We start from the raw sequence: 242,951 nt of genomic DNA, 5'->3' as shown, positions 1-242,951 counted from the left end.
GCACACGCACGTGGGGGTCTGCTTTCCCCGCTTACCACTCCTGGGCCCAGACCCTGCTCCTTTCCATGTCAATCCCAATTCGGGTAACTGGGTAGATTTCTTTTGACAATACCCGGCCCTGCTTTGTCCCCGAACGCAGCTAACTGACTGTTTCCAGGCCTGAGTCGATCTCCTCTCGCCCGGCCCTCCAGCCGGCCCTTCCCGGGTCTGGCACTGCAGCTGCAGAGCAAGCGCGTGACTGGGACCCCCGCTACAGCGAGGCGCACGCTCGCCCTGCCCCAGCCCTAGCCCCAGCCAGGGAACGGGGTCCCGGGTCCCAGCGCGTGTGTTGGGACAGCAGCGAGCGGAAGCGGCTGGCTGCGAGGACGGGCGGTTCCCGCCCACGAGGGTGGGGGAAGGGAGGTAGCCACACCCGGAAGTCGGTCTGGGAGGTGGGGGAAGCTGGGGGGAAGCGGCTTCCGGTGGCGCAAAGGGTGTCGGGAGCGGCTTCCAGCAAACCTTCTTCCCTGGGCTCAGAAGGGACCACCGTTGCCGCCGCCTCGGCTTCTACGATCTGCGTTCGAGCTAAACGGCCACGCCGGCCGCCCCTGCGGCACCCCCGGTGCCTGGCTCTGTCCGTATTCGTTCCCAGGCGTCCGCCGCGGTTCCAGTAGCGGTCGCGGCCGACATGTTGTGAGGCGGCGGCGCGGGTGTCTGAAGGATGGTTCGGCAGAGGCGGCGGCAACGGCTGCTGGCGGCGGCGGCAGCGGGGGCTCGGGCTCTGTAGAGCCGAGCCCGGTGGGTGTCCGCCCGGTCCTGCGGCGAGGCCAGTGCCCCTGGATCTTGCCTCTGCTCCAGCGCCGTTGGGGACTTGGTTAGGCGACAGCGCCCGCCCCTCTGAGAGGATACCGAAGGTGGTTCTCCAGCCAATTTCCAGACCATCGTGCTTTCTCCTCCCTAGCTTGAGCAGTGCTGTCCCCAGAACCCCCCTCTTCCTCCGACTTTCTCCCCAAACTCGCCCTAAATCACACACCAGAGGGCTCCCCGCCCTCTCGAGGGCGCGCTCCTCCCCCTTCCTCATTTTTCTACACCCTCTTCAGAGCGCCCCCCGGCATCAGGGCGGCCTTTTGACAAATTTCCGTGGAGTAGGGGACCAGGGCCGGGGAGTTTTTTTGAAAAGTCGGGGCGCGCGGGAGACAAGAAGGTACGATGGCTTCCTCGTCTGGCAACGATGATGATCTCACGATCCCTCGAGCTGCTATCAATAAGATGATCAAAGAGACTCTGCCCAATGTCCGGGTGGCCAACGATGCCCGAGAGCTGGTGGTGAACTGCTGCACTGAATTCATTCACCTTATATCTTCTGAAGCCAACGAGATTTGCAACAAATCGGAAAAGAAGACCATCTCGCCGGAGCACGTCATCCAAGGTGAGTCGCTTGAATGGGATTTGGTTTCCGTGAGGGTCCGGCGCGGGGGAAGGGGGCGCTGTTTACGGTTCGTGGGACCGGTTCGTGCCCACGCCTTCGGATCTCTTCCCCGGTGAGTGCTGTTAATGAAAAAGCCACGGGCGCCTGGGAGCAGCTGGTGCCTTAAGAACATACCTGTGTAGCTAGCATTCTTGCCATACCTTCAGCCGGCGAGTACTTGTCGGGAGAACATTTAGGTCAGCGAACATCCCTACGAGGGAAAGTGTTGGTGGGGGTCTCCATCTGCAGCCGGGGAAGCCAGAGCAACCACGATTGGCAGCCCCAAGTGGGAGTTGGAGAAGAAAGACGAGTGGGAAAGGAGCCCAGTTCTTCTCCCTTGGAAAGTTAAAGTTCAGACAGAAACTTCAGGCATGAGCGGAGTCCCAGCACAACAATGTGGACGAGAAGATGCACTTTCTGATTACATGAATAGCAGAATTCTTTACGTGAATGTTTTTAAAAGAAAAGTTAATTGGTGTTGAACAAAGGGAGTGTATTTTCTCCTTTAAAAATGGTTTGCTTGTGGTAGGTTCATCAAGTTAGTAATGCACGCCTGTTCAGTTTTCTTTAAAAAAAAAAAAGGGCGAGTGTTCTTTCTTTTTTTGTTTGTTTTTGCTTTTATGTTGCTTGCTTTATTTTTTGGGGATAGATTTTAAAAACCTGGATTGAAAGATTATATAAGAGATTTTTTTTAAATGGAACATTTCCCCGTCCTTCCCTGCTTCCATTCCCATTTGGATGTAGCACTTAAGTTTTTATTGAATAGCACTTCTGAAAGTTTCAATAGTTCCTTTTCTCCAAACTTGGAAAGGATTTAGTCCGGTATTATGGAATTGGGAGACTGGATTTTGATGGTTTTAGCGAGGGGTGGTGTACTTACAAGTCACAGTGTTTTGGAAGGCACTTTCTATGACTTGTACATGTACTCTTAATGAAAAAGTTTGAGGTGAAAACTTGTTTTTTATAATACCTAATTAAAATCTAATGATTGATTTTGAAATCAGAAAAAAATCATGGTTAATTTTAATCATTTTGACAGACAGGCAGTTGTCTACAATTTCAATTTTAGAATTTAACTTTTTAAAAGGTGACTTTAATGAAGTACAGAACATTTCTGCTTTTATTGATCATATCCAATCTTTTATTGTCAATATTGATGAAAGGATTAAATGATTCATTGTTGATTCTTTGTGATATCCTGAAGGTAGTTCTAAAACTTTTTTTTTTCCTTCATTTTATTTGAAAGACAGAAAGACAGAGATCTTTCATCGATCTGCTGGTGGTTCACTCCCCAAATGCTCCCAGCAGACCAAGGCTGTGTCAGACCAAAGCCAACTCCATCTGGGCCTCCCACATGAGTGACAGAGCTGCGCTGTGGCACAACGGGTTAAGCCACCATCTGCAGTGCTGGCATCTCGTATGGGCTACGGTTGGAGTGTTGGCTGCTCCACCTCTGTTCCACCTCCCTGCCAATGGCCTCAGAAAAGCAGTGGAAGATGGCCCAAGTGCTTGGGCCCATGTACCCACGTGGGTGGACCCAGATGAAGCTCCTGGCTCCAGGCTTTGGCCTGGCCCAGCCCTGGCCATTGTGGCCATCTGGGGAGTGAATCTTCTTTTTTTCTTTTTCTAACCTTCAAATAAATAAATATATCTTTAAAAAAATACTGGAGCCATTACCTGATGCCTCCCAGGTGCATTAGTAGGAAGCTGGATCCAAAGCAGAGAAGTCAGGACTTGAACCAAGTACTCCTTTAGGTGATGTGGGTGTCGGAAGCGGGGACCCAACTGTTTTGCCAAATGCCTGCCCTTTCAGTACATAATGAGGAAAAAAATCCCTAGGAAAAAAATCATGTTCGATTTTTAAAGCTAATATTTTTTTTTCTACCTGGTTGGTGTGCTGAATACTACAGCAAGTAGAATGAAAGCCAAGGTGTCTATTTTTCCTCTTGTGTTTTTATTTTTACAGTTGTATGCGTGATTGCTGTCGTCAGTCTTTCACAAGAGTATTCAACACAGATAGCTATAATTTTCCTTTGCAACTCATAAAAAAGGAAAAGGATCTCTTGTAAATATTGCCTTTCTAATGAAAGTTGCAAAAGATTTCAACAGGATCTGGCTAAACATTTGTTTACACTACAGAAGTAGGGGTCATTCCAAAAATCTAATAACACATTACAGTCTGTCTTGGGAGAAAGTTTGTTGTTTTCTAGGATATATTTAGATTTCTGATTGACATGATGGAGTAAAAGTGCAGCTGTAGTGTGCTAAATAGTTCAACTTTGGAATATGTTAAATTCAATTTAATGTATGAGACAGAAAGTTACAGTGAAAGCATTTTCCTTGTGTAATAAGGATGATTTATTAATTTAAAAATTATTAGCTTTTATAGTTTTATACATTTATCTTTTTATTCCTTGTGGTATTACTATTGTTAAGTGGTAAGAATCTGAAATTTTGTCCCAATTGGTGGATAAATTTTGTATGATTATAAGCTCATTGCTTAATAATTTTAAAGTAGTTTTGTTTTGAGAGGTTAAAATTTTTGTTAAAGAAAGGCTCACGGTGTATATGTTTTGCATGTTTAAAGTATGGACTAACTCTGGAAAGCTAGGGAAATTATGGAACATACGGCTTTTTTATACTTCTGTTAGCATTGGTGATGTAGGAATATAAGATATATCCAAGTGGAATAAGAATTTAAAAAAAAGAATATACATTTAAAAGTGGAATAATTCTCACATGTTGTAGGTTGTTCTAGTAATAATTTAATGACTTAGACTTTGTGATCTGAGGCAGTTGTGTAAAATACAAGTTAATATTTACCAACAGTACATCTTTGAAATACTATGACTTAGTTGTAAAAAACTTTTTTTCTGTTTTGCTTATTTTGAGTTTAAGAAAGTAGATTTGGTGTTGGAGATTACAGTTACATGAGTAGAGGGGATTCTGAGCCATAAGTGGTGTTCATTTCATTCATTGTTTTTTTAATTTTTTGTGAACACGTATGTTCTGTTGTAGAAGGAATTAATAATGAGAATGAAAAACTGTTTTAAGTTCTACTCCAGAAATTCCGTGGCTTTAGGCAAATATCTTAATTAAATTTCCTTATTTATGTATGCAAATACAAAGTTGGTAGGAAAATGGATTTAAAGGGTTTATTTTGATACAAAAATTTGAAATCCATGCATATGGGGGGGGTCTTAAAAAGTTCATGAAAAGTGTATATTATGAAGAAAGGATGCATGGATTTCAAAATTTTTTGCATAAAATTCTATTCTCTCATAAAGTTTAAGTACCCTTTTATAAGTAGTAATTTATTTCAGGTATAGCTTGAAGTTATTGAGACTCGGGTTGAGAATCTTATGTGAAAAATGTTATAATAAATAATTTTTAAAGTGATACTGATTATAATCTTAAACTCCTGGTCTGTATGTTTAATCTTACATCATGATGCCATTTACAAAATCAAAGTATAAATAAGACTTTTTTTTAAGGATTTATTTATTTATTTGAAAGGCAGAGCTAGAGAGAGGCAGATAGAGAGAGAGAGAGAGAGAGAGAGAGAGAGAGATCTTCTATCCACTGGTTCACACTCCAAATGGCCACAGTGTCAGAGCTGAGCTGATCCGAAGCCAGGAGCTTATTCCTGGTCTCCCATGTGGGTACAGGACTTGAGCCATATATATATATATTTTTTTTTGGACAGGCAGAGTGGACAGTGAGAGAGAGAGACAGAGAGAAAGGTCTTCCTTTGCCGTTGGTTCACCCTCCAATGGCCGCCGCGGCCGGCGTGCTGCGGCCGGCGCACCGCGCTGATCCGATGGCAGGAACCAGGAGCCAGGTGCTTTTCCTGGTCTCCCATGGGGTGCAGGGCCCAAGCACCTGGGCCATCCTCCACTGCACTTCCCTGGCCACAGCAGAGGGCTGGCCTGGAAGAGGGGCAACCGGGACAGAATCCGGCGCCCCGACCGGGACTAGAACCCGGTGTGCCGGCGCTGCAAGGTGGAGGATTAGCCTAGTGAGCCACGGCGCCGGCCTTGAGCCATATTTTATTGCTTTCCCAGGCCATAGCAGAGAGCTGGATCAGAAGTGAAGCAGCCAGGACTTGAACCAGTGCTCATATGGGATGCCGGCATGGCAGCTGTGCCTTTACAACGCTGGCCCCAATAATACTATTTTTAAATGATACTATTTTCTTTTTCCTGCATTTTAATCTCTTGCTACACCCCCCCCCCCCCCATTTCTAAGAATAGTAATTGAAAGTAGTGAAAGTATGAAAAGGTGTCTGGGTAATTTTTTCTTTAGTCATTGAGCTACTCTAAGCTGTCTCGGTGAAGGACATTTATTTTATTCTAGTTCCTCTCACACTGATACTTCTGTAAAATACAACGAAAGTGGTCTCTAGAAGTGCAAAAATTTTAAGATAAAAACTTAGCTTTATATTATTAGATTCAGTAGACATGAAGTTACACTGTTGCGCTGCTGTGGAGGTTCCTGAATGCTTATTTTGAATTTCCTTAACTCATCACAGCCATTTTAAACAGTTTTAGTGTAATTCCATGGACCACACTTTGAGTAGATTTGCACTAAAACCTAAACCACAGTTTGTTTTGGCAAGTGAATGTGAAGTAGTTTTGAAGTCAGGATTTGAGCGATTCCAGAGAAGTTATTATGAAAATATTATGTTATATTTCCTAAATAGGCATTCATCCAGATAGTTTTTCCAAAGGCACACAGGCCATTTGGTCTGCACACATGATTTATCACATAATCAGGTACTTTTCAAGGTAGGATTTTATTTTATTTATGTATTTATTTATTTGACAGGCAGAGTGGACAGTGAGAGAGAGAGACAGAGAGAAAGGTCTTCCTTTTGCCGTTGGTTCACCCTCCAATGGCCGCCACTCTGCAGCCGGCGCACTGCGCTGATCCGAAGGCAGGAGCCAGGTGCTTCTCCTGGTCTCCCATGGGGTGCAGGGCCCAAGCACTTGGGCCATCCTCCACTGCCTTCCCAGGCCACAGCAGAGAGCTGGCCTGGAAGAGGGGCAACTGGGACAGAATCCGCGCCCTGGCCGGACTTAGAACCCGGTGTGCCGGCGCCGCTAGGTGGAGGATTAGCCTGTTGAGCCGCAGCACCAGGGAGATTTTATTTTATTTTCTTAAAATTGATATACCTTGTGTTTGTTTTCCTTTTGTACCCATCAGTTATTTACCAAATACTGTTAAGTAATGGCATTGTGCTAGATAGTGCTGAGGATGAAAAGATGAACGATACTGAGTTCCTACTCAGCATTAGTCTCAGTGTTGTCCCAGATTCCCTGAAGTAGAAATAGCCATGGTGGACATAGTACTTAGGAGTCTTCAGAAACCTGTGCTAGTCTGGTGAGCTAATACAGCACTTCAGCTTATTTCTTCTGAATGTATTTTAAGTGAAATGTATCACTCTTTCCTCTTCACAAAGAAAAAAACCCAGAAATTAGAGAATGCTGATTTATATATTCTACAAGATATTGTATTTCACATTTTTTAATGGAAAACCTGCTTAATGCATTTGAAGTATATGTGATTCACACAAATTCATGTTATAACAAATTTTCAGGAGTACAAAGGTTTTATCAAATAAGAAACCTGAAGATTATAGCTATTTGCAGGAAGTTTTTACCTTTATTTAAAAAGTTAGTGTGACTTGTTAATATGTCTTTGAAGTTGAAAAATATGCAAAATATTTTTTCTCCTGTAATATACACTATAGACCATTCTGGAAATAGTTCGTTTGTTTGTTTATTTATTTATTTATTTAGAGAGGCAGAGAAGAAGAGAAAGAGATCTTCCATTCGCTGGTTCACTCCCCAAATGGCCACAATGGCCAACCTGAGCTGGTCCGAAGCCAGGAGCCAGGAATTCATCTGGGTCTCTCTCATGGGTTCAGGGGCCCAAAGACTTGGACCATTTTCCACTGCTTCCCCACCCACATTAGCAGGGAGCTGGATTCGAAGTGGAGCAGCTAGGACTAGAACCACCACCTATATGGGATGCTGGCATTGCAGGTAGTGGCTTTATGCCACAGCACCGGCTCCTCTGGATGTAGCAGAGTGGACAGTGAGAGAGAGAGACAGAGAGAAAGGTCTTCCTTTGCCATTGGTTCACCCTCCAATAGCCGCCACGGCCGGCACACCGCGCTGATCCGATGGCAGGAGCCAGGTACTTATCCTGGTCTCCCATGGGGTGCAGGGCCCAAGCACTTGGGCCATCCTCCACTGCACTCCCTGGCCACAGCAGAGAGCTGGCCTGGAAGAGGGGCAACCGGGACAGAATCTGGCGCCCCGACTGGGACTAGAACCCGGTGTGCTGGCGCTGCAAGGCAGAGGATTAGCCCAGTGAGCCATGGTGCTGGCTGCTCCCCTTTCTTAAAAACCTTTGTTACCATCTGCCAGAAAAAGTACTACAGTAAACAGAGATTTATCATGTTTACAGTATGGATGGCCTCCTTTGAGATAGTATAGTGTTGGGTCCTCAATGACCTGTACAACTGTATTTGTTGGCCTTGCTTAGGAACCATTTCACAGTCCTTTAATATTTTCCTTTGTACAAAATGGGAATGATTACTAATGCATAGTAACAAATGATATATCAACCTGTTTAAAAAAGATAATTCATCCAGTTGTTTATCTATTTGCCTAAATATGTTTCAAATTGAGTTTAAGTCAGTGCAGTTTTTTTGAAATTAAATTTGTGGCTGTTCCTGTTAAACCATTTATTGAGAGTATAGTTATTTATATATAGCAGCTCTTCAAATAATATTAAATGTTAACTTTAGCCTTACTTTTAATTTTTTTTTTTTTTGACAGGCAGAGTTAGTGAGAGAGAGACAGAGAGAAAGGTCTTCCTTCTGTTGGTTCACCCCCCAAAATGGCCGCTACGGCCGGTGTTGCGCCAATCCGAAGCCAGGAGCCAGGTGCTTCCTCCTGGTCTCCTGTGCAGGTGCAAGGCCCAAGCACTTGGGCCATCCTCCACTGCCTTCCCAGGCCACAGCAGAGAGCTGGACTGGAAGAGGAGCAATCGGGACAGAACCGGTGCCCCAACTGGGACTAGAACCTGGGATACTGGAGCCTAGTGAGCCACGGCGCCAGCCGCAAATTCTTTGAAAGTATTCTGGGCCGGCGCCGTGGCTCAATAGGCTAATCCTCTGCCTGCGGCGCCGGCACACCGGGTTCTAGTCCCGGTTGCCCCTCTTCCAGGCCAGCTCTCTGCTGTGGCCTGGGAGTGCAGTGGAGGATGGCCCAAGTACTTGGGCCCTGCACCCCATGGGAGACCAGGAGAAGCACCTGGCTCCTGCCATCGGATCAGCGCGATGCGCCAGCCGCAGTGCGCCGGCTGTGGTGGCCATTGGAGGGTGAACCAACGGCAAAGGGAGACTTTCCTGTCTCTCTGTCTCTCTCTCACTGTCCACTCTGCCTGTCAAAAAAAAAAAAAAGTATTCTGAGCCTTAAATGTTTTCAGAGACGAGGTTTTTGTTTCTTACCCATGCTGTCCATGGTTGAAGGAAGATTTCTTAATGCCTAGCAATTCATGCCATTTTAAATTATTGTTTCTCCATTGTATTGATTGTTATCTTGTGAACTTGATATTTTATAAATATACTTGTTTAACTTGAATTTAAATGTGATAATATGTAGCTGTATATTTATTTCAGTCTTATAACAGTTATTAGATGCTCTTTTAGATTTAAGAGAAAAAATAAAGTTGAGTAATACATAGTTCAAGTTGTTTAAGTGATTCTTATGTGTTAACCATTGTGTTAAATGTTTCATATTAATTGTTGACAATCCTAAAGCTAATAACAATATAATAGTATTTGTTTTGTTTCTTCTGTGGGCTAGGATCTATGATTAATTTTTTTAAAGATTTATTTTGTTTATTTTAAATAGTTAACAGAGGTAGAGCCAGAGAGAGAAAGAGAGGTCTTCCATCCAGTGGTTTACTCCCTAGGTGACCACACCAGCCAGAGCTGAGCTGATCTGAAACTAGGAGCCAGGAACTTCTTCCGAGTCTCCCCCATGGATGCATGGGCCCAAGGACTTGGGCCATCTTGTACTGCTTTCCCAAGCCATACCAGAGAGCTGCATCGGAAGTGGAGCAGCCAGGAATTGAACCAGCACCCATATGGCATGCCAGCACTGCAGGTTGGGGCTTTAACCCACTACACCACAGCGCTGGCCCCTCTCTATTAATTTATTCTCACGCTAATCTGATCCAATGAGATTTTTTTGTTTTAAGATATATTTATTTATTTTGAAAGTCAGAGTTGGAGGGAGAGACAGAGAGATCTTCCATCCACTGGTTCATTCCCCAGATGGCCACAAGAGCCAGGGCTCTGGCCAGGCGAAAGCCAAATGCTCAGGTCTCCAGACCCACATTGGTATAGGGGCCCGAACACTTGGGCCATCTGCTGCTGCTTTTCCTAGGTGCATTAGTAGGTTGATCTGAAGTCAAACGGCCTAGATATGAACTGGCACCAATTTGGGATGCTGGCACTGCAGGCAGTGGCTTTACCTGCTATGCCTCAATGACAGTCTCTGCTATTCTTTTTAGAGGTAGGAAAACTGAGGTACAGAGCTGAAGGAACTTATCTAGCGTCAAAACAACTAGTATGAGACAGAGTTGAGTCAGTCCCTGGCAATTCGGCTGCAGGGCCTGTGTATTTTAACCATTCTTCTGATTGTAGGATTGTGAAATAGGTGCTGTTCTCATTTTATGTATGGAAAAACTGAAGCTTAGAGATATTAAGCAACATAAACAAGGTTATACAACTACTGTGTCAACCAAATTTCTGTTCTGAGTCTATCTGATTTCAAAAGGCGAAGATTACATCTATTTGGAGGAATCAGGCAAACTTATTTTGAAGATGAGATTTATTTGTGCTTTGAATGCATTACCATCAGTTCGAATGTGAGAATCTGGTTCCTGTTGGGAAACCTTGAGTGGTTAGATTTAGCAGAAGTATGCAGGGATTTAATGGCAGAAATAAAACTGGAAAGGGTAGATGGGGCTAGTTCCTGAAGGACCTTATGTAGATCTAATGAGATCAAACTTTAGAGTATGGTGGGAAATCATGAGCCATCTACTTGTTTTCTTTTAGTGTTGTTTTCAGCTAATATTACTGAAGTACTCTATTGTATTTTTTTTTTTTTTTTTTTTTTGACAGGCAGAGTTAGACAGAGAGAGACAGAGAGAAAGGTCTTCCTTCCGTTGGTTCACTCCCCAAATGGCTGCTACTGCCAATCCAAAGCCAGAAGCCAGGTGCTTCCTCCTGGTCTCCCATGCGGGTGCAGGGCCCAAGCACTTGGGCCATCCTCCACTGCCTTCCCGGGCCACAGCAGAGAGCTGGCCTGGAAGAGGAGCAACTGGGACAGAATCCGGCACCCCGACCGGGACTAGAACCTGGGGTACCAGCGCCGCAGGCAGAGGATTAGCCTAGTGAGCCGCAGCTCCAGCCTACTATATTGTATTTTTAAAACAAGAAAAGAGTAAGCAAAAACTTTGCCTTCTAACGTTGACACTTTAAAAAAAAAAGTCCATTATTTCAAGTGAAAACATGTAAGCTGTCTAGTCTTCACTTTTTTTTTTTTAAACAGGCAGAGTGGACAGTGAGAGAGAGACAGAAAGGTCTTCCTTTGCCGTTGGTTCACCCTCCAATGGCCACTGCGGCTGGCGCACTGTGGCTGGCGCACCGCGGCTGGCGCACCGCGCTGATCCAGTAGCAGGAGCCAGGTGCTTCTCCTGGTCTCCCATGCGGGTGCAGGACCCAAGCACTTGGGCCATCCTCCACCGCACTCCCGGGCCACAGCAGAGAGCTGGCCTGGAAGAGGGGCAACCAGAACAGAATCCGGCGTCCCGACCGGGACTAGAACCCGGTGTGCCGGCGCCACAAGGCGGAGGATTAGCCTAGTGAGCCGTGGCGCCAGCTTCCTTCACTTATTTTTCTGTTACACTTCAAACTCTTCAAAGTCAAGGATTATGTAGTGGTCAGTTTGATGTACATATGAGAATAATACATTTCTGAGATTTTTTTTTTTTTTGCCAGGGTGGGGGTGGTGTGTTTTTGGGGAAGTAGGTTAACCTAATTAAAATGAAAATAATAGTTCCCTGCTTTTTTGGCATCAGATTATTTCTAAAGAAGGTTGGGGAAAACAGTTTAACATTTGAAATAAAGTTGCAAATTATTCAAAATGGATTAAAAAAAAAAACACAGCTTACATGGGAATGTGATTTTGTAAAGGAACATTTGGTGTTCTCCCTCAAGAGCAAATTCCTGAAGTTAGAATTGAGAGCATCTTTGCTGAAGGCATTGTAGTTCATCATAATTTTTCAAAGAACTGATGAGCTAAATTGATACACTGTGTTTTTCACCACCTGTATTTCATTATTGGCTCAGAATACAAAATACGATTTAGTCAACAAATAGATCACTATTAAATACTGTGAACCAGAAGGAAATCTTGTGTCCTGTTTGCTTAAAAAGATATTTATAGAGTGCATTATTTTTCTCAGAAAATTTTCTTTCTAAATGTAAAACAAAAAAAGGAAAGGGAAAGAATTTTTTATTTATGCCTCTATCCTCGTAGTCAATCTTTCAACCCAGTTTTTCAGCCACGTCGTTTGAAAATGTTTTTATAGTGCTTCCTGTTACATTTTATTTTCAAGGGAAACCTGTTGGCTAACTAAATGCTGAATTTCATGAGTTATTTCCACCAGTATTTCTTAAAGTTGGCAGTTTTAGTGTCTTTGCTAAAAATAGCTTTCTGTTATATTGGACAAAAGAAAAATTTATCTGTTCTTTCATCCTATTCTATTGAGACTTAATAGAGCATGTGTTACCAGCACACTCTCTCTAAGCCAAATGGCACAAAATATGTTACTAACATATTCCAAATATTTTCCTTTTTTGTATTCTTTGAGAAAGTGACTGATTTAATGATGTTTGACTTACTATGAGTATTATAGGAAAATATTTTTCTTACTAAAACCACATGCTTTTACATTGGACCTTTTATTTTCACAGGAAATGCTTTGATCTTTTAGAAATTAGGAAGAAAAAATTGGAAGTCTATGCCTTGAAATGTTCCTTATATTTTAACTGCTTTATAACCTAATATTAAGAAAGTTGATAAAATAGTTTGTGTTAGTTACCCAGACAATTGTGTACGACAATAAAATAGATATAATTACTACAAAACAACGAAAACATTCCTTTCCCTCAAAGAAAAACCCATAAAAACTTGATGTTATTTGGTGGAGAAAGAGCTATGTTTTATCATCCTTTCATATTTTCATTTCTCTAGCACTAGAAAGTTTGGGCTTTGGTTCTTACATCAGTGAAGTAAAAGAAGTCTTACAAGAATGCAAGACTGTAGCATTAAAAAGAAGAAAGGCCAGTTCTCGTTTGGAAAACCTTGGCATTCCTGAAGAGGAGTTATTGAGGCAACAACAAGAATTATTTGCAAAAGTAAGTAATGCATTTTAATATATGTGCTGCCGAAACAAGCACAGTAATGCGTTTTAAATTGTTTTCATCTGAATTCCGCCCTGTTTGCTAGCAGAAATAATACATGTTTCTGAAATCATTTCCTAAATTAACATACGTTCCCAGAGGATTCTGTTTCTCTGGCTAATTTTTTGATTATAGAATCTGATATGTAGAACTGGCTGGTTTGACTATGGTTTGTGTAAAAATGAATTATTTACAACAACCTGTTTTGTAAAGTGGAAACTTCACCAAATAAATATTGAGATTTTATTATGCTAGTTTTTTTCCTCATAGAATTTAAATGCATGTGAAGAGTACCTATATGTTCTTTAGATTTAAAATGATGAATGATGAGAAGATACTATATTACATTTTATGATCAAGGAAAATCTGATTAACATCTACTTGGTAATTAAGTCTTCAATGGGGCCAGTGCTGTGGTGTAGCAGGTTCTGCCGAGCAAGCATCCCATATGGGTACAGGTTCGAATTCCAGCCATTCCACTTCCAATCCAGCTCCCTGCTATTGTGCCTGGGAAAGCAGTGGAGGATGGCCCAAGTCATTGGGCCCCTGCACCCACGTGGGAGACCTGGAAGAAACTCCTGGCTCCTGGCTTCGGACTGGCCCAGCTCTAGCCATCGTGGGCATTTGGGGAGTGAACCAGCCAATGGGAAATCTCTCACTCTCTTTGCCTCTCCCTCTCTCTCTAACTCTGCCTTTCAAATAAAATAAAATAAATCTTTAAAAAATATTAGGTCTTCAATAAACCTTGAAAATGCTCTAATCCTTTTTTTTTTTTCAAAGATTTATTTATTTATTTGAAAGGCAGAATGACAGGGAGAAGCAAAGAAGAGAGATCTTCCATCTGCTGGTTCACTCCCCAAATGCCTGCAACAGCTAGGGCTGTACCAGGCTAAAGCCAGGAGCCTGGACCTCTATCTAGGTTTCCCACAGCTAGGAAGAATCCAAGTACTTGTGGCATTACCTGCTTCCTCCCAAACACATGAGTAGGAAGCTGGTTCTGAAACAAAGTAACCTGGACTTGAACCAGCACTCCAATACGATATTAGTGTGCCAGGTGGTGGGGCTTAAACTACTATGCCACACAACCCATGTACTCCAGTAAGGGTTGTGGGGATCCTGACCTATCTTAACTACCAGCAGAGATATGTGCCCCTAATGTTAAAAAATTTTAAAGATCTAGTATAACAGAGAGAGAGAGAAACTTTTCATCTTTCTTCCTTGTTAGAGTTCTAATGCCTGGTCTGAAAACATTAGCACCAAGTACTAATATTCTTTTATTTAACAAGCAAAAGGGGTTGGCACTGTAGCAAAGTGGGTTAAGATGCTGCCTGCAGTGCCCCTATCCTGTATGGGCACCAGTTCAAGACCTGGCTGCTCCTCTTGCGATCAGCTCCCTGCTAATGAACCTGGGAAAGCAGCAGAAGATGGCTCAAGTGCTTGGCCCCTGCACGCATGTGAGAGACACGGAAGAAGCTCCTGGTTTCTGATCAGCCCAGCTCTGGCCATTGCGGCCATTTGAGGAGTGAACCAGAAAATGGAAGACTCCTCTCCCTTTCTGTAACTCGCCTTTTAAGTGAATTAATCTTTTTTTTTTTATTTATTTTTATTTTTTGACAGGCAGAGTGAGCGGACAGTGAGAGAGAGAGAGAGAGACAGAGAGAAAGGTCTTCCTTTGCCGTTGGTTCACCCTCCAGTGGCCACCGCGGCCGGCGCATTGCGGCCGGTGCACTGCGCTGATCCGATGGCAGGACCCAGGTGCTTCTCCTGGTCTCCCATGGGGTGCAGGGCCCAAGCACTTGGGCCATCCTCCACTGCACTCCCGGGCCACAGCAGAGAGCTGGCCTGGAAGAGGGGCAACCGGGACAGAATCCGGCGTCCCGACCAGGACTAGAACCTGGTGTGCTGGCGCCGCAAGGCGGAGGATTAGCCTGGTGAGCCGCGGCCGTGAATTAATCTTAAAAGCAAACAAACAAACAAACAAAAACAAGCAAACAAACAAAAGCAAGAGAGCAGATGACAAGACTTGTTTTGTTTTTGTTTTAACTAAGTCTTGCCCTTGTTTGAAATTGTAAGGCAATTTTGGATTGAATAGAAGTGAGATTTTCCAGCAGGTACTGTAGTAATCATTAGTAATAGGAAGTATCATTTTAGATAAACTCTTACAGATTAGCTCTATAGCTGATCTTTCTGATCTGTAACAGCCAGTTTGGTTTGCATCAAAGAGCATTTGAGTCTTAAGTGTTATGAGGCACTAGCTATCAGGTACCCTTTAAACTAATAAAAATAAAAGGTTTCTAATGCTTACTGCATTCCAACCATGTGTTAATCACATTGCCAAGTAATTTGCCTGTATTATTTAATTAAATCCTCATGACAATCTGATGGGTGCTAAAGAGGAAATGCTTTTGAGGTAGTGATGAACACATGGAAACCGTATTATAATCCATATGAATATTAAGTAGAAAGTAGTGATGATTTTTCACAAAACACTGATGGTTATTAATTATTGATTCTCTGCTATTGCAGATCATCTACAGGGTACCAAATTAAATAACTGATGAAAGAGAGTCTTCTGCTAGATGCTTTATGTACCTTTCAGAGATTTTAATGAAATAATATAAAATTTATTCTTTCCAATTATATATCAATAAACAGAGTTGAAGAAATTTGGCATGAAACGTTCATTCATTCAATTCTTCTACAGATATTTACTGAAGTCCTCACTGTTTACCAGGCATTGTGCTGCAACAAAAAAGACACAGCTTAGTCTGCTGAGAAAGATTAACTCACATAGAACAGATTGAGTTTAGAAAGGAAGTATTGGAGTCTATATTTAAACTCATTTCTTCTACTCCCTGTACTCTTTGTACAGTATCATGCTAATGACCTAGTCACCAATTTCTGCTTAAATTTTTTTTTTTTTTTTTGAAAGAGTTACAGAGAGGTAGAGACAGAGAGAGGTTTTCCATATGATGGTTCACTCCCCCAGGTTGCTGCAACAGCCGGAGCTGTGCTGATCCGAAGCCAGGAGCCAGGAGCCTCCCCTGGGTCTCCCACATGGGTGCAAGGACCCAAGCACTTGAGCCATCTTCCACTGCTTTCCCAGGCTATAGCAGAGAGCTGGACCAGAAGAGGAGCAGCCGGGACTAGAACCGGTGCCCATATGGGATGCCAGCACTTCAGGCCAGGGCTTTAACCCACAGCGCCTCAGCACCAGCCCCTTTTTGCTTAAATTTATTAAAGAACTTTTGAACAAAATATGCTTTATCCTCTCTGGGTAAAAGGTAAATGAAAGAAACAGTTACGTGCTTGCCGTATCTGACTTCGCCTCTCTATCTCTATCATCTATTTTTTCTTCCTTCTCCGTCTTATCTTTTCTTCCTTGACTTGTGGGTAAAGGGCCCTAGTATTTCTTTGCTCTTGTGAGGAAGACCTGGAGAAAGGTAAAATTACAGCAGTTACTTAAACTTCTTCCACTAGAGCACCAAGTACTTATGTTCTAAATATGAAATAAATTGATAAGTAGGTGTATCCTTTTTTTTTTTTTTTTTAAGATTTATTTATTTGAAAGGCAGAGCCACAGATAGGCAGATACAGAGCGAACAAGAGAGGTCTTCCATCTGCTGGTTCACTCCCCAGATGGCCGCAACAGCTGGAACTGTGCTGATCGGATGCCAGGAGCCTCTTCTGGGTCTCCCACTCAGGTGCAGGAGCCCAAGCTCTTGGGCCATCTTCTGCTGGATCAGAAGTGGAGCAGCCAGGACTTGAGCAGGTACCCATATGGGATGCTGGCACTCTTAAGGCAGTGGCTTCACCCGCTGTGCCACAGCACCAGCCCCATAAGTGTATCTTTTGATCAGTTTCCTTTAGTTTTATTCTTACTTTTTTTAAGAATAATTTATTTTGGGGCCAGTGGCACAGTGGGTTAATATCCTGGCCTGAAACACTGGCATCCCCTAATGGGTGTCGGTTTGAGACCCGGCTGCTCCACTTCCCATCCAGCTCTCTGCTATGGACTGGGAAAGCAGTAGAAGATAGCCCAAGTCCTTGGGCCCCTGCACCCACATAGGAGACCCGGAGGAAGCTCCTGGCTCCTGGCTTCGGATTGGTGCAGCTCCAGCCATTCCGGTCACCTGAGGAGTGAACCATCGGATGGAAGACCTCTCTCTCTGCCTCTCCTTCTCTCTCTGCGTAACTCTGACTTTCAAATAAATGAATAAATCTTTTAAATAAATAAATCTTTTTATTTAAAAAAGATTTATTTATTTGAAAGGCAGAGTTAAAGAGAGGCAGAGAGAAAGAGGTCTTCCATCCATTGGTTCACTCCCCAAATAGCTGTAATGGCCGGAGCCAGGCCAGTCCGAAGCCAGGAGTCTGGAGCTTCTTCCAGGTGTCCCATGTGGGTGCAGGGGCCCAAAGACATGGGCCATCATCTGCTGCTTTCCCAGGCCATAGCAGAGAGCTGGATCTTAAGAAGAGCAACCAAGACACAAATCGATGCCCATATGGGATGCTGGCACTGCAGGCAGTAGCTTTACCCTCTATGCCACAGCACTGGCCCCAGTTTTTATTATAAGTGCAAACCAGTGACAGCCTCATTTGAAGCTAGCAGGAAATATTTGGAAGCGGGGAACCTTTAATACGTTGAGATTGGAGCTAACTGAAGTTTATAAATGAGTCATTTAGTATGTGGGAGTAAGAATCTTAAAAATATAATGAAAATCTCCAAAAGAAGCAAATTAGGAAGTATATGCCTATTTATCTTTCTTTCATAACTGCATTTTCAAAGAAAAATACTTGGATGATTTAGGTAGGAAGTTGGAAAGAAAAAAGAGTAAATGTCACTAAAATTTTCATTTGTAGAGATGGATACAAATAAAATATCAATCATCAGGCCGGTGCCACGGCTCACTATGCTAATCCTCCGCCTTGCGGCGCCGGCACACCGGGTTCTAGTCCCAGTCAGGGCGCCGGATTCTGTCCCGGTTGCCCCTCTTCCAGGGCAGCTTTCTGCTGTGGCCCAGGAGTGCAGTGGAGGATGGCCCAAGTGCTTGGGTCCTGCACCCCATGGGAGACCAGGAGAAGCACCTGGCTCCTGCCATCGGATCAGCGCGGTGCGCCGGCTGCAGCGCGCCAGCTGCTGCGGCCATTGGAGGGTGAACCAACGGCAAAGGAAGACCTTTCTCACTGTCCACTCTGCCTACCAAAAAAAAAAAAAACAAAAAAAACAAAAAAAAAAAACCAGCAATGATTTTTAAAGCTATAGAAATGTTTTTATGGTCAGAGGAAAAGTGTGAGAGCTGATATGGTACCTAAAAGTCAGTTAAATTTTAAATGTAATCTGTACCTGGTTTTTTAGACCATTGAATAAAAAACAGGTCAAATACAAGTATTATAGAAATTTAAATTATTTCCTGTGTCACAAAATTATACCTATCTGTAGTTATTTAGTTCGCAGAGTAGGAATTCTTTAATTGTTTTTATTTTTATTTGAAAGCAAGAGGGACAGAGACAGAGATCTCCCATTTACTGGTTCAGTCCCCAAATGCCATCAACCCCCAAGGCTGGGCCAGACTGAAACCAAGAGCCTGGAAAGCAGTCTGGGGCTCCTCTATGCGTGGTAGTTGCAACCCAGTTGCTTGAGCCATCACCATCCTCTACCAAGGTGTGTGTTAACAGGGAGCCGGAATCAGAAGCAGAGCTGAGACTAGAACCCAGGCACTGTGATAAGGGAGGATGCAAGCATCCCAAGCTGCTTTTAAAAAAATTTGTGCTAAATGCCTACCCCAGTAGGAATTCTTAGGTTGATTAAATTCCCAAAGTTGGTTTGCCCTGTGATTTTTTTTTTTTTTAAGATTTATTTTACTTATTTTTAAAAGGCAGATTGACAAAGAATGACAGTGTTTTTTCTCCCATTGGTTCACTTCTCAAACGGCTGTGATATTTGGGGCTGGGCTGGGCCAGGCCAGGCTGAGGCCAGGAGCCAGGAGCTCATCTGGGTCTCCATGTGGGTGCAGGGGCTCAAATACTTGGGCCATCTTCTGATACTTTCACAAGCTCATTAACAGGGATTCAGAGTGGAGTAGCTGAGACTGTAACGGCTCTTTGATATGATGCTAGTGTCAAAGGTGGTAGTTTAACCTGCTGTGTCACAATGCCAGACTTCCAGTGTTTTTTTCTAATAACTGCAATATTCTTCCTCTTTTCCTTTAATCGTATATGAGTCTTTGCCCTCCCCACCAGCCTCCCCATCTTTTGCTCTAATGATTCATGTTATTTTCTTTCTAAAATGTATGCCACTTACTCCTTACAGTCTGACTTCTGTCCTACCAGGGACATCTGATCACCTGATTTAGTGACTTTTTTCTCTAATTGTAATTGTCACTCTTTTTTTTTTTTTTTTTTGGACAGGCAGAGTGGATAGTGAGAGAGACCGAGAGAAAGGTCTTCCTTTTTGCCGTTGGTTCACCCTCCAATGGCCGCAGCAGCTGGCGCGCTGCGGCCAGCGCACCACACTGATCCGAAGGCAGGAGCCAGGTGCTTCTCCTGGTCTCCCATGCGGGTGCAGAGCCCAAGGACTTGGGCCATCCTCCACTGCACTCCCGGGCCACAGCAGAGAGTTGGCCTGGAAGAGGGGAAACCGGGACAGAATCCGGCGCCCCGACCGGACTTAGAACCCAGTGTGCCGGCACCGCTAGGTGGAGGATTAGCCTATTGAGCCACGGCGCCAGCCTAATTGTCACTCTTGAGTTTAATAACATTTGACATAGACCTCCTCCTATTTTAGTTTCTGATACTGTGGTTGCTTTGATAGCTTTTTGTAGAGTAATAACATTTATTTTTCTACTTCACTACCATCACCTATACCCATACTACTTACTAACTGACCCCTACCCTTCATGATGAACAAATTGTTAAGTCAAAATTGAATTAACATCTGAGTCTTACTGTATAATACAGATATATTATAAATAGTGCTACAAATTTACAAAGATGAAGCATGTATCATTCTTAAGAAACTTAGTATCTTATAGGAGAAGTATTAAATATATATATATAAATATACTAACAACTGTACTATTGGGCTGAATACTTTGATGAGGAGTATGCCAGTTACTAAGCAATTATAACCCAAAACACCCTTCTGTACTGTGCTTTGTGATCACCCTGGTAGATAGTCTCATCTTGTCCACAGTGGATATGTTCTGAGAACCCTCAATGGATGCCTCAACTCACGGATAGTACTCAATGCTGTGTAAGAGTATAAGCCCTGTGGTTCCATAACTGAGATAGCTACTAAGTGATTCATAGGTGGGTAGCAAGTACAGCATGAATACCCTGGACAAAGGGTATTAGGATTAGTACTAACAGAATTAGATGTTATCGCTCCCCCTCTTCACGGAGGAACGACACTAGACCCTGTGCTGTTCTTTTGTCTGCTCGGCCCTTCCCAGGTTTGCTGCTGGTTCTTCCCGGGTTGGCTGCCGATCCTTCCACCTCCGTGGAAGGGCGGCTCCCCCTGCCACTTTCCCCACTTCTGCAGGGGAGCGGCACACCGCCGGCCGGCTCTCTCAGGGGCTGCTCAGATGTACCTCAGGTGTTCCTTCAGATAGATGTTCCCCTTAGATGTTCCTGGTGCATGTTGTCTCTCTCCTCCTTTATAGTCCTCTTCCACCAATCCCAACTCTGCTACCCACACGCTGAGTACGCTGCTCTCCTCCAATCAGGAGCAGGATCAGCTCCTGCAGGTCATCACTCAAGTTGGCGAGAGGCAGCTGCGTAGAAGTTGTTTACTCCCTTCTCAGCGCCATATTGTGGGAGAGCAGATGCATAGAATAAGTCTTAATTCCAGTAACTTAGTCTAGTCCGAGTTGCTCCCCACAGATGTCTTGAGATTTCTTTGCCTCCCTCCATCTTTTTCTTCTTTTCACTCCATTTGAAAGAGAGACAGAGAGATCGTCCATCTGCTGGTTCTCTCCCCAAATGCCTGCAACAGCTAGGGCTAGTTCAAACTGAAGCCAGGAGCCCAGAACTCATTCTGGGTCTCCCAAGTGGGTGGCAAGGACTCAAGAACTTGGGTCATCGCCTGTTGCCTCCCAGAGTGTGCATTAGCTGGAAGCTGGATCAGAAGTGGAGGAGCTGGGATTTGAACCAGGTACTCTAAGATAGAATTCAGGTGTCTTGAATTCTATACCAAATGCCTGCTCCGGGCATGGGATTTCATCATGCTACTCAGAATAACATGCAATTTAAACTCACAGATTTTTTTTATTGCTGGAAGTTTCCACTTAATATTTTCAGACTGTGTTTGATCCTATGGTTGACTACAGGTGATTGAAACCCGAAAAGTGAAACCATGGAAGGGATGGAATGGCTGTTATACTCTGCAAACCACATTTGCTTTGCCAGCTGACTCTGTATTAGATTCTGTCCCTCTAGGGGTCTCAAGAAGGAAAATGCAAGGATGAAGGATGAAGGGGTTTGTTGGTTTTATTTCCTCCTGGTTTTCAGTTCCTTTGAGCAGTCCAACATTTCTGCATTCACTCTGGCTGCCTCAGTTTTTCCTGTAGCTGGAACTGAATCCAGTTTGTATTTTCTCTAATATTTAGAAGCCAGCTTGATCCCAACCCTTGTAGTCTTTCTCCAAACTCAGATATTATAGCTGGTTCATATGACCCTTTTTCAGAGGTCTGAGTTTCCATTTCATGGAATGGTTCCTCTAAACTTCTATATTTTTGAAACTCTAGTGTCTTTCCTTGTTCCTTCTGTTTTGGGATTGGTGGCTGCTCGCTATAGTTATTTCCTACATAATATCTTACTGTTTACTTCTTATGTTTTCAGTTGCCTGGTACCAACTTTGTACTGCTAACAGTCTTTTATTAAATTGTTTGTATTCTCTTAACTAGTATGACTTTGATCTCCTGATTACACCTTGACTGATTCTAGGAAGATAAAACAGTATTTCAATTTGACTTGAAGGAAGGGTTAAAATTTCAGGAGGTGAAGTCAGGAAATTTCAAATAGAGTGTGACTATGAGCAGAAGTAAAGGTAGTAAAGATGGAAAAGCATGGTATTGGGGCCAGTGCTGTGGCATAGTGGATAAAGCTGCCGCCTGCAGTGCCGGCATCCCATGTGGGTGCCAATTCGAGACCCAGCTGCTCCACTTCCAATCTGGCCCTCTGCTATGGCCTAGGAAAGCAGTAGAAGATGGCCCAAGTCCTTGGGTCGCTGTATTCGTGTCGGGGACCTGGAAAAAGCTCTGGCTCCTGGCTCCAAATCAGCTCAGCTCCAGCCATTGTGTCCATTTGAAGAGTGAACTAGCAGACCTCTCTCTCTCTCTCTTTCTCTCTCTCTCTCTCTCTCTCTCTCTCTCTCTGCCTTTGCCTCTACCTCTTTGTAACTCTGCCTTTCAAATAAATAAATTTTTAAAAAAGTATGGTGTATTTTTGGGAAACATTTTATGTTTTAAGTTTGTTTTTGAAGCACAGGTGTGGGGAATTGTGATCGAAACTTAGACAGGAATGACAGGGGTGCCAACACTTGGCTCAGCAAGTTAAAGCCACAGCCTGCAGCATCAGCATCCCATATAGGTGCCAGTTTAGGTCCTGGCTGTTCCACTTCTCATCGAGCTCCCTGCAAATGTGCCTGGATAAGCAGCAGAGGATGGCCCAAGTGCTTGGGCTTCTGCACCCATGTGGGAGACCTGGAAGAAACTCCTGGCTTCGACCTGGCTCAGCCCTGGTCATTGCAGCCATTTAGGAATGAACCAGTGGAAAGAACTCTCTCTCATTCTGCCTCTCAAATAAATAAATAAATAAGTCTTTAAAAAACCAAAAGGAATAACAGGGTAGCTATTGTGTTTTTGTATTAGTACTTTCCCCCTAAGGTTTAAAACCACTACAGTAGAGAACTTTAGGTTAAAAAATGTCTATATAAAAATTGTATTTTGAAGGGATAGAAAGTAAAATGAAGAGAGAAATATAGTAAAGGAGCAAAAAGGAGACCATTGTGATTTTTCTGTCAACTACTTCAACTTTTAAATTGAACAAAAGGTCATGAAAAGGAACCACTTAAAGAGAACCAAGTTTGGGAAACTACTTAGACCCATGCGTTTGGTAGAAAAGCAATCTTCAGGGGCTAGTGTTGTGACCTAGTAGTAAAGTTGCCGCCTGTGATGTCAGCATCGTATATGGGCACTGGTTCCTGTCCTGGCTGTTCTACTTCCAGTCCAGCTCCCTGCTGATGGCCTGGGGAAAGCATTGGAAGATAGCCCAAGTGTTTGGGCCCCTGCCACCCACATGGGGAGACCTGGATGAGGCTCCTGGCTTTGGTCTGGTCCAGCCCTGGCCATTGCAGCTGTTTGGGAGTAAGCCAGAAGATGGAGGATCTCTTTCTCTCTGACTCTCATTCTCTTTATGTAACTCTGACTTTCAAGTAAATAAATAAATCTTTTTTTCTAAGCAATCTTTTCTTATCGAGTTCATGTTTTCCATTTGTATGATAATTATATAGTAACATGAAATTATTGAATTTGAAAGTGACTTGTTATTGGCTTAATTTACATTTAACCAAAATGTGTATTGAAATTTTTTAAAAATTATTTGCTTTTGTGTTTTTGGTGTTCAGGCTAGACAGCAACAAGCAGAATTGGCCCAACAGGAATGGCTTCAAATGCAGCAGGCTGCCCAACAAGCCCAGCTTGCTGCTGCCTCAGCCAGTGCGTCCAATCAGGCAGGATCTTCTCAGGATGAAGAAGACGATGATGATATCTGAAATTCAGCAGCTGAGTTTCTATTTCCTCTATAAATGTTTTTCCATGCACAACAAAACAGTGAAAGAAATGCTTATCTGTAATTTTGTATGCATCTTGGTGGACTTACCATTGGTATCCTAGAGATGTCTGCTGTTAAATCTCATCTATTGTGTGCTATATATGTAAAAACTGTCTCTTTGAACTATTGAAAATTTAAGGTTCAGTATAATATCAATTTTGAATTTTTAATGGTGTTTATGAAATTTTAGATAGCAGTGAATCCTTTATTTGATCAATAAACAGTGTTACAGAAAACCTCGAGTTTATAATAATACAGTGAAATTTATACAGAAGCTCTTAATCTACATTTGTGTTTCCTTTGCCCTTTTAACTAAACTAAAAATTCGGAATTTTAAATTATTGGGAGGGGTACTGTGTGAGGCAGTAGACATTGGATCAGGTTGGTAAAAAAATAGTTCAGTTCTATAGTATCTGAATTTTTTGTCTTTTAAAATGAGTAAATATATATGCTCAGATAAATATACTTGTTGAGAAAAACTTCAAAATAAGACATTCAAAAATGAGGAAGAAGTATGTTTAATACTGGTTGTATAAATTTGGTGTGGGTTATGTTTTTGATTTTGTTTCATTTTGTGTAAAGATAAAAGCTATAGTTTTAATATGGCATAATTCATCTTGAGCTACACTATTACATTTCAAAGACTGCCCAGTTTTGAGGACTGTCATGATTCTTACTGTTTCACTCCAGTTCAATAATTGTTAATAGTATTACTTGCATATAGTCCTTCCATGTTTATATTATTCAAAATATATAGGTGGGACTTGTGAAACAATTGCTTGTGTTCTGAGGTTTAACTGAGGTTCGTTAATAGTCAAAGCTTTGCTAGGGGAAAGAAATGAAAGTTAAGGAGCATGCTTGTTATGAAAGAGGGTTTTGTTTTTTAATTTAACTTATAGTTTACTTATTGTTTGTTTTTAGCATTATATTTGCATTTTCTTGACTAGATGGCCTAGAGAGTCCAATGCTACCTTTTGAAATGGCATCATCGTCCCCTTCATCATAATTGAGTGATAGCTTTAAGATTGGTTTTGTTTAAGAAAGCGTGTCATAACTGATCAGCCCTATGTGAAACATAGTTTCAACCTGCTCGTAAAAAGGGAGAAGCTTTAATTTGATTCCAATAAAGTGTGGTAGTGATTATTATAGGAATCCAGTGTGTTGAAGAAATGGCATATTTGTATTTTGGAACCAGAAAGGAAAAGCCACTTAAGGTAGTATGAAGTAATTAAATTTCTGTCAATTGCCAAATCATTTAAATTTCTATATTACCAAGCCCAAAAATAGATTGTGGCTGCCAGGATTCCAATTTTAATTGGAAGGTATATAAGTAAAGTATTAAATTTCTTAATGATCATATTTTCATGGTTTTAGATAAAGGAAAATCTTGTACATTTACTAAGGACACTTTCCTGTATAACAAAAAGGTTAATTTTGCTGAATGTTTTAAGTTGAAGTTACTTCATGGATGTCATATGCATGAAGTGCATTTGGATGAGGTAGGAGGAATTGTTTTTTAAAAAGTTTAAGTACCAAAGGTAGTCTAGTCTAGAGAAATAATAAGTTAATAAGTGTTGGCTTTTCTAATTTGTACTGTAACATCCTTATACTTTCTATTTTAAGTATATCTTTCTCAAGTAAACTTAGATATTTTTCCATACCTTTTTTCTTTCTGATGCAGAATTCAGGTTAATTATATTTTACTGCATCTGATAATGTATTATATGTTTGAAGCCTAGTGACTTTTCGTTTTGACATTCTTGTGATTTCATATGCTGTATTCTTCAAGCAATAAAATTCTGGTGTGTTTTATAAATTGTTTTTATATTTAATGATCTATAGGGAGATTTCTATTCCCATTTTTGCTAGTGTCAAGAATGTTAGGCCCAAAAGATATCATTTGGTGTGTGGTACCTGCCTTTCTCTTGTATTTACTGCTATTTTAGAAAATGTGGTTTTACTTGTAATATAAAAATCCTGGGATCAAGGTATAAAAAAGCTAATTATGCATTGATTTACTTTTAGCTTATTTTTTTAACATTTAAAAGTCACTAGGGGCCAGCGCTGTGGCGTAGCGGGTAAAGCCACCACCTGCAATGCCAGCTTCCTATATGGGCGCTGGTTCGAGACCCGGCTGCTCCACTTCCAGTCCAGCTCTCTGCTATGGCCTGGGAAAGCAGTGGAAGATGGCCCAGAGTCCTTGGGCCCCTGCACCTGCATGGGAAGACCCGGAGGAAGCTCCTGGCTCCTGGCTCCTGGCTTCGGATCAGCGCAGCAACCAGCTGTTGCAGCCAATTGGGGAGTGAACCAGAAGATGGATAACTCTCTGTATAACTCAGACTTTAAATAAATAAATAAATCTTTAAAAACAAAGTTAACTATATGCCACTTGTTAAAATTTTTTAAATCTTTTGGAGAAAGAAGCAAAACCTTTAAAGTACTTGAGTAATAAAGATATTGTTTAGTAAATATTTTCCCCATCCCCTTGAATATATATCCATCTTTTTTAGCAGATTACCAGACTGGCAAGTTTGAGAAGAAACCAATTAAAAATTGCATATACTATACACATAGAAGATTGTAACTAAGAGTTTGCACAAATTAAACATATCTATACCACCAGCCTTCAGATTGACACACAGAGAATATGAGCACCCCAGTGTCCTCCTAAAAATATTTATTTGTTGAAGAGGCAGGAAGAAAGAACATGCTTCCATCCACCGGTTCATTCCCTACATGCCCACAAAGGCTGGGGCTGGGGCATGGCTGAAGCCAGGGAGCCAGGAACCCATTATATGAGCCATCACCACTGTCTCCCAGATTCTGCATTAGAAAGCTGGAGTTAGGAGCTGGAGCTGGCAATTGAACCTAGGTGCTCTGTTGCAGGATGCATGCATCTTAGGCTTATCCTCCTTTTCCCTTAATATTCCTCTCCAGAAGTAAATCTTCCCCTGCCCCCCCCCCCCTTTTTTTAAAGATTGATGTATTTGAAAGCCACAGTAACAGAAAGGGAGAGACAGGGAGAGGAAAAGATTTTCTGTCCACTGGTTCACTCCCCAAATGGCTGCAATAGATAGGTCTGGGCCAGGCCAAAGCCAGGAGCATAGAACTCTTATCAGGGTCTCTAATATGGGCAGCAAGGGCCCACGTTCTTGGGCCATCATCTGCTGACTTAGCAGGGAGCTGGATCAGAAGCAAATCAGCCAGTGAGCCCCCTGCATCACAATACCAGCCCCTATTATCTTGACTTCTAAAACCATAAATTTGTTTTGCCTGTTTTCTATTTCATTTAAATTCAATCATGTAACAAAATTACTACAAATTTAGTGACTTAAGACAACACAGATTATTTTCTCGTAATCCTAGAGATCAGAAGTCAAAAATCAATTTCCTAGGGGCGGCATTGTGGTATAGCAGGTTAAGCCTCTGCCTGCGATGCTGGCATCCCTTGTGGGCATCGGTTCAAGACCTGGCTGTTCCACTTCTGATCTAGATCCCTGCTAATGCACCTGGGAAAGCAGCAGAAGATGGCCCAAGTCTTTGGGCCCCTATACCCATTCCTGGCCCAGCTCTGGCTATTGCAGCCATTTGGGGAGTGAACCAGTAGATGGAAGATCTCTCTCTCTCTCTCTCTCTCCCCTCTCTAATTCTGCCTTTCAAATAAATAAATCTTTTTTTAAAAAAATCAGTTTGCTTAGGCTAAAACCAAGGTATCAGGAGAATTGGTTCCTTCTTGAGGTTGTGAGGGGAGAATCTGTTCTCTTGCTCTTTTCAACTTCTAGTGACTGCCTGTATTCCTGGGTTTATTCCTGATAGTTTACTCCCCAAATGCCTACAGCCAGTACTGAGCTAGGTGGAAGCCAGGAGCTCTAAACCTCATCTGAGTCTCCCACAAGGGTTGCAGGGACCCCAGTATTTGGAACATCACCTGCTGTCTCCCACAGTGCACATTAGCAGGAAGTTGTGCTATGGAACAGAGAGAGGGCTGGAACCCAGATACTGATAGGGAATACAGATATCCTAAGCAGCATTTTAACCACTGCACCGAGTACCTGCTCCCATACCGTTTTAATATATACCATAACAGTGAGTTACCCTAATGGCCTAGTGTCTTGGAATGTTCAAAATTTCTCAAAATACCTAAAATAGACCTAATTTTACTTTAAAAAAAAAGATTTACTTATTTGAAAGAGTTTCAGAGAGAGTTTCAGAGATTTACTTATTTGAAAGAGTTTAGATGGCCATCCTTCATCTGATGATTCACTCCCCCAGATGGCCGTGACAGAGCCAGGAGCTGCTTCCAGGTCTGTCACATGGGTAGCAGGGGCCCAAGCAGTTGGGCCTTCTGCTGCTTTTCCCAGGCCACTAGGGAACAGGATCAGAAGTGGAGCACCTGGAACACTAACCAACACCCACGTGGGATGCTGGCATTGCAGGCAGCAGTTTTACCTGCTATGCCACAACACTGACTCTCCATTTTGCTTCTGTAGCAGGTCTGGTATTAATATATGGAATAAAGTAAAATTTGGTAGGCAGACCAGTATTATACACTCACTAGGTTATTGATCCTGAGGAAAAAAATGACAAGTTTTAGGTAATCATAAATAGTATCTTGGGGTGAGTCTACTGCTCTGCTTTTGATCTGGCTCCCTGCTAATGCACCTGGGAAAGTAGCAGATGGCCCACATGAGAGACATGGCTCCTGGCTTCAGCTCACCCAGCCCCAATCGTGGAGGCCATTTGGGGAGTGAACCAGTGGATGAAGATCTCTTCCCCCCAACCCCGTTACTCTGCCTTTCAAATAAATAAATCTTTAAGAAAGAGAGAATAGTATATTGAGGGCCAAAGCATTGTGATCTAGTTAGTTGAGCTGCCTCCTGGAATGCCTGCCTTCCATATCAGAGTTCTGGCTACTCTGCCTCTGATCCAGCTCACTGCTAATGTGCCTGGGAAGCAGCAGATGATGGCTCAAGGACTTGAGTTCCTGACATCCACTTGGGGAGACCAGATGGGGTTCCTTGCTCCAGATTTCAGCCTGGCCTAATCTCAGCTGTTTTGACCATTGGGGAGTGAACCAGCAGATGGAAGATTGTCTTTCCCTCTGTCTGTCTCTCTGGCATTCTGCCTTTAAAATACTTAATTAAATCTTAAAAAAAGTATGAAAAAGTTTATAAATTATATGGGAAAATTGATGGTTAAATTTTTAACTGAGTTTTAAAAATTTGGTTATCTTACTTAGACACGCATATTTCCTCAAGGTCTCTAAATTATATCAGACTGTCCATTTCTATCGCCATGACCATCATGGAATTATCCAATCCAGATAGTACAGGCACTGGCTTCCAATGGCTTTACTTGGATTTTCTTGTTTCCTTCTTCTCTGTCCCTAGAAGATTTACCACAAACCCTGGCACGTTCCCTTCATTTTTCCCCTTGTCTGTGGCACAGAGTATCATTAGTAGGATTGGCTAGTATGAAAAAGCATGAGAACCTTTCTCTCACCTAATATTTCACCACTGATCCTTATCCTGTTCCTCCAAATAAATGAAAAAAAGCAGATAAAAGGACAAAGCTTTTAACTTTTGACCAGTTTCTGCCGTAAGTGTGTTTCTAGGAAAGACAGAAAACTCCCCCCTCCCAAATCTTTTATTTTTTTATTTCTTTGAAAGGCAGAGAGACAGAGATCTTCTTTTATCTACTGGTTCAGATACCTGCAATAGTTGGGGTTGGGCCAGGCTGAAGCCAAGATCCTGGAACTCATGGCAGGTCTTCCCTGCGGGTGGCAGGGACCCAAGTACTTAACCATCATCTGTTGTCTCTGCTGGTGCACATTAGCCAGAGGTGGAATCGGAAGCATGGCGGGGACTCTCGAACCAGGTACTCTAATAAGGGGTACAGGTATCTGTCGCTCCCCCTCTTCGTGGAGGAACGACACGAAACCCTGCCTAGGCTTCATATCCGAGTCACGGCACCATTATGTTGCTCCCCCTCTTCGTGGAGGAATGACACTAAACCCTGCGTTGTTCTTTTGTCTGCTCGGCCCTCCCCAGGTTTGCTGCTGGTTCTTCCCGGGTTGGCTACCATCCCTTCCACCTCCGTGGAAGGGCGGTTCCCCCTGCCACTTTCCCCACTTCCGCGGGGGAGAGGCACACTGCCGACTGGCTCTCTCGGGGGCTGCACAGGTGTTCCTTCAGATAGATGTTCCTGGTGCATGTTGTCTCTCTCCTCCTTTATAGTCCTCTTCCACCAATCCCAACTCTGCTACCCACACGCCGAGTACGCTGCTCTCCTCCAATCAGGAGCAGGTCCTACAGTTTATTGGTTGAACTGGAGGCAGCTGTGTAGAAGCTGTTTCCTCCTCTCCCAGCGCCATATTGTGGGAGAGCAGATGCATAGAATAAGTCTTAATTCCAGTAACTTAGTCTAGTCCGAGTTGCTCCCCACAGGTATCCCCAGTGGCATCTTAACCACTACACCCAGTGTCCACCCCTAAGAGACCTTTGACTTCACGTCTGCTTATTCCTTACTTGCTTGGGTCCTGGTCCAGTTATAGATCTCTACCTGCTTGTTGGTTTGTCACCTTGTTGCTAGCTAGACATTCCCCATTTGAAACAGTTCAGGTATATTACCTCATTGCTATGTATATCTGTTTTGTTTTGCTTTTGCTTTTTTAATTTGAAAGGCAGAGTGGTAAGGAGAGACAAAGAGAGTTCTAATTGGTTCATTTTCCAAATGGCCACAACAGCCAGGTCTGGGTCAGGCTGAAGCCAAGAGCCAAGAACTCTTGAGTCTCCTGCTTGGAGACTCAGGGGTCCAATTACTTGGACTATCTTCTGCTACCTTCCCAGGTGCATTATCAGGGAGCTGGGTTGGGAGCAGAGTAGCCAGGACTCAAATGGGCACTCTGATATGGGATGCTGGTATCACAACAGGTGGCTTAACCCACTGTGGCACAACACCAGCTCAAGCTATGTGTACCTTTTAACAAACATGTTATTTAAAAAAGATTTTTTTAATTGGGGTTAAGTATAAATACTACAAAAGTTACTATTTCAGTTTAACATTTATTTGAAAGCAGAGAGTCAAAGAGAACTCCCATCCATTAGTTCACTCACCAAATGTCCACAATGGCTTAGGTTGAAGCTGAGAGCTGGGTGTGTCGTTCTTCCACATGGATGACAGGAGTCCAGTTGACCCATCACAGCTTCCTCCCAGGGTCTGTATTGGCAAGAAGCTGTAATTGGAAGCTAGAACTAAGAATTGAATGGAGACACTAAGATGTGGTGTGCTGGCCTCTTAACCAGTAGGCTAAAAGCCCACCTCTTTTTTTTTTTAAAGACTTATTTATTTATTTGAAAGAGAGGGGAGGAAAGACAGATCTTCCATTCTCTTGTTTGCTCCCTAAATGGCCACAATGGCCAGGACTGGGCCAGGCAGAAGTCAGGAGCTTCATCTGGGTCTTCCATATGGATGACAGGAGCCCAAACACCTGGGCCATCTTCCACTGCTTTTCCCAGGCCATTAACAAGGAGCTGGATTGTAAGTGAAGGAGCTGGGACTCGAACTGGTGCCCATATGGGATGCCAGTGTTGAAGGTGGCAACTTTACCCATTATACCACTGCTCTAGCCCTGATGCTCACCTCTTAACTTAATGGTTAAGAGTCCATTCACATTGTTGCGCTTCCACGACCACCATGCATCTCCATAGTGCTTCATCTTCACAAGCTGAAAGATCTGTCTCCATTACATAATCTATATCCATTACTCAGCTTCTGGTAACCACCATTCTGCTTTCTGTCTCTGAATTTGACTACTCTAGGTACCTCCTGGAGTAGAATCAAACTTATTTCACCTACCATAATGTCTCAAAGAATTATATTGTAGCGTGTACCAGAATTGCCTTTTTTGAGGTTGAATAATATTCCATTGTATTATGTATCACATTTTGTTTTCTGTTCATCCATTGTTAGATGTTTGGATTGCTTAAGTAATGCTATGATGAACATGTTTGTATACAAATAACTGAGTGCCTAATAGGCATGCTATTTTGAGTGCACAAATCTATATATGAAACAGAGCAGTGAATGCACATATAAAGGCAATTCATAATGCGTGATAAAGGTGACATGAACAGGAGACCCACTCTTTGTATATGATCTATATATTTTACTTATTTGCTCATCACCTATGTGAGGTAGGTATTGGGAGTCCCAGGTGGTAGACTGCTATCACAGACCTACCATTAAAAATAACTGACAAAATGTGCAGTGTTTTATTTATGAAACTCCATATCTTATGCACAGTATAGTGAGTTTGGAGAATAATATAGTCCATGCTGTTTCCTTTCGTTTCTTGCCTTTGTGTATTTTGTATGAATAGTGCTTGTCACTAATATAGAAGTAGCAGTGATAGAAGGAGACTTGTCAGAATATATTTTAGTGTTGAGAGATTTTTATTAGGAACTGGGTGTTGAATCAGAAAGGATTATAGGTATCTAGCAAAAGATGACAAAACTATGCTTGTTGTTTGGGCATATAAGTATCCTCTGACTGCTGGAGGAATATACAGAATGATCAATTGTCTGATTATGCAAATACCTTCTAATAAGGTTTTTTTCTTTTATGACTATAAAAGATGCCATTAACTTCATATTTATATCGCTACTAAACTTTTAGAATCTATATAGCAGGGTATAGAAGCATTATTAAGAGATGAAGAGATAGTATTATTTCAGAAATATTTATTTGATGTATTATATACAGAGCAGAGTATGTTTTCTAAGCCTAGTAGTGTTAGATCTGCGTATGCAGTTCGATCATACATATAATGGTCTTTACAAGATTTGGTATGTCTTTATTTTTAAAATGAGGAAACTGCGATTCAAAGAAATTAATATAAAGCATCTAGCAAGTGAGGACATCAAAATTTGAACCTCAGTGTAAGTAATTCTAAGGACTGTTTTTCTTCCACTCGATTATTTTCCCCTAAAAGTACTTTGGGAATGCTAGGATCTTTATACCTTTATCTTTATACCTAATCTTTATACCTTTATCCGAAGATGATTTAAAATGTTATAAGCCTGGCTGATAGCAAAATTTTGTGTTATTGCAAGATAATTATGGAGCTCATTCTTAGCAAGCAGAGTTAATATCTGGTAATATTTTTAGCTTCATTTTCCTTCCCACTGGTATCTAAATGATTTGCTTAGTGTTATGCAGACCATGAACATGAAATATTGTTAGAGAAAGGAGAAAGTTGATTAATTATATAGGCTTTATATAGTTTTTCTTTTGGTCACAATAATCACTAAGGAAAACCTGTAGAAAAAAATGTCTCCTGGCATCAGACTTTTTTTAAAAAAGGTTTATTTCATTTTATTTGAAAGGCAGAATTACAGTGAGAGAGAGGGGGAGAGAGAGAGAGAATAAGCTTCCATCCACTGGTTCACTCCCCAAATGGCCACAATAGGCAGAGCTGGGCCAGGCTGAAGCCAGGAGCCAGGAGCTTCATCTGGATCTCCCACATTGCTCCAGGGGCCCAAGCGCTTGGGGCATCTGCTGCTGCTTTCCCAGCATATTATAAGGAGCTAGATTGGAAGTGGAGCAGCTGGGACATGAACTGGTGCCCATATGGGTTGCTGACATCACAGGCAATGGCTGAACCTGCCTCACCACGATGCTGGCCCCTCAACTTGCTATTCTACACTGTCCCAATTGCACTGAAAGCTAGGCTAAATAGTGCCATCTCTTTTACCATCTTTATATGTTCTTCCAACTCACTTTGGAATGACCTTTTCTCTTTTTCACCTGGCAAACTTGTAACCATACCTTAAGATCCAGCTTAAATTTTAGCTCTTATATAGTTTTTCCTGATTTCTTCATGCATAGTCATCCATTCTCTGATTATCTATGCCTCTGTTACATACAGGTTGAATATCCCGAATCTGAAAATCTGGGGCAGGTAAATAAGTAAATCTTTAAAAAATAAGTAAATCAAAGGAAAACTTTTAGGAAGATAGTATTTTAATACTAAAAGGGTTGCAATTATAAGAAAACTTTTTTTTTTTTTAATTTGAAAGGCAGAGTAAGAGAGAGAGGGAGAGAGAGACAAAGAGGGATCTTCCTTCTGCTGGTTGCTGGTTCATTTCCAAATGACATCAATAGCCAGGTCTGGCCCAGGCCAAAGTCAGGGGCCAGGAACTGCATCCTGGTCTCCCTCATGGATGGCAGGGGCCCAAGTACTTGGGCTATCTTCTGCTGCCTTCCTGGGTGCATTAGGAGGAAGTGGGATCTGAAGTGGAGCAGTCAGGACCTGAATCATTGCTCTGATAATGGGATGTTTGCCTCACAAGTGGTGGCTTAACAAGCTGAGCTACAATGCTGGCCCCAGAAATGCTAGCACGTTACCTGGTGTTAGGAATGCAAGATAAAATTGTCATATCACATGAATAAACAGAAAAGTAGAAGCAACTCAAGGTATTTCAAGCAAAGAATCATTTATGTAAGGAATTAGGTAATGAAATTATTGAAATAACTTCCAAAGGGAAAGCAGCCGGTATTGTCCAGTGAGGACTCATTAGAAGACTTTCCCTCATGCAGTAGTCATTGCATATTACTGCATAAGGAGTCATCTCACAGCAATCATCCTGTTACCTCTCCCACTAAAGAGTATTGGAGGGGCTCCCCCGAGTGGTTCTCCACAAGATGCTGTCTGAAGTGAAGTTCCCATGAGGGCTCGCTTGCATGGCTGTTAGTACAGACTATCTCGTGAAATCTTAGCTAGGGTGATGGGGTGTGGCACTTGATTCTCCATGTGGCTTGTACTTTTTATAACATGATGGGATTCTAAGAAGGAGCATCTCATAAAAGAATGTTTCCAGGAAAAGGAAGTGAAAACTGCCAGGCCTCCTGAACCCTGGGCCAGTTCATATGCAAAGGGAAAGGATCTAAGAGAGGGGTGAATGTTGGCACCACTTTTGGAGACGAGTACCACACCTGTCTTTACAAGTGCAGCTTCCCTGCTCTGGAATGCTGTTTTCCTAACAAATATTTTTACTGTAAGATTGAGCTTATATTTCAACCTCTTATGTGGAACCTCCCCTAGTGCCCCCAGGACATAGTCAGGAACCCTTTCCTCTGTATAATCTGTGCCTATTTGTGTATTTCTGTTTTGTGTCCATCATTCCCTATAATTTGCTTACATACTTTTCTGTCGGTGAGAACTGTCTAGGGAATAGGAACCATGCTATCAACTCTTGGTCTCTAGTAACTGCAACAGGAAAGGTTTTTGAAATTGAATTTTTAAGTACCTGCCTGTGGTCAGTAATAATTTAGGCTAGTGTTCTACAATCATCTTTTGCTTGAGCTTCAACAGGGAGCCCAAAATACGAGAGAGAGATAATCAGTGAATACTCAATGATAAAGGAAAAGGAGAGAGATTGCATTTCAAGTACTCTGATTAGGAAGAAAGGGCCATGCATGGAACATTCAATAAAGATTTTCAGGGGCCAGTGCTGTGGTGTAGCAGGTCAAGTCACCGCCTGCAATGCTGGCGTCCCGTATGGATACCGGTTCAAGTTCCGGCTGCTCCACTTTCAATCCAGCTCCCTGCTAATTTCCTGGGAAGGCAGTGGAGAGTGGTTCAAGTCCTTGGGCCCCTGCCACCCATGTGGAAGACCCAGAAGAAGCTCCTGGCTCCTGTCTTCACCCTGGCTCAGCCCTGGCTATTGCCACCATTTGGGGAGTGAACCAGCAGATGGAAAATTTTTAAGTTTTATTTGAAAGTCAGAGTTACACAGAGAGAGGAGAGGCAGAGAGAGAGAGAGAGAGAGAGAGAGAGAGGTCTTCCATCTGATGGTTCACTCCCCAATTGGCTGCAACGGCTGGGGCTGCACTGGTCCAAAGCCAGGAACCAGGAGCTTCTTCCAGGTCTCCCACGTGGGTGCAGGGGCCCAAGGACTTGGGCCATCTTCTACTGCTTTCCCAGGCCATGGCAAAGAGCTGGATTGGAAGTGGAGCAGCCAGGACTTGAGCCAGCGCCCATATAGGATGCTGGTGCTTCAGGCCAGGGTGTTAACCCACTGCGCCACAGCACCGGTTCCATAAATAAATAAATCTTTAAAAGCGGTTTTGTTTTGTTTCGTTTTGTTTTTCATGAGAATTGGTATTTTAGTCCTGCAAGTTTTAAACTTACCTGAAAAATAATTTTTTCAGTGTAGCACAATTTCTGGTTCTAGGAATGCCAATTAAATATTATGCCATTAGAAAAATGAAGGCCGGCGCCGCGGCTCACTAGGCTAATCCTCCGCCTTGCGGCGCCGGCACACCGGGTTCTAGTCCCGGTCGGGGCGCCGGATTCTGTCCCGGTTGCCCCTCTTCCAGGGCAGCTCTCTGCTGTGGCCAGGGAGTGCAGTGGAGGATGGCCCAAGTCCTTGGGCCCTGCACCCCATGGGAGACCAGGATAAGTACCTGGCTCCTGCCATCGGATCAGCGCGGTGCACCAGCCGCAGCACGCTGGCCGTGGCGGCCATTGGAGGGTGAACCAACGGCAAAGGAAGACCTTTCTCTCTGTCTCTCTCTCTCACTGTCCACTCTGCCTGTCAAAAAAAAAAAAAAAAAAAAAAGCCGCTTGGGGTGGTTCAAGTTAGGAGGGATCTAATATTACAAAATTAGATGACAAAATTGTTGGAAGGGCTAGAGGAGCTAAAGGTGTTGGCCAGAAATACGGAACTGTAGGAAACGACATCTCCTCCTTGAAGCTTGTAGTCAGTCGTTCACAGAACAGCCTGCAGAAGGACCCATCCTGCAAATGACTTATGCTCCTCTGCCCTCCATGCTGCTACTGTAAGGAGCCAGTGTTGAGCTGCTACCCTGGTGCTATAGGAGCCTTCTGTAAGGACAAGTGGATGCACCCATCTATTGGAGCCACCACCTCCCAAGCCAGAAGATTGTTTCTTCCTTTAGCTTTTATCTCTTGGACATACCTAAAGTTGATAGAACTTTTTTTTTAAAGATTTATTTATTGATTTGAAAATCAGAGTTACAGAGAGAGAGAGAGAGAGAAATGTCTTCTACCTACTGGTTCACTCCCCAATTGGCTGCAACGGCTGGAGCTGCGCAGATCTGAAGCCAGGAGCTTCTTCCAGGTCTCCCATGCGGGTGCAGGGGCCCAAGGAGTTGGGCCATCTTCCACTGCTTTTCCAGGCCATAGCAGAGAGCTGGATCAGAAGTGGAGCAGCCGGATCTCGAACCCGTGCCCATATGGGTTGCTGGCATTGTAGGCAGTGGCTTCACCCGCCACGCCACAGAGCCAGCCCCAAGTTGATAGAACTTTAAACAGGAGCCCTCCTCTCAAGGCAATCTGAGGATTTTCTAGGTTTCTAACCCTGTAATACATTTAAAAAAAAAAAAAAAAAAAAAGGTGGGAATGATGCTGAACACAGTATCTGGAACACGGCATTATAGATATAGCTTATGAAAAGAATATATTATAGGTATCACCATGATTCTGCTAGACTGAAATTTTAGAATGGAAGAGTTTCTATCTGATGCTTTTAAATTATTTTATGTAATAAATATTTTTTGAACCAAAGTCTAGAAAATGTTCTGCTTTGGAGTACTAGGTGATAATATTCTTACTGGTAAATTTTGAAATTCCACAGGGGACTTCCTAAATTTGATAAAGAGCATCTACAAGAACCCTACAGCTATGGTGCTATGGTATAATGGGTAAAACCACTGCCTATAGTGCTGGCATCCCAAATCAGCACCGGTTTGAGTCCCGGCTGCTCCACTTCTGATCCAGCTCCCTGCTAATGAGCCTGGGAAAGCAGCAGAAGATGGCCCTAAGTGCTTGGGCCCCTGAACCCACATGGGAGACCCTGAAGAAGCTCCTAACTCCTGGGGCCCAGATCTGGCCATTGTGACCATTTGGGGAATGAACCAGTGGACGGAAGATCTCTGTCTCTCTCTCCCCCTCCTCCCTCTCTCTCTCTCTGCTGCTGCTGTTGCCTCTGCTTCTCTGGAACTCTGACTTTCAAGTAAATAAATTAAAGCCCGGTGCCATGGCTCACTAGGCTAATCCTCCGCCTGTGGCGCCGGCAAACCGGGTTCTAGTCCCGTTCGGGGCGCCGGATTCTGTCCTGGTTGCTCCTCTTCCAGTCCAGCTCTCTGCTGTGGCCTGGGAGTGCAGTGGAGGATGGCCCAAGTGCTTGGGCCCTGTACCCACATGGGAGACCAGGAGAAGCACCTGGCTCCTGGCTTCGGATCGGCGCAGCGCGCCAGCCGTAGTGACCATTTTGGGGGGTGAACCAACGGAAGGAAGACCTTTCCCGGTCTCTCTCACTATCTTAACTCTACCTGAAAAACAAACAAACAAACAAAAAAACCCTTACAACTAACATCATACTAAAGGGTGGGAAAAAAAGAAACCTCCTAGAACTAATAGCATGGAATCAAGGCTGCAGGCTACAGTTCAGTAACAAATTGCTCTCCTATATACACCAGCTGTGAATTAGTGAAATTTGAAATTAAAACACAGCAATATTTATAGCACTTTCCAAAATGAAATGCTTAGGTATAAATCTAACAAAATATGTTCGCATTCTATATGAGGAAAACTACAAAACTCTGATGGGTGAAATCAAAGAAGAACTAAAAGGAGAGAGAGTTCATGTTCATTTATAGGAAGACTCAGTATTGTCAAGATGTCAGTTCTTCCCAACTTGATTTACAGATTTAGTGAAATCCCACTTATAAACCCAGCAATTTATTTTGAAGATACCAATAAACTGATGCTAAAGTTTACGTAGAGAGGCAAAAGACCCAGAATAGCCAACACAATTGAAGGGGAGGAATAAAGAGTATTGACTTCCTGACTTCAAGAATGCTTACTATAAAGCAATAGTAATCAAGGCAGTGTTGAATTGCTGAAATAATAAACACATGGATCAATGGAACAGGATACAGAGTCCAGAAATAAATTCATGTAAATATAGTCAACTGATATTTTACAGAGAAATAAAGGCAATACCATGGAGCAAAAATAACCTTCTCAACAAATGGTGTTTATTCATATACAAAAAAAATGAATCCAAATATATACCTTGAGCCTTTGACATTTTAAATCTATTCAAAAAGGATCATAAATCTAGGTGTAACATGTGAAACTGGAAAACTTGTAGAAGATAACATGGGAGAAAACATAGATATCCTTGGGTAGAGTGATGATTTTTTAGGTTCAACACTAGAAGTATGGCCCATGAAAGAAATAACTGTTAAGCTAGATTTCATTAAAATATCTACTCTGCAAAAGATGATAACTAGACCAGAAGAAAATAATTGCAAAAGACACATTTGAGAGCTATTATAATATACAGAGAACTCTTAAAATTCAACAATAAAAAAAGCTAATTAAAAGTGGGCCAAAGACCTTCACAAACCTCACCAAAGAAGATGCCAAAGGTAGTCCACATCATATGTCATCAGGGAAATGCAAATTAAAATGACAACAGGTACACTATATATACACTTGTTACAATGGCAAAATCTGGGACGCTGACAAAAAAATGCTGGTGAGGATGTGGAACAACAGAGCTCTCATTTGTTGCTGGTTGGAATGCAAACTAGCACAGCCACTTTGGAAAGAAAGTTGGTGGTTTCATATAAAACTAAACAAAAACTTACCATTTGGTCCAGTAATGGCAATTCTTCATATTTACCTAAAGGAGTTGAAAAATTTTATCTACATAAAAACCTGCACACAGGCATTTATGGTAACTCTATTCCATAATTGCCAAAACTTTGAGAGGAGAGCAGCACTTGGTGCAGTGGTGGACACCTACATCCAATATCGAAGCGCCTGATTCAAGTCCCACCTCCGCTTCTGATCCAGCTTCCTGCTGGTGCACATTTTGGGAGGCAGCAGGTGAAGGCTCAAGTGTCATCCAGGTGAGAAACCCGAATTTCATCCAGGGTCCTGGCTTTGCTGTTGCAGGCATTTGGAGAGTGAATCAGCAGATGGAAGCTCTTTCAGCTTTCTCTCTGTATCTCTCTGCCTTTCAAATACATAAAAATCTAAACCAAAATGAAGGCCATTAAAAAAAAAAAAGACACAGAAGAAACTCTCATGCATATTACTGAGTGAAAGAAGCCAATGTGAAAAGACTCCATTCTGTAAGACTCCAGCTATTTGACATTCTGGAAAAGACAAAAACATGGCAACAATAAAAAGATCACTGATTGCCAGGGATTGGAAGGGGTGGTCAGTAGGCAGAGCACAGAAGATTTTTAGGAGAATAAAAATACTTTGTGTACTGCACTGATGGATATATATATATATATATATATAATATGTGCATGTACAAGTTAGTGATACACATACATTAGTGTATCTTATGGCAAAATATACTGTGTGAAAATGGAACTTTTTCTTTTGCAACACAGTGATGGTATGATTTTGATAGTATTCCAAAAGTTGAAATATGACTCCACTAATATTTGTCAGGCATTGGCACTGTGCTAGGAACTAGGGGCATGATGATGCATATAATACACTCCAGTTAATTCAGTCAATATTTATTAAATATCTATCCGCTATGTACTGGGCTTACCAAGATGAACAAGGCCAGATATCCTGCTGTGAGGTCCATATAATTCAGGCGAAAGACATATAAACAATTATAAGATTGTAATAAGACAGGGGCCAGCGCTGTGGTGTAGCAGGTAAAGCCGCCGCCTGCAGTGCCAGCATCCCTTATGGGCGCCGATTCGAGACCCGGCTGCTCCACTTTCAATCCAGCTCTCTGCTATGGCCTGTGAAAGCAGTAGAAGATGGCCCAGGTCTTTGGGCTCCTGCACCCACATGGGAGACCCAGAAGAAGCTCCTGATCCTGGCTTCAGATTGGCGCAGCTCTGGCCGTTGCAGCCAATTGGGGGAGTGAACCATTGGATGGAAGACTTCTCTCTCTCTCTCTCTGCCTTTCCCCTCTCTGTGTAACTCTGATTTGCAAATAAATAAATAAATCTTTATTTAGAGAAAGTATTTATTTAGAGAAAGTATTCTTTAAAAAAAAAAGGTTGTGTAAGAAATTGAAAATATGACCGAGAAAAAAATTAAATGGTTGAATTTTAAAATTTAATTGACAATATGAAACTTGGAGTTTATTTAAAATTCCATAAGAAGATTCCATGTCTGGGCTGGCGCTGTGGCCTAGTGGGCTAAAGCCTCTGCCTGTGGTGCCAGCATCCCATATGGGTGCCGGTTCGAGGCCCAACTTCTCCGCTTCCAATCTAGCTCTCTGCCTATGGCCTGGGAAAGCAGTAGAAGATGGGCCAGGTGCTTGAGCCCTGCACCTATGTGGGAGACCTGGAAGAAGCTCTTGGCTCCTGGCTTCGGATTGGCCCAGCTCCAGCTGCTGTGGCCATTTGGGGAGTGGACCAGCAGATGGAAGACTTCTCTGTCTCTCCCTGTCTCTGTCTGTAACTCTACTTCTCAAAATAAATAAATAAATAATTAAATAAAAAAAAGAAGAAGCCATGTCTAGGAGGAAAATACTGACTGGCACGAAAGACATCTGAGGCAGTTACAATTTGGGTATCAATTAGCATTTGGGGGCCCTTACGTTTGTATAGAATGTTCACTTTGGGAAATACTGCAAACTATTGTTTTAAATCACATATAATCTCACCACAAAGACTGTCACTGATGGGATTTTGATGTGTTCTTTCTAATCCAAGAGCATCTTTAAAAAATATATAGAAATAAGATAAAAAGAGGCCTATAAGTCTACACACATACACTCACATACAAAAGGTTGCATGTGAATTAGAAGTTATTCAGGAGAGAGGGAGAGCAAGCGAGCCATTTGAACCAGGTTTTCAAAATTAAAAATATAAACACAGGGTGGACTTTAGGTGCAAGGGTTAAGACGCCTGCATCCTATATGAAAGTTTCTGAGTTTGAATCCAAGCTCCTCCCCAACTGGGGCTTCCTGCTGATACATACCCTGGGAGGCAGCAGGTTGATGGGTGAAGTTCTTGGGCCACTGCCACCCACGTGGGAGACCAGGATAGAGTTTCTGGCTCCTGGCTTCAGCCTGACCCAGCCCTGGTCTTTGCAGCCATGTGGGGAGTGAACCAGCAGATGAAGGATCTCTCTCTATCTCTGCTATTCTCGCTGTAACCCTACCTTTCAAATAAATAAAATAAATCTTAAAAATCAAATAAAATGTTTGTAGTTACAGAAACATGTGGCATTCTCCAGTCAGCAGTGTCCTTCTGCATGTTACCCCTTCCTTGTCTCTGTTTAATTGCTTTTTTCAATTCAGGGATTACCTTTCAAGATGCTGTTCCTTCGCTGCATCATGCACGTGCCACCTAAGATGTCACATTGTCCTGGAATTGCTGGTGTATTTATCCCTTATTCAGGACAATCAAGAATTCCTTGTGGGGGCCAGCGCTGTGGTGTAGCAGGTAAAGCCACCGCCTGCAGTGCCAGTATCCCTTATGGGCACTGGTTCGAGTCCAGGCTGCTCCACTTCCAATCCAGCTCTTTGCTGTGGCCTGGGAAAGCAGTGGAAGATGGCTTAAGTCATTGGACCCCTATACCTACATGGGAGACCTGGAAGAAGCTCCTGATCCTGGCTTCGGATTGGCCCAGCTCAAGCCATTGCAATCATTTTGGGAATGAGCCAGCAGATGGAAGATTCTCTCTCTCTCTGCCTCTCTGTAATTCTGCCTTTCAAATAAATAAATAAATCTTTAAAAACTCCCTAAAAGAATCTTAAAAGAATTCCTTAAGGATGGGAACTATGTCTTGCTGATCTTTGAGGCCCTGCTCCTATATACCCAACATATAGATGTTATTAATTGCGGTTGAAGGAATCTATATAAATTGATAGTTAAAGGAGCTGGTGGGTTTTTTTATTTGTAATCTTCAGGAAACACATTTAGGAATTGTAGCTTTGCCTACCCAGTTGTAGTCATTGCTTACCCAATGACTCTTCCCACTTCTTTTTTGTTATCAAATTTCATGTTATGGCACTGTACCCAGGGCACGTATCTTGATAGATCTAGATCCATTCCTCTTTGCTACATCTGGGTTGAGCATGATGAAGCTTCAGGGAGAGGTCTTCTCCCCTGACAGGGGAGGCATTTTCTCCTCTCTGCTGCCTACTTTGATTACTGTTTTGTACAGGATATAAAGTCTGGAACCAGAGCAGCTGTCTTTAACCACGAGACAGCGAGCTTGAGAACAAAAAATGATATGAGGATGTAGGAGGAAGGATGAAGAGTCTAGGTCTTTGATGAGATCACAGGCTCCAACCAATCCTAAATTGCCTATTATATACAGACTTCCTTTTATATGTGGTAACCAAAATGCCTTTGCTGACTGAGCCACTGTGTTGTTGAATAGTGGCTCCCAAAAAGATGTGAGTGTGAGCTTATGTGGATAAAGCTGTAGTGGAGTTAGGGATTTTGAGATCATTCTGGGTTTGGTAAGCCCTAAATCCAAAGACAGTATCCTTGTAGGAGACAGAGGAAAAAACACGGAGAGAATGTGAAGAGAGAAGCAGAGATTGGAATTATGCAGTGGCAAGCCAAGGATTGCCTGGAGGCACCAGAAGCTGGGAGAGGCGAGGAAGAAGTCTCCCCTAGCACCTCCAGAGGGAGAGGGACGCGGCCAACATCTTGATCTTGGACTTGGGGCTTCCAGAACTGTAAGTAAATGAGTCTCTATTGTTTTAAGCCACAAGGCTTGTGGGAGTCTGTTTTGGCGGTCTCAGGAAACTAATACAAACTCTACATCAGGTCTTCTGTTGTTTGCAATTAAAAATATCATAACTAATAATAAATATTTTTTCTAAAGTTCAAACCAAACATACGAAATAAAGGTATGGTTAATAAATCAGGAGAAGGTCCTGTACTTTCCAAAATTCTTTCCCCAAGACTTCAAACTGAGATTGATGCTGCTGCTTTAGGTGTCCCGGGAGGGAGGGAGACACATAAGAAGACAACGTTCCAGCGAGGGGCACACCTATTACAACTAAATATAACACAGCAGTGCCCCTGGGGTCCATTCCAAAAAAGCAATCAAATGCACGGGATAGGTGTAAACACAGAGGTAGCCTCTGCACAGCAAAAACTTGTGCCTAGTTTTCACAGATGCTCCGGTTTCTAATTAACCGTTAGTAGGAAGCTGGATGAATAAAAAGTGATACTCTCTACCATGAATTGCTCTGTGATCTTTCAGAGTAAAATCTGTGTGGAAGATGTCTGTAGTTTATTGCTGAGAGCAAAAGAGCAAGATGCAGAATGGAACAGGATCCTTTCTTGTGAGAAAATCTAAAATTTCTCTATGCACATGTAATATGCACAAGAAGGTCTAAAGTTGTTATCATTTCTGGGAAGCAGGAGTACAAAGGAAAGCGCTCACCTTGCTACGCTTTTACATTTGTGCATTTAATATTCTTATAAGTGTGTATTGCCCTCCAGACTAAATAAAACCAGAGAGTCCAGCACTGTGGATGCCCTGGTGTCCACATTGCAAAGGACACCGTGGAATAAAGGCCTAGAGGAAGACAACAGAGCAAGAGGGACAGCGTTATAATAGTCTAAGGCGCTAGTGCCTTCAACAGGAAGGCATGTGACCCAGTCTCAAAGTCCTGAACATTATGACTGTAACTGTCAAATTCCTAAAGTTTCAAATATGCAAATGAAAGGAATTTTTTTTTTTTTTTTGACAGGCAGAGTGGACAGTGAGAGAGAGAGAGAGACAGAGAGAAAGGTCTTCCTTTGCCGTTGGTTCACCCTCCAATGGCCGCCACGGCCAGCGCACCACGCTGATCTGATGGCAGGAGCCAGGTACTTCTCCTGGTCTCCCATGTGGTGCAGGGCCCAAGGACTTGGGCCATCCTCCACTGCACTCCCTGGCCACAGCAGAGAGCTGGCCTGGAAGAGGGGCAACCGGGACAGAATCCGGCGCCCCGACCGGGACTAGAACCCGGTGTGCCGGCGCCGCAAGGCAGAGGATTAGCCTAGTGAGCCATGGCGCCGGCTAGGAATTTTTTTTAAATGGGCTTAATTTAGGGTCAGTGCTGTGGCATAGGAGGTAAAGCCACCGCAGTGCCAGCTTTCCATAAAGGTGACAATTTGAGTCCTGGCTGCTCCACTTTTTTTTTTTTTTTTGTCAGGCGGAGTGGACAGTGAGAGAGAGACAGAGAGAAAGGTCTTCCTTTACCATTGGTTCACCCCCCAATGGCCGCTGCAGCCGGCGTACCACGCTGATCCGAAGGCAGGAGCCAGGTGCTTCTCCTGGTCTCCCATGTGGGTGCAGGGCCCGAGCACTTGGGCCATCCTCCACTGCACTCCCTGGCCAAAGCAGAGAGCTGGACTGGAAGAGGAGCAACTGGGACAGAATCCGGTACCCCAACTGGGACCAGAACCTGGTGTGCCGGCGCCGCAGGTGGAGGATTAACCTATTGAGCCGCGGCACCGGCCTCGGCTGCTCCACTTTTCCATCCAGCTCTCTGCTAATGAGCCTGGGAAAGCAGTGGAGGATGGCCCAAGTGCTTGGGCCCCTGCACCCGCATGGGAGACGTGGAAGAATCTTCTGGCTCCTGACTTCGGCCTGGCCCAGGCCCATCTATTGCTACCATTTGGGGAGTTAATCAGCAGATGAAGGATCTCTGTCTCTCTCTCTGTACTCTGCCTTTCAAATAAATTAAAAGAACAAAAACAGGCTTAATTCACTTTATTCTTCTTGTGTAAAAGTCCATGTTGTAGCCATAGCTGGAGCCTGGGTCCTCTGCATGTACCCTCTCTTGTGAGTCTTTACAAGATGGCCGGTGAATTCCTGATAAGCAGGCCTGGTGAACACAGTCTCTTTGCAGAAGTTCAGGGTCAGATAGCTGTGGGTCTTGGAGATAGCAGCAAAGGTGGCCTTGGCGAAGTTGCCAAGGGTGGCAGCACAGCCCCTGGTTGGGGTGTGGCGGTCCTCAATGCCAGCCATCAGCTGCAGCTTCTTGGAGACAGGAGCCAAGAAGATGCCAGTGCCTCTGGAAGCGGGAATGAGGCACCAGCACAGAACCACAGCGTCCAGTCACCTTGCAAGGCCTGGTGTGGGGTTTGTTGCTCTTATTCCCCCAGTAGCCTCTCCTCACATGCACAGTGGAGAGCTTAGCAAGAATGATGGCCCGTCGGATGGCGGTGGCCACCTCCTTGGAGCACTTCACACCCAAGCCAACATGACCATTGTAGTCCCCGATGGCAACAAATTCCTTGAACTTGGTCTGCTGACCAGTTTACACGTCTTCTTCTGCACTGGCATAACCTTCAAAACCTGATCCCTGAGGGATGCTCCCAGGAAAATGATCTCAGACTCTTTGATGGGCTGAGAGAAGAGGTAGGTCTGCTCCACGGACTTGATCTTCATGTCCTTAACCGGGCAGCCCAGCGTGGTGACAGGGCCCACTTCTTGTCCTTGACCATTGGTGGGTGGGCAGGGACTGCGGCAAGCCAGTCAGTGCCCACCACAGGCTGGCACCCGGGTGGCGGCTTCAACCTCAACCACAGAAGCCACTGTGGCCTCCCATTCCAGGGCCCGGGGGCCTTGGGCCCTCTTGCTGCTCTGGCCTCATCCACCACTTGGTGGTCTCTCGGAGAAGAAGACGGAATACTTTTTGAAGGGAAAAACAATCTAAAGGTTCTGTCAGGAACTACCACTTGTCGCAGTGGAAAATGAACTTGTGTCATTCATTCAGATCTGTTTGACAACAGATTTAGCGGAGTTTTACCAAAAAGATAGATGACAAAGCTGTTGGTGAACAAAGGAAGGATGCCACCTGTCTAATACTGTATTGATTATGTGTTAACTTTTGTTGGGTGTCTACCGTGGCCAATGATTAGGATCTTTTATATATGTATTCATGTAGTCTTCATGATTTCCTAGAAAGCAGGCGTGCGCTCCACTTAAGAGATGAGGAAGGCAGGTAACTCGTCTCAGATGACAGAGGTGGGAAGTGCAGGTCTGGGTTTAAACATAGCTCTGAACTTTGCCCAGCTCTGTTCTGACAGCAGAGAGGAAAGTTGCCTCCCTTCAGACTAATTTTGAAAACAATGTTCAAGCTTAGAATCGTCACTGGTCCAGCTCAGTATGGGAATTTTTATGTTCCTAATTGAAAATATTATCAAAAGAGATTGGGATTTGAGGTAGCTTCAAGAATACATGTAATTTGAAACAAAAAATATGTTCAAGCCCTTGTTTAGACTGTTGAGGAACAGTTCTCTTATTTTTTTATTCCATTCTTTTTTTTTTCTTACTGTTTCTTTTTCTTTCTTGGATCAAACAGGAAAGGGAGGAAAAAGAAGGGGCAGTGGGTGGGAGGGTGGGTGCAGTGGGAAGAATTACTGTGTTCCTAATGTATTTATGAGATACGTACAAATAAAAAAAAACATTATAAAAATAAATAAACTTTAAAATGTGTTCATTCAAAAGTTAGGAAAAGAACAGACAAAATCAGGACCATGAAGAAATCTGGAATGAAAATATGTGCACTGTCGAGTCCTACGTAACTAGAGCTGGGCTGCAGAGCTGAGATTATTAGGAGCCGTAGGAATAATGATGACAGTCCATTGTATGATCCACGTTGTCCCTCAGAAGAAATGTGTTAGCTCCTCGGGAAAAGGAAAGCTTGGCTTTTTCTGGCCCTGATTCTCTAAAACTTTCCGTTTAGATGTCGTTTCTTCTAAGAAGTTGTCCCTGATGAGTCCCTCTCCACAAAGTGGATAGCGATAGCACTCCTGTGTGCTTACCACTTACACCAGTAAACTCCCTGCAGGGCGTAGGCTCCTCGAGGGAAAGCACTGTGATTGGTTTCCCCCGTATCCTTGGTACGGTTCCAGTGCCTGGCACATTGTAGGATTCGTGAGGCTTCATGGTGAGGGGTATCCAACCTAACCATGTATTGAGTTATGATCCAAACTCCAAGAGGGTGAGAATTTCCTTAGAAAATAGTTTTGAGTCTGTCCCAAGATATGACATTTCACTACTTCAGATTTTAACATTTAAAGTCTGCTTAAAACTGTTTCAACTCTACAAAATGTTCAAAATGGATTTTTTTTTGACAGGTAGAATTAAACAGTGAGAGAGAGAGAGAGACAGAGAGAAAGGTCTTCCTTCCGTTGGTTCACCCCCCAAATGGCCACTACGGCTGGTGCGCTGTGCCGATCCAAAGCCAGGAGCCAGGTGTTTCTCCTGGTCTCCCATGTGGGTGCAGGGTCCAAACACTTGGGCCATCCTCCACTGCACTCCCTGGCCACAGCAGAGAGCTGGCCTGGAAGAGGGGCTACCGGGACAGAATCTGGCACCCCGACCGGGACTAGAACCCTGGGTGTTGGCACCACAGGTAGAGGATTAGCCTAGTGAGCCACAGCGCCAGCCTTAAAATGGATTTACTAGCTGCCCTCTGAAGTCTCATAGGAAAGTCCCAGTAGTCCCCAAGTCCCACACTTGGATCATGATTTTTAGCAGGACAGTTTCCTATTGAGCCTCCAAGACAAAGCAGCTGAATAATTCAGCATCAGTGCAGGACTAGCAGGCAGTAAGTATCTCCTGAAGTGATCAGTATGAGGCTACTACAAAGTATTCCTGCCCTCCAGAAGTTCAGTCTGAAAGCTTCTCAAGCCACCTGTTATCATAGGAAATAGAGGAACACAGGAAACAGACAAACCCAGAAGTGGGCAATTATAGGATAACTGCTCTGTCTCTGCAACAAGTTAATGGCATGAAAAAAGAAAGGTAGGATGAGAGGGGCGGACTAGACTGAAAGAGCTTTCAGAAACTAACCAAAGCAATTTGTGACTCTTGTTTAGAAATGTACTTTTATCAAAACTACCATAAAAGATAATTTTCATATAATGGAACAATGACAAAGGACATAGTATAATATGACATCAAGTATTGTATATTAGGTGAATTTCTTTTTTTCTTTTTTCTTTCTTTTTTCTTTTTTTTGACAGGCAGAGTGGACAGTGAGAGAGAGACAGAGAGAAAGGTCTTCCTTTTTGCCGTTGGTTCACCCTCCAATGGCTGCCACGGCTGGCGCACTGCAGCCGGCGCAACGCGCTGATCCGATGGCAGGAGCCAGGTACTTCTCCTGGTCTCCCATGGGGTGCAGGGCCCAAGGACTTGGGCCATCCTCCACTGCACTCCCGGGCCACAGCAGAGAGCTGGCCTGGAAGAGGGGCAACCGGGACAGAATCCGGCGCCCTGTCCAGGACTAGAGCCTGGTGTGCCAGCGCCACAAGGCGGAGGATTAGCCTATTGAGCCACAGCGCCAGCCGTGAATTTCTTCATTTGAGTTCTACTACACCCTAAGATAAAAATTAGAATGTAAACTGTGTATTTGAGAGGTGACCCTAAGAAATACTAACAGAGGAGGAGGAAGTGAGATAGGGGAGAAATAGAAGCCAATAAAAGCTGCTCTATTAAGCAGATTACCTTTGTAATGGGCAAGCAGAACCCAATTTCACAATGTACTTTGGCCAACAGTGTGAGTACACGGCAGAGTAACCCCGCAGCTCCCAGAGCGGGGACCTGAGATACTTAGCACTGACTCAAAGGTGCATCGACTGGGGACCGGGGAGGTGAGCGGGGCAAACCTGACCCCAGGCCTGCTCTGTGCGTGTGGAGTGGGCTCCAGGGGCCAAAGAAAACCCTCCAGCCCCAAACCAAGAGGATCTGAGCCAAAGTGACATGAACAAGAGCACTGGTATCATCTACTACTTAATGGTGATAATAGCATTGCGGTCAGTTGAAAACACGCCCTTTCTTTAAACACGCATACTGAAGTATGAGGTTAAAATGATGTCTGAGATTTGCTTTAAAATACTTCAGCAAAGAAAAAAAGGAATGGGACTGATACAACAAATATGGTGGAGCTTGATACTTTATCTTGGCGATGGGTATGTGAGAGTTAATTACACTTCTCTACACGAGAGCTCTTCCGTAACATTTTTAAATGTTTTCTTAAGTTAGTCGGCAGAGCTACATGAGTAATTGGTTGTTAATCACTTTATTTTAGAGAACTTCTGTCAAGAAGAATCATTTTGGTTTTAAGATGGCTGACCCAGGGAGTTAGGACTGCAGTGAAGACGCTCCTGTGGCACACCGGGGTGCCTGCACTCCATACCTGGCCCCAGCTGCTGATTCCACTCTCCTGACAGCGGTGATGGCTCAAGTGATTGGTTCCTGCAGCTCACATGGGAGACCTGGGTTGATGGCATTCCCCACTCCTGGTTTCAGCTCAGGCCCAGCCTCAGCCTGGCCATTGCAGGCATATGGTGAGTGGATGGCAGCTCTGTCTGCCTGTCTGTCTCTGTCTCAGGTAAATAAAATAAAATGGAGGAGGGTGGTGGTGGAGGAGCAAGCATTTGGCGCAGTGGTTTTTGGTTGGGACTTCTGCATCGCATATGCAAGTCCTGTCTACTAATTCTAACCCAGCTTCCTGCTGATGTACATCCTGGGAGGTTAACAGGGGATGTCTCAAATTCTTGGGTCCCTACAATCCACATGGGAAATCTGGTTGGAGCCCTAGTTTCCTGGCTTTGGCCCAGTGCAGTCCTGGCTGTTGCAGGCATTTGGGACATGAACCAGAAAATAGAAGAGCTCTGACTTTCATAAAATGAAAAATAAATAAATAAAAATTTATAAAATTAAAGTAGTGGACCCTAAGCTACTATTTGTAGTCCTATTTAGGACTGGCTCAAATTGTCTTCACTATAGTATAAACTCACTAGGATCTGGGAGCACCCCTTGTATTAGGCTTTTGGGATAGAGCTTACCAATCAGTGAACCAGACCAAGCACATTTTGCAAATGTGGTACAGCCAATGCTGTTGTGGCCTCACCAGCCTAGTGTGTAGGAGGCTCACCCTGAGCAGTTGGCCTGTCAACATCTCAGCTACAAACACAGACCTACAAAAGGCCTTGCTTTTAACACCAGCCGAACAGGGCTCTGCCCTCCATCAGAAATCATTCCCTGGTGGCAGGTGTCACTCTTGCTGATCCTCTTTTTTTTTTTTTTTAATATTTATTTATTTACTTGAAAGTCAGAGTTAGAGAGAGAAGGAGAGGCAGAGGGAGAGAGAGGCCTTCCATCCGCCTGGTTCACTCCCCAGACGGCTGCAACGGCCAGAGCTGGGCAATCCGAAGCCAGGAGCTTCTTCCAGGTATCCAGCGTGGGTGCAGGGGCCCAAGGACTTGGGCCATCTTCCACTGTTATCCCAGGCCATAGCAGAGAGCTGGATTGGAAGTGGAGCAGCTGGGACTAGAACCAGTGCCCATATGGGATGCCGGCACTGCAAACAGTGGCTTTACCCACTACGCCACAGTGCTGGCCCCTTGCTGATCCTCTCGATCCCCCTCACCTTCCTCCACTGATACGCGTAGATTGGGACACTTCTTGCCTTCCTAGACTTCTGGCACTCATTGCATGGATCTTATGAAATGTTCAGACATTTTTTGCCCGAGTTAAGAAAAACCACTGAACGTTAGTGTTTGCCTGCCTATATCAGGACTATCTACCGTACTCAACCACTCCATTAGACTTTCAGGCTGGCCCCTCTCATCTGCCTCCACAACGCCACTTGGCATTGTTTTGTAATTGTTCATATTTGTTAGTTCAATTCTTTGAGGAAAGACTGTAGTAGACTACTTTTGTTTGTAGTGACAAAACCCTGACATGAGTCTCTTAGGCAAAAAGAAAACTCTATTGTCTCATGAAACTAAATCACAAGGACAGATGACTGGTCGGTACATGAACAGGGAGAACTAGGACTCTTTATTTGCCACTTCTGGCACAAAGACCTGGGGATTAACAACCTAGCTTGCCTTTCACCATGACGTCACTGTCACCTCCCCTAATGCCTCAGCGCCATCCTCATCTGTCAGCCTTGATTAGGTACAGCCCAGCTCCATGAGCTAGTCTTGAGGCTAGATTTTCAGCTGGGTTCAGCTGAATTCAATACTTCAAATGTTTATTTACCTATTACATGAGAGTCACAATTCAGCTGGAGATGAGGCTATATAAAGAATATGGTCCCTGTTCTCAGTGGAAATCTCAAAGCTAGCGTCACATAAAGGAGTCATTTAATGATCTGTTTTCAACAACCCATTCCACTGTGTTTCTTTGTGAACTGGGGTCATAAATTATAATTATTTTTAAATTTTTATTTTCATTTTATTTGAAAGGCAGAGAGACAGGCAGAGAGAAAGAGAGAGAGAGAGAGCTTCCATCTGCTGGTTCATTCCCCAAATGCCTGCAGCAGCCAGGGTTGGCCAGGCCTAAGCGGAGCCTGGAGCTCCATCTGGGTCTCCCACATGAACGGCAAGGACCCAAAGTTTTGAGCCCACATCTTTTGCCTTCCCAGAACGTGCATTAGCAGGAAGCGGTATCTGAAGTGGAGGAGCTAGGACTTGAATCAGGTACTCTGATATGGAATGCAGGCATCCCAAGTGGCAAATAAGCCACTGAGCCAAACACCCGCTCCATAATTACTCTTAACGTATTATACAGAATATAACCCAAGTCAGGCTATAGGATTATGAAGTCTCTTTAAACATTCACTGCAAATTTTAAGGTCTAAAAATAAACAGAAGGTTTTCTAATTTTCTACTGGGTATTGATTCTGTTTCTAGATACTTAGCCATGTGTTGGAGACATTTTAATTTAAATGCACAATTTTTCAGTTTCTTACTATTTTTTTAAAGATTTATTTTATTTATTTGAAATACAGAGTATAGAGAGAGGTAGAAACAGACAGAGAGGTCTTCCATCTGTTGGTCCACTCCCCAGATAGCTGCAATGGCCAGAACTGTGCCGATCCGAAGCCAGGAGCCAGGAGCTTCTTCCAGATCTCCCATGTGGGTGCAGGGGCCCAAGGACTTGGGCCATATTCTACTGCTTTCTTTTTTTTTTTATTTTTTTTTAACTTTTATTTAATGAATATAAATTTCCAAAGTACAGCTTATGGATTACAATGGCTTTTCCCCCCATAACTTCCCTCCCACCCGCAACCCTCCCCTCTCCTGCTCCCTCTCCCATTCCATTCACATCAAGATTCATTTTAATTATCTTCATATACAGAAGATCAATTTAGCATATATTAAGTAAAGCTTTCAACAGTTTGCACCCACACAGAAACACAAAGTGTAAAATACTGTTTGAGTACTAGTTATAGCATTAAATCACGATGTACAGCACATTTAGGACAGAGATCCTACAAGGGGAGTAAGTGCACAGTGACTCCTGTCGTAGACTTAACAAATTGACACTCTTTTTTTTTTTTTTTTTTTTTTTGACAGGCAGAGTGGACAGTGAGAGAGAGAGAGACAGAGAGAAAGGTCTTCCTTTGCCATTGGTTCACCCTCCAATGGCCGCCGCGGCCAGCGTGCTGCGGCCGGCACACCACGCTGATCTGATGGCAGGAGCCAGGTACTTCTCCTGGTCTCCCATGGGGTGCAGGGCCCAAGCACTTGGGCCATTCTCCACTGCACTCCCTGGCCATAGCAGAGAGCTGGCCTGGAAGAGGGGCAACCAGGACAGAATCCGGTGCCCTGACCGGGACTAGAACCCGGTGTGCCGGCGCCGCTAGGCGGAGGATTAGCCTAGTGAGCCGCGGCGCCAGCCAAATTGACACTCTTGATTATGGCGTCAGTAATCACCCTAGGCTCTTGTCATGAGTTGCCAAGGCTATGGCGGCCTTTTGAGTTCGCCAACTCTGATCATATTTAGACAAGGTCATAGTTAAAGCAGAAGTTCTCTCCTCCCTTCAGAGAAAGGTACCTCCTTCTTTGATGACCTGTTCTTTCCACTGGGATCTCACTTGCGGAGATCTTTCATTTAGTTTTTTTTTTTTTTTTTTTTTTCCAGAGTGTCTTGGCTTTCCATGCCTAAAATACTCTCATGGGCTCTTCAGCCAGATCCGCATGCCTTAAGGGCTGATTCTGAGGCCAGAGTGCTGTTTAGGACATCTGCCATTCTGTGAGTCTGCTGTGTATCCCGCTTCCCATGCTGGATTGTTCTCTCCCTTTTTTATTCTATCAGTTACAAGTTTCTTACTCTTTAAAAATTTTAAATTTACTTCTGTGTGTGTGTATGGGAGAGGGGGCGGGGGAGAGACAAAGAGAGAGAGAGAGAGTCGTGAATCCAATCACTGAAGCCTCTCAGGATCTGTATTAGTGAGAAGCTGGGGTGAGGAGCCAGAGCTGGGAACGAAGCCAGGTGGCCTCATGTGGAACACAGGCTCCTTAACTGCCACATTAAATGCTTGCTCCAGGGGCCGGCACTGTGGCACAGTGGGTTAACACCTTGGCCTGAAGCGTCAGCATCCATATGGCCTGGGAAAGCAGTAGAAGATGGCCCAAGTCCTTGGGCCCCTGCACCCTTGTGGGAGACCCAGAAGAAGCTCCTAGCTCCTGGCTTTGGATCAGCTCAGCTCTGGTTGTTGTGGCCAATTGGGAGTGAACCAGCGGATGGAAGACCTCTTTCTCTCTCTCTGCCTCTCCTCTCTCTGTGTAACTCTGACTTTCAAATAAATAAATAAATCTTTTTATTTTTTAAATTTTATTTAATGAATATAAATTTCCAAAGTACAGCTTATGGATTACAATGGCTTCCCCCCCCAATAACGTCCCTCCCACCCGCAACCCTCCCCTTTCCTGCTCCCTCTCCCCTTGCATTCACATCAAGATTCATAATAAATCTTTAAAAAAAAAAAATGCCTGCTCCAGGGGCTGTGGAAGATCTGACTGCTCCCCCGGGGGGCCTCCCTTGTGCGATATTCTCCATGGCTCCTGATTCTTTGTGCGGTTGATTTTTATTTTTCCTTTTACATTGTCTTCCTTCACAACATAGGGAGTGAGTGTTGGGAGAAATACGCCTGCCTTAGATTGATGAGAGCGCCTAAAACTTCCAGCCATCTAATCCTCTAATCATTTTATCTTCTGGTGACTGACCTCATCCTGAGGCTGTATAGGGGAGCCCCACCCTAGATCACCTCATTAGTACAAACAGGTGTGGCATTATGAACAGCAAATGACACTTCTGTCACTCCAGAAGTCCCAGGAGTTTCAGTACCCTGTAACAGGAACCTGGGACAAAGAAGATCTGTGTCATGTTATATTCCACACAGCCCGGAGAATTTTTTTTTAAACAGTTATTTATTTATTTGAAAGTCAGTTACAATGAGAGAGGGGGAAACAGAGGCAGACAGATCTTCCCTTTGCTGGTTCACTCCCCAAATGGCTGCAATGACCAGGGCTGGGCCGGGCCGAAGCCAGGAGCTTCATCTGGGTCTCCCTCGTGGGTGCAGGGACCCAAGCATTTGGGCCATCTTTCACTGTCTTCCCAGGTGCATTAGCAGGGAGCTGAGTCGGAAGTGGAGCAGCCTGAACTTGAACCGGCATCCAAATGTGATGCTGGCACTGCAGACAGTGGCTTAGCCCGCTACACCACAGCGCCAGCCCCGCCTAGAGAAGTTTTAGGGAGTCAATTTCTCTGTCCTCACTCTTTTCAAAAATGGATGGAGTATGGGCCTGGGATGGAAGTGCAGTTTCTTCCCTTACCTTGCATAATCGCCTACACCCTCCTCATCTGCAAAGTCGAATCACCTGCCGACCCTATGTAGGTCTGGCAGATTGCGGTGGGAGGGCTGCTTCCGCCATGCGGAACCCACAGCTGCGGGCACACATTCACAGCTCTGATTGTGAGGGAGCCCTTGGCGAGGGAGAAGGGGGTGTGCCCACTCTCAACCACAAAAAGCACCATGAACCAGACACTCCCGAGCCAGCACGGTGATTTCCTGTGTGAGCTCTGAAGGGGAAAATGAAAACCATAAAGGGGAACAATCCAAGGTTGGAGCAATGGCGGCCAGGAAAATAAGGAAGAGCGTGGTAAGTGCCAAGGACGTCCGTGGACTGTCATCATCTTATAAACCAGCAAGTTTAAGTTTTCAGTAGGGGGTGCCAGTGCTGTGGCGTAGTAGGTTAAGCCTCTGCCTGCAGCGCCGGTTTGAGTCCTGGCTGCCCCACTTCCAATCCAGCTCCCTGCTAATGGCCTGGGAAAGCAGCAGAAGAGGGCCCAAAGACTTGGGCCCCTGCACCCACATGGGAGACCCAGAAGGGGCTCCTGGCTTCAGATCAGCCCAGCTCTGACCATTGTGGCCATTTGGGGAGTGGACCAGCAGATGAAGACCTTTCTCTCTCTCACTCTCTCTGTAACTCTACCGCTCAAGTAAATAAATCTCTCTCTCTTTTTTTTTTTTTTTTAAGTTTTCATTAAATAGAGCAAGTGAAAACACCTGTTTGGAGGCTGTGCGGGGCAGATGCTGCAGACAGTCTATCTAGTCCGCCATGGCTAGCAAGAGGGAAAAGAAAGTGCTATAGTTCGCTGGGATTTGTTGCCTTTATTGTGTGAGAAGTTTTTATAACCTAAAGCTGGACGTGACCCAAGAAAGCCAACCGTGAGCCCTTGTGTGTATCAGTTTGAAAGTAGATCTGTAAGCCGGCGCTGCGGCTCACTAGGCTAATCCTCCGCCTTGCGGCGCCGGCACACCGGGTTCTAGTCCTGGACAGGGCGCCGGATTCTGTCCCGGTTGCCCCTCTTCCAGGCCAGCTCTCTGCTGTGGCCAGGGAGTGCAGTGGAGGATGGCCCAAGTGCTTGGGCCCTGCACCCCATGGGAGACCAGGAGAAGCACCTGGCTCCTGCCTTCGGATCAGCGCGGTGCGCCGGCTGCAGTGTGCCAGCCGTGGCAGCCATTGGAGGGTGAACCAACGGCAAAGGAAGACCTTTCTCTTTGTTTCTCTCTCTCTCTCACTGTCCACTCTGCCTGTCAAAAGAAAAAAAAAAAAAAAAAAGAAAGTAGATCTGTCTGTCGATTCTGTCTCTGGACAGAATAACTACATTAGAAATTGAGAAACTGCTGTTTTGTGTTTTCTAAAAATGACTTAAAGAGGCCAGTGACATGACACTGAGGGTTAAGCCTCCACCTGCGATGCTGGCATCCCAAATGAGCACCAGTTGCAGCCTTGGCTCCCTGCTAATGTACCTGGGAAAGCAGCAGAAAACGGGCCCCTGCCACCCATGTGGGAGACCTGGATGAAGCTCCTGGCTCCCGGCTTCCACCTGGCCCAGCCGTGGCTGTTGCAACCATTAGGGGAGCGAACTAGTGGATGTAAGATCTCTGTATCTTTCTCTCTCCCTCTCTAACTCTGCCTTTTAAATACATAATAAATTAATTAATAAATAAGTAAATCTTTTAAAAAAATATATACGCATACTGTGTGTTCTTTGCCGTCTGGAAGCTGCCCACCCGGCTGTCTGGAGTATCTTGCGGGCCTCCTGCTGCTACTTGGCCCTGCTGTCTGAGGCCTTGTGCTGCTGACTTATTTGGCTGACTTCTTCTGGATGGACTGGATGTTTCTTCTCTACCTCTTCTCAGGGATCTCAGCAGCCCAGCCAGTTGGTAGAGTGACAACTTCATGGTGATATCTTTGCTGGACAGTCTCAGCATGTCCTGGAAACCTGGTAAGTCCCGGGCTGCTGGAGGTGGACTGGCATTAGGGTTCAAGTTTTGCTTGCAGAGGCCCCCAGAACTCCTGGAATTTCGGGAAGGGACATCAGCAGCCGAGCACTGGCCACAGCATGGAGGACTTTCCCTAAGACTCATCAGAGCAGGTGTTCTCTCTGGTCTCCCTGGCTCGCTAGCAGCACCACCCTTCCAGTGGCTCCCTTTAGGCCTGAAATAGCTTCAGGAACCAGTAGCCATCTCTGAGTCAGGCCCCTCACTGCACTGGGCCTTGCCTAAAAGAGATTTCTTTCACGTTAATTAATTTGAAAGAGTTAGAGAGAGAAAGAGATCTCCTGTCTACTGGTTCACTCTGCAAATGGCTGAAATGGCCAGAGCTGGGCCAGGCCAAAGCCAGGAGCCAGGAAATTCTTCCGGGTCTCCCACACGGGTGCTTGGGCCCAAGGAGTTGGGCCATCTTCCACTGCTTTCCCAGGTGCATTAGCAGGGAGCTGGATGGGAAGTGGAGAGCCAGGACTCGACCTGGTGCCCATGTGGGATGCTGGTGCCCCAGGTGGCGGCTTTACCTGCTGTGCCACAGCGCTTGTTCCCTAAAAGATCTTAAAGCAATGGTCCAGTGAGAGCTGCAAGGACGTCCCTGGGGCATGGAGGCTGTTGTGTGTGGGAGAGGTTACCCTTAATCTGGGCAACCCTGAGAGCCTGACGTGCTACCATCCGTACTGATGGAGTCAGAATGGGGGGTACAGCACAGGAGGTTCCCCCCACATTACTTACCACTTGAGTTGTTGGAATCCTGTGTATCTGAGGTCACATGCTACCACTGCTCTGCCAGTCTTCCTTTGCCTGAACCTGAATGGACAGGAATCTCGTAGCCAGACTGGGCTCCTCTTTCGGCACTGGCTGAGTTGAGTTAACTCGTATTCCCATTGATGACAGTTTTCTCTGGCGATGCCTTTAGGGTGGGGCTCATGCTGGGCAGTACCCCTTGTTTGTTCTTCAGGACTATTATTTTGGGAATGACTTGGGGGCTGGGGTGACCGCCCCATCTCATCTCGACTGTTGAGGAACAGTTTTTTTTTATATAACTTTTTGAAGTCTTTTACTTAGTATAGAGTTAATTGTATATGTATAAAATTAATTGAAAAATAGATCTTAGTAAATAATAAGAATGAGGATGGGACAAAGAGGAGGAAGAGGTGTGGGAGTGGGAGTGGGAGGGCAAGTGTGGTGAAAGAATCACTATATTCCTAAAGTTGTGTTATGAAATGCATGAAGTTCATATTCCTTAAATAAAAGTTTCTGGGGATTAAAAAGGTAGGAATGAAAGAAGATGCCCACATACCACACTGCGGTATCTGGGCTCGGTCCCCAGCTCTGCACCCTGACGTCCGCTCCCTGTTAACGCAGGTCCTGGGAGGAAGCAAGGGTGGCTTAAAGTAATTGGGTCCCTGCAAGTTCTTACCAAGCTCCCAGCTCTGGCGCCAGCCCAGCCTTGGCCTTGTAGGCATCTGGGGAGTGAAACAGTAGATAGGAGTTTTCCTCTTTCTCTTTCTCCCCCTCTCAAGTGAATAAATTTTAAAAGATATCAACTTATTTTGGTGCAAAAAATAGTTTGAAATCTATGCAGTTTCTAAAGTACTCTCCTAGTTAAGAGACTCTTACCTATGGAAGAAGAAAAACTATCAAGGATTTCTTTTTTTTTTTTTTTTTTTTTTTTTTGACAGGCAGAGTGGATAGAGAGAGAGAGACAGAGAGAAAGGTCTTCCTTTTGCCGTTGGTTCACCCTCCAATGGCCGCCGCGGCTGGCGCGCTGCGGCCGGCGCACCGCGCTGATCCGATGGCAGGAGCCAGGAGCCAGGTGCTTTTCCTGGTCTCCCATGTGGTGCAGGGCCCAAGCACCTGGGCCATCCTCCACTGCACTCCCGGGCCACAGCAGAGGGCTGGCCTGGAAGAGGGGCAACCGGGACAGAATCCGGCGCCCCTACCGGGACTAGAAAACTGGTGTGCCGGCGCCGCAAGGCAGAGGATTAGCCTAGTGAGCCGCGGCGCCGGCCAAGGATTTCTTATTCATATGAAAATTTAATCGCTATCAGGAAGATAGGAGTAATGGGAGGTTGAAGGGCAGTCCTTGGAAGAAACGAGTCACCGGCCATCGAGGTGGCAGAGAGGGGAAGAGAGAAAAAGCAGTACGCAGATTGTGCCTTGGTAATTTCTGTAGGCCAGGCCAAGAAGCAGCATAAATCACGTCCGTTCACGTTCTGTGGTCCAGCATTCAGTCTACATGGCCACACCTACTTCACGGGATGTTTCATGATCATGAAGAAGAGGAAACAGGCGTCGTAAACGTCCAATCTGTGATGCGGTGGGGGGGTGGATCTAAAATTGCTAAGATATTTCAATCCATTTTCTGGGCAATGAGAAGAGCAAAATTAGAAGTCTATTTTTTTTTTTAAGATTTATTTATCCATTTGAAAGTCAGAGTTATACAAAGAGAGCAGAGGCAGAGAGAGAGAGAGAGAGAGAGAGAGAGAGAGAGATTCCATCCAATGGTTTACTCCCCAACTGGCTGCAATGGCTGGAGCTACACCAATCCAAAGGCAGGAGCCAGGAGCTTCTTCTGGGTCTCCCATGCAGGTACAGGGGCCCAAGGACTTGGGCCATCTTCTACTGCTTTCCCAGGCCATAGCAGAGAGCTGGATGGGAAATGGAGCAGCTGGGCCTCGAACCAGTGCCCATAAGGGATGCCAGCTCTTCAGGCCAGGGTGTTAACCCATTGTGCCACAGCACCAGCCCACAAGTCTATTTTTAAGTGCTGGCATTTAAAATTTAAAGGAGAGGGCAGGCATTCAGCCTCCAGGTTAAGATGCTGGTTAAGACATCTGCATCCCATCCTGGAGTGCCTGCATTCAATTCCTGATACTGGCTCCTAACTCTAGCTCCCAGCTAATGTAGACTCTGGGAGGCAGCAGCAATGGTTCAAATAACTGGGTTCATCCCACCCATGTGGGAGACCTGGATTGTGTTCCCAGCTTTCCACTTCTCCCCCGGCTAGGCCAGGAGCCTTTACAGGAATTTAGAGAGTGAACCAAAAGATGAGAGCTCTCTGTCTCTGTTTCTCTTTCTCTTTCTCTATGTCTCTCAAATTCATAAATAATTTTCTTTAAAAATGCAAAGGAGGGATGGACATTTAGTCTAACAGTTAAGATGCCTGCATCCCACATCAAGGGTATGTGGGTTTAATTCCTGGTCATGGCTCCTGATTGCAGCTTTTGGACAATGCAGACCCTGGAAGACAGCAGTAATGGCTCAAGTCATGCCCTTCCTGCTACCCACTTGGGAGACTATTATTGACTCTTGGCTTTGGACCTTGGCCCAACCCCAGCTGTTGTAGGTGTGTAGGGAATGAATCAGTATATGGGAGCTCTCTCTGTATCTTTCTCTCTGTTTCTCAAACTAAAAAAAAAAAAAAAAAAAAAAAAGGAAAATGTGTCTTTTGCAATTATTTAAACTTAAATTTTTTACAATATTAACTTAAAAATGGGAAAGATGTTGGGGCCGGTGTTGTGGCATAGCAGATAAAGCTTCTGCCTGCAATGCTGACATACCATATGGGTACCAGTTCTTGTCCTGCTTGGTCCACTTCCGATCCAGCTCCCTGCTAATGGCCTAGGAAAAGCATCAGAAGATGGCACAGGCGCTTGGGTTCCTGCCACCCATTGGGAGACCCAGATGAAACTCCTGGTTTCCGCCAGGCCTAGTGCTGGCCATTGTAGCCATCTAGGGAATGAACCATTGGATGGAAGACCTCTGTCTCTCTCTCTGTAATTCTGCCCCTCAAGTAATAATAATAATAATATTTACTTATTTTGAAGTCAGAGAGACAGGAAGAGATGATCTATCTGCTGGTTTACTCCCCAGATGACTGCAACAGCCAGGGCTGAGCCAGGCCTAAAGCCAGGATCCAGGAGCTTCTGCTAAGTCTCCCATGTGCTGCAGGGGCCCAAACACCTGGGCCATCTTCTGCTGCTTTCTCCTGACCACTTGCAGGGAGCTGAATGGGAAGTAGAGCAGCCAGGAAACAAACTGGCACTCACATGGGACGCTGGCAGTCAGGCAGTAGCTTTACCCATTAGACAACAATGCTGGTCATGACACCCAGATCTTCATTTCTAAATACTATTTTCTACCAAAAGGAATTAGAGTTCTTGGTAGTAAATGCTGATTCTAGACCTGTGGCAAGGAATCAGAAAGTATGGTGTAAATAAATAAAGGATGGGGCATACAAAAGTGACACAAGGGTCAAACCTGAGAGCTCCCAATAGTTAACACTGAATTCCTTTCAGCAGCAAGTAGTGTACAAGTAGTCTTGGTTTATAACCCAAAGTATAAACACATGTTCACGAGTACATGGTGATACAGATACATGATTGGATAATGAATCCAGGAAACGAGACAAACGTTCCTTACGAAAGAATTCCAGGGTAGGTTAAGTGGCGCCAGCATCCATGTGGGCACTGGTTCGAGTCCTGGCTAATCCTCTTCTGATCCAGCTCTCTTGGGCCACTGTACCCACGTAGAAGACCCAGAAGCTCCTGGCTCCTGGCTTCGGATCAGCCCAGCTCCACTGTTGGCAGACATTTGGGGAGTGAGCCTGCGAATGGAAGACCTCTCTCTCTCTCTCTCTCTCTCTTTCTCTTTCTCTTTCTCCCTCTCTCCTCTTGCTCTCTGGAACTCTGCCTCTTAAATAAATAAATCTTAAAAAATTCCAAATAATTTTCACAGATACTGTTCCCTCCAGGAGGTGGACCTTAGTCCTAGCCCACCCTTTCGAGTGTGTGCTAGAGTGAATGACTTGTCTCCAAAGAATTCTGAAAACTAGAATAGGGTTTGGGGAAAACCGTAGCTTTGCAGTGGAGGAACTTGGCAAACACTGTCTTAACTTAGTGACCAAGGTTAACTTCACCAGAGTTACTCTGTGGGTATCATTTATACTCCGTTAGGATGTGATGAAAAGGATGTGTGTCTCTGTGGCATTCTTTGTAAAACCTCACTCCTCCTTCAATTATGAGAAAAGCCTTAGGCAAATCCAGATTGAGAGAGATTGTACAGAAATACCTGACTAATACTCCTCCAAATTGCCAGGGCTGTCACAAACAAGGAACATCTGAGAAACTGCCGCAGACTAGGGAATATCAGGCAGATAGACAGCTCAGTGCAATGTGGTATCCTGACTTGGATCTTGAAATGGAAAGCAGACATTATTGAAATAGCCAGTAAAATCTAAATAACGCACGTGGTTCAGTTAAAAGTAATATACCAGTGTGGGTATTTTAGCTTTGACAAATATACCACAATGATGTGACGTCAAGGGAAACTGAAAACTGGTTGATGGATATGTGAGAATCCTCTGTATTACCTGAAATAATTGTTAGATAATCTACTTTCTGTCAATATAAAGTAATTCCAAAATACAAGTTTATCTTAAAAATAATCAAAGACATATAACTTGACAAAATTATTTTCATGAGTAAAATGTGTTCAGAGCATTAAAAATGGGCAAATAAGAGGGAATAATGAAAGGAATGGATTTAAAATGCTTAAGTTTCAGCTTAACTGAATATATGTGCTGGCCCATAAAAATGATAAACTTGGGGGTGGGTGTCATGGCATTGTGGGTTACGCCACTGCTTGGGACACCCACATCCCATACCAGATTGCTGATTCAAATCCCAGATGCTCTGCTTCCCATCCAGCTTCCTACTCATGCCTCCTGGAGGCAGCAGATGATGGCTCAAGTGCATGGGGCTCTGTCATCCACATAGGAGACCTGAATGGAATTCTGGGCTCCTGATTTTGGCCTGGCCCAACCCTGTCTATTGCAGGCATTTGGGGAGTGAACCAGCAGATGGAAAATCAACTGACTCTCTCTCTCTCTCTCTTCTGCCTTTCAAGTAGATAAAGCAAAAACTCAATATTTAAAAAACAATAACTTTGGACAACCTTGAATCTTCTGGATAGTTCATATGGATGTAAAACTCTAACAGTGACTATAGCCACTACTGCATTTTTCCGTAAGCCTTGTTTATCTTTCAGGATATTCCCATAATCCCCCTTTTCTACAGAGTCTGTCTTCCTGGGGATAGGTCTTCCTGGCTGGCCAAATCATAGTCCCCTGCTCTCATGGGTACTTACGAGGAGGTAGAGAGGAGGTATCAGACCCAGGCAGGGTAAACGAGGGTCCTGACAGGGAGAGACTCATTTAGCTGAGGCTCCTAGGGACCTAAGTGTATCAGCAGCCATTTCCAGCTTCTGGATGAAGCCATTTTTCAGTTGGAAGAAAACAAGAACTTTACAGACAGAAGCAGAGTAGAGAGAGAGAAAATAGAAGCTAAGACCATGTTATTTATGTCCCAGGATCTACCAGGCCTGAAACAAGCCCCATGCTGGATTTGCCAATCAAATGAACCAATGAATATGGCTTAAACCAGCTTGGGTTTCTAAAAAATAGCAGCAGCAGTAACAAAAACAAAGGTTGCTGGGTGAGAGACGCACAGTGAGTGCAAACGTTTGGGCTTAGAGCTAGGAAATGAAGCATTGGTTTAGAAGAGGACGTTAGACTTCCTTCTGATTACATCTGGCTGTTCTCGAAGTTAGGAAAATCTAAAGCAGGTATTTCTCGGGACTCAAGTCAGGCAGGGGAAAGCCCACAAGAACAAGTGCCAAACAGGCCAGCAGCGGCAGAGATGGGGGATGACCATTCGTTTGGACTCAAGCTGGAGGAGACCCAGGGGAAGCTCGGGTGAGAAACCCTGTCAATGCACTGGATGTGCAGAGTTTCAGCGTTCAGCTCTTTGTTGATACCGGAAGATCTGTACTGGGAAGGAATTTCATACCCAAATGTGCTGGTTGTGGGAAGGGTTTCTTTCAGAGTTCTCAACTCACCCAGCATCGATGGATCCACACTGGAGAAAGGCGTGATAATTGTGTTGAGTGTGGAGAAAGGTTTCAGCAGAGCTCCAACCAGGCTCATTCAGCACCAGCGAATTTGCAGTGGAGAAAACCTTACCAGTGTGATGCCTGTGGCCCATGCTTGAGCCAGAGTGCTTGCCGTGCTCAGCCTCAGAGAGCCGGCCCCGCAGCAGTGAATGCGGCAAATGCTTCAGCCAGAGCCCTCACCGATGGCAGCCCGTGAGGGGCACAGAGAAGCCTCCTAAAGCCCAGGGCAACATACCAGGGCAAAAACTCCCTAGGTACCCTCTTGGAAAGCTGGTGCAGGAAGGAAATGGGCGGCTGGTCTCCGTAGGGAGAGGGCGCTGTCTCAGCTCTCTTTACAGAAAGAATCAAGAGCGATAAAAGCCATATGGGGTCGGCGATGCTTTATAGTGGAGCATTTACTGCTGGATCTTTTCCCAGAAGGGAGACATTAGGAAGTTAATGACTTTATTGGGATAAAAGAAATTACGTGAGCCCAGCTGCCCTTGTTTCTTTTCTGTGTGCCATGGAGCACTAGGGACTGAAAGCATGTTTCGAGAGAGTGTAAGATTCTTGACCTCACGAAACTGCTTCCTGCAGCATTTTAACAAAAACTGTCCAGCCTAGCGACACGTTTGTGAGAGCACCAGTCATTACTCAGTTTTAGGACTTCCCGTGGAAGGAATCCTTAGAAGGGAGAATTTCTGTTGGCTTTGAAGGGATTTTCTTTGTAAAATTGTGTAGTATATTAGCCACTGGCTTATGAATGTGACTCAGTATTCAACATGTTAGAATGTACTCAGCTTCACAGGTGTTTAATCAACAGGGCCTTCATGGCTAGCATTCTTTTGTCTCTTCCCTTCTGCTCATGGCCACTTACAAATTAAAAGAACAGGAATTACCCTGCTTTTCACCATATTCTCCCGAAGAGATTACCCTGGAATCCAAAGTAGGAACTGAATGAGACCACAAGTGTGTTCCTACTAATAACTGTTCTTTGTGATGCTGCTACTGCTTTCCAGAAGTTGGGATGAAAGTATGATGTCCCATCCCCATCCTCTTGATCTCCTTTGGCATTCTCCTTTGCTCCCACCCAGCCCTTTAGAGCTACATGAACAAACTATTTTACCAACAGAATCTCAGCTTGCCTCTTGCTAATTAAAAACCTACAACTTACATGCCTCACGGCATTCAAGGCTGTGAAATGTAGATTGATCGTAAATGTCTGTGAACAGCAGATGTCATTTCAGGGACGTGTCATTGTACTGTAGCTCCTTGGAAATGAACTTTTTCTGCATTACAGGAGTTAAGGCTTGTAACCCTGCAGCTTCCATCAGAGCAATGCCAGGTGTCAGTTACTCTGATCATCCTTCAGCTTGGGCTTTAACTTCTATTGAATACTAACATTCTTACAATTTTTTTTTTGGTATCTTTTATAATCATGTCAGTTTCTGCTGTATGAATGATGGTTATCCATAGAAATAAGAAATGAAATATTTTGCATACTTAAGAAAAAAATACTAAAAAAATCTTCCAAATGGAGTGGATCCAAAGGTAGGATAATCTACAGGACAACTGTATAGAGTTTTAGAAAAGTGAAAATCATGGGGGAAAAAAGATGGTGGGGCCGGCGCCGCAGCTCACTAGGCTAATCCTCTGCCTGCGGCGCCAGCACCTTGGGTTCTAGTCCTGGTCCGGGCACCGGATTCTGTCCCAGTTGCCCCTCTTCCAGGCCAGCTCTCTGCTGTGGCCAGGGAGTGCAGTGGAGGATGGCCCGGGTCCTTGGGCCCTGCACCCCATGGGAGACCAGGAGAAGCACCTGGCTCCTGGGTTCGAATCAGCGTGGTGCGCCAGCCGCGGCAGCCATTGGAGGGTGAACCAACGGCAAAGGAAGACCTTTCTCTCTGTCTCTCTCTCTCTCTCATTGTCCACTCACTCTGCCTGTCAAAACAAAACAAAACAAAACAAAACAAAAGGTGGTGGGACTACTGGAGATTAGGAGAGACTACAGGGACCTAACAATGAAATGTTTGGATTTTCACTGGGGCTAGTTTGAGAAGCACAGGCATAAAGGATTTTCTAAGGATGCCTAGTTTGGAAATGAGATCGTGAGCCAATCTACACCCACACAACTTCCTGGCTATCTTAATATGACTTCAGTATTCTCCTATCTTCATTAACATGTTATTGTTCTAGGAAACACTTTCCCAAGAAGATGAAATTGACAAAAACTTTCCACTATTTGCTATAGGAGCCGGCCTGAAAGTCCGCTCACGTGACTTCTAAACTACTTAACCTGCTGTCATCAGAGTTGCTATCCCTTTATCAGGACCCCAGGCTTAGTCTTTGAGATTGGCTTCTCACTATCCACCAATCCTAACTTACTCCATCCTGAACTTGCCCAATCTGAATCAAGTACCCTCCGGTATTCTTGCTTCAAAAGACCCTTAGACTGTACCTTCCCCAAACTTCGTAAATATCCTCTCTTTGCCCTCCCGCCCCTGACATGTGTATACTATTAAAGCTCGGTCAAAGTGGTGATCTCTCTTTCCACTTGAGTAATGACCCCTGCATTGCTTTCCCATTAGGTTGTTTTGATAGTTTCTTGATGGCAGCCATCATTTGAAAAGAATAAATATTAAAGATATTTCTTGGGAAAATGTAGATATTAATCAGATATTAGATAATACTAATGAAATTATTATTAATTTTCTTGGCTACAGTATTGGCATTGGGGTTATATATAAGAATATCCTTACTCTTAGAAAATGCTTGCTGAACTATTTAGGGACAGAAATGACACACTGTTTGCAAGTCTATTTATTTATATTTATTTTGAAAGGCAGAGTGAGAGAGAGACAGACAGCCAGAGATCTTCTATCTGCTAGTTCACCTCCCGACTGCCTTCAACATCCAAGTCTGGACCAGGCTGAAGCCAGGAGCCTTAACCCCATCTGTGTCTCCCAAGTCGATGGCAGGGCCAATCTCCTAAGTCGTCATCTGCCTTCTCCCTGGGTGTTCATTAGCAGGAAGCTAGAACTTGAGCCCAAGCACTCTTGGGATGTGGGTGTCCCAAGCAGCATCTTAACTGCTACACCAAATGCCCAGGCCTGTAGCTTTTTTTATTTAAGTGATTCAAGGAAAGCATCCCACAGCATACCCACGGAAGCCATATGATGCTCAATTTCTAAACATATTTTTTCATTTTTCTGTACATGTGAATTTTTCTAATAAAATGTTAGTAATAAAAAGTATGAAATATTTATGGCCATAATTTTCAAACTGAAAACACTACAAATTTGTATAATAACTTTCTGCAAGTTAATAACCATAGTTATGTACCAGTGTCACTGATTTTAGCAAACGCATGCCATTTAAATGTAGGTAGTTTCTCCACAAGTATTAAAATATCTAGCGGGGCCAGCACTGTGGCATGGCATGTAAAGCTGCTGCCTGCAGTGCCAGCATCCCATGTGGGTGCCAGTTCAAGTCTTGGCTGCTCCACTTCCGATCCAGTTCTCTGCCATGGCCTGGGAAAGCAGTAGAAGATGGCCCAAGTCCTTGGGCCCCTGTATCTGTGTGGGAGACCCAGAAGAAACTCCTGGCTCCTGGCTTTGGTTCAGTGCAGCTCTAGCTGTTGAAGCCAACTGGAGGGTGAACCAGTGGATGGAAGACCCCCCCCCTCTGTCCTTCTGTCTCTCTTTCTCCCCTTCTACTCCTCCCTCTTCTCCCCCTTCCTTTCGTTGTCCCTCTCCCTGTCTGACTTTCAAATAAGTAAATTAAAGTCTTTAAGAAACGCTAAAGTGGAAGTAAGGAGCCCAGCCTTTCCTCGGTCAGAGGTCTGCCCCTGTTTAGCAATGTGATATTGGAGAAATCACCTTTTTGATCCCAGTTTCCTTATTATAAAGGGGGATTAGATAAAGTGGTCGCTTCATACCTCGAAGCACAAGGATGCACACTTCCTTAAATCTCGGGAAAATTTTCACTTTTATTTATAATATATATATATGTTAGAAATTTGAAAGTACCCCAGGAAGAAAGCTGAATTAATGGAGACATGGAGCAATATAATGACTTTCAATTAATCATAACTGACACTTGCATAGTATGTCTCAGCTTACTAAATGCTTTCACATTATCTCAGAATCTGACAACTCAAACACTGATGATAAATGCCTTGGTATTACTTGTGTTTTATGAATTTGTAAACTAAAATTATTTAATATTCCCTGGAATAGGATAAATGGAAGAGAAATGGAAATATGACTTTTATGATAGAAATACAACCTGGATCTCCTCCAGTGTGTTGGGGAGAGAGTCTTATGGGTTTATGTGCTAATAAATAAAATGACTGCTTGCAAACAGGCATTTGAGGAAGTGGAAATAAGAAACCTGGGGCTGGTGCTGTGGTGGAGCGAGTTGGGCTACAGTGCTGACATCCATATGGATGTCAGTTCAAGTCCCAGCTGCTCCACTTCTTAGCTCCTTGCTAATGTGCCTAGGAAAGCAACAGAAGATGGTACAAGTGTTTGGGCCCCTGCTCCCCTGTGGGAGACCCAGATGAAGCTCCCGCTCCTGGATTCAGCCTCATTTAGCCCCAGCAACTGGCCATTGAGGCCATTTGGGTAGTAGAAGATATTTCTCTCTCTCTCTCTCTTTCTTTGTAACTCAATCTTTCAAATAAATATTTTAAAAAAGGATTATAAACCTAGAAAATTTGACTCATAATGAAACTGTAGGCCAAGATAGCATCTGATTGGATTTACTGACAGGTAGCACCGTGGTTAAATGACTGGGCTCTGAAGCCACGTCCACCTGTAAAGCCCAGCCTGCCATTTGTTAACTGAGTGACTTTGGAAAACTTACTTTGATGTGACTCAGTTTTTAAAAATAGAGTTCCTTGGTTTTATATTGTTATTTTTTATATTATTTGAGAAGAAGAAAGGTAGAAAAAAAAGCAAACAAGAGAGCATGGGATCACATCTGCTGATTCACTCAAATACCTGCAAAGACCACGACTGGGCTGAGCGAAAGCCAGGAGCCAAGAATGCTAAGCAGGTCTCCCATTTGGATGGCAAGGGCCAATTACATGAGCATCACTGCTGCCTCCCAAGGTGTGCATGAGCGGGAAGCTGGAGTCAGGAGCCAGATCTGGGAACCGAACCCAGGTACTCCAATGTATGATGGGCATCTTCAGTGGTAGGCTAAATAAATGCCCACCTATTCCATTGAGTTGTGAGTTCTTTCTGTATTCTGAATATTAACCCCTCATCAGATACATGTTTAGCAAATATTTTCTCCCATCCTGTGGGTTACTTTTTCATTCTGCTGCTAGTATCTTTTCATGCACAGAAGTTTTTAATTTTGTTGAAGTCTCAATTTATTTAGTTTTTTTTTCTTGCTCCCTGTGCTTTTGGTATTATAGCCAATGTATCATTGCTAACTCTATAATGAAGTTCTCTTTATAAACAAAAGCTTAATTTATTCATTCGAAAGGCACAATTCAGGATATATTTGAAAGAATTCTGGGGTCAGGCAACGGGAGATCTTCTGTCCACTATTTCACTCCCCAAATGTCTGCAATGGCCAGAACTGGGTCAGGCTGAAGCCAGGAACCAGGAGCTTCTTCTGGGCCTCTCACATGGGTACAGGGGCTCAAGTACTCAGATTGTCCTCCACTGCGCATTAGCAGGGAGCTGGATTAAAAGTAGAGTAGCCAGTACGCAAACCAGCACTCATAATGGGATGTCAACATTGTAGGCAGCATCTTAGACCACTACACTACAACGCCAGCCCTCATCGTGAAGTTTTGAATCTTGGGTTTTCTTTTAAGAGTTTTAGAATTTTAGCTCTTATATTTAGGTCTCATATGTTTTATGTTGAATTTTGTATATGGTATAAAGTGAGTCTATAGTCATCCTTTTGCTGTTGGACATCCAACTTCCCCACACTATTTGATGAAGACTGTCCTTTTTGCCAACGAATGGTCTTGGAGCCCTTGTTAAAATCATTTGACTATATATGCAACGATTTATTTCTCATCTCTCTATTCTATTCCATCATTCTATATATGTCCGTTTTAATTGTACATATTAACGGAGTACAGTGTGACAATTAGATACATGTATTCAGTGTGTGATAATCAAGCCTGGTTACTTAGAATTTCCATCTCCTTAAGCCATTTAAAATTTTTTGATCAGCACTTAGTAATTGCACCCGTCCATGGGTACAGTGTGACATCTCAATAAATGTATACAATGCACACTGATTAAATCAGGGTAACACTTCCCTTTCCTTATTATGATTAGAGATGTTAAACACCTCTATTTATTTATTTATTTATTTATTTTTTTTGACAGGCAGAGTGGACAGTGAGAGAGAGAGACAGAGAGAGAAAGGTCTTCCTTTGCCGTTGGTTCACCCTCCAATGGCCGCCGCTGCAGCCGGCGCACCGCGCTGATCCTGGCAGGAGCCAGGAGCCAGGTGCTTTTCCTGGTCTCCCATGGGGTGCAGGGCCCAAGCACCTGGGCCATCCTCCACTGCACTCCCTGGCCATAGCAGAGAGCTGGCCTGGAAGAGGGGCAACCGGGACAGAATCCGGCGCCCCGACCGGGACTAGAACCCGGTGTGCCGGCGCCGCAAGGTGGAGGATTAGCCTATTGAGCCACGGCGCCGGCTAAACACCTCTATTTATTAATAAAATGTTACAGCTTATTTTTTTTAACTTTTATTTAATGAATATAAATTTCCAAAGTACGATTTATGGATTACAATGGCTTCCCCCCCATACCGTCCCTCCCACCCACAACCCTCCCCTTTCCCACTCCCTCTCCCCTTCCATTCACATCAAGATTCATTTTCGATTATCTTAATATACAGAAGATCAGCTTAGTATACATTAAGTAAGGATTTCAACAGTTTGCTCCCACACAGAAACATAAAGTGAAAAATAATAGATGATTTTTTTTAAATGATGATGAAATCAGATCAGACCTATTGTCATGTGTAATCCCAGTGAAAGTCAAGTTGGGAGTTGATAATTTCTTTTTTTTTTTTTTTTACAGAGGATCAGTTTAGTATGCATTAAGCAAAGATTTCAACAGTTTGCACCCCCATAGAAACACAAAGTGAAATATATTGTTTGAGTACTCGTTATAGCATTAAATCTCAATGCACAGCACATTAAGGACAGAGATCCTACATGAGGAGTAAGTGCACAGTGACTCCTGTTGTTGACTTTACCAATTGACACTCCTGTCTATGGCATCAGTAATCTCCCTATGCTCCAGTCATGAGTTTCCAAGGCTATGGAAGCCCTCTGAGTTCTCCGATTCTTATCTTGTTTAGACAAGGTCATAGTCAAAGTGGAGGTTCTCTCCTCCCTTCAGAGAAAGGTACCTCCTTCTTTGAAGACCTGTTCTTTCCACTGAGATCTCACTCACAGAGATCTTTTGCCAGAGTGTCTTGGCTTTCCATGCCTGAAATACTCTCATGGGCTTTTCAGCCAGATCTGAATGCCTTTAGGGCTGATTCTGAGGCCAGAGTGCTATTTAGGACATCTGCCATTCTATGAGTCAGCTGAGTATCTCACTTCCCATGTTGGATCACTCTCCCCTTTATTTATTCTATCGGTTAGTGTTAGCAGGTACTAGACTTGTTTATGTGCTCCCTTTGACTCTTAGTCCTTTCATTATGATCAATTGTGAACTGAAATTGATCACTTGGAATAGTGAGATGGCATTGGTACATGCCACCTTGATGGGATTAAATTGGAGTCCCCTGGTATGTTTCTAACTCTACCATTTGGGGCAAGTCAGCTTGAGCATGTCCCAAATTATACATCTCTTCCCTCTCTTATTCCCACTCTTATGTTTAACAGGGATCACATTTCAGTTAAATTTCAACACTTAAGAATAACTGTGTATTAATTACAGAATTAAACCGGTCATATTAAGTAGAAGAGACAAAAAAACTACTAAGAGGGATAATGTATTAAGTTGTTCATTAACAGTCAGGGCTATGCTGATCAAGTCACCGTTTCCCATAGTGTCCATTCCACTTCAACAGGTTTCCTTTTTGGTGTTCAGTCAGTTGTCACCGATCAGGGAGAACATATGGTATTTGTCCCTTTGGGACTGGCTTATTTCACTCAGCATGATGTGTTCCAGATTCCTCCATTTTGTTGCAAATGACTGGATTTCGTTGTTTCTTACTGCGGTATAGTATTCTAAAGAGTACATATCCCATAATTTCTTTATCCAGTCTACCGTTGATGGGCATTTAGGTTGGTTCCAGGTCTTAGCTATTGTGAATTGAGCTGCAATAAACATTAGGCTGCAGACCGCTTTTTTGTTTGCCAATTTAAATTCCTTTGGGTAAATTCCAAGGAGTGGGATGGCTGGGTCGAACGGTAGGGTTATCTTCAGGTTTCTGAGGGATCTCCAGACTGACTTCCATAGTGGCTTGACCAGTTTGCATTCCCACCAACAGTGGGTTAGTGTCCCTTTTTCCCCACATCCTCGCCAGCATCTGTTGTTGGTAGATTTCTGAATGTGAGCCATTCTAACCGGGGTGAGGTGGAACCTCATTGTGGTTTTGATTTGCATTTCCCTGATTGCTAATGACCTTGAACATTTTTTCATGTGCCTGTTGGCCATTTGGATTTCCTCTTTTGAAAAATGTCTATTGAGGTCCTTGGCCCATCTCTTAAGTGGGTTGTTGGTTTTGTTTTTGTGGAGTTTCTTGATCTCTTTGTAGATTCTGGTTATTAACCCTTTATCTGTTGCATAGTTTGCAAATATTTTTTCCCATTCTGTCGGTTGTCTCTTCACTCTCCTGACTGTTTCTTTTGCAGTACAGAAACTTCTCAATTTGATGCAATCCCAATAGTTGATTTTGGCTTTGACTGCCTGTGCCTCCCGGGTCTTTTCCAGAAACTCTTTGCCTGTGCCAATATCTTGAAGGGTTTCTCCAATGTTCTCTAGTAACTTGATGGTGTCAGGTCATAGATTTAGGTCTTTAATCCATGTTGAGTGGATTTTTGTGTAAGGTGTAAGGTAGGGGTCTTGCTTCATGATTCTGCACGTGGAAATCCAATTTTCCCAGCACCATTTATTGAATAGACTGTCCTTGCTCCAGGAATTAGTTTTAGATCCTTGATCAAATATAAGTTGGCTGTAGATGTTTGGGTTGATTTCTGGTGTTTCAATTCTGTTCCATTGGTCTATCCATCTGTTTCTGTACCAGTACCATGCTGTTTTGATTACAACTGCCCTGTAGTATGTCCTGAAATCTGGTATTGTGATGCCTCCGGCTTTGTTTTTGTTGTACAAGATTGCTTTAGCTATTCGAGGTCTCTTGTGCCTCCATATAAATTTCAGCACCAATTTTTCCAGATCTGAGAAGAAGGTCTTCGGTATCTTGATTGGTATTGCATTGAATTTATAAATTGCTTTTGGGAGAATGGACATTTTGATGATATTGATTCTTCCAATCCATGAGCATGGAAGATTTTTCCATTTCTTGGTATCCTTTTCTATTTCTTTCTTTAAGGTTTTGTAATTTTCATCGTAGAGATCTTTAACGTCCTTGGTTAAGTTTATTCCAAGGTATTTGATTGTTTTTGTAGCTATTGTGAATGGGATTGATCTTAGAAGTTCTTCCTCAGCCATGGCATTGTCTGTGTATACAAAGGCTGTTGATTTTTGTGCATTGATTTTATACCCTGCTGCTTTGCCAAAATCTTCTATGAGTTCCAATAGTCTCTTAGTAGAGTTCTTTGGGTCCCCTAAATAAAGAATCATGTCATCTGCAAAGAGGGATAGTTTGACTTCTTCCTTCCCAATTTGTATCCCTTTAATTTCTTTTTCTTGCCTAATAGCTCTGGCTAGAACCTCCAGAACTATATTGAATAGCAGTGGTGAGAGTGGGCATCCCTGTCTGGTCCCAGATCTCAGTGGAAATGCTTCCAACTTTTCCCCACTCAATAGGATGTTGGCTGTGGGTTTTTCATAGATTGCTTTGATTGTATTGAGGAATGTTCCTTCCAAACCTAGTTTGCTTAGAGTTTTCATCATGAAGGGGTGTTGTATTTTATCAAATGCTTTCTCGGCATCTATTGAGATAATCATATGGTTTTTCTTCTGCAGTCTGTTAATGTGGTGTATCACATTGATTGTCTTGCGCACATTAAACCATCCCTGCATACCAGGGATAAATCCCACTTGGTCTGGGTGGATGATCTTTCTGATGTGTTGTTGCATTCTATTGGCGAGAATTTTATTGAGGATTTTTGCATCTATGTTCATCAGGGATATTGGTCTGTAATTCTCTTTCAGTGCTGCATCTTTTTCCGGCTTAGGAATTAAGGTGATGCTGGCTTCATAGAAAGAATTTGGGAGGATTCCCTCTTCTTCGATTGTTCTGAATAGTTTGAGAAGAATTGGAGTTAGTTCTTCTTTAAATGTCTGGTAGAATTCAGCAGTGAATCCATCTGGTCCTGGGCTTTTCTTTGTTGGGAGGGCCTTTATTACTGTTTCAATTTCTGTCTCAGTTATGGGTCTGTTTAGGTTTTCGATGTCTTCCTGGTTCAATTTAGGTAGGTTGCATGTGTCCAGGAACCTATCCATTTCTGATAGGTTTCCCTGTTTGCTGGCATACAAGTCCTTGTAGTAATTTCTGATGATTCTTTTTATTTCTGTGGTGTCTGTTGTTACATTTCCTTTTTCATCTCTGATTTTATTGATTTGGGTCTTTTCTTTTTTTAGTTAGTTGGGCCAATGGGGTGTCAATTTTGTTTATTTTTTCAAAAAACCAGCTCCTCGTTTGGCTGATTTTTTGTAATGTTTTTCTTGATTCAATCCTGTTGATTTCTTCTCTGATTTTAATTATTTCTCTTCTCCTACTAGATTTGGGTCTGCTTTGCTGTAGGTTTTCTAGATCCTTGAGGTGATTTGAAAGCTCATCTATTTGGTGCCTTTCCAATTTCTTGATGTAGGCACCTATTGATATAAACTTCCCTCTTAACACTGCTTTTGCTGCATCCCATAAGTTTTGGTATGTTGTGCTGTTATCCTCATTTACTTCCAGAAAGTTTTTGATTTCTCTTTTGATTTCTTCTATGACCCATTGTTCATTCAGGAGCATGTTGTTCAATCTCCATGTGTTTGTGTATGCTCTAGGGATTCCTGAGTTGCTAATTTCCAACTTCATTCCTTTATGGTCTGAGAAGCTGCATGGTATGATTCTAATTCTTTTGAATTTGCTGAGACTTGCTTTATGGCCTAGTATGTGGTCAATCCTAGAGAAGGTTCCATGTACTGCTGAGAAGAATGTAAAATCTTTAGCTGTAGGATTGAAAGTTCTGTATATATCTGTTAGATCCATTTGGGCTATAGTGTCGTTTAAATCTACTGTATCCTTGTTGATCTTCTGTCCTATTGATCTGTCTATTTCTGAGAGTGGAGTATTGAAGTCCCCCAGTACTATTGTATTGGGGTCTAAGTCTCCCTTTAAGTCCGTTAACAAATCTTTTAGATAAACCAGTGCCCTGTAGTTAGGTGCATATACATTGATAATTGTTATATCTTCCTGTTGAATTGATCCCTTAATCATTATGTAGTGTCCCTCTTTGTCTATCTTAACGGTTTTTGTGGTAAAGTTTATGGTGTCTGATATTAAGATGGCTACGCCCGCTCTTTTTTCATTTCTGTTGGCATGGTATATCTTTTTCCAGCCTTTCACTTTCAGTCTGTATGGATCTTTGTTGGAAAGATGTGTTTCTTGTAAGCAGCAAATAGATGGGTTTTGTTCCTTAACCCAATCAGCCAATCGGTGTCTTTTAACTGGACAGTTCAGGCCATTCACGTTCAATGTGACTAATGATAAGTGGTAACTTTGCCCTGCCATTTGCCAAAGATAAGTTCTAATATATGCTTTGAATTCCCTGTGATCTTTTGCTGTGAGCTTTCCTTCCTTGGTTTCCTTCCTTTACCTTCTTTCATATTGATGACCGTGTTTCTTTGTTTCTGTGTGTAACACATCTTTAAGCATCTTTTGCAGGGCTGGACGAGTGGCAACAAATTCTTTCAATTTCTGTTTGTTATGAAAAGTCTTTATTTCACCTTCATTCACAAATGATAGCTTTGCAGGATATAATATTCTGGGCTGGCAGTTTTTCTCTCTTAGTACCTGGGCTATATCTCGCCATTCCCTCCTAGCTTGTAGAGTTTCTGATGAGAAGTCAGCTGTGAGTCTGATTGGAGATCCTCTGAGAGTAATCTGACGTTTCTCTCTTGCACATTTTAGGATCTTTTCTTTATGTTTCACTGTGGAGAGTTTAATTACAACGTGTCGTGGTGAGGATCTCTTTTGGTCGTGTTTATTAGGGGTTCTGTGAGCTTCCTGTACTAGGATTTCTCTGTCCTTCTCCAAACCTGGGAAATTTTCTGCTAATATCTCACTAAAAAGGCCTTCTAATCCTTTCTCCCTCTCCATGCCTTCAGGAACTCCTAGAACCTGAATGTTGGGTTTTTTAATAGTATCCTGAAGATTCCCGACAATATGTTTTAGATTTCTAATTTCCTCGTCTTTTCTTTGGTTTGACTGTATCCTTTCCTGTTCTCTGTCTTCTAAGTCCGATATTCTCTCTTCTGCTTCTCCCATTCTGTTTGTAAGGCTCTCTATTGTGTTTTTCATTTGATCTAGTGAATTCTTCACTTCAGTCACTATCCCAGTTTCCTGTTGTACTAGTTGTTTCGTTTCATTTTGATTCCTCCTTAATATTTCATTTTCATGAGAGAGATTTTCTATCTTGTCCATTAAGGATTTCTGTAGTTCAAGAATTTGTTTTTGAGAACTTCTTAATGTTCTTATCAATTTTTTGAGATCTGCTTCTTGCATTTCTTCTATGTCATCATCCTCATAATCTTGAATTGGGGTGTCTTTTTCATTTGAGGGCTTCATGGTGACTTCCTTGTTTTTATTACCTCGGTTTTTGCGTTTGTTATTTGGCATATTGGAGATATTTGGTTTCTTCACTGTGGTGCTTTTTCTTGTTATACTATGACTCTAGATTAAGTGGACTATCTGTTTTTGATGGAGCCTTAGGGCTTGAGATGGGTGTGGCCTGAGAGCTCTGTTTGGTGTGCCAAAGGTGACACTCCCAGGTTAGGCGTGGTAAACCTCTCTCCCTCTCTCTCTCTCTTTTTTTTTTGATTCAAAAGGGAAGTTATTCTGCACAGCTGAACGAAGTTGGAGGTAGTTAGCAGGCAAATGATATACCCACAGGAGCCAGAGATCGGAAGCTCTTTCCCAAGGACCACACAGGGAATCTGTTCGGCCCTCAGAGTGGGCTCAAATTCTCCTTCAGTCTCCCACTGGGTTGCCAAAGTTACGGAATTGTAGCGTCTCTGGAGAGTGCTCACGTGAATTCCGTGAGTTCTCTCCCCCACTGTCTCTTTTTTCACAGTCTCAGTTCAGTAGCACCACGAATTTACTAGGTCCCAATCTCCTGTTAATTCGCCCCGCCCAGAGTCAGGTTTTTCTGCTAGGCTCAGGGCCGGTGCAGACCTGAGGTCGCTCTGCTTATGACGTATGTCCAAGATGGCGCCTGCTCTTTGTCTTGCTCGCCCTTGAGAGGTGAGCGGAGAGAGAGAAACCCGTGTCCGTACCAGTCACCTTTTTTTTTTCCTCTCTCTCTCTTCCAGTTAGCTTGGTGAAGTCCCCCCCCCCGGGGGGTCGTTCCCTCTAGTCTCCTCTCTCCGCTTGCCTGCTGGTGTCTCGGGTTATTGAGGTTCGGCTCACCTCGTGTTCCAGCGCTGGTGTGTTGAGTCTGCCGCTGGTGTCCCGAACTGTGGGCTCCCACGCTCTCCACGCAGGTCCGCTCCCCTTCCAGCGCCGATGTGTGGACTCGGAGCCCTGGACGTCCCAAGTCTCCCCGCTATTGTCTGTGTGGCACGCACTCCCCTTAGAGCACTTGCGCGCAGACCTACAGCTTATTATAACTATGGTTACACCATTGTGTTGGAGCACACTCTCTTCCTATCTAACTGTGTTTTGGTACCTGTTACCTAATTGCCATCTATCCCTGCTACTCCTTACCCTTTCTGACCTCTAATAATCACTATTATACATTCAGGTCAACTTAAAAAACCTTAACAATTATTTTTATTTATTTTAAAGACAGAAACAGAAAAAGATCCCACATCCTCTAGTTCACGCCCCAAATGCCCACAAAAGCCAGGGCTAGGCCAGACTGAAGCCAGGAGCTGGGAATTCAATCTGGGTCTCCCATGGGGTGGCAGGGGCCCCACTTCTTGTGCCATCATCCGCTGCTCCCTTGGTGTGCACAAGCATAAAGTGGAATGGAGAGTACAGCCAGGGCTCAACCCAGGCACTCCAATATGGAATGAAAGCATCCTAAGTGGTGGTGGCTTAACTACTGTGCCCGACACCTGCCCTGTGGGGAGCAGCCCGGACTGGACTGAGTTACTGGAATTAAGACTTATTCTATGCATCTGCTCTCCCACAATATGGCGCTGGGAGAGAAGTAAACAGCTTCCGCACAGCTGCCTCCAGTTCAACCAATAAACTGTAGGACTTGCTCCTGATTGGAGAGCAGCGTGCTCGGCGTGTGGGCAGCCGAGTTGGGATTGGCTGAGGAGGACTATAAAGGAGGAGAGAGACGGCATTCACCAGGAACATCTAAGGGGAACATCTAGCTGAAGGAACACCTGTGCAGCCCCCGAGAAAGCCGGCCGGCGGTGTGCCGCTCCCCTGCGGAAGTGGGGAATGTGGCCAGGGGGAACTGCCCTTCCACGGAGGTGGAAGGGATAGTAGCCAACCCGGGAAGAACCAGCAGCAAGCCCGGGGAGGGCCGAGCAGACGAAAGAACAGCGCAGGGTCCTGTGTCGTTCCTCCACGAAGAGGGGGAGCGACACTGCCCAACTTTTTTTTTCAGCTTCCACATCTGATAATGTATGTTATTTATCTTTCTGTGTCTGATTTATTTTGCTTTATATGATGCCCTCCAGTTGCATCCATTTTGCTGCAAAAAACAGGATATCGATATTATGGCTGCATAACATTCCATTATGTATATATATCATATTTTCTTAATTCATTCACCAGTAGATAGACATCTAGACTGATTACGTATCTTGGCTATTGTGAATGGTGCCACATGAATATGAGTGCCAGTATCTTTGATATATTCATATTATTTCCTTTGTTATATATTCAGAAGTAGAATAGCTGTATCACAGAGTAGGTCTACTTTTCATTATTTGAGGACCCTCTGTACTGTTCTCCATAATAGCTGTACCGATTTATTTTACCATAACAATGTTTAACAGTTCCCTTTTCAGGCAAGCGCCATGACACAGTGGGTAAAGCTGCCACCTGCAGCACCAGCATCCCAAATGTGCGCCGGTGTGTGAGTCCCAGTTGTTCCATTTCTGATCTAGCTACCTGCTAATGTGCCCGGGAAAGCAACAGAAGATGGCCCAAGTGTTTGGGCCCCTGCGCCCATGTGGGAGAGCTGGATGAAGTTCCTGGCTCCTGGCTTTGGCCTGGCCCAGCCCTGGCCATTGTGGTCACTTGGGGCGTGAACCAGTGAATGGAAGATTCTCTCTCTCTCTCTCTCACTCTAATTTTAAAATAAATTAAAAAAAAGAATTCTCTTTTGCCAACACTGGTTGTTTTTTTCCATTTTGATAATTGCCATTCTGATTGGGTTGAGATGATATCTCACTGTGATTTTGACTTGCGTTTTCCTTATTGCTAGTAATATGGTGCCTTTTTCCAAAAATTCCTTGACCATTTGAATTTCCTATTTTGAAAAGTGTATATTCATATGATTTTCCTATTTTAAAGTTAGATTATTTGTTTTTTATAGGTTGTCTATTCACTCTGTTGACTTTTTTTTTTTTTTTGCTCTACACAGCTTCTTTTAAAATTTTAAAAGTTAATTATATTTACTAGAAAGGCAGAGAAGAGAGACAGACACACAGTCAAAATAGGGAACTTCTATCTCTGGTTTACTCCCAAATGCCTACAACATCCAGGGCTGGGCGAGGCTGAAGCCAGGAGCCTGGTACTCAATCTGGGTCACCTATGTCATGACAGAGACCCAAGCACTTGAACCATCACTGCTGTCCTGCACATTAGCAGGAAGCTAGACTAGAAAGCAGAGCCAGAACTTGAGCCCAGGCATTCTAATATGGTAAGTGGGCATCTCTAGCCGTATTTTAACTCTTGCCCCAAATATCTACTACCAGAAACTTCTTAATTCAATATAATCCCATTTGCCTAGTTTTTGTTCTGTTTTCTGTGTTTTTGGGGTCATATCCAAAAATTATTGCCTATACCATTATCGTGAAGTAGTTCCCCTGAGTTTTAAGGGTTTCATAGATTCAGGTCTTAAACTTATTTCTCTGATTGGTTTTGCATTGGTTTTTGTGTAAGGTGAGTTGCAGTAGATAAAGTTTAAATCCTCCGCATCTGGGTATCCCATTTCCCCAGCATTATTTGTTGAGCTTGTCCTTTCTCCTCTGTGTGTTTTGGCACCCTTGTGGACAATCAGTTGGCTGTAGAACCATGGATTTATTTTGGGGGTCTCTATTCTCCTATGCTATTCTATTTATCTGTTTTTGTGCCACTACCATGCTATTTTTGTTGCTGTATCTTTGCACTTGGTCTTGAAGCCAGGTACTGTGATGCCTCCAGCATTGTTCTTTTTGCTCAAGATTACTTTGGTTGTGAGGGGTCTATTGGGCTTCCAAATCAGTTTTAGAATTGTTTCTTCTAGTTCTGCAAAGAATGTCATGGATGTTTTAATTGGGATTGCACTGAATCTATAAATTGCTTTGGGTAGTCTGAATGTTTTAGCAATGTTAATTCTCTCAATCCATCAATATGGGAGTCTTTACTTATTTTTTGGTGTCTTGTTCAATGTCTTTCATCAGTGTTGTATAATTTTCAACTGCAGAGGTCTTTCACATCTTTGGTTAAATTTTTACTGGTATTTTAGTTTTGTAAAGATTTATTTATTTGAAAGGGAGAATGAGAGGGAGAGGGGGAGGGAGAGGAAGGGGAAGAGGGGAGGGGGGAGAAGGAGGGGGGGAGGAGGGGGAGAGGGGGAGAGAGAGGGAAAGATATCTTCTATCTACTGGTTCACTCCCCAGATGGCCAGGGCTGGGCCATGCTGAAGCCGGGATCCTAGAGTTTCTTCCAGGTTTCTCATGTGGGTGCAGGGGCCCAAGCACTTGGGCCATATACTGCTGCTTTCTCAGGCCATTAGCAGGGAGCTGGGTTGGAAGTGAGGCAGCCACCCGGCACGCACCCTCCGCGCTGCCAGGATGCCCAAGAGGAAGGTCAGCTCTGCCGAGGGGGCGGCCAAGGAGGAGCCTAAGAGGAGGTCCGCGCGCTTGTCAGCGAAGCCAGCCCCTGCGAAGGTGGAAGCGAAGCCCAAGAAGGCCGCCGGGAAGGATAAGTCATCAGACAAGAAAGTGCAAGCAAAGGGGAAGAGAGGAGCAAAGGGAAAACAGGCCGAGGTGGCTAACCAAGAAGCTAAAGAAGACCTGCCTGCAGAAAACGGAGAAACGAAAAACGAGGAGAGTCCAGCCTCTGATGAAGCAGAAGAGAAAGAAGCCAAGTCCGATTAACACCATACACCATGTGTTATCAGTGGTCCCTGTCTCCCTTCTTGTACAATCCAGAGGAATATTTTTATCAACTATTTTGTAAATGCAAGTTTTTTAGTAGCTCTAGAAACATTTTTAAGAAGGAGGGAAGCCCACCTCATCCCATTTTTTAAGTGTAAATGATTTTTTTAAGAGGTGAAATCATTTGCTGGTTGTTTATTTTTTGGTACAACCAGAAAATAGTGGCATATTGAATTCTGGGAGGCTTTGACTGTCTTGGGTGTCAGCTTAACATTCCATAGGTGGGGGTGGTTTTTATATCCTACAGTACAACACATACTAAATGGCAATTTGGAGTCTCAATTGTGCATTTAATCTGTCTTGAATATTTTCAGTTACTTCTCCCGTGTTTTGTAGAATTGTTTCCTACAGAAAACCACTCCTTGTTCTGTCAGAACCATGTGCACTCTGTAACATCTTCGGTTGTGGTAGTCCAGTTTTCCTAATGATTTTGTTAATGTGCCGTGAAAGATTGAAAATTTGAGTGTCGTGTATATGCTATTATATTGTGAATGGGTGGGATTTATGTAACAGCAACATTTGAAGATACTTGTACTTGATAGCCTCTTAAGGAAGAGTTGCCTCCAAATTTGAAGCTGGAAAGTCACTGGAATAACTTTTAAAAAAAGAATGACAATTCATGGCTTTTTAGATTTTTGGTACGTATGTTAAGAATTGTGTACAAATTAAAATGTGTGTGCTGATTCTCAACACCAATAAAATCTCAATTATGGACAAAAAAAAAAAAAAAAAAAAAAAAAAAAAAAAGGAAGTGAGGCAGCCAGGTCTTGAATCGGCGTCCATATGGGATCCCGGCATTGAAGGTGGCAGCCTAACCCAGCATGCTATAACAATGGCCTCAGTATTTTAATTTTTCACAGCTACTGCGAATTGGACTGTTTTATGATTTCTTTCTCAGTGAGTTTGTTATTGATGTATAAAAATGCTACAGCCACCAATTAGGCAAGAGAAAGAAATAAGGAGCACCCAGACTGGGGAGGAGCAAGCCAAACTGTTGCTGTTTGCAGATAAGATGATCTTATATACAGAAAACCCCAAGGACTCCATCAAGAAACTATTAGAACTCGTAAGCAAATTCAGCAAACTTGCAGGATACAAAGTCAGTGTATAAAGATAAGTAGCATTTTTAAACACTTACAGTATATTATCGGAAAAAGAAACCAAAGAAGCAATCCCACATCCAATAGCTGCAAAAACTTCATTAAATACCTAGTAATAAATGTAAAAAGGCAAAAGATCTCTACAATAAAAATATTGATAAAATAAATTGAGGAGTATAAAAATAATTGGAAGATATTCTATGTACATGGATTGGAAAAATCAATATTGTTAAAAATGTCCACATTACCCAAAGCAATTTACAGATTCGATGCAATCTCTATCAAGATGCCAGTGACAGGGTGGGCAATTGCCTAGTGTTGTGTTGCTGCTTAGGGCACCACGCCCCACATTAGTGTCTGCACCGGATTCCCAGCTCTGGCTCCCGAGTCCACTTTCCTAACAATGAGAACCCTGGGAGGCGGCAGGGATGGTTCAAGTGGTTCAGTTCCTGATTTGTGTGAGAAGCATAGATTAAGCTCCCAACCTCCAGCTTTGGCCTTCCCTGCTGCTTGCTGTTGTGGGCGTTTGGGTAGTGATACAGCAGATGACAACTAGCTCGCTCGTTCGCTCTCTCTCTCCATCTGTCACACTTTCTCTGTCTCTTAAATAAACAAATATGATTTGTAAAAATACAAATGACATTTTTCACAGAACTAGAAAAAATACTACTAAGATTTATATGGCACCACAAATGACCCCAAACAACAAAGCAATACTCAGGGAAAAAAAAAAAAAGAACCAGGAGACAGGCATTATACTACCCGACTTTAAAATTACAAAGCCACAGTAATTAAAACAGTGAGATAGGGGCCAGCGCTGTGGCACAGCGGGTTAATGCCCTGGCCTGAAGCACCAGCATCCCATATGGGCACCAGTTTGAGGCCTGGCTGCTCCACTTTTGATCCAGCTCTCTGCTATGGCCTGGGAAAGCAGTGGAAGATGGCCCAACTCCTTGGGCCCCTGCACCCTTGTGGGAGACCCGGAGGAAGCTCCTGGCTCCTGGCTTTGGATCGGCACAGCTCTGGCCATTGCAGCCATCTGGGAGTGAACCAGTGGATGGAAAGACCCCCTCCCACCTCTGCCTCTGCCTCTCTCTGTGTAACTCTGACTTTCAAATAATTAAATAAATCTTAAAAAAAAGTGAGATAGATGCATAAAAATGGATATATAGACCAGTGAAATGAAATAGAGATCCTTGAAGTAAACCCACCTACAGTCAGTTGATCTTTGACAAAGGTGCTAAAAACATACACTAGGCAAAGAATAATCTTTTCAATAAATGATGCTGGGGAAAATTGGATTTCATGCAGGAGATGAAACATGCAGGAGAATGAAACCGTATCTCCCACCATGTACAAAAGTCAACTCAGAGTGAGGGTGTTTGATGCAGTGTTGAATATGTGCTTGGGACGCCTGCATTCCATATCAGAGTGCCTGGAGTCCACCGCTCCTCCATTTCCAATTCAACTTCCTACCGGTGCGCACCCTGGGAGGCAGCAATGATGGTTCAAGTACTTGGCTTCCTGTGACCTGTGTAGGTGACCCAGACTGAATTCTAGGCTCCTGGTTTTGACCTAGCCTAGTCTTGGTTGTTGTGACATCTGGGGTGTGAACCAGTGGATGGCAGCTCTCTCTCCATCTGTTTGTCTCTCTCTCTTTCAATAAAATGCAATAAAAGTATTTAAAAATAAAATTTAGGGGCTGGAGCTGTGGCACAGGTTTAATGCCCTGGCCTGAAACGCTGGCATCCCATATGGGTGCCAGTTCGAGACCTGGCTGCTCCACTTCCAGTCCAGCTCTCTGCTATGGCCTGGGAAAGCAGTGGAAGATGATCCAAGTGCTGGGGTCCCTGCACCCTTGTGGGAGACCTGGAAGAAGCTCCTGGCTTTGGATCAGCGCAGCTCAAGCTGTTGTGACCAATTGGAGAGTGAACCATCGGATGGAAGACCTCTCTCTCTCTCTTTCTCTCTCTCTCTCTCTCTGTGTGTGTAACTCTGACTTGCAAATAAATAAATAAATCTTAAAAAAATAAAATTTAAAACATGTATAAAAGAAACCCTAAAGCAACCACTAATATACAAAACATGGAGTTATAGCTAATATCTCCAACAACTGAGGGTAAAAAGGAATAATAAAAAGTATTCAATCTAAAAGAAGTTTAAAAATGATGAAGAGAGGGGCTGGTGTTTGGCATAGTGAATTCCAGTCCTGGCTGCTCCACTTCTGATCCAGCTCCCTGCTAATGGACTGGGAAAAGCAGTAGAAGGTTGCCCAAGTGTTTGGGCCCCTGCTACTCACGTAGGAGTCCCAGAAGAAGCTCTTGGCTTCGGACTGGCCCAGCTCCAGCCTTTGCAGCCATTTGGGGAGTGAACCAGCAGATGGAAGATTTCTCTCCTTGCCTCTGCCTATCCCTCTCTGTAACTCTGCCTTTCTTTTTTTTTTTTTTTTTTTTTTTTTTTTTGACAGGCAGAGTTAGACAGTGAGAGAGAGACAGAGACAGAGAGAAAGGTCTTCCTTCCGCTGGTTCACCCCCCAAATGGCTGGTACGGCCAGCGTGCTGTGCCGATCTGAAGCCAGGAGCCAGGTGCTTCCTCCTGGTCTCCCATGCGGCTGCAAGGCCCAAGCACTTGGGCCATCCTCCACTGCACTCCAGGGCCACAGCAGAGAGCTGGCCTGGAAAAGGAGCAACCAGGACAGAATCCGGCGCCCCAACCGGGACTAGAACCCGGGGTGCCGGTGCCGCAGGCGGAGGATTAGCCTAGTGAGCCGCGGCACTGGTCCTGCCTTTCTTTTTTCTTTTTTCTTTTTTCAAATTTTTATTATTATTATTTTTTTTTTTGACAGGCAGAGTGGACAGTGAGAGAGAGAGAGACAAAGAGAAAGGTCTTCCTTTGCCGTTGGTTCACCCTCCAATGGCCGCCATGGCCTGTGCGCTGAGGCTGGCGCACCGCGCTGATCCGATGGCAGGAGCCAGGTGCTTCTCCTGGTCTCCCATGGGGTGCAGGGCCCAAGGACTTGGGCCAAACTCCACTGCCTTCCCAGGCCACAGCAGAGAGCTGGCCCGGAAGAGGGGAAACCGGGACAGAATCCGGCGCCCAGACTGAGACTAGAACCGGGTGTGCCGGCGCTGCTAGGTGGAGGATTAGCCTAGTGAGCCGCGGCGTCAGTCATGCCTTTCAAATAAGTAAATAAATCTTTTAAAAAATTATTCCGGCCGGCGCCGCGGCTCACTAGGCTAATCCTCCACCTTGCGGCGCCGGCACACCGGGTTCTAATCCCAGTCGGGGTGCCGGATTCTGTCCCGGTTGCCCCTCTTCCAGGCCAGCCCTCTGCTGTGGCCAGGGAGTGCAGTGGAGGATGGCCCAAATGCTTGGGCCCTGTACCCCATGGGAGACCAGGAGAAGCACCTGGCTCCTGCCATCGGATCAGCGCGGTGCGCCGGCCGCAGCACACTGGCCGTGGCGGCCATTGGAGGGTGAACCAATGGCAAGAAGGAAGACCTTTCTCTCTCTCTCTCTCTCACTGTCCACTCTGCCTGTCAAAAAATAAAAAATAAAAAATAAAAAAAATTATTCCAAATTAATGACCTAAAAGAGATGTGCAATTTGGGACATGCTCAAGCTGACTTACCTCAAACAGTAGAGTTAGAAACATACCAGGGGATTCGAATTCAATCCCATCGAGGTGGCATGTACCAATGCCATCTCACTAGTCCCAGTGATCAATTTCTGTTCACAATTGATCGTAACGATAGGACTAAGAACCAAAGGGATCACATAAACAAGAATAGTGTCTGCAAATACTAGCTGATAGAATAAAAAAGGGAGAGAATGATCCAACATGGGAAGTGAGATACACAGCAGACCCATAGAATGGCAAATGTCCTAACAGCACTCTAGCCTCATAATCAGCCCTTAAGGCATGCAGATCCGGCTGAAATGCCCATGAGAGTATTTCAGGCATGGAAAGCCAAGACACTCTGGGGGAAAAAAAAAAAACCTAAATGAAAGATCTCCGCAAGTGAGATCCCAATGGAAAGAATGGGTCATCAAAGAAGGAGGTACCTTTCTCTGAAGGGAGGAGAGAACTTCCACTTTGACCATGGCCTTGTCTAAAAATGATCAGAGTCAGTGAACTCAGGGGGCTTCCATAGCCTTGGCAGCTCATGACAAAAACCTAGGGTGATTACTGATGCCATAAACAAGAGTGTCAATTTGTTAAGTCAACAACAGGAGTCACTGTGCACTTACTCCTCATGTAGGATCTTTGTCCTTAGTGTGCTGTACATTGAGATTTAATGCTATAACTAGTACTCAAACAGTATTTTTCACTTTATGTTTCTGTGTGGGAGCAAACTGTTGAAATCTTTACTTAATGTATGCTAAACTGATCTTCTGTATATAAAGAGAATCGAAAATGAATCTTGATATGAATGGAAGGGGAGAGGGACTGGATAAGGGGAGGGTTGTGGGTGGGAGGGACGTTATGGGGGGAAAGCCATTGTAATCAATATTCTGTACTTTGGAAATTTATATTCATTAAATAAAAGTTAAAAAAATAAAAAAAAGAAATGAAATCTATGAAAATGAAAGATAATTATGTATGTGTAGATTATCTATGAAAATAATTGTTAAGTTTATCAGAAATCACAATAAGCAGAATTTTTCTCATTTGGACAGTTTTGCCTTGGCTTTCTTTCACTGTTCCTGTGTTATATCCATGTATACCTTGTAGACTTCCATGCCTTCTCTTGTCAAATGTGGGCTGGGTTATATTAGTACTTTTCTGCATGATTCCAGATTTCTAAGTATACTTTAAGGTAGTTCTAGGGGTCTGTATGCTTGGGTCAGAATTTGAAAGAACTTAATTGGTACAGGGCATGTAACTAAAATGTTAACATCATTGAAATTAGTAGTATTGCTAAGTATTGTCTTTGAGTCTTATTGTTCCTCATTTTATTCTTGTTGGCTTTGCTGCTTTGAAAATTTACAGGATGAAACAGAAACTACAGACTGTTGAAACTGAAGGTTTAGCTATTTATTTAACAATAAATTACATGTGTGTCAGCAAAAAAAAATAATATTCTATCTAAGAAATTGTGGAAATAGGGGGCTGGCACTGTGGCATAGCAGGTAAAGCCACTGCCTGTGGTGCTGGCGTCCCATATTGGCACCAGTTCAAATCCCAGCTGCTCCATTTCCGATCCAGCTCCCTGCTAATGGCCTGGAAAAAAAAAAAGAGTGGAAGATGGCCCAGGTGCTTGGGCTCCTGCTACCCTAATGGGAGACCTGGAGGAAGCTCTGGGCTCCTGGCTTCAGCCTGGCCCAGCCTCAGCTGTGGTGGCCACCTGGGGAGTAAGCCAGAGGATGGAAGATCTCTCTCTCTCTCTCCCTCTCGCTCTCCCTGCCCCACCTCTTTCTTTCTCTCTGCCTCTCCCTTTATCTCTATAACTCTGACTTTCAAATAATAAATAATTTTTTAAAAAAGGAAGAAATTATAGAAATAAAAAGAAATGATAAATATAAGAACAGAAATCAATGACATAGCAAATAATAAAGCAAAGAAATATTGAAAACCATTGAAGCCAACAACAAACTGAAGAGATTCATAAAATTTACAAATGCACAGTCTGGCCAGCGCCACGGCTCACTAGGCTAATCCTCCACCTTGCAGCGCCGGCACACCGGGTTCTAGTCCCGGTTGGGGTGCCGGATTCTGTCCCGGTTGCCCCTCTTCCAGGCCAGCTCTCTGCTATGGCCCGGAAAGGCAGTGGAGGATGGTCCAAGTGCTTGGGCCCTGCACCCCATGGGAGACCAGGAGAAGTACCTGGCTCCTGCCATCGGAACAGTGCGCCGGCCGCAGCGGCCATTGGAGGGTGAACCAACGGCAAAAGGAAGACCTTTCTCTCAGTCTCTCTCTCTCACTGTCCACTCTGCCTGTCAAAAAAAACAAAAAACAACAAACAAACAAACAAACAAAAAGCAAATGCACAGTCTGGTTGATAGAACAAAAGAAACAAATGACCCATATCAAGAAAGAACAGCAGTGGGTGTTGTGGCGAGCTGGTTAAGCTACTGCTTGGGATGCCGGACATCCCATATGGAAGTGGGTGGTTCTGATACTCTGCTCCTTTTTTTTTTTTTTTTTTTGACAGGCAGAGTGGACAGTGAGAGAGAGAGACAGAGAGAGAAAGGTCTTCCTTTGCCATTGGTTCACCCTCCAATGGCCGCCGCTGCAGCCGGCGCACCGCGCTGATCCGATGGCAGGAGCCAGGATCCAGGTGCTTTTCCTGGTCTCCCATGGGGTGCAGGGCCCAAGCACCTGGGCCATCCTCCACTGCCTTTCCGGGCCATAGCAGAGAGCTGGCCTGGAAGAGGGGCAACTGGGACAGAATCCGGCGCCCCAACCGGGACTAGAACCCGGTGTGCCGGCGCCGCAAGGTGGAGGATTAGCCTATTGAGCCACGGCGCCGGCCCGATACTCCGCTTCTGATCCAGCTTCCAGCTAATGAACAACCAGGGAGGCAGCAGATGATGGTTCGAGTCCATCAGTCCCTGCTTGCACATGGTAGACATAGATGGAGTTCCGGGTTCCGAACCAGCAGACAGGAGATGTCTCTCTCTCTCTCTCTCACTCCCTTTCAAATAAATAAATAAATGTTAAAAAAATACTAAAAGAGGAAAAGTACATTATTATAATCTATAAACATTAAAAGGATAACTTTATATAAATAAGCAACTTCATATACATAAATTCAACTTCATATAAGTAAATTCAACATCTTAGATGAAATGGACAAATTACCAAAGCTGACTGAAGAAAAAAATAGATATGAATGGTTTTATATTTATTAAAGGAATTTTTAAAATTTAAATACTTTTTATTTTAAAATTTTTGCTTATTTCACTTTATTTGAGGTACAGAGAGATATATTCCATCCATTGGCCCACTCCTCAAATGCCTGCAACAGCAGGAGCCCAAAACTCAATTCAGGTCTCCTACCAAGCTCCCCTCTAATTTTAATTTATTTTCATTTTATTTGAAAGTGAGACAGAGAGATTTTCCACTCACTTGTTCACACCCCCAAATGTCCACACCATCTGGAGCTGGGCCAGGCTAAAGTCAAAAGCACTGAATTCAACAGATTAAGATCTCTTTCTCTGTCTCTCTTCTTTGATTTGAATCAATCAATCAATACAAACTTTAAAGACTGCATGCCAATAGTCTTCATGGGCACTGATGCAACATTTCTTAATAAGATTTTAACAAACTAAGTCCAATAATGTATATGAAGAATAATATCTTCTGAACAAAGCAGTTTATCCCAGGAATCCAAGGCTGGTGTAAAATTTGAGAATCAATCAATGTCATTTTTCCATATTCTCTCTTTCTCTGTTGTCATCCTCTCTCTCCTTCCTTCCTTCCTTCCTTCCAATTTATTTATTTGAAAGGCAGAGTTACAGAGAGACAAGTCTTCCATCAACTCATTCACTCTCCAAATGGCCAAAATGGGTGGAGCTGGGCTGAACCAAAGCAAGGAGCCAGGAGCTTCTTCCCAGTCTCCCATGCGGGTGTACGGGCCCAAGCACTTGGGCCATTCTCTGCTGCCTTCCCAGGCCATCAACAGGGAGCGGAATTGGAAGTGGAGCTGCTGGAACTTGAACCAGTGTCCACCTGGGATGCCATTGCCACAGATGGAGACCCAACCCACCATGCCACAGTACCAGTACCCCCATCCCTCTTTCAACTTCAAGTTTGGAAAATAATTCTTAAAGAGAACACAAGCAGCATGGAAAAAAATCTACTCTGTTAATTATCTACGGATGTGCATCAAATTCCCTAGAATCTTTGTGGCTTAAACCAATTATTACCTGTGGGTCAGGAATCCCGTTATAACTTAGCTAAGTCCCCTGCTTCAAGGTCTCTCAACTGCTACAACAAAGTTGTGACTGGGACAGTGTTCTCATCCAAAGACTGATTAAGGAACCAGTTTCTTTAAAAAAAAAATTATTATTTATTTTGAAAGGCAGAGTTACAGAGAGGCAGAGGCAGAGAGAGAGAGAGGTTTTCCATCTGCTGGTTCATTCCCCCAAATGGCTGCAACAGCTGGACTTGGGCCGATCCGAAGCCAGGAGCCTGGAGCTTCTTTAGGGTCTTCCACTTGAGTGCAGGGGCCCAAGGTCTTGGGCCATCTTCCACTGCTTTCCCATGCCACAGCAGAGAGCTGGATTGGAAGTGGAGCAACTGAGATTCGAATTGGTACCCATATGGGATGCCAGCACTTCAGGTGGCAGCTTTACCTGCTACCACAGTGCCTGCTCCCAAGGAACCATTTTCAAGTTCACTCACATGGTTGTCAATTGGCTTGAGGTCTCAGGGGTTGTTAAAAGGGCTTTCTTGCTGACTGTGCCCAGAGACCAACCTTGGTTTTGCTCTGTAAGCCTCTCAACAGGACAGCTCACTTCATCAGAGAAAGGATGAAAGAGGAGTCAGAGAGACTTTACAAGCAGGAGTCACAGTAGTATAATCTTGGAAGGGACAGTCTGTCTCTTTTGATAGAAGCTATTCATTAGAGACAAATCACTGCATCCAGCTCTCACTCAAGGGGAGAGGATCACAAGAGATCACAAATGCCATTTCAGAAACTTCCAACTGTAGTTAACAAATTGGACTTCATGAAGGTTAAAAACTTGTGTTTTTCAAAAGATATTGTTGGGGCTGGCACTGTAGTGTATCAGGTAAAGCTTCCGCCTGCAGTGCCAGCATTCGATATGGACACCAGTTCTAGTCCTGCCTACTCCACTTCTGGGTCCCTGCACCTGTGTGGGAGACTTGGGAGAAGCTCCTGGTTCCTGGCTTTGAATCTGCCCAGCCCTGTTCAGTGCAGCCATTTGGAGAGTGAACCAGCAGATGCAAGAATTTTCTCTCTGTCTCTTCCCTCCCTCTGTAAATCTACCTCTCAAATAAATAAATAAATCTTAAAAAAAAAAAAAAAACACCCAATATAAAGATATTGGTATGGACTGGGGAAAATATTTAGAAAAGATATTCCTAAAATAACTGGTATCCAGTGTATATAAAGAGCCCATATAGTTAACTAATAAAAAACAAAAAGCCCAAATTTTAAAAACAAGTAAAAGATTTAAGCAGATACTTCACCAAAGAAATGTGGACAGCAAATAAGGGCATGACAAGATGCTTAGAATCATTACTCATTAGGAAAGTACAAATTTAGCCAGTGCCGCGGCTCACTAGGCAAATCCTCTGCCTTGCGGCACCAGCACACCGGGTACTAGTCCCGGTCGGGGTGCCGGATTCTGTTCTGGTTGCCCCTCTTCCAGGCCAGCTCTCTGCTGTGGCCAGGGAGTGCAGTGGAGGATGGCCCAAGTGCTTGGGCCCTGCACCCCATGGGAGACCAGGAGAAGCACCTGGCTCCTGCCATCGGATCAGCGCGGTGCGCCAGCCGCAACGCGCCGGCCGCAGCGGCTATTGGAGGGTGAACCAACGGCAAGGGAAGACCTTTCTGTCTCTCTCTCACTGTCCACTCTGCCTGTCAAAAAAAAAAAAAAAAATTTTAGGAAAGTGCAAACTTACGGCTGCTACAAAAACATCACCATGAATTCAGCGGTTTAAAAGAACACTTTATTATCTTACATTTCTGGAAACACAAGAACAAAGTCGATCTCACTGAGCTACAGTTAGGACGTTCGCAGGGTTGGTTCCTGCTGGAGGCCCCAGGGGAGAATCGGTTTCCTTGCCTTCTGGTTTCTAGGGGCTGCCCATTCTCTTTAGTCCATGATCCCAGAGCGTCATGTTTTCCAGTCCCTCTTACTGCTCCATTGTCACTTCACCTGCTGTCTGACTCTGACTCCAGTGTCTCCCTCTTACTAAGGCCCATGGAAAACCAGGATCGTCTCCCTTCTCGCATCTGCAGGCATGTTTTGCTATACAAGGTAACATAGTCACAGGTTCTGGGGATTTGTACTTGGACATTTTTGGTAGGTCACTGTCTAGCCTGGCAAATACTTTTAGGTATTCATCAAAAGAAAAAAAAAAAGAAGAAGATGAAAGCATGTACATACAAAATTATTTTTACGCAAAATGTTCATGATAGCTTTATTTGTAATATAAAAATAACTTATTTGTAAAACAAAAACTCAAGTGCGCATGAGCAAATGATTAGAGAAACAAATTGTGGTGTTTTCTCACAAGAGGACAATACTCAACACTAGAAAGGAATTAAATAATACAGTGGCAACAGAGGTAAATTCCTAATAATCACACAAGGCAAAAGGAGGCAGACAATAAAGAGAACATACATTTTGATTCCCTCTATAAAAAAGTTCTAGAAAACATAAATATCCATGATGATCAAAAGCGAATCGGCAATTGCTAGGGACAGAATGGGACGAGAAAGGTAAAGCTGAATTGACAAAGAGTCACGAGGGCCCTTTCAGAAGTGGTGGATATGTTTGTTGTCTTTTTTTAAAGATTTGTTTATTTATTTGAAAGGCAGAGTTACAGAGAGGCAGAGGCAGAGAGAAAGAGAGAGAGAGGTCTTCCATCCACTGGTTAACTCCCCAAATGGCTGCGACGGCTGGAGCTTCGCCAAAACCAGGAGCCAGGAGCTTCCTCCTGGTCTCCCACACAGGTGCAGGGGCCCAAGCACTTAGGCCATCCTCCACTGCTTTCCGAGGCCACAGCAGAGAGCTGGATCGGTAGTGGAGCAGCTGAGACTAGAACTAGCATCTATATGGGATGCCGGTGCCTATATAGGATGCCGGCGCTGCAGGCAGAGGCTTAGCCCACTATGCCAGAGTGCCAGCTCCTGTTGATTATATTGATTATGGTTATGGTTTCATCAGTATGTACATATATCCCCTTAAAGATGAGCAGTTGATTATATGTCACTTAACCTTCAATTAAACTGTTAAAACATGTAAACAGTTAATTGACTCTGAAATATAAGGAATTGTGACAATTTGCTGGAAGATAAAACTATGCTCATCTTGGTTACTTGGTAAGCAAGCTGGAATTGGTAGGGGCAGAGTACTGGTAGAAATATAAATAAAGTTTTTTCTTTTCCTACTTTTTTCCCGTTTCTCAGATTTCCATAGAAGTTGCTGAAATCTACCAAAAAATGTTGCTAGTTGATTTAAAGGTTCTTTCGAAGGGCTAGCCTAGGGAAACTACTCTTTGCTTTAAAAACATCTAGTTAGGGGCGGGCGCTGTGATGTAGAGGGTAAAACCGCCACCTGCAGTGCTGGCATCCCATTTGGACGCCAGTTCAAGACCCAGCTACTTTACTTCTGATCCAGCTCTCTGACTTGGCCTGGGAAAGCTGTGGAAGATGGTCCAAGTCCTTGGGCCCCGGCACCCATGGGGGAGACCTGGAAGAAGATCCTGGCTTCTGGCTTCAGATTGGCACTTCTCTGGCCATTGTGGGATCTGGGAAGTGAACCAGTGGATGGAAGACCTCTCTCTCTCTCTCTCTGTCTCTCTCCTTCTCTCTCTGTGTAACTTTGACTTTCAAATAAGTAAATAAATCTTTGAAAAAAGAATCTAGTTAATACTGGAAGCTCAAAAGTGCTTATTCTCACCTAAAAATTCTCTATTTTTCTTTTAGTTGTAGAGTCATCTAATGTATTTAACTTCTTAGTCAAATTAGTAGTATATTGTGTAGGCCTGTGCTTTCAAAAATCCCATTGAAGTGTGTGGGTCTAAGTAGAATACTGTAAGCTGGCACACTGGTTTGTATTGAGCACTGCTTGTAGTGAAGGAATGGATAAACATGTATTAACTTTATTTGTCTTTTGGAACGCTGATGTTCATTGAACTATATATGACCTTGCTGCCTGATATTTACTTACTATGTGGGCTGCAATCTCAAAGGACTGGAAAGTATGGTCAAAAAAAAGAATAAAAATTACAGTAGGGTCATGAACTTTTCACATGAAGAAATGGAAAATTCTGTTTTATTTCAGATTTAACAATCCTAAATGGATATCATAATATGTACATAATGTCCTAATTTTATACATGTGCATATAATAAGTTCTACTGAAAAGCCATCCCACAATTTGTAGCCAAAGCCAATGTCCTTTTGCTTACTGCCGCAGCAGGCTGAGTTGGCTTCTGTGTAATACAGCATTCTTACCATTAGATGGCAGTCAAAACTAATGCAATGACTAACCTTGTCTATGTTGAATAATGATTTGCATAGGTGTAACTCCTGTTATCAATGGATATATTTCTGAAAAGTTCCGTGAGAATTGAAAGACACTGTGAAAGATGTAACATTCCTTTTGGGAACCAGAATTATTTTTACAAGGTAAATAAACATCCCAAATGTTTTCTTAAATATATATGAAGGTCCTTTAAAAGGTATGTGGAAAAAATGAAATTAAAGTTTATTTTGGTAAAACTTCTTTTTCAAATTCATTCATAGTTTTTTTTAATAGGATGCATTTTCCATGAACTTTAAAAAAATGTTTATTTTCAACTACTTGAAAGGCAGAGTGAGAGCAGGGAGTCAGGTCCTTCATCTACTGGTTTATTCCCCCAAACACTTCCAACAGCCAGGGCTGGGCCAGGCTGAAGCCAGGAGCCTGGAACTCTATCCAGGTCTTATACCTGAGTGGTAGGGACCCACATGCCTGAGGCATCATCCTGCTGTCTCCCAGGAGCGTCAGTAGGAAGAGGAGGGGGCAGGACTCTAACAGGCACTCTGACAGGGGATGGGGATGTCACCAACTTCAGCATAACTTGCTCTGCCATAAAATTTTTGAAGACCCTCCCTATGTACACTTCCTAAAAAAACTTAAATATATCATGTATCCCATAAAGTACACAGAGAACCACCAGTTTAAAGTAGCATTACAAAGTAAAATCACCTGTGTATGCATCACCCACTTCAAATGAAGGAATATTACTTTATGTTCCTCCTCTCAATCTTTACCCACACTGGTTGGGGGGGATGCCAGTGCCCATATTGGAGTGCTTGGCTTTGAGTCTCGGCTCTGCTCCCAATTCCATCTTCCAGCTAACTCAGATCTTGGGAGACACTGACAATGGCTTAAGTAGCTGAGCCCCTGTCACCCATCTTGGAGACCTCCATTGAGTTCCCACCTTTCAGCTTTGGCCTGATCCAGCCCTGGCTATTGCAGGCACTTGGGGAACGAAATTGTGGATGGGAACTCTCCCACTCTCTCTCAGTCCGTCTTTCTTTGTCTCTCTGTTTCTTAAATAGTAATAATAATGGTAATAAAATACTCTCTGCTAACATGAACCCTGGGAGATACTTCGGTCCCTGTTACCCTTGTGGGAGACCGAGACTGAGTCCTGGGCTACTGGCTTTGGCCTAGCCTAGTCCTGGCTGTTGTAAGCATTTGGGGAATGAACCAGTGGATGGAAGACCTCTTTCTCTCTTTTTGCCTTTCAAATAAAATGAAAAAAGAAAGAAACAAAAGCAACAAAACGTTTGTTGACTACTTAAATATTTTCTTGTGTAAGTGCATTGTGATTCATGCATTTTGCGAATTTTCCATTATGTGTTCTATCTAACTGTTTTGCAGAAGTTCTTATTCTACATATGAGTCCTTGTGGAGTTACTTATTGCTAACACAATCTCTTATTGCTAACAAATTCTGGACTTGTATTTTCATTCTCTTAAAAAAAGTTTTGACACATTTTAATTTTTTATCAATTTTTTCTTTATGATTGTTAGTGCTTTTTGGATCTTGTTTTTAAAATTCTTGATTACACCAAGATAATGAAGATTTTCTCATATGGTATATTTTAGAAACTTTACTGTATTAATTATAAAACTTATTTTCACAGTTTGATTTAAAATATGCTTAGAATAGAATTTTTTGTATCACATGAGGTAGGAGGTCAAGATTCACTCTCTTCGTAAGGATATCCAGGTGATCTGGCACTTTTTGTTAAAGAGACTACAACTTTCCACTCTGCAGTGCCAATATGAATATCTTACTTTCAAATTTTTGAAAACTGTATCTGGTTTGTGTAAAATGGAGCATACCTATATTTAGCAAAAGTTCATCCTTTGGTAGTGATCCTGTTTTCTGAAAATAAATGCTGTTAAAGTCCCATTAAAATCCATTAATATTTAGACAGTTGCATGGTTTTGATGCAACTTGAACTCATGTAATTACGGGGGGGATAGTCTTATTAACCAAAATGTGTTATATTTTCTGGAGAGTTTAAAACTCCTTTCTTGGGGGAATAAACAAATAATTGAGAATAAACAAATAATTCGCTTGAAGTGAAGCAGATTATGGAGGCTTAGAGATGATTCTGTAGACACCTTAGGATCAACTAATCACTCTCAAAGATTGTATTGATCTGCCTTGTAACCAACCTGAGCCAAACCTTTGAAAATCCCATTTGAGAAGAAACAACAATAACACAAAATTGAGCATTTCTTCTCTTATCTTTTTGCAACAATAAAGGATGAAAATAAGCACCCCATGAATCCTGGCCCCCGCTGTTTAAAAATTGCATATTTGTAGTCTGGTTTGTGTGGCCCAAGTGCTTGGGTCCCTGTACCCACGTGGGAGACCCAGGAGAGGCTCCTGGCTCTTGGCTCTTGGCTTCGGATAGCTCAGCTCTGGCTGTTGCAGCCATCTGGGGAGTGAACCAGTGGATCACCAGACTTTTCTTTCTGTCTCTCTCTGTCTGTAAGTCTGCTTCTCAAATAAATAAATAAAATCTGAAACAACAACGATGACAACAAGAGCTTCTTCAGGGTAGGTGTTTGGTAAAAGCAGGTTCAGCTGCTGCTGGGAATGCCTGCATCACATTATAGAGTGTGGGTTCAAGTCCCAGTTCCTCTGCTTTCAATCCAGCTTTCTGAAAATGCATCATGGGAAGGCAGCAGATAATGGCTCAAATACCTGAGTCCTTGCTATCCATGTGGATCTGGATGGCACCCTGGCTGTTGCAGACACTTCTGGAGTAAACCAGAGTTTGGAAGATCTCTCTCTCTCTCTCTCTCTCTTTCACTCTTACTCTCACTCTCACCTTGCTCTGCCTTTAAAACAATAAACATTAAAAGAAAATTGCTTCAACCTGGATTTCAAAACAAAATTTAAAATAATTAACTGATTCCATTTTTTCTTTTATTTTTATTTTTATTTTTATTTTTTATTTGACAGAGTTATAGACAGTGAGAGAGAGAGAGAGAGAGAGAGAGAGAAAGATCTTCCTTCCGTAGGTTCACTCCCCAAATGGCCGCTATGGCTGGCGCTGTGCTGATCTGAAGCCAGGAGCCAGGTGCTTCTCCTGGTCTCCCATGTGGTTGCAGGGCCCAAGCACTTGGGCCATCCTCCACTGCACTCCCGGGCCACAGCAGAGAGCTGGACTGGAAGAGGGCAACTGGGACTAGAACCGGCGCCCATATGGGATGCCGGCGCCACAGGTGGAGGATTAACCAAGTGAACCACGGCACCGGCTCCCTGATCCCATTTTTTAAACATTTATTTATTTGGAAAGGCACAGTGTGAGAGAGAGGGAGACAGAGAGAGAGGTCTTCCATCCTTTAGTTCACTCCCTAAATGGCCACAATGACCAGGGCTGGTCCAGGCCAAAGACAGGAGCCCAGAACTCTCAAGTACTTGGGCCATCTGCCCCTTCTTTCTCAGGCACATTATCAGGGAGCTGGACTGGAAGTGGAGCAGCCAGGACTGGAACTGGCACTCTAATATGGGATGAGGGCATCCCAAGCAGTGGCTTAATCTGCTGTCTACAAGGCCAGCCCCAATTGATCCCATTTTTATATACAATTAAAAAAATCTTTCAAGTTTGAGGGTGTTCATTCATTTTAAAAATCTATGAAAATATCTGCATTTTACAAACCAAAAATACTAACCCTTGCCCATTATTTTCCTATCTTGCAAAAAAGTACAATTAAGAATATTATTTCATGAATAATCTTTTAAAGATTTATTTATTTGAAAGTCAGAGTTACACAGAGAGAGGAGAGGCAGAGAGAGAGAGGTCTTCCAGCTGCTGGTTCACTCCCCAATTGGCTGCAACGGCTGGGGCTGTGCCAATCCGAAGCCAGGAGCCAGGAGCTTCTTTTGGTTCTCCCACATGGGTGCAGGGGCCCAAGGACTTGGGCCATCTTCTACTGCTCTCCCAGGTCATAGCAGAGAGCTGGATTGGAAGTGGAGCAGCTGGGACTAGAACCGGCACCCAAATGGGGATGCCAGTGCTTCAGGCCAGGTGTTAACCCTCTGCGCCACAGTGCCGGCCCCCATAAATAATCTTTTTAAAAATATTTTTATTTATTTATTTGACAGTCAGAGTTACACACACACACACAGAGAGGTCTTCCATCCTCTGGTTCACTCCCCAGTTGGCTGCAACAGCCAAGCTGAGCAGATCCAAAGCCAGGAGCCAGGCGCTTTTTCCGGGTCTCCCATGTGGGTGCAGGCGACCAAGTTCGGGCCATCCTCTACTGCTTTCCCAGGCCATAGCAGAGAGCTGGATTGGAAGTAGAGCAGCCGGGACTCAAACCATCGCCCATATGAGATGCAGGCGGCAGCTTTACCTGCTATACCACAGTGCTGGCCCATAAATAATCTTTTATTTTAAGATAAAATAAGACAAAAACATAAATTCTAACTTATTGGCAGTTGAAAGTAAATAAAAATGAGATAGTAGGGGTTTTTTTAAAGATTTATTTTATTTGAAACACAGAGTTTCAGAGAGAGGTAGAGACACACAGAGAGAGGTCTTCCATGTGCTGGTTCACTCCCCAAATGTCTGCAACTGCCGGAGCTGAGCTGATCCAAAGCCAGGAGCCAGGAGCTTCTTCCAGTTCTCCCTCGTGGGTGCAGGGCCCCAAGGACTTGGGCCATCCTCCAGTGCTTTCCCAGGCACATTAGTAGGGAGCTGGATCAGAAGTGGAGCAGTCGGGACATGAACTGGCACCCACATGGGATACCGGCACTGCTGGCTAGGGCTTTAATCGACAGTGCCACAGCGCCAGTTGCTAGTAGATATTTTAAAAAATTATCTTAGATGGAGAGGCAGAGAGAGAGAGAAAGCTCCTATTTGCTGGATCACTACCCAAATGCCCACAACAGCTGAGGCTAAGCCAGGGTGAAATCAGAAGTTGGAAATCCAATTCAAGTCTCCTGCAAGGGTGGGAGGGACCCAATTATCTGAGCCATCAGCTATTACTTCCCAGTGTGGTTTACATTAGCAGAAATCTAGAATTGGAAGTGGACCTGGGACTTGGAGGCACTCTGATGTGGGCTGCAGGTGTCCCAACCAGCATCTGAACTGCTAGGCCAAATGTCTGTCCTGATAACAGGTATTTTTTTAAAAGATATTTATCTGAAAGGTAGAGTTTCAGAGAGGCAGAGGCAGAGAGAGAGAGAGAGAGAGAGAGAGAGAGAAAGGTCTTCCATCCATTGGTTCACTTTCCAGATGGCTGCAACAACTGGAGCTGCACTGATCCGAAGCTAGGAGCTTCTTCTGGGTCTTCCATGTGGGTACAGGGGCCCAAGGACTTGGGTCATCTTCCACTGGTTTCCCAAGCCATAGCAGAAAGCTGGAGCAGCCAGGACTGGAACCAGTGCCCATTTGGGATGCCGGTACCATAGGCAGCAGCCTTACCCTCCATGCCACGATGCCAGCCCCGATAATAGGTATTTGACATAAAGGAATCTGAAAATAAATCCGAGAGGTATGATTTAGCTACATCTATAGTCAACCTCAATGATATGCAGAAAGTGAATCTTAATTTATTAATGAAATGTTCTCAACTAATACAATTTATTTGAATACTTATACCAGGAATAGTCCAGTCCTCAAAGAAGGCAGACAAACATAAAGGCCATCTGCACTGTTGTATGCAATGGTATCAGGATCAATAGGAACATAAAGTAGAGCACCAAGTACAAGGTCAGGAGCAAAAAGGAGAGAGAACAGGAGATTCATGGACACTTGTTGGAGTGCTCACATGTGAAGCGGGTTCTCAGGAATGGTAAGACTCACCTGGATGGAGAGGAACACATGCACAGAGGCCCGGAAGAGTTCACAGACAAGGAACTGTGTGGTCATCCGGGATCCTTCTAACCAGCGGAGTGTGCAGGATTATCACCATCTGCCAAAGAACAAGTGAAATACCCACAATTACTCGAATTACGCAATTTGGAGACTAAAGTGTCTTGAAGATCCTCTAGACTACTGTCAGTAGAAGAGAAGCAGACACAATTTTCTTTTTTTTAATTAATTAGGTTTTTTTTTTTTTTTGACAGGCAGAGTGGACAGTGAGAGAGAGAGAGAGAGAGAGACAGAGAGAAAGTTGCCATTGGTTCACCCTCCAATGGCCGCCACGGCCGGCGTGCTGCGGCAGGTGCATCACGCTGATCTGAAGCCAGGATCCAGGTGCTTCTCCTGGTCTCCCATGAGGGTGCAGGGCCCAAGCACTTGGGCCATCCTCCACTGCCTTCCTGGGCCACAGCAGAGAGCTGGACTGGAAGAGGAGCAACGGGGACAGAACTGGCACCACAACCAGGACTAGAACCCAGGGCGCCGGCGCTGCAGGTGGAGGACTAGCTAAGTGAGCTGTGGTGCCGGCCGCAGACACCATTTTCTAAGACACAGGCTCAAAGTAGTATAGAGTTGACTGTGTGGATAGAATCAAATATATCGCATAAATTGTGCTGTGCTCATGTAGTTTATGGCATTCCTTTCCTCTGGACACACAGATCAGATATAGCACACTAACAAAAAAAAGAATAAAAATGTATTGCTTCTCATATTGTATGTTTGCCTATGAAGAAATTCTCTCCCTGGAAGCAACAGTGTCTCAGTGGGTTAAGCTGCTGCTTGCACTGCATTCCTTATGAGAGTAATGCTTCAAGTCCTGGCTGCTCTGCTTCTCATCCAGCTTCCTGCTAAGGCACACCCTGGAGGGAAGCAGATGACAGCTCAACTACATGGGCCCCTGCCACACACGTGGGAGATCCAGATGAGTTCCAGCACCTGGCTTTGGCCTGGCCCTGGTGTGGCAAGCAACTGGGGAGTAAGCCAGCAGATGGAATACTCTCTCTCTCTGCCTCTCAAGCAGATGGAAAGAAAAAAACCGAACAAACCAAAGACATTCTTTCCTGCCAATTTTGCTCAACTGGAGAGAAGTGTGGGTAAAGGAGAGACACCACTGACCCAGGGTGGCTCCAGAATGATGTGTGGAGTGCATGCCTCCTCTTTGCAAGCTCAGTCCTGACGTGTCGTAGACCTTCTTTGAGCACTGACACTTGCTGGGTAATGGGTAGCATAAGGTAAACTTTGAACAGGTGAGGGTGTCTCCATGCAGTGGATGGGGCAAATTCCTATGATGAGTGGCAGTTCCTTGTTATATCTTGCCTCACCCACTAGAAGTGCCGAAAAGGCAGGTACTTAATAGAAGGATAAGTAAATGCTCAATTACCCCTTGTCATAATCTGGTGGCCAAAAACATTAATTAGTCCACGTTCCTGAGTCTTCAACTTAAACACTGAGCAGTTTCCTGTCTCATCTTCCTGAGTGTGCAGGGGCTTGACTCACTCCTTATGACTTCTAAGCAGAACCTCTCCAGCCCCACTGGAAGTGACTCATTCACCTTCCGTAGCGTTCCTGTAAGATACAGGGGGAGGTGAGTCTGTGAGGGCGTGGTAGCTGTATTCGTGATCGTTACTTTTTGCAAATGCCGCAGAGCAAGCATGTGATTTTATTGTATAATTAAAATACACAGTGGAAGGGCAGGCACTCAACCTAGGGGTTAAGACACTTTCATCCCACATTGGAGTACCTGGAGTTGGTACCTGCCCTGGCTCCTAATTCCACCCTCCTGTTAACACAGTCTCTGGTCGCAGCAATGATGGCTTCACTAACTGGGTTTCTGCCACACATGTAGGAGACCTGGACTGAGTTCCTAGCTCTCAGCTTTGCCCCTGTCCTGTCCTGGATGTTGGTAGGCTTCTGGGGAGTGAACCAGTAGATAAAACCTCTTTCTCTCTCTCTCTCTTTCTCTCTTTTTCTCTCAATTAAAAATAAAGTATATGGCCAGCGCCGCAGCTCACTAGGCTAATCTTCCACCTGCAGCGCTGGCACACCGGGTTCTAGTCCTGGTCGGGGTGCCGGATTCTGTCCCGGTTGCTCCTCTTCCAGGACAGCTCTCTGCTGTGGCCCAGGAAGGCAGTGGAGGATGGCCCAAGTGGTTGGGCCCTGCACCCCATGGGAGACCAGGAGAAGCACCTGGCTCCTGGCTTCAGATCGGCGCAGTGCGCCAGCCGTGGCGGCCATTTTGGGGGGTGAACCAGCGGAAGGAAGACCTTTCTCTCTGTCTCTCTCTCTCTCTCACTGTCTATCTAACTCTACCTGTCAATAAATAAATAAATAAAGTATATACTGTGGAGTTTAAAAAAAATGCATAAATAAAAACATGAAGACCTAACTTTTGGAAATCCAGAAATTCTCACTCAGCAGGCCTAGAATGAGGCCTGGATACTGCTGGTTTATTTGTAATTTTAAACTCTTTAAATAGATAAATCATGGACATTATAATAAAAATAAATGTTATAAAAAAGGTAATGGTGAAAAGTAGGACTTCTCACTCATCTTCAAGTATCTTGTGTGTCCCTCCAGATGTATTCTGTGTATATAAAGAGTGTTAGAAGTTCCTCCCTCTTTTTAAATTTTTTTTTTTTAATATTAGACAGGTAGAGTTGTAGACAGTGAGAGATAAAGGTCTTCCTTCCACTGGTTCACTCCTCAAATGGCCACTACAGCTGGAGCTATGACAATCCCAAGCCAGGTGCTTCTTCCTGGTCTCCCACGTGGGTGCAGGAGGCCAAGCACTTGGGCCATCCTCCACTGCCCTCCCAGGCCACAGCAGAGAGCTGGACTGGAAGAGGAGCAACTGGGACTAGAACCTGGTGCCCATATGGGATGCTGGCGCCGCAGGCAGAGGATTAACCAAGTGAGTCACAGTGCCAGCCCATTCAGAATGATTTCATCTTTTATTCACCTGTCAGACACAATTGAAAAAAAAAAAAAAGGTCTCTGAAAGATTTTGAAACAAATTCTCCATTTAAAAAACAAAAGATTTTTTTTATTAGAGACAGAGCAAGCGCCTATCCACTGGTTCACTCTCCAAATGCCCACAGTGGCCAGGGTTGGGCCAGGCAGAAGCTGGGAGCCAGGAACATAATCCAGGTCTCCCATGTGGTTGCCAGGGACCCCAAAACTTGAGACATCAGCTGCTGATCCCCAGGGCACTCATTAGCAGGAAGCTGGAATCAGGAACAGAGCCAGAAGCTGAACACAGGCACTCTGGTATGGGATACAGGTGTTCCAACAAGTGTCTTAATTGCTAGGCCAAATGCCTGCTCCCAAGATAACATTCTTTTTTTTTTTTTTTTTTTTTTTTTTGGACAGGCAGAGTGGACAGTGAGAGAGAGAGACAGAGAAAAGTCTTCCTTTTGCCGTTGGTTCACCCTCCAATGGCTGCCGTGGCAGGCTCACCGCGCTGATCCGAAGCCAGGAGCCAGGTGCTTCTCCTGGTCTCCCATGGGGTGCAGGGCCCAAGCACTTGGGCCATCCTCCACTGCACTTCCTGGCCACAGCAGAGAGAGCTGGCCTGGAAGAGGGGCAACTGGGACAGAATCCGGCGCCCCGACCGGGACTAGAACCTGGTGTGCCGGCGCTGCTACGCGGAGAATTAGCCTAGTGAGCTGCGGCGCCGGCTCCAAGATAACATTTTTAACAACTTGTTTGCAAAAATTCCTGAAAATTTGAACAATTTGTTCTTGTGAGCCTGTATAAGCTTATTTTATTTCTTTGAGTTCACATGATGTACCTGATTGTATTTCATAAAAAGAAAATAAAGAACAATGTATTCTCCTTGTTAACTGATATGCATACAGGCCCAAAAACTTCCAAAAAGCTCAACAAGGAAAAAAATAGTAATACTTTAAGAATTTAATTATTGGAAATTTTGAGTGGGTTAGGGAGGGTACAATTAAACACAGGAATCTGTAACTTTTGTTCTATCTGGTCTCCTACTCTGAAGAGCATTTAATCTATCTACATCAGCACTTAAATGTTTTTTAGGTTGCACAGTACTATCACAATGAAGTAGGAAATAATCAACAATCATAGAAAAGTGGAAACGAGTTACTTTAAGCAGATCTGTTGCATTTGATTTATATAGAGGTCTCTTCTTTTGCCAAGTTTTATTACAGCAATTGCATAAAACACTTTCATTGAATTCAGTAATGGACAGTAGGATCCTAAAAGTCATAACGTAATAGGTAGTCTGTCTTCCTCTTTCCTCCCGCTCTCCCTTTGCCTCTCTTGTCTCTTTCTTTTTCTTCAGTGAGTCACCTTGCACTATGCCCTTGAAGTTTTGGATTTCTTCCAGTTCTTGGTTAGGAAAACTGGCAGAACAGAAAGTAGTGGTGACTGTTAACTAGCCAGTGCCATTCTTTGTTTGGCTGGTGTGGAATCAGTATGCTACTATGATCTCGTTTCTGGGGTGGTGCTTCATTTGAAACATTAACACAGAGGTGCTAAGAACATGGTTTTTGATATTCTATCTGACATTTTAGCTTGATTGCTCAGATTTAGCTACTTAGATATTAATTTCAATTGCAGACACTGCCTCTATAGCTTTAATTTTAAGACTGAGTCAAGGTTTTTAAATGACAAGAAAGGAGTTTCTATTTATGCTAGAGATTGTTTAGGTATTAGAAGTTCTATGATTGTTAACCATTCATGGGTGGGACACTGCTACATATGTGCTAAGAAAACTCCCTATATTCCAGGCATTATGTTGATCTAAAGCTTTGTTTTTTTGTTTGGAACCACTTTCCTAAAAGTGCTTAAGACATTGCTAATTTTGTGTATGGAATAACCTTTTGCCAATATTTAAAGACAAGAGATTGATTTATGGTTGGATTTTGATGCATCTGGACCAATAAATTATTATATATCCCCAAATGTGCAGTTAACAATTGAGCTTCAGATTCTTCCTTAATAAAGGAATTCATGCAGGGAAAATTTGAAATTGGACAGGACATTAGCTAAATGCTTTAGATATAAAAAATTATAAGAGGGATTTGAATGAATTAATACATGATAAAATATGCAAAAGAAAATGTAATACTTCAATGGCTTATTATAGACGAGAATTCAACCATATGCCTGAAGAGAAAATATATTTAATAAAGGTTTTTTATCATTAATAAAAATATATGGTATAGTAATTGTTTAAGTTGCTAAAGAGCCTGTGCAATTCAAGGTCTTTCACATTTACTCAGTAGAATGTGTGGCTCCAATGTAAAAACACTTGTATGTGGAGAAAGTAGAGTAATATTATTTATTCAATTTTTTAGTGTTGATTACCTTATAAAATGTCATAGGAAATAAAACTGTTTTATTTAATTAATTGCTTGCAAAGTAGCAAAAAGAGATACTTGTTTTGATAGATTTTGTATCATTTATTGATTCAAATTTTGATATGGTAGAAGCATCTGGAATAAACTAATAATAGATTTCTGTCAGGATTATGAGTTCTTTTACCTCTTTTAAGAGATAAAAATTATGTGTTTGAACTTCTTACAAAATGCCTTGTCATGCATCCACAAAGAAAAAAATGATACAAAAAATTTACTCTTCAAATGATTCTCATTATGTGTAAAAAATCACAAGCAGCCCTATAAACTCCTATGCTGATAATATATGTGAGGGTACTTCAAAAAGTTTGTGGAAAATAGAATTAAAAGATAACTTTATTTTGGTGCAAAAATTTTTGGAGTCCCTTAAGTTTTTCATAATATGCATTTTTCCATGAACTCTTGGAAGACTCCTTGTATTTTACTTTTGAAAGGGAAAGCATATTTCAGTTATGCTCCTATGTCTTAATTTTTATCTACTTTAGATAACACACATTTTTAGTACTGGAGTGATTCTAAGTAATGAGACCTGCAGTTAATAAATATAGTTTCCTTTACTAATTAATGTTACTTGTGTTTGCTAAACATTCATAAAGTCTAGTGAGCCACTGAGAGACGAGGAGAGGAGAGAAGGGGATAGGAGAGGAGAGAGGGAGTCGGTAGTGCTAGGTGACATAAATAACCTGGAAGAAATTCTATATGAAATAGTGTCTGTATAGAAAAATATCAGAAGATGTTCAGTTGAGGCTTCCCAGACTTTCACTGTATGGCACAAATACACATTTAAAAATTGGCCATAACCCAGTTGAAGAAGAGTGTATGCTCAAGCTGGCCTCAGAGAACGACAGCGAAGAATTCAGCCAGCGCGGTGCCAGGTGTGTCAGGAGAGCTCCTGCTGTTTGGCTCCACCCCCAGGGGCAGCGGCTAGGCAAGGACCCGCGGAAACGGGCAGGGGACTGGGGCCCCTGTGCAGGCCGGGCAAGCGAGGAGTCGGAAATGCAGACCCAGAGCCTGGAGCCCAGCAGTCAGCACGCCCCGAGGAGCGCTCTATTAGTTGACTGGATTGCAAAGTGTGTGTGTGTGTGTGTGTGTGTGTGTGTGTGTTTTAGGAGGGAAGCAATTAATACTAAAGCATATGTTGGGGAGTTGCTAAACATACTGTGCCCGACATCCACCCAGCACCAGCCCAACTTGTCGACGGAGCGAGGCAGAGAAGGAACTCTGCGGTTTCTCCTCCAAGGCTCCCATTTTCTGAAGTGACAGACCCCAGATGCTGGAAAGGGTCGTCTGGCTGCCACCCAACCCCCATCCACGAAGAGCCCACTCCCGGGCATCGGACAAGCTCCTGGTCCCCCGCGGGCGACAGCCGGGCTCACGTTAGTCCACATCTTCCATTTCAGGTCATGGCAATATTCAACATTGCCAAACCATTACTGGGCATTTTGTTTCTTTTTATGATTTCTTGACAAAACTTAATAAAATAAAAAATATTTTAAATTAAAAAGAGTATCAGGTAGGTAGCAATGGAATTTGACATTCAGCCTCTACACATTGTGGTGATTCCCAAGAAACGTGAGGTGGCAAATCAGGCTCGAACTGAGAGATCCTCTTAACCGCTTGTTTTTAATTACAGTTATTTTAAAACACACACACACACACCACACACACAATTCTCTAATTCCAAGGCTTTTGTGGAGTTAAGAGGCAGGAAAGGTGTAGACTGGAGTTGCTTCGCCTACTGGGGCTCAGAGCAGAGGTGAGGTAACAGGGGCAGTGGGCGTCTTTTCCTTTCCTCCCTTTCCATCTGGGAGACAGGGATCTGAGCGGCGGCGACGGAAGGGACTGTCCGCGTCCCGAGGGGCAGGCGGCCGGAGACCCCACGCGTGACGGGGGCTGACGGCAGACACGTTCGCGCGCGGACCCCTCCGACCGCGGCCAGCCGCGCGCGGGTCCGCCCCGATCCCACAGTGCACCGCGTCTTGCCCCCTCCCGGCTCGGCGTCCCGCCTCCCCTCGGCCCCGGCCCCCCCCCCCCCCCCCCCGACTCCGGGAGGCGGGGACGCGGCGGCGGCTTCTCCAGTCGCGTCTTTCTCACTCACTGGGGAGCCCGGCGCTGGCGGCAGCTTTCGAGGCAGAGCCGCTGAGCCGCGCGCCCGCCAGGCAGCGAGCGGGAGGTCGGACAGACTGACGGCGGAGCCGACGAACGGACAGCGGGGCAGCCAGACGGTCCGAGCCGCCTCGGGTTCCGCCATGAGCTGGGGCACGGAGCTGTGGGTGAGTCGGGGAGCGGTGCGCCCCGCGACGACCGTGGCTCCCGGGAGGCGCGGGCTGGGCGGGCGCCGCTGACCGTCGGCGGCCAGGGCGCCTTGGGCCGTCCGCGCCCCGGCGCCGGCGGAGGGTGAGGGTCCACGCTCGTCTTTGTGTGCAGACCTCGCCGGGGGGTCGAGGGGGCGGTAGCTGGCGCGCCCGCCCCTGCCGCTGCCGCGGGGTTCTGGGGCAGCGCCCCGCACTGTCGGCGGGGCGGCCCGCGGGCTCGGCGTCCGCCGCGATCCTCTCCTTCCCTTTTCCCTCCTCCGCCTTCACTTTCCGGGCGCCTGGCTCCGCGCCGGGCCGCGCTTCTCTCCCTTTGTATCTCCCCGCCTGGAGGCGGGGGAGGGGGCCCATTGTCCCGAAGGGGCGCTGTTCGCGAGTGGGGAAGGGGCCTGCCGTGACCCCCCTCGCGGCCAGGGGCCGCAGGGCTGAGGCGTCGCCGAGCCGGGACGGCGCGGGGAGCCGGGAGGCGCCGCCCCAGCCCCAGGTAAGGGGAGCTGGGCGGCTTTGTTCGCAGCCCGGCCTCCGGCCAGCCAGGCCCAAGCTACACGCCCATTCCCCTCCCTGCCCCCGTGCTCGGGACGGGCAGAGCTTAGGGGGCACTCGGCTGGTGGGCCGGGGACCTGAATGAAATCGGGCGTCGACTGATTTTGCCAGAAGGAAGCTAATGCTGCCTAAAGGAGCCGCTCGGCTCTCCGGTTGCTCTATTCCCCATTCGGTCTTTATTTCGCCCCTTTTCCTTTTCTCTTTCCGCCTTGCCTGTCTTGAGCGCTGGAGGCTCCAGACAATGCCCGTGGTCTGGCCAAGGTGCGGGTGGGGCGTGATAGGTCGGAGGACCGGCCGCCGCCAAGCAGGGTGGAGGTGCGGCGGGCAGTGATTTCTCTGCTGCGGCCGGCCGGGGAAGCCGGCGGCGTGGGGGCGCTGTCCCGGGGGCGGCCTGGCCTCAGCCACTCCCCTTTTTATCCCACCTGTGCATATTTTCCGTGCCTTTTGTTTGCGAGGATCTGGTGAAATCACTGCAGAGAAAGGGGAGAGAGAGCTTGCACTTGTGCGAGTCTGTGCATTGTTAGGGTGGGAGTGAGAGCAGGTCGATCGATTGAAGGGCAGAATGATTTCGTATTTTTCACCTCACTCGCAGCCTGTGGAATTTAGAGCTGAAAGAGTTCCTCGTGTGAGACACCTCCTTAGCGGCCACATCAGCCTGCTGCAGGATTCTGGACAAGTGCTTGTCGGTTTGTAAGCACAGCACGATGCCTGGAGAGCCTCTCTGTTTTGTAGATAACATTAATTGTTCGTATGTTGGGGAACATTGTAGAGTAAATGGGCTATGTAACTTTAACTTTTATATTGACTGGGTTCTCAAGCAGTATTGATCATTTCCCTTTTGCTTTGTGTAATCATTGATTATAGTGTGTCATCCATGAAAGAAGGTGGCATAGCTTTATTTTATGTTTCTTTATAGTTTGAAAATATTTTTACCACTACATACTTAAATTATCCACACTTCCAGGAAGCTAAAGTGTGAACAGAACACTTTTTAAAGATACATATAGGAAAATAATGCAGGATTGTTATTTAGATTTAACTTTTCATTTAGATTTTTTCCCTTAAATTCACTTTGTGACACACTATAGATAAAGTGTTAAGGAAAAACAATAATAGTGAAGACTAAAATGCAGTTTTTAAAGCATTTTTTCTTTACAGTTTAAGGATTAAGAAACTATTGTAGTCCGTGGGTGTCTCCTGTAATTTATTTACTTTGAGCATTTAGATAATTTCTCAGCAGTTTGAAAAGGTTAATTTAGAAGTGATGGGAATTTCTGTTCTAATTAAGATTTGTTTTATATCTTTTGGAAATCCTGAAAAATGATTTTTAGTTTTTCTTTCCAAATTTATGTATCTGTATTTTAAAATCCCTAGTGGTTTGGAAACTCAAGGGAACTATATGTTAGAGACTACATTACATAGACTCAGCTAATATCAACTCCATGTCTCAACCTTAGATAAGTAGTACTTGGCATAGAGGACTATTGTTGGGAGTACAATAAACCTTAGAGAAATCTGATTAGACTTCCTGTTTTTACTGTTCTCTGTTTTGAATAGGATATTATGCTTCCAGTGGATTGTAATTTAATACAAGCACCTATACTGTCTGATGCCAATGAGGAATTTGGTATTGGGTAAATTCTCTTAAAATTTTTAATTTAGGAATCAATTCTAATATTATTTCATGTCTAGGATCACATTACAGTCCGAGAGCCTAATTATTGAGAATATGTTGTTGCAAAGAAGGATGGTATACAGTTGTGCACTCAAATTTAAGTCTGTTGTTAGTAATCATTGGAGTTTTTATTGCTTTTTTTTAATGATTCTTAAGTCTTGTTTGAGAATAAAAAAACTCAATAGAACTACTTTAATACTGAGTGTCCATGGGTATGACTATCAAGTGATAGGCTAATCTTACTAGTTAAAGTGATCGGTTTAAGTTTATAACTGATCCTAAAGATAGGATTAAGTGTCAAAAGGATCACATAAATAAGATCTGTGTTTGCTAATAATTTGATAGAATTAAAAAGGAGAGAATGAGCCAACATGGGAAGTGGGATACACAGCAGACTCATAGAATGACAGATGCCCTGAACAGCACTCTGGCCTCAGAGTCAGCCCTTAAGGCATTCGGATCTGGCTAAAAAGTGTGTGAGAGTATCTCAGGCATGGAAAGCCAAGACACTGTGGTAAAAAATGACCTAATGAAAGATCTCTATGAGTGAGATCTCCGTGGAAAGAAGGGGCCATCAAAGAACGAGGTACCTTTCTCTGAAGGGAGGAGAGAACTTCCACTTTGATTATGGCCTTGTCTAAATAAGGTCAGAGTTGGTGAACTCAAGAGGCTTCCATAGCCTTTGCAGCTCATGACAAGAGCCTCAGGTGATTACTGACATTATAAATAAGAGTGTCAATTGTTAAGTCAACAACAGGAGTCACTGTGCACTTGCTACCCATGTAGGATCTTTGTCCTTAATGTGTTATACTATGAGAATTAACGGTAAAACTAGTCTTCAAACAGTACTTTATACTTTGTGTTTCTGTGTGGCTGCAAATTGTTGAAATCTTTACTTAGTATAGAGTTGATCTTCTGTATATAAAGATAATTAAAAATGAATTTTAATGAAGAATGGTATTGGAGAGGGAGTAGGAGATGGGATGGCTTGCAGGTGGGAGGGTGGTTATGGGGGGAAGAACTGCTATAATCTGAAAGTTTTACTTTTGAAATTTATTAAATAAAAGTTTTCTTTAAGAAAAAAGTGATAGGCTAAGTGGGTCTGGTCAGACTTTGAGCATTTATAAGGGGTTGTGAATTAACTGGTGATGAATTTGAGCAGTGCTTTAAGGGATTTCTAGTATTCCAAATGAGTGTTTAAGTCTGTAGTGAATGAATATATACGGTCTGTGTCCTGGGTCAGACCAAAGAGATGACTGTGTAGTTTTTCAAGGTGCTAGGTAAATTATATGGTAATATCCTGGACATGGATTATTGGGTTGATTTCCTTACTAAGATAGAATAGTTGGGTCAGAAAGAGGGTCAGATCTGAACTAATAATTTCATACAGCCCAGGTTTTGTAATTATTAGCTCTTTTACAAATAAGGGAATTAGAAATTAAAGAAGTCCTGTGTTAATAAGTTTTACTTAATAGGAGATAACTTTGTAGGTTTCTCAGAAGCCAATTAAAGTTGAACAGAAGAAAAAATCTGTGTGTAGGTATGTATATGTAGATACGGAAAAAGATACGGTGTGGTACATCATGTTTATGTGATTTAGTACAGAATATGCTAACGTGGGTTGAGTGTTGTGGCCTAGTGGGCCAACCTGCATCCCGTATAAGAGTGCCAGTTCCGGTCCTGTCTCCTCTACTTCCAATCCAACTTCCTGCGAATATGCCTGGGAAGGCAGTGCATAATGGCCCAACTACTTGAGTCTTTGCCACCTATGTGGGGGAACCAGATGCAGTTCAAGCTCCTTCCTTTGGCCTGGGCATTTGGGGAATGAACCAACAGATGGAAGGGCTCTCTCTCTGTCTCTCCTATCTCTTCTTCTCTTTCAAAGAAATCTACCTATTAAAATAATTTGCTGCCCAAGGGAAATAAAATGACTAGTTAGGGAGTCAGAAGGTAGACTGAAATATCTGATTTAATATATAAGATCATATAAACCTTTTTAATGTCTTGATTTCCTGGTCTTATAATCATAGTTTTAAGTGTGTGTAATTTGGGGGAAGGTGATTTGGCACAGTGGATAAAACACTGCCCATTTGGGCGTTGATTTGAGTCCCAGCTGTTCCACTTCAATCCAGCTCCGAACTAATGTGCCTGGGAAGGCAGTGGAGGATAGCCCAAGTGCTTGGGCCCCTGCACCCATGTGGGAGACCTGAAAGAGGCTACTGGCTCCTGGCTGCCGACTGCCCCAACTCTAGCTGATGTGGCCATTTGGGGAGTGAACCAGTAGATGGAAGGTCTCTGTCCTCTCTCTCTAACTCTGCCTTTCAAATAGATATTTTTTTAAAAAATGTTTTATTCATTTGAGAGGTAGAATTACAGGCAGAGAGAGAGGGAGAGACGGGTCTTCCATCTGCTGGTTCATTCCTCAAATGGCAGCAATGGCCAGAGTTGGGCTGATCTGGAGCCAGGAGCCTCTTCTGGGTCTCCCACACGGGTGCAGGGGCCCCGGCTCTTGGGTCATCTTCTGCTTTCCCAGGCCATAAGCAGAGAGCTGGATCAGAAAAGGAGCAGCCACAGACACGAACTGGCACTCAGATGGTATATCTGCCACAGGCAGAGGCTCAGCCTACTATGTCACAATGCTGGCCCCTAAATAAATCTTTAAAAAAGAATGTGTAATTGGGAAGCGATTGTTATTTTCATCATATTATTAGCTAAATGCATTTGATACAGTTTGTACTATCTTTTTAGAAGAAATAGAAAAATGTGAGTTGGAAGATAGAATAGGTAGATTCTTTATGTAACACCCTCATTGCACTTTATTTAACACTTAAAAGTATGCTCTGTTGTTACCCCTTGAATGTAGGGGCTGGATTAATCTTTGTTTTCACTGAAATAGTGTCTGCACATGATCTTGCTTGTTTTGCCCAATTGAAAAGTAGTCATTGCATTTCTCAGAGTATTGATTACTGATCAGTAAGTGCATTTTAGAGGAAGTTTCTGCAGGCCTTTGTGAATGGTGGTAGATTAGGCAGTTGTAGATGACACTCCAGGAAGATCTAAACAAGCTGACAACAATATGATGAAGTTAAAATGTTTAGTACTTGGGCTAAATGTTTTTACAGATTTGGGAGGAAATGACTTAAAAATTCTTTTCAGTTTACTTGACTGATAGCTTGGTGAAGTGACTGCTAACTTAGTTCATAAAATCTTAGGCTACATTGATAGATAAAACTGGAACAAAGGAATTAAGTCTTACTGTAGTGGATTGGTTAGATCTTATTTGTAGTGTTGACTTTGATTTTATTTCACATTTTTAAGAGCATACTTGTCTAGAGGAGATTGGCAAAACTTAATGGAACTGTATCACTTTTATTCAAAGGCTATGAAAATGCTGTAGGAATTCAGTTTAAAAAGTTTTCAAAAATTAGGGTCTTCTCCACTGGTTCACTCCCCATATGCCCACATGGTAGGACTAGGCCAGGGCTAAAGCCAGAAATAGAATTTAGGTCTCCCATAAGGGTGGTGGGGTGGACCACACACAGTTACTTGAGCCATCACCACTACCTCCCAAAGATCTGCGTTAGTAGAAAGCTGGAGTCAGGAGTGAGCTGGGAATCTAGGTACTCACGGAAATTCACAAATTCTTTTTTTTTTTTTTTTAAGCAATATTGCGTTATATAGAAAGCACTTTATTGTGTATGGTGATATTATGAAGGCTTCTAATATTAGCCCTTCCCTGACAAAGCTTAGTTTTTATTTTTGAAGTGATACATGTTGACTATCCCTTACTCAAGATGCTTAGGACCAGAAGTGTTTTGGAGTTCAGATTTTTTCCCATTTTGGCATATTTGCTTATACATAATGAGGTATCTTGGGGAGGGGACTCTTAATTTATGTATGCTTCATATGTGCCTCATACACATATTCTGAAGGGTAGTTTTAAACGCTATTTTTAGGGGATCTGCATCTTGACTATGACCTATCATATGAGATCAGATGTGGAACTTTCTACTTGTGGTGTTGGGTTAATGCTCAAATTTTTCGAGCATTTTGAATTTTGGATTTTTCATTAGGGCTACTCAACTTTTGCTGCTTTCCTAATTCCACAATACTGATCTATGTCGATATCACTGTCTAGAATGCCTTTTTTTTTTTTTTTTAAGATTTTATTTATTTGACAGGTAGAGTTACAGACAGTGAGAGAGAGAGAGAGAGAGAGAGAGAGAGAGAAAGGTCCTCTCTCCGTTGGTTCACTCCCCAAATGGCCACAATGGCTGGAGCTGCGCCGATCCGAAGCCAGGAGCCAGGTGCCTCCTCCCGGTCCCCCATGTGGGAGGGAGGTGCAGGGACCCAAGCACCTGGGCCATCCTCCACTGCCCTCCCAGGCCGCAGCAGAGAGCTGGACTGGAATAGGAGCAACCGGGACTAGAACCCGGCGCCCATATGGGATGCCGGCACCACAGGTGGAGGGTTAACCTAGTGCGCCTGGTGCCGGCCCCTAGAATGCCCTTTCTTGACCAGTTCCTGTCAACCTCTTCTCTGCAGACTGCACATTCTGGATATACGGTCTTTCTTATGGAACTATCATCTTTAGTTAGTGTTACTTTTTTTTTAAAGATTTATTTATTTATTTATTTGAAAGGCAGAGTCATAGAAAGGCAGAGACAGAGCGGTCTTCTGTCCACTGGTTCACTTCCCAGATGGCTGCGATAGCTGGAGCCAGGAGCTTCTTCAGGGTCTCCTGCGCAGGTGCAGGGGCCCAAGGACTTGGGCCATCTTCCACTGCTTTCCCAGGCCATAGCAGAGAGCTGGATCAGAAGTGGAGCAGCCGGGACTCTAACCAACATCCATGTGAGATGCCGGTACTGCAGGCAGTGGCTTTACCTGCTATGGCACAGCATCGGCCTCCAGAGCAGACATTTTAGAGGAGATGGGATCTTACATGGCTGCCTCTTGCTATAAAAGGATATTTTGGATCATACAAATTTAAGTTGCTTAGCTTTGCATGACAAAAGTTAGCCTTTCTTAGTTTCATGTTTAAGTCACCACTTAACCTCACAGAGTTGGCCTGAAAGTAAAATAAACGAACATCCAGTGGAGTACCTGGCACATTGATACTATAAATTGTAAACTCCTCTTCTCCCCAAATTCAATTCTTTCATAAAAGATTTTTGGTCAGAGTCATTTAAAATGACTCAAAATTACTTCATAGTTACTTACCACTTTTCTTTAAAATAACTTAAAGATGACCGAAACAAAAGATGGGAATAAATGAAGATCAGAAATCTAAAATGATACCAAGAATGAAATTTGTAAACCAAATGGAGACAAAAAAATCTTTTATGCTTGTTAACAGTAAATCAGACATGTGACTGTAAGTTTTCTAGGGTCTGATGTAAAGTGGGGAGTGTAAATAGTCAAAGGAAAGATAGTTTCTTTATGCTAAAAAAAAAAAACAAACTTGGGGCTGGCATTGGAGCGCAGTAGGTTAAGCTGTTGCCAGTGACAGTGGCCTCCTGTATCAGGAGTGCTGGTTTGAGGCCTGGCTGCCCTGTTTCTGATCCCTCTGTGCTGATTTGCTGGGGAAGTAGCAGAAGAAGGCTTAAGTGTTTGGGCCCTTTCCACCCACATGGGAGTTCTAGATGGTGTTCTAAGTTCCTGGCTTTGGCCTGGCCTAGCCCTAGCCAGTGAGGCCATTTGGGGAGTGAACCAGCAGATGGAAGATCTCTATCTCTTGCTCGTTCTCTTTTGCTTTGCCTTTCTAATAAATACTCCCTCAGTCTCTCACTCTGCTTTTCAAATAAAGCATTTTCCAAAAGATTTTATTAAGGGAAATTTCTCCTGTGAGTCTCATGGGGAGCAGCGCTAGTACAGTGAGCACTATTTTCAGCATCTTCTTTATGACAAACTAGCAAATTGTTAGCAGCATCAGAGTTGTTATCCCATGTCCCTGCGGGAAACAGCTTTATCAACTAGAGTACAGTGATTATGTGCAATCCTTTTGCCTTTGGCTTTTAGACTCATTTTTTTAAGCTTTTTAGTTTATTTCATAGCAGAGTCTTTTTAAAAAAAGATTTTGTTTGAGAGGTAGAGTTACAGACAGAGAGAGAGAGAGAGACAGAGAGAGAGGTCTTCCACCTGCCGGTTCACTCCCCCAAATGGCTGCAAAGGCCGAAGCTGGGCCAATCTGAAGCCAAGAGCTTCCTCTGAATCCTGATGTGGGTGCAGGGACCCAGGCTCTTGGGCCATCTGCCACTGCTTTCCCAGACACATCAGCAGGGAGCTGGATTGAAGAATAGCAGTAGGGACATGAACCGGTGCCTGTATGGGATGCCAGTGCTGCAAGCCAGGATTTTAACCCACTGCGGCATAGCACTGGCCCCTGTTTTATACATTTGTAAAACAGCTTCTTTGATTACATTCATTCTTTCCTGGGATTTTGACCTCCTAAATGATTTTTAAAAATTAATGCATGAGGCCGGCGCCGCGGCTCACTAGGCTAATCCTCCGCCTTGCGGCGCCGGCACACCGGGTTCTAATCCTGGACAGGGCGCCGGATTCTGTCCCGGTTGCCCCTCTTCCAGGCCAGCTCTCTGCTGTGGCCAGGGAGTGCAGTGGAGGATGGCCCAAGTCCTTGGGCCCTGCACCCCATGGGAGACCAGGATAAGTACCTGGCTCCTGCCATCGGATCAGCGCGGTGCGCCGGCCGTGGTGGCCATTGGAGGGTGAACCAATGGCAAAGGAAGACCGTTCTCTCTGTGTCTCTCTCTCACTGTCCACTCTGCCTGTCAAAAAAAAAAAAATTAAAAAAAAATTAATGCATGGACCTAGGAAGGCAGCGGAAGAGGGCCCAAGTGCTTGGGCCCCAGTACCCATGTAGGGGACCCAGAGAAAGCTTCTGGCTCCTGGCTTTGGATCCGCCCAGCTCTGGCTGTAGCAGCCATTGGGGGAGTGAGCCAGAGGATGGAAGACCTTTCTGTCTCTTGCTCTCTGTGTCTCTCCCTCTTTGTCTCTCTGTAACTCTGCTTTTCAAATAAATAAATACATCTTTATATATATAGAGAGAGAGAAAAATTACTACATACAGTAAGGTTTGTTCTTCGTTCTCTGAAGCTCTGTAGGTTTTGACAGATGCTTAATGTCATGTATCTAATGTTCTGAAATCATACAGAATAGTTTTGTGCCTTAAAAATCCTCTGTTGTTCACCTCATTTCCATTAGGATGGCCACTAGGAAACCAACAGAAAACAGCGGGATTAAGATGGTAGAGTAGGGAGGGAGCTTAGTGCTCTAGTGTAGAAGAGTGTTTAAAAAAAAGAAGAGAGAGTGCAGTCTCAGGAAAGAGGGAGAAAATGGCAGAGAAAACTCCATGCTAATCAGAGGGACACTGTGGACCTATGGTGGAAGGTGTGGACGCACACAACTCAGGACTCCAGCAGCCAAGAGTCTCTGCACCAGCTTTGGAAAGTGAAGTGAGACCAGACTGCAGCAGCCCAACCACTGGTGATAAAACTGCAGGAAGAGCTTGGAGGGAACCCAGCTTGGAGCCCTGTGAGGGATAGTGTACCTGGCAAATTAGAGGAGAGAAGAAAAGGCGGGGGGTGTGGGGGGGCACACGTTTCTCTCTCCCCAGTCAACTTGCAACAGCATCCTGTAACACACAGATAAGAGTGGGGGCTATTTTAGACATATGTAACAGCTGCCTCAGTGCCCAGCAGCCAACCTAGTGGAGAAACAGCCTGGCTGGGAGAACTGATGGGGGCTGGGTGGTCATGACTGTGGGAGGCTTGTGTGCCAGGACTGTGAAATATTGAGGCTGTGTGGGAGGGCTCAGGGTGTGGCTGAGATGTTGGGCAGTAACTGTGGGAGGCTCCACACGCTCAGGGCACCCTGGTTTCCTGGTGAGGGACATTGCTCTTGAATCTGTGCTTACACCGAGAACTGCACAGATTCTTCATGTGGCTCTTGTGGCAGTGTGGAAGAATACTATACCTATGGGGGCTAGTGCCCAGGCACTGTTCTTCTTTGAGGAGAAGAGGTAAGCTGAGTCTACGCCAACAGGGCAGAACAAACATCCACTCTGATTAAAAAAAAAAAAAAAAAGGGCCAGCGCTGTGGCGTAGTGGGTAAAGCCGCTGCCTGCAGTGCGGCATCCCATATGGGTGCCGGTTTGATCCTCTTCCAATCCAGATCTCTGCTATGGCCTGGGAAAGCAGTAGAAGATGGCCCAAGTTCTTGGGTCCTTGCACCCAGGTGGGAGACCCAGAAGAAGCTCCTGGCTTCAGATCAGCGTAGCTCCTGCCGTTGTGGCCAATTGGGGAGTGAACCAGCAAATGGAAGTTCTTTCTCACTCTGCCTCTCCTTCTCTCTCTGTGTAACTCTCTGACTTTCAAACAAATAAAATTTTTTTTTTAAAGATTTACCACACCCAATGTGGGTGTCACCTTGGATACTCCCTTCACCCTGGAGCACTGAACAGAGCTCCCTGGCCTCTCACCACACTCCTAGGTATTCACTGAAAAAGCAAATACCCCACTAGTCCACAGAGGCCAAGGAGAAAAGCCACCACAGCAAAAAACAAAGAAGAAACCAATGAGTATCTCTTGTGTAATGCTAAATAATAAATGCGCCAATTCAAGAAACAAGAATAAGGAAGACAACATGATGCCCCCAAAAGAACACAATACTTCAGTAGCAGATTATGAAAATGAAGAGATTGAAGAAATGCCAGCAATGGAATAAAAAAAATTATCATAGGATTACTTAGAAATAATCAGAAGCAAATGCATTAACTAATGAAATCGGTACATGACATGAAAGAAAATTTCTCCCATGAAATTGAACATAAAGAGAAATCAAAATGAAATCTTGAAAATGAAGAATTGAATAGAACAAATAAAAATTGCAGCAGAAAGCCTTAACAACAGAATCAGTGAAGCAGATGAAAGAATATCCAACTTAGACAAATCACAGGACATTATACAGTCAGACCAAAAACAAGAAGAAATTAGAAAACTCAAGAACACTGTTGAAAATCTATAGGATACTATCAAATGACCCAACATATGGGTTCTAGGAGTTCCTGAAGGCGTGGAAAGAGAAAAGTTTAGAAGGCCCCTTTAGTGAAATAATAATAGAAAACTTCCCTAATTTGGAGAAAGAGAGGGATAGGCAAGTACAGGAAGCACAGAGAAACCCTAATAGATGTGGGGCCGGCGCTAGGGCGCAGTGGGTTAAAGCCCTGGTCTGAAGCTCTGGCATCCCATATGGGTACGGGTTCTAGTTCTGGCTCCTCCTCTTCTGATCCAGCTCTCTGCTATGGCTTGGGAAGCAGTAGAAGATGGCCCAAGGACTTGGGCCCCTGCACCTGTGTGGGAGACCTGGAAGAAGCTCCTGGCTCCTGGCTTCGGATCGGTGCAGCTCCGACCATGGCGGCCATCTGAGGAGTGAATCATCGGATGGAAGACCTCTCTCTCTGTCTCTACCTCTCTCTTTCAAATAAATAAAATAAATCTTAGAAAAAAAAGAAACCCTAATAGATGTGACCAGAAAAGATCTTCACCACAACGTGTTGTAATCAAACTCAACACAGTAAAACATAAAAAAAAGATTCTGAAATGTGCACAAGAGAAACGCCAGATTACTTTCAGAGGATCTTCAGTTAGACTCAGCAGACTTATCATCAGAAACCCTATAGGCTAGGAGAGAATGGCGAGATATGTTCCACGTTTTAAGAGAAAAAACTGTCAGCCCAGGATACTATACCCTGCAAAGCTCTCATTTATGAATGAAGGTGAAATAAAGACGTTCCATAACAAACAGGTATTGAAGTAATTTCTCACCACCTGTCCAACCTTGCAAAAGATGCTATAAGATGTGCTGCACCAGAAACATAGAAACATTGTCATCACTACAAAAGAAGGTAAAGGCAGAAAATCTCCCAGAAAAAGCATGAAGGAAATCCAAAGTAACCAATAGGAATATTTATGGAAAAATGTTAGGGCCTGTGGGGAGCGATCTGGACTGGACTGAGTTGCTGGAATTGAGACTTGTTCTATGCATCTGCTCTCCCACAATATGGCGCTGGGAGAGAAGAAAACAGCTTCTACACAGCTGCCTCCAGTTCAACCAATAAACTGTAGGACTTGCTCCTGATTGGAGAGCAGCGTACTCGGCGTGTGGGCAGCCGAGTTGGGATTGGCAGAGGAGGACTATAAAGGAGGAGAGAGACGGCATGCACCAGGAACATCTAAGGGGAACATCTAAGGGGAACACCTGTGCAGCCCCCAGAGAGCCGGCCGGCGGTGTGCCGCTCCCCTGCGGAAGTGGGGAATGTGGCCAGGGGGCACTGCCCTTCCACGGAGGTGGAAGGGATAGTAGCCAACCTGGGAAGAACCAGCAGCAAACCCGGGGAGGGCCGAGCAGACGAAAGAACAGCGCAGGGTCCTGTGTCGTTCCTCCACGAAGAGGGGGAGCGACATAATGGTGCCGTGACTCGGATATGAAGCCTAGGCAGGGTTTGGTGTCGTTCCTCCACGAAGAGGGGGAGCGACAGGCCAAGTCATTACTTATCAATAGTCACCTTTTATGTAACTGGCCTCACTCTCCAGTTAAAAGAAAGAGATTGGCTGAATGGATCAAAAAACAAAACCCGTCTATATGTTGCCTACAAGAAACATACCTTACCAACAAAGATGCATGCAGACTGAAAGTGAAAGGATGGAAAAAATATTCTATACGAATAGAAACCAAAAAAGAGCTGGTGTAGCCATACTAATATCAGACAAAATAGAGTTTAACACAAAAACTGTTAAAATAGACAAAGAAGGGCACTATGTAATGTGTAGGGATCAATTCATGGAAGATATAACTATTACAAATGTATATACACCTAATTACAGGGCACCTGGCTATTTAAAAGAAATGTTAAAGGATCAAAGGGAAGCATAGACTCCAATACAATAGTTGTAGGGGACTTCAGTACTCCCCTTTCAGCAATGGACAGATCAACCAGACAGAATATCAGCAAGGAAACAGTACATAAACACTATAGACCAAATGGACCTAACAGATACCTACAGAACTTTCCATCTTACAGCCACATAATACCAGTGCATGGAACTTTCTCTAGAATTGATGACATGCTAGGCCATAAAGCAACAATCAGCAAATAAAAAAAAAGAAATTAAATTAAACCATGTATCTTCTCAGACCATAATGGAATGAAGCTGGAAATCAACAACTTAGGAATCTCTAGAACATATGTAAACGCATGGAGACTGAACAACATGCTTCTGATTGAACAGTGGGTCATAAAAGAAATCAAAAGAGAAATCAAAAAATTTCTGGAAACAAATGAAGATGAAAATACAACATTTCAGGGCCGGTGCTGTGGTGCAGCAGGTTAACACCCTGGCCTAAAGTGCTGGCATCCCATATGGGTGCCGGTTCGAGACCCGGCTGCTCCACTTCCAGTCCAGCTCTCTGCTATGGCCTGAGAAAGCAGTGGAAGGTGGTCCAAGTCCTTGGGCCCCTGCACCCACATGGGAGACCACATAGTTACCTGTCAGGTAGCCCAGGGATTCTAGGAAATCCAAGCAATTAAAACCTTCAGCTTACTTTCTTCTTACTTGTGCCTTCTGTCGACTGAACACAAGCAGAATTTAGAAGGTAAAGGAATCCATTGATGCTGTCTACTGGGGTCCAGAGAAGTGTTGACACAGGTAGAGAGTGATTCTGGAGGGGGAAACATTGGGCCTTTTTCTGAAGGAATTGACCATCCAGCAGGGAGGATAGGTATCAAGCTAAGTTTAGCAAGTGTGGCAGGTGTGGTGAATGCTAGAGTGCTGTGGAAATTTATAATAGCTGTGCTTTGTCTGGTGAGTCAGGGAAAGCTGCTCTGGACATTTCTTTACACATCTTGGTTCTTTTTAGCAAAGCAGATACCTGGTCCTCTCCTCCATAGACTCTGATTTAGTAGCTGAGGTTGATCTGGTACTATGCATTTTTAAAATCTGTTTTTTTTTCTAAAGTTACTGAGAGGCTGTTATGCCTGTGACTTAAAGGTAGATATAATATATATTATTATATTATATTATATTATATATATATTATATTATATAATATATATATATATTATATATATATATTATATATATATATTATATATATATAATATATATATAATATATATAATATATATTATATAATATATAATATATATTATATTATATATAATATAATAATTGTGTATCTTTTATCTGTGCTCATACCTAGCTGCTTTTTCCTAGTGCTTTGCTCTGAACCTACAAATTCCTCAGTAGGCAATAGATAACAAGGAGCCTGGAAAACGATAGTGATAACAGTGGCACTTTGTCTCTTCTGGGGCCCAGGAGAGTGCATTCTAAAGCTTTGTAATTTCATAGAGGATCAAAGCCAAGGCCATTATGAGTTTTCTCAAGTGAACAGAATCTAAAGTAGCCTCTACTAGAATCATAATACAAGTAAAACTAAAAAACTTTAAAATGTACAGAATATATAGAGATGTAGTTTGAAATGAAAGAAGTAAAACGCTCATTTTAGAAACTTTAAAGATTTGAGATTCCTATATTTTAAAAAAATGAAAAATTTTATTATATATGTATATTTAAAGATTTACTCACTTGAAAGAGTTGGAAAGAGAGAAAGCTATCTTCTGAGGCTGACATTATGGCATTGTGGGTAAAGTACCACCTGTGATGCTGGCTTCCCAAATGGATACAAGTTCATGTCCTGGCAGTTCCACTTCCCATCCATCTCCTGCCAGTGTACCTGGAAAAAGCAGCAGAAGATGATCCAAATGTTTGGGTCCCTGCCACCCATGTTGAAGAACTGGATGAAGTTCTTGGCTTTGGCCTGGCCCAGTGCTGGCCATTGCAGCCATCTGGGGAGTGAACCAGCGGATGGAGGATCTCTCTTGGTATCTCCCTCTTTATAACTGACTTTCAAAATAAGTAAATAAACCTCCCGCATGGGAGACCCAGAGGAGGCTCCTGGCTTCAGATCAGCCCAGCTCTGGCTGTTGTGGCCATTTGGGGAGTGAACCAGCAGGTGGAAGACTTTTCTGTCTCTTTGTAACTCTGCCTCTCAAATAAATAAATAAATAAAATCTTAAATATTAAAACAGCATAATCAAATTAAAAAAAAGAGCTTAACAAGTAAAAAGCAAAAAGACCCTAGTTTAGTGGAAATACAGAAAATGGCTATAAACAGTAGAATGGAAAAATGACCCTTTACCCATATACAGTAAATTTTTAAAAAAGATTTATTGATTTACATGAAAGGCAGAGTTAGAGAAGGAGAGAGAGAGAGAGAGATCTTCCATTTGCTGGTTTACTCCCCAGATGGCCACAATGACTGGAGCTGGGCCAGGCCGGAGCCAGGAGCCAGGAGCCAGGAACTTCTTCCTGGTCTCTCATTGGGTGGCAGGAACCCAGATACTTGCGCATCGTCTGCTGCTAGCAAGAACTAATTTGAAACAGACATGAGACTGGATCCCAGACACTGTGATATGGAATGTGGACTGTCTAGCAGCAGCTTAACCTGCCATGCCCCAATGTGTGCCCTTCCTTGACCTCATGAGCAAATGGCATAAGGCTGAACCAAGTCAATGTCCTCAAAGATTTAGAAGCTGTGATGGTCTGAAATTGGTATCAGAACCTGAGTCTTGAAGGGAGCCAGAGATTGACTTGAAATTGTAGGTCAGAGCCCAAAAGGAGGACAGTCTCCCATGAGGATGCTGAGCTCCATGCGGAGTGTCTGAGCATGAGTGGGATAAGGAGGGTGACCATATGGGAGGGTAGGGAGAGTGGCAACTATAACCCATGTAGGATATTGGAGCCCAAGTGGAATGATGAGGGCATCCATACAGGAGTACAGTCAGCCTCAGGGCAGTAGAACCCAGGTGGAGAGAGAGGGCAGTGTGGTTGAGGGAAATGGCATCAGTCTAATGGTGAGTGTCAAAGTAGGGGTCAGCAGTGGTCGTCTTTAATAAGCGTGATGCCTGAGGACAGTGAGGGTTTCTGGGTGAAAAGTAAGAACCGTAGCAATGGGAGATTGGTTATATACCAGCCGTTGTTCAAATGGGTAACTCTATTAAGGAGCCAGGGCTTTTCTCTCCTGGAAAAAGGAATTAGAAATATTGAAAGGGTGTTGATATTATTAGATTAGAGTTGGAGACATTGGTGTAAACGCATCTTTTTTTTTTTTTTTTTTTTTAATGTACATGGGCACTTCAAAAAGTTCATGGAAAATGGAATTAGGTACTTTGGTCCAGAAGTTTAGAAATCCACAGATAGTTTTTTCATAATGCTCCAGGGCTTCAGCCTGCTCCAGCCCTGGCTGTTGTGGCCATTTGGGAAGTGAACCAGCAGATGGAAGTGTACACCCCCCAATCACTCTGTCTTTGAAACAACCAACCAAACAAACAAAAAGATATGGAACAGACAGAAACACGACTCTTTGGAAGGACTTTACTAATAAGGGAAGCAGAGAAGTTGGCCTAGATTGGGAGATAGGATAAGGGAGTTTGTTGGTTTTAACATGGAAACTATTATGGGATCTATGTTTATAGATGAGAAAGATCTGGGGGGAAAAGGCAAATGATAATGCAGGGGAGGGTACACTTTTAGAGACAATGATTACACTTTAAGAATGGGAATGAGGCGCTGGCGCTGTGGTGTAGTGGGTTAAGCTGCCGCCTGCAGTGCCGGCATTCCATATGGGCACTGGTTCGAGACCTGACTGCTCCACTTTCTATCCAGCTCTCTGGTATGGCTTGGAAAAGCAGTAGACGATGGCCCAAGTCCTTGGGCCCCTGCACCTGTGTGGGAGACCTGGAAGAAGCTCCTGGCTCCTGGCTTCGGATCAGTGCAGCTCTGGCCATTGTGACCAATTGGGGAGTGAACCAGCGAATGGAAGACCTCTCTCTCTGCCTCTCTTTCTCTCTCTGTGTAACTCTGACTTTCAAATAAATAAATAAATCTTCAAAAAAATCAAAAACATGAGATCTAGTATACACATGGAGGAATTAATCTTTTCTTTTTGATTTTTTTGAAAATTTATTTATTTATTTGAAAGGCAGAGTTAGGCAGAGACAGAGATACCTTCCATCTGCTGGCTTACTCCCTGGATGGCTGCAATGGCTGGGGCTGGGCGAAGCCGGAGCCAGGAACCAGGAGTTGCTTCCATGTCTCCCATATGGATGGCAGGGGTCCAAGCACTTGGGCCATCTTCCGCTGCTTTTCCCAGGCCATCAACTGGGAACTGGATTGGAAGTGAAGCAACCAGGACACTAACCAGTGCTGATATGGGATGTTGGTGTCTCAGATGGCAGCTTTACCTACTATGCCACAGTGCTAGCTGTGAGGGATTGATCTTAGGAGCAGGGACCATTATGACTGAAAGGAGTATAGGTTGATAATTTAATGGTGGAAAGATAATTATCTACAGATTGCTTTGATTTTTCCAGTGAAAATAGGATATTGAAAATGCATATTGTGCCAAAACTATGCCTGAATTTCAATTTTTTTGTACCCAGATAAACTTGAATTCCATTTTCCACAGACTTTGAAGTACCTGCATAGACTCTAAATTGTCAGTTGAGGGTGAGGAAGAAAAGAGATGATACTGGAGGTTTTGTGAGAAAGAGAAATTCATTGCTCTTGTTGAAAGATAGTCACTCTGATGTCCAATAATTCTTTCTCCACAGAACTTTTATTCTGAGGCATAAACATTAAGTGATATCTCTGGATATATTATAACTTTGAAACTATTAATTCCGCAGATTCTTTTTCATTGTGTCAAAAATATTCATCATGGAGGTCAAGTGACTGCCTGGTAATTCTCAACATTCAGTTTCGTTACCAGTTCCAAATTTTCACTTCTGTCATCTCTTTGGTATCTTACCCAGAATCTCATTATCTTACTTTTCATCCTTTGAAATCTAACTTAAAACCCTTTTGGACTTGTCTGATTTTATATATATGTCCTTTAAACCTGTGAGAGTCATAGAAGGCACACCCTTCCCACCTTTCCTTCCTACTCAGATCATTCCTATTCTAAGTAGTTTTCAAGTATTTTTGAGCTTCTGGTATCTTCTAGAAGAAGTATAGACCAGTGTTTCTCAATCTTGGCAGTATTGACATTTGGGTTGGATAATTCTTTGTTGAAAGGGAAGAAGAGGTGTCCTTTGCATCATAATATGTTTAGCAGCACCCCTAGCCTCTCTACTCACTAGAAAACAGTAACAATCTCCTGTTTTTATGCTGTTGTTCCATCCAGATTACCACATTGCCAAATATTCCTTCATGTGGAGGTATCGAAATTCTAATGTAGACTGATTGTTTCTTTAGTAAAGACGGTGTGGATTGATTGTGTTTTAGTAAAGGGGAGTGTAACTCCAAGTCTGGCATACAGTTACCTGTATACCAATTGTCTCTTTAAGTGTTTGTGAGAAGTTGGGTATAAGCTTAATATTTGTAAACTTTAAGTGATTTCAAGTGAACTGGATGGATATTCCTCTGATACAAGTGGACGTCAGAGGTTTGTGGGAAAATAGAATTAAAAAATAAACTAATTCTCAATATAAGCTCCTTCAACTTAAAAATACTTTTGTAAATGATGATATGAACCATTTAGTCTGCATAAATAAATGAACATCCTAGAAATTTAACCATGTCAGTGCAGTCTTTTTTTTTTTTTTTTTTTTTTTTTTTTTTTTTTTTAAAGATTTTTACTTATTTGAGAGGTAGAGTTATGGGGGTTGGTGGGGGAAAGAAAGGTCTTCCATCTGCAGGTTCACTCCCCAAATAGCTGAAATAGCCAGAATTGAGCCCATCTGAAGCCAGGAGCTTCTTCTGGGTCTCCCAAGTGAGTGCAGATGCCCAAGCTTGGGCCAGCTTCCACTGCTTTCCCAGGCCATAAGCAGAGAACTGGATTGCAAGAGGAGTAGCTGGAACATGAACCAGTGCCCAGATGGGATGCTGGTGCCACAGGTGGAGGCTTAGCCCATTATGCCACAGTGTCATTCATCCCAGCCCCCCCCCCCCCATTTTCTTTTTTGATTTATTTTTATTTGAAGGACAGAGTTAGAAAGAAAGAGATCTTTTATCTGCTGGTTCACTCCCCAAATGGCCGTAATGGCTTGAGCTGGGCTGATCCAAAAGCAGGAACCAGGAGCTTCTTCAGGGTCTCCCACATGGGTCGGTGCAGGGGTCCAAGCACTTGGGTCATCTTCCTCTACTTTCCCAGGCCATTAGCAGGGATCTGGATCAGAAACAGAGCAGCTGAGGCTTGAACCTATCCCATATGGGATACTAGCACTGCAGGCAGCAGCTTTACCCACTACACCATGGTGTGGGCCCCCAGTGCAGTCTTTTTTTTTTTTATTTTATTTTTATTTTATTTTTTTATGAATGCCCTTTGAATATTTTTAAGGTTATTAAAAAGAAGTCATAAGGAGCCAAGTAAGAACTAAAAGGTGGATACCTGAGCACTTCCTGTGGAAATTCACAAAGTTGCCCTTATTTTGTTTTGTTTTTTTTTTTTTTAAATTGTTCAGTTTTTTATTTGAAAGACAGAGACAGAGAAGGATCTTCTGTCCACCAGTTCACTCCTCTAATTCCCATAACAGCCAAGGCTAGGCCACAGACAAAGCCATGCACCCTGTTACCTGCTGCCTGCCAGGGTATAACCTTACTGGTGCTGGAGGCAGAGTCAGGACTCAAACCCAGTCATTCTTTTTTTTTTATTTTATTTATTTATTTATTTTTTTATTTTTTTGACAGGCAGAGTGGACAGTGAGAGAGAGAGACAGAGAGAAAGGTCTTCCTTTGCCGTTGGTTCACCCTCCAATGGCCGCCGCGGCCGGCGCGCTGCGGCCGGCGCACCGCGCTGATCCGATGGCAGGAGCCAGGAGCCAGGTGCTTTTCCTGGTCTCCCATGGGGTGCAGGGCCCAAGCACCTGGGCCATCCTCCACTGCACTCCCGGGCCACAGCAGAGGGCTGGCCTGGAAGAGGGGCAACCGGGACAGAATCCGGCGCCCCGACCGGGACTAGAACCCGGTGTGCTGGCGCCGCTAGGCGGAGGATTAGCCTAGTGAGCCGCGGCGCCGGCCAAACCCAGTCATTCTAATGTAGGATGCTTGCACTTAACCACTGCCCTGTGCCCACAAATTGGGCTGGTTTGATGATAGGAATGAGCAGTAATGTTGTGGTGGTGAGGAATTTTCTGGGTAAGATTTATTTTATTGTAGTTGAAAGGCAGAGTTAGAGAAGGAGAGACAGAGAGGATCTTCCATCTGCTGGTTCATTCCCCAAATGGCTGTGATAGCTGGGGATAAGCCAGGCCAAAGCCGGGAGCCAGGAGCTTCTTCCAGGTCTCCCCTGTGGATGCAGGGGCCCAAGCACTTGGGCCAGTTTCTGCGGCTGCCTTCCCTGGGCACACCAGTGGAGCTGGATGGGAGGTGGAGCAGCTGGGACTTGAACCAGCACCCATATAGGATACCAGTGCTGCATCCAGCGGCTTAACTCACTGCACCACAATGTTGGCTCCAGAGTGTTTTTATTTATTTATTTTCTAAAGTTTTGACTAATTTTCTCAAAACAGTCTCCTAATAAGCAGATGATATACTGTTCTTTGACCCTCCAGAAAGTCAACAAACAAAATGTCTTGAGCATCCTGTAAAAACACTCTTCCCATCACCTTTGCTGTTGACTAGTCTGCTTTTGCTTTGACTGGACCATTTTGAACTTTTGGTAGCTATTTCTTTGATTGTGTCTTGTCTTTAGGATTGTGCTGATAAAGCTATGTCTCGTGTCCTTTTACATTATTTTGAAGAAATGTTTCAGGATCTTAATCCCACTTATTTAAAATTTCCATTGAAAGCTCTGCTCCTGTCTGCAGTTGATATGTGTGCCAAAACTATCGTGCAGAAATTTTGCTTAACATAAAGTTGGAATTGTATAAGTTGAGCTAAAGGAGATGTCTGCAATGTTGCCTATTGTTTGTTTCTTTCCCTCCCTCCCTCCCTCCCTCCCTCCCTCCCTTCCTTCCTTCCTTCCTTCCTTGAGTTAATGAGAGACACAGAGAGAAAGGTCTTCCTTCCGTTGGTTTGCCCCCCAAAATGGCCTCTATGGCTGGAGCTACATTGATCCGAAGCCAGGAGCCAGGTGCTTCCTCCTGGTCTCCCATGCAGGTGCAGGGGCCCAAGCACCTGGTCCATCCTCCACTGCCTTCCCAGGCAACAGCAGAGAGCCGGACTGGAAGAGGAGCAACCAGGACTAGAACCGATGCCCATATGGGATGCTGGTGCCGCAGGCAGAGGATTAACCAAGTGAATCATGGTGCTGGCCCTGCCTATTGTTTCTATTGTTAATCATTGATCCTCTTCAGTTAGGGTATGGAGAATGTGAATTTTTTTCCTTAGAAATTAGTATGGGTGGTCTGCTACTGTGGGCTTCATCTTCAAAATTGTCTTGTCCCATCTTAAAATGAATTATCTGTCTATAAATTGCTGATTTCTTGGGGTGTTGTGCCCATAAACTTTTTATAAAACATCAATGATTTTACCATTCTACCCATTCTTTACCATAATGCGATGTTTATGTTTCAGTTTTAGCTTAATTCATGTTACTCTTGATAGGGGCTCTTTTCAAACTGATGTCTTATCCTTTTTAGTTCCTACTGATGCATCCTGTTCAGATATGTTATAACAAGTTAGTATGAGGTTTATTTTGGGCACAAAAGAATTTGGAAATCATATGTAGTTTTTTTTATAATATGAATTTTCTATAAATATTTGGAAACCTTAAATAGTGGCTGAGCAATGAAGTTTAATAAGACTCATGCATCTTTTGTATTTTCATTATAAAGGCACAGATTTGGTAAACATTCAGTATTAACTGATGTACATACTATTAGGAGATTTCTCTTTAGTTCCTTTAAGTTTTATAAATTGTAATTTGTTTTTAAGAAGTCTTATAATTTTTAAATTTTTGTGAAGTTTCAATACTATGGCATGAGCAAGAACAAAAATGGGGATAGGAAAATAAACTTGGTTTGTATACAATTAAAAAATTTGATACATGAATCAAGATACTTATCTGCAGTAGAAAATATTCTGTTTTTACAATTTATAAAGAATTACAATTTTTTAAAATCTGATCTTTATATAACCACAAAAAAATTAGAATTGCCAAGTGGTCTAATCTGTAATTTTTATTTATAATCCTAAGAAAGGATAATCATTCCTTCTTAATTTATACCGTGGGGGGTTGGCGCTGTGGCTCACTTGGTTGATCCTTCACCTGTGGCACCGGCATCCCATATGGGCTCTGGGTTCTAGTCCCGGTTGCTCCTTTTCCAGTCCAGCTTTCTGCCATGGCCTGGGAAAGCAATAGAAGATGGCCCAAGTGCTTGGGCCCCTGTACCCGCATGGGAGACCGGGAGGAGGCACCTGGTTCCTGGCCTCGGATCGACCCACCGCTGGCCATGGCAGCCATTTGGGGAGTGAACCAATGGAAGGGGGACCTTTCTCTCTCACTGTCTGTGACTCTACCTGTCAAATAAAAAAAAAAAAATTATACCATGGAGAACAACACAAAGTTCATTTGAAAAGTTGGAGGTCAACAGGTTCCCTGATAAAGAATGGTCAGGGCTGTGCACTTTTGCCATCTTCAGCAGGAATATATACAGTTGTGCAGGAGCCATGGCAGCTTCCTTTTCTCAAGTTTAATTTCATCTGGTAGCATGCTTAAACTGACTTCCAGAAGAGTTGGGGCATATGCCACCTTCCACCTTTTTACTGGGTGCAGGGGCCCAAGAAGTTGGGCCATCTTCCACTGCTTTCCTAGGCACATTAGCAGGGCGCTGGATTGGGAAGTGGAGTAGCCAGGACTTGAATCATTGCCCATATGTGATGCCAGCACTGCAGACAGTGGCTTTAACTGCTGCTCTACAATGCCAGCCCCACATGCTACCTTAAAAATTTATTTTCAAAGATATTAGGATTTTAAAAATATTTTTATTTATTTTTATTTATTTGAAAGAGAGACAGAGAGATTGTCCATCAGCTGGTTTGCTCTCCAAATTCCTGAAACAGCTGAGACTGGGCCAGGCTGAAGCCAGAAACTTGGAACTCAATTCAGGGCTCTTGTGTAGGTAGCATGAGCCATTCATTACCTGTTGCATTGCAGGGTGCCCGTTAGTAGGAAGCTAACTTGGACGTAGAGGTGGGGTTCAAACCCAGGCACTTTGATATGGGATGTGAGTGTCCCAAATGGTGTCTTAAATACTGTATCAAATGCCTGCCGCAGGATTTTTGACATAATGAGTGTTTGATAAAACTTGCCTATTACGTCATTGTATGTGTGATGATATTCATGGAAATTAAATATTCAGTTGTAAACTGTCAGGGGCCAATGCTGTGGTGTAGTAAGTTAAGCTGCCACCCACAATACTCACATCCCATATCAGAATTCTGGTTTGATTCATGGCTGCTTTGTTTCTAGTCCAGCTGCCTGCTAATGTGCCTTGGAGGGCAGTGGATAATGATCATAGTACTTGCATCCCTTTCCCTCAAGTAGAAAACCCAGGTGGAGCTTCTGGCTCCTGTGTTCAGCCTGGCTGAGACCTGCCTGCTGCCACCATTTGAGGAGTGAACCAGTGGTTGGAAGAAGATCTTTCTCATCTCTCCATGTCTCTGTTTTGCTCTCTGCCTTTCAAATAACTAAATCTTTTTTTGAAAAATAAAAGATCATAATGTTCTTTGAAACTATAGTTGGAACTAGATGTGAAGTAGCAAATTCAACATTTTCTCATTTTCTGTATTATCCTTTTTGCATGTTTGTTTACTTTTTCATATAAACCCTATAAGGTAGATTTTATTATTCTCCTCTGTTTCCCAGATAAGGAAAATGAGCCATAGACACTAGTTTCAAGAAGATCCAAGAGGTGGTAAGAGGTAGAGTTGAAATTTAAATCCAGAGAGTCTAGCTTCAGCACTGAACTCTAGACCTCTGCTGTACTTTTATTATGTAGATTGTTCTCTTTTATGGAGATTGCTGTTGAATCCTGTACTAACAGATCTCCCACAGTGAACAGTTATAAAGAAAAAAATGCATGATAATGTAGATACTAGCTGATGGAAAACATTTGGAACACGAATCTATAATAATTTAATGTAAATTATGTTCCAGAATTAAGTATTAGGGACTTAAAAATCGTAAATAGTAACATTCTCTTCTACAACTCCTGATCATTGCAGTTAAAAAATCTAGCTTTTTGCTTTAGTTTCTTCTTGATTATCTTGCCTTTGTCTAGTACCAGGAAAGAAGAGATGGAGTATGAAACCGAAGTCACACCAGGTTTATTTAGAAGAATAAAGCCTGGAAGGGGCTCACTCCCAGGTGAATGCATGGTAGAGAGTTGCTTGCAACCACCTCGCAGAGAGAGAGTCCCTTCCCTTACAGACTAGTGGTTTATAATAGTACAAAGTGGCAGGAAGGGGTTTGGTGGTCTGAGCTAAAGCTGGGCTGCCAAGATAGAGGGAGAGCTTGGGGCTGATTCTAAAGGTCCTTCAAGATTACAGTGTGAGTTGAGAGGGGTTTGGGCTAGGGCTGAGGCTGAGGCTGAGGCTGGACTCTGGGGCAGAGCTTCTGAGCTTTGGGGAGAGTGGTTGGGAGTGGGGAGAGCTCAGGCTGATGGCTGGACTCTTCAGATAGTGGTTTGTCCAGCATTCTAGGCAGGGTGGAGCTGGTCAAGGCAGGGCAGGGCAGGTCAGAACAGGATGCGGCATTGAAATGGGGGCCTGCTTGCTGTATGTAGGTGAGAGATCAATATGGATCTAAGGCTTTTAGTCTTTGCTCCATAATCTACTATTCTAATACCCCTGGAAAACTGTGGCTCTAGTACTGTTGTCTAGTTCCTGCCTAGCCTGCGATCCTGGCATACTACTGTTCTTACTCCTTGGTTTCAGTCCTAGCATATAAAGAGCTATCTGAACCCCAGGTGCCACTCTGCTTAATTTTTTTAAAAAGATTTATTTATTTGAAAGAGTTACACAGAGAGAGGAGAGGCAGAGATAGAGAGAGGGAGGTCTTCCATCCAGTGGTTCACTCCGCAACGGCTGGAGCCAGGAGCCAGGAGCTTCCGGGTCTCCCACGTGGGTGCTGGGGCCCAAGGACTTGGGCCATCCTCTACTGCTTTTCCAGGCCATAGCAGAGAGTGGAATCAGAAGTGGAGCAGCTGGGTCTTGAACCGGCGTCCATATGGGATGCCAGTGCTTCAGGCCAGGGCGTTAACCTGCTGCACCACAGCGCCAGCCCCAACTTTGCTTAATTTCGATTCTTTCTTGGAACTTCGTCACCCAGACAGTCCAGATTGGACATTATTACCAAGAACTACTTAAATTGTACCTAAGCTTATTTATACATGTGGACCAATATTCCTAAATTCACTGTACATCAGTGGCACTTAAACTCAGAGATTGGTTTAGTAGGATCAAGAGTCATTTATTTATTTATTTATTTTTGACAGGCAGAGTGGATAGTGAGAGAGAGAGACAGAGAGAAAGGTCTTTTGCCATTGGTTCACCCTCCAATGGCCGCCACGGCTGGCGCTCTGATCCGAAGGCAGGAGCCAGGTGCTTCTCCTGGTCTCCCATGGGGTGCAGGGCCCAAGCACTTGGGCCATCCTTCACAGCACTCCCTGGCCACAGCAGAGAGCTGTCCTGGAAGAGGGGCAACCGGGAAAGAATCCGGTGCCCCGACCGGGACTAGAACCCGGTGTGCCGGCGCCACAAGGTGGAGGATTAGCCTGTTGAGCTGCGGTGCCGGCCAAGAGTCATTATTTTTAAAAGTTCCCTAGCTGCTGCTTATCTGAGGATAGATGGTAATCTTCGTTTTTGACAATACTCAATTCTCAAATAGTGGTCCCAAAACAGATGTTTCACCAATATTGTATAAGGTGAGAAAAATAAGTACTTAATGGTGAGTTTTTTTCCTTGGAAACCTTTTACTGAAAGAATAGAAACTTCATGCATTTCAACTTTAGGAACATAGTGATTCTTTGCACCGCACCTGTCCTCCCACCCACACTCCAATCCTTCTTTCTCCTCCTCCTCCTCATCCCATTCTTATTTTTTACTAAGATCTATTTTCAATTAACTTTATACCCATATGATTAACTATATTAATAGTTCAACAAATAGTATAAAAAAAAACCTGTTCCTTAACATTTGAGACAAGGGCTGTTCAAATTCATTGCATCTCAAAGTGTGAATTTTACTTTTATAGATTACCTTTTAGGTGCTCTCTTAGTTATCATGGATCAGGGAGAACATATGGTATTTTTCCCTTTGGGTCTGGCTTGTTTCACTAAGTGATGTTTTCCAGTTTCATCCATTTTGTTGCAAACAACAGCATCCCTCCCTCCCTCCTTCCCTTCTTCCCTCCCTCCTTCCCACTGTAGTATTCCATGGTGTACAAATCCCATAATTTCTTTATCCAGTCTTCAGTTGACAGACATTTGGGTTAATCTCATATGTTAGCTATTGTGAATTGAGCTGAAATAAACATGGGGATACAGATCATCTCCATTTGTTTCCAGAAATTTTTTGATTTCTCTTTTGATTTCTTCAGTGACTCACTGTTCATTCAGGGGCATTTTGTTCAGTCTCCATGTGTTTGTATAAGTTCTAGAGATTCTTGAGTTGCTGATTTCCAGCTTCATTTCATTGTGGTCAGAGAAGCTGCATAGTATGATTATGATTTTTTTTTAATTTTCTGAGACTTGCTTTAAGGCCTAGTATGTGTTATATCCTAGAGAAAGTTCTATGGACTCATGAGAAGAAAGTGTATTCTGTGGCTGTAGGATGAAAAGTTCTGTAGATATCTATTAGGTCCATTTGGTCTGTAGTGTCGATTAACTCTGTTGTTTCCTTGTTGATTTTCTGTCTGGTTGATCTGTCCATTGCTGGAAGCGGGGTATTGAAGTCCCCCATTACTATAGTATTAGAGTCTGTGTCTCCCTATAAATCCAGTAACATGGGAGCCTTGTAATTAGGTGCATATATGTTTATAATGGTTACATCTTTCTGTTGAATTGATCCCTTAATCATTACATAGTGCCCTTCTTTGTCTCTTTTTGTTTGATATTAGAAAGGCTACATCAGCTCTTTTTTGGTTTCTGTTAGCATGGAATATCTTTTTCCATCCTTTCCCTTTTGGTCTAGTGTATCTTTGTTGGTGAGATGTGTTTCTTATAGGCAACAAATAGATGGGTTTTGTTTTTTAATCCATTTAGCCAGTCTGTATCTTTTTTACTGGAGTGTTGAGGCTATTTACATTCAAGGTGACTTGATAAGCAATGACTTGGCCCTGCCATTTTTCCATAAATACTCCTTTTGTTTACTTTGGATTTTCTTTGTATTTTTACTGGGAGATTTTCCACTGTCACCTTCTTTCATAGTGATGACCATGTTTATGTGTTTCTGTGTGTAGCACATCCTTAAGCATCTTTTATAAGCCTGGATGGGTGGTAACAAATTTTTTCAATTTCTGTTTTCTGTGAAAGGTCTTTATCACCTTCATTCATAAATGAGAGCTTTTAGGGAACAGTATTCTGGCTTGACTGTTTTTTTCTCTTAAGACTTGGAATATATCTTGCCATTCTCTCCTAGCCTGTAGGGTTTCTGATGAGAAGTCAGCTGTGAGTCTTAATTGGAGATTCTCTGAAAGTAATCTGATGTTTCTCTTTATGCACTTTTTAGAATCTTATGTTTTACTGTGGAGAGTTTGAGTACAGCGTGATGTGGTGAAGATCTTTTCTGGTCATGCGTGTTAGTTCTGTGTGCTTCTTATACTTGGATGTCCCTTTCTCCAAATTAGGGAAATTTTCTGTAATTCTTTCACTAAAAAGTCTTTCTAATCCATTCTTTCTTTCCACGCCTTCAGAAATTCCTAAGACCCATATGTTGGGTCATTTGATAGTATACCATAAATCTCCAATACTTTTTTGTTTTGTTTTGTTTTCTAAGGGAGCTTACTGCTCTAGTCTAGGGGAAGATAGTTAAAAACTTTGAGAGAGTACAATCTCAGGGATGAGTTTGGGAGAAAATGGCAAAGGAAACTCCACTCAAATTAGAAGGACACTGTGGATCTATGTGGAGGGTGTGGACCTGCACAACAAAGGACCCCAGCAGCTGAGAGCCTCAGCACCAGCTTTGGAGAGGGAAGTGAGACCAGACTGTAGCAGCCCAAGATACTGGCGATAAAGTTCCAGGAAGAGCCTGGTGTGAGTCTGGCTTGGAACCCTGTGGAAGTTGATGTACCTGCCAACCTGGAGGGAAAAAAGGGGAGCGAGTTTCTCTCTCCAGGACCACCCAACACCAGCGTCCTGTAATCTGAAAGCAGGCAGCTGCCATAACAGCTGCACCAGCTCATGTCTGCACCCAGCAACCAGGTGAGAGGAGTCACTTGAATCTGGCTGGGAAAATGATCAGAGCGCTGGGTGCACATGACTGTGGGAACCTTGTGATCTGGGACTTTGAAAACACTGGCCGCATAGAGGGCACAGGGCGTGGCTGGGTGTTTGGCCATTCACTGTGGGCAGTTTTACATGCTCTGGGCTCCCTGATTCACTGGTCAGAGTCATTGCTGAGAAATCTGTGCTCATACCAACGACTGCATGGATCCTTTGTGTGATTCTTTTGTCAGCATGGTTGAGTTTTGTACCCACTGGGGCTAGTGCTCTGGCATTGGTCTCCTTGGAAGAGAGGAGGTAAGCTTGAGAATATACCGACAGAGCTGATCAAACCTCCCCTCTTATTAAAAAAAAAAAAAAAGATGTTTACCACGCTCAACTTGGATGTCACCTTGAATGCTCCCTTCACCCTGGAGCACTAAACTGAGTTTCAAGGCCACACCCAGCATATGCCTCTGGGTATCCATTGAAAGAATGGACACTCCACTAAGCCACAGAGGCATAGTCCAAAGATAAAAGCCATCAAGGGGCAGTGGGGGGCGGGGGGAACGACCCAACAAGAATCTTTACAGATGCCTAAAAATAAGTGTAGTAATTCAAGAAATAAGAACAGAGAAGACAACATGACAGCTCCAAAAGTACACAACACTTCAATACTAGAATGTGAAGATGAAAGATTGGAGAAATGCCAGAAATGGAATTCAAAAAAATTGGTTGTAGGGTTACCTAGAAATAACCATAAGCAAATTCATGAACTAAAGAAATCTGTGCATGACATGAATGAAAATTTCTCCCATGAAATTGAGATTTTAAAGATAAATCAAAATGAAATGTTGGAAATGAAGAATTCAGTAGATCAAATAAAAAAATAGTGGGAGCAACATATTCAATGAAGCAGAAGAAAGAATATCCAAGTTAGAAGACAAATCTCTGGAAATTTTACAGTCAGACCAAAAAAAGAAGAGGAAATTAGAAAACTAAAACAGTGTTGGAGATTTATGGGTAAACTTTTTTTTTTTTTTTTAAATAAGCCACTAGTGATACTAACATAAGGAAAGAGCTGTTTTTCTGAGATTATATCTTTCTTGGGGGCGGAGATGGTCTGTGTTAAATTGATTTATAAAATGATAGTGAATAGAAACAGTAACTTACTTTATTTTAAAATTTTTTTATTCATTTATTTATGCGTACCCCTCAGTGGCCACAATAGCTAGTGCTGAGCCAGGAACTCTGTCTGGGTCTCTGAAGATGAGTGGCAGGGACTCAACTGCTTGAACCATCACTGCTGCCTCCAAGGGTGTACATTAGCAGGAAGCTAGAATGGAAAGTGGAGCCAGGACTCAGTCTCAGGCATTTTGATATGGAATTGGACTCCTTGAAGCGACAACTTAAAACACTGTGAAAGATGCCTGTCCTGGGACTGGTGCTGTGGCACAGTGGGTTAACGCCCTGGCCTGAAGTTCTGGCATCTCATATGGGCACCTGTTCGAGTCCCGGCTGCTCCAATTTCGATCCAGCTCTCTGCTATGGCCTGGGAAAGCAGTAGAAGATGGCCCAAGTCCTTGAGCCCCTGCACCTGTGTGGGAGACCTGGAGGAAGCTCCTGGCTCCTGGCTTTGGACTGGCACGGCTCTGGCCATTGCAGCCAATTGGGGAGTGAACCAGTGGATGGGAGACCTCTCTCTCTCTCTCTGCCTCTCCTCTCTCTGTCTTAACTCTGACTTTCAAATAAATAAATAATTTTTTTTAAAAAAAGATGGCTGTCCCTATTTTATTTTTAAAGGGAAAAATGTCAAGTGGCTGGCATTGTGGTATAGTGGGTTAAGCTGCCTCTTGTGGAGTCAGCATCCCATGTTGAAGTGGTGGTTTGTGTCCTGGCCACTCTGCTTCTGATCCAGCTTCTTTTTTTTTTTTTTTTAATTTTTAAAAATTATTTATTTGACAGGCAGAGTTACAGACAGTGAGAGAGAGATGGAGAGAAAGGAAAGGTCTTCCTTCTCACATAGGTGGCAGGGGTCCCCAGACTTGCACCATCTTCTGCTGCTTTTCCTAAGCACATTTAGTGGCGAGCTAGATTAGAAGTGGAACAGTTGGGGCTTGAACTGGTACCCTACGGGATGCCAGTGTCACAGGTGGTGGCTTTACATGCTATGCCACAACACTAGTCCCCCCCAGTATATCTTTTATTGTTATTCTAAACATATGATTTATTTAGCACTAATAAGCAGAATTCAGTCTTTTTCTATTGGCAGCCATTTTACTACAGACATTGAAGGTCTAGGTAGGAATTTTAGTAGTCTACCTTTAAACTTATTTCATTGATATAATGCTTGTAAATAGTTCATGTTCAGTTTAAGGTTCATTCCAATGCTGTTTAAGGACTAAGAATCATTCTAATAATTTTTAAAAGTATGAAATTAGGGATTCATTTAAAATACTGATGATGGTAATGGTATATTGAAAAAAAAAAAGCTACTAAAAGCTGCTCTTCCAGGTCACAGGATAGGTTTTGAGGTTGAAAGGAGAATTATGTAGATTTAATATGAATGGGACAAATTGGCCATGTAAATTTAATGTGGTGAACCTCAACTTTTCTTGAATTTTGTTGTGTCTTTGTTTTTGCATAGAAGCAAAGGTTAAAGCTTGTAAATAAACATGCCTTATTGGCTAAAAAAACCAATGCCTAGTTTATGTTAATGTGCAAGAACTCATAAGGTCATTTTCCTTTTACTTTGCCTTCTACCAATATCACAATCACATTTAATCATACATGAGCAAATAACAGCTAAATCATGCATATACTTTCTCAATATTCCTGATTTTGGATTATGGAGACTCTTCTGGTTAGATTAAGGTAGAATACTTCTGTGTCTATCATATAAAAATTTACTTAAATATATTAACTTTTTTCATTCCTAATAGTAAGATTTTCTAATACTACTTATGAAAATAAGTCATGGCCGGCGCCGCGGCTCACTAGGCTAATCCTCCGCCTTGCGGTGCTGGCACACCAGGTTCTAGTCCTGGTCGGGGCGCCGGATTCTGTCCCGGTTGCCCCTCTTCCAGGCCAGCTCTCTGCTGTGGCCCGGGAGTGCAGTGGAGGATGGCCCAGGTGCTTGGGCCCTGCACCCCATGGGAGACCAGGAGAAGTACCTGGCTCCTGCCATTGGATCAGTGTGGTGCGCCGGCCGCGGTGCGCCGGCCATGGTGGACATTGAGGGTGAACCAATGGCAAAGGAAGACCTTTCTCTCTGTCTCTCACTGTCCACTCTGCCTGTCAAAAAAAAAAAAAAAAAAAAAAAACTTTCATTAAAAAAAAATAAGTCATAAAAATCTCTGTCTTGGTCAGTGTCCTTCTTTTAAAGTTCAATAGAGCATATATAGATATAACTAAATAATCTCAACATTTAACCATAATTATATGCTAAGAATAGTATGAGGTCACTCCTTGGAGTTATTCCTGTGAATATACCAACAACTAAGTATCCTATTAGATTGGAATCAGGCAGCCCATTTGTTTTTCTAAATAATAAATGCAGACCAAGAACATTAACTTAACTAAGTGAACTGATTTGAAGTACAAAACAAAAACTAAGACATCTGGATCCTTCAGCTAGTTACTTAGCTCTGTTACCTTGGGTAAATGATTTAATCTCTAGGCTTTAGTTTCCTGATGTGTAAATAGAGAGGTTGATCTTTGAAGTCCCTTCTGGCCCTAAAGGCCTATGATTAGATTTCACACCTGTATTATACTCACCAAGTAGATTAGAGTCTCAGAAAAGGAAAAGGCAGACTAACGTTTAAAAAAAAAAAAAAAAAGAAAGAAAATGAACCCAGTGTGGGAAAAAGCCAAGAAATCCAAAGATAGGCTGTGCAGGGAGTGCTGTGCACTGTTCTAGAGAATTTTTATGTTAGAAATTTAAATGCACGTACATAAAGACTAACTGCTCCTGACCATTTTAAATTTTTTTCATTTTTTAAAAAAGATTTATTTATTTGAAAGGCAGAGTTACAGTGACAGGGGAGGTGGGATAGATGTATTCCATCAGGTGGTTCACTCTACTTTCTACAGTTGAGAAAGAGGCCACACTCACATAACTTTTGTTACATATATTATTATTCTATTTGTGTTACCTCTTACTGTACCTAATTAATAAATTAAGCTTTAACATAGATATGTATGTATGTGTATATAGAAAATGTATGCTCTAGAGCTTGGTACTGAAGTTTCAAGCATCCACTGAGAATTTTGGAACATATGCTACGTGGATAAATGGGGGGATCCTACTGTATTGTGCAGCTGATTGATATAATGGCAGAGGAACCAGTGTCAGGAAGTTGTCCCTGAAGGTGTGTAGCAAGGGTAGTTAAATGATCTGAGAATCAGTAAGGCTAACATAGAGAAGACTGTATTTAAAATACTTTGTTAATATTGAACTCTAGTGTTGGATTTACCCATAGTGGAATGACTGTAGATTCAAATTTGAGATCTTTGGAAGCAGAGCAACGCTGAACAACAGAGAGGCTAATGTGAAACAAATGAAAGTCAGTAGGATCCCCAGATTACAAAGAACTGTTTTATGAGAGAGCCAGATGAGATCAGTGATATGGTCAGAAATTAGAGAATTAGGGGCTGTCATTATGGCATAGTGGGTTAAGCCACTGCCTCCAACGGTAGCAGTTTGTGTCCTGGCTGCTCCACTTCAGTTCCAGCTCCCTGCTAATGGCTTGGGAAAAGCAGCAGAAGATGGCTCAAATGGTTGGGCCCCTACACCCATGTGGGAGACCTGGAAGAAGCTCCTGGCTTTGGCCTGGCCCAGCTGATACAGCCATTTGAAGAGTGAATCAGCAGTTGGAGGATCTCTCTCTGTATCAGTAACTCTGTCTTTAAAATAAATAAATCTTTAGTAAAAAATAAATTAGAGCAATAAGGAAGATATTAGATAACATGCAGATAATACGCCTTGTTTTACATAATAGCTATGTTCTGATAGTGTATAAATTTATATTAGATCAATCCAATCATTTTAATGGTACTAAGAATGCATACTATTTTAAAGAACTTTATAGAGAATTATTCTGTATTTTTTTAAAAAGATTTATTTATTTGAAAGAGTTACACAGAGAGAGGGGGAGAGGCAGAGAGAGAGAGCAAGAGAGCACGCGAGTGAGTGAGAGCGATCTTCCATCTGTTAGTTCACTCCCCAGTTGGCAGCAACGGCCAGAGCTTTGCTGATCCGAAGTCAGGAGCAAGGAGCTTCCTCTGGATCTTCCCATGTAGGTGCAGGGGCCCAAGGACTTGAACCATCTTCTGCTTCCCTAGGCCATTGAAGAGAGCTGGATCAGAAGCGGAGCATCCAGGTCTTGAAGCAGCGTCCATATGGGATGCTGGCATTGCAGGCAGTGGCTTTACCCGCTACGCCACAGCGCCGGCCGATAGTCTGTGATATTTTTATTTATTTATTTATTTATTTATTTATTTTTATTTTACAGAGTTAGAGACAGAGACAAAGGTCTTCCTTCCGTTGGTTCACTCCCCAAATGGCTGCTATGCCTGGCACGCTGCGCCAATTTGAAGCCAGGAGCCAGGTACTTCCTCCTGGTCTCCCATGCGGTTGTAGGGGCCCAACCACCTGGGCCATCCTCCACTGCACTCACAGGCTACAGCAGAGAGCTGGACTGGAAGAGTAGCAACTGGGACCAGAACCCGGTGCCCACATGGGATGCTGGTGCCACAGGCAAAGGACCAACCAAATAAGCCATGGCGCCAAGCCCCCAATTTTTTAATAAATACATTTGTGTATTGAGTTTTCCAGGAACATAAAACTGTAGGTTTATGAAATTAAAAATATGCAGACATGACCACTAAATGTTATTTAATAACTTTGTGTTAACCCAATTAGAAACATCTATAAAATGCCCTTTTGATTTTCAGAGAGAAGGATTTTGTTTATAGAGATTTAAGTTAAATTTCTTGTGTGAAAAAACATTTTCACCTCTGTTAATTTGGGTTCTCTGACAAACAGCTGTTCAGATGGGCTCAGATATGCAAGACATGTATTAGAGGAATACCTGTTAGAGGATATGGAAAGGGAGCCAGGGGAGGCTGAGAGAGCCATCAGACCACAATATAAATCTGACCGGGAGAGAGGGAAGGAGGAGGGAGGAAGGGAGGCAGGGAGGAAAATTGAATAGAAACACATTAGGCTGCAGTGTAGTTTTAAAGAGTGTTGGCAAGGATTTTTGAGAGTTCTTCTTTTTTTTTTTTTTTTTTTTGACAGGCTGAGTGGACAGTGAGAGAGAGAGACAGAGAGAAAGGTCTTCCTTTTTGCCGTTGGTTCACCCTCCAATGGCTGCCATGGCTGGTGCGCTGCGGCCGGCGCACCGCGTTGATCCGAAGGCAGGAGCCAGGTGCTTCTCCTGGTCTCCCATGGGGTGCAGGGCCCAAGCACTTGGGCCATCCTCCACTGCCTTCCCGGCCACAGCAGAGAGCTGGCCTGGAAGAGGGGCAACCGGGACAGAATCCGGCGTCCCGACCGGGACTAGAACCCGGTGTTCCTGTGCCGCTAGGTGGAAGATTAGCCTATTGAGCTGCGGTGCCAGCCTTGAGAGTTCTTGAAGCCAAATTCACTGTTTGGGAAATCCTGGATCTCCCTAAACCAGCAATCATTGGCTGGAAGCAACCCGTGGGAAGCTATGTTCTCTGTGGTAATGGCTATATCACCATCTTACAAATCAATTTTATTCTTGTGTGAAATCTATCATGACCTATTAAATCATTACCTTTAAAAGATATGACGGGGCCTGCGCCACGGCTCACTAGGCTAATCCTCCACCTTGCGGCGCCGGCACACCGGGTTCTAGTCCCGGTTGGGGTGCCGGATTCTGTCCCGGTTGCCTCTCTTCCAGGCCAGCTCTCTGCTGTGGCCAGGGAGTGCAGTGGAGGATGGCCCAAGTCCTTGGGCCATGCAGCTGCATGGGAGACCAGGAGAAGTACCTGGCTCCTGCCATTGGATCAGCGCGGTGCGCTGGCCGCAGTGCACCGGCTGCAGCAGCCATTGGTGGGTGAACCAACGGCAAAGGAAGACCTTTCTCTCTGTCTCTCTCACTGTCCACTCTGCCTGTCAAAAAAAAAAAAAAAAAAAAAAAAAAAAAAAAAAAAAAGACATGACGGTACTAATTAAGAAGTTTTGTATATCCACTTGTATATCCTGAGTGGAGCGAATAGTTGCAATTTTTTGTTTTGTCATGTAGTTGATACTAACTTGTTTACATTATGATTACGAATGAGGAAAATGGACCCCTTCATTTCTCTTCTGTCTTCAATTTCAGCTATTGACTTTGCCTGTCATTTTACTGAAAAAAAGCAATCAGAGAATTTCCACCAGCTCCCACCACCACATGTACCAAGCTATCTGAGTCTGTGTCCACTTACTTTGCCTCCTCTTATTCTATGATTGAACTGCCTATGCTCTTAGCAAAGCGTTCAGTCGGTGCTCTCTGTGCTAGCAGTTTGCCCATTTAATCTACATGATCACTGTTTCCCGTTCTTCTGTCATTTCCGCTAGCATACAATCATATCTTACATCTTACCCTCACTTGATCCCACTTTTCTTGTTAGCTATCATCCATCTCTTCCTTGCTTTCAAGCAAAATTCCTTAAAAATGATGTCTCTACTAGCCTTGACTTCTGTCTTCCCAGTCTTTTTTGAACCCAGTTGAGTCAGTCTTTTCCCTCACTACTTTGACAAAACTTCTCCTGGTAAGGCAGTCAGTGCTCTGCATGTTGCCAAATCCAGTGGTCCGTTTTTGGTCTTCATTTGACTTTCAGTAGCTCTTGACAAAGTGAATCACTTCCTCTTCCTTGAAATAAAACATTACTCATTTGGCTTCTTATAAATTACACTACACTTTGCAGTTTTAACTTGTACCTGTGTGGTCACTCCTCAGTATCTTCTGCTGGTTCCTCCTCATTTCCTTAATCTCTAAGTGTTGGTGTGCAAAAGGGCTTAATTGAAATGGCTTCCATCCCAGACATATGTATTCAGCTGCCTGTTGAGCATCTCCACCTGGGTATGTGTTAAGGACATTTCAAACTGAGTCTAAAATCAAAGCTGCTTTCGTCTCGCTGCCCAAACTTGACTCCCCATTTTAGTTAAAAGCATATTCATCCTTCCAGTTCTTAGAGCTCACAATTGATTTCTCTCTTGTACAACCCACAATCACAACATCAGGAAATTTTATTGACACCACCTTCAGAATATGTCCAAAATCTTACCACTTTTCACCATTCTGCTTCCACACTGGATCAAGTAAACCTCATCTCTGATCTAGATTATTGCAGTAGCCTCCCTAAAAGATCTCCCTGGGTGTGAGTCAGTTTATTAATCAACATAGAAGCCAGAGTAATTTATTAAAATCTATGTCCTGTCATGTCAAGATTATGCTCAAAACTCTTCAGTGTATTTCTCTCTCTCTCTCTCTCTCAGTATTAAAGCCCAGGTCCTTACTGGGTAATAGAGGCACACAAATTGGCATTCTGGCCATCTGGCCTCTCACAACTCCATTTCAACTCTTTGCTCTTTTTGCTTCTGCACATTCAGCTATAGCTTGCTTATTCAGCTTTTGGGCCCAGGGTCTTAAACACTTTACCAGCTAAACTTGTAACTGCAGTTGTTCTCTCAGTAAGCAAAAGTGCTAGGTTTATCTAAGGTAACAGAAATTTTGAGTTAAAGGCACCCAAGTATTTGTGGTAAAAATAGAGCTGGAGAATGAGGAATTATCTTTTGATTGCTTCTCAGTGAAGTATGAAGAAGCAGGGTTATTGAGAATGAGGAGGTTAGGAGGCGGTATAAATTTAAAGTAAAAGAAGAATGTTTGCAATAGCTAGGATAAAGGAATAGTGAATAATGAGTTTGAGTTCAGCAGCATTAAAACCCTCTTGTTATAGACACAAATTACAAAATGTGACTGGTTAGGGTTCCCCCCCTCCCCAGTTGAGGGGCTGGTGTTGTGGCACAGCTGATGAAACTGCCGTCTGCAGTGCCTTCATCTCATTTGGGCACTGATTCAAGTCTCAGCTGCTCCACTTCTGATCCAGCTCCCTGCTGTTGGGCCTGGGAAGGCAGGGAAGGTGGCCCAGGTCATTGGGTCCCTGCACCCTTGTGGGAGACCTGGATAGGGCGCCTGGCTTTGGCCTGGTCCAGCCCTGGCTGTTGTGGCCATCTGGCAAATGGGCCAATGAATGGAAGATCGATCTCTCTCTCTGTAACTATGACTTTCAAATAAATAAATAGAGCTTAAAAAACAAAAACAAAAAAACCTGAAACACCAGGGTTGAAATTTGGCAAGGCAAGAGATGATAAGGACAGTGAGTATATTTTACAAGGAGTGATTAACATGATGGCTTGGGGGAATCTAAGGTGTTTAAAAATGGAAAAGAAGACAGGGAAGTTGAGGGTTAGTAATAATGGGCCAGGAGCATGTGGGGTTAAAAAATTATTGGACTTGGAATTTTGGAGGGAGTGAGTTGATAAGGGCTAGCCATAAGAGGATTCTTGAAGTATATTGTGTGGGAGTTGGTGGGAGGGACATGTTGCAGTTATTGCTAATATCTGGAATGACCTTTTCAGTGAGTTCTCAGATGGAATGGAGTTGAAAGTGGTAGGGATCATTTGGGTAGATTTTGAAGTCACTAGAGCATATTTTGAATATAATTTAAATTAAGAACTAGTGAATGAATTTCCTAAATACAGTTTCTCACCTATCCTTTAAAAAACAAACAAAACAACACCACAAGAGAACAGAAATAATTAAAAACTTTACAGTAGTACTCAATTTACTTTGGAGATAAATGTTTTTGATCCTGAATTGTACATTGTTCTCCACAAGACTTAAAAAGTTGCTGTAGTCCATATGAGTTAAAGAGGGAGAGACATCAATTCTATTAGATCTTTAAAACTGTTTTTGCTGGTAGTTTGGTATTCAGAAGTGCTGGAGAAACTTTGGCAGAAAATCAGAGCCATAGAGTAAGCCCAAACTAGGACAGCAAAGTCATTATTCTGTTTTTTAGTGAAGAAAGTCTTCTTTAAATGGTGGTGACCTTTGATTCTTTACCAGAAGTATTTTATTGGGACTTCATTTAAATGCAGGGTGTTAACTAGAAAAACAAGGATTGAATATTAAATATTGACTTCTAAAATATGTGGTTTTGTGATATATGAAAGTCATTTTAAATTATATTAAAGATATCATTGGTAGAAGTAAGGAGATTGAGCAAATGTATTTATTATCACATTACTGTACAGAACTTAGGAGCAACATGCATTTTAGTTAATTTATGTAGTGTGGATATTTAAGGTGGTACAGATGCCAGCTTTAATTTAGAATATTTTCCTTGTATCCCAATAAGATAATTTTAAATGTTTTACAAAAATTTTTTTAAAAAGATTTACCGTCTGGTGCTGTGGCTCACTAGGCTAATCCTCTGCCTGCGGTGCGGGTACTCTGGGTTCTAGTCTCGGTTGGGGTGCCGTTCTGTCTGGTTGCTCCTCTTCCAGTCCAGCTCTCTGCTGTGGCCCGGGAAGGCAGTGTAGGATGGTCCAAGTGCTACAGTGCCGGCTGTAGCAACCATTTGGAAGGTGAACCAATGGAAGGAAGATCTTTCTCTCTGTCTCTCTCACTGTCTAACTCTGCCTGTCAAAAAATTTAAAAAAATAAAAAAAATTATTTGAAAGACAGAGTTAGAGAGATGTTGAGGCAGATAGAGACATCTGTCTTCCATCCACTGATTCACTCTTCAAATGGCTGCAATAGCCAGAGCTGGGACCATCCAAAGCCAGGAGCCAGGAGCTTCTTCTGGGTCTCCCACGTGGGTGCAGGGGTCCAAGCACTTGGGGCATCTTCCTCTGCTTTCCCAGGCCAATAGCAGGGAACTGGATTGGAAGTGGAATACCTGGGACTTGCACTGGTGCCCATATGGGATGTCGGCACTGGGGGCAGCAGCTTTACCAGCTATTCCGCAGAACCAGCCCCAATATTTTACAAAATTAAAAAGGAATGCTTGGGGGCAGGTGCTGTGGCATAGCCGGTAAAGCTGCTGCCTGCAGTGCCGGCATCCCATATGGGTGCCAGTCCAAGTCCTGGCTGATCCACTACTGATCCAGCTCTCTGCTATGGAAGATGGCCCAAGTGCTTGGGACCCTGCACCAGCGTGGGAGACCCGTAGGAAGCTCCAGGCTCCTGGCTTCAGATTGGCGCAGCTCCAGCAGTTGCAGCCATTTTGGGAGTGAACCAGCAGATGGAAGACCTATCTCTCTTTTTCTCCACCTCTCTGTAACTCTGCCTTTCAAATAAATAAATAAATAAACTTAAAAAAAGGAATGCTTGAAGTAAAGTAAGGACTTTCTTTAGTTTAAATATGAGATAATATTTAATTTAGGGCACACCTGCTGATGGAGAGATTCGTTTCACAAAGCTGTGGTAAGGATGAATGTGTTATAAAAGGAAAGGTGAGGGTGATGAAGGCAAAAAAATGAAAAGTTGGACTCATTAATATGAAGTGAATCCATAGGAATTAGAGCAGCTAGAGAGAATAGGGAAATGATGATAGACTGCTTGTTTTGATGATTTATTCTTTATTTCTAACCCATAGATGATTTCAGAATACTGCTTATTTGACTTCTTTAGTTTGTCTTGATCCTTTCTCAGACTTTTTCCAAAACACAAAGTATTTTCAGGCACAGAGTGAAGAGATGTGTCATCTTAGGCTTGAAATTATGTAAAGAGATTGGAGGGTATTTTAAGACTTCATGATTTTGTTTCTCATATTTTAATGTAAGAACGTTCTACTTTATGTTGTAATAGTTAAAAAATCATTCCTCATTTTTCTGGTTGTCTTCTTTTGTGCTCCTAGAATTATTATTTTTTAAAAATTTAAATTAAAAGTTTTTTTGATGTAGAGAGACCGAGATATATCCAGGAACCCAATTGAGCCATCACCCCTGCTTCCCAGGGTGCACATTAGCAGGATTCTGGAATCAGAAACCGAGTATATAATCAGAGTACTCTGATAACAGATGGAAGTGTCTTTAACAATAAAGCCAAACACTCTCCCTGGAGTTGTTCTGATTGCTAGTGGAATGACCACTAAAGATGGACTTATCAAGAATTTTGTATACAGAGTTTAAACATTGAATACGTGTTTGAATAAGCACTTTCTAATTTTGAGATTTTAATTTGTTCCTTTAATCAGAGCTTCTTGGTGAGCATTGCATTTTTCTCTTTATTTCCCGTTGAATGAAGAACATCATTTTAAATAATAATTCACAGTAGTCAGTCATTTGGATCCTTAGAATATAAAACTGACAGTGTCTGTAAGAGGTAATTGAGCCTCATCCCATTTTGGTTACTAGCCAGCTATCAGCAAAACACTTAAACATTATCAGTTTTCATATTTATAAAAAAAGGGGTCTGGGACACTATTTACTAATAAACATTAATTACTAAAAACTTAACAAGTAATGATGTGAACAAATGATGTGTTGCAGTAGAAAGAAAATGAGATTTGGATGAAAAGTTTGGGTGAATTTCATAAATCTGATACCATATTTGTAAAATGCTCTCTGTTAAGATTTTGCGGATATCTGGTAAAATATGCAGAAACACTTTGTACATTCCAAAGCACTATACAAATAGAGTGATCAGTCAACAATAAGTGCTTTTTATGTACTAGACTGTCAGATGAGGTTCATTTTCATATCTCTTTTCTGGGTTGAACATTTATTATCTTTGAACCCTATAAATATATTGAAATCATTGTGAGCAGATGAAAGTGTTTCATCGATTATTTGGAAACTGGTATATAAAAAGCAACTTGTTCGTGGTGATCCAGTATCACTGGATTCAGAGTAACAGGACCAATTGATAGTTGATATTATTTGGCTTCTTCAAAATTGATCTGTTGATGTTGAGTTCTGCTAAAATGACTCAAGTAAAATGCTTAGTAAAATCACAAAAATTAAAACAAACATTTGTCATTGAATAATTTGGTTTTTCAAACATGAAATCTTGATACTTACTTTTTTATTAAATAAATGTTGCTATGTTAGTTTCCTTGTTCCTTTTCCTTAAAACTTCCAGTAATTTAGCTTTGAATGTTTAGAGGTTGCATTTTTTTATGGTTTCTTAGTAAAATTAATATCTGTGGAAATCCAAAGCTGCTAGTCAATGAATTACATACCATTTCCTTAAAAATAATGCTTTTTGGGGGCCAGCGCTGTGGTGCAGCGGCTCAATGCCCTGGCCTGAAGCACCGGCATCCCATATGGGCGCTGGTTTGCATCCCGGCTGCTCCTCTTCCAATCCAGCTCTCTGCTGTGGCCTGGGATAGCCGTAGAAGATGGCCCAAGTCCTTGGGCCCCTGCATCCACGTGGGAGACCCAGAAAAAGCTCCTGGCTTCGGATCAGCGCAGCTCCAGTCATTGCAGCCATCTGGGAGTGAACCAGAAGATGGAAGACCTTTCTCTCTGTCTCTGCCTCTCTCTGTAACTTTGACTTTCAAATAAGTGAATAAATCTTTAAAAAAAATAATGCTTTTTGTATTTTGAGTATTGTAGTATTAAATCAGTATTTTTACATGAAATCTTACTTGTAATTTGTGGATTTACTATTTGAGAGAGAAAAATTTACAGTGTGGGTTCATATAATTTATTTTTTTATTTCAAGACTTTAAAATAAAGATAAAATAGAGATACTTGTTTCTCCCAAGTGGGATTTTTTTTTCCCTCAAGTGGTTACAAAGCAGAGACTTTGTTTCATTTGTAGCCAAACCTGTATGTTTTACCTTTATGCTGCCTTTTAAAGATGATTGTTCTTTTTTTAAAGTTGGCTTTTATTGGGGTCTGTTAATTTTTTTTTGTAATTGTGTATTTTTTTTATTTTCCCTCCCACTCACACCCCTCCCATCTCCTGCTCCCTCTCCCATTCCATTCACATCAAGATTCATTTTCAATTATCTTTATATACAGAAGATCGATTTAGCAAGTATTAAGATTTCATCAGTTTGCACTCACACAGAAACACAAAGTGTAAAATACTGTTTCAGTACTAGTTATAGCATTACTTCACTTTGGACAACACACTAAGGACAGATCTCACATGAGAAGTAAGTACACAGTGACTCCTGTTGTTGACTTCAACAATTTGACACTCTTGTTTATGGTGTCAGTAATCTCCCTAGGCTCTAGTCATGAGTTGCCAAGGTTATGGAAGCCTTTTGAGTTCGCCGACTTTGATCTTATTCTGACAGGGTCATAGTCAAAGTAGAAGTTCTCTCCTCCCTTCAGAGAAAGGTACCTCCTTCTTTGATGGCCCTGTTCTTTCCACTGGGATCTCACTCTCAGAGATCTTCCATTTAGGTCTTTTTTTTTTTTTTTTTCCCTAGGGTGTCTTGGCTTTCCATGCCTAAAATACTCTCATGGGCTCTTCAGCCAGATCCAAATGCCTTAAGGGCTGATTCTGAGGCCAGAGTGCTATTTGGGACATCTGCCATTCTATGAGTCTGCTGTGTATCCCGCTTCCCATGATGGATTGTTCTCTCCCTTTTTGATTCTATCAGCTGGTATTAGCAGACACTAGTCTTGTTTGTGTGATCACCCCTTTGACTCTTAGACCTATCAGTGTGATCAATTGAGAACTGAAATTGATCACTTGGACTAGTGAGATGGCATTGGTACATGCCACCTTGATGGGGTTGTATTGGGATCCTCTGGCATGATTCTAACTCCACCATTTGGGACAAGTCCTATTGAGCATTTCCCAAATTGTACATCTCCTCCCTCTTTTATTCCCACTCTTATATTTAACAGGGATCACTTTTCAGTTAAATATTTCACCTTAGTTAAATATATTTAAATCAGTTATTGGGCTTCTTATGTTTTCTACTTTTATGATTATCTAGTGCTATTTTTGAATATTTTAACATTAACGATTAAGAATTATATCCATGTGTACCACTTTTGTCAATTAAAATAGTTTAAAGCCTTATAAAAATAATTGTTTTCAAAGATTTTATAGTTTGACTTATCCTTCAGTATTTGAAAAATGAAATTTGATTATTTCTTAGTATTCTGATGAAATAGCCTGATACAAGTCCTAGACACCAAATCCTTTAGCTGACTTATTTTTATTTGGGAATCTTGAAAGGGCTTGAAATAGATTTAGGGGAATATGTGAATTTAGAGCAATATATTCCTAATATAATTTGGGAGTTAATAAATAAATAGAAATTGTGGCTGGTGGTATAGTGGGTTAAGCTTCCGCCTGCAACAATGGGATCCCATATTGGCGCCTGATTCCCGGCTGCTCCACTTCGGATCCAGCTCCTTGTTAATGTGCCTGGGATAGCAGTGGAAGATGGCTGAAGTGCTTAGGCCACTGCACGTGTTTGGGAGACCCTGATGAAGCTCCTGGCTTCAGCTTGGCCCAGCCCTGGTTGTTTCGGCCATTTGGGGGAGTGAACCAGCAGATGGAGGATCGATCTCTGTCTCTCTCTCTGTGTCTCCTCTCTCTCTCCTTTCTCTGTAACTCTGCCTTTCAAATAAAATAAATATTTTTTAAAAAATTAGAAATTGTGTGTGTGTACCAGAGATGGGATCAAGGACAAACAAAACATACAGGTATATCAGTAGGGTAGGAATGACTGGTGTAGAGCAGATAAAGGATAATGCATTGTTTAAAGGAGGGGTCTTCAAGAAGAGGACATATTTTGATCCACTAAATGCATAGTGCTGCTGTGGATATGGGTGTACTGAAAGCCTTGTTTACAATTTTAACACTTAATCATGAAAAGACAGCACACTATTGGAGATACATCTGCTAAATGGAAAAACTGTTCCTTCTGACACCAAATGTATGGCATTTTTCGACATTAACAACCAGTTTTCCAACTCTGTGTATAGCAACTAGGTAGCTTACAATTCAGGTCTAATTACCTGGAGTTACTGCAGACTCCACAGATTAAGTGCTCTGTCCCATAAGACTGCTACCACTTAGATGCAATTTTTTTTTTTTTTTTTGGCCAGGCAGAGTGGACAGTGAGAGAGAAACAGAGAGAAAGGTCTTCCTTTGCCGTTGGTTCACCCTCCAATGGCTGCCGCGGCCTGCGCACCGCGCTGATCCAAAGGCAGGAGCCAGGTGCTTCTCCTGGTCTCTCATGGGGTGCAGGGCCCAAGTACTTGGGCCATCCTCCACTGCACTCCCTGGCCAAGGAAGAGAGCTGGCCTGGAAGAAGGTCAACCAGGAAAGAATCCGGCGCCCCAACCGGGACTAGAACCTGGTGTGCCGGTGCCACAAGGCGGAGGATTAGCCTATTGAGCTGTGGCGCCGGCCAGATGCGTTTTTAAGTCCTGGTCCTTTAGCACTTCTGACCAAATGTCTACAAGTTGAAGGTTCATACAACTCCTTCTTTGGGTTCCAAAATATGCTATAATGGCTCATGGAACTAAAGAAGCACTTTACTGACTCTAAGTGGTATATGTAAAGGACATCATAAAGAATATGGAAGAATAGCTAGATGAAGAGGTACGTAGAACAAGATCTAAGATCTGGAGCACAGGACCTTCTGTCCCTGTGGAGTTGGGATGCACCATTTCCTTGATATGTGGGTATGTTCACCAACCAGAGGTTCTCCAAACCTGTTGTTACTGGATTTTTGTGGGGGTTCTGTTCCATAACTACGATTCTGTAAATCACTGGTTATTGATGATTGAACTCAAATTTCCTCTCCCTTCCCTGGAGAAATTTCCAGCCCTCTAATGACATGGTTAGTTCCTCTGATAAATGGCCACCATCCTTTAAGAGTCACAGACAAACTCAGGTGTGGTTGAAAGGGGATTATTATGAATAAAAAAAGATGCTTCTGTCACTATCAGGCAATTCCAAGGTTTTTTTTTTTTTTTTTTTTTTTTTTTTTTTTTTTTTTTTAAGAGTTATTTATTTATTTGAAAGGCAGAGTTACAGAGAGGCAGAGAGAGAAAAATCTTCATCCACTGGTCCACTCCCCAAACGGCCCCAAAGGCTGGAGCTGAGCCAATCCGAAGCCTGGAGCTTCTTCCGGGTCTTCCACATGGGTGCAGGGACCCAAGCACTTGGACCATCTTCCACTGGTTTCCCAGGCCATAGCAGAGAGCAGGATCGTAAGTGGAGCAGCAGGAACTTGAACCAGCACCCATATGAGGTGCCGGCACTGCACTAAGCCATAGCACTGGCCTCAATTCAAAGGTTTTCAAAGCTCCCTGACAGGAACAGGGATTCAAAGACGAAAAGCTTATTACTTATTTTGTAACATTTACTCTTCCTTTTGTGGTGAAACCAGGTTATCAACAAAAGCTATTAGAGGGTGTATAGAAAACAACCCTAACGTCATTCTTTTTAGGAAAAAGTACACACTGAACATTTACTGTATGGTTTGATTAAATACAAATATTTCTAACATTTCTCAGCCTATGATATTTGCTAGATTCTATTTAAATTATGAAGTCTATTTAGAGCTACTTTTTTGTGAATCACTAAAAGAGGGATGTGTTGAAGATTTATTCTCAACTGTTACTGAAAAATCAGTCTGGATGACGAAGTTTATTCAGCACGTCAAACTGAGAATTTAAACTTGTAAACAACCATTTGCCTGAGCTGGCTGTTCTGTTCTGCAGCCTGGTTTAGTTACAGGTTTTATACTTTTCTTACAGGTTGAGTAAGTCCATTGAATCAGGTTTAGACAATATAGATTTATGTGTTGTTATCAGATTGAAAACTGAAGAATACCTCTTTGAAAATTGAAGAGCACTAGATAATAGCCAACAGACTCATTTTTAAAAACATATTGTTTTTTAAATATTTATTTATTTATTTGAAAGTCAGTTACACAGAGAGAAGGAGAGGCAGGAGAGAGAGAAGTCTTCGATCTGCTGGTTCACTCCTCAGATGGCTGCAATGGCTGGAACTGCACCGATCCGAAGCCAAGGGCTTCTTCTGGGTCTCCCATGTGGATGCAGGGGCCCAAGGACTTGGGCCGTCTTCTGCTGCCTTCACAGGCCGTAGCAGAGAGCTGGATCAGGAGTGGAACAGCTGGGACTGGAAGCAGTGCCTGTAAGGGATACCGGCACTACAGGTGGCAGCTTTACCTGCTACGCCACAGCACAGGCCCCAGACTTGATTATTGATTAAAGAGGTGTATTACATTCCCACACTCGTTTCCACATAGGATATTATCTATATACAGAGAGAGGCAAGCAGGGGGATTTTTAATGACTTCCTACATCCAGGGGCCCTAGGTGTTTCCCTTGCCCATGGCTGATGTTCCTTTGGTTATGGTTGAGGTTTGTTGAAAGGCCCTGTTACCGGGGAGCAGGAAGTACACAGCTGTAGGATGTCTTCACAGCATGGTCAGCATCCAGCTGATTTAACGCCTCTGAAAAATTTAAGTTCACACAACAACAAATGCTTTCTTGAATAAGAACTGTTTTATGAAAAACCCATGTAGTAGCCTCTGATAAAGTAGCATTGCTGATTGGCATTTTAGAGGAAATTGGAATAAGGTTGCAGTTTATTCACTTCATCATTTATAAGTAAAAACTAAAGCCAAGGGTTTAGTTAATATAGAATATTAAAGCATTTTTTAAAAGATTTATTTGGGGGAGAGAGAGAGAGAAAGAGAGAGAGAGATCTCTTCCATCCTTTAGTTCACTACCCAGATGGAAAGAGCAGCTAGGGCTAGGTCAGGCCAAAGCCAGTAAGTAGCCAGGGACCCCATCTAGGTCATGGGGTGGTCATCCACTTTCTTCTCAGGCACTTAAGTGGGAAGCTACATTAGAAGCAGAGCAGCTGGGACTCTGAGATGTGTAATCAGCTTAACCCACTGTATCACAGCGCTAACCTCTGTGGTATCTTTTTATTATAGTTAACTTTATAAAAGTAATTCCTTTAAAATATAGAAGATAGGCTGTCTCTACAGTTGTTTCAAGTAAAATGGGGTGGGACCATTGAAAATGTTTCATAGGGGTTTGCTGTTTATCTCTTAGCTGTTTCAAATGTGTTGATCTTTTTTTAAAACTATTTACCTAGCAGCTACTTTGGAGAAAATTTAATCTGTCTCCAAGATAAAAGGGAAGTCTTAATAGTGAATGAGTAACTACTTTTCCAAAAACCTTGATCTATGAAGAAAGAATTTTGTTAGTGAATTTTTGTTTTTGATAAGTTTTTATTTATTTAAGGATTATAATGTTTCAAAATATATCCATTATTATACAGTAATGTTGCTGAAAATTCTGTCACAAGTGTATCTACATACTTGAAACTTCTGGAAATAGAGATTTTTTTTTACTTTTGATATAAGACAAAATTGAAAATTTACTTCTAATTGGCTTTATTTGTAATTACAGACTGTGTTCTGGGGGCTCATATTTGGTGCACAGTAGTTAAGATACCTCTTGTGATGTCCACATCTCATATTGGAGTACCTAGATTTGAGTCCTGGTTCCAGCTTCCTGCTAATGCACACTGTGAGAGGCAGCAGGTGATCATTCAAGTATTTAGTTAGGTTCCTGCTACCCAGGTTGGATACCTGGTTTGGGTGTCCAGCTCCTGATTTCTGCTTGGCTCAGTCTTGGCTGTTGCAGGCATTTGGGATATGACCTAGTAAATGAAAGATCCTGTGTCTCTTTTCTGTCTCTGCCTTTCAGATAAAATGGAAAAGAAAAAAGAATGAGCATTCTGATGAGTTGAGTGGAAGAAGTTGGTATTATAGACAGCGTATGTATAAGGAACTCAGAAACAGCAGACTAGTTGTTGCGAAGTTACTTTCCTTGTAAAGATTAAAGCAGAGGAGTCTCCCTTATTTTGTAGGTTAAAATTGCCCTATTTGGAAATTTGCTATTATCTTTGTCTCTCTTCTAATTTCTCGGAAGGGAGATAAACCAGTCAGTTTTGGCCTGGTGACAGCTTGGTGATGTGGGACTTAAACAGTTGTGAATCCATTTAGGTTTGATTATGTTAGGGCTTATTGCAGGAGTTCAATCCAAAACAATGGTCTCTTACAAGTTTTGACACTTGTTTTAAAGTCAGTGTATTAGGGTTCTCCAGAAAAACAGAATTGGTGGTGGGGGGTGGGGTTGGGGGAGATTTTTAAGGATTTGATTCATGATTGAGGAGACTTGGTGAATCTAAAATCTGCAGGGTAGGGCCTGGGGAAGAGTGCCATTTTGGAACAAAAGCGATCTGCTGGCAGAATTCCTTCTTGATGGGGGAAGGTCAGTCTCCTAGGAAAGCTCACTGGGTGAAACCTCGCTGGAGGGTAACCTGCTTTACTCAGAAGTCACCTACCTAGGGGCAGACATTTGGTGCAGTGATTAGGTTGCTATTTGACATGCATACATACCATAATGGAATGCCTGATATGTATCCCGACTACTATGTTTTTGATCCAGTTTTCTGCTGGTGTGATCCTGGGAGGCAGCAGGTGATAGTCCAAGTGATTGAATCCTTGTCATTCATGTGAAAGACCTGGATGAATTTTCAGGCTCTAGCTCTGGCCTGGCCCAGCTAGGGCTGTTGTGGGCATTTGGGAAGTAGAACAGTCGATACCGGATTGATGTCTCTCTGTGTCACACCACCCCCCAACTTTTTTTTTTAAATTAATTAATTTATTTATTTATTTGAAAGTTTCACAGAAAGGGAGAGCGAGAGAGAGGTCTTACATCCACTGGTTCACTTCCCAAATGGCTGCAATGGCTGGAGCTGGACCAGTCTGAAACCAGGAACCAGGAACTTCTTCTGGGTCTCCCATGTGGGTGCAGGGGCCCAAAGATTTTGGCCATCTTCCACTGTTTTCCCAGGCACATTAGCAGCAAGCTGGATCAGAAGTGGAGCAGCCAAGACTTGAACTGGTACCCAAGTGGGATGCTGATACTGTAGGTGTGGCTTTACCCACTAGGCCACAATACTGGCTGGCCCCTTTCACCCCCCTTTCAAAAATAAATGTCTTAAAATTTTGCAGTCTTCTAGTGGATAATTGGAATTGTTTTAAATTTCTAATGGACCGTGCTATTCAGATTGAATTTATTGGGCAGTGTTTTGCTGTATTCAAATCTACTTTGGAAGCCAAATGACAATTAAAAGCTGCTTAGAAGAATTGCTTAGAAGAATGAGAGCAATAATGCTAAACTATGATAACTTGATGAATTATAGCTCTGTTTTTAGTTAGATTTTGTTTTAATGGTAGAATTTTGAAATGATTTAAGGCAAGAAAAGAGATAATGCAAGTGAGTTGATTCATTTATAAATAACAAATGTGATTAAATCATGGGTCATTAAAAAGAACCTGAAAATACAGAAAGGGAAAATATTTTGTCAGCATTGTAAATAAATGGGAGGGGGGAGATCACCAACTTATTAGTTAATTTTGAGATTATTCTTGAAGGGAAACAATTTCTTTGGCAATAGGTAGAAGGGAGTATCTTTGAGAATTCATAGAACATTGTAGAACGATGATATTCTGTGTGTTACTATGATGTTTACTGCATTGTAGAACTTTTTTTTTTTTTTTTGACAGTCATAGTTTAGACAGTGAGAGAGAGAGACAGAGAGAAAGGTCTTCCTTCTGTTGGTTCACCCCCCAAATGGCCACTATGGCCAGTGTGCTGTGCCGATCCGAAGCCAGGAGCCAGGTGCTTCCTCCTGGTCTCCCATGTGGTTGCAAGGCCCAAACACTTGGGCCATCCTCCACTGCCCTCCTGGGCCACAGCAGAGAGCTGGACTGGAAGAGGAGCTACCGGGACAGAATCTGGCACCCCAACTGGGACTAGAACCTGGTGCCGGCACCACAGGCAGAGGATTAGCCAAGTGAGCTGAGGCACTGGCCCACATTGTAGAACATTTAACATCACTACAGTCCTGTGACGTTAGTGATGGGACTCCCATTTTAAGATGAAGAAAAGTTCAAAGAGCCTAAATGAGCTTGCTCAATTGTCAAACATTTGATAAATGGCAGATCTGTAATTTTTTAAAAAATTTATTTTATTTATTTGAAAGGCAGAGTTGGAGAATGAGAGAGCTTCCAGTGCTGTTTCATTCCTCAAATGGTTACAAAGGCTCAGGCTGAAGCCATGAACCAGGACCTCCATTCAGGTCTCCCCGTGAATGGTAGGGGCCCAAGCACTTGGGCCATCCCTCAACTCCTTTCCCAGGCGTGTTAAGCAGAGAGCTGGTTTGGAAGTGGAGCAGCCAGGACTTGAACCATTTATCCAGCTGTGCCACAACGGTTGGCCCCAGATCCCAGAATTTGAACTCATTTATAATTGATTTTGTGCAACTGAACTGTTCTCTGTTGAGTGCCTGATACAGTACCAAGCATGATGTTTAGGCCTTGGGAGTTCAAAGTTTAATACGTAGTTCCTGACCTCAAGATGGTATAACAAATGAATAAGATAGTCATTTTAGGGAACTTTAGGGATTCAGAGAAAGATCATTTATTCCAATCTGTGAATTTAGGACCACTTTCTAGAGGACATAATGACTGAGCTGAATTTTAAAGGAGGAAAACAAGTTAATTGCAAAAAGGTGATGGGGCAGGAGTTTAACAGCCAGGTGCTTACCATGTGGATAAAGGCACTTAAGCATAAAGTAGTGTGGTTTATGCTTAGAAACCTATTTCTAGGTCCTAAAGGATGAGGTGGGTGGGGCTCTCACTTTGTACCTCAAACTTGCTAAAATGTTTGTAGATACAATTTTAAACCTTTCCAGTGAGTTTTAACCTTCCTTTTTTAGGATCAGTTCGACAGCTTAGATAAGCATACACAATGGGGAATTGACTTCTTGGAAAGATACGCCAAATTTGTTAAAGAGAGAATAGAGATTGAGCAGAACTATGCGAAACAATTGAGGTAAGTCAACTTTTTTTCAGTTCTTGGAAATGCAATTACGTGTTTAAGCATTTGAATAAAAGATAAAGGTGGTATTCCATAGGTTAAATTCATTTTTTCATCAGAACTAGATTGAATTAGGTAACTGGCTTGTTTTGGTGGTTGATTTAGTTATTGCCTAGTACCACAAAAAATATTGACTGGCTTAGAATGTCAGTAGTTTTCATTCTAGAAAAGTGTTTAAAATTTCTAAAATCAGGGAGCAAAATGCCAGGAAAAAGAAATATCTAGGTATCATTCTGTTTTACACTTTTATTCACTTATAACTTTTTGCTTTAGTGATCTTTCCAAAGCACTGGGTATTTCTTCAGAGATCTAAGACCTGGAAATTGAATGTGTGCTAAACTGAGTTTCTGTCAATATTCAGATACATATTACTGATGAAAGTGACTTGAGGATATATGTTAAAAAATAATTTAAAGGGAAAATTTTAGTCTTAAAACTGGTTGCTGGTGTTGTGGTGCAGCAGATTAAGCTGCAGCCTGTAACCTCAGTATCACATATAAGTGCAGTTTGAATTCCAACTGCTCAGCTTCCGATCCAGCTCCCTGCTACTGCATCCAGGAAAGCAGAGGTAGATGGCCCAAGTTCTTGGGCCCCAGCCACCCATGTGGTAGACACGTATGGAGTTCCAGGTCTTGGAACTATCTGATGAGGCCAGCCCTATCTGATGAGGCCATTTGGGAGTGACTCAGTGAATGGAAGATCTCTGGCTCTCTGTTATTCTTTCAAATAAACAAATAAATCTTAGAAAAAAAGAGAAGAGGCCGGTGCCACGGCTCACTTGGCTAATCCTCCGCTTGTGGTGCCGGCATCCCAGGTTCTAGTCCCAGTTGGGGTGCCAAATTCTGTCCCGGTTGCTCCTCTTCCAGTCTAGCTCTCTGCTGTGGCCCGGGAGTGCAGTGGAGGATGGCCCAAGTCCTTGGGCCATGCAGCTGCATGGGAGACCAGGAGGAAGCACCTGGCTCCTGGCTTCAGATTGGTATAGCATGCTGGCCACAGTGGCCATTGGGGGGTGAACCAACGGAAAAGGAAGATTCTCTCTGTCTCTCTCTTTCTCTCACTGTCTAACTCTGCCTATCAAAAAAAAAAAAAAAAAAAAAGCAAAATTATGATATAAAAAACTGGATGAATTAATCTTCAGATATTGTTCAGACAGCAAAATCATCATTGTTAGATCATAGATTGACAGTTTTAGTAGAACTTGATAAAAATGTTGCTTAAAATCTGAAGACAGACCATAGTGTGTTAGCTGTAGGGGTAAGGACTCTTTAAATTATAGATGAAAAAAAAAATTCTGATCTCAACAGGGACATATGACTAAAAAGTTCAGGTATATTTTGATTCAGGAATGAAATATCTCTGGGCTACAGTTCTTGGCTCTGCTTTCCCTTGTTGCCTTTATTCTCCGATTCCATTTAGTACTATCCTCTCTGTTCCCTTTGTTCTATATTGTATGTCATCATACCCCCACATACTGGAAATAAAATGATGGCATACCTGTTGTACATTTGGGGTAGGGAGAGAGGAAAAGAGGAGAGAGAAAGCAGTAGAAGAAAGGCCAGGGATGGAAGGAAGGGAGAAGGCAAGTTTGTACCAGCTTTTTTCCTCCAGAAATCCTTACAGAGATCTTTTTTTGTCTTACTCTGCTAAGGTTATATGCTTATTCTGAACAATTCACTGTAATGGTAATACTGGAATGCCTTCACAGCTAATAAAGGGAGAAGGTAAATCAAAATTTTTTCTTTATAAGATTTATTTTAGTTATTTGAAAAAGTTGCAGAGAGAGGTAGATCCAGAGAGAGAGAGGTCTTGCATTCCGCTGGTTCACTCCCCAAATGACTGCAATAGCCAGAGCTGAGCTAATCTGAAACCAGGAGCCAGGAGCTTCTTCTGGTCTCCCACGTGGGAGCAGGGCCCCAAGGAGTTGGGCCATCTTGTATTACTTTTGCAGGCCATAGCAGAGAGCTGGATTGGAAGTGGAGCAGCCAGGACTCTAACTAGTACCCATACGGGATGCCGGTGCCGCAGGCTGGGGGTTTAACCTGCTGTGCCACAGCGCCGGCCCCGGTAAATCTGAATTTTTAAAAATGTGAGGTAATGATCCCAAAAAGAAGGGGAGATCATTATAAGTCACATACGTCTACTACAGTAGTCCTTGGAACCTATTTGTTGGGTGTAGGGATAGGAGAGTATATTTGTTACCGACCCCAGGCTCTTTGTCTCACTTGCAAATAGAAATTGACAGGAGGCCAATATGTAACTCAGACAAGGTTTATTAGGAGTTTATGCTTGAGTCCAAAGGAGACAGCGTGGCAGGAAGAGTTTCTGCTTACTGATTCAATTATGGGAGCCAGGCAAGAATTTTTATTGAGTGCAGAGGCATGTCAGTTCCCCCTTGGAACTTGGATCTGTATCCACCTGGAGTTCTGGCTTGCTCTCACTGGCACATGACTAGTTTGTACCCTGCTCAGTGATCTGCGCAGGCATAGTTCCTTCTTTTGCACTCGGCACACTCAAAATAATGGTGTTGTTTACAATGGAGTATTCTGGGTATTCGTGCTGATCGGGAAGTCCCTAATAGGCCATTAGGGGGTCTTTTATAGCTAGTCTAGACATTTCTCGCTCCTGATTGATTTGGAATTTGAGATGTATTTTTTCATGTCAGGTTGGGATGGGGGTCCTTGAATTTATGAGTCCCATTCCTCTCTTGTCTCATTTCTATAAAGTAGTTTTATAATACTTTAATTCTATTGTTATATTTACTGAAACAATGACATTATGCTAATTTTTACCTACCCCCCCTCCCCTTAAAGGTTGGTTTATTTACTGGAATGGCAGAATGGCAGAGAAACAGGGAGCTCTTCCATATGGGGCACTCTCCAAATGGACATAAATAACCAGCTCAGTGCCTTGCCAAAGCCAGGAGCCAGAGACTGCATCCTGGTCTCCCACATGGGTGGTTGGGTGGGTCCCAAATTCTTGGGCCATCTTGCTGCTTTTTTTAAAGGATGGCAGTTGCAGGAAGCTGGATTGGAAGCAGAGTAGCCAGAACTCAAAATCAATGCTCCCATATGGGGTGCTGAAATCAGAAGCAGCAGCTTAAGCCGCTGTACCATAATACCAGCCCCTACTTCTGTGTTTTTTTTTTTTTTTTAAACCAAGGTATTTTCTATATAAGAATATGACCAGGGTGCCTGTTAGTGTGTGTGTGTGTGTATATATATATTTATATATATATATATATTTTTTTTTTAGAATTAAAAGATAAGTTTATTTTGGTGCAAAATATTTTTGAAATTCATGCATTATTTTCATTCTATGTATTTTCTTTTTTTTTTTTTAACTTTTATTTAATGAATATAAATTTCCAAAGTACCGCTTATGGATTACAATGGCTTCCCCCCCATAACGTCCCTCCTACCCACAACCCTCCCCTTTCCCACTCCCTCTCCCCTTCCATTCACATGAGGATTCATTTTCGATTCTCTTTATATACAGAAGATCAGTTTAGCATACATTAAGTAAAGATTTCAACAGTTTGCTCCCATACAGAAACATAAAGTGAAAAATAATAGATGATTTTTTAAATGACGATGAAATCAGACCTATTGTCATGTTTAATCCCAGTGAGAGTCAAGTTGGGAATTGATAATTTCTTCTTCTTCTTTTTTTTTTTTTTTTTAACAGAAGATCAGTTTAGTATACATTAAATAAAGATTTCAACAGTTTGCACCCCCATAGAAACACAAAGTGAAATATACTGTTTGAGTACTCGTTATAGCATTAAGTCTCAATGTACAGCACATTAAGGACAGAGATCCTGCATGAGGAGTAAGTGCACAGTGACTCCTGTTGTTGACTTTGCAAATTGACACTCCTGTTTATGGCATCAGTAATCTCCCTATGCACCAGTCATGAGTTTCCAAGGCTATGGAAGCCCCTTGAGTTCTCCAACTCTTATCTTGTTTAGACAAGGTCATAGTCAAAGTGGAGGTTCTCTCCTCCCTTCAGAGAAAGGTACCTCCTTCTTTGAAGACCTGTTCTTTCCACTGGGATGTCACTCACAGAGATCTTTCATTTAGGTGGTGGTTTTTTTTTTTTTTTTTTTTTTTTTTTTTTGCCAGAGTGTCTTGGCTTTCCATGCCTGAAATACTCTCATGGGCTTTTCAGCCAGATCCGAATGCCTTTAGGGCTGATTCTGAGGCCAGAGTGCTGTTTAGGACATCCGCCATTCTATGAGTCTGCTGAGTATCTCGCTTCCCATGTTGGATCACTCTCCCCTTTATTTATTCTATCAGTTAGTATTAGCAGGTACTAGACTTGTTTATGTGCTCCCTTTGACTCTTAGTCCTTTCATTATGATCAATTGTGAACTGAAATTGATCACTTGGACTAGTGAGATGGCATTGGTACATGCCACCTTTATGGGATTAAATTGCCTGTTAGTATATTAATATTTCTCCAGCCCCATGTGTATAATCTGGGAACCTTACCCCTTTATAACCTAGATGCATGAAGGGCCTCTGGGAGATTAAAGTAGCAATTACAAAGTATGTTCGTGTGAACATTTAATTTAATTTTGAATTTGATCTCAGTTTTAGCACATTAAGTTCTTTGGTTTCCAGGTTTCCAGCAGAATTAAGGAGAAGAAATGCTACGAGTAATACAGTGATGACAGTGTAAACTGACAGACAATAAAAGATTAAAAAAAGTATAAAAACGATTTTGTGGAAATGAATAGTGCCATTTACTTCTGTAGCCCCAAGGGTATCACCACAGTATTAAAGCAGAGTTTAAAAAAAAATACAAAGAAAGAAAATAACCATATTGGTAAGCATGAGCTTAGGTCCTCAAGAAAAGAGTTAATCAGATTATTTTTGAAGAAAGCAGGAAATTTGACAATGTCAGAATATAAAATGTGTCTGTCCTTTATTCCAGTATTTTCATTTATAAACTCTTCTATGGAAAAGCACACATGCAAAGATGTAGGCAGAAAACTGTTTATTGCAGGAAAAAAAGATTCCCACCTAAAAGTATCTTTCAATAAAATAATTAAAAACACTATGTATATGTACTTTAAAAGAGTTAAGTGTACAAATTATGTATAGGTACTTTAAAAGAGTTAAGTGTACAAACAGCACATTTAAATTTAAAAAGCTATTCTATCCATGTCAAAATAGAAAGTTGCAGAATTGAATGCTAGCAAGATTTCCTTATTGCTTAATGGGGTTTGCATCTACTTATTTGAATTATAATAAAATTTTGAATGTATTCTGAAGAGGTCTGGAAAGGTATACCATAAATTGTTTTTACAATAGTTAACCTCTGTAGAATGGGAATGGGAAGATAATAAGAAATTTTTACCTCATACACTTACAAAAAATATTTATTTGAAAGGCAGAGTAACCCAAAGAGACAAACTATACAGAGATTATCATCCATCTGCTGGTTTGTTCCCCCAGATAGCCACAGCAGCTGGGACTGGGCCAGGCTGAAGCCAGGAGCCAGGAACTCCATCTGTTTCTTCCACAAAGGTGACAGAAACTCGAGTATTTGAGCCATCATCTGCTGCTTCCCAGGTGCACTAGCAGGGAGCTGGATCAGAAGCGAAGTAGTCACGTCTGAAACAGGCACTCCAGTAATGAGTATTGACATCCCAAACAATAGCTGAACCTGTGCCACAGTGTCCACCCCGCACTTTTTACAGGGGTGGGAACTTCCAGCTTGCAGTCCATATACAGCCTGCAAAATCATTTGGTCTGACCCTGCCGAGGTAACCTCAGATGGGACTCAAAATTCAATAAAACTATAGCAAGCTAATTTTCAAATTGATAATTTTTTATGGCCTGTAAATGATGTTATAAATATCCAAATAGTCCCCTGCAGAAAAAAGGTTGCTCAGTTTTGTGTATATACTTTAAAATTTTTAGAGTCTTCAGTGATTGTATATTACTTCTGTAATTATTTTAAAAATTGTATTTTTATTTTATTTGAAAGAGACAGCGAAAGATCTCCCATCCACTGGTTCACTTCCCATAGGCCTGCAACACACAGAGCTGGGTCAGGACAAAGCCAAGGAGCCTGGAACTTCATTTGAGCCTCCCAGTTTGGTGGCAGGGAGCCAAGTACTTGAGCCATCACCTGCTGCCTCCCATTGTGTGCATGAGCAGATGCTGGAATTGGAAGCAGAGCCTGATTTGGCCTTGAACCCAGACACTCTCATATGAGATGCAGTTGTTCCAAGCTGTCTCTTAACTGCTGGCCTCTACTTTTATAATTTAAAACAATTGTTCCTTTTTTTTTTTTCCTGTCCAATAAAGCAACATTTTCTTTACTCTGGGATTACTAGTTACTTTCAGGATCTAAACAAAGAATCTGAATATTTAGACTTCTTTTCTTGTATTTTATGTTTATGTGTATCTCCTTATCTATATTCTGAGTCAAGCTACTTGACCCAAATGTCTGATTTATGTAAGTATTTATCTTCATATCAAGGGTTTTTCTATCTACAGTTACTGCCTTGAAAGAACAGGCATTACAATGCTGATGAAATCTGTTTCCTTAGACATGATGTGCAGTTAATATGTTAACTTTATGACAAGTCAGATACCCCAAAAATGTAACAATTATGTACAGTCATTAAAGTATAATGTTGGGGGCCGGCACTGTGGTGCAGCGGGTTAAAGCCTGAAGTGCTGACATCCCATATGGGCGCCGGTTCTAGTCCCGGCTGTACCTCTTTCCATTCAGCTCTCTACTGTGGCCTGGGAAAGCAGTAGAGAATGGCCCAAGTCCTTGGGCCCCTGCACCCACGTGGGAGACCTGGAAGAAGCTCCTGGCTTCGGATAGGTGCAGCTCTGGCCGTTGGGGCCACCTGGGGAGTGAACCAGTGGATGGAAGACTTCTCTCTCTGTCTCTACCTCTCTCTGTAACTCTGTCTTTCAAATAAATAAAATCTTTTTAAAAAAAGTTTAATGTTGATTTTCCTCATCAAAAACTTAACCAATGAAATAAAACTCAGCCACAATTTCAGCACGCTCGCACAGGGTGGTACCCTGCTCCTGGGCCAGATGTCTTGCTATGGCCAGGTCCATGGATGCAAAAGTGTGCTTCTGCTCCACAGACCGAGATGTTAACGCTCACACAGCAGTTTCCTGCTGTTGCTGTGGATTCGTTTCTGGGAGGAGGAGCGTGGTGGGGGCAAGAGGCACAGAGTCACCACACAGACCATGGGAGTTGGGTGAAAGCAGGCCTGAGGCAAGCAGCCTGCAGACTCGTTTATTTCAGTTGCTACAGCAGCTTATATAGCCAAGGCAACCAGTCTGGTCAAGGGGCAGTCTATGCCCTAACCAGTCACACCCTATTGCCAGGCAGACTCCGCCGTCATGTGGTTTCCGAAACCATCCAATCAGAGCCTGTTGCCAGGCAGTTTCTGTTGCCAGCGGCCATCTTGGCATGGTCTTCTCATTCCATTACACCCTGCCACCCGTTGCCAATGTCAACAGTTGTTCTTAAGCAAAGATGGGATACTCCCAAAAAGAATCCTATCACAAATTATAAAAGTTGATAATTTGTAAGATAAAACTTAAGTCATTGGAATATTTAACTGTCCAGGATAACTCCGACCTCAAAATTTTCTGGATGGCCAAGGTTTTGGGATTCATCAAATGGTGAACTTCTTTTTGTTCCTGTCTGTTCTGAGAATGATAATAACCACTATAGTTTCCACTTACCTGCAGAAAAGGGAAGTGAACACCATTTTATTGAAGCAAGAGTAGCTAGAACCTAAAATTACATAATATAAACAAATGTAATTTTGTTATAAGAATATGAGTTTTCTGTACAAATGATCTGTGTCAGTGATTAACATCTTTTAAGAAATGCAAAGGGTCAGCATTATGGCATAGTAGGTAAAGCTGCCACCTGCCACCCACATCCCATGTGGGCGCTGATTTGAGTGCCATTGCTTTACTTTGAATCTAGTTCCCTGTTAATGTGCCTGGGAAAGCAGCAGAAGATGGCCTAAGTAAGTGATTGGACCCCTACCACCCATGTTGGAGACCCAGAAGAAGCTCCTGGCTCCTGTCTGGCTCAGCCTTGGCTGTTTTGACCATTTGGGGAGTGAACCAGTGGATGGAAGACTTCTTTTCCTGTATTTTATTTTCTCTCTCTCTGTCTCTCCTTCTGTCTGTAACTCTGCCTTTCAAATACATAAAATAAATATTAAAACAACAACAACAAAAAAGAAATAGAGCACATTTTAGGAATTTGGCACATTTCCATCCTAACATTGATTCTCAATGGTAGTAATTTTCTGTAAAGGCAGTATTACTGGATAATGTTGAGGTACTCAAATCTGGGAAGAGTAGGAGGAGCCAGTTTAATTTGAATTTTAATTTGAAACCACCTAATCCTCCCTTACCCCTATATTTAGATTTGCTGCTTTGGCTAAATACCAACTAAATGATTAAATTATCACCTGCTGTTTATGGTTTCTGTTTTGTCCGAAGGAAAGAGATTTTCCTTGTTTATTTCCTCTTTAATGAGAAAAATTCTTGTGGGTTACTCCCTCTAGTTTTGCTACTGTAGAGGTTAATTCTTTTTGTAGTGAGGCAGTACTTGTCTCTTAAATGTTATATTCAGGATTGTTAAAGATTTACATTTAAAATATAAGATAAACTTTTTCAGCTAGTCTTGGTACCTCCAGATTGTTTTCTGATTTCTCCCTTTATTCTTCTGTTCTTCGTTTTTGGTAGCTCTGGTTTAACTTATTTTTGTTTTGACATTGGTTTGATGATGGGAATAAATAGTAAATATGTAATCACGTTTGGAGACAGCTGAGTCATGTCGATTTTGATTGATGCTAAGTGATAACTTTAAATCACTTGGTAAAATATTTTTTGTTTGTGAAGACAAGCAACTGAAAATCAGCCCTCCTTTATTAATAAACTTACATTGTTGTATTTGTATGGCAGAGAGTAACCTAAATTTTCTAAGTGAAAAAAAGAAGCCCTATTTACAGGAGAGGTAGGTATCGTGTTTGTTTTTCTTAGTAAAAATGATTTTTGTGTTAATTTCTATCACAGAGGTATTACTGTATGAAATTATATTACCCAAACTCCATGTTGTCTTATAAATTTTTGGTTCAAATGTGGCAATGAGATATACTGGAAGAGAAACAGACAGTAAGATGGGAAGCTGACACTACTGATAAAGCTAAATCAGAAATTTCTCTGAATTCCTTTTTTTTTTTTTTTAAGATTTATTTTATTTTATTTGAAAGAATTACAGAGAGAGGTAGAGTCAGAGAGATGTCTTCCACTGGTTCACTCCCCAGATAGCTGTAAAGGCTGGAGCTGCGCTGATCGAAGTCAGGAGCCAGGAGCTTCTTCCAGGTCTCCCATGTGGGTGCAGGGGCCCAAGGACTTGGGCCATCTTCTACTGCTTTCCCAGGCCATAACAAAGAGCCGGATCAGAAGAGGAGCAGCTGGGACTAGAACCAGTGCCCATATGGCACTTCAGGCCAGGGCTTTTAACTTGCTGTGCCGCCGCACCCCCCCCCCCCTTTTAAGATGTATTTATTTACTTGAGAGGTAGAGTTACAGAGAGAAAGGTCTTCTACCTGCTGGTTCACTCCTCAGATGGCCCAATGGCTGGAACTGGGTCAATCGGAAGCCAGGAGCTTCCTCCAGGTCTCCCAAACAGGTGCAGGGGCCCATATACTTGGGCCATCTTCTACTGCTTTCCCAGGGCATAGCAGAGGGCTGGATGGGAAGTAGAGCAGCCAGGACACAAACCATATGGGATGCTGGCACCACAAACAGAGGATTAGCCCACTACACCACAGGGCTGACCCCTCTAAATTCCTTTTATCCAGAGACTGTATTATGTGTATTTGTGTTCCCATGCTAAGGCTGGCAAATAGGTGGTACCTCTAGAGTTGAGGGAAGATGAGTCAAATGAATAAATAATTGAATGATCTGTTTTTGATTTAAGAAATTTAGATCTCTGGCTGTAGTTGAATCTTTGAAAATGTGCAGGTTTCTGCCATATTAAAGTTTGGACATCAATGTCATGAGGTTTTTAGTTTACTAAGAGCTGTCAAATATATTTAAGGTGGGCTTAGATACACAATTATCCAAATGTAACCAGTTTCTATTTTCTACTTAATTTTTACTTTTGCATACCTCTTCATCAGAATTTGTCATTTCTGTGTCACTCTCAAAAGAATTCAGGGAGCCCATCTTTGTACTGACTTTATGAAAATGGAGATTGCTTTTTTTCTTTGGCATGCCATTGTTTAACTCTTGTTTAACTCTTGACTACTTGGCTACTCCTGCATTTTTGATCAACTGCTTAAGGTAGTAAAGCCTAGCAGTGACATCTGGATATAAGCAAGAGGAACTATTCCTTTATTTTGGAGTTTAGATTACTCTTATTTATAGGATTGGATCCCATGGAAACTTTTATTCTTGTCAGTCTTCAGTAATTGCTCAGTCCCCCGAGTACATATTTGTACTTGAATAGAATTATTTACTGTCTAAATAATTTTTACCTGTTTATTCCAGAATATAATCTCTCCACTAAAATATAAACTCTGCAAAGGGAGAGAATTTTTGTATGTTCAGTTCAATTACTGCTTGTTCCTAGAATAGTCCCTGGCACAGAATAAGCACTTTTGTAACATTTAATATAGCCCTTGATGCTGTCACCACTACTCTGAATGCTTTCCATAAATTAACACATCTTATTATCCTAAGCTCCCAGGTATCAGTATTATTTTTCAGATTAATAACCTGAGACACATAGAGGTTAAGAAAGAGCTAACTGGGGGCTGGCGCCATGGCTCACTTGGTTAATCCTCTGCCTGCAGAGCCGGCATCCCATATGGGCTCCAGGTTCTAGCCCCAGTTGCTCCTCTTCCAGTCCAGCTCTCTGCTGTGGCCCGGAAAGGCAGTGGAGGATGGCCCAAGTGCTTGGGCCCCTGCACCTGCATGGGAGACCAGGAGAAAGCACCTGGCTCCTGGCTTCGGATTGGCATAGCTCCGACCGTAGCCGCCATTTGTGGGGTGAACCAACAGAAGGAAGACCTTTCTCTCTGTCTCTCACTCTCATTGTCTAACTCTACCTGTCAAAAAAAAAAAAAAAACAACAAACAAACAAACAAAGAGCTAACTGAATTAAAATCTGGCTTCAGGGGCTGGGCTATTGGTATTGCATTATATTGCCTCTCAGTGAGGAAGAATTAATTCTCTGTTGATAATTCTTTTCTATCACCTATGCCTAGTATATCTTTGGATTTCTAAAGAATTTTATTGCAGGCAGTAATAAATTATCTAAAATCTATATAACATACTCTTTCTAATAATACATATGCTTATAATGTAATAATTATAGAAATTTGGCTAAAATATAAATTATAAATGAGTACTTATTTGTAATGCAGTTCATTTATAATATCTATACTTTATTATAATTATATACTTCATAATTCATTTCATAAATTTAGGTCTGCTTATACATTTTTCCATAAATTTAAGGTGAAAAGGGTTGACAATTTAGAAATCTTTTTTCTTTTTAAGATTTATTTATTTATTTGAAAGGCAGTTACAGAGAGAGAAGGAGGCACAGGGAGAGAGGTCTTCTGTCTGCTGGTTTGCTCCCCAAATGAATGTAACAGCTGAGTCTCTCACATGGGTTCAGGGGCCCAAGGAATTGGGCCATACTCTGCTGCTTTCTCAGGTGCATTAGAAGAGAACTGGGTTGGAAGTGGAGCAGCCGGGACGTATGGGTTGCCGGCGCTGCAGGCCATGGCTTTAACCCAGTGGGCCACAGCACCAGCCCCATCTGTTTTTTTTTTTTTTTTTTTTTTTTTTTTTTATTAAGATTGATTTATTTGAAAGGCAGAGAGAGAGAGAGAGAGAGATTCATTTACTGGTTCATTCTTCAAATGGCTGCAATGGCCAGAGTTGGGCCAGATCAAAGCCAGGAAACAGGAACTCCATCTGGGTCTCCCTTGTGGTTGGCAGGGGCCCAAGCACTCTGGCCATCTGCTGCTGATTTCCCAGTCACATTAGCAGAGAGCTGTATTGAAAGTGGAACAGCTGGGGCCTGAACTGGTGCTCAAATGGGATGCCAGCATTGCAGCTGGCGGCTTAACCTGCTGTACCAGTATGTCAGCCCTTAGAAACTCTTCCCCCCCCGCCCCAGGAATTGTTTTTCTCATTAATGAAGGTTAAAAAAAAAAAAAAGTCCTTCAAGAAGTCCTATTTCTTTTCATTTCCTTCCTAACAGACATTAAGAATACCTACCGGTTTTTGTAAATCTCATTCAGAAAGTGCTCACCTTTTTAATTATGGGAATTTTTCCCCCCAAAGAAACATTTTATTTAATGAATACAGATTTCATAAGTACAACTTTAGGAATATAGTTATTTTTCCCACCATACCCGCCCTCCTACCCATACTCCCACCCCTTCCCCTCCTCCCTCCCATTCCCAGTCCCATTCTCCATTAAGATTCATTTTCAATTAACTTTGTACACAGAAGGCAAACTCTACTATGTAAATATTTCAACAATTTGCACACACATACACACATAAAACTTTGAGAACAAGTTTTATAGTTAATTCTTATAACACAACTCATTAAGGACAGAGGTCTTTTTTTTTTTTTTAAAGATTTATTTTATTTGAAAGAGTTACATAGTGAGGTAGAGCCAGAGAGAGGCAGAGGGAGGGAGAGAGAGAGGTCTTCCATCCACTGGTTCACTCCACAAATGACCGCAATGGCAGAGCTGAGCTGATTTGATCTGAAGCCAGGAGCTTCTTCCGGGTCTCCCACGTAGGTGCAGAGGCCGAAGGACTTGAGCCATCTTCTACTGTTTTCCCAGGCCATAGCAGAGAGCTGGATCAGAAGTGAAGCAGCTGGGACTTGAATCGGCGCCCATGTGGGATGCTGGCACTGCAGGCCAGGGCGTTAACTGTACCACATCGCCAGCCCCAAGGACAGAGGTCTTGCATGGGAAGTTAGTAATTAACACTCTTATGTATGACTTCAGTGATCACCCGAGGCTCTTGACATGAGCTGCCAAGGCTGTGGGAGCCCTTTGAATCCACAGTCTCCATCAGTATTTAGACAAGGGCATAAGCAAAGTGGAAGTTCTCTCTTCCCCTGAGAGAGAAGGTCAGAATGCAACTTAAATCGATTTATCATTCTGTGAATCTTCTGTGTGGACTGCTTCCCATGTTGGAACATTCTCTCCATTTTAATTACATCTATTATTACCAAACACTTGATCCTAATTATATGATCACTTTAACAATCCTATCTATATGTTCACTTTAACACTTAATATGGTCACTTTAACGCTTAATATGATCACTTTCTCACTTAAGGTAGCATGTTTAGCACCCAGCCTAATGGGACTTGGGTTCCCATGGCCAGTTTTTAAACTGTACCCTTAGAAGTAAGTTCATAGGAATGTATGCAGAACTGCACGGCTTTACAGTTACATAGTTCCTCTTCCCTCTCTTATTCTTGATCTTTTTAATGATATTCATCCTCAGTTGACATCATACACATATGATTAACTGTATGTTAAGTAAAGAGTTCAATGAATATTATGAAGAAAGAAAATGAAAAAAAAAACTGTTGCTTGTCAGTCAAGACAAGTGCAGCTCAAGTTAGCCCTTCTTGAGGTATCAATTTCACTACTACAGATTTCATTTTAGGTTCTGTGTTAGTTCTCACAGATCAAGGAGAATATAGTGGTATTTGTCCCTTTGGGACTGGCTTATTTCACTAAATATAATGTTTTCCAGATTCATCCATTTTGTTGCAAATGATCAGATTTCATTTTTTTTACCACTGTGTAGTATTCCATAATGTACATAGTCCATAACTTCATTATTTAGTCTCTGATTGACAGGCACTTGAGTTTGTTCCATGTCTTAGCTATTGTGAATTGAGCTGCAATAAATATGGGGATGCTGATAACTCTTTTGTTTTCTTGATTTCATTTCCTTGGGTAAATTTCCAGGAGTGGGATGGCTGGGTCATATGATAGTTCTGTATGCAGATTTCTGGGTATTTCCATACTGTCTTTTATAGTGGAAGTTCAAAGTTCAAAGTTTTTACCAGTTCAAATTCCCACAAACAGTGAATTAGGGTACCTTTTCCCCCACATCCTCGTCAGCATTTGTTGATTTCTATATGAAAGCCACTCTAATGGGGTGAGGTGAAGCTTCATTGTGGTTTTGATTTGCATTTCTCTGACAGCTAGTGATCCTGAACATTTTTCATGTGTCTGCTGGCCATCTGGATTTCCTCTTTTCAAAAATGCCTCTTTAAGTCCTTTGTACTGGGTTGTTTGTTTTGTTGTTGTAGAGTTTCTTGATTTCTTTATATATTCTGATTATTAATCCTATATTCTGATTATTAATCCTTTATCAGTTGTATAGTTTGCAGATAATTCCTCCCATTCTGTTGGTTGCCTCTTCACTTTCCTGAGTGTTTTTTTTTGTTTGTTTGTTTGTTTTTTGTTTTTTGCAGTACAGAAGCTTCTCAATTTGATGTAATCTCATTTGTTGATTTTTGGCTTTGCCTGTGCCTCTGAAGTCTTTTCCAAGAACTCTTTGCCTGTGCCAGTGTTTGGCAGGGTTTTCTCGATGTTCTCTAATAATTTGATGGTGTCGGGTTGTAGATTTATATCTTTAATCCATGTTGAGTGGATTTTTGTGTAAGGTGTAAGGTAGGGGTCTTACTTCATACTTCTGCATGTGGAAATCCAGTTTTCCGAGCACCATTTGTTGAAGTGATAGTCCTTGCCCCAGGGATTGGTTTTAGCTCCTTGGTCAAATATAAGTTAGTTGTAGATGCTTGTATTGATATCTGGCGTTTCTGTTCTGTTCCATTTGTCCATCTGTTTTTGTACTAGTACCAGGCTGTTTGGATTATAATTGCTTGTAGTATGTCTTGAAATCTGTTATTGTGATGTCTTTGACTTTGCTTTTGTTGTGTAAGATTGCTTTAGCTATTTGAGGTCTCCTGTGTTGCCATATGAATTTCAGCATTATTTTTTCGAGATCTGGAAGAATGTCTTTTGCATTTTGATTGGTACCACATTGAATTTGTAAATTGATTTCAGAAGATTGGACATTTTGATGATTCTTCCAGTCCATGATCAAAGAAGACCTTTCCATTTTTTTGTATCTTCTTCTATTTCTTTCTTTAATGTTTTGTAATTATCATCATAGAGATCTTTGACATCGTCGGTCAAATTTCTTCCAAGGTATTTGATTTTTTTGTAGCTGTTATGAATGGGATTGATCTTAGAAGTTTTTTCTCCATCATTGCATTGTCTTTGTATACAAAGGCTGTTGTTTTTTCTGTATTGATTTTATGTCCTGCTACTTTACCTAACTCTTCTATGAGTTTCAATAGTCTCTTAGTGGAGCATTTTGGATCCCTAATATATAGAATCATGTCATCTGCAAATAGGGATAGTTTGACTTTCTCCTTCCCAATTTGTATCCTTTTGATTTCTTTGTCTTACCAAATGGCTCTGGCTAAAACTTCCAGGACTGTATTGAATAGCAATGGTGAGAGTGGGGATCCTTATCTGGTACCTGATCTCAGTGGGAATGCTTCCAACTTTCATCCATTCAATAGGATGCTGGCCGTGGGTTTGTCATAAATTGCCTTGATTGTGTTGAGGAATGTTCTTCTGTACCCAATTTGCTTAGAGTTTTCATCCTGAAACAATGTTGTATTTTATCAAATGCTTCCTCTGCACTGAGATAATAATATGGTTTTTGTTCATTTGTTTATGTGATGCATCACATTGATTTGCCAATGTTGAACCATCCCTGCATAACAGGCATAAATTCCACTTGGTCTGGGTGAATTGATTGTCTGTATACCTGGTGGATCTTATTCCTTTTCTTTAGCTTTTTTGCACATGTAAAGCATGTCTTCGAATATATTATGTTGCCATGGAAGATGCAAACATTTTTAAGTTACTCTTAGAAAATCTACAAGGTTCAACAGTATTAAGGAGATAATTAGACTCCATACTTTCTTCTTGTTCTTATGTTTCTTACCTCTCTTTAAAAAATTATTTATTTTAGAGACAAAGAGATGGGGGTGGGGAAAGAGAGAGGGAGAGGAAGAGAGAAACAGAGAGTTCCCATCTGCTGGTCTATTCCCAAATGACAGCAACAAGCTGGGAGCCAGGGACTCAATCTTGGTCTCTCAAATGGATAACGGGACCATCCTGAGTCATCACCTGCTGCCTCCCAGGGCACACTTAATGGGAAGTTGGAATCATAAGGATGGATGGAACTTGAACCCAGGCACTCCAGTAGGGGATGTGGAAGTCCCAACTGTTGTCTTAGCCACTAGGCCAAATGCACTCACATCCTAACTCTTTGACATCTTTATGGGTGCTGTAAATAATGCTATTAGAAGTTAATGGTTGGGTCCATGGTGTAGTGCAGAAAGCTAAGCTGCCTCCTGTAGGCCAGCATGCTATATTGGAGTGCAGGTTCAGGTCCTGGCTACTCCGCTTCTAATCCAGCTTCCTGCTAATGCACCTGGGAAGGTAGATGAGGATGGACCAAGTGCATGGCAGATGAAATTGTGGACTCCTGGCTTCGGTTGGCCCAGCCATGGTCGTTGAGGCCATTTTGGGGGTGAATCAGTGGATGGGAGATTTCCAACCCCCCACCTTCTATCACTGCCTTTCCAATAAATTTTTTTTAAAGTTAGTGGCTGAGAATAGTTATCACTTTCCTGTGACTGGGAGGCTTGTTTGATTTTATCTTTTTCCTTAGTAGATAATTCTTTGGAATCATTCATTGTAGTTTATTCATGCATTTTTACAATCAGGAGCAACAAAATCCTCCTTTGTTTGTGGTGAGTTTTCTAGTTTGATTTTCTCTGGGATTTCCCCTTTATTTTTCCCTTCATTTTTAGGAAACCAACATCTGTTGCAGTGTGGTAGAAGGGAGAATACATTTCGTTGTATGAAATGTACTCCCAATAATCAGCTGAGAAGGTTTCAGAATCTTCAAGTGAATCGGTATCACCCCCCTCTAATGCACCCAGTAGACCTCATTGTCTTCATTTGAGAGTTCATGTCTTTCTCCAGTAATGCTGTAATCTGAATCCAGAGGTTCAATTCACTTTCTACACTAAATTGCTGTGTAACTGAATCCTGATCCTGCTGTTCATCTGGATGTTCACTTCCTTTATTAAGATTCATATTTGGGCCGGCGCCGCGGCTCACTAGGCTAATCCTCCGCCTAGCGGCGCCGGCACACCGGGTTCTAGTCCCGGTCGGGGCGCCGGATTCTGTCCCGGTTGCCCCTCTTCCAGGCCAGCCCTCTGCTGTGGCCAGGGAGTGCAGTGGAGGATGGCCCAAGTGCTTGGGCCCTGCACCCCATGGGAGACCAGGATAAGTACCTGGCTCCTGGCTCCTGCCATCGGATCAGCGCGGTGCGCCGGCTGCAGCGCGCCGGCCGCGGCGGCCATTGGAGGGTGAACCAACGGCAAAAGGAAGACCTTTCTCTCTGTCTCTCTCTCTCACTGTCCACTCTGCCTGTCAAAAAAAAAAAAAAAAAAAAAAAAAAAAAAGATTCATATTTGATAGAGTCTCTGTTGATTCACTACTGCTGCTTCCTTCATGTATCTCCCTTAATATATACAGCCAGGCTTTCATTAAAGGAAAGGGAAATATCAGATTTATGGCACTTTCTTTGTTCATCTGATAATTCATCTGAACTTTCTTATAATTGGCTTTTTTGTAGATGAAGTAGATGGTCTAGAGATCAAATTTGAAGGTAAAGATTCTTGTAACTCTTATGTGAGGTCTCTTTGATCTCTTTCCTTCAGGGTGACATTTTTCCTCACAAATATGCCTATGTCTGATGGTTCCTGCTGTATGACTACTACCAAGTTTCTGAATTATTGTAAAAATATATATTTTTCCTGTATTTTTTCACATAGAAGCTTGGCACTCCAGACAGTTCTAGAAGATCATTTGAACAATATGCAATATGTTGTTACTGCTTATCATATAATCATTTGGTCATAATATACCAGCATTAAGATATATAAATATAAATATATATCAGGATCCATACTATGGTGCAGTGAATTAAGCTGCTTTCTGGAGCACTGGCATCCCTCATTGGTGCTGGTTCGAGTCCTGGATGCCCCACTTCTGATCCAGCTCCCTGCTAATGAGCCTGGGAAAGCAGCAGAGGATGGTCTAGGTCCTTGGACCCCTGTACTCACATAGGAGACCCAGATGAAACTCTTGGCTCCTTGTTTCAGTCTGGCCGATCCCAGGCCATTGCGGCTGTTTGCGGAGTGAACCAGCAGATGAAAGACTTCTCTGCCTCTGCCTCTGCCTCTCTGTAACTCTTTTAAATAAATAAATAAATCTTTAACAAGATTATCAATTATCTATTTATCTATCTATCTATCTATCTATCTTGCGGCTGGCATTGTGGCATAGTAGGTAATGTTGCTGCCTGCAATGTCAGCATCCCATATGTGTACTAGTTTGTGTCCCAGCTACACTGCTTCTCCACTGCTGATCCAGCTCCTTGTCCAGTTCTCTTCACAGGGTGCAGAGATTTAACACCCTGGGTGTTGGTGACCAATTTACTCTCAGAGCCCAGGCCTCTAGGGGCACTGATGCCCTAAATCCGGAGTGGGAGGTTCCTGGCTGGGAAACTGGCAGAACTTTGGTTAGCGGGGTCAAGTTGGCTCTTCAGATTCAGCTTCTTGCTCCATTTGCCACTGGGCTGAATAGGCCCCAGAAGGAACCAAGTCTGCTGCTCTGCTGCCTTTTTTTTTTTTTTTTTTTTTTTTTTTTTTAACAGGCAGAGTGGACAGTGAGAGAGAGAGACAGAGAGAAAGGTCTTCCTTTTGCCGTTGGTTCACCCTCTAATGGCCGGCGCACCACGCTGATCTGATGGCAGGAGCCAGGTACTTCTCCTGGTCTCCCATGGGGTGCAGGTCCCAAGTACTTGGGCCATCCTCCACTGCACTCCCTGACCACAGCAGAGAGCTGGCCTGGAAGAGGGGCAACCAGGACAGAATCCAGTGCCCCAACCGGGACTAGAACCCGGTGTGCCGGCGCCGCAAGGTGGAGGATTAGCCTAGTGAGCCGCGGCGCCGGCCTGCTCTGCTGCTTCTTAAGATTTATTTGTTGGGGCTGTTCCTGTGGTGTAGTAGGTTAAGTCTCCGCCTGTGGCGCTGGCATCCCATATGGGCACTGGTTCATGTCCCAACTGTTTCACTTCCAGTGCAGCTCTCTGCTGGTGGCCTGGGAAAGAAGCAGAGGGTGGTCCAAGGCCTTGGGCCCCTGCTCCCATGTGGGAGATCTGGAGTGTTGCAGTTGATTTCTCAACGATGTTGCAGTGGATTCCTATCTGAGAGGAGGAGTGTGGTGGGGGCAAGAGGCGCGGAGTCACCACACAGACCCCCGGTGTCGGGTGCAAGCAGGCCTGAGGCGAGCAGCCTGTAGACTCCTTTGAGTTAGTACAACAGCTTATATAGCCAAGACCAGCCAATCCGGTCAAGGGGCGGTCTATGCCCCAACCAATCACAGCCTGTTGTCAGGCAGTTTCCAAAGCCATCCAATCACAGCCTGTTGGCAGTCAGGCTCTTGTCGCCAGGTAGTTTCTGAAACCATCCAATCGTGGCCTGCTGTCAGGCTCTGTTGTCATGTGGTTTCCTCTGTTGTCATGTGGTTTCTGAAGCCATCCAATCACGGCCTGTTGCCAGGCAGTTTCTGTTGTCAGTGGCCATCTTGGCATGACCTTTTCACCTCAGCGGCCATTTTGGCATGACCTTTTCACCTCAGTGGCCATCTTGGCATGAACTTTTCACCTCAACGGCCATCTTGATATGACCTTTTCACCTCATTCCATCACACCAGAGAAGCTCCTGGTTCCTGGATTCAGATTGGCTCAGCTCCGGCTGTTGAGGCCATTTGGAGAATGAACTAGCAGATGGAAGACCTCTGTCTGTCTGTCTGTCTGTCTCTGTAACTCTGCCTTTCAAATAAATTAATAAATCTTTAAAAAAAAGATTTATTTATATATTTGAAAGTGTGTCAAAGATAAAGCAGGGGTGATGGTGGGTATCTTTCATCTGCAGGTTCACTCCTCAAATGACTGCAACAACTAGGGCTGGGCTAGATTGAAGCCAGGAACAAAGAACTTCATCCTTGCTCTCCCATGGGGGGTGGCAGAGATCCAAGTACTTGGGCCACCTTTTACTGCCTTCCCAGGCACTTCAGCAGGAAGCTGGATTAGAATCAGGGTAGCCGAGTAGCCGGGACTCAAACCAGCACTCCAACATGGGATACTGGTATTCCAAGCGATGGCTTAACCTGCTGCTGTACAGTGCCAGCCCCTTATTTCACATTCCTTGAGTAGCCTCATTCACATTCATTGTTTTAATTATCTCAGGTGTTGGAGTCAGATTTGAGGTAAATTTTGGCTATACCTGTTACTAGATATGCAAGTTAAGTTAATGTTTTTGAGTTGTGTAGAATAGGACTAACAGTACCTGATTGCAGTTGATGTAAGCATAAGGTTATATGTAAAGTGCATAGTGCAAAGATAAGCAAAATGTTGACAAGTAGTAGCTGTTGTTGTTTTTGTGATTGTCTTTATGCATGTTGACTCTATAGATCTTGATCCCAGAAGTTTCTTCAGAGTTCCAGTTGTGACTACATCTCTCTATGGGACATTTTCATTTAGCTGTTCTGTAGTGTCAGTTAAAAAGCATTCATCAGGGGCCAGCACTGTTGTGTAGCTGCTAAAACCACCAAGTGCAGTGCTGGCATCCCATATGGGGGCTGGTTTGACTTCCAGTCCAGCTCCCTGCTAATGTAGTTGGGAAGGCAGCAGACAATAGCCCAGGTGCTTGGATCTCTGCTCCTGGCTCCTTGCTTTGGCCATTTGGGGAATGGACCAGTGAGTGAAAGATTTCTTTCCTCTTGTTCTCTCCCTCCCTCTTCCTCCTCCTTCCTTTCTCCCTCCCTCCCTCTGTAACTCTGCCTTTTGAATGAATAAAATAAATCTTTTAAAAAAAGCAGCATTCAGCTACAAAAAGTGGTGGAGTCTTCTCATTTAACAAGAGGTTTGGAAGCTGGAGATTGTAGAGCTCAGTGATGCCAGGGCATTATCACGAATCTCTTGCCCTCCCCCGTCTTGTTTGTAAACCTTTGCAATGTCTTCAAGTAGCCTATCCTCACACATCTATATCCAAAACAATAAAAAGGTGGGCATGGACAACCACTAATCTGTTTTCTGTCTCTGTGGATTTGCCTATTTGCCTTAACTCTTTTATTCATCATCTCTTTCTCACCTTCCTGTTTGTATTCTCTTTTAGAAGGGAGTGTAGGTCATGCATGATTACTAGTTTGCTAGCTCTGACTCATCTCTTTGTTTTGGTCAATCTAATACCTGAAATAATTAGTGCATAATACTTAATAGTTTTGCTGGTATTTGGGTAAACTAAACATAAATTCATCTACAACAGTGGTTTGTGGTTTTGAGTAACCATGATTAAGAACCACTGGTTAAAGTCCCAAAGGGACAAATATCATATATTCTTCCTGATCGGTGACAACTAACCGAGCACCAAAAAGGAAACCTGTTGAAGTGAAATGGACACTATGAGAAACAGTGACTTGATCAGCCCTTGTCCTGACTGTTGATGTACAACTTATTACTTTATCCCTTTTAGTATTTTTTTTTGTTCTACTTAATACTATTGGTTGAACTCTTTAATTAACACACAATTATTCTTAGGTGTTTAAATTTAACTGAAAAGTGATTCCTGTTAAATATAAGAGTGAGAATAAGAGAGGGAAAAGATGTACAGTTTGGGACATGCTCAATTGGACTTGCCCCAAATGATAGAGTCAGAAATGTGCCAGGGGATTCCAATTCAATCCCATCAAGGTGGCATGTACCAATGTCATCTCACTAGTAAAAGTGATCAGTTTCAATTCACAATTGATCATAATGAAAGGATTAAGAGTAAAAGGGATCACATAAACAAGACTAGTGTCTGCTAATACTAACTGAAAGAATTAAAAAGAAGAGAATGATCCAACATGGGAAACGGGATGGATACATGGCAGGCTCACAGAATGGCAGATGTCCTAAATAGCACTCTGGCCTCAGAATCATCCCTTAAGGCATTCGGATCTGGCTGAAGAGCCCATGAGAGTATTTTAGGCATGGAAAGCCAAGACACTCTGGCAAGAAAAAAGAAAAAAAAAAGAAAGAAAGAAAGAAAGAAAAAGACCGAAATGAAAGCTCTCTGTGAGTGAGATTCCAGTGGAAAGAACGGGCCATCAAAGAAGGAGGTACCTTTCTCTGAAGGGAGGAGAGAACTTCCACTTTGACTATGACCTTGTCTAAGTAAGATCGGATTCGGCGAACTCAGAAGGCTTCCATAGCCTTGGCAACTCATGACAAGAGCCTAGGGTGATTACTGATGCCATAAACAAGAGTGTCAATTTGTTAAGTCAACAACAGGAGTTACTATGCACTTACTCCTCATGTAGGATCTCTGTCCTTAATGTGTTGTACAATGTGAATTAGTGCTATAACTAGTACTCAAATAGTACTTTACACTTTATGTTTCTGTGCGGGTGCAAACTGTTGAAAGTTTTACTTAATATACGCTAAATTGATCTTCTGTATATGAAGATAATTGAAAATGAATCTTGATGTGAATGGAATGGGAGAGGGAGTGGGAGATGGAAGTTTGCGGGTGGGAGGGAAGTTATGGGGGGGAAAGACCACTGTAATCCAAAAGCTGTACTTTGGAAATTTATATTTATTAAATAAAAGTAAAAAAAAAAAAAAAAAAAAAAAAAGAACCACTGGTCCACTGGTTAGGATTTGTTTAATCAGAGTTCTTGAATGTGATGCAGAAGGGCCTCTGCTCTGGCCCCCAACTGTCTCTCCAGCTGCAGTGCTTGCCATTCCCTACCTCACAGTTTGATGTTCTTACAACATTGAAGTCACTTAAAATTTTTCATTCACAAATGCTATGGTTCCCCCTCCCCCAGCTTCCTTGCCTTTTCTCATTAGATCTTCTCTATTTAGAATTGCTCCAGGGCTTTCCAGTTTCCCCATTCCCATTCTCTTCAGGTAATCAGAGATTTTAACTGTCCCACTGGGGAGGTCATTCCAGGAGCCTTCTGTTCTTACCACATTACGTTACATGAAAGTATCTGTACATTTGTTTTCTTTAGACTATGAGTCCCTGAACTTTTTTGTTATTGCTCACCTGCGAAAAATGAGGATGTACCTGCACAGTTATTTATGAATTATGTAATCTGCTAGTGTAGTAGTGTATTAAATGTTAGGTAAAGATTTAAAAAAAAATTTTTTTTATTCACTTGAAAGGCAAAGTTACAGAGAAAGAGTGGAGACAGTCAGTCTTCCATCTGCTGATTCACTCCCCAAATGGCTGCAGTGACCAAGGTGGGGCTGGGCCAGGCTGAAGCCAGGGGCCGGGAACTTCCTGCTGGTCTCCCGCATGGGTCGGGGGCCCAAGCACCTGGGCCATCCTCCACTGATTGCCCTTTCAGGCACACCAGCAGGGATTTGGATTGAAGTGGAGCAGCTGGGACTCAAACAGGCTCCCACATGAGATGCCTGCGTGGCAGGCCATGGCTTAACTCGCTGTGTCATAGTACCATCCCCCTAAGTAAAGCTTTTGATAAAAATACGTAAATGTAAGGCAGGAGTGTGACACATCCAACCTGTGCACTGTATAAAGCCAGTGAAATAATTTGGTCTGGTCCTGCCAAGGCATTCACGTGTGAGACTTAAAATTCTGTAAATCTGTGGCAGGCTAATTTTGCAAATAATGTTATAGGTATCCAAATGGCCCTTGGGAGAAAAAGGTTTCCTGCCCTTGATACAGGCATACTGCTTCCCTGTTGTGCCTTTATGACTAGTGATGACTGCGGGCTTCTTGATGTTGGGAACGTGGAGTGGGACTGTTCTCAGAGTCGTGTCTGCTTTTTGACCCTCCCATCATTGAGTGTAGATTCTTCCTTTTCTTTTCTGTCATAGCAGTGTAACACTTAGGCTGTGTATTGCATGTACTGGCATATACTTTTCTCCTTTCAAATAGAGTATATGTTGTATGTCCCCTTGAACATGTGTACTCTTTCATTTCTGATGCTCTAGTAATTTGCTCAGTGCCTGGCATAGAGTAGATAATTGCTTATAGAATGAATAAAGTGAATTAAATAAATGGAGTTAATTGATACTAATCTGAGAATAATTAAGGCAGCAGTTCTTCTGTAGTATTTATGTGAAAAGTGATAGGACCATTTATTTTAAAAATATTTATATTTTATGGGGCCAGTGTTGTGGCATAGCAGGTAAAGCAACTTCCTGCAATGCTGGCATCCCATATGGGCACTGGTTTGAGTCCTGGCTGCTCCACTTTCAATTGAGCTCCCTGCTAATGGCCAGAAAATGCAGCAGGACATGGCCCAAGTGTTTGGGTCCCTGCCACCCATGTGGCAGATCAGGAAGTGGCTCCTGTTTCCTGACTTTGGCCTGGCTCAGGCCAGGGATGTTGCGGCCACCTGGGGAGTGAACCAGCAGATGGAAGATCTCTTTCTGTCTGTCTCTTTCTCTGTAACTCTGACTTTCAAATGAATGAATATTTTTTTTAAATAAAAAAATTTAAAGCAGTGCATCTCAAAATGTTGGTGGTGATGAACTAGTTTGTTTTTAATTTCCAGTCTATGTATACTGATGCTTTTGTAATATAAGTAAAAATTAACTACTACAAAAATTTATAAAATATAGGCCCTTACTTATTAGTATATTCAACAAACATAAAAATTACTCTTCAGTACTTAGCTCATTGTGGATTGGTAGTAAAAAGTTAATGGGTCTTTACTGGTCCAGTTACCATACTTTGGGGAGCACGGTATAAAGCACTGTGGTAAATGCTTTATCTCATTTAGTTCTCATAACTCCATGCGATAAGTACTATCTATTAGCACAATTTACGGGAAACTGGGGCAAAGAGAAATTAAGTGAATTGCCCACAGTCACATAGACACAATGGGAAACGGCCACGATTCAAACCCAGGTAATCTAGTCTGCCTCCAAAGTCCCTCTGCTGATTTATCTTGATGTTATGAAGATAAAAATAAGGTACTGACTGGCGCCGCGGCTCACTAGGCTAATCCTCCTCCTTGCGGCGCCGGCACACCGGGTTCTAGTTCCGGTCAGGGCGCCGGATTCTGTCCCGGTTGCCCCTCTTCCAGGCCAGCTCTCTGCTGTGGCCAGGGAGTGCAGAGGAGGATGGCCCAAGTGCTTGGGCCCTGCACCCCATGGGAGACCAGGAGAAGCACCTGGCTCCTGGCTTCGTATCAGCGCGGTGCGCCGGCTGCAGCATGGCGGCCACGGCGGCCATTGGAGGGTGACACCAATGGCAAAGGAAGACCTTTCTCTCTCTCTCTCTCTCTTTACTCTGCCTGTCAAAAAAAAAAAAAAAAAAAAAAAGGTACCATTCTAGGTTAAGAATATATATATATATATTTTTTTTTGACAGGCAGAGTGGACAGTGAGAGAGAGAGACAGAGAGAAAGGTCTTCTTTTGCCGTTGGTTCACCCTCCAATGGCCGCCGCGGCCGGCGCACCACGCTGATCCGAAGGCAGGAGTCAGGTGCTTCTCCTGGTCTCCCATGGGGTGCAGGGCCCAAGCACTTGGGCCATCCTCCACTGCACTCCCGGGCCACAGCAGAGAGCTGGCCTGGAAGAGGGGCAACCGGGACAGAATCCGGCTCCCCAACCGGGACTAGAACCCGGTGTGCTGGCGCCACAAGGTGGAGGATTAGCCTGGTGAGCCGCGGTGCCGGCCCTAGGTTAAGAATATTAAGAACAGATATGGATGCAGGCCAGAAGAGTTACAAGTCAGAATATAATTCATTTGCCAAAAAACAAGATTAAGGAGTTCGATTATCATTTCCATATAAAAATAGAGTTATGGAGAATGATGTCCCAAGTGTATTTTATCTCTGTAGTATATCAGCATCTGCTTTTTTTACCTTAGCACATATAAAAATACTTGATTTGCACAAAAAAGAATCATAATATTTCTTTGAAGTGTGTCTGGTGCTATGACTAAGTTTCACATACTAATTTTGTTTCTTTTCCTCTTACCTATTTTCTTATTCGATAATATCAATCACCAAATTATGGTTATACTCAAATTAGCACAGAAATAGGCTTTCCTTCTTCAGGTATTAGTGTTTTAGGAATAAAATGTAAGTAATAGTCATATATTATGATAATGGTTGTAGATGATCATATTATCTTGTTCTATGTAATGAAATTCTTGATTTAATGATATTGGAAACTTTTAGAATATTTCTATTTAACAACAGTATTGTAAATTTTTTGAAATCTTCTTCCTATAGAAATTTGGTTAAGAAGTACTGTCCCAAACGTTCATCCAAAGATGAAGAGCCAAGGTAAATTATGTATTTATTTCTTATTGCATTTTAAAAATTTTTTAAATGTGTATTTTATTATTTAATAAAATGAATATGCTGTTGGCTTTTTAATAAAGATTTTTATAATCTTGTTTTCATTTAAAGACAGTGTTTATGAAAGAAAGGAGTACTATTTATTTCTTATAAGGATACATATTTCAGTGAGCTTGATCAATAGTTTTCTAGGATAGCTGAAGCATGGATCCAAGTAACATATAGGCTAGTGCTATTCTTACGTGATTTAGTCTCCATAAGAAAAGGATATTTTTTCATGCTTTTTTTTGTGGTTGTCCACTTGTAAGATTTTTGCTTTTACTCTTAAACATAATAAAATATTGGCTTGTTGGTTTAAAAGCATAATGAAAAGGAATGAGATTTTTAGGGCAATTTAAAAAAATTTATCTGAGAGGCAGAGATAGACAAACAATGAGAGACAGCTAGAGGGCTCTTATCTATTTTTTTTTTTTTAAGCTTTTATTTATTTATTTGAAAGGCAGAGTTACAGAGAGTCAGAGAGAGAGGTCTTCCACCTGCTGGTTCACTCTCCAGATGGCTGCAATGGCCGGAGCTTCGCTGATCAGGAGCCAGGAGCTTCCTGTGGGTCTCCCACATGGGTGCAGGGGCCCAAGCGCTTGTGCCATCTTGTATTGCTTCCCCAGGTGATAGCAGAGAGCTGAATTGGAAGTGGAGCAGCCGGGTCTCGAACTGGTGCCCATATGGGATGCTGGCACTGCCAAGTGGCAGCTTTACCTGCTACGCCACAATGCTGGCCCTCGTTCTTATCTATTGATTCATCCTTCAGAGGCCCGCAGTGGCCTGGATCCAGGCTGAGGATGAAGCTGGGAGCCAGGAGCTCAATCCAGGTCTTCCACACAGATAGTAGGAGCCCAATAACTTGAGCTATCACCTCTGCCTCCCAGGGTCTGAATTAGTAGGAAGCTGGAGTCAGGAGCTAGAGCCAGGTATTGAACTGAGATACTTTGATGTGGGACACAAGTATCTTAACATCTAGCCTGCTGCTCAGGGTTATTCTTGAACCCTGAAGGAAAGATTAGAAATTGCCTGTGAGCTTGTGGCGATCCTAAATATGGATTATGTGGGTGGCTGTAAAATACAGAAACAAAGAGATTACACTTTGTGTGTAATTATCAGTTGCTAAGTATTTTCAGGTTTAGTATTAATAGAATCTTATTTGAGCTATTAGCCTTCAGCTATAAGTATGTTCCTCAGTGTGTTCAAAGTGGATATATACATTTTAATATAGTGATTCTCTTTTTTTCTCTCCTTCCCTCCACACACAATTTTACCCTTATTTTTTGACCCTTCTTACCCCTCTTTGGTGCCAACCATAATGGCATTTTACTTCCATTCAGGATGTGGGCAGGTATACAGGCAGCTGTGTCCAGAGCTGATAGCAAAGTTGTTCTGTAGAGCAGCCATCAAGATGCATTTGAGAGGTATGATTGGCAGGTTCTGTCCTCGAGAGCAAGCACATCATCTCTGCAACAGGCTCAGCTGCCAAGCCTAGGAATCCAACCAAGTTCATTCCCAAGCTCAGGCCAGTCAGTTGGCAACTAAAGATTCCTGTATGCCAAAAGAGCTTGCAGGTAGTATTTTTATTATTTTCTGACCCCAAATATCCCTTTATTGTTAATTAAAGAAAACTTGAAGATGTAAAAACATGTACAACTTGAGCTTAATGCAGGATTCTTCCAATATGAAATTAATTTAGTAGTAGTAGCTGGGATTTAGGTTGAGGATGTTAAAATTTGTCAAGTGTCAGGTTTCATCCACATTTTACCAAAAATATTGTAATGAAAATAAAAGTAAATTTCACCATTTTAAAATGTGTTTTTGCCAGGTTTACCTCGTGTATAGCCTTTTTTAACATCCTTAATGAGTTAAATGACTATGCAGGACAGCGAGAAGTAGTAGCAGAGGAAATGGCGCACAGAGTATATGGTGAATTAATGAGATACGCTCATGATCTGAAAACTGAAAGAAAAATGGTAATTCTTATCATTTTTATCCCATTATAATAGTATATAAATATTTTCACAGAAGTAATTAATTTTAAAAACATGTTTGTTGAGCATAAGCTGATTTTTCTATTTCACTCAATTTCTTCTAGGTAAAATTTATTATAAGATACTCATGCCGTATTCTGTGATCCTTTTGGATTTAAGACCAAGGTTTGGCAGACTGTCACCATGGGCCAAGTCCAGCCTACTGCCTGTTTTTGTTTCCTAATTCCCACAAGCAAAACATAGTTTTATATTATTATATGGTTGAAACAGGCATATAAAAATATTAATTCATGGCATGTGAAAATTACATGAAACTGAAATTTGTGTCCATAATGCTTTATTGGAACAGACCTGTACTCATTGACTATGGCTGCTTTTGTGTTACATCAGTGGAGTTGAATTTTTATGACAGAGACCATGTGACTTGGCAAAACCTAAAATATTTGCAAGTATTATCTGACCTTTATAGAAAATGTTTGTCAATCTCTGTTCAAAGTAATCATTATTTTTCAATATACATTTGTGTTAAAAGTTGTATTTAAATTATTAATACCTTTTAAAATGCATTTTAGAGAGTTTGGCTTTCCTCTCTTCCAAAGTCTAGTGAAGCTTTAAATATATATATATATATATATATATATATATATATATATATATATAATTAATACCTTGAATAAAAAATAAATGGAAAACCTTTTTAGGATTTTAGATTTTATTCAAAATGTAATTATTTTGTTTGTTTTGTTTCATTTTGTTCTTTGGTGGTGGTTATACTCTTTAGCATCTCCAGGAAGGACGGAAAGCTCAACAGTACCTTGACATGTGCTGGAAACAGATGGATAATGTGAGTTATAGTGTTTTCATGTAACATAGACTTAGGTCAGCTCTGAAATCTTTTATGGTTCGCATCTGTTTGAGTTTAATGTTTGTCAATGTAGTATTCATAATTTCACATTTTTTTGGTGGCATAATAGCCAATAAAGTGTAATTGGAAGATGAGTGATCATTTTGTTGTTTTTCTTTTTTTTTTCCTGTGTAATTCTATGCTTATGTGAACTCTGGGATAGTCATATCTTTGTAAATATTTAGGGAGATTGTTTTTTACATACCAGTAGTTATTATGAAATACTAATAGAGTAAAGAATACAGAAACAGAAACAGTGATATATTTTGGAAGAATTTTTTTTTTTTAAATTGAAAGGCTGAATGAAAGCTCCCACCTGCTAGTTCATTCCTCAAATGCCTGAAATGTCTGGGATGCCAAAGCCAGGAGCTGAGAACTGGATCCAGGTGTCCCCACCTGAGTGGCAGGATTACTTGAGCAGTCATTGCTGCTTCCCAGAGCCTGTGTTAACAGGAAGCTAGAGTCAGAATCCAGAGCCAGGAATCAAACCCATGTACAACATTGTAGGACACACTTGTTTTAATTTAAATGCCTGCTCCTCTCCAAACCCATCCTGAAGGCCATTTGACTGAGACTAAAATAACCAAGACTCTAGTTCTATCTCTCTTAGTATTATATTTCTCTTGGCTCCATCTTTAGCATATGAAAAATTAAAGAAAGTGGACTGGATTATATGGACTGTTTTTTTTCCTATTCAGTGACTCTCTAATTCTATAAATGTTCTTATTATTAGGCTGCTGGTCAGAGACTGCCCAATTGTCAGAAACAAAGTACTTTGTAGAGCAAAATTATAAAAGCATAATAATTACTTAAATTTTCCCAAAGTCTACTTAGTATACAGAGTTTTTTTAAAAATGTTCTTGTTTTATAGTAAATGGAAAAACAAGATGTATACAAGGAACACTGTAATCTCCCTTAAAATGCTAATACTAATGCTTTATTAAATAATGTTTTATTGTTCAAGACACTTTTCTTTAAGATTTATTTATTTATTTGAAAAGCAGAGTTACAGAGAGTTAGAGGCAGAGGCAGAAAGAAAGAGGTCTTTTTTTTTTTTTTTTTTTTTCTGACAGAGTGGACAGTGAGAGAGAGAGACAGAGAGAAAGGTCTTCCTTTGCCGTTGGTTCACCCTCCAATGGCCGCCGCGGCCGGCACGCTGCAGCCAGAGCACTGCGCTGATCCAATGGCAGGAGCCAGGTACTTATCCTGGTCTCCCATGGGGTGCAGGGCCCAAGCACTTGGGCCATCCTCCACTGCACTCCCAGGCCACAGCAGAGAGCTGGCCTGGAAGAGGGGCAACCGGGACAGAATCCGGCGCCCCGACTGCGACTAGAACCTGATGTGCCGGCGCCACAAGGTGGAGGATTAGCCTAGTGAGCCGCAGCGCTGGCCAAGAAAGAGGTGTTGCATCCGCTGGTTTGCTCCCCAGATGGCCGCAATGGCTGGAGCTGCGCCAATCTGAAGCCTGGAGTGAGGAGCTTCTTCCATATCTCCTACATGGGTGCAGAGGTCCAAGGGCTTGGGCCATCTTGTACTGCATTCCCAGGCCGTAGCAGAGAGCTGGATTGGAAGTGGAGCAGCCAGGACTCTAACCTAACCCATGTGGAATGCCAGCACTGCAGGTGGCAGCTTTACCTGCTACGCCACAACGCTGGCCCCAAGATATTCTTTTCGAACCCTCAGATTATAAGCAATTTATTCTTTACTGTATTATTTCTATGATGGACACTGCGTTTCTTGAAAATTATGCTGAAGCAAGTTTTTCATGTTAAATGTATAGACTAGGGGCTGGCGCTGTGGCGTAGCAGGTAACACTGCTGCCTGCAATGCCAGCATCCCATATGGGCACTGATTTGAGACCCAGTTGCTCCATTTCCAACTCAGCTCTCTGCTATGGCCTGGGAAAGCAGTGGAAGATGCCCCAACTGCTTGGGCCCCTGCACCCATGTCGGAGACCTAGAAGAAGTTCCTGGCTCCTAACTTCGGGTCAGCGCAGATCTGGCCGTTGCTGCCATCTGGGGAGTGACATGCTTTCAAGGAAAGAGTGTTTTTATCATTTTTGTACTAGTGATTCTTTCTTTAACTGTTGCAAAGAATTTTTTATGTAGATGTTCTTATGTAAATAAGATACCTAATATAAAAATATTTTTGTTTGTAATAGCTTCCTTTTACACCAGAGTAGTAACTTACACCTATTAGGTTTAAAAATACAGCTCTACTCTGGCCTCAGAATCAGCCCTTAAGGCATTTGGATCTGGCTGAAGAGCCCATGAGAGTATTTTAGGCATGGAAAGCCAAGACACTCTGGCAAGAAAAAAGAAAAAAAAAGACCGAAATGAAAGATCTCTGTGAGTGAGATTCCAGTGAAAGAACGGGCCATCAAAGAAGGAGGTACCTTTCTCTGAAGGGAGGAGAGAACTTCCACTTTGACTATGACCTTGTCTAAGTAAGATCGGATTCGGCGAACTCAGAAGGCTTCCATAGCCTTGGCAACTCATGACAAGAGCCTAGGGTGATTACTGATGCCATAAACAAGAGTGTCAATTTGTTAAGTCAACAACAGGAGTTACTATGCACTTACTCCTCATGTAGGATCTCTGTCCTTAATGTGTTGTACAATGTGAATTAGTGCTATAACTAGTACTCAAATAGTACTTTACACTTTATGTTTCTGTGCGGGTGCAAACTGTTGAAAGTTTTACTTAATATATGCTAAATTGATCTTCTGTATATGAAGATAATTGAAAATGAATCTTGATGTGAATGGAATGGGAGAGGGAGCGGGAGATGGAAGGTTGTGGGTGGGAGGGAAGTTATGGGGGGGAAAGGCCACTGTAATCCAAAAGCTGTACTTTGGAAATTTATATTTATTAAATAAAAGTTAAAAAAAAATAAAAAAACACAGCTCTGAACTGAGTTTCACAGAATTAAATGTGAAACTCTTATGTTACTTTTCATAGAAATGGATAGTTTAGGCCGGCGCCGCGGCTCACTAGGCTAATCCTCCACCTAGCGGCGCCGGCACACCAGGTTCTAGTCCCGGTTGGGGCGCCGGATTCTGTCCCGGTTGCCCTTCTTCCAGGCCAGCTCTCTGCTGTGGCCAGGGAGTGCAGTGGAGGATGGCCCAGGTGCTTGGGCCCTGTACCCCATGGGAGACCAGGAAAAGCACCTGGCTCCTGGCTCCTGCCATCGGATCAGCGCGGTGCGCTGGCCGCAGCGCGCCGGCTGCGGCGGCCATTGGAGGGTGAACCAACAGCAAAAGGAAGACCTTTCTCTCTGTCTCTCTCTCTCTCACTGTCCACTCTGCCTGTCAAAAAAAAAAAAAAAAAAAAAAAAAAGGATAGTTTATATATTATGCATATTCAGATATTTTTCTGTGTTTTGAATAAAATGCTAATATCATTTGATATCCCATACTAATAGAGGGAAAGACCATAATAATGCCTACAGTTAAATTTTGTTTTTCTGTTTTTATTTATTTATTTAAAGGCAGAGAAAGGGAGATAGACTAAGAGATCTTCTGTCTGCTGGTTCATTCTGCTGGCCTAGGCCAAAGCCAGGTGCCTGGCCCTCAGTCCAGGTCTTTCACCTGGGTAGCAGTGCCCCAAGTACTTGTGCTGTCATCACCTGCTGCCTCTAAGAGTATGTATTAGCAGGAAGCTGGAATCAAGAGTAACCCAGGCATTCCAATATGGGGTACAGGTATTCCAAATGGCATTTAACGTACCAAATGCCCATTCCTAAATAAAATCTACATTTTAAAAAAATTTGGAGCACATTTATTTGATGCAAATTACAGGTAATATCTGGGTCTCGGCTGTATGGCAAATGGAGGTAGGTCAGAAACCTTTTGGCTACAAATACATACATATACTAGGTATTTTTTTAAAATTGTATTTTAAGAAAGGGAAATCTTTAGCTACTAGGAAATAAAGATCAACAAAAGCAGAGCAGTAGGTATGTGAGCTAATAGACTGGTGTTTGAAAAAATGAGGTTAGGAGTTTTGGGGTATGATGGTTTACTGGGTCTGGTATTTGCTAAGGGCATGGGCTTTGATAAGTTATACAGGGTAGTGGGGAGTTATAACTGATATCCTTGTATAAAATTTGAACTTTTAAAGGAGTATACTTTTAGTGAGAGTAGACTATAAGAAATCTGCCCACTGGCCAAGGAAGAAATCAAAGAAATTTATCTATCATGTCAAAGGAAGGAAGGTATCCCATGAGAAATTTAAAGCTTTTGACTTTGTAGTCAGTCAAGTTTGGGATCAAAACACAAAATTGACATTGTTATTGGTCCTCAAAAGGAAGTTAGGTTAAAACAAAATGTTGAGATCCTCTGCTCTCTTCTGAGCAATTTTCATATACATAACAAGGCATATCTTTTCCGCATTATGGACAGCAAGAAATTGGAAAAGATTTTTCTCTGAGTAATATAACCAGGTAGAGAGAAAAAATATGTGGGGGAAAAAGGCAACTTGGAAGAAACAGAATATGAAAGGAAACAGAACTGAAAAATATAAACAAGGAAAATACTAGAACTGTGAATAATATTCTCAAAGTAAATAGAGAAAATATTGCATCCACCAAATAAAGTCCTATTAAAAAAGAAAATATAAAAAAGAGACCTTTATGATAGCAGAAATGAAAAATCCTCTAGAAAGAATAAAAGATGAACTTGAAGAAGTCTGTCAAAGTAAAACAGAATAACAGAGATAAAAATATGAATGAAAATAAAACAAGAGGGCTCATCTAGTGTGAGGGGGCTTCAAAAAGTTCACGGGAGATTTGTTTTGGCATTCCGTTTTCTCATGAACTTTTTGGAGCCCCCTCATCGGTACATTTTCAAAATAATTAGCATCCTAGAAAAGAGAAAACACCTAATATGGGCAAAAATAATTCAAGAAAATTTCCACCAAATTCAAAGATCAGTTTCCAGATAGAATTTTCCAAGTCCCTGCCACAATAGATCCATATCAAAACACATCTTTGTGAAGTTTCAAAACACAAGTCAGAGAGAAGAGCCCACCAACTTCCAGACAGAAGAATGAAAAACAGACACACTTCATGCAATTAAGAATCAGAATGGAATTGGACAGTCATGTTGGAAGCAAGAAGATAATGGAATCATATTTTTAAATTTCTTAAGTAGAGTGATTTCCAACAAAGATATATATACTCTGGCAACTTTCATCAATTAAAAATAATGGTAAAGGCATTTTTTTTTTAAAGACTTTATTTATTTGAAAGGCAGAGTTAGGAGGAGAGGCAGAGAGAGAGAGAAATCTTCTATCACTGGTTCACTCCCCAAATGGCTAGAATGGTGGGGGTTGGGCCATGCTGAAGCCAGGAGCCCAGAGCAGCTTCTGGGTCTTCTGTGTGGGTGCAGGGGCCCAAGTACTTGGGCCATCCTTTACTGCCATACCAAGAACGATAGCAGGGAACTGGATTGGAAGTGTAGCAGCTGGGACTTGAACCGGAATCCATATGGGATACCAGCATCGCAGGTGGAAGCCTAACCTGCTAGGCCACAATGCTGGCCCCAGTAAAGGCATTTTTATCCATGGAGATTCAAAAAATTATCTATTACAACACTGCTGTCAATATGTTCTAGAAAAATGATGATGGGATAGAGAAAGGAGAAGGCATGGAACTAGGAAATTAAAATCAAGAGGCAGGTCTAATAAGTCCCTGGGATAATGGGTAAGAGAAATCCCAAGGAAGTAGCCGGGTATTAGGACTAGTTGGTAATGAGTTGAAATTTTAGGAAAGATTTAATCAAGAAAGTAAAACTGATAGAATTCCTGATGTATCAGAAAATGTGGAGAGATTTAAAGAACTGGGAGAAACTGGGGTTGTTTTAAAATCAATGCACTGAAAACTAAGCAAATTGGGGGAAAAAAGTATAAACTCTGCCATTTAAAAAAAATTTGTAAGAAAGGAAATAAAATGGTATACGTAGGGTCGGCGCTGTGGCATAGTGGGTAAAGCTGCCACTTTCAGTGCCAGCATCCCATATGGGTGCTGGTTCAAGTCCCAGCTGCTCCACTTCTGATCTAGCTCTCTGCTGTGGCCTGGGAAAGCAGTAGAAGATGGCCCAAGTCCTTGGGCCCCTGCACTCACGTGGGGGACCTGGAGGAAGCGCCTGGCTTCTGATCGGCACAGCTCCAGCCACTGAGGCCAACTGGGGAGTGAACCAGTGGATAGAAGACTAGACTCTCTGCCTTTCTCTCTCTCTGCCTCTTTGTGTAACTCTGACTTGCAAATGAATAAATAAATCTTAAAAAAAAAAAAAAGGTATACATTTCATGACTTAGTTGTAAACAGCTTTTGCAAATTCATAGTTATTTGGGTTAGAGATCAGGGTTTGGGGGCCGGTGCTGTGACGTAGTAGGCTAAGCCTCCACCTGCAGCACTGGTTCGTGTCCCGCTGCTCCTCTTCTGATCCAGCTCTCTGCTATGGCCTGGGAATGCAGTGGAAAATGGCCCAAGTCCTTGGGCCGCTGCACCCACATGGGAGACCCAAAAGATGCTCCTGGCTTCAGATTGGCTCAACTCTGGCTGTTGAGGCCTTTTGGGGAGTGAACAGAGGATGGATGAGCTTTCTCTCTGTCTCGCCCTTTCTCCATCTGTTCCCTATCTCTCAAATAAATAAATAAAATCTTAAAAAAAAATCGAGTCTGTGTGGCAAAGTGGATGAAACTGCCACCTGCAATACCAATATTCTATATGGATGCCAGTTTCAGTCCCAGCTGCTCCACTTCTAATCTAGCCACCTGCTAATAGCCTGGGAAAGCAGTGGAAGATGGCCCAAGTCCTTGGGCCCCTGTACCCATGTGGGATGAAGCTCCTGATTCAGCCTGGCCCAGCCCCATCCTTTGTGGCCATTTGGTGATTAAACCAATGGATGGAAGATCTCTGTCTTTGTCTCTCCTTCTCTCTCTCTCTCTCTTAACTCTGCCTTTCAAATAAATTGGGTCTGGACTAATGGTATTCCTGGGACACTTGGCAGAAACAGTGTAATACCACTTTGGAAGGATACTTCTCCCCAAGCTATTTTTGGGTCCCACCAAAAAAGTATAAAAAGCAGGAAAGACAACCAATGAAACAAAACAAAAAAACAGCAAGCAAACCAAAAAGCCCTGCTGATGATGAGCATATAACAAAACCTTACCCAATATATATTCTCCTTATTGAAAGGAGATGAAATATGAATATTAATTTAGTTATGCCTGTATTTTTCCCCCTTGTAGTATAATTAATGTCTGTTGTTTAAGTCACATGTATTGTTTTTTAATAGAAAGGACAGGTCTTACTTTCAGTATGCATTTCATTTCTACATAAGACAAGATGGCAACATTTTATTTTTAAAATGAGATCTAATTTTGTTTTGTCAATTTTTTTTAACAGAGTAAAAAGAAATTTGAAAGAGAATGTAGAGAAGCAGAAAAGGCACAACAGAGTTACGAAAGATTGGATAATGATACCAATGCAACCAAGGCAGATGTTGAAAAGGTAAGAAATAATCCAAACTAACGTTGATATCAAAATAATTTACCTATGTATGGAAAAAAGTCACACATTTATATACGTATTAGAATTTCCTCAAGAGATACACCGTCTCTGTGTCTAAAATATACAAATATTTGCCTACTTATTGGTTTGAGAAAGTAATATATATTAATTTATTATAATAATTGCATTCATAATGCAGAGGGAAGACATAGTTGCTATTAGGATTGAGTTTCTGTCTTGTTCCAAAATAATATAGAAAGCTTCAGGGTTTGCACATAGTGGCTGGGCAGTGTGTGTGTCAAGAGTATGTGATTTTAGCTTTATTAATTCATTTTGGAAAACCAAATTCTCTTGTTGCTGATTCTGGGCCAGATGTTTTGTAACACAACTGTTAGGAGCATTAACCTTGTTATTGCTGCTGTTTAGCCACCCTGCCCCCATGCCTATGCTGCTCTTTATCTTAGAATTTTAATAGTGCTGAAATGTTAGGATTTTGAATTATAGATGAACATCACATCATACTTTTTAGTATCCTAAAGGCCCACCATTATTCTGTTTTCTTTCTTGGATTTTATGATTCTCTACAGGATCAGAATGAGAAAAAAGAAGGGAGAGGGGAATAATTTATTTTCTGCCTTCCATCTTCTTTTCCAATTAAAACTCTTAAAGCCGTGTAAATTCCAGGTTACGCTTACTTTAAAGGTCTTCTAAGTATAACTTGTGTTGCTTATACTCATATTTTCTACCCTCTTTTTAGTGACTTACCATACCTATAATGATAGTGAGTTCCCTGTCATTGGAAATGTACAGTCTCCAGCCGACTGCTCATTTTCCCCCACCCCCGATTTAAGATTTTCTTATATTGACTCCATTCATCTCTCTGTTTTAGGTTTTTTGATACCAAAGGAAGAATATCCAGTCTATTTTTTTCTCTGAATAGCTTTTTAGATATTTGGAACAGATTCTTTATTCTTAGATGAATTGTTATGTTGCTTCGACTATTTCACATATGTTCCAGTGACTTAAAACTGGAACAGTTTCCGCTGATGGGAAAGCATTTGAAATCCTTTACTTGGCTTGTGGTAGAAAATGAAGAGAGGCAGTGATAAATGAATGTTAGAGTTCCAGATTGGAACTTGGAATATGTTTTTATATAAAAGTTGTTTGGGCCATAGGATTTAGTGTCCATATTACTTATTTATTTTACAATATTCAAATATACCATGGATAAAAGAGACTTTTATGGGCTTATATGAGATGTTGGCTACTATGTATTTCCATAGGTCTCATTTCTGAGTTAAGAATTAAACTTGTAAACTTAGTATTAGAAGATGGGGACCACATTTGTGGAAACTGGAATTAGAATAACAAAATATATTCACAGTGTTCTATAGTTTACAAAGCAATGTCTTGTAAAATGCTTGGAACACTGAAAAATCGAATTTAATTCTTATTTTGTGTTTTCTTATTAGAACAGTTGAGAAATTTGTTTAGGTTACTCTTTAGTAAGTCTAGAATCAACAATTTGTGTTTGTATTCTAATGTTCTGATCATTGTAGATAATAATATTTTGGCTTTCTCCAAGAGATGGAAAGAATAGAACTATATTATTCTAAACAAGTATTACTTAAAGTACCTATGGTTTTGCACCAAGGTGGAAATCATTGTTGAATATGTTATCTAAAGATCACATTTTTATCAGTATTTACCGTCATTACTTGCACTGTGATTTTTAGTTTCATATTTTAGTTAGATATAAATAAATCAAAGAAATGTTTTACTTTCTTAATTGTCTAAAACATTTGTGAAGGTACCTCTGTTTCTCTTCTGATTAAAAATATATTGTTTTAGGATACAATGTAATTTATTTAGTTATTTGCAATCTGATTTTGATAAGAGCAGGTTTTATTTGAATGGATTGCTACAAAGAAGTAAGGTAATTAAAATAGGGAAAGGAGGAATATTGTAATAAGGAGACCGCTCTGACCATAAGATTTGCAAGCATCTCTTTACATTTTAAATAGTTATTGCTTTGAAAGAGTCAGACTGCTTCATGATTCTCTTGATGTCGAATGTTGGCTTCTGTGTTGACGAGATCTAGTTTTAGTATCATTTTTCAGAGAAGTGAATTGCTATGAATTTGTTGTTGATAATGATTTGGTCCAATTTGCCTTTAGGCCAAACAGCAGTTGAATCTGCGTACACATATGGCTGATGAGAATAAAAATGAATATGCTGCACAGTTACAGAACTTTAATGGAGAACAACACAAACATTTCTACGTAGTGATTCCTCAGATTTACAAGGTAAATTTTAGAAAAATTAAGTTAATGTGGTTTGGGAGAGCTAGTTTTTAAATACAACGCGTAAGTTTTAAAGCAGTATGTTTTTAGATTCACTAGTTAACAAAATTAGTGATAAGAGATTTAACTATGAATATAAGTTCGGAAAGTAAATTTTCCCTTTTATTTGTTAAGAACATTATTTAAAAGAGTGACAGAAATGTAGGGAGACAAATCTTCTATACTCTGGGGCTGACTACTTGGGCCATCCTCTGCTGCCTTCCCAGGAACATTAGTAGGAAGCTGAATTAGAAGCAGAGTAGCTGGAACTGAAACCAGCTGGCATCCTTCTTGCATTGCAAGCAGCAGCTTAACCCACTGCACCACAATACTGCCCTCTCCCTAACTTTGAAATCAGAAAATTTTCTGCATATTTATTTAGTGGTATTATTTGCAGTTCACTAAAACACTACACTAATGTTTTTGAGATAAATTTTAATATCAGAGTACTCCAGAAAGTTTATGGAAAATGGAAAAAAAGGAGTTAAAGGGTAGGCAATGTGGCACAGCAGAGTAAGCTGCCACTTTGGTCACCCATATTCCATATTAGAATGCCTGGTTCAAGTCCTGGCTACTCCACTTTGGATCCAACTTCTACTAATACGAATCCTGGGAGGCAGCGGAGTATGGCTCAAGTGCTTCAGCCCCTGCCACCCACATGAGAGTTCCAGCCTTTTGGTTTTGGCTTGGGTCTGGTCAAGCCCCGCTACCTTTAAAATAAAAATAAGCGTTTAAAAATGAAAAAATATTAATTCAGTGTTTTTGCATTAAAATAATCTTGCATTTTAATTCCATTTTCCCATGGGCTTTTTGAAGTACTGTTACATTGTATCATCAACTATTTTGATGTGATTGTAATCTGCTCACCTTGAATTGGCATGTACCTTTTTGACACCATCCCAGGATCATTGGCATTAGTTCAGATGGTAGAAATAAATCATTTAAAATGTATGTTAGTTTGGTTCTGCCTGCTATCTTACAGGCTCTGTTTGATGCTAAATGTAATTTGGGCCTTGAACTTGCTTCTAAATCCTGTCCATCATGACTTGATAGCAGTTGCCAAAGAGCCTCAGATAAAAACTCCAGAATTTATATGAGGGTAAAATCATTTTACTGTTTTTTTCTAGAAAGAAGGGAAACTAGAGAACAGAGATTTAATAAACATGCTGAATGAGATAGTCTGTAGGAGCAGGGTTTCTGTGAAAAGAGAGCTGGCCTACTGTTTTCTTTATAAGCCAAGTTAGAAGAACAGAGGAAGCATAGTGAGAGTTGGTAGACTGGAGTGGATATCAGATTCTGTTCATTTAAACCAGAGTGTCAAGCCAGCCAGTCCTCCCTCTGTTGTTTTTCTGGGTTCTCTGACTCAATCTTCCTATTTGAGGGAAACCTGAACTGAAAGATAAACTGCTGCTTGTGATTGGGAGCCTGTTCCATTTGTTTGGACCTTGCTATGGAGCATTCTGGCCACCTTGTGATGCCAGGAATAGGTTGTCTGTGTGTAAATGCAAGTCTCAAACTTTAAAATTATTAAAGTAATTAAAGAGAAAAAGTGGTATGAAGACTATGGGAGTTGAATACTTAAACAGTGTACCTTATTCCAAGGAAAGAAAAAGGTCAGTTTTAAATAGGAAGTATCAAACATGCATTTAAATTATTGAGCTTCATGTGTCCCAGTACATTTCTTGGTAGCATGTACAATATTTTGAATTCTGATGATTTGATTGTATATATGTGTCACTTTGACCTATGGCTCCTGGACACCTCTGTGTCTCCAGCTTTTTTGAGAGTCATTCTTTGAACTGTAGATTGTGATAGGTCTGGGTACCTGTTAGTCTGCAATCAACTATGGACCCTTGGTTCAGCCAGGTCTTACCAAAGTGTTCTGAACTAATTTAAGGGATTAGAAATTTCAGATTTGTATACAATATAGGCTAATAGCTTTAAAAAACTGGTTACTACTATGGTTAAAGAGGACCTGGCAGCCTTAGAAGTCTTGAGAACCAGTATCACCTGGCTTTAGGATGTATTAAAATCCTTGATAGATTTGTTTTCTTTCTCTTACTGTTTAGCAAGCCTTAGATTTTAAGTATTGTAAAACTGCATAGCATTTGTTAAAAGGTACTAACAAAAAAAAGTGTAATGGTTAGGATAAATAGAAATCTATATTACTTTTTGAGGAAGGGTCACTAACTGATCTTTAGAATGATAAGGAAATAATTTTTCTTTTTTTAATTCCTGGTTATTAGCAACTACAAGAAATGGATGAACGAAGGACTATTAAACTCAGTGAGTGTTACAGAGGATTTGCAGACTCAGAACGCAAAGTTATTCCTATCATTTCAAAATGTTTGGAAGGAATGATTCTTGCAGCAAAATCAGTTGATGAAAGGAGAGTAAGTATTATCTAGTTGTCTCTGAAGAAATGAATTTGGTTTATGTTTGCAGGTTCAGTAGTGAAATTAATTGGGAAAGAGGTGAAGTAATCTCTGTTGATTCTAAATTACATTCCATAAAAGAAATTCTTGGTATAGGTTAGACTCCTTTGGACTCTAAGGACTATTCTGAATGCTGAAGCCCTGATTCTTTATGCTGAAGCGCTGATTCTTTAAAAAAAAAAAAAAAAAAAGGCAAGATGTCTTAACCATATCTTTCTCCTTTTTTAAAAAATTATTTGTTTATTTGAAAGAATTACAGAGAGAGAGAGAGAGAGATCGATCTGCCATCTGCTGGTTCACTCCCCAGTTGGCTATAACGGCCAGAGCTGAGATGATCTGAAGCCAGGAGCCAGAAACTTCTCCCAGGTCTCCCACATGGGTGCAGGGGCCCAAGGACTTGGGCCATCATTTACTGCTCTCCCAGGCCATAGCAGAGAGCTGGATTCGAAGTGGAACAGCCGGGTCTCGAACAGACGTCCATATGGGATGCTGGTGCTTCAGGCCAGGGCGTTAACCCACTGCATCACAGCACTGGCCCCTAGTTTTTCATTTCTAATCCAAAAGTATAACCAATCTGTGAGCTGCGTGTTACAGTTGTCTTATCCTCTAGTCTAATGAGAATTTAGAGAATGATATGGTCAGATAGATGTAGTGCTGTCAGTTGTCTTGAACATAAGAGTTGGTACTTGTTCTCAGTCAAGAAACATGGTTAGTATATAGAATAATGATGGAGGGCATTATGAGGAAAGGAAACTGTTTTGTCCTTCCTCCTCTTGAGGAGATTTGTCTTATCACAATGTGTGTGTGTGTGTGTGTGTGTGTGTGTGTTTAAAAGATTTGTTTATTTGAGAAGCAGAGCTACAGACAGAGAGGAAGGGAGAGACAGAGAAAAAGGTCTTCCAGCTGCTGGTTCACTCCTCATATGGCAGCAGGTGCTAGAGCTGGGCCAATCTAAAGGCGGGAACCAAGAGCATCTCCTGGATTTCCCACATGGGTGCAGGAGCCCAAGCACTTGGGCCTTTTTCTGCTTTCCCAGGCCATAGCGGAGAGCTGGATCAGAAGAGGAGCAGCTCAAACAGGAACCAGCACCTATATAGGATGCTGGCACCACAGATGGAGGCCCAGCCTGCTACACCACAGTGTCAGCCCCTCCATGTGTTTTTAAAAAATAAATAATATTGACTTTTATTTTATTTGAGGGGGAGGAGAAGGGAGAGAAAGAGAAACAAAGATCTCCCATCTGCTATTTCAGGGCTTGCAACATCTGGAGCGAGCCATGCCGAAGCTGGGAGCCTGGAACTCAGTCCTAGTCTCCACATAAGTGGAAGAACCCAACTACTTGAGCTATTACCTGCTCATTAGCAGGAAGATGGAATTGGGAGCAGGGCTGGAACTCAAACTCAGGCACTCTGATACAGTGAGTGTCCCAAGTGATGTCTCAACTGTTGTGCCGAAGACCCATCCCTCATAATATATCTTAATTAAGGTGCAGCTGAATCTTTTATATGGTCATTCCATTCCTTAGTGAACACTGATTGAGTAAAAAGGCATGATGGACAGAAACTGAGGGTATGAGGAAAAAACTAGATTAGAGAACTAGTGTTTGGTGAAAGTCAAGTATGTACTACATATTTTAGAATTTGCAGCAAACCTATCAAGTAGAGATCATATAAATATTAGTGAGCAACCTTACTGTAACAACAAATATAATCCTTACTTAAATTTAAAAATGGAAAAACTATTTTTGACTTCTTGAATAATTGGAAAATCCAAAGTGTGTATATACACAGGTATTTCAGAAAGCTTGTAGAGAAGTAGAATGTAAAGATAAGTTTATTTTTGTGCAACAAATTTTTGAAATGTATTTTTTTATAATATGAATTTTCTGTGAAGTTTTTGATGACCCTTCATATGTTTCTGAATGCCCAGATCCAGGGTTATTCAATATTAACTGGGCCCCTCGTCTTGCAGTCTTCTTATCCTTAACAAATGATTGCTGAGGGTTGCATTAGTGACAGAAGTGAGGTATGACTCTTAGCTAAATGATGGACAAAATATGCTATTAATAGAAATAGAAAAGAGGAGAGGTAGTTAGGAATGGGGAAGAATTTGTGGAGAATAAAGTATCCTGTTTGAAAATAATGAGCTTAGACCGGCACCATGGCTCACTAGGCTAATCCTCCACCTGCGGCGCTGGCACCCTGGGTTCTAGTCCTGATTGGGGCACCGGATTCTGTCCTGGTTGCTCCTCTTCCTGTCCAGCTCTCTGCTGTGGCCTGGGAGTGCAGTGGAGGATGGCCCAAGTGCTTGGGCCCTGTAGCCGCATGGGAGACCAGGAGAAAGCACCTGGCTCCTGGCTTCAGATCGGCACAGCGCACCAGCCGTAGCGGCCATTTGGGGGGTGAACCAACGGAAGGAAGACCTTTCTCTCTGTCTGTCTCTCTCTCTCTAACTCTGCCTGTCAAAAAAAAAAAATAATAATAATAATAATGAGCTTAAAGTGTTAATAAAATATTCAGTTAGAGGTATGTATGTCTTGAAACAATATGTAATTTTCATGTGAGTTTTTAAGCTTTAGATGAATTATCATAAATTTTGCATTTCCAAATATGCTTTTTACATTGTTTATAAGATTTTTTTTCCTATTGATTTGTTAACATTCTGCAATGTAAATTTAATGTTTTTTTTAATCTTTTCCCTGTTGGATGAATAAAAGCCTTTCTACTACTCTCTTACTCTTTAATGATTAGATGCTCTTTCTTTATTCCCATGACCAGCATCTTTGTATACATACATCCTTTAAAGCAAAAAGCCTATTTCCTTCAAAAGTTCTCAGGGTTTCTACTTTATAATAATTTTTCTATATATTCTTTTTGTCAGTTTAGCCTTTCTTATCAGTAAATAGTTTTCAGTTGAATTTCAGGGGATATGGTAAATTAAGTGGTGATTTTTAAGTGTAGTTTTTCTGTAGGGTTTGAAATATTTATTAAAAATTCACAAGAAGAAATTACTTTAAACATTAAATAATTACTTCAGAATTATTTCTTTAAAGTTTTGTTTTCTTGCACTGATTAAAGTTTTGAAAGCTAATGTGTTATGAGCAAATGAATTGGTTTTGAAAATTTCTGTTCTTGTTTGTAGGACTCTCAAATGGTGGTAGACTCCTTCAAGTCTGGTTTTGAACCTCCAGGAGACTTTCCATTTGAAGATTACAGTCAACATATTTATAGAACCATTTCTGATGGGACTATCAGTGCATCCAGACAGGAAGGTGGGAAGGTAGATGCCAAAACCACAGTGGGAAAAGCCAAGGGCAAATTGTGGCTCTTTGGAAAGAAGCCAAAGGTAAAAAATCATAAAATTCCTATATGCTATTCAGGTTTCTTTAGTGTATCAATGTAGGTATTGAATGGTTAATGATTTACTACTAAAGAAGAATAAACATTTTCAATTTGGAAGATTTGAACTTATACTTTTTGGAAATGGATTTTTATGCCTTAAGTAAAAATGAGATCTGGATTTAATATTTGACCACTGCTTGGTTGTAATGAGTAAAAATATTGAGTAGTCCTTATGCAGCTAAGTGATATACTTTGAAATTTACTTTGTATATAATTTCTACCAGAATTTCTAAGGAAACATGTGGTCGACTGAAAGACCACTAAAATTGTAATTCTGAATTGGAATAGATGTTTGACCACCACAATAATAAATGTCAGATTAGGTCTTACAGATCATACTAATAAAATTATTTATTACCCATATGAGTTTTTAATGGGAAGGGCTTAGTGTTCTTGATTAATTGAAGTTTTAAAAATTTCTGGTTTGCCAAGAGAATCTCACTTTTTGTTAGAATCTACCTTTTGATATGTTATTTACTTTAGATATACAAATCCAGCTAACCAGGTTAGCAAAATGGAGTAGAGGAATGCTTTGTCTTTCACTAATAATTTAGTGATTGCAGTAGTGTCCTATCTGTGAAAATAGATATATCCTTTAAAAATTATTTATTTATTTATTTGAAAGGCAGAGTTACAGAGAGAGAGGGAGTGACAGAGATCTTCCATCTGCTGGATCACTCCTCAGATGGCCACATTGGCCAGGGCTGGGCCAGGCCGAAGACAGGAGCCAGGAATTTCCTTCCAGGTCTCCCACGTGGGTAGCAGGGGCCTAAACACTTGGGCCATCTTTCTCTGGTTTTCCGAGGCCATTAGCAGGGAACTGGATCAGAAGTGGAACAGCAAGGACATGAACCAATGCTTTTTGGGGTGCTGGCATTGTGGCGGCGGCTTTGCCTGTTACACAGTGCTAGCACCAGATTATATAGTTTTAAACTGCAATGTTATATTTATTAGAGTATGTTCTACTTTAAATTATCTTTTTGATTCTGTCATGAGTGTGGATGAAATTTAACTCAAATTACAATGTACCTATAATTATCTTTACCAGCACAATTATAATTAACTCAGCCTTTATTCATACTTTTAATTTTGTCTCAAGAAGTTGAGAGGTAAGATCTTTTTTGGTCAGATCAGAGTATAGCTCTTAGAAATACAAGGAATTTTGGGATTTAAAAAAAAAGAGACACATGAAATAAGAATGTATTAGAAAAACTGAGAAGAAAGCCTATAATAAATTATTTTTGCTTATTTGTGTTAATAATTATAATTTAAATATTTTATTGTGACATTTAGATAACTAGCTATAGCTGCTGCCTTTATCTCTTGACAAGTACAGGTTAAGAATAACTAGGAATTCGTGATGATGCTAATATTTTAGAAATCAGAAAATATTTTTTAATCTAGGTCATGTTGCTCTCTAACATAGTTTGTGTATTTTATATTTTTAATCTGTCATCTTATAAAGGTGATCACGTGAAATTAAACATTTTTAAAGGTAAATTTGACTTTTTAAAATGATAGTTTTGGACAAAACTGTTTAATATTTCTATAGAATACTTTATTTGAGGATATTTTGTGAAAAATATGTTACCAAAAATAGATTTCATTTAGGGCAAAGCAATGCACATTTGGCTTATTGATTCCTTTCTTTATTTCCATATTAGCCACAGTCCCCACCCTTAACCCCTACTAGTTTATTCACATCCAGTACTCCTAATGGGTCCCAGTTTCTCACATTCTCCATTGAGCCTGTGCATTATTGTATGAATGAAATAAAAACAGGGAAGCCCAGAATTCCTTCTTTCAGAAGCCTCAAAAGAGGGGTAAGTTAATAATGGATTAAAATGCATGATGGCCTATTGTGTGTGTAGTGTGGCTTTTAATACTCTCCACCCTCATTATAAGGCTCTCTCCTGGAAATATATAGTTTAAAACCACCACAGAATTGAGTATAGCTGCCCTAAGTTAAAATCAACTCCTCTTTATACATTTGAAAATACTCAACCATAAAAAAATGGTATTATAAAGAGGGTGCTGGGTACAATCATATTTAGCTATTTTTTTGTTTATGTGAAATCATATGTCCACCATTGTCTTGTAATGTATTTACATTTTTAAGACTTTCAGTAATTTGTCACCAGAGTTACTCTTGTAATAATTTGTCGCTAATGCTGACTTCACCTGCCAATTTTAGAGCATATTATTTTGTTGACAATAAAATGTCAAGGTCAATTTTAATTGCCCTGCTTACTTTCAGAAGCATAAAAGCACAATTTCCAATAAATAAGAAAATGATAGGCATATCAAATATAAAGATTGTTTATAAGTCAAACTAAGATAATATGTTAGAAGGTATTTTGTAAATCGTAAAGCCCATAAATACTAAGTAATATTGAATAATGTTTACATAACATAATTTATTTTCTTGAATTAAAGGTAAATAATTTTTGTCAATTTCCCTGTATTTTTTTTGTTGGCCAGCCTTTGGTATTTACTTACTTAAAAAACTAATACAGTATTAAGCTTTTCCTTAACAACAACTATTATCCTAGTGGTAAATAAATTAGTCTTATTCCATTATGTTAGGCTAATTTTTCTTGTTTGGTTTTAAGGGTATTCTTTTGATAATTGTAGCCCATAGTTCAGACACATCTATCAGAATGGTTTGGATGTTATAAAACAGTGTAAAAAACCTATTGATGAAAAATCAGTCTTAGCAGTTTGGTTTTAAGATTAAGTCTAATCATTAACAGTAATATGCTAAAATTGGATTCTTCTTCCTTTTCCTTTTATTTCCTTTTCTTTTCTTTGCTCCCCTGTTTCTCTTGTTTGTTTTCTTTGGTCCTTTAAAAATTAAAAATAATAATTATTATTTATTTGTAAGGCAGAGATATAGAAAGAGACAGAGATCTTGTATCTGTTCACTCCCCAAATACCCACAACAATGGAGATGGACCAGGCTGAAGCCAGAAATCCAAAACTCAATCTGAGTTTTCCACATAGGTGGTAGGGACCCAGGTATTTGAGCTATCACCTGCTATCTCCCAAGGTCTTCAGCAGGAAGCTCTATTAGAAGTGGATCTAGGAACGGAACACAGGCACTCCATTATGGAATGTAGGCATTGTAAAGTGGTATCCCGATCTCTGTGCCATGCTCACCCCTATTCTGTAGCCCTTTCTGATCTCAGATTACATTTTAGCCACCTGTGGAACAAGACATCTTCATTTAAGGCAAGATTACTTTTTTTTTTTTTTTTTTTTTTGACAGGCAGAGTGGACAGTGAGAGAGAGAGAGACAGAGAGAAAGGTCTTCCTTTGCCGTTGGTTCACCCTCCAATGGCCGCCGCTGCAGCCGGCGCACCGCGCTGATCCGATGGCAGGAGCCAGGAGCCAGGTGCTTTTCCTGGTCTCCCATGGGGTGCAGGGCCCAAGCACCTGGGCCATCCTCCACTGCACTCCCTGGCCATAGCAGAGAGCTGGCCTGGAAGAGGGGCAACCGGGACAGAATCCGGCGCCCCAACCGGGACTAGAACCCGGTGTGCCGGCGCCGCAAGGTGGAGGATTAGCCTATTGAGCCACGGCGCCGGCCGCAAGATTACATTTTTATCTACATTTCCATTATAGCAGTATGACAGACTTCACTGACATCAGTAATGCAGTAGAAGTGTCCCAGCCCCAGTGTATTATGTCCCTTTTGAATTTCTTTTTTTTTTTTTTTTTTGACAGGCAGAGTGGACAGTGAGAGAGAGAGACAGAGAGAAAGGTCTTCCTTTGCCGTTGGTTCACCCTCCAATGGCTGCCGCGGTCGGCGTGCTGCGGCCGGCGCACCGCGCTGATCCGATGGCAGGAGCCAGGAGCCAGGTGCTTTTCCTGGTCTCCCATGGGGTGCAGGGCCCAAGCACCTGGGCCATCCTCCACTGCACTCCCTGGCCACAGCAGAGGGCTGGCCTGGAAGAGGGGCAACCGGGACAGAATCCGGCGCCCCGACCGGGACTAGAACCCGGTGTGCCGGCGCCGCTAGGCGGAGGATTAGCCTAGTGAGCCGCGGCGCCGGCCTTCTTTTTTTGTTTTTTAAGAACTTTGCATTTGCCTTACCTAATTCTATATAAATGGGTCATGTAACAGGTAATTAATAGCATTTTGACAATCCCTGTGGATGAACTTGTGTTACCATAAAACTGCCTGTCGTTACTTTTAAAGCCTTTAAAACTTTTTTGAAAGACTCCAAAAAATCATATTTGAGATTTTTATTCCTGAGATATGAGGGTAGAATTTCTGTATTGCTTCTCTGTGATGATTTAGATCATACTAAACATAATGTTTTTACATAAATCATAAGAAATTACTATTTAGTAGCTGTGTTTTTGTAATCATTTTTATATCCTATGTATCGAGTTTTCCAGGCCTAGTTAAAGTACTCTACACAGTATGGTCACAGAGATAGGAAGTTAAGTATAATTCCATGAAAAATCTTAGGTGATTAGAGCTGTGAGACCTATAGAAACTGTTTTTTTTTTTTTTTTTTTTTTTTTTTTTTTTGACAGGCAGAGTGGACAGTGAGAGAGAGAGAGAGAGAGAGAGAAAGGTCTTCCTTTTGCCATTGGTTCACCCTCCAATGGCTGCCACGGCTGGCGCGCTGCGGCCTGCGCACCGCACTGATCCGAAGGCAGGAGCCAGGTGCTTCTCCTGGTCTCCCATGGGGTGCAGGGCCCAAGCACTTGGGCCGTCCTCCACTGCCTTCCCTGGCCACAGCAGAGAGCTGACCTGGAAGAGGGGCAACCGGGAAAGAATCCGGCGTCCCGACCGGTACTAGAACCCGGTGTGCCGGCGCCGCTAGGTGAAGGATTAGCCTATTGAGCCGCGGCGCCGGCCAGAGACCTATAGAAACTTAAACATGTGACATCTTTATTATAAGTTTGTAAGTAAAATTTTATACCTATGGAACTTAAAGCTGTTTGCTTAATCATTATGTTTTATTTCTATATTTTAAAATTCATACATTGTTTTTACAGGGCTCACTTTTAGAAGGCTAAAATCCTCTCTTAGTTTTATTATTATAGTTTTCATGCTAAAGAAGAAAGTAATATGTAAAATAGAAAATGTGACAAGCAGTCCAGCTGGAGATTAGAGGAGAAACAGGGAAAAGTGGATTATAAGATAAGGGGTTGGGAAATTTCTTTCTGCTTTGAATGGTATTTGGTAGTTATGAGATACAGTTTCAAAGTTAACCCACAGAGAGATTTTCCTGTCACTTCAGAATTTCCTCAGTATTGAAAATCCAAAAAGAAGAATGTTACCTCTTTCATAAGCCAGTTTTGTGTGTTTTTACATGGACTTAAAGAGTTTTTCTGTCAGGCTTACAAAATACCTTAAAGTGTCTTAAAACTGATGAGTTGTAGAAGTCAATTCAGAAACCTGAGCTATCTTTGTTGGACACTGGTTTTCTGAAATGCCTTTTCAGAAATGGGATTTTTTTTTTTTTGCATTTTTCAAAGAAAAACTGGTATAGGTAGTTACCAGGACCAGTGAGCATTGAGAAATCTGCTATTAAAACAGAGTTTTTGAGTTTTACCGTGGTACCAGCAAACCTTTTCCAAGGGAAAAGGGCCTTTAATTTCCTTTTGTCTTTTGTGAAATCAGATTCTGTTAATAGGAAACTCGAGGGTATACCCAAACCTGACTACTTAATATGCAAATTAATCTGTGATGCCTTCTTTTGAGCATCATTGGATGGTCTTTTTTGGTTTGTTTTTAGGATTTGTTTTATTTATTTGAAAGGCAAAGATACAGAGACAGAGGGAGAGACAGAAATAGAGGTCTTCCGTCTTCTGGTTTACTTCCCAAATGGCCTCAACAGCCAGGGCTGGGCCAGGCTGAAGCCAGGAGCTTCTTCCAGGTCTCCCACATGGGTGCAGAGGCCCAAGCACTTGGGCCATCTGCTGCTGCTTTCCCAGGCACATTAACAGATAACTGGATGGAAGGTGCAATAGCCTGTACTGGAACATGCACCAATATGGGGTGCTAGTGTCGCCAGTGGACGCTTTACCTCCCACACCACAGCACCGGCCCCTGGATGCTCTTTTTCAAAAGCAATTGGGTATCTCATGATAATAAGTCTCTGTTTTCTATCTAAATTGTTTATGACCTTATAGACTGCCAGATCAATTTATAAACTTTTGTCTATCCAGAGTACAGTTTTAGGAATTTGGCCTAACTTAAAATAAAATTATACCTAATAGTTTTTATTACTTAACTGATTTTCTTTTCGTCTCTCCTCTATTTATTAAGGTATAGTGAGAACATGAAGTTTTCTAGTTTATAGGCATTTTTTTTGCATTGAATGTTCATTACTTTAAAAAATACACAAGATATTTTTTAAAAAGATTAATTTTAATTATTTGAAAGACAGAATTACAAAGAGAGGTAGAGAGAGAGAGAGAGGTCTTCCATCCACTGGTTCACTACCCAAATGGGTGCAATGGCCAGAACTGAGCTGATCCAAAGCCAGGAGCCAGGAGCTTCTTATGGGTCTCCCACATGGGTGCAGGGATCCAAGGACTTGGATCATCTTCTACTGCTTTCCAGGTCCGTAGCAGAGAGCTGGATCAGAAACGGAGCAGCTGGGACTCAAACTGGCGCTGCAGGCCAGGGCTTTAACCTGCTGCACCACGGTGCTGGCCCCCAAAATATTCTAATATTCCAAGTGACAGTAAAGCTAGGATTAGCTAAAAATGAGAACATTTGCTATTTCAGCTATAATTATCTTATCTAAAAGGTATTAATATAAAAACCAGAAAAATAATTTGCATCACATAGGAATTTAGCTAGTGAAAATCATACAAGATGTCAAGTTCAAATACTTTAAATATTTTGTTTCTTGTCCTGTATATGATTTTGTTTAATAGCATTTTAAAGAAGACTTTCTTTAAATCTTTTTATCTCCTCATCAACAATTTTTTTTCTTGGGAAAATAAAATGTGGTTTTTATTTCTTGAAACTGCTGACAGTCTAAAGAATGTTAAGCTTAGTTTGGAAAGATAATGAATAGCAAATGTCATCTTTTCTTACCTTCCTAACCATTAATCTGTATGGCCAACTCATCAGAGATAAGGGGTAGATATTTTTGTCATGTATATTTATTAAAATTCATTCTTATTTTTATGTGAAATTCTATCTGACTTCTCCCCACTACCTTGTCTTGAAACACCATCATTTAGCAAATAGGGAAAGTAACATTTTTAGAGACTGTAAACCATTTGTGGTGAATGTAAGGATAAATTTTGTAAAGCTCAGTGTATTTTCTGGGTCACTGTGTGTGTGTATTTGTGCGCATGTGTATATATGTGTAGCTGGGATGCTAAACAGATGCCATACCAGTTGTAGAAGGCTTAATAGCCATAAAATGTGGGAGATATGTGTATATATAAATATTTACCTCTAGTATCTGTACACTCATTGGTCTCTTCAGACTGTCATTTCATATTTTCAGAAAGAATAACAGTCAGTTTTCTAAAGTTGCAACCATGCTTTTAGTGTTTTTTTCAAGTGTATACAGATTTCAGAATAAAAATTGAAAAACAGAAAGCAAAATTCAACCTATAATTTTGCATCTGTTAGGAAATATGTGTAGAAGACTTGAATCTGGGAAGCTCACTGATTATTTTGATGATAACATGTTTTTAATGAGCGTGTGCATTTTAAGAAATTCTTAAAACTAAAGATGTTAACCTTCACCTAACCATGAGATACTTAAGTTCAAAACAGTATTTGAACTATAAGAATTTAGATAATGGTGTTTTCTTTAATGCCCTGGGAAAGAACATTCTATTTCTTAATATTTCACATAAGATTTCTTTTTAAATGATTAATACTATATCTAATTTTATGTTTGGCTTTTCAAATATTAGTACTCTGAGTACGAAGAGCTTAAAAGTAAATTTCACTTACACAAAAATTCTCTTTAAAAGAAAATGGATGATTACTGATAGAATGAATACTATTTAATTTTGAGTTTTAATTAAACTTAGAAAATATCTGCCCATTATCATCGGTGTATGCTTTTTTTTTTAAGTAATTCACTTTCCCAAAATGTGCTTACAATTGTTTTTCTGGCATATTTGTTTGGATTGTGAAATGTACAGTATTTATTTAATATTGTAAAAAATTATAGATTATTGCATCTTCTGTATTATGGTTTCATGTGAATAATTTACCATTTCTTTCTGTTTTCCATTGAACTATTCAGTGGTCGGTGAAGATGGTAAGCCTTATGTGCTGATCTATATACTGTGCCAACATTAAGTAATCTCAAAACATTGTTTTGTTAATTCAAAACAAATGGTAAAGTACATCTCACATTTTGTGTGTGTTTTTTCTTTTTATAATTTAATCTGTAGTCCAGCATATGCCAGTACTCTCAGTGTCATAAGACTAAAAAATAATGTGGTTAACTGTCATCAACCCATTAAGTTATAAATGTTATTGGGTGGAGTTCATGTCATGTTACAGAGGGAGAATAAAATTATGGTTAAATATTTAAAAAGTACATAGTAGAGCAAAAGTTCATGTTTTTATGAAGAAGAAAAATTTAGCTAAAATCATTTTTAGTACCCTTTGGAAAGATCATATGAAGTTGATTTGCAGTGTCTGACAAGAACTCTTAGATTTTTCCAAAAACAAAGAAAGAAAAGTTAGTGCTCTATTCTTCTGAATTACTGAAGGGGAATAGAAGCACATATGATGTAAATATTTGTGTGTGTGTGTGTGTGTGTGTTCCATTTGACATTTATTTCAAACAAATTAATTGAGCTACATTATGAGGAGCTAACCCCAAAATTACTGGGAGCTTATATAGGAGCTATACCAAATAACTTGCGGGAAATAAACTAATCTTTTTTTAGACAATTCCAATTTAGCATTTTGTAAATTCTCATGTAGTAAGTGAATTAACTACTAAATTTAAAAGGAACTTTGTACAGGAAATTTTGTGATTAATTTATCTAGGGCAGACTTGGTTGGTTGATAGTCTTATTCCTGGTGACTGAAAGTTGAAAAAACAAAAGCTACTTGGAAAAGACGCCCTACTTTTTGTTGGCAAGCATGTTAGATGTCCATAATTGCAGGCCACTGGGAAAAGATAGTGGGGATTGTATTATTAATTAAATGTTTAATTTGATCATGGCTTATCTTAAAAGTGAATTTTCTTTTTTAAAAAAGTAAGAAATCTTATAGTTGGTGAAATAAAACAATTTAGCATTTTTTAGGTTTAAGTGACAAGGATGCATTTATTTTGGGAGCTCATTTCAATAATGCTTTAAAAAATTGAACTATACTCATATTCTTAAAATAAACATTTTTGAAAAGAAAAATGAAGATATTATTTTTTGGAGTATATAAAATAATATTAGGTTTATATTAAATGGATTGAATAGTTGTTAATTAATGAGTTCTGTTCTAATAACTTAGCTAAAGTAACAGTGACTGAAATATTTAAAAGGAAAAAGATCACTTCAATCAGAAATTTACATCTAAATGCTAGCACTTTCTCTTAAATGATATTGTTTTTTGAATATCAAAACATCTAAATTTTCAGACATCAAACATCTTTCCTACAGATGAAATATGTCTTTGGATTATATCATTCCTTTAGAAAATAAGGTATTACTTGGATTAACAAAGGATAACTGTACATGTACTCTTTCTGCAAATATATTTTCTCCTCACTTGGTAGTTCTGCATTTTTTTTTAATGATTTATTTATTTACTTGCAAGTCAGAGTTACACAGAGGAGAGGCAAAGAGAGAGAGAGAGAGAGAGAGAGAGGGAGAGGGAGAGGGAGAGAGGTCTTCCATTCGATGGTTCACTCCCAAATTGGCCACAATGGCCAGAGGTGCGCCGATCCGAAGCCAGGAGCCAGGAGCTTCTTCTGGGTCTCCCATGTGGGTACAGGGGCCCAAGGACTTGGGCCATCTTCTACTGTTATCCCAGGCCATAGCAGAGAACTGGATTGGAAGTAGAATAGCCGGGTCTTGAACCAGCGCCCATATGGGATGCCAGCACTTCAGGCCAGGGCGTTAACCCGCTGTGCCACAGTGCCGGCCCCTGTATTTTGTTATTTAATGATCACGTATGTTTTGATCCTCAAGAATGGTTAATTAAGTGTAATCATTCAAAAGCTATATGTAGTATTATAGTTCATTAATAAGATTTTCTTTATGAGGTAAGTTGCTTCTTAGTTATATAAACTCTCCATATTTTTAGTTTGAACATTTGTAACATTCTGAGTATCATGTCAATGGGTTTGATTTGGGAATGTGGTGATAATAAAATAACTTGTATAGATGAAAAATGTTATGTGTTTCCATTTTGTTGTTGTTGCTGTAAGAAGGTTCATATGTATCCATTTTACTCTGCCAAGGCCTGAAAATGATGTGGTATTAGTCACTACCAGTTATCTGTATCTGGTGGTATTTTTGCCTATTCTGTTTTGTGGTTTTATAAAATGACTGAAATTTGAACTCTTTCTTCAGTAGACTTGTTTTCATTAATCTACACATGTAGATTTCTCTTTTTTGAAAGAAGTTGTTTGAAGCAGATTTGAAATTAACCTTAAAATTGGTGTATTAATTTTGTAGCACGTAAATTTAAAAAATAAAATTCCCTGAAAATGTCTTTTATAGTGATTTAGACTCTTTTTTTTCAGGGCCCAGCACTAGAAGATTTCAGTCATCTGCCACCAGAACAGAGACGTAAAAAACTACAGCAGCGCATTGATGAACTTAACAGAGAACTACAGAAAGAATCCGACCAAAAGTATTATTCCTTGAAGTCCCCATCTATCATTATTTATTTTAGGATCTAAATGTGTCTAAGTGTGTTATATAAAAAGTTTCAAAACAATATCCCTAATTGAGAGAAAAATATACTCCTAAACTGTAAAGTGTTACCATGTCATAGGTAAAAAATGTAATACTAGAGAATTTCTGTGGTTACAGATTTTTATTGGATTCTCATAATTATCCCTTCCATAAATTTGCAAAATAGTTTGATGATTCATTCATTGACATTAAGCATCTCTTACACTTTGATAAATTTTCCTTACAAATTGAATTTAATATCAACCTTGGGCAATAATTATTTTGTTTGCTTCAAAGCATGTTGTCAGATATTGTTGGATTACTTACAGACTTATATTTTTCAAATTTAATTTTTTTTTCTGGGGCTGGTGTGGCGGTGTAGCGGGTAAGGCCACCCACTATGATGCTGGCATCCCGTGAAGGTGTCAGTTTGTGCCCTGGCTGCTCCACTTCCAGTCCAGCTCCCCGCAATGGCCTAGGAAAAACAGCAGAGTGGAAGATGGCCCAAGTGTTTGGGCCCCTGCTACCCATGTGGGAGACCTGGGTGAAGCTCCTAGCTCCTGGCTTTGACCTGTTCCAGTGTTGGCCATTGTGGCCATCTGGAGACTGAACCAGCAGATGAAAGATCTCTCACTCTCTCTCTCTCTTTTCCTTCTCTGTTGCTGTAACTCAGACTTTCAAAATAAATAAAAAATCTTCCAGAAAATTTTTTCTTTACAAAAACTTTAGTTTGTTTTTAAAAATGGACATAGAGTAGCTCTTTGTGATGAGTTACAATGAATTGACAGCTTGCTATCTCTACACTAAAGAAAACTCTAGCATGAGAGATTGAAAGTTTTAATTTTTTTTAATGTGATTTCTCTATTTGATAGAATGATAGTGAGAGAGGAGAGATAGAGAAAGAGCTCTTTCATCCGAATTGGTTCACTCTTCAAATGGCTACAATAGCGAGTATTGGATCAGACGAAGCTGGGATCCAGGAACTCCATCCTGATCTCCTAAGTGGATGGCAAGGGCCCAAGCACTTGGGTCGTCTTCTATTTCCTTTCTGGGCACATTAGCAGGAAGTTGGGTTGGAAGTGGAACAACAGGGATTTGAACTGGGACTCGGATATAGGATGCTGGCATCACAAGCAGTGGCTGTAATCTGCTGCACCACAGTGCCAGCCCCTCATTCTTCACAGTAGTTACGGTCTATAAGGTCACTATGAGCACAGTACAATTATTTTCAAGATTTATTTATTTATTTATTTTAAAGGCCAGAGTTACAGAGAGGGAGAGAGAGCGAGAGAGATCTTCCATCTGCTGTTTTATTCCCCAAATGGCAGCAATGGCCAGAGCTGGGCTGATCAGGAGCCAGGAGCTTCCCAGGTCTCCCATGTGCCTGCAGGGGCCCAAGCACTTAGGCCATCTTCTACTGTTTTCCCAGGCCATAGCGGAGAACTGGATTGGAAGTGGAGCAGCCGATACTTGAACTGGTGCCCATATGGGATGCCGGTGCTGCAGGCCAGGGGTTTAACCCGCTGTGCCCGCTTTACTTAATACATGCTTGCACTCTGCTGATAGCAGTGTGATTCATGTCTGAACAAAGCCTGTCTGGTGCACGTATTCTCCATAAGTAACATTACAGCGTTCTCATGCTTAGAAAGACTAGACAGCACTTCAGCACTGTGATTATGGGCCATTTTAAACACCAAGATCACCAATATAAAGCACAAAAAATGTGAAAAACATAACACTAAATAGCTTGAAAAAAGAACAGGCATTGAGAATATGAGAACAGAAACAAGGCCAAGGGATTAGCCTTGACATCTTCTAGAAACTTAAATATGCCTTCAGTGACTCAAATTTTTCTCTGCTGTGTGTCCGTAAGTGACCACAAAAGCACTTTTTTCACACTGATTTTAGGGTTACAAATAAATTTAGCAAGTAGACAAATATACAGATATGGAATTTATAAATAATGAGTGTCACCTGTATTAGTTTTGGATGCTGAAGTATCCCTGGAAAATATAACATTTAGTCCACATTTGGGGCTTACCATAGATAATAGGCTATGGCAGGACCCTAGAAGATAGAAAAGTGAATAAAATATAGTTCCTGATCCTAAGAGGCTTATTCTAGTTTCACAAATGACTTAAAGATTTCTACACAGGCTAGGTTGTGGTAGCTGCTAACAGAGATAAATAAACTTCCAGCAGAACCTAAGGAAAGAATGATGAGTTTTACTGGGATGATTAAGAAAGACTTCATTGAAGAGAGGCTGGGTAAGAGGGAGGGCTGTGATCTAGTATATGAATGTTGATTGAGGGATTGTTACATTAAAGTGCTAAATCAGGCATTTCACATAGACTGTGTCACTGAAACCCTCAAAATAGCCCTCCGAGGTTGTTATTCCTATATGTAAATAGAGAGGCTGGGTATCAGTTAAATAGGTGTTTTGTCTAAGATTAGAAAACTAGTAAGTGTCAGAATTAACATCTAGGTACTAGCTAGTTTGTCTCCAGGGTAGAGGAATTGAACCTTTGATGGGAGGATAGTGAGACACAAAAGTGAGAGAGAAGGGATGGAACGTTCAAAGAAATGGGAAAAATAAGAAGAAAGACAGAATTGTGAGTGTTCTTACCATGGGCTGCACCTAACTCTAACCCAGAGATACTTAATTAAAAATTATGTGAAATATAATCACAAAAGATGAGGATGAAAAGGTATAAGGGTGAATTATGGAAAATCGTGAATGCTTTTCTGTGGAGTTTTTTTTTTTTTTTTTTTTTTTTTTTTTTTTTAAGATTTATTTAGGGGCTGGCGCTGTGGTGCAGCAGGTTAAGGCCGTGGTCTGAAGTGCCAGCATCCCATATGGGTGGCCAATTCAAGACCCAGCTGTTCCACTTCCAATCCAGCTCTCTGCTAAGGCCTGGGAAAGCAGTGGAAGATGGCCCAAGTCCTTGGGCCCCTGCACCTGTGTGGGAGACCTGGAAGAAGCTCCTGGCTTCAGATCGGCACAGCTCTGGCCGTTGGCGGCCAATTTGGGAGTGAACCATCGAATGGAAGACCTCTCCCTCTCTCTCCCTCTCTCTCTGCCTTTCCTCTCTCTGTAACTCTGACTTTCAAGTAAAATAATTAATTAAAAATTTTTATTTATTTATTTGAGAGGCAGAGAGAGAAGTCTTCCATTTGCTGGTTCATTCCCCATATGGCCTCAATTGCTGTAGCTGGGCTGATCCAAAGCCAGGAACCAGGGGCATCTTCCAGGTCTCCCATGTTCATGCAGGGGCCCAAGTGCTTGGGCCATCCTCCACTGCTTTCCCAGGCCATAGCAGAGAGCTGGATCAGAAGTGGAGCAGCTGGGACTAGAACCAGTGGGTATGCTGGCACTGCAGGCAGCAGCTTTACCTTCTAGACCACAGCACCGGCCCCTATATTGATTTTTGAAATATGTGAAAAGTCTGTATTGGAAGTGTCCAGTTTTAGAAATAGGAGTCTAGAATTTAGGAGAGGATTGGAGATGTACACTTAAGAATCATCTGAAAGGTATTATTACAACAATAAGAGATCATCCTCAAAGAAGGTGGTGTGGGATGAGATGAGAAGAAACTGCTGTCAGTTTATATAATAGACATTTAAAAGTTGAACAAAGGAGAAGGAACCAGTGAGGAAGATTGTGAGAAGGCAGAAATGAGGAGGAGGACAGAGAAAAATTTAACATCAAGGTTAAAAAGGAAAAAGAGTTATGAAGGAGTTTTAGTCAATAGTGTCAGATGTTAGAGAGGGTCAAGGAGAGCTGACTGGGTTATAACCTGTCAGGACGTGATTAGAAAAGAGGAAATGAGTTAGAAAGAATTGGCAAATGACTTAATTTAGAGGGAGGGGACAAGTTAAAATTGGCTTTCCTATTTCTAGCATAAATGAGTGTAAGGAGACGATGCTGTGTGAGCTCAGTACAGGAATCATGTGGCTGGCCAAGTGGGAATATAATGAGTTGGTTTTGGGACATAGAGAGTTTAATGATATTGAGGAATTGGGATTGATGTGGCACAGCAGGCCAAGCCACCTCTGATGCTGGCATCCCATATTGGAGTGCCAGTTCAAGTCCAGGCTGCTGTACCTATGACCCAACTTCCTGCTAATGCACCTGGGAAAGCAGCAGAGATAGCCTTAGTACTTGGTCCCCTGCCACCCAGGTCCATCAGAGACCTGGCTCCTGGCTTCCCCCTGGCCCAACCCTAGCCATTGTGGCTATGTGAGGAGTAAACCAGTGGTTGGAAAATTTGTCTCTCTTCTCTGTCACTCTGTCTTTCAAATAAATAAAATCTTAAAAAAAAGTTCTAGTTGTCGATTAAACCTATATATATGGAATATACACACACATACATGGAGTCTTCAAAACATTCATAGAAAATTAATGTAACCTTTTGTTTTATCAGAGAGAGAATGAAAATGTGCCTCTCTATGGTTCGTTCCCCAAATGTGCATAGTGGCTAGAGTTGGTCTGGGGCTAGTCCTAGGGCGAAACCAAGAGCCAGAAGCACAATACAAGTCTCTCATGTGGAAGGCAGGATCCCAATTAACCTGAATCATCACTACTGCCTACTAGGAATTGAACCCAGGCACTCTGATGTGGGACATGGATGTCTTAAATGCTAGGCTAAATGCCTAGTCTTGTGTTGTCTGTGTGTGTGTGTGTGTATCAAATTTATTTATTTTAGCGGCAAAAAGGTGGAAAGGAAGAGGAAATAGAAGAGGAGGGAGGGAGGAGGAGAGAGAGAGAGACAGAAATGGAGACAGGGAGGGAGCATGAATATGTTAGCTCTCATTTGTTGGTTTACTTCTCAAATGCCTGTAATGGCTGGGACTGGGCTGAGCTGAAGCCAGGAACTGGGAACTCAATCCAGGTCTTCTCACATGGGTTTCTGGATCCCATATACTTGAGCCATCACTGCTAACCCCAGTCTGCACTGGCAGAGAATAGAAACCTGGAGCCAAGAGGCACGTATAGACCCTAAGCACTCATATATGAACATGGACGTCTTGACCATAGTCTTAGCAGTTACGCCAAATGCCCATGCCCACACCAATGCATTGTTTTTTAATAATGAACTTTTGAAGCCCCCTCATGTGTGTGTGTATATATATGTATATATGTGTACACATACACACATAAAAATAAGTAATCTGGGACAGGTTTTGTGGTGCAGTGGGTTAAGCCCCATAGCCTATGATGCCAGAATCCCGTATGGGTACTGGTTTGATTCCTGGCCACTCCACTTCCCATCTAGCTCCCTGCTAATGTACTAGGAAAGCAGCCTCTGTGCCCATGTGGGAGATCTGGATGAAGTTCCTGTCTCCTGTCTTTGGCCTGGCTCAGCCCCAGCCATTGCAGCCATCTGGGAAGTGAACCAGCAGGTGGAAGTTCTTTCTGTCTGGGCCAGCGTTGTGGAGTAACAGGTTGAGCCGCTGCCTTTGATGCCAGCATCCCACGTGGGTGCTGATTTGGGTCACGACTGTTTCACTTCCAATTCAGCTCCCTGCTAATGTGCCTGGGAAAGCAGCGAAGGATGGCCCAAGTGTTTGAGCCCCTGTACTCACATGGGAGACCTAGATAAGACTCCTGGCTCCTGGCTTTGGCCTGATTCAACCTTCGTCATTTGGGGAGTGAACCAGTGGGTAGATGACATCTCTCTCTCTCTAGCTCTAGCTCTAGCTCTTTCAAAAAAAAAAAAAAAATCTTTTTGTCTCTCTAACTCTGCCTTTCAAATAAATAAATAAGTCTTTAAATAAATGAATAATCTTGTTTAGAAAACAAGAAATGAGAAAATTTCACTTGGGGTATTCTAAATATCTCTGTAAGTCACTAACTATAATACATTATGAGCTTTATGCAAATTAATGTTAACAGATGTTAACTTGAAAAAGATAATGACTTTACTTAAGATTGAGAGATAATTCCAAAGTCAAACTTTATCTGGAAGCTGATGAAATAAACATTTACTTATGTATTTTCCTTTTCTTTTTTAGAGAGGCACTCAACAAAATGAAAGATGTGTATGAGAAAAATCCGCAAATGGGAGATCCAGGGAGTTTGCAGCCCAAATTAGCAGAGACTATGAATAACATTGACCGCTTACGAATGGAGATCCACAAGAATGAGGTAGACTTGTTACTCAGGAGTTGTCTGAGATAAATTATTTCTATAAACTTCCTTGGCCGGCACCGCAGCTCAGTAGACTAATCCTCTGCCTTGCGGCGCCGGCACACCGGGTTCTAGTCCCGGTCAGGGCACTGGATTCTGTCCCGGTTGCCCCTCTTCCAGGCCAGCTCTCTGCTGTGGCCCGGGAGTGCAGTGGAGGATGGCCCAAGTGCTTGGGCCCTGCACCCCATGGGAGACCAGGAGAAGCACCTGGCTCCTGCCTTTGGATAGGCGCGGTGCGCTGGCCATTGGAGGGTGAACCAATGGCAAAAGGAAGACCTTTCTCTCTGTCTCTCTCTCTCACTGTCCACTCTGCCTGTCAAAAAAAAAAAAAAAAAAAAAAACTTCCTTATGATAGATTGTTTTTTACTAGAATTATGTTCAAGTACCTACATTTAACTTTAGAGTTTATGATCAAAAAGTAAAATATTATGGTGTATAATCCTTAAATTATTCTCTTATTGAAATTTTTTATTTAAACCTTTATATAAAATGAACATTTGTACTGTTTTTCAAATCAATTGTAAAGTTGATCATTACCAAATTAGAATAAAGATTTCCATTTCTCAGAATTACATAATTATAAAAACTAAAAGCTGGCCAGTGCCGCGGCTCACTAGGCTAATCCTCCGCCTTGCGGTGCTGGCACACCGGGTTCTAGTCCCGGTCGGGGTGCCGGATTCTGTCCCGGTTGCCCCTCTTCCAGGCCAGCTCTCTGCTATGGCCAGGGAGTGCAGTGGAGGATGGCCCAAGTGCTTGGGCCCTGCACCCCATGGGAGACCAGGATAAGTACCTCGTTCCTGCCTTTGAATCAGCGCGGTGCGCCGGCCACAGCACGCCGGCCGCAGCGGCCATTGGAGGGTGAACCAATGGCAAAGGAAGACCTTTCTCACTGTCCACTCTGCCTGTCCAAAAGAAAAAAAAAAAAAAGATTAAAAAAAAACTAAAAGCACATTTTAAATGTGGGATATCTTATGAACTTTGAAACATATTTATTGACCTCAAATATTTTGCTTACTTTTTTTCTAAGGCTTGGCTCTCTGAAGTTGAAGGCAAAATAGGTGGGAGAGGAGACAGAAGACATAGCAGTGACATAAATCATCTTGTAACACAGGGACGAGAAAGGTAACTGTGCATTTTGTTTGTACTTCCTCTTGTCCTCAAACTTTTTCACCCTTTTGTACTAACCTTCATAAATTGTTTTCTTCCTGAATTTAACAGCTTTGACATTTAATAACTTAAATCTTATGAATCTAAGTAATTGTCTTTAACAACAGTTACAGGGGAAGTCTGAAATTTCATGTTACTGTTCGGTTGGAATTTATTACACATCCAAAATAACCAGGAACACAGAAAATTCTTGAAGTTGTAATCTGTGGTGATAAGGGAATCTTCTGCCTGAGAGCCTTAAGATGTAGGTGGAGGCCGGCGCCGCGGCTCACTAGGCTAATCCTCCGCCTGCAGCGCCGGAACACCCGGTTCTAGTCCCGATCGGGGCGCCAGATTCTGTCCCAGTTGAGGCGCTGGATTCTGTCCCAGTTGCCCCTTTTCCGGGCCAGCTCTCTGCTGTGGCCTGGGAGTGCAGTGGAGGATGGCCCAAGTCCTTGGGCCCTGCACCCCATGGGAGACCAGGAGAAGCACCTGGCTCCTGCCTTCAGATCAGCGCGGTGCGCCGGTCGCAGCACACTGGCTGCGGCGGCCATTGGAGGGTGAACCAACGGCAAAAGGAAGACCTTTCTCACTGTCCACTCTGCCTGTCAAAAAAAAAAAAAAAAAAAAAAAAGATGTAGGTGGAAGAAAAATGCCAGCGCTTAAAAAAGTTTTTGTCAAATTGCTCAAGTTTTGGAAAGAAAAATGATGTGAATTGATTGTTTGGATCACAGCTTCCAAACAGCATTTTACTAATTTCCATATTTTGATATCACTTGTGACATTTCTCCTGTGGTATAATAGATCTTTTTTTTCCTCCATGATAAAAGGTACCCAAATTAAGATTCACCTTTGAGAGGAATTTGAGGTTTAGTATCAAATCTTGGTTTGCTACTTAATTACCTAATTTGAACAAGTTCAGTTTTAATGCTCCATGAGTCTCAGTTTCCTGAAACATGGAATAGAAGTTAGAATACCTACAGGTCATTAGTAATAAAGGAAATAAGTGCATAAGTACCTCATAAGAGAATACCTGGTAATAGTTTGTATCTCACAAATGTTAGTTCCTCGCTCTCCTGTTTATCCTCTGTCATTTTTTTAATATTTATTTTTTGAAAAACAGAACTAGAGAGGTAGAGACAGAGAGAGAGGTCTTCCATCTGCTGGTTTGCTTCCTCCAAATGGCCACAAGAACCAGGGCTGTGCCAAGCCCAAGCCAAAGCCAGGAGCCAGGAGCTTCTCCACTGGGCCATCCTCCTCTGCTTTCCCAGGCACATTAGCAGGGAGCTGGATTGGAAGTGAAGCAGCCGGGACAGGAACCGGTGCCCATATGGGATGCCAGCACCACCATCATTTCTTAAAGAATGCATATCTTCAGTTTATCAAGAGATATTCACAAATAACTGTTTTTTGTTATTAGGTAAAAACCCAGGTTAAAAACATCTGTTCTGTTTGGTGTGTATTAAATTAAGAACTTGGCTCTGAAAGTGCTGTTAAATCTAATCCTGTCAATTTTTCCATTATTAAAATTATATTCATTTGATTACTCAACAAAAGTAGTAACATTCTCTCTTTGATTTAAAACATTTTATTTATTTAAAATTTTATTATTTATTTATTCGAAAGGCAGAGTTAGAGAGAGGGAGGGAGAGACAAAGGTCTTCCATTTGCTGTTTGACTCCCTAAATGGCCACAATGACCACGGCTGGGCTAGGCTGAAGTCAAGAATCAAGAGGTTCATCTGAAGCCGGCGCCGTGGCTCAATAGGCTAATCCTCCACCTTGCGGCGCCGGCACACCGGGTTCTAGTCCCGGTTGGGGCGCCGGATTCTGTCCCGGTTGCCCCTCTTCCAGGCCAGCTCTCTGCTATGGCCAGGGAGTGCAGTGGAGGATGGCCCAGGTGCTTGGGCCCTGCACCCCATGGGAGACCAGGAAAAGCACCTGGCTCCTGGCTCCTGCCATCGGATCAGCGCGGTGCGCCAGCTGCAGCGGCGGCCATTGGAGGGTGAACCAACGGCAAAGGAAGACCTTTCTCTCTGTCTCTCTCTCTCACTGTCCACTCTGCCTGTCAAAAAAAAAAAAAAAAAAAAAAAAAAAAAAAAAAAAAAGAGGTTCATCTGGGGCTGGCGCTGTGGCACACTAGGTTAATCCTCCGCCTGCGATACTGGCATCCCATATGGGCACCAGGTTCTGGTTCCGCTTGCTCCTATTCCAGTCCAGCTCTCTGCTGTGGCCCGGGAGGGCAGTGGAGGATGGCCCAAGTGCTTGGGCCCCTGCACCCGCATGGGAGACCAGGGGGAAGCACCCGGCTCCTGGCTTCAGATCGGTGCAGCGCCAGCCGTGGCGGCTATTTGGAGAGTGAACCAACGGAAGAAAGACCTTTCTCTCTGTCTCTCTCACTGTCTGTAACTCTACCTGTTAATAAATAAAAAGAAAAGAAAAGAAAAGAAAAAGAGCTTCATCTAAGTCTCCTACGTGGGTGGCAAGGGCCCCAGAACTAGGATCATCTTCTGTTGCCCCAAGTGCATTAGCAGGGAGCTGGATCAGAAATGGCGCAGCCAGGACTCGAACCGTTGCCTGCATTGAAGATGGTGGCTTAATCTGTGCCAGAACACCAGCCCTTATTTAAAATATTTCTAAGAAAAGTAAAATGCCTTTGTATTACCTGCGCTTTCAGATTCTCTGAGTTGTTCCTAAGTTTCCTGTTATTGTGATTAATCAGAAACTAATTTTAATTCTTGTTTTAGTTAAGAGTCTTTTGGTTTTCAGTGACAGAATGAATACTTTACTCATCCTGCCTTAAATTAAAGATGGACTTCGTTGTTTGGCTTTAGGGAAAGCTTGTTCCTAGAGCTAAGATAACATCCTCAGGACTTAGTTTCTCTCCACCCTATAGCTCTGCCCTCTACATTGTTGACTGCACTTTAAGGCTTCATGTGGTGGTCTTCCGAAGCTCTGAGTATCCTTCAGGTTAAAACTCCATGAAAAATTGAATAAGCTGCTCATCCAGTAGTCTCAAACAAGTCCCTGTGTGTTCCTCATCTCTGGGCCACAGGACCACTCGTGACTGCTCACTTCCACTCCGGATCCTGACTAGGAAGAACTTGACCTGGAACCTGTGACTGAGCATGGGTCTGAGTGTGTCCTCTGAGGAGGGGCGATGAGTCTGAAATGATGAAAGACAAATTTGCATTACATTTTTCTATTTCTAGACCCAGTGATAGTGAGATGTAGATACTGAATACTGTAATCTTATTAATTTTTTTATTTCAGGAAATTGAACAGAGAAACATTTTATATTAGAAGCAATTTATATGGTCAAAATTTAAGAAAACAGGGCTTGGGGCTGGCACTGTGATATAACAGGAAAAGCTGCTGCCTGCAGTGCCGGCATCGCATATGGGTGCTGGTTCCGATCCAGCTCTCTGCTATGGCCTGGGCAAACAGTAGAAGATGGCCCAGTTCCTTTGGCCCCTACACCTGTGTGGGAGACCCAGAAGAAGCTCCTGGCTCCTGGCTTTAGATTGGTGCAGCTCTGGCTGTTGCAGCCAATTGGGGAGTGAACCAGCAGATGGAAGATGACCTTCTCTCTCTCTGCCTCTGTTCTCTCTGTGTAACTCTGACTTAAATAAATCTTTAAAAAAAAAAAAGAAATTTTTGGATCCATGTTATTGATACTTAATTTACTGTATGGATCCTGAGATAATCGTAGAAATAACATACAAAGAGTTCCCATGGCCGGCGCCACGGCTCACTGGGCTAATCCTCTGCCTGCGGCACCGGCACACCAGGTTCTAGTCCCGGTCGGGGCACCAGATTTTGTCTGGTTGCTCCTCTTCCAGTCCAGCTCTCTGCTGTGGCCCTGTGGAGGCAGTGGAGGATGGCCCAAGTGCTTGGGCCCTGCACCTGCATGGGAGACCAGGAGAAGCACCTGGCTCCTGGCTTCGGATTGGTGCAGGGCACTGGTTGTAGTGGCCATTTGGGGGGTGAACCAATGGATGGAAGACCTTTCTCTCTCTGTCTCTCTCACTGTCTAACTCTGCCTGTCAAAAAAAAAATTCCCATGTTATGATATTTGATGGAAGATAATCTTATGTTTTACAGTCCTGAAGGAAGTTACACTGATGATGCAAACCAGGAAGTCCGTGGGCCACCCCAACAGCATGGTCACCACAGTGAGTTTGATGATGAATTTGAGGATGATGATCCTTTGCCTGCTATTGGACACTGCAAAGCTATATACCCTTTTGATGGTATGATTTTAACACACTATATTTGATAAAATGGTTTCATTGATGTCTGAACACACTGAGCCACTCACTTTAGTGGCCTTAGCTAAATAATACATTGTCAGAAAATTATAATCTTAATTCATTAGTATGCATATTTTTCTTTCAGTTATGATATAAATATGGAAGTTTTTCTTCCATACATGGAACTGAAAGAAAATTACTTATGTTATCAGTATCCTAATATAAATTATTACTTAAGTTTGGTTGATAACAGAATTTCTACCAGAGATCTTACTAATACTTATGTGGACTCAACAAAATTGAAGCAACATGAGCTGTAGCCCACCCAAGGAAGTTTGTAGCTGGTGGCTATCAGTGCATGCTCTTCCTTGCGGCTTACTAACATTGAAAGCCAGGTACAGTGTGTAGCTGAATATCATCATCATATCCTGACTCTAGATCACCTTTCAGATGAGAGTGAGAGAGGAAATAGAAGCTTACCATTGTGCCATCTTTTCCTCTGTGGTGACTGGAGAATAAGCTCTGTGAGGGAAGTCATTGTGACCCTCCTTAGATTTTTAATTACCCTTCCTTCTCCTGAACTCTAAAAACCTTTTCCTCAACTAACAGGAGAGCAGAGTAACACCTTCTGAAGTAAGCTTGTAAAGTGGTATATGATTTAAGGTCTTTCTATATTCACCTGTTGTGTTGGTTATAAAGTTGAGTAAAGTCTTTAGTTAGCCCTCATACTCAGATAATGAATTAATAAATTTCAAATCTTGCTATAATGTAATCTAGAGAGTAGGGAAGGAATCTAGCATATATTATATGAAGATCCTGTTACGAAAATTATTGCTGTTAAGTAAGTTGGGAATGGTTAGAAGAAAGGGTGTGGAGCCCAGTAAGGTCTTGAAGAAAGTTTGTGCTTTGTGGCCATTCTGCTTCCACCATCACCAGAGCTGAGCCTGCGTTTTTCTCTTCAAACTTTGTTCTTCCTTTTTTTCCCCACTGTTTTACTGTCCTGTTAACTGTTTCCCTGATTCATACCTCATGAATTTTTAATGGAATTTTCTTTCTGCTTCTCCAATTCTTTTATTTTATCTTATTTATTTTTGAAAGGCAAAGACAGAGATTTTCCACCCAATTTTTCATCCCCGAAATACCTACAACAGCCAGTGCTGGGCCAGTCCAAAGCCAGGGCTGAAAATTCCACGCAGGTGTCTCACTTAGGTGGCAAGAGCCCAAGTACTTGGGTAAGCATCTGCTGCCTATCAAGTGCATAAGAAGGAAGCTGGTTTAGAAGTGCAAGTGGAACTTGATTCCCAGACACACTGATATGCGATGTGGGTATTCCAGACTGTGGCTTTAACCCACTATGCCACAACACCCACCTTTCATGAGTTTTTAAGATAGCAGTACTTGAGGCCGGCGCCGCAGCTCACTAGGCTAATCCTCTGCCTAGCGGCACCAGCACACTGGATTCTAGTCCCAGTCGGGATGCCGGATTCTGTCCCGGTTGCCCCTCTTCCAGGCCAGCTCTCTGCTGTGGCCCGGGAAGGCAGTGGAGGATGCCTTCGGATCAGCGTGGTGTGCCGACCGCGGCGGCCATTGGAGGGTGAACCAATGGCAAAAGGAAGACCTTTCTCTCTGTCTCTCTCTCTCACTATCCACTCTGCCTGTCAAAAAAAAAAAAAAAAAAAAAAAAAAAAGATAGCAGTACTACTTGAATTTGGGAAAGGAGTTGGGAATAGAGATATAAAGTACCCTGCTAAATCACATATTGTCTCTGTGACTCAGTTTGCTCATCTGTTATCTGGAGGTGATATTAATACAGCTCCAAGAATTGTGCAGCTCAGAGAAGGGAGAATGTGTATAAAGTATTGAGAAAGTATCCCAGAGATGTTGTTGCCACTGAATCACTTTGTTCTCTGGTTCCAAGAGCATTGAAATCTAACAGCATTTCATGTTATTTTGTGTATTGTGTTTGTAACTTGCATTAAAAAGTAAAGTATCACTCTGCTTAAATTATGCTAATGTTATGAAAATTCTCATCTAGGACATAATGAAGGCACTCTGGCAATGAAAGAAGGGGAAGTTCTTTACATTATTGAGGAGGACAAAGGCGATGGATGGACAAGAGCCCGGAGACAGAATGGTGAAGAAGGCTACGTTCCCACATCATACATAGATGTAACTCTAGAGAAAAACAGTAAAGGTGCAGTAACTTATATCTAAACTAACCAGGTGGCTTTGTGCCATGTATGGCATAGAGGTGATAACATAAAATGGTTGGAAAAAATAAGCAAACTTAGAAGGCATCCAGATTTTATTGTTCACTATGTGAGCTGAGTGTAGGCTTGATCTTAGAAATGTGAGTATTACCACAAGATACTGTTTTGTGGTGCTTTCCCGTTGGAGTGATGTTGATGTGAAGCTTAACTGATGCCTTTTGCTTTATGTCCTGCTTAAGTCTGTGTGAAGGATTTGTGTTTCTCTGCCTAATTAGAGTTTGATTTATTGGGCAGGAATCTGTAGGCAGTGTGTGCCCCTCTGTCTCCTTGTCCCCTTTGCTTCAGAAAACACAGTGACTGGAGTGAATGCACATAAGTACAACTACTCCGAAATGCTGTAGAGCGCTGAGTGGTTTTTCTGGGAAAAAAGTATAGCTGGGCAAAATAATATCATCATTTTTTCCTCTCTCTGTTTTGGTTTCCTCAAGGAGGAAAATAAGCATCCAGCACATAACCTATTAAGTAGTAGGCTGAGAGAGCTGCAAAATAAGTCCCCCGCTCTAGCTGGCAGGCGAATAAAGCAGCTTTCTTTGCAGACCTGAGCTCTCCAGGTGTCCTGGTGATGCCCAGTAACGTCTGAGCTGCTTTCCAGAGTCACGTGCTTGTCTTTTCGTCTTGGAAATATCTTTTGGGAAGTATCACTTTTGTGCTTACTTCGCAGTTGGTAGTTATGCATAGGAAAATATTTCTAAGTCATTGAAGACAGAGGACATCTTGAATGGAGGGGATGTGCTGGCAAATTTTACTTTTGAAAAAGAGATTTTTTTTTTAAATAAATTGGCTTGAAGGAAGATACCTGTGATACCATTTAGGGCATTTCCTCATGTTAGACGAATCAGCAGTTACTAGGTCAGATTGGTTTTTTTCTCCCAATTTCAACAAGCATTTGTTAGAACTGCATGATCAAGGATTGTGCAGTGCTAATTGTGGTCTCAGCCTGTGCTGCTCGGGTGGCAGCAGAGTGAGGAAGCGGTTAGATTGGTCCTTGATTTTGTTCATGTTTCACGTTTTTTCTGGGGCTTTTCAGTAGCTGACTATAAAATGACTTTAGAGACATTTGGGACACCCCTTTTGGTCTTTCCAAAGGTCTTCAGTAATTGTTCTTTTCTTTTTCCTCCTGGACTGCAGGTTCCTGAAGAGGGTTTCTGAGGAAATGGGCAAGATGTTGGAGGAGGTTACATGCAGCTGCTTGGGGGAGGGTGTTAGACTGGTCAGGCTCAAAGGGAGAGTGAGAGGAGCAAGTTGCATGAGTGCATGCAGACATGATTATTTTTTACTAACTTCATTAGCATTTCCATACATTGTTTTAAAATAAATCATTGTACTATCAGTCCTTAAATTCCTAATTCACAGTTATTCACTCAGAAGGAAAAAGCCAACAATGGCCCTTTGCCCATGTATTTTACAGATGTCCGAATCTGAAAGAATACAGAGCTGCCATAAAGTTTGTTTTGCTCCGGCTGTCCGAGCAGGACTGTCTCCATCCCAGCTCTGTTCTAATTGGCTTTTAGGCCCATTGTCTATCAGAGTCCTTGTGTTTGTGTCTGCCTGCGCCACCTCCATGCTTGCTTAACATCCTGTTGCATGTGTAGAGTGATCGGGCCTGACTTTCGAGGCATGTCTGTGTAATCGCTGGTTTCTTGTCAAAGCCTGCGTTTCGTTTTACATTCGTGGTGCAATCGTCTCGTCAGACATCTCCAGCACTAATGTTTCATCGTAGTGTGTGTGTGTGTGTGCTGCTATAACTTCCCACTGCGAACATTCCAGTTTTGGCATTGTGAAGAAGTAGTCTGTGAACTTGAAGTATTTATGACAAGAGAAAGAAAACATCTCTGCTCTAGCCTACAGCCCAATTGAAAGAACTCTTTGAAACCTGATCCATCTCCAGCCCCTCAGCCTGGGAAGACTGGTAGTCCGCACTGAACTCCTGGCATAGTAAGCACCGAAGATCCTCGCCACCTCTCGACAAAGGACTGTTGTCAAAAGTCAGCTGCTTCCATTCGAATGCTGCCTTACTCTCGAGTGCCTCAACCTGTTCGTTGCCAACACCACCACTACAGTATCCCACAAAGGGCTTTAAGTGTCAGCTCAGTGCGACCTCCTTTAACAGCGGCCCTGCCCTGCTGCAGCTGCCGCCGACGTAGCCTCGGTAGGTGGCTTTTAGAGCTCCACCGTGAACCATGGTGCATCTCTACATTTGTGCATCAAACTAAAGACAAGTCCATTTTACTTGGTGTTTTTATGAGAAGTTTTATGGACCTCCCTCCACTGTCTTTTAATTTGGGGTTATGATGATATCATTTGATTATTACAATGATAGTCTGTTTCCAAGTGATGCTTTTGTTCAAACCAGATAAATTTTAGTGAAACTTTGTAATGATCTCTGTGCACTTTTACTTGTAAAATGGGAATTTCTATATGTTCATACTTGTAAATATCATTGTCCTTAGTGCCCTTATTGCTCATGTTTGTCCCGCCTCGCATTTGTGATTCTGTTAAGGACTTGTATCTTAACTAATTTCTTAGTGCTGTTGTAAGGAAGATGGGTGGGGGTGGGGGGGTTATTTGTACCGCTGAAGCATCATTAATTTGGTCCTTTACTGTCTTGAGGGGAGAAAGAGAACGTGAAATGGTCTGTGCATTACTGCATTTTAAGCAATATTTTAGAGGCTGTGTGACTGCTTTAATAATTTTCTTCCCAGTGTTATTTGAATCATACTACCAGCTATACTAAAGCTGAATGACAATTGTGTGAGAGTTAATGCCTTCATAAGATCCAAGTACACTACTGTTACACAGCTGACATACCGTGTATTACCTTTGAGGCTAGTGAACTATAACGTTTAGATATTGAATCTCGTTACAGGGTTATTTATATAATACGACATTTTATTCAATACTGACCGACTACATGAAGTAGTTTTAAAATCTAGTGCTATTTTTATTTTAAAGGTTAGCAATGAGGAGGAAATGTGATCTGGCTGTGTTTGTCTTCTGTACAAAGCCTGAAGTGCTTACGTGTTTCTGGCTAACAGCCACAGAGGGCAAAGTTTAAGGCTTTCTTGTAAGGACTAACTGTTCTTTTCAAGCTACTGTTTGTTTTTCTAAAAGCAGGATTTGCTTCCGTAGGAGGCAAGTTCCTTTACATGGAATAGTGCAACCTGTATATGGGTGATTAAAATAGCAAAGACATTTGTACTTGCACAGTTTGAATCATTCCGAAATCATTCTTAAATTTTGAACATGTGATTGTCCAAAAGAAATCTTTAATTTTCCAGTAATTTTTACTCTTTGTGCACATGTTGATTTCTTATGGTAAATGCTTTGTTTAAGGTAGTGTTCTCTGTTGAGAATATTTTCATGGAATAAATCTTTTCATGATCAGTTAAGGTGTAGAGTGTGTTACCTCTTTTTTGCTATGTGAATCAAAGAGACGTAATGATTTTGTTCATCAGTGTGCTCAATTTAAGGTAATACAATGTAGATGATGAGTTCCATAAGAGGGGCAATGTAATGTTTTTTGGAAATTTTATTCTACTTTTAGTTTCTCTCACGTTTTCCTAAGGAAACAAACTAACTACGACTTTTTTAAAAAGGTTTTTAAATTTTTTTTTATTTGAAAGGAAGAGTTACAGAGAGAGGGAGAGACAGATCATTCATCCGCTGGATCACCCCCCAGCAGCTGCAACAGCCAGAGTTGGGCTGGTCAGGAGCCAGGAGCCTCTTCTGGTCTCCCACGTGGGTGCAGGGCCCCAAGCACTTGGGCTATCTTCTACTGTCTTCTCAGGCACATTAGAGGGAGCTGGATCAGAAGTGGAACAGCCAGAACTCGAACTGGCACCCACTATGCAAACATGCCAGCCCTAAACTAATTCTTCAGAATGAGTTTAAATTGCATGTAATAATTTGTATGTAACTTTGTTCATTAACTACCTTGTACAGACTTTGCTTTTATATTGTCTTATCATCTGTGTCCTTAAGAACTGCCCCTGGACCAGATAGCATGATCTAACAGCCACAGGCTGGCCAGCATTTCCTGTGATTCCTCTTGAATCCTGACCAGTTAGTGAGAGCCCTGTGTCTTGCCGGCACTTGAAGTGTGGAAAGAGAACACTTACTGTAAGTCGTAAGTCATGACGTGTCTGTCACTTTGGAAATCCTAGTTTCAGAAGACTGAAATAAAGACCAAAAACTGTGACTTTAGACTTTCAGAAACCTGAAGAGGGAATAAAACTCAGGGTAGATCCTGAACAAGGAGAGGTTGCTGTTGTTGAGATGGCGATTTAGAGATCAGTGCCAGGCTTGGAAGTAGGGTCACACAAAACAATGAAGATAGCAGGAAAGTGGTGTCAAGTGTTACATGGCAGATGAACAGAGGTTTGGGGAAAAAGAAGCTCAAAACAATTAAAAGGCTTTTACTATCTCAGCTAAGATCAGGGAAGTCCAATCCTACTTGCTAAGGAAAGATAAGTTCTTTACAAGAATAATAACAAAAAGAAGAGGTACCCTAGCTTGTTGAAAAGTATTTTACTTGGAAAAGATATTCAAATGAAAAAATAACACTAAACCCGTTCTGATGAGTTCATGTACCTAGTATCAAATATACAAGGGGACTTCAAACAGCTCATGGAAAAATGGAATTAGAAGGTATTTATTTTGTTGTAAAAATTTTTTAAGATTTTATTTTTATTATTTTTTTAAAGATTTATTTTATTTATTTGAAAGAGAGAGAGAGAGAAAGAGGTCTTCTATCCATTGGTTCACTCCCCAATTGGCCGCAATGGTCGGAGCTGTGCCAATCTGAAGCCAGGAACCAGGAGCTTCTTCCAGTCTCCCATGTGGGTGCAGGGGCCCAAAGACTTGCGCCATCTTCTGCTTTTGCAGGCCATAGCAGAGAGCTGGATGGGAAGTGGAGCAGCCGGGACTCGAACCGGCACACATATGGGATGCTGGCGCTTCAGACCTGGGCTTTAACCTGCTGCACCACAACGCCGGCCCCAAGATTTATTTTTTTATTTATTTATCTGACAGAGTGGGGAGTTGGGGGAGCTCCCATCCATTGGTTCACTCCCCAGATGGCTGCAACAGCCAGGCAAAAAGCCAGGAGCCTGAAACTCCATCTAGGTCTTCCATGGGAGTGGTAGGGGCCCAAGTACTTGGGTCATCTTCTGCTACTTCTGTAGACACATTAGCAGGGAGCTGGATCAGGAGAGCAGTTTGAGGGACCTGTGCTGTGATGTAGTAGATTAAGCATCTGCTTGTGGTACTGGCATCCCATATGGGTGCTGGTTCGAGTCCTGGCTGTTCCACTTCTGATCCAGCTCCCTGCTGATGGCCTAGGAAAGCAGTAGAAGATGGTCCAAGTGATTGGGCCCCTGCACCTGCATGGGAGACCTGGAAGAAGCTTCTGGCTTAAGATCAGCTCAGCTCTGGCTGTTGCAGCCATTTGGGGAGTGAACCAGCAGATGGAAGACCTTTCTCTCTCTCTCTCCCTCTCTCTCTAACTCTGTCTCTCAAGTAAATAAATAAATCTTAAAAAAAAAATCTGGATGCCAGTATCAAATGTCAGTGTCACAAGTGGCAGTTTAACCCGCAGTGCCAACTCCTGCAAAAAAATTTTTTTAAATTCGTGCATAGTGACAACTTTTCATTGTTTTGAGCTTTCATTTTACCACGAATAACAAAGATCCCTTGTGTTCCTGAGTACAGTCACTGTCAGTAACTAGGGAAACTATAGGAAATAAGAGAGGCACCACAGGACTGGGGAATGGACAGACAGAAATTCCGAATAGTGCATTCTGGGAAGCTTGACAGCAATACTTGAAAGTACCAGATAATGTTGTTAGCATTTAGGGGAAAATGTAATGGGTAACTGACCTAGGCGCCTAAGTCATGTCAAACTAGCCTCATTCCTTAAAAAAAAAAAAAAAAAGATTTATTTATTTGAAAGGCAGAGGCAGAGAGAAAGTCTTCCATCCGCGGGTTCACTCCCCAAATGGCCGCAGTGGCTGGAGCAGGGCCGATCTGAAGCCAGGAGCTTCTTCCAGGTCTCTTATGTGGGTACAGGGGCCCAAGGACTTGGGCCATCTTCCACTGTTTCCCCAGGCCATAGCAGAGAGTTGGATCGGAAGACGAACAGCTGGGACTCGGCTTTACCTGCTATGCCACAGTGCCAGCCCCAACCTCATTCCTTTTATTAGATAAAAAGGAGCACTTTTTTTGGTTTTGTTTAGACTTATTTATTTGAAAAGCAGAGTTAGAGATCGTTCTTCTATCTACTTGTGTCTCACCCCCCCCCCCATCCCCCAATCGCTGCAATGGCCAGGGCTGAAACCAGGAGCCAAGAGCTACATCTGGGTCTCCCAAGTGGGTGGCAGGGATCCAAGTACTTGGGCCATCTTCTGTTGCCTAGGGGAGCTAGATCAGAAGTGAAGCAGTCGGGACTCAATCTGGCATTCATATGGCATGCCAGTGTCAAGTGGCAACTGAGCCTACTGCATGTACACGTGCTGGCCTCACAAATGGGTACTTTTAATATATGCCTCCATTTCACCACAATTTCAATTGGATTAGATTCCTCACTCACATTTGTAAGATGATGGCAACTTTGTAGTAGCGAACAGGAGGTTGCAACAAGCTGATTTGGTAAACCCAGGATGTCAACTCTAAGGAGAGTTTCTTGTGGAAAATACATATACGTCTGGGGCTGGCTGTGTGGCACAGTGGGTTAATGCTCTGGCCTGAAGCGCTGGCATCCCATGTGGGTGCCGGTTCTAGTCCCGGCTGCTCCACTCCTGATCCAGCTCTCTGCTATGGCCTGGGAAAGCAGTGGAAGATGGCCCAAGTCCTTGGGCTCTTGCACCTGCGTGGGAGACTTGGAAGAAGCTCTTGGCTCCTGGCTTCGGATCAGCACAGCTCCGGCCATTGTGGCCATCTGGGGAGTGAACCAGCAGGTGGAAGACCTCTCTCTCTCTCTCTCTCTCTCTCTCTCTCTCTCTGCCTCTCTTCTGTGTATATCTGGCTTTCAAATAAGTAAATAAAAATAAAATACATTTACGTATGTTGTGAACCATAGTAAAATAAGCAAATCTGTACACAACTTTTTTTTTTTTTTCAGTCTTCAAATATTTTTATTGGAAGGCCATGCATTGCCTTCATTTATTGTATTTCAAATCACTGTACAGTTACTTTTGTGAAAACACTGCCTGCATTTTCTAGTACAAAAAAAACCTAAAAATTGTTTCAGGAATGTAGAGAAATATCCAACTTAAATAGCGAAAAAGTGCACCATAATTACTGCTGCACTGCAGTCATTTCTGCATTTCCCATGTTTCTTAAATAACTATCTTGTCTGGTAACACACAATATAAAGAGCAATTATGAAAAACAGACATTTACATATACTTCTAAAGTCTTATTGAGAATATCCTGTTGGCATTGGATAACCAATCATAGGTGCAGCTGCAGTAGCAGGATATGCATATGCCTGTTGGTTCATACCATTGTGCATATTTGGAACATTACTTCCATATTGCTGAGTGCTATCATACCCATTCTGGTAAGTCCCTGTTGGATTACCAGTCCTAAAACTGGTCTGTAAACCAGCAGACACAAAATTACTTCCAAAGCTCCCATTGGTGTAACTTGCAGCACTGTAAACACCATTTTGAGTTTTTGCCCCAAAATCTCTCTTAAGCAGACTAGAGTAACCTCTGTCATAATTTTCCCTGTCTCTAAAGGTATTAAATCCACCCCTTTTGCCCGCAGAGTATCTGTCCCGACGGTCATCCTTCATGCCTCCTCTACCCCTGGAACGACCTGCCCCTCTGTCTTCGACCAGCTGAAGCAACTTGGGGTTAATTGCTTGATTAGCTTCCCGAAGCACAGAGATAAGGTCGCTCACTTGCTTTATGTTATTAGGTGTAAAGAAAGTGTATGCTGTGCCCGTTTTGGTACTGCGAGCAGTTCTTCCAATTCGATGAATATAATCCTCTGAGGAGTTAGGGTAGTCATAATTGATGACAAATTTCACATCTTCCACATCTAGCCCTCTGGAGGCCACATCTGTAGCAATCAGAATAGGAGCTTTTCCATGTTTGAATTCATTTAGAACCCAGTCACGCTCCTGTTGACTCTTGTCACCATGGATACCCATGGCAGGCCACCCATCTCTCCTCATTTTTCTGGTAAGCTCATCACATCTTCTTTTGGTTTCAACAAAAACAATGGTTTTATTTTCCTTCTCACTCATGATCTCTTCCATTAGACGAATAAGTTTTTCATCCTTTTCTACATCATGACATACATCCACTATCTGAAGAATGTTGTGGTTTGCACTCAATTCCAGTGCTCCAATGTTTATATGAATGTAGTCTTTCAGAAAATCTTCAGCAAGCTGTCTTACTTCTTTTGGCCATGTAGCACTCCACATTAGGGTTTGCCTATCAGGTCTTATCTGATCCACAATCTTCCTTATTTGGGGTTCAAAGCCCATATCAAGCATTCTATCTGCTTCATCAAGGACCAGGTAAGTTGTTCTTCTCAGATTGGTTTTTCCACACTCTAAAAAGTCAATCAGTCTTCCAGGTGTTGCAATACAGATTTCCACACCTCTCTCCAAGTCCGGGATCTGTGGTCCCTTGGGAGCACCACCATAGATGCAAGTAGACTTCAAGCGACAAGCTCTACAGTATTCAGCAGCTACTTGCTGCACTTGCTGAGCCAGTTCCCGAGTTGGTGCCAGCACCAAGCAAATAGGTCCATCACCTCTCTCTAAGAATGGCTGATGATTGATGTGGACGATGGCAGGCAGCAAATAAGACAATGTTTTCCCAGATCCGGTCTGAGCTACTCCAACCATATCTAATCCACTTAGAGCAACTGGCCATCCCTGAGCTTGAATAGCAGTGGGTTCAGTAAAGTTCTGCCTTGCAATCACGTCCATGACGTTTGCAGGAAAGTTTGCTTCATAGAAATTCAGAACTGGCTTTGGGCAATTGTGACCTCTAACTGTAACTTCCTTGCTTCTTCTGTATGTCTCCACCTCTTGGGCTGTGCGTCTAGCCAAATCAGGATGTTCTTGATAAAAATTCTTCTCAAATTTGGGCAGCTCATCAAGATTCCACTTCTTTTTAACTAGTTTCTCTCCAGGGTTTCCAAATTTCTTTCCAGATAGAGGCCCTGCCCTACTTCCTCCAAATCGAGGCGCACCAAACCCTCGATCGCGACCGCGATCCTGGTCGCTCGAGTATCCCGACATGGCGTCAATGGTTGCGGTTGGCGGGGGACGAAGCTAAGAGAAACCGGTGCGACGAGTCGCTGCAAGAGGCTTCGACGGCGGCGAAGCCTCGCGGGGGCGGCAGCGGCGGAGGAACGGCGGTGACGAGAGCCGGAGCTGCACGACCAGAGGCCGGTGGAAATGAATGAGGTCAAATCTGTACACAACTTTAACAACAAACTGCCGCTGCTGCCTCTATTTTTTTTTTTTTTTTTTTGACAGGCAGAGTTAGTGAGAGAGAGAAAGGTCTTCCTTTTTCCATTGGTTCACCCCCCAAATGGCTGCTACGGTTGGCACGTTGCGGCCAGCACACTGCACCGATCCGAAGCCAGGAGCCAGGTGCTTCTCCTGGTCTCCCATGCAGGTGCAGGGCCCAAGGACCTGGGCCATCCTCCACTGCACTCCTGGGCCACAGCAGAGAGCTGGCCTGGAAGAGGAGCAACCGGGGCAGAATCTGGTGCCCCGACCGGGACTAGAACCTGGTGTGCCGGCGCCGCTAGGCGGAGGATTAGCCTAGTGAGCCGCGGCGCTGGCCCACTGCTGCCTCTAAAGGTAACCATCGTCTTGGGCTCTTTCTTTCTCTTTGCAGTTTTACCACATGGGTACTTTTTCCTAATGCTGATTAGCTTTGTTTCCAGCTCTGTAAGGATCGTGTCTGTGGAGACACTGTGAGAATCAATGCACACTGACAGATAGCTATAGTGTATGCTAAATATTGGAATATGTACATGTTGGTAAACAATAACTCAGAAAAGCAGTAAACTTTGTTAATCCTGTGAGTTGTAGTACATGTGGTTGGTTTCGGACACCACACGTGACCTGTTGTGAGCACTGTGGGCAAAGCTGGGCTTGCTACAGATTTCCTGTTACTTACGTCAGGAGTTGGTAGGAGAGGGCCCTGGGCAACCAAGCGGAAGGGACTGACTCTTCACCCCCTGGAGATGCTTCAGTGGAGGCCATGCCATCTCTGAGCTGTGGGAGCGGCTGGGGAGGCTGGGAGGGAGCATGTGCGGATGCAGGTGCTTGCGTGGGCACAGGCCCTGGTGCTTTTCTTGAGTTTTGGCCTTATTTGGCCATTTATTCTGTGACGGAGCGGCCTGCCCTGTAACTAGCAGGTATGAGGAGGGGAACTTTACCAGGGAAGACTTCTCCTCCTCCTCTTGGCTGAGCTCTAGACAGGAGCGTCATGGTTGCCAGCCCTCCCACCTCCACAAGTCCACCTCTCCTCTCGCCTCGGGCAGACCCAGCCGTACCGACTCGGGGCCAGCAAAGCCCTTGGCACAACTGCCTGCTGTTTTCATTCTCCCTTCTTCCCTCTCTGCCTTTGTCCTGCATCGTAACTGGCATCCAGCCAGTTGAGTGGTGGTTTTGTGATTGGCCAGCATGGGAGACAGGGTCTGGGTGTGCAATGAGACAAAGACAAGCTCCCAGTTCTGGCAGTCCACGAGTGGCATTCTTCACCCACCCCACCCTCCGTCCCTCCCTTTCTGCACACTTTTCTATGGCTGAGAGCCCCTGCCTGAAGCTCTTGGCACGTGACCAGCATCTGGACAGACTCGGATGCTCTTAAAGAGTCACCGATGCTCCTTATCCTGGCCATCACTTAGGAGTCACACTTTGCTCGCTTCGTCAGTAAAAAGGATGTACACGTGTTTTATTGTAGTCTTAACTGTGCTGCTGTTTTGATCTGTGACTTTTTTTCTTTGGCTGGTTATCCCTGTTTGTTTACGGGAGTTGTTTACATATTAAGGATGCTAGTTGTGCTGGTTACCTCTCGTCGTTGTGCAAGGCAGTTACTTTCGGCTGGGATCTTCTCACGAGGTTGCAGTCCAGCTCTTGGCAGTCATTGGCAGGCTGCGAGTGGGGCTGGAGGACAGGTGGGGCAGGGAGTGTTGGGAGGCCCCAGTTCCTTGCCACGTGGGCCTCTCCAGAGTGCTTCCAGTGCGGCACCGAGCTTGCCAGTGGAGGACTCGAGAGAAAGAAGTCGGGATGAAAGCCGCAGTCTTTTTTATTTTTTTTTTTAAAGATTTATTTATTTGAAAGATACAGTTACAGAGAGGTAGAGACAGAATGAGAGGTCTTCCATCTGCTATTTCACTTCCCAAATGGCTGCAACTGCCGGAGCTGAGCCCATCCGAAGCCAGGAACCAGGCTTCTTCCAGGTTTCCCACATGGGTGTAGGGTCCCAAGGACTTGGATCATCCTCCACTACTTTCTCAGGCACATTAGCTGGGAGCTGGATGGGAAGTGGAGCAGCCGGGACTTGAACCAGTGGGACTAGGATGCCAGCGCTGCAGGCTGGGGCTTTAGCCCACTGTACCACAGCACCGGCCCCAGCCTAAGTCTTTTTATAACCCAGTCTCAGACATGACATACCATGACTTCTGTCCTCTGCTGTTGGTTGCACAAATCAACTTTTTTTTTTTTTTTTTTTTTTTGACAGGCAGAGTGGACAGAGAGAGAGAGAGAGAAAGGTCTTCCTTTGCCGTTGGTTCACCCTCCAATGGCCGCCGCAGTCGGCGCGCTGCGGCCGGCGCACCGCGCTGATCCGATGGCAGGAGCCAGGAGCCAGGTGCTTTTCCTGGTCTCCCATGGGGTGCAGGGCCCAAGCACCTGGGCCATCCTCCACTGCACTCCCTGGCCACAGCAGAGAGCTGGCCTGGAAGAGGGGCAACCGGGACAGAATCCGGCGCCCCGACCGGGACTAGAACCTGGTGTGCCGGCGCCGCTAGGCGGAGGATTAGCCTAGTGAGCCGCGGCGCCGGCCAGGTTGGTTGCACAAACCAACTCTTGCACAGTGTGGGATGGAACAGCACGGGTGTGAGGCCAGCATCATTGGGGGCCGTCTTGGAAGCTGCCCTTCAGTCCTTTGTGTTTTCTGTGTTGCTAGCATCTCTGCGTTTTGTTTCCTCTAAGGTGGCTTCTGATAAATAGAAGTTTTTCATTATAACACAGGTTGATCAGTCTCTCAATGTTTTTCTAAGAAACTCTTGAGTCAGAGTAAAAAGGGATATTCTATATTTTCTTCTAAAAATGTTAAGAATTTTGTCTTTC

The 242,951-nt window shown here is 42.5% G+C and overlaps 3 protein-coding genes and 4 pseudogenes across 14 annotated transcripts; 3 read left to right on the top strand and 4 right to left on the bottom strand.

Moving 5' to 3' along the window:
- The first annotated feature begins 445 nt into the window (after window positions 1–445).
- Window positions 446–25,647, top strand: DR1 (down-regulator of transcription 1). Its single transcript, XM_002715855.6, has 3 exons — window positions 446–1,408; window positions 12,790–12,953; window positions 23,626–25,647. The coding sequence occupies exons 1-3, from the start codon at window positions 1,189–1,191 to the stop codon at window positions 23,770–23,772; spliced, it is 531 nt and encodes a 176-aa protein (XP_002715901.1). The 5' UTR covers window positions 446–1,188; the 3' UTR covers window positions 23,773–25,647.
- Window positions 25,648–45,425: 19,778 nt separating this feature from the next.
- On the bottom strand, window positions 45,426–46,583 carry LOC100338829 (small ribosomal subunit protein uS5 pseudogene; annotated as a pseudogene).
- A 35,161-nt stretch (window positions 46,584–81,744) lies between these two features.
- On the top strand, window positions 81,745–82,842 carry LOC100352682 (non-histone chromosomal protein HMG-14). The gene has a single exon (XM_051857503.3). The coding sequence runs from the start codon at window positions 81,745–81,747 to the stop codon at window positions 82,048–82,050; it is 306 nt and encodes a 101-aa protein (XP_051713463.2). The 3' UTR covers window positions 82,051–82,842.
- A 25,872-nt stretch (window positions 82,843–108,714) lies between these two features.
- Window positions 108,715–234,009, top strand: FNBP1L (formin binding protein 1 like). 10 transcript variants are annotated; one of them, XM_089300341.1, is made up of 17 exons: window positions 108,715–108,955; window positions 160,551–160,666; window positions 187,208–187,261; window positions 189,144–189,291; window positions 190,091–190,153; window positions 197,624–197,728; window positions 199,906–200,034; window positions 202,317–202,463; window positions 205,647–205,850; window positions 207,571–207,729; window positions 214,152–214,166; window positions 216,609–216,718; window positions 222,778–222,910; window positions 223,980–224,074; window positions 228,202–228,350; window positions 230,386–230,544; window positions 231,749–234,009. In XM_089300341.1, the coding sequence occupies exons 1-17, from the start codon at window positions 108,932–108,934 to the stop codon at window positions 231,754–231,756; spliced, it is 1,818 nt and encodes a 605-aa protein (XP_089156467.1). In that variant the 5' UTR covers window positions 108,715–108,931; the 3' UTR covers window positions 231,757–234,009. The 10 variants fall into 10 exon arrangements, with proteins under 10 accessions (XP_089156467.1, XP_089156468.1, XP_017201564.1 ...); XM_089300342.1 differs by adding an exon at window positions 110,130–110,223 and having other exon boundaries at window positions 230,386–234,009; XM_017346075.4 differs by having other exon boundaries at window positions 230,386–234,009.
- Window positions 176,454–178,179, bottom strand: LOC138850600 (E3 ubiquitin-protein ligase Mdm2 pseudogene; annotated as a pseudogene). The gene has a single exon (XR_016210902.1). The product of XR_016210902.1 is annotated as an E3 ubiquitin-protein ligase Mdm2 pseudogene (transcript).
- Window positions 178,313–178,802, bottom strand: LOC138850304 (E3 ubiquitin-protein ligase Mdm2 pseudogene; annotated as a pseudogene).
- A 3,711-nt stretch (window positions 234,010–237,720) lies between the features above and the next one.
- On the bottom strand, window positions 237,721–240,055 carry LOC138850599 (putative ATP-dependent RNA helicase DDX5 pseudogene; annotated as a pseudogene). The gene has a single exon (XR_016237183.1). The product of XR_016237183.1 is annotated as a putative ATP-dependent RNA helicase DDX5 pseudogene (transcript).
- Between the last annotated feature and the right edge of the window lie 2,896 nt (window positions 240,056–242,951).

The sequence above is a fragment of the Oryctolagus cuniculus genome, chromosome 7, assembly GCF_051225735.1.
Source record: "Oryctolagus cuniculus isolate XC-2025 breed Fujian yellow rabbit chromosome 7, ASM5122573v1, whole genome shotgun sequence".
Classification (NCBI taxonomy): Eukaryota; Metazoa; Chordata; class Mammalia; order Lagomorpha; family Leporidae; genus Oryctolagus; species Oryctolagus cuniculus.
This window is presented reverse-complemented; position numbering and strand designations above follow the sequence as displayed.

Bases quoted from the DNA above. Each gene is read 5' to 3' on its own strand.
- DR1 (XM_002715855.6), top strand. From the start codon at position 1,189: ATGGCTTCCTCGTCTGGCAACGATGATGATCTCACGATCCCTCGAGCT. The intron at 1,409-12,789 runs GTGAGTCGCTTG...TCATTTCTCTAG, and splicing joins GCCGGAGCACGTCATCCAAG to CACTAGAAAGTTTGGGCTTT. The intron at 12,954-23,625 runs GTAAGTAATGCA...TTTGGTGTTCAG, and splicing joins AACAAGAATTATTTGCAAAA to GCTAGACAGCAACAAGCAGA.
- LOC100352682 (XM_051857503.3), top strand. From the start codon at position 81,745: ATGCCCAAGAGGAAGGTCAGCTCTGCCGAGGGGGCGGCCAAGGAGGAG.
- FNBP1L (XM_017346075.4), top strand. From the start codon at position 108,932: ATGAGCTGGGGCACGGAGCTGTGG. The intron at 224,075-228,201 runs GTAACTGTGCAT...TATGTTTTACAG, and splicing joins GTAACACAGGGACGAGAAAG to TCCTGAAGGAAGTTACACTG. The intron at 228,351-230,385 runs GTATGATTTTAA...ATTCTCATCTAG, and splicing joins AGCTATATACCCTTTTGATG to GACATAATGAAGGCACTCTG.